General features: G+C 51.1%; 1 protein-coding gene and 1 non-coding gene across 2 annotated transcripts; both read left to right on the forward strand.

Annotated features, from left to right (window-relative positions):
- Window positions 1–12799: 12799 nt before the first annotated feature.
- On the forward strand, window positions 12800–168937 carry LGR6 (leucine rich repeat containing G protein-coupled receptor 6). The gene is made up of 18 exons (XM_021527716.4): window positions 12800–13128; window positions 69610–69681; window positions 81073–81144; window positions 92936–93007; window positions 115098–115313; window positions 125525–125596; window positions 140665–140733; window positions 142414–142485; window positions 143616–143687; window positions 144727–144795; window positions 145725–145796; window positions 149903–149968; window positions 153105–153176; window positions 154640–154711; window positions 155408–155533; window positions 159175–159335; window positions 164801–164881; window positions 166421–168937. Exons 1-18 carry the CDS (start codon window positions 12857–12859, stop codon window positions 167656–167658), a joined length of 2946 nt encoding a protein of 981 aa, XP_021383391.3. The 5' UTR covers window positions 12800–12856; the 3' UTR covers window positions 167659–168937.
- LOC116184510 (U6 spliceosomal RNA) lies at window positions 158850–158933 on the forward strand. The gene has a single exon (XR_004149271.1). It is a non-coding gene; the product is annotated as a U6 spliceosomal RNA (small nuclear RNA).
- Window positions 168938–203912: the final 34975 nt, after the last annotated feature.

Here is a 203912-nt window from a genome sequence, read left to right on the forward strand (position 1 = left end):
GACCCAGCACCAAGGAACAGGGCAAAGCCACCTGGTTCTGCTGGACCCAGCACCAAGGAACAGGGCAAAGCCACCTGGTTCTGCTGGCATCGTGGTAAGCAGCTGGCAGCCTCAGTGGTGCTGCTGCCCTGGGAACTGGTTTGTCCATGCAGGGACATGGCTGCTCTGCAAGCAGGGGTGGCCATGCACGAGCTGAAATCACAAGAAGCAGCTTGGTTCACTGAGCTGCAAGTGCAGGACAGAAGAGTTTAAAAAAGATGGTTTCTACATTCCTCATGTAGAAAAAACTGTATCTGGGACCCTGTTTATCCTCCCCTTCAGGCAGGGTGGGGTTGTAGTGCAGTCTCAAAGCACTGACCCTGTCCCAGTGTGGCCCACACTCCTGTCCCCTGTTCCATGTCCTGTGGCAGCTGCCGTGGGGTGGGGTGAGGAGACAATAACAGGGGTAGGGCAAGGGCCTCCCAAGACCTGTTCTGAGGAGCAGAGAGCCCCAGGTGGACGACTGGGTTGGCCACTCCTCCTAATGCTCCTGTGACTCCACTGGAAGCTTCTTCCAAAACAAGGATCTGTGCCCCAGGATGGGACAGCCAGGGCACCTCAGCATCAGCCATCCCAGCCCTGGCATGAGGCCTCTTTTGCAGCTGGGTGCCCTTTCCCCTCTCCCAAATCAGGTTCCTCTTTGACCTGCTGTCCCACGTGCCTGCTGCTCCCACCCTGCCCCACAGCAGTGCTGGGCAGCCCCGGCCAGGTGTCCTGCCTGGTGTCCCCTGTCCCACTGCCCAGCTGTGGCCACGGGCAGGGCACAGCTGGCAGGGAGCAGTGTCACCCTGCACCAGGACACCTTCTGTGCTGCAGGCAGAGCTGCCCAGTCCCCTCTGCCTCTGGGTATTCCCTGCGTGCTCCCAGCTCCAAGCTGCAGCATTCCTGGCCTGGGGGAAGCCCAGGCAGTGCAGAGCCTTGGCCCCATAGAGGGCTGGATTTCCTCCCACGCTGGACATGCTGGGTGTGCAGTGCTGCCTTCAGCACAGCCCAGACCATCCTGAGTTGCCCATGGGCACCCTCAATCCTCCTGACCTGCCTTGTTCTGGATGCAGTTGCTGCTTGGAAATGTTTCCATGTCGCTACATCTCTGTGCCAGGTCACCCACCCGTGTGATGTGTGCCACTCGCTGCCCAGCCTGCACAAGTGACCAGCCAGTGATTTGTTACACTGCTGCTCCTGGTGAGATGCCAGCGTGCCAGGGGCTCTCCAGGAGGACGAGTGAATACTCCCAACATGAAAAGGCCTTGTGAAGCTCAGTGGATGTTCTCATGTGCACAAAAGGATTTATGATGTTGCCTTGGGAGGAGCCCAGCTCTTGCTCACAGGGAGCCTGATGACTTTATGACTTTTATGTAAGCAGTAAGTCCTGAAGCACACTGGTGCTGCAGCATGGGGGTCACAACAGGGAAATGTTGTTTCCACAGCCAGGATCAGTGGCCTTGGGCTGTTGGTTGCACACGAGGTGCCTGTGCTCTGCAGCAGCTGCCCCTGTGTCTGGGCCACCACGGGAGGACACAGGGCACACTGACAGTAGCATCGAGTGAGCAAGCTGCAAAGTCAAACCTGGTGCAAAGACTGATGTGCCATTTGTCTGTCCAGACTCTGGAGCTGACAGGCTGGTGAAATTTGGACCTGGCCAGCAGCACAGGATCTCACCAGTGCTGGGGGTTTAACCCAAGAGCCCCCAAGAAGGAGCAGTCTCAAAAACCATGTGTCCTGCTCACACAGGCACATAGCCCCATCCTCCTGAGACCTCCACTGGGAACAACCCTGATGTCCAGCTTTCACCCTCCAGCTGCATCCAGCCTTTAAAACAATTCTTGGGCTACAGGACAGCAGCCTGGAGTGGACCTGGAGGTCCATCCAACAGTGAAAATGCTGGCACTTTCATCCTGGAGACTCAATCCCACCCCCTTGTAGTGCTCCTCTCACTGCTTCACCCTCAGCACAGCTGAGCATGTGCAGGCAGAGCCTCCTGTGCTGGAAGGAGAGAGGGAGTTGCTGGTGTGGCAAAGGGCTGGTGTCAAGCCCCAAACAGGGCACAGGTGGACCAGGCCTGGATCCAGCTCCAGCATCACCTCGCTGGTGCTGCTGGGCACAGCCTGTGGCTCTGCTGGCTTTGCACAGCCCAGGAATCCTGGGCCATGGTTAGTCCTGAGGCCATGGACCATCCTGAGCATGGTCACACATCTCCAAGGTGTGTGTAGAGATGAGGTTTGGCATCAGTCTGTACTCAACACTGACAAGCCTTTGCACCTGTATGTCCCTGAGGGGTTATGGTGTTAAAACTCCTGATCTTGGTCCTTCTCTCAGAGGATTTCGAGATCTGTGGAGTGCCCTATGTGCAAAGCAGGGCCAGTCACAGTGGCAATGAGGATGCCATGGGCTAGCAAGAGCCTTGTGAGGGGCACAGAAGAAGGCTGACTGGGGTTTTAGTCTCTTGTGCTGCTGGCTGCCTCCCCTGCATGGGCATTGTCCCTCTTGGCTCTGCATCCCCCCTCAGGAGCCCAGGTTCTCCAGGGACGAGTCCTCCCTTGCTCCCACGTGTCAGGGTGTTGCTGCAGCCCAGCCAGAACTGCCTCCTCCACAGTGGACAGCTGCCAGGGACGAGGAGAGGCAGAAACCCCCAGCCTCTCTCTGCTGCTCTGCCACAGTCAGAACTACCCTGTGGTGTTCAGGGTCATCGTGGCCTGGGCTTGGCTCAAAGCATGGTCTGTGAGGAGGGGCTCTGGCTCTGGCTCCACAGCTGATGGCAGAGGAGCAGGCCTCACAATTGCCTTCCTGGAGAACAGAACACCATCCACATGGGACAACCTGGCCACACCCCAGGCCATGCTCTGATGGCAGTGGCCAAGCAAGGGCTGGGACGAGCTCTGCTGGCACCTGGCCCACACCAGCTCGTCCTGGAGCTCAGCACAGCACATCCATCCTCCTCAATGGATGGGCAGGGCACCAGGAACCTTCCACAGGCCCTTGGGGAAGTGCCCCTGGATCTCCTGTGTGTCTGTGCACAGAGATGGCAGCCCCAGGACACGGCACAGGGCTGTCACCCACACCTGGTGGCACAGAGCTGTCACCCACACCTGGTGGCACAGAGCTGTCACCCTCACCTGGTGGCACAGGGCTGCCAGGGCACCGGCCCTGGGACATAAGGAGGGAAGCTAAAGCCATGGTGCTGTCCACAGAGCTTCCATGAGTGCAGGATGAGTGGTGCCTCGGCCCTCACTCCTGGCTAGCACAGCAGCCAAGGGGAGCCTGCAGCCATCTGCAGCCAGAGTTCAGCTCCTCCAGCAGCTGTGGTGGGAGCTCCTCTGTCGTAGCTGAGCCACAGACAGTGCAAAGCAGCACACTCCATCGTCAGAAAGCTTCCAGTTGTTTTTATTCTAGCATGCATGCTTTTTATACATTCTTACAAAACTCACAAGTTTACACTTATTGGTCACGAGAGTCAAGCAAAGTGCTCATTGGAATAGGCAGTTGCAGGTTTCTCTTATTTATCCTTCTTCCTTTCTTGGTTTCTATGTCAACGACCTTGGTAGAGAATTCTTTCAGGAGTAAACATGGATCCTCTTATCAAACTTCTCTCTGGCTCACAGAATTCACTGTAAAGCCTCTTCCACACTCCTCATGCCCAGGATGGGCACAGGACAGGGATTTGTCACACAGACTGGCCTACAGGTTCTGCCCGTGAGCTGACCCGTGACAGCCACCCAGCGTGTCTGTGCACAGCCCTCTGCTCCGTGCTTCGTGTCCTGCCTGACAGCAGGCCAAGCTGGTGGCAGTGATGAATTCATGAATTTCTGACCTCCCACCCAGTGCTGCAGAGGAGTCTGGAGCTGCAGATGCTTACAGAGGGTGTTGTGGGAGCTGCGGTTTGGATGAATAATTTTCCAGCCCTGCAGCTCAAGAGCCATGAAACCCAGAGGGGGAGAGAAAGACAACAGAGCACTAAAACAAAACAAGCCTCTGGCTTGAGCTGCCCAGTGAGTTCTGGGTCATGCCATGTGGTTCTTCATGTGTATCCTGCTCCAGATGAGCAGCATCCAACCATTGCCCTCCTCCATCAGCCCCGGTGCAGGGCTCAGAACACAGGACATGAGCAAGATCCTGCCTGTTTGGACCCCCCTTCCTGCTCCCTGCTCCCTTTCTGGGCTGCCACAGCAGGGGCAGACTGGGTTGCTCTTGCCAAGTGACAGAGACAGGGACAGCCACCCCTCAGAGCTGGGGTGCACAGCCATGGGAGCTGACGGAGGCTGCTGGAGCCCCACAGCTCCTTGGTGCCACAGCTTCTCCTGCTCTGAACCTCCACCCCAGGCTCTCCCCAGGGCACAGAGTCCAGCTGCTCCCCATCTTTGCACAACACAGTAATGGGCCCCTGCTCCCAGCACAGGGAGCCCATTTCACCCTGGCACGTCCCCAGTGGACTCCTGCATGGGATCAGGTGCTGGCACCAGTCGTGGCATGGAACATCCACTGCCCACCACCTCTTCCCCCTGAGCTGCACCAGACCAGGAGCAGCAGGACTGCAGGATCCCCTGCACCCTCCATCATCAGCTGCTAATGCTGGCCACCTCCTGGTGAGCAGAAGTGCTGGGGCCAGCACAGACTGAAGGTGGGTCTGAACTGGAAGGGGAATTCACAGAATCCCAGGGCTGGAAGGGACCTCTGCAGTCCAAACCCCTTGCCAAGGCAGGATCACCTGGAGCAGAGACACAGGAACACATCCAGGGGGGTTTGAGCATCTCCAAAGGGAGAATCCACCCAGGGACCTCCCTGGGAAACTGCTCCAGTGCTCTGCCACCCTAAATGTGCAGAAGTTCTTCCTCATGTTGAGGTGGAATTTCTTGTGTCATAGTTTATTCCTCCAGGGACAGGTGAGTAGTGCTGGAGCTGAGGGTCCCTCCTCAACATGTGCAAGGTTTGCTATGGCTCTGGCTCTCTGACCCAGCTGAGGGGCAGGTGCTCCGAAAGAAAGGTCTTCAAGCATGTAGGACACTGGACCAGGGTTCTGGTCCACCTAACAGGCCTCCTACCTGCCCCTGCACCTCTGTCCCTGTTCTCTGCAGGGCACAGAGCCACAGGTCTGCCCCTTTTTGCCAGCAGTGCCTCCCAGAGCAAGAGGTGAAAGTGCTGCTGTGTGCCCTGGGACAGTGCCCTTCCCCTGCCCCAGCTGGAGCCACGTGCTGGGCACTGGGGCCTTCTGCTGTTTGCAGGTGTTTGCTGGGACATTTTGGAAAGGCTCTGGGAGTCCTTGCTGGGCCCAGACTCGCTCAGAGCCTGGCAGAGCTGTGCCAGCCTTTGGATGGCCCTGATGGGAGTGAGGGCTCCAGGAATATTCCTCTGGCCTTGCTCTGACCTTGGGCGGCTCCACAGGGTATGGCTGGGCTCACAGACACATCCAAATTACCAAACTCCTGGATCCTGCTCCATCTCTGCTGGTTTGGATCACATACAAACATAAATTACACAAAAATTCCATCTTACACCTATTGTCTTATGTTACATCCACAAAAAATTGTAAATTTTAAGTTTCTTCGTAAGTATAAAAATCAGTAGTGTTATCAAATTCTTTATTAGATGATAGCTTAAAAGATATATAAAGTTCAATCAAATATTATACTTTTGTTTACTTAATTTACTTTTAATTATATAACTTTACCAGTAAGTCAACTAAAACCCAATATTTAAGTAACTTTAACCAATACATCAAACTTAGATGCCATTTGTTTGAGTGCTCCACCTGGAACCTAAAGGATCAGCTTCAAGAGGAGCCAGGGATGACAAGTCTGAGGAGTCAAGGGAGATGATGTCCCAGGAGTGAGTGTCCCCTCACAGAGATGTCAGATGAGGTGGATGAGTGAATCCACAGCACCCATGGGCCAGTCCTGGTGATGTTTATGTTTTCTCTGGTGTCCCTGTGCCCTGTGGTCCTGCCTAGGGCTCTCTGCATCCCCTCCTGCCCCTGCGAGCCCTTCTGCAGCCCCTGCTGCCCTCCCCAGGGTGTGGCACAGCTTTGGCTTGTGAGAAACAGCCCTCACTTTTAAAATGTTAAAGGTTTATTAAACCTTAACAAAAATAAAACACAAGGACTGAATAAGGAAAAATTACAGCACTGGGAGCCCCTGTGACTACCAGCCACGTGCTCATCTTCAGGATGGATGCTCCTCTTTTCTACCTCCAGCCCCTCCTGGAGTCCTGTCAGTTGTTGGAACTCAAAATGTCCCTCAGACATTTTTGGATGTTCCGGGTCCAGGTCAGAAGCATTTGAGACCCTGGCACAGCTGGAAACAGCTGTAATTTTGGGCTTGAACCATGGAATGATTTACCAACTTTGCAGGAAGAACAAGAAGTCACAAAAGTTTAGATATTATAGTAGAAGTAGTCACAAAGTAGAGGGAATAATTTTTGAGTGCTGTACAGGGGGTTTTGGTTTTGTACATGGGGGTCAGAGGGTTTAAGATGGATTTGGGATTTGGGCCTGCCCTGTCCTCCCTCTTTCTCCTTCCTCACCTCCATGTTCTTGGTGATGTTGGCACTCACAGATTGGTTTAGAGTAGAAAGGCACCATTTAATATAGGTAATAGGCATTGGGGAAAAACTGTGAACATGTAACATGTAATGTACCATATAAAAGATAGAAAAACACATTTAATATAGGTAATAGGCATTGGGGAAAAACTGTAACCATGTAACACGTAATGTACCATATAAAAGATAGAAAATCACCATTTAATATAGGTAATAGGCATTGGGGAACACTGTAACCATGTAACACGTAATGTACCATATAAAAGATAGAAAAGCACCATTTAATATAGGTAATAGGCACTGGGATAAACTGTAACCATGTCACACGTAATGTACCATATCAAAGACAGCAGCAGCCCTGGGCAGGAGAGAAGAAGCAGTCGGGGTCAGAGAGGATGTCAGGGTGTGCGTGTGCCTCTGCCTGAGCTGTGAGCAAACCACAGCAGCCCGAGGAGAAAATCTTTTAGATAACTTGCAATAAACTGCCTTGAGACCCAACAACAGAGACTGCTGAGCCTTTCTTGGGAAGCACGGGCTGGAGGAGAGATTTTTCCACCACATATTGCCACCCCTGACCTAGGGATTGCTCTGGCAGTCAGTGACTCCTTCCTTGCTGCCCGGGGTGCAGATCACTTTCTCACACTTCGGCTGGAGCTCAGGTGTTGCCACAGTAAGGATCCAACCCTCCCAAATTCCCCGAGTGCTGAGGCCATCCCATGATAACAGTGAGGGGAGGATACATTACAGTAACACAGCTCTGCATCTCCAAAACTTCCTTAACACACACAGAATGTTCACCCTCACTGTGAGAGCGGCAGCCTCATTGCTCATCCCTAACAGTCCCTGCTGAACCCTTGGCAGTGAAACACAGCCAGCACTGAAATGAACAGGGTTTATGCCTTTTTAATGTTCAGCTCTTTATTAAAAAGATCAGCTGGGCAGGGGGCTCGACACGGAGCTCACCCCCGCTGTTGGAGCTTTTTCCCGGTAGCCGAAGGGGGAGAAGGCTGCAGAGTCTGTCCCTGCAGTCTCCGTGGCACACTGGTGGCTGGAGGTGCAGAGGTGTCCAGTCTGTATCTGAAGTCCAGCAGCATCTATCCCTCTCCTGCCCTCCTGGTAACACCAGGAAGAGTTTGTGTTCCTTTGTTCCTGCTTCCCACAGCCCAGTGCAGTCCCCTGCAGGCTCTGGTGACAGGTCAGACACAGAGCAGGGATGTGGTTCTCTTTTCCCAACCAGCACACCCATCCAGCTCCCTCAACTGTGCCCATCTTTTCCATTTAGGGGTGTTATCACCCCAAAACCCCCTCCCCCCTCTATTTGCATCCCAGCCCTAGAATGGCAGTGTGGGTGGGGGTGTAGGTGATTCCTAGGAGCAATTAGCTAATTAACATTTCAATGTCAGCACTTAGCTCAAGCCCAAGTGTCCCAGCCAGGCTGTTTTGTTCATAACAAGCACCACCCAGGGCTGCACGATGGACTGGCTGTCCTTGGAGATCAGCAGCCAAACTGGGATCCGGCTGGGCTGATCCAGAACCCTATAAAACCCGGAAAGAAACAAAAAGAGGGCGAAAGCAGTTGCCCCATGGGAGCAGGGCAGGGGACACATTGGTGGGGTCATGCCAGGCCCCTGCTGAGCACTGAAGCGCCTCCAGCACTTTGACTCGGCGGGCACTGCCAGGTTCCAGCTCGGGAGGAGCTCAGGTGGCTGGCAGGGCTTTGGCATCCCCTGAGGAGCAGTGCCCTGCCTCAGTGCCCAGGGAGCCCGGCTGGGGGACAGAGCCCAGCCCCAGCCAGCTCTGCACCAGCCCCACGGAGCTCTCGTGCCTCTGCACAGGGACCCCAGCGCTGCCCTTTGGGCTCTGCCCCAGCCATTGCTGCAGCTCCGTCAGCCTCTGAACGCCTCCAGCTCCAGAAAACCTCGCTGCTGTCAAGGCAGGACAGGAATGAAGAGACTCTGATCAGAAAGCTGCTGAGAGTAAAACTCTGATTTATTCAAAACACACCGCTCTTTTATACAGAGCTTCCTGAGCACCAACTCCATTGGTTCTGAAGTGAAAACAACTCACAGCATTGGTGCAGAGTGCTTGATGCACAGTGATAGAACTTAACTATAAACAATGTGAACAACAAGAGAGATAAAGAATTATTTACATTCTTCTCCAGCTCTTTCCCAGGCTGCTGCCTGGCTAGAAACTCTCCGTTTCTCTCTTTGAATGTGAGTCCCACACCTGCCAGGCACAGCCCCCAGGCCATGCCTGTCTGGAATCTCATTTCTGGCCCCAGCGAGGACCTGCTCGGAGGTCCTGGCCCTCCTCAGGTGCCAGGCTGCAGTGCAGAGTCTGCCCCGTGCAGCGTGTGCTGGAGTGAGCAATGCAGCCCAGTGCCCCAGCCCAGCCCCTCTGTGCCCCTGCCAGCTGAGGCCACGGCTGTGCTTGCAGCTCACCAGAGCTGGACCTTGTCCTCCACTTATCTTCTGTTCTAAATTTCCCCAACATTTTTTAAAAATTCCTGCTTTTAAGCAAGCTGTAGGAAGACCTATTAGTGTGGAGACAGCAGGAGAAACGTTACTTGGGATGTTACCATTACCTCTCATCTGCCACTGAGAGGTGGCAAAAAAAAATGTATTTAAAAAAATACATTAAAAATTATCAAAAATATTTAAACATTTACCAAAAAATATTTTAAAATATTTTAAAAGAATGCATGGATTAATCCATTAAGAGATTCACAATAACTACCCAGGAATTCTGTGGTACTCTACAGTACTATTCAGCATTTAAAAATTTCTGTTATTTTCTTATAAGTTGACAACAAAAATGAGGGTGCACTAGAACTGTACTGAAGCATATGCTTTCAGTCTTTTCTAAAATCAAATTGCAGTTGAATTGTAAGGCCTCAGGCTTGTGATTGTTAAAGATGCATTGGTTCTCTGAAGGTGTTTTGGCAGCTCCTGGCTGTCTTTGATGAAAGTTTCCACACCTCTTATGCTGTCTATTTTATGTCACAAAATACATAAATACATTTTATGCAGAGAAATTTTCTCAGATGAGTAGAAAGAAGACTACATAAAAGCAAAATCACACAGAACCACACAGAATAATGAGGTTGGAAGAGAACTCTAAGATCATCAAGTCCAACCTATGCCCTGACACCTCAACTAGACCATAGCACCAAGTGCCAAGTCCAGTCTTTTTTTAAACACATCCAGAGATGGTGATTCCACCACCTCCCTAGGAAGACAATTCCAGTATTTTATTGTTCTTCCAGTGAATTTTTTTTTCCCTAATATCCAACCTAAACCTTCCCCTCGCAGACCTCTCGCTGCCGCTAGAGGACAACACACAAACACGGCTGAGCTGCAGGAAAACATCACGCCCCGAGTGCCCCGGCACGGCTCCCACTGCTGCCACTGAGCTGCAGCTTCAGCACGGCTGGAAATTGCACTTCCACCCCCGAGGGGCTTGTTCAGACATTTCAGGTTTGCCATGTGTAGTGGTTTTGGTTTGTTAATTTGAGATTTTATTAATTTTGAGATTAATAAATTTGGTTTCTTGGGGTTTTTGTTGTTGTTTTTTTTTTTTTTTTTTTTTTTTGTCTTTAACATGTTTCTTTCACAGAGACGTGTTTATTTTTTAGTGGTTCAGTAGATTGTGAGTTATAGAAAAAGTTTTTGTATTGCTTCATTACATTTTTCCTATGTTAAACTATGACACCACGGAAGCATCAAAGCCCTCTGGTCCAAGTAACTTGGTGTGCAGACCCTCAGTTTTGCCAGGAGCTGGCTGACACGCTGGAATAAGTGATGCTTTGGATGTTGGCAGCTGTTTAAAGATCTCAGAGAAATAAGACATGGGTATAAATCCCCCCAGCCAGCCTGGAATAAAAAGCAAACAATGAAGCCGAAGTGAGGCACATGGAGAAAAGCTCTCCAGCACCAGGACATGCAGAAATGCAAAAATCACAGTCAGTGCCCTCCTGAGGAAATGTCCCCGCTTCAGCTGAATGACAGCTTCAACAGGAGCCTCTCCAGTGGGATTTTCTGCAAGGATGTCTGCACAGGGTGGTCAGGCAGAGCCCTGGCTCCCGAGGACAGTGCTGAGCTAGAAATTGTCAGGAGGAGGGGGTGGGATGTGCTTGGGGTTGGCTGCTGAATCACAGATAAGAGCTGCTGCTGCTGCAGGAGTGACAGGCTGACACTTTCTCCAGACTGACTCCAAATTCCTGGCTGCTGTCAGAGCATGTCCAGCCTTTCCAGGCCCTGCCCACGTCCCGTGTCAGAGCTGCAGGGGAAGCGTGCTGGGAGCCCCAGGGACTCATCCCTCTGAGGAGGGCTCCCTGTCTCCCCACCAAGCTTTTGTGTTTTGCATTTGGAGCTGTCAAAAGACATTGCAAATGTTTAATTAATGACATCCCCAGCACTGTTCATGATGGAAGCGACTTCATTCCAATTAAACCAGTTCCTGCTCCCAACTAAAATCCTCTCTCTGCTCTGCACTGGGTGATGATCCTTCCAATGACTGCACAGTCACAGGGAGTCCTGGAGCTGCAGGATCTGAATGCACTTTGCAAGTGAAATAGTTTCAGATCCAGCATCACCCCAGCCAGGAGCCCTCAGCCAGAGTTGGTGCATCAGCCCTGAGCCCTGAACTCCACCTGGCACTTTTTTGGGGAGGAGATGCCCGCTCTGACTCACAGGTCTCAAGGCACCCCAGTCCCGGTGAGCTGGAGCTGTTTCAGTCTCCCACTATGCCAGTTCACCTTCCTGACCCCGGGTAACACTTCCACCTCTTTTATCCTGCAGTAATGGGGATATCAGCCAGGAAACTCATGCCAGAAGGAAAGGCCCATTCAGAGGAAGCAGGGCTGTGAAAGCACCTCTCAGCCTGTGCCTTGGCCACGGGGCACTTTGCCATAGCATGGTTACAGTGGGAGGGGTGACTTTTTGGGTGCACTTTGCAGCCACCCAGACCTGGGACTTTCTTTCTCTGCCCCATTCACCTCCTCCATTCATGGGTGAGAGGGAGGAACAAACAGGGTATAACAGGAACAAACCAGGATCCAGATGCACCTAAAGCCCCATGGACAGCTGTCTGTCTTCAGTGTGAGACCCATGTGCAGCTGCTGTCCCTGTTACGGATGAGATGCTTGGCTCTGTACAGAGACTTGGGGTGGTTCAAGCTGTGGGGCCAGGCTCACCCCTATCCCTCAAGCCCCTGCCATGGATGACAGCAGTCACTGACAGCATCACAGTGACACTGAGCAGCCATGGCTGGCATGAGAGAGGACACGGGGCTGTCCTTTGCAGCCCTCTCCTGTGCAGCTCCAGCCCCCTTTGCTAGGCAGCTGCTTCTGCTACCCCAGAGCTCAGTAGCTCCTTGACACAGAATCCTGCTCTGCTGCACATCCCACACGTTCCAGGACACTGTGAGCTCCTGGCCCAGGCAGTGTCCCCCGCCAAGCCAGGCCGTGACACAGGTTCAGATGACACGAGCCCCCACTCAGTGGACTACTCCTCTACTTCGGCCACTTTAGGCAGGGTTAGAAAGAGCTCTGGAAGCACCCAGCCCCTGCTCCTGGCATCAGTGCTGGGCAGCTCCTGCAAACGCAGCTCACACATGATCACATCTGGGCAAAACCCACAGCAGCACCGTGTCCCCCCTCAGAGCACTGTGACTCTGCTGCTGCATCCCCTGCATCTCCCCCCAGCCCCTGCCTGCTGCAAGGAGACAGCAACAGGGCTGCTGGAGAGTGAGGGCTGCAGCTCAGGACAGACAGACAGACAGACAGACAGCCTTGGGCATGGTCAGTCCCAGCAGAGAGCTGGTCCTCAGCTCCTCAGTCCCTTCTCCCCAGCTGCACCCTGACTTTCCAGTCACAGCTGAGTTTAGCAGCCAGCACAGACACAGAGTCCTTTATCTGGGGTTGTATTTCAGCGTCCCGAAGTCTGGAGCCCTTGAAGTGCTGCTTGGGTACTCCTGCCTCACTCCTTATACTCCTCTGCTCTGTTGGAGCCAGCTCTGCCTTCCCCTGCCCTGCTATCTCACAAAAACACGGTTACAAAACAAGCCTGCGTCCTGGAGCTATGAACAGGTCTTTATTTGTTGAGGTTTCTTTTGTTTTTTGTTGGGTTTTTTTTCCCCTTTCTTCCCTTTGAATGAAATTCCTGCCAGCTCTAAGAGAGAGAGAGAGAGAGAGAGGGAAAGAGTAGAAAGTTTAACTCCTCCCATTGGAGTGTCTCACGCCCCTGCCCAGCCCTTGAAACCCAATAACCAAGATCATTCAGCAATGCCTCCCCTCGCCTGGCCGCATCCTCAGCGCCCTGGGACCTGCCGGAGATCCCGAGCCCGCTGCGTGCCCCGCATGGACGCGCTCCTCTTCTGGGGCATTCTCCTGGCGTGCTCTGCCCGCTGCCAGGCGCTGCCTGCCGAGCCGGGGGCTGCGCCCTCCTGCCCGCCCCAGTGCCACTGCGAGCAGGATGGCATCGTGCTCTCGGTGGATTGCTCCGAGCTGGGGCTCTCGGAGGTCCCTGCCAACCTGAGCCCTCTCACCGCTTACCTGTAAGTACAGCCCTCGCTGCTTCTTTTGCAATGCTTTCCCCGGAGCCCTCCGACAGCTGCAGCTTTCCTCCGCCTTGGAAGTTGGTGCCACATATCCCCGAAATTAAATTTCCTGTGGAAATTAGAAACCAAGCAAAATAACAACAGAAAAGGCAGCTCTTTGGGCAGGACCTGCCAAGCTCCCCTCCTCCCGCGCCCCTCTGCGAGCGCTGTTTATACTGCGATGTTCTGCTCTGCTCCGCGATTGCAGCGGACCGGGGAACTGACTTGCTGCGTCGATTTTGATTGTCTGAGAACATAATGGAGTATTTTTACACAGCAATTAGCGCAAACTGCTCTGGGATCCTTCTGTCAAGCATTTCAATAGCTGCAATAACTCAGAGCTTTGCGGAGTTTGGGTTGTGCTGGCCACCAGCAGTGTCTAAGCTGCCTTTTTAAAATTAGCATTAAAGCCTTGGAAGAGGTCTAGGGGGTTGGTACCTGTTGTGATTATGTATGTATTAATTTTATGTAAGAACTCTTGATTATCTGAATGTTTCATACCCTTTCTGATGTTAATACCCCGAAAGGTTAATTGACAGAGGCTGCTGCGTTCATTATTAGCCCCACAGGTGGTCTCGGTGCCATCGTACTGGTGATGACTGAGGATCTTGAAAAACGACTGTGGAAAAATCTTAGGTTTTACACCGAGAGGGGAAACATCCCTCTCAGGGACACAAGTTATCCCTCCCAGGGACACAAGTTATCCCTGAGGAAGATGCTTGCTGGGTTTGTAGGCAGCCCGCAGCCGTTTGGCAGGCAGGCTGGGCAGGAGCGTGGCACTCCCGGCTCGGAATGCAGCCGGGGCAGTGCCAAGGGAAGCCGCAGCCGTCGGGGAGCACCGGCAGCCCCCGACGTGCCGGGGATGCTCGTGTCGTGCTCCCTGCTGAGAGCGGAGCTGCGAGCGGCGCACAGACCACGGCGCTGGTTTTCCGACGTCCCCGCACTGTGCGGAGACGCAGGTGCTCAGCTGCCAGAGCAGAGCACCCAAACCCGCCCAGGAAGGGCTTTTGCACAGCCAGGTGGAAGCTGCCACCGCTGGATAAGTTCTCTGCTGCTCCTGCTCGCCTGAGGAGCGCAGTCTTGTGCCAGCCACTGGATGGCCAGAGCGGTACTGGGTTAGCTGGGAGAGAAATTAGACAGGAAGGGACGATGCTCACTGGAGACCATGGAAGATGAGAGAAATGTGTCATGCAGGCTGTATATCCCCTGAGAGAGGGAACCACTTGTGACATGAGGTGTGACTGCACAGAACTGTCCCTGGGGCTGGTTTGGAACCGGCTGCCCACGAGTGAAAAGTCACAGGACCATGTGGGAGAATAGAGAACATTGCCTGTGGGGACAGGGGCAGCCCCGTCAGGCACCCCCTTCACCCTGAGGTATCACAGGAGGGGCACCCGTGGGTGCCTCTCCGCAGAGAAGACGCTGCGGGTCATTCCCGCAGAGCTGTCCCTTGGGCTGGGAGCTGCAGAGCTGCCCAGCGACATTTCGGTGTTCCGGAGCTCAGTGCCGCCTTCACCCTGGCCACGGTGCTTGGAGCAGGGACACGGAGCGCTGGGACGCGGATCCCTGCGCATGGAGCCCAGCGCGGGGATGCTCGGAGGTGCTGCCGGCCCGGGGCGGGCGCGGCCGGGAACTGATGCGGCTGCTGGCAGAGCCCTGCGTGTCACCGGGGCTGGATCCTCGGGACAGCCTGGAGCACCCAGCACTTCGGGCTGCTGCTGGTGCTGGTCCCTTGGCCGTGGCCCCACTCCCGTGTCTGTCCCGTGTCTGTCTCGGCCCCGCTCCCGTGTCTGTCCCGTGCCTGTCCCGGCTCCGTTCCTGTCCCGGCTCCGTTCCCGTGTCTGTCCCGGCCCCGCTCCCGTGTCTGTCCCGGCTCCGTTCCCGTGCCTGTCCCGGCTCCGTTCCCGTGTCTGTCCCGGCTCCGTTCCCGTGTCTGTCCCGGCTCCGTTCCCGGGTCTGTCCCGGCTCCGTTCCCGTGTCTGTCCCGGCTCCGTTCCCGTGTCTGTCCCGGCCCCGTTCCTGGCCCCGTTCCCGTGCCTGTCCCGGCCCCTTTCCCGTGTCTGTCCCGGCCCCTTTCCCGTGTCTGTCCCGGCTCCGTTCCCGTGTCTGTCCCGGCTCCGTTCCCGTGTCTGTCCCGGCCCCGTTCCTGGCCCCGTTCCCGTGCCTGTCCCGGCCCCTTTCCCGTGCCTGTCCCGGCCCCTTTCCCGTGTCTGTCCCGGCTCCGTTCCCGTGCCTGTCCCGGCCCCGTTCCCGTGCCTGTCCCGGCCCCTTTCCCGTGCCTATCCCAGCTCCGTTCCCGTGTCTGTCCCGGCTCCGTTCCCGTGCCTGTCCCGGCCCCTTTCCCGTGCCTGTCCCGGCCCCGTTCCCGGGTCTCTCCGGTGACAGCGGTGTCCCTGTGCCCGGGCCGGGTCCCCTCCCAGCCCCGGTGGCGCGGGGCTCGCCCCGGGACCCTCCGGGTGCGCCGTGCGGGGCGGGCCGGCGGTGCTGGAGGAAGCCTCGGTGTTGTTCCCTTCCTCTCTGGGGAAAACCAACCCGTCTGGTGCTCCTCCAGTGAACCCTGGCAGCGAGAGGAGCAAACAGCGATGGAGGCAGAGAGTCAGGACGAGCTGGGAATGACTGCAGGAGGGCTGGAGAGCTGGGTTTTCTCCTGCTCCTGCCGCTGCTGTCCGCAGGTTATGTGAGATCAGCTTCCCAGGTACAAATGTGCAGCCAGGGCTGGTTTGTCAAAGCAAATCAACGTAAATTTTGTAGAAAGTATGGATATTGGAGTGAGATCTATGTTCTTCATGGAAATACAGGCTTGAACTCGCCATCCAAATATGTAAAGAAATGCTGGATTGTTTTGGAGAGCTACAAGGGCTGAAGAGAGAGCCCTGGAATGGCAGCAGGAACATGGAGCTGGCAGGCAACTGCTCCCAAAACTTTCCAGCTTCTTTTCTCCGTGTCCTGTGTTCTCAGCAAGTCACTGGCAGTGTGAGAGCTGGGCTTCCTCCGGAGCAAAGGAAAGGATCCTGTAATCACCCTTGATTAGACACTGCCTCGCCACTAATGAGCTGTGGCCGTGCCCCATCCTGCCAGTGCCGCGCCTGCACCGTGCCTGTCGCTGTGCAGGAATCCCGTCCTTGCTCACTCCTGCCCCTCTCTGAACCTGACCCCGACCCCATCCAAAGCTTTCAGCGGAGGCCTCGCTGGTGAAATTGCAGCTGTGGTCAAGGAGAGATTTCCCCTTTAGCTGAGGTGCCGGTGCCAGTCCTGTGTCACATTCCACATCTCTGTCTCCATGTGTGTCACAGAGCTGGTCTGGGGCTGCAGCAGAGGGGGCTGGAGCTACTGGGAGCTCCTGGAAAGGACTGCAGCAAACTGGGGATGCAGGAGAGCAGAGCTGCACAGGGGAAGATTCCTGTGCAGCAGAGAGGTCACTGCACAAAGGGGCTCCAAGAATGGGAAAACGGGGAAAGCTTGTTGATGCTTGAAATGGCACCACTGCACACCCTGAATGTGACCTGGAGGAGCAGCCTCACCTCAGATTGCCCAGGGAATCACAGGGGCTGGTGCAGTTCTGTCCCCAGCTGTCCCCTGGCTGTCACCAAGAAGATGCCACAGCTGGGTGCAGGTGCTCAGGGCAGGCCCCTGTCCCAGGATGGCATCCTGACCCCCTCAGCCCCATGGATCTGGCTACCAGCTCCTGCAAGGGGGACAGGTGACAATGCTGGGGTGAGGAAACACTCTCAATTTGCTGAGGCTGCTCCTCTTTCACAAAAAACCAAAAGACGCCGTGTTTGCTGTGTCTGCCAGCTCCCTCCCAGGGATGTGCTGGCCTGTCCAGCTGTCACTTGCAGGAGAGAAACAGAGAGTTTGTCTCAGCAGAGGACACTTTGGGAAGGAAAGGCAACACCAGTGGCACCATGGCCACACGTGGACATCAGCTGGCCAGGGAGCACACAGCCCCTGCCCAGGTCTAGAGGGATGTGACATGTCCTGCACATCCCTTATCCCCAGCCACATACATGGGGAGGTACTGGAAGGATTGCCCAGACATCCTAGGCTGGAAGACACTTTTGGAGGTCTCTTATCCACATTCTAATGGGTCCATCTTGTGAGGCTGGTCAGGATCTTGTCCAGCAGGTAAACCTACTGGATAATCTTAGGAGTATCTCTGAGTCTCTCCCCTTTTTCCCATTTTTTACCATCCCATGTTTCCTAATACCAAATTGCAAATTCCTATGGCTCTTTTGTGCCCATTACCTCTCATCTTTCCCATGCACAGTTCCTAGGAGATGTTGTTTCCAGCTTCTCTACACTCTTCCAGTCAATAAAGAGGGCAGTAACAGTCCTTAGCTATTGCTCCTTTTTTTGTGGACTGATCAAACCTCCTGGAGTGGGACACGGGCAGAGTGGAGAGCAGGGCCCTGTGGGAGAGGAGCAGTGGAGACACTGCAGGGAAGAGCTGAGGGGCACAAACCTGGAGGGGCAACACAGCAGAAGCACCATGGTTCAAAGCTCAGCAGGAGGAGCCTCTCCCCTTCCCAGGGGTCTCAGAGGGGTCAGGCAGTTCTGCTGCTCTGTGCCCATCCTCAGCAGAGACCTGGGTAGGACACAGCTGGTGGGGCTGGCAGGCTGCTGCTGCCACAGCAGGAGCTGGGGGAGGGAAAAGCAGCAGGTCCTGGCTGCTCCCAGATACCACCAAGCACCTTGTGAGGCTTTCCAGACAGAAAGCTTCTCATTCCACACACTCTGTCCCTAGAGGAAAATGGGACCAGGAGCCTTCAGGGCTGTTCTCACCTTGCAGAGACATTTTGAGACACTGTCTGGAATTTAGCATCCCACTGGGGGTCTGGGGCCCTGCTTCACCCACTCTTCTCCTCTGAGCTGCCCTCTGGAATCAGGTGCTACACAGACCCCTGGCAGGGATGTGCAGGAGACAGGGATGCTTTGAAGCTGAGAAGACACTTCCCAGGTCACACAGTGCTGGGTCCAGCACAGGGCAGAGTGAGGGAAAGATGCCTTTTTCTTGGTGTTTGCATTTTCTAAAGACCCACAGAACAGCAGGCGGGTGAGGCAGCAGGTTTCAGGCTCATCACACAGCTGGTGCCTGGAGCGGTACAGCAGCAGTGCTGAAGGAGCTCCCCTCAGCCCAAATCCCTCCCCATGTGCAACATCTGCCCCTTACAGCCCCACTGTGGTAAGGACAGTCACCACAACCCCCTGGGGTGGGGAGCACCCAGGAGCTGCCACAGAAGCTGGGGCACCAGGATGTGTGGCTGTCCTCCAGAAGCCTGGGCAGGCAGGACAGCTCTGGGGAGGGCATTGGGGCTGAAGGGGTGATTAAGGCTTCCAAGGAGCTGGGGTGTCCTTCAGGGGTGACAGGGACCCCTGTGTGCCTTTGGGACAGTCACACATCCTAGGGAGAAAGGGGGAGCAGCCAAAAATGCAGAGAGCACAAAATCCCAAAGCAAAGTGTAAATTAAGTCCTTCCTGGGGCCAAGGCTGCCCTCCTGCCCAAGGGGATTTTGTACAGACCAGTGAGTCAACATCCTGTGCCCGATGCTTGCCCGGTGTCAGGGACCATCTACAGCACCTTCTTCATGCCATGGTCACCATCTACAGCACCTTCTTCATGCCATGGTCACCACAGGAGCCCCACTGCTGCACCAGGAGCCATCCGAACACACCACAGAGGTGCAGACTCACTCCCAGACCCTTCCAACTTCTCAGGCCATGATGCAGGCCAGGACGACCAAATGCTATTACAGCTGGCCAGCAGACTGGGGCTGCTCCCTGCTTGGCCCTCTGTCCTGCTGGCAGACTGATGAAGTGCCATTCCTGCCCTGTTTTGGTTTGAAAAGCCAGGTGTCTGCTAAGGAAGGCAGGAACTTCCCCTGAAATGGAGAATGCAAAACCCTTCCCTCCAAATTATTATAATTTGGAAATTAAGGGGCTCTCAGGCAAAGATATGGGAGTAAGAATAACAGTTATTTATTAGGGAAGAAAATTTTAAAAATGAAATAAAAATGCAAAGTAAACATACAAAATAGAAATACAAAACAACACTCACAGGGTCAGAACATGCCCTGTCCCCTGTGGGTCAGGGAGGTGGCTCAGCCCCATCCCAGGAGGGCTCAGCTCTCCTGCAGTGCCAGCTGTGCTTCTGCTGGAGCAGGATCCTGCACAAGGTGGGAGTTTTCCTCTGGAGCTGCAGGGCTGGGGGAGATGGGCCTGGGCTCCTCTGGGAATGCAGGGGGAAGGAAGCTGCTCCTCTGGGAATGCAGGGGAAGAAAGCTGCTCCTCTGGGAATGCAGGGGGAAAAGGCTGCTGTGCTGTTCCCAGGTCAGATTGGATCCAGGTAGGAATGTTTGGCTGCTCCCCTGGGCAGAGCATCTCCCCATGGATGATGGAATTTTCTCAGCCATGCAGGGACACTCACTGGCCATGGACAGAAGATAATTAATAATTAATGGCCCATGAACAGCAGAGATCTCGTGGAGGGAGGATTGGCTGTGGGAAAGATAAAGAAAAGTGCCCAAAGAACAGGAGATAACTGCCCCAGCTCTGACAGATGGGGATAGAAAGCACACGTCTTACAACCCAGGACACCTGTACAGTCCAAAGCCAACAGGCTCATCCTTGGGAATGCCTTGGAGAAAGGAAACCAAAGCAGGAGCAATGGAAAAATGTTTATGGGCTTGGGGTGGTGGGTGAGGGAGATAAAGCTGCTGAGGGGCACTTGAAGAGCTGGGCTCTGCACACTGCAGTGCATTCACAGATTTATATTCCCTATTTATCAGCTTTGAGGAACATTTTTTTTTCCACACCCAAAATATCAGGGCTAACAAGGGTTTCCCACTTTCAGGAATTTGAGTTCCTTCAAAGGGACTCTACAAAGTCCACCTGCTGGCTCCCTCCAGGCTCTCCACAGGGACACAGGTGTGCTCTGCATGCTTGCCAGCATCTCAAAGATTTTAGGGGCAGGCCACCTGGATTCAGCTCCAATTGCTCAGCACCTCAATTACAGCCTCAGGGTCTCCCGTGGGTGACAGTGGCTTTTTGCTGCTGTGCTGCTATGAGTGCCCCAAGGGGGAACATCTCCCAGCACTCCTGCACAATGAGACTTTGGGATACTCAAATGGGCTGGTCCAAACCAAGACCTGCCTGAGACTTCAGGGAGAGCTGCTGGCACTGAATCCAAGGCTCTGGCTCTGGAGCAGGGAGATGAGCACTAACCAGAAACAGGAATTCCTATCCTGTGCTCTCCAGCCTGCAAGGATGTTCTGGTTTGAAAGCAGAATCAGTGAGAGACTCCAAGTCAGAAATACAATTTATTGGGAAAAGGGGGAAAAAACCCAAAATACATGCAGTAATACAAAAGAAAAACCACAGACAGTGTCAGAATACAACCTGTCCAAATTGGACTGGCTGCAGTCCCTGCAGTGGCAGATGTGGTTCTGTCAGAGCAGTGATCCTGTAGAAGGGTTGAGTCTTCCTCTGAAGGTCCAGTGGAAAAGGCAGCCTTTCCTCTGTGAATCCTGTGGAAAAGCTGAGCCTGGTGTCCCAAAAACCCAGATTATATCCAGGTAGGAATGCTTGGCTCCTCCCTCTGGGCAGAGCCTCTCCCAATGGGATGCTGTAACTTTTATCAGTGCAGTGACATTCAATAGCCCATTAACAGCTGATGTCTCCCCAGAGGGAGGATTGGTTGTGGAAGAGATAAAGAAAACTGCCCAATTAACAGAAGATAACTGTCACACCTGTAACAGATGGCAAATAGAATACATACTGCCTTGCAATCTAGGACAAAGGAGGAGAAAATCAAATGGAGAAAATCTGGGAGTCAGCACAGCTTGTGAGAGAAACTGAACAGCAGCAAGGAAACAGCACAGCTCCTGGGCAAGTGTTTCCAAATGGCCTTTTGTGTCCTCGGGCAAGGTGGAGCTCCCAGCGCAGCAAGAGCTGAAATGCCCTGGTCCCTTGGCCCACAGCAGTGCTGAGTGTGCCTTCATCCCCACATTGAGGATGATGAGCACGATTCTGCAGGTGCTTCCTGGCTGTGGTCTGCACTCGAGGCTCAGGGCAGAGCAGTGGAACGACACCGAACTCCACAGTAAGCAGATAAAGCAGTGGTGAGGGAGCCCAGATCAGGGAGGGGGAGGGAGTGAGGGTGGGTGGGAGTGCTCACAGCAAAGCCAGAGTTGCAGGACTGTGGGAACCCCAGCCTTGTTTTGGGGCCACATGTGGTGGTGAAATTCCTCCTCCAACCCGTGCTTCCAAAGAAAAACTCCGCAGGCTTAGCTGTTCGGTCTCAAGGCAGTTTATTGCTAGTTATCTAACAGATTATGTTCTTGGACTGCGGCTATTTGATCAGTGGCCTGGGTAGAGGCACACACACACCCTGACATCCTCTCTATCTGCTGTCTTCTTCGTCTCTCTCTCCGCCCAGGGTTGCTGCTATCTTTTATAAGATATATTACGTATAACATGTTTACAATTATTCCCCAATACCTACTACCTACGTTGCCAAGTGTTTTTCTACTCTAAACCAATCTATGAGTGCCAACATCACCAAGAACATGGAGGTAAGGAAGAAGAAGGAAGAAGGATGGGTTCAGCCCACTTTCCTCCATCTTAGAACTTCTGACCCCCATGTACAAAGTGAAAACCCCCCTGTACATGTGTTAAAACCCCCCTGTACAATACTAAAAAAATTTTCCCTCTACTTCGTAACTACTTATACTATACTATCTAACCTTTTGTGATTGCTTGTTCCACCTCCAAAGTTGGTAATTCATTCCATGGCTCAAACTCAAAATCACAGTTGTTTTTCAGCTGTCTGCCAGGGTCTAGAATGCTTCTGACCAAGGCCTGGAACCTCTAAAAATGTCTGAGAGACATTTTGAGTTCCCACACAGGACCATTAATCATAGAGTCACAGAATAGTTTGGGTTGGAAGGGACCTCAAAGATCATCTCATTCCACCTTCCATCATCCCAAGCTGTGCCAAGCTCCATCCAACCTGACCCCAAACTTCCAGGGATGGGGCAGCCACAGCTTCTCTGGGCACCCTGTGCCAGGGCCTCACCATCCTCACAGGGAGGAATTTCTTATGAACATATAATCTAAATCTGCCCTCTGTCTGTGGGAAGCCATTGTCCCTTATCCCATCACTATCTACCCATGTAAAATCTGCTTTCCCTCTTTTCTTTGAGCCTCTTTAGGCACTAGAAGGGGTACTAAGGTTGCCTCAGAGCCTTTTCTTCTCCAGGCTGAGCTCTAGAGCTCTCAGCATGCCTTAATAGTGAAGTCAGTCCTAGAGCTGCCTGAAGAGCATGTTTGGTGGGATGGTTTTCCAAGCAATATCTCATTTAATTGAAAAGGAAAAGCTTAATGAAAATGGACAATGTTCATGGGACTGTAAACGGTAGAAATGTAGTAACAAGTTCAATCAGGAGAGATGATTTCAATGTTTTCACTTCATGGTGTCTTTCTAAAAAAAAGTTTCTATTTACATATTTTCACCTACTGCTGTTACATTTACCCATAGGCCATTTAATATTCACATTGCAGGACTTCAAGACTATCAAAGCAAAACATTTTGCTGTTTTTAAAACACAGTTCATTAATTTTTTTGTTGTTCTATACTAAATATTGACATGCTGGCTCTTTGTTCTAGTTCCAAGGGAAAGGAAGTTCAGAAGTCTCTGAATTTCCAATGAGTTTCATGACATTTCTTTCCATTTCCTCCTGCTGCTTCATCTCCCAGGTCCCTTTTCTGCCAGAGGCTCTGCTCCCTTTCTGCTCTAGATGCCATGAGGTAGAAGCACTTTGGGTCCAGCAATGTTCACTTGACTTGGCTGCTGTTTTCCCAGTGTGGGTACAGTTGGAATTAATGGGATGCTGTGCTCTCTGGAGGAAACTGGTCCATGAACAAGGGGTGCATCCCTCAAGTCCTTCCAGCCACAGCAGGCAGTGCTGCAGGCGACAGTGCAGGTGACAAAGGCTGTGCCTACAGTGCCATCACGCCTGAGCCTCCCCAGGATCTCAGTTCCAAAGGAAAGAGGCATCTCTCGCAGGGCAGGTGGGAAGTGGTGACAGGTATCTGGATGTGAGCAATGTCTGACGCTGGGTGCGGGTGCAGAATCTGAGCTGGAAGGGACCCCGAGAACGGGTGAATCCAACTCCTGCGCGAGGGGAGACGCAGGACGGGAGATGCAGGATCTGCCCCATCCCGAAGCCACCGGCTGGCGCCCTGCAGGAGCGGCAGCAGCCCAGCCTTTGCTGCAGCGCTGCGCTCTGGCAGGAGCGGAGCAGGTGCGGACGGAGCGCGGAGGGAGCGCAGCGCAGCGGGAGCGAGACAGAGCTGGGGCTGTGCCGGGCTGGACAGCCGTGAGCGACTGCCAGCACGCCCCTTCCCTCCTCCTTCCCTCCTCCTTCCCTCCGCAAACCGCTGCCAGGACAGCCGGCCGGGGCTGGAGGGGAGCGGCCGCTCCGCCCGGGCTTTGAGGGATGCCCAGCGCCGAACCCTCGCCAGCTGCGGGCAGCCCGGCCGGGGGATGGAGGGGCTGCTGCTCGCCGGACACATGCCCTGGGCTCCAGCTCGCCCAGCTCCATCCCGCTTTTCCCCTCCTCCGTCCCCGAAAGCCGCGGCTGTCTGCAAAGTCCCTGCGCCGCAAAGCCTCGCTCCCCCCGCTCCCTGCCCGCCCCCCGGGCTAAGCAATATGCCACAGCTCCCCTCTCTCCCGCCCCTTCTTGAAGAATAACCTCATAAATCTGCCCGGGGCAACGAAAACACTGAGCTCATGGCCCTTAGATCTGTGTGGGAGGAGCTCTCGCTGGCGATTAAAGGAGTTGAAGGTTTGCTTTGAAAAGCTCTTTGATTCTGGATGGGGCTCTGGTGCCAAAAGGCAGCGATGGGGCTGCGAATGCCTCTCCCCCCCTGCACCTGCCTGGGTCAGGGAGCAGCGGCAGGCTGGGGCAGGGAAGGGGGAGCGAGAGCTTCCAGCTCTGCAGGGGGAGCGGAGGGACCCCTGGGCCCCTGGGCAGCGCGGCAGCGCCCTGTGCCACGGCAGGGATCTGTGCCACAGCACGGATCTGTGCCACGGCAGGGATCTGTGTGTGCCACGGCACGGATCTGTGCCACGGCAGGGATCTGTGCCACGGCAGGGATCTGTGTGTGCCACGGCAGGGATCTGTGTGTGCCACGGCAGGGATCTGTGCCACGGCACGGATCTGTGCCACAGCACGGATCTGTGCCATGGCAGGGATCTGTGCCACGGCAGCGCCCTGTGCCACGGCAGGGATCTGTGCCACGGCCGGGATCTGTGTGTGCCACGGCACGGATCTGTGTGTGCCACGGCACGGATCTGTGCCACGGCTGGGATCTGTGCCACAGCACGGATCTGTGCCACGGCAGGGATCTGTGTGTGCCACGGCACGGATCCGTGCCACGGCAGGGATCTGTGTGTGCCACGGCACGGATCTGTGCCACGGCAGGGATCTGTGTGTGCCACGGCAGAGCTCTGTGCCACGGCAGGGATCTGTGTGTGCCACGGCAGGGATGTGTCCCACGGCACGGATCTGTGTGTGCCACGGCAGGGATCTGTGTGTGCCACGGCAGGGATGTGTCCCACGGCACGGATCTGTGTGTGCCACGGCAGGGATCTGTGCCACGGCAGGGATCTGTGTGTGCCACGGCAGGGATCTGTGCCACGGCAGGGATCTGTGCCACGGCACGGATCTGTGTGTGCCACGGCACGGATCTGTGTGTGCCACGGCACGGATCTGTGTGTGCCACGGCACGGATCTGTGCCACGGCTGGGATCTGTGTGTGCCACGGCACGGATCTGTGCCACGGCAGGGATTTGTGTGTGCCACGGCAGGGATCTGTCCCACGGCAGGGATCTGTGCCACGGCACGGATCTGTGTGTGCCACGGCAGAGCTCTGTGCCACGGCAGGGATTTGTGTGTCCCACGGCAGGACACTGCTGCCACAGCCTGGGACACCGGCACTCGGCCAGGTGCCAAAATGCCTCCGTGCTGGGGAGGAAGACGCTGCTCCCCACGTCCTTCCTCCCAGGGGCTCAGGCACGGGGTCCTGCCGGTGGGACAAGGACCAAGGGCACAGGAGCGGAGTCAGGACAGGGATCACCCAGCAGCTCTGTGGAAAGAGCTGGGAAGGGATAGGGCAGCAGTGTCAGGGCTGGGAGGGGTCTGGGGTCTTGGAGAATGACTCGAGTTTGGTAGGAGCAGAAGAGAGATCAGAAACACCTTTGTGAGGAGCAGCAGGACCAAGCACAAGCATCCCTTGGCAGCCCAGTGGAAACAGAGCCAGGCTTCAGCCCGTGTGGAGGCAGGAGCTGGGCCAGAATGGAGAGCAGGGGGAGGATTCAGGGGAGCTCAGGTGATGCCTCCAGTCCTGCAGGGATGCATCAAGGACCCAAAAATGGCTCATGTAAAACCATTCCCAGCTGCACTAGCCCAGGCTTTGCTGGCAGTGATGAAGGAGGGCAGCTCCAGTCTCCTCCCCTCCATGGATGGAGAGGTCTCTCAGGCTATCCACAGCTCTCTGTCTCCCTTTGCCTTGTTTGCAGCCTTCCTGTAGCTGTTTCAAGCCCTTTGAAGGATTTGCAAATGAAAAGTAGTCCCCATGGGAGTGAAGCAAGCAGAACACACCTGTAAGGGCAGGACATGCTCAAGGGACATGCTGTCTCTTCTTGTGAGCAGCCACAGGTCCCACTACAAAGAGAGCCCGGGAGACAGGATGGTTTCCAGTGCTGAACATCCCCGTGGGGCACCAATTAGGAACATTCCCATAGTTCAAAGGCAAGGTGAAGCCCAAGCACCACGTGTCCTCCCATCAGATGTGCCACGGTGGGAACGCCGGGGTGGAAGGGAGCAGAAATGTGGCCTCCTCTGCCCAGTATGTTGGGGAGACCAGGGCCATGAGGGCTCGGGGCTGCCCTACACACAGGCTGAAGGGCTTGGTAAGGTGCCACTGAGCCCTGAAGGCCACCAGCCCCTGGGACATTCCCCCTGCCTGTGCCACCTCCCAGTGCTGGCTGTGCCGTGGGTGCTGCTGGCAGTGTGGCATGTGGCAGCAGCAGGGATCTCAGGGACCTGCAGGATCAGAAGGCACAGGTCACCTTCCAAGGATGTCATCTGATGTGGGGATGGCTCTGGGTATAATTGTGTATTGAAATTTCTAGAGAATTCACAATTTTGGGCATTTCTCAGCCTCAGTAAAGCAAATATTCATCTTTGCATGAAACCTTCAGGAAAGAAATTTGCACTTTTAGATAGAAATTCATCTTCTGTCTTTCCCTGATGACAGAAGAAAAAATTCTAGTTGCAGGAAACAATCTCTGCAGTTTTGCTTTATCCCTGATTCTGCATCCCTGAAAGTGTCCCCACCAGCCCCTCAGGGCCTGGGGGCTGAGAAAGGAAAAGGCCATGTGAGCATTTCATTTTAGAATCCCAGAATCCCAGAAGGGTTTGGGTTGGAAAGAACCAGAAAGCTCATCCTGTTCCACCTGCCTGCCATGGCAGGGACACCTTCCCCTTGGAGGGGGCTCCAAACCCCATCCAACCTGGCCTTGGACATGTCCAGGGATCCAGGGACAGCCACAGCTGCTCTGGGCAGCCTGTGCCAGGGCCTGCCCACCCTCACAGGGAACAATTCCTTCCCAATATCCCAATATCTCTGGCAGTGCAAAATCATTCCCCCTTGTCCTGTCATTCCAGGCCCTTGTCCAGAGTCCCTCTCCATGTCCCTGGAAGGGGCTGTGAGGTCTCCCTGGAGCCTTCTCCAGGTGAGCAGCCTCAGCTCTCCCAGCCTGGCTCCAGAGCAGAGGGGCTCCAGCCTGGGACCAGCTCAGAGGCCTCCCCTGGGCTGGTGGCACCCCACAGGCAGCACTGAGCCCCTGGCTGAGGACACAGCCAGGACACAGCACAGGCTGTGCTCTCAGCTGGCTGCTCCCAAGGGAGGAGTAAGATGCAGATCCCTAGAGCTGCTCTCTGGCTCTCTCCTCCCTGGACACAGGGGCTGGCAGTGGTCAGACATCATCCAAAGGTGTTGTCCCAGGTGATGTCCAAGGGCACCTTCCAAAACTGAAGGTTGTGGGAATCCAGAGCTTCCCTCTGGCTGCCCTGGCAGGTCTGGGACCCTGGCAGGGGTCAGGAACCCCCTGGACAGAGCCCCCAGAGACACTGGCTGTGATCTCTGCTCATGGAAAAGAGTTTTCAATCTTACAGCATGAATTACAAGCTCTGAGGATTTGATATAAGTAACAATTAAGTGTGGCATGGGTGCAAAAGTGAAAATTTAGGTTTCTAGATTAAGGGTCCAAAGGGGACAAGCTGGACGAAATTGGGTGTGTCTTGTCCTTTTTCTCCTTCTTCATGCCCCCCATGTCTCACTGTGGTGTTGGCATTTTTCTGTTGGTTCAGGCTGGGGACACACTGTCCAACGTAGGTGACAGATATTGGCACGTTCTTGTAAATGCAGCCCAGGGAGTTTCTGGTATTTAATGTTTGTCACATCCCACTGAGGGCAGAGCCCCACACGCTGCCCTGCAGGACAGAGCTGGGCAGGGCAGCAGAACATGTGAGAGATAAACAGAATAAACAACCTGGAAACCAGCACAGACCAATTATGGCTTCTGCTTTGGCAGCAGGGCTGACAGACAGAGACTTTTACAATCTGGGAATCACCATTACCTCAGATTTTGACAGAAGATTGCCTCATACACCAAAGGACAGAGAGGCACCTTTAGGCTCAGTGTGTGGCACTGAACCAGAGGCACCAGAGCCAGGACAGGCCCTGATCAGGGTGCAGGGGAGGCTCGTGTGTGCCAGGGTGTTCCATGGATTGATGAGGTCCTGCTGCACAGAGTGCTTTCATGTGTGCCCTGGTGCTCCAAGTGGGGCTCTCCAGAGCGTGGAGCAGCCCTCCTGTACACGCTGTGTGGAACTTCTCTCCAGCTCAGGGCCGAGCAGCAGGTTCCTGCGCTGCAGGTTGTGTTTGCAGCTGCGTCCTGCGCAGGGAAGTGCCTGCCAGTTTAGGTATTGTTGTGCTTTCATGTGGTGTAAGACAGCAGAAGATTTATTAGTGACAAAAGCATGAATGCTGGAAGCTGTGATTTATTGAAGAAGGGGGAGAGGAAGTGTGTTGCAGCCCATGCTGGTTAGTGTGGTGTGTCTGAGGTGAGCTCGCACACGCTGTGAAAACCGCCCTGCTCCTCCATGCTCTGCTCTGGCTCACCTGGGAGCCCCTGGGTGCACCCAGTCCTCTTCCAGGGGAGACCTTACACTGACCTTCTCACAGATGCTCTGGGGAAAGGGTTTCTCCTGGGTGAAGGGACACAAGGAGTCAGACTGTTGGGGACAGAGTCCCACAAGCTTTGGCTCCCTTGTGTGATATAGGTGGGAGACACAAAGGACAGTGCAGCACGAGGAAGAGGTTTCTAGCTCTGTCCCAGCCTTATGGTTGACCTCAAAGCCCTTTTCTTTTCCTGTGCCTCAGTCTCCCCATCTTTAAAGCACTACTAATAAACCCTTCCCAATGTGCTTTGAGGTCAATTGATCAAACCAGTGCTACAGAAGAGCTGGAGACTCTCTGCACTTTCCAGCCGCATGTCTGGACCTCTCAAGCTAAAATACCTTTTAAAAGTTTATTAAAAAGTTCTTGAGCTTTCCATTTGTTCAGCCACAACACGAAGAAAAGCACCACTGAGCTCTCAGACTTAGTGCCTGCCTTTCATGTCCGCTGACCTCATCACTTCTCAGTGCTGGAGCAGCCACAAGTCAGAGCAGCTACTCCGAAACTCCTGAGAGCCACGGGCAGCAGCTGCTCCCGGGCTGCACTGCAGGACCCCACGGAGCAACTGAGCCCAGCTGGGAAATGTCAGCGTGGCCAGAGATGCTGTAAACCCCAATTCTGCTTTCTGCAGGAAGCTCCCTTACTTGCAGCACAATTCTGTCTGAATGGATGGGGTAAATAACAGCTACTTCAGCTCTTTGCTAAACCTAAAAAGGAGGGAAGAGGCTGGCTCAGGTTAAACAATTAGGGATGTTCTCTTCAGGTTTCCCAAGCAATTAAAGCTAAACCAAACCAAACCACAAGTTTTCTCTGACTATCCCCAAACCATTTTGTTTTGACCCAAAACAGAGTACTTTTCTTTTTTTGAGTCATCTGAAAATCTTTAAACCCTTTAAAAAAAAAAGGTCTTACAACAAAAAATTCCACCTTTTCCCCCAGCCTCACTGATTTTTTTGGTGGAACACAATTTTTCTGTGAACTTACTTTTGACCAAAATGCTGTGGGTTCTACCTTGGCTGGAAGTGGCAGTCATCCAGATGAGCTTGTACTGTCACTTGCTTTTCCTTTCAACAACATTTCTGCCTTTTCACCTCCCACTGCACAGACACAAAGGTCTCATGGGAGCATCACCCTCATCCCAGGGCTGTGCTGAGTTCCCAGGGAGACTAAAGAGGGTCTGGGAGAGGGAAAGAAAGAAACCATGAAGGCTCTTTTTAGCTTCAGAGAGCTCCTCTGGCTCTTCTGACTACCTCTGGCTACTGCCTTTGAAACACCTTTGAAACATCTCCAGCATGTTGGGCACCATGACTGGGCTGGAGGGGAAATCCACATTCTCTTTGAAGTCTGGATACTTGAACAGTCTTAGAATTATAGGGCTGTAATGTACAGGAATGTGTGGGGCTGTAATTGTGACTTAGATCCTTGGATGAAAGGTGCTATGTACATACAAAAGGTATTATCATTATTGCTGCTATTATTACTATTATTATTACTATTATTATTGCTATTATTATTATTATAGGCCTGCAATATGTGGATTGGAGATGAAAGTAGCACCAAAAGATCCTGAAATACAAGATGTGTCTTAAGGAAATTTCATCTTGGAATTGGGTTTTGTCTACACAGGAAAAGTGGAGCTGACTGGCTCCGCTGCACTTACAGTTCTGGGGTTTGATGGAAGAACTCCTGTATGGAGCCAGAATTCCCAAATCTGAGTTTCTCTGGCCTTTGGAAGGGTGTCTCCAGTGGGAGCAATTCCAGAGCAGTTTAAGCATAAAAAGTGAAACCAGACATTTCCACCATTCTTCATGAGACACCCTAATTGCCCTGTAGACATCACAAAATCAGTCCCTGGGGTTTGAGCCATTTGGTGTGAGGAGTTTGGGTGCTGGTGTCCTGGCAGGGCTCAGTGGCAATTCCTGATCTTCTTCTCTGCCTCTGTCAGGGTCGGGATTGAAAGTGCTTGAGAGGGTATTTTGTATTCAGGCTCAAATGTTTATTATTTCTAATCTATGTTACAGTCCCACAAGAGGTGAGTTCTACAGCATTCTGCTAACAAGCTACAAAATGGCTAACTATCTTTCTCTACAAGGTCTTTTAAGGCTAAATTATCCAGTTAAGAAATGACACCTAAATTATTTTTACTTTTAACCCAATAACTGATCATGCAAAGTTGGCAATGCAAATTTTCTAACCATTTACACAAAACCACCCAAACCCATAAAGACGAAGGTGAAGAAGGACCAGCCACCACCCTAAAACCTCCATCTTGCTTTATATATATTACTATATTCTCAACCCTTAAACTCTAAGTTTTGCACCCTGTGATGTTACACACTTCTATTCAAACTCCACTCCCACAATCCCAGTTCTGTCATTCCATTTTGGAAGCTTCTCCAGGGTCTCAGGTCAGTGCAGAGTTCTCTTGGGGGTCAGTGCCTGCCAACACAGAAAGTCTGAAATTCTCAGCAGCCAGGGCTCCAACAGCTCAGAGGCTGCAGTGGAACCTGGCACAAGCTCCCAGTGTTGCTGGGTGTGGAGAGAGCTCCAGTGCCCAGGTGCTCCTGCACTGCAGCAGAGCCAGGCCCACACCCAGCATCCTCCTGCCCTCCTGAGCCACCTTCAGCACCAGTCACCTCACAAAACAGGGCAGCCTGGATGCAGGGCATGGAGAGATCCGGGATCAGCTTCCATCCTCACATGGCCTGGATCTGCACAGGTCAACCTTACCCAGGTTGGATCTGCACAGGTCAACCTTACCCAGGCTGGACCTGCACACTTCATCCTTACCCAGGCTGGGTCTGCACACTTCATCCTTACCCAGGCTGGGTCTGCACACTTCATCCTTACCCAGGCTGGACCTGCACACTTCATCCTTACCCAGGCTGGACCTGCACACTTCATCCTTACCCAGGCAGGACCTGCACAGTTCATCCTTACCTGGGCTGGACCTGCACACTGCATCCTTACCCAGGCTGGGTCTGCACAGTTCATCCTTACCCAGGCAGGACCTGCACAGTTCATCCTTACCTGGGCTGGACCTGCACACTTCATCCTTACCCAGGCTGGGTCTGCACACCTTTGCCATCAGCCGCTCGTTGGTCCTGCCCTGTTCTCATTCACGGGGGGGCCATAAGTGAAGCCAGGCACTGGAGGGGGATTCCCCAGGACAATCCCGTGGGGATTTTCTCCTGTGTCCCAGGCTCAGCAGAGCATCAGGTTTCACTTTCTTCCTGAACCGCAGGGGCCGCAATACTTGACTCACGCTGGGGAGCGGGGGGATGAGTCAGGTCCATGCACAGCAGGTTTGCCATCGCTCAGCTCCCCCAAGAGCGGTCTGGCTCCTCGCAGGAGGGTTCAGTCGCACTGACCAGCGGAGCTTTCCCCGCAGACCGGGGCGCCGGTGCCTCCCCGCCCGCGGTGCTCCGGCAGCGGCGTGTGCTGCGGACGGGAGATGCTCGCCAGCCGCTTGACAGCAGAAGAAAGGCTGTTCCCGGGGACCACCCACCCGAGGATAAGCCAGAGCAAGAGCTCCGATGCCTTGTGGCTTCCTGGTGACACCGCCGAGTCTGCCAGCGCTGATGGAACTCGCTCCTGGGGGTAGCAGACATCGCGGAGCGGAGCCAGCTCCCCGCATCTCTGACACAGGCCTGGCCCTCCCGAGGAGCTGCCAGCGCTGCCAGGCCATGGCTGGGCTCGGCTGGAGAGCACCTCAGCCCAAATCCCTGCAGGCATCTCTTTGTCCTTGTAGGGCAGCGCCTGGTGAGGAGCGCGGCTGGGATCCACCTCCCACCCTGGGCTCCGAGCTCCGGCCGGCAGCCGAGCGCCAGAGCACGGAGCTGCTCTCCTCTGCGAAAATCCCGGCAGGGCTGCGGGGCTGGCCGGCCGCAGAGGTCCCGGCCGCTCTGGCCGAGGCGCTGGCAGCATCAGCAGCTCCCGGAGCGCTCGGAGATGCTGGATTGTCGCACTGGCTCCGCAGGGACGTCTGCCCGCATCAGTGACAGGAGCAGTGACAGGATCCTGTCTGCCGCGCCTCCCCAGCGCAGGATGCCTCCTTTGGCTTGGATCCTCAGTTTCTTCTGGATGAGTTTCACAGCTGCTGGTTTTTGAAATGTCCTCTTGAGAAGGCCAGAAGTCCAAAAGGCATTTTTCAAAAGCTTTCAGCCATAATGATTCTTTTTGGGAAGTCTTTGGTCTGAACACAGATAATTATCAGCCAAAAACTACTGAAAACCACCAGCAATTTTCAGTTCTGATAAAAATGCTATTCTCCATTTTACAGTGTCAACAACTGTTTTTTTGCTCCCTGTTCATTACAGTTTCCTGCAAGAGGAGTCAAATATCTCCAAGCAGCTATCCCCTGGGACCCCAGCAGTTTGTCCATCACTGTCACCCAGCATAATCTCGTCTCCCAGGACTGTTTCTATAGCAAAGAGGTGCAGAATGCTGCCCAGGGTCTGGGCTGAGTGTGGATGGCAATGATATTTGTGGAACTGCCTGGATTGTGCTCCACACTGAGGCTCAGCTCAGAGAGGAAGGGTGCACATCTCAGAATGGTGCTGGCTGACAAAGTCATGGCAGCACAGGGCAACAGATTAGTGGGGAAATCAAGTAATAAAGCCCATGAGTATCTGTGAGACTGTAGCAGCAGGAAATCTTGCCTGAGGAAGCAAATGGGGAGCAGAGTGCTCCTTCTATGTTCTGGGCTTTTCTTTGCAGGCAGCTCTGTTGTAGTTGAGACAGAGACAATACAAAGCAACACACTCCATTTTCAGAGGGCTTCCAACTGTTTTTATTCTAGCATGCATGCTTTTTATACATTCTTACAAAACTCCTAAGGTTACACTTTACTCATTGGTCATGAAGGGCAAACCAAGGGCTCATTGGAATGGGCAGTTGCAGGTTTCTCTTATTTATCCTTTCTTTCTTGCTTTCTCTCTCAGTGACCTTGCTAGAAAATTCTTTCAGGGGTAAACATGGATCCTCTTATCAAACTTCTCTCTGGCTCACAGAAGTTGCTGTAAAACCTCTTCCACACAGCCCAAGGTGAGGGACTGAGGTGATGGAGCTGCCCCAGGAGGAACACAAGCTGGGATGCTTGAGTGCCTCCTCAAGGGTTGCTGTGCTACAGTCCAGGAAACAGAAAGGATGGTGTGGACTGGGGCTTCTCAGAAGAGGTGATCTCCAAAGCTGACAGCACAGTTCTCACTCAGGCTGCAGTGCTGCCAAGATGAGCTGCAGCAAATCCAAGGCTGACTGCACTGGCCCTGAGAGCTCCCCTGCTCCTGAGCAGCAGCTCAGATCCCTCCTGCTACTGCTGATCCCTCTCGCCAGTGGCAGCAGGGAGAGAATCAGAAGGGCAACACTGAGAAGTCCCATGGGCCAAGACAAAGAGAGTTTAGGAGGTAGAGCAAAGCTGGGTGTGCAGGAAGAACAAACCAAGGGAATCGTGCACTGCTGCCCATGGCAGTCAGGTGTTCCCAGGGAAGCAAGGCTTTGTCACACCTCAGGGTTCCTCGGGAAGACAAATGTCACAACAACAAATGCTGCCCTTTCCCCCACAGCTTTCAGTGCTGAGCCTGATGCCATGGGAGTGGGACATCTTTTTGGGCAGCTCAGACCACAGCTGTCCAAGCTGTGTTCTGTGCCACTCCTCACATCCTGCTGTGCAAGCCCTCCTCAGCACAGCCAGGACACTGGTGTGTTATCAGCACAGTCACAGACCCAGACTGCAGCACCCCATGGGCTGCTGTGAGGAAAATTCTCTCCATCCCAGCCAGGACCAGTTCATATTTCCATCAACTTGCCCAGCTCCAGCTGCTTGCACTTCTCCCTGACAGGTTTTTGCAGGCTGGTGTGGAGATCAAGGCTCTCTTCCCAGATCCTGTTATCACCATGTTAATTCATGGCCATAACCGATCAGAATCATGCTTTGCTTAATCTGATTGTTGGCCTTGATCTTCCAGAGCATGGTGTAGATGCTGTTGTGGGCAGGATTCTGCTCGATCTTGGTAAATCAATCAAATCCTGATAAATCAATCCTATTTATTCACTTTACATCTCCTTCTTTCTGTAATGTTTTTCATCAGTTACGTGGCATCCTCCCTGACCATGCTTCTGACCATGCAGTTTGGGGGTAGAAAAGAAATATTGATGCCTGTAGCTCCAGTCCCACAGTCTTTCCCAGAGTCCCACACAACTTGTTACACAACAGCATGAGCCTTCTGGGGCAGGACCCATCATTTTTCTAAAGGTCCAAATAAAAATTAATATTTAATTATGACATTCTTCTGCTTGGCAGATGTGAGGGAGTTTTGGATCTGTGCACTTTGTGTCTGAGGTCTGACTGGGTGATATCAGGAGTTTTCCACAGTTGCTTGGCCTGCCCTTGCTATTCCTGATAGAGGTTGAATTTTCACCAGACCCACCAGGCTCATGATTGGACATAAAAGGGTTTTTTGTTTCCCTGAGACATTGAGGTATCTTGGCTGGGGGTGACCTATCCCACCTGCATGATCGCAGTTCTTAGCACAGGAGGGAGCCCTCAAGTTGTACTGGAGGAGTTGTGCTCCCTTTTTTTACCCATTATTTGTCTCACAATGCTTATTTTAAAGATCCATCTTGGCTAGCCCAGGTCTTGGGTATGTGACAGACCTCCAGGGTTGGGGCCAATGTTCCCTGTGTTCCCTGAAACAGAGCTCCAGGTGCTTTCTGGTGAGACTGAGACCTTCAGAAGGGCGAGCACGAGCAGAGATGGAGCTGCAGTCTGGTGAGGAGTGGCTGAGAGAGCTGGGAGGACTCTGAGGGATCTGGAGGAAAGGAGGCTCGGGGGGAACCTTCTGGCTCTGCACAACTCCCTGACAGGAGTGGACAGCCTGGTGAATTTGGGCTCTGCTCCCAGGGAACAGGGACAGGACAAGAGGAAACAACCTCAAGTTGTGCCAGGGTGGTTTAGGCTGAATATTAGGGAAAAAACACTCCCTCAAAGGGTTGTCAAGCCCTAGCACAAGATGTCCAGGGCAGTGCTGGAGTTACCATCCCTAAAATCATTCCAAAGAGGTGTGGATGTGGCCCCTGGGCACATGGTTTAGTGGTGGCCTTGGCAGTGCTGGGTTAATGGCTGGACTTGATCTCAGAGGCCTTTTCCAGCCTCAGTGATTCCATGAGTCTGTGATCAAGCAGACCTTAGAGGAGACCTGGTTTTGCCCTGGCACAGCACTGAGATTCCTGTGAGGCACTGGAGATGCCCAGGTCTCAAACAGACATGGACTGCACATGTCCAGGGCAGCTGGGGGATGGAGGATCAGACCGTGACAGTCACACCTGACAGGTCACTAAGAGAGCCACGAGCTGTCTGCCAGGAGCCCTTCCCCAGAGCTGTTGGAGAAGCCAGAAGCAAACCCTGCCTGCTGAGGGAGGAGGGAGCAGGGAAGCCACCTGCCCAGCATCCTCCTCATCCTCCTCAAGGGCAGATCCCAAGCTGTTGAGAAAGGAGCCTCTGTGGAGGCCAGGGCTGAGCCACAGAAGTCCTTTCCCTGTGGCCCGTGCAGCAGGAGATCATGGGGACAGCAGCGTGCTCTCCTTCCTCATCTCAGCCTGTTGTGGTGGTATCTGCAGTGGTGGAGGTGCTGTGAGCCTGGCATTTAACCTTCCCTTGGCCAGGTCTTCTGGGACTTCCCCACCCAACACTCAGCAGGTGTGAACAGAGCTGTTTGTCTGTGGGAATCCAGGGCTTCCCTCTGGCTGCCCTGGCAGGTCTGGGACCCTGGAGGGGTCAGGAACCCCCCTGGACAGAGCCCCCAGAGACACTGGCTGTGATCTCTGGCCATGGAAAAGAGTTTTCAATTTACAGGATGAATTACAAGCTCTGAGTGTTTGATATAAGTAATAATTAAGTGTGGCACGGGTGCAAAAGTAAAATTTTTGGATTCTAGATTAGGGGTTCAAAGGGGACAAGATGAAGGAAATAGGGTGTGCCTTGTCCTTTTTCTCCTTCTTCATGCCCTCCATGTCTCACTGTGGTGTTGGCATTTTTCTGTTGGTTCAGGCTGGGGACACACTGTCCAACGTAGGTGACAGATATTGGCACGTTCTTGTAAATGCAGCCCAGGGAGTTTCTGGTATTTAATGTTTGTCACATCCCACTGAGGGCAGAGCCCCACACGCTGCCCTGCAGGACAGAGCTGGGCAGGGCAGCAGAACATGTGAGAGATAAACAGAATAAACAACCTGGAAACCAGCACAGATCAATTATGGCTTCTGCTTTGGCAGCGGGGCTGACAGACAGAGACTTTTACAATCTCAGAATCATCAATAACTCAGATTCTGACATTTTCTCTGTGGATTTTGGAGTGGTGAGGCTGGAGAGTGTGTGACCTTCACCAGCCAGGAGCTTGCCATGGTCTTTGGTGGCTTCCTCTGTGCCAGGAAAGGTGTGTCACTGCTCACAATCCTTAAAGGGTGCACACCAGAGGTTCCCTGACAACACCTGTGGGCTGTTTCCCACAGATGGATCCTGTCAGCTCCAGATATTGTTATTTTGGAATATTGCTGGCTTTTGCTGTTGCTCACACTGGTGGAACTTGTCTGGACAGGACAGATGATCTTTTGGTGCATGAGAAGAGGGAATGCCAATGAATCACCCACAGGGCATCTGATTTCCAGATGTGGCCCACATGCTTCATTGCCTTTCTCCCAGGAGACCAGGCCACAGGCCCTGGGCTCATTGCACCATCACTTGAAGGGAGGGAGCAGAGCTGGCACTCAGGGCATTCCACCAGAGCAGCATCTGCTGCCCACCAGCAAAGGTCCCCACATTCTGCAGCTGCCATGGAGCTGGGACCAAAAGGGACTGGTGGGATGTCCTCTCTCATTCATGAGCAACATCTGGGGCAGCTCCCTACCTGGAGCTGTGGGAGGAATGAACAGCAGGAGCAGCCTGGTGCTGTGGTAAGGAGGGTCCTTGGCAGCTCTTGCCACCTGAGAGCCCCAGCAGGTCACCTCTTGCTGGCTGTGTGTGGTGACAGTGTCCCCAGGCACTGTGGAGATGGCCAGGGCTCTGGAGAGCAGCTGCCTGTGGCATTAGGCACACTGGGACATGCAAGGACTGCGTCAGAGCACGGATTAGGCAGGGACTGCCTCACCCCAGAGCTCTGCTTCCCAGCCCTGCTCTGCCCCCCTGCTGTCCCACACGGTTTGCCCTGCCTGCACCAGAAGGAGCTGGGTAAAACCAGTGCTGAGCCCTCAGGCATTGGTCCAGCACATGGCAGGCAGAGGTGGGGAGTTTGCACAAGTTCTGCTCATGATTTCCCAACCCAGGAGAGCACCAGGGAACATCGGGCCTGCCCACAGACCTTGGCCATTGCCAGGGTAACCCCCTGCAGTTCAAAACCTCCTCACTAGTGAACCTTCCCATCACAAGGCACAATGGAACAATTTATTATTAGTGGTGTGTGCAGGCCCTGCATTCCTCTGGCTCTGCTGCTCCTGCAAGAATGTGGGGACTGATCTAAAGAGATGAACCCATCTCATCTGTGTCGTCTTCCGTGATTTAAGAGTTTGGCTCTCCAAGTCTTTGGCAATTACCTGCTTCTTAATCCTCCACATCCACCAGCTTCCAGGTCATGAAGCCAAGTGGATTTACACTGAATCACATCTGTCAAAAAAAAAAAAAAAAAAAAAAGAATTAGAAACACTCTACTTGGTGTCCCTTCACTGTTGACCCCACAGCAACCAGCAGGGATGTCAAAACATGAGCTTCCAAACTTCCTCCCAGTGTGAGCACTGAAACCAAGTCCTGCTGTCAGAAGCTTCTGTTTCCCCCTAGAATTCTCATTACTTAATGCTGCCTGTGAATCTCCTCTGTTTACATGATTTGTCTTTTGCAGCTGTGAGGGAGCAGTTCCTGGGTGGGTGGGATGGAGGGGAGCACTGTCCCAGTGCCAGCACTGGCAGACAGGGATGGGCAGCCCTGGGTGGGCTGGGGGATGCACAGCCCCTGGGGCTGCAGCTGGGTTTCAGGGGGAAGGCAGAACAGCATCCTCTGGTCAGAGCAGGGAGCTGTGTCCCAGGAATAACTATCTTTTCTCTACGTGGAGGGCACCGTGCCTAGGAAAGAGCAAGGTGACTTATTAAGTGTTAAAATTCTCGTGCCATTTGCACTCTTCCCATCAGGGAATTACTGTCTGGCTTCTCCTCTGGTGAGGGAGGTGCAAGCACTCCAGCATGGACACTGGGGACCTGTTTGCCATGGAGACTGTGCTCCTTTGGCAGCCTGAGATTGTCAGGGTGGATCTACCTTAGCCCTGTGTTCCCACCTCACAGCCCCTCTCACCCAGAACTGTCCTGAAGACAAGAGACCGAGTCACTGCCCCGATTTCCTCAGTGAGTGGTGGTCCTGTCAGGGCCATTCCTCAGGAGGGATTTTGCCTGTGGGACAGGTTTGCTTATGTTGCATTCGTTGTGCCCCAGAGCCTGGGGGATGCTTGGGCAGTGGCCACCCTGATTTGTTCACTCTGTCAGTGTGCAGGAGCTCGTGGTCCTCCCAAGGCAGCCTGTGCCTGCCCTCAGAAAGGCATGGCTTTGCTACAGACTGCTTGTGTAGGCAGCTGGCCCTCCATTGTCCTCCCTTCCAAACATTTGAGATGTTTCTAGTCTGTTTTCCTGACAAGAACCTGGAAAGGCGGAAAAAGCCTTCAAGGAACCCATCTGACACTCACATGCTGTGCTGTGGGTCTCCACTGGAGCAACTGCTGAAACCAGAACAAAATAGAAACAGAGATGTTTTTCCAGACACAAATAAGGTCTATGGGACAGGAAAAGACTGGATTAGAGCTCAAAGCAGGAATCAGTAGGAAATGCATGGGCAGAGATTTGAGGAACTGTTGGCAGCTGAGTGTAGGAAGCTTTTGGGATTATTGGCCCATTATTTATCATGTAGGTCCAACATTGTTGGGAAAGGGTTTCCCTGGACATGGAGCCTCTGCAGAGACATCATCTACCACGGTGTGTCCTGGTTTTCCCAGTGTCTGATGGATGGCAAATTTTCATGAGATTTTCAGTGCCTTTCCAGGAGTTCTCCAATATGCATAACTCTCAAAGCAAAGAGATGCTGCCCTGTAAATTCCCTCACAATCAGTACTTTTTTGGATTTGACACTCTGGAAGGTCACCAACGTAGATGAGAAGGAGGGGAGTGCTTTTTCAAACATGTCTTCATGGGGATTCATGAAACAGAGGAAGAACTCAAAGCAGCAAAGATGTAATTTATTGGGTGGATCTGGGCAGAAATTGTGAAAGGTTCCCCACAAAAACAACAGTTACATTTTTAGATGAGAGTGGAGTTTGTAGGTGTTTTGTCTAGACTGTCTCTTCTTTTGATGAAGTTGGAGACTCCCAACAATGAAAATCTGGCTGGGCTTTAAAGGCTTCCTTTGATATTTTCAGAAGGGACTGCAAACCCTTCTGAAGACAGAAGGGTACAGAAGGCACAGTCTGGCCAAGGTAATCCGGCCTTTTGTAATTTAGTGTGGCAGAGATTGAAATAATTGATAGACCTCAACCTGTCAGTCAGACAATTGTACAGATAAATGAAAGGAGGAATGCTATGGGAAGTAGGATAAAATAAACCTGGTCAATCAAACAGTACAAGCCAAACCATCATCCCAGAGTTTAGTTGAGTTTCTATATTTACCCATTACCTTAAAGAATACATAGCAGTGAATAACACTTTTGTTCCCAATATGATAAGAAGTCCTTTCCAAATCATGGATTAAATCTGAGGCTTGCAGTGAGAAATCCCAGTAGGCAGCAAGTTTACAAGTTAAAAAAAGCTGAGCTGCTCCTTAATAGCAGGAGGGTAGGTACACAGTATAAGGTGTATTGTCTTAATTAAGCTGATTAATAAGGCAAATAAAAAGCCATTTCGATTCTGTGGAGGTAGGACATGTAAGCTTACATCAAAACATCAGCTAAAGAGAGCTGGTATGATTACAGATGCAGAGGCATCTCCAGTTCCTCAGCCTTGATCTATTTGCAGGGTTTGGCCTCTAAAACACAGCCTGGCTGTCCCCAGGCATGCTAGGCTGGTCAAAAAGAATATAGTGAGAAATTTCTAATCTCTGAACAACCTCCTGGGTCAGAAATGGCTTGCTCATACCTTGAACCAAGCATTCCACTGTGGGCTCACAGCTGTCTCCCAGCCAGGGCGAGCAGGCTGGTGTGTGCACAGTACAGAACCAGGAATCTCCTGGGCTGGAAGGGACCACAGGGATCATCCAGTCCAACCCCTGCCCTGCACAGACCCCAACAATCCCACCCTGGGCACCCCTGGCAGCGCTGTCCAAACTCTCCTGCAGCTCTGGCAGCCTCAGGGCTGTGCCCATTCCCTGGGAGCCTGGGCAGTGCCAGCACCTCTGGGGAAGAGCCTTTCCCTGAGATCCAACCCAAACCTGCCCTGACACAGCTCCAGCTGTTCCCTCAGGACCTGTCCTTGTCACAGGAAGCAGGGATGGGAGCAGCCCCTCATGAGGAGCTGCAGCCTGAGATGAGCTCTGGCTCCTCTCCTCCAGCAAACAAGCCCTCAGCCCTCAGCTGCTCCTCGTGTGACCCCTGCAGACCCTTCCCCATCCCAGCACCCCTCCTTTAGAGCTGTCTCACAGATTTAGCCTTTTTTCATATTGTGGTGCTTGAAACTGCCCCCATCACTTGAAGTGGGGCTGCCCCAGAGCAGAGCAGGACAATCTCCTCGCTGGCACTGCAGGGCCTGGTGCCCCCTGGACCCCGCTGGCCCTTCTGGCTGCAGGGCACTGCTGGCTCATTCGACTTGCCATGGACCAGGACCCCAAGGTCCCTTCCCACGGGGCTGCTCTCCAGCCTCTCACTCCCCAGTACACCCACACATCCAAAGTGCTCCATCCTAGGTGCAGAATCCAGAACTTGCCCTGGTTAAAACATCCCTGTTCAGCACAGAGAAGGAAACTTTAGGGGTGCCATAACTGGGGGCCTTCCAGTACCTTAAGGGAGTTGCAAGGAAGATGGAAAGAGACTGTTTGAGTGCCTGGAGTGACAGGACGAGGGGAAACTGCTTCAAACTGACAGAGATTAGGTTTAGATATTAGGAAGAAATCCTTCCCTGTGAGGTTATTGAGGCCCTGGCACAGGGTGCCCAGAGCAGCTGTGGCTGTCCCTGGATCCCTGGACATGTCCAAGGCCAGGTTGGATGGGGCTTGGAGCAACCTGAGATAGTGGAAGGTGTCCCTGCCCATGGCAGGGGGTGGAATGAGATGATCTTTAAGGTCCCTTCCAACCCAAACCATTGCATGATTCCATGATTGTTCTGCTCTCTCATCTGTCGAGCTCTCTGCAGGCCCTGTGTCCTCCCACTTTAGTGTCACCAACAAACATGATACCTTATTATACCTGCAGTGGCTGCACCTGAGTCCTTTATGAAGACACTGAAGGGTGCCTTGCATGGGTACCTGGTTTTGCTGAAGACTGAGCCATGAGTCAGCTAACTCATCTTTAGGGTGGCTAAAGAGTTTACACTGACAAACCCCAGGTGGTTTTAAATCTGACCTCCAAGACTGAAGACCAGAGCTGGTTTTAATCCAAGCCCACTTTCTGCATCTTTCCAAAAGGCAAGATGGTGAAAAGAGAGATGGTAATCAGGAGACAGAGTGGGTTAATAGTGGCTGAGCTTTGTGATCATGGTGCTTTATTCTCCTCAGTGTTCCCACCCCGGCTGGGCAGGAGTGGCTCTGCTGCAGCAGCTCATCAATTGCAGCTCATTCTCTTGGATTCAGCTGCTGTCATCACTAAGAATAGCTCATGTAGGGAGCAAGCTGTGGTTGAAAGGTCTTTACCTGACTACAACTGCTCCTCCAGCACAGTGAGAAAGAGCTGCTTTCACAATGACCTGATGGAATGGCTCTGTGGGTATTATGAATGGGACAATTATAAAAACCTGTTCAAAATTATCCCATATTTCCTCAGCAACCAGGGCGTGATTTACCTCCGCCTAAAATGCACATCTAAACCAAGCAGCATGAATCACACAGTGAAAGGACTGGTTTCTCCTCATGAGACTAGAAAGGAAATCCAAAGTCTAGCTTAGATGTAGGCATGTACATCGTAGGCTTCTAAACTGAGGTGGTGAGATCCAAACATCCCCCTCTTTAGTAAGTCCAGAAATGGGAAGATTATTTGGTGAAGTCTTTAATTAATTGGTGATAAAAGCTAATGAAGCTAAGAAAGCACCAAAACCTAGTAAGTGTCTTTGGCGTGGCCACGTCTGTGATTTCTCAGAGCTCATTTCCATTGCCTCTGGGGAGCTGGAGCAGCCCAGGAATTCAATGGAAGACCTTTCAGAATTTTACCTCTCTAATTTAGCATAAGAGTTTGTGACAACTCAAATATTCTGGGACTGATTTTACAAGTTGCTCAGGTTGGTTCATGTCATGTGAAAATAACAATGCTGTTGTCCAAGAACATTATTATAAAGGAATCTAGTAAATCTCCAAAAAACATCATTAAAAATTTTGCAATGTAACTGCAACATTACATAGGCCAAAGGGCATCACCAAATACTCAAGTCTGTTTCTGGTCCAAAAGATAATTTTTGTTTTATCTTCTGAGGATTCTCTTGCCAAACTTCAGATGTCTCAGAGTTGCAGTTTTGTAAAGACATACCCTACAATCTAATTTTCAAGATCAAGAGTAAAGCTTTCTTTTCTCAACACTCTTAGCTGATTTCCCAGACCTTGATGTACAATGGAAATAAGCCATCCTACTGCACACAAAGAGAAGGTGGCACAGCTGAGGGACACACAGCCCCTCTGGCTTTCAGAGCTGCTCTCCAGGTGCTTTCATGCTGGTCTGACAATGGATAAAGGAAGCCAAATCTGGCTCCCAGGGCAGTGTGGTCACTGCCCAGGGGTGGGAGGAGCAGCACTGTGTCTCCACAGCCAAATCTTGTGTTCCATAAGCAGGACTAGTCTGACTCAGCCAGGCTGGGGCAATGCCAGGGACCTTCCTCCCAAAATCCTGACTGGCATGACATCACTGCTGATGACAGGAGATGGAGACAAACATCAAACATCAATGTTATCCCCTTACTCCTAATGGCTTTGGGAATTTTATGATTGTGCAAAGAGAGTCAGTCCCTTGTACCCCTTCACATGATTGGGAAATGGGGCGAATGAGCCAGACAACTCTTAATAGCTAATTACTTTTTCTCTGTAATTGCAGCCACTAATAATATTTCTAACACAGGAGATGCAGACAATCCAACAGGCCAAAAGGTGGCAGGGGTGGGAAGAGCTGCTCAAACACAGGGCCATCACCATAAAATTAAATAATTTTCTTTGTTTTTCCCTGAGAACAGGCTTTGGGTGCTCCCCTCAAAGTCATTCTTAATGTGGACAAATCTGAAAACAAATGGGTAGGATGAATACCAAAAAATATCAGGCGGTGTTGACAAGGCTCCTAAAGGCATCCAAATTTGAGACTATTGACCTACTAACTATTGTGCTTAGCCCACTGCTTAAACCAGTTCTGCTGCCAGAAAAATGCAAAGGGACAAATGCAACACCAGCTTTCAAAAAGCCTTCAGGGGCAGCCCAAGGGACCACAGACCCTTAATCCCATCAGATGGAGTGAAGGTAGAAGTAAGGAACAGAAATATTAGACTAAATTATAAAGGGTAAATGTGGTGGAAGATAAAAAGAGGCGGTTTGAGAAAAGGAAACCATTCATTGAAGGTGCAAACAGGCATCTGGTCCAACAGAAATTGTTTGAATTTACAGTCTCTAAAATGAGCCCACATCAAACTCTCTTAAAGGGGATTCAGTTGGTGTGGGCTGATAATTGGTCAAGAGAAAGGAAATGAAAAAATAATCAGTGGGCATTTTGAGAGCAGAAGGCAGGAGGAACCAAGAACTGGGAGAGTATCACAGAAATCTGTGCCTCTGCCAGATGCCAGAGCTTCACCAGGAGAACAGATGAGGGAGAAATCAGTTTTGAGAAACCCAGGGACAAACTGGCACGTGTGTGCACACAGCAGCGGCTGCAGAGGTGTGGTGAGCAGCTGAGGAGCAGCTCCTGAGGCAGAGCAGGCAGGCTGAGAAACGTGCCAGCTTGGTCCCTAGGGTGATCAAAAAGGCAGGTGTTGAGGGCTGGGAGGAAGCCACAGCAGAGCCAGTCTATAAAGCCTGGGCCAGAGTCTATAAAACTGTGTGGTAGGTCTGCTGAAGTCAAAAGGAATGACCAGAAGTGATGCCTGCCCTCGCTCTGATCTGAAATTAAATACATATCTCACAGGCTCGGGGTCCGGAGCTCACAAAGGAGATGGCAAAAGAAAGAGAGAGAAGATGTGGTTCTATGTCATCCTCATGAATCAGTTCCTTGCTCTGGTCTCAAATCCCTGCTTCCCTTGCTGACTCCAGCAGGTCCTGCTTTACTGCTCCAGCCAGTTTCACATGCTTTTGACTCAGGAGCTTAGGAAAATGTTCATTTTGCCAGGCTTTTCCTTCCTTTGCTGCTCTGAGCAAGTTCCCACGCTGTGAAACACTTTTGTTGAAAAATTCAACTTCAGAAGTTTTCAAGCCTGTTCTGGGTGCAGGGTTGTCTCACTATGTGTGAACTGACAGTGAAATGATTATAAAAGTGAATATAACTGAAATACAGAACTAGTATAAATAAAATTATAAAAGTATGAGTTACAGATCCCATCATGATAATATTACAGACTAATTCTGGTAACTTATATGACCACTTCTCTGACTCTTCTGCCTTTCCAAGATATCATTAACTTCACAGGAACCATGTCCGGCTTCGTTCCTCCTGTTCCGCCCTGGGTCAGACAGACCCGGGCTCCTCTGAAGGATCTCTGTCTAGGTTGGTGTATTGGTTTTGCATGGCCTGGTTTTTAGTAGCAGGGGGCTACAGGGATGCCTTCTGTGAGAAGCTGCTGGAAGCTTCCACCATGTCTGGCAGAGCCAATCCCTGATTGCTCTGAAGATGGACATGCTGCTGGCCAAAGCTGGGCCAGTTACAAAGGCTGGTGACACCTCTGTGACAGCAGATTTAAGAATGAAGATAAACAAAGAGGTTGATAGAGCAGTTTTAATTTCAGCCAGAAAATTGGCAAGTGAGAACAACTCTGCAGACACCAAGGGCAGTGGAGAGGAAGGGCCAGGAGGTGCTCCAGGCACCAGAGCCAAGATTCCTCTGCAGGCCGTGGTGATGACCATGGTGAAGCAGCTGTGCCCCTGCAGCCCACGGGGATCCACAGGGGATGCAGAGATCCACCCACAGCCCATGGGATCCACAGGGGATAAAGAGATACCCCACAGCCCATGGGGATCCACAGGAATGCAGAGATCCATGGGGATCCCAGAGGATGCAGAGATTCCCAGAGGATGCAGAGATTCCCAGAGGATGCAGAAGTCCATCCCAGCCCTGCAGGAGCCCACAGGAGGCCAGGATCCCCTGGCACACCCGTGGAGAGGCAGGCCCTGCTCCCAGGCTGGCCAGCCTGTCCCTGGAGCACTGGCCCGTGGCAGAGTGCCCCAGGCTGCAGCAGCCAGAGGAGAACTGCTGGCCTGCCATGGTCTGATGCTGCAGCAGTTCACACGGAGCTGCTGCTCACCAGGTGGGCTCACAATGGAGAAGTTAATGGAAAACTGTCTCCCTTGGGAGGGACCCCAGGGTGCAGCAGGGGGGTGGCTTCTCTCCCTGGGCAGCAGGAGAAGCCACGGGGCCTTAACTGACCCAAACTCCCATTCCTGGTCTCCCTGCACTGCCAGGGTAGGAGGTAGAGCTGGGAAGGAAGAGGGGTGGGAAGAAAGTGTTTTTAAGGGCTTATTTACTTCTCATTATCCTGCTCTGATTTTGTTTGTAATAAACTAATTTCATATTTCTAATCAGAGGCTCTTTTGGCCATGACAGTTTTTGATGAGTGACCTCTCCCAGTGTGATCTCAACCCATGAACCCTTCATTGAATTTTCTCTCCCTGTCCAGCTGCAGAAGAGAGTGAGTGAGCGGCTTCGGTGGGTGCCTGGCATCCATCCAGGGTCAACCCATGACAGCTGGATTTTAAGTGCTCCATATATTTGGTGCTGGGGTGCCCAAAAATGAGTCATTTTGTCAACAGGAACTGCTGGTGCTACTTCTTTATGAAATCCAGATTGTACTGAGGTGCCTACAGGGAAGATGAACTCCAAAACAAGCAGCTCCTGGCGCTGTTTCTCCAGGCAGGAGCTGCTCAATGGGAGAGGGAAGTTTCTGGCTTAGGGTTTTTTTAAGTTGCAAAATACACTTTTGTCCTCAAATTGAATATTTCCTTCAGAACATAGTGGTGTTTGCCAGAATGTCTCAAGTTTCCATTGGGAAAGTGAATCATGAAGAATTGACTGGCATCCTCCAATGCCCAGTCAAAGCACCTGGCTGGGTCAAACAAAACCATGTTTGACTTCACAAAGACACTGAACTGTATAATGGGAGGCACTTGCTTGGACCTGTAGCTCAGATAATCCTGTTAACAGGTTTCCTAATTGCAGCCCCAGAGTGTCTGTGATGTGATAAAGACATTACTGCTGGAGAACTGTTCTCTAGGTAGAAAACGGAAAGTAAATATTGTATTTCAGGCTTTGCTGTTGTTCTGAAAAACACACTGGGAATATTTCATCCAGCCTTGATCAGATTAGCTGGCCTTTCACCAGGTCCTTTCTGATTCCTGGCTGGTGGTCTTTGTAAATGGAGATGGACAAACTGTAGGAAACAGGAAAAAAACCCAAGAACAATATCCCAGAACAATCTATTCCAATTGTTCTCACAAGCTGAAAAGAGGATTATTTGTTCTCAGTTGAAGACAGTGTTTTGTCTGATTTCAAGCAATTCAGTCTATTGAACTATGTCAGTTTGCATGAAGAATAATGTATTCCAAGGGTTTTTGTAAAACCAGAGCATTTTAGTATTTACAGAGTTTTGCAGCCTTTGCCTCCACAAATTAGAAAACCTGATGCTGACTTGCCAAGTCTTGAACTATCATCCTACAAGTGCATTTGGCAAAGAAAATATCAGTCAAAAACCTTTTCTCTGTCTCTGCAATGGGTCCATTGCTTTGTTCCATCTTTACTGGCTCCCAGCACAGCTCAGAGGGAAGCAGTGACTGCCCAGCAGAGCCAGTGGCCCAAATATTCTCTGGTGAACACTGGTGTGGGCATGTGGAGGTCCTGAACAGGAGCTGCAGTGACAGGACAAGGAGCAACGGGTTTGAGCTGACAACGGGGAAATGTAGGGTAAATTACTAAGTTTAAGTAATGGGGAAATTAGGTTAAATTACTAAGTTACTGAAGAAATTCTCCCCTGTGAGGGTGGGCAGGCCCTGGCACAGGTGCCCAGAGCTGCTGTGGCTGCCCCTGGATCCCTGGCAGTGCCCAAGGCCAGGCTGGATGGGGCTGGGAGCAGCCTGGGACAGTGGGAGGTGGGATGGGATGGGATTTCAGGCTGCTTGCAGCCCAAACCATTCTGTGATTCTCATTCTAGGACAGAGTTAGTCTGGATAACCTGACACAAATTTTCCTTGTCTTAAGCTACTGTCCAGATCTTTACACAGATCTCCTCAGCAGCAAGCCAAGGGTGACATTTTCATTTTGCTCCTCCTTTAATTTTTTTTGTCTGTACCTAAAGCTGAGTGTGCAACCCAATATCAACAGCAGCTGCCTCTGGTGAGCAGTGATGGATATCCAGGAGGCTTCTGGTCTGGGCAATGGCACATTTGCAAGGCCCTGCATGGGTGGGCATGGACAGAGCTGGAAGCTCAGCAACAAATGTGGGAAAAGCCACAGAAATTTTGTTTAGTGAGCATGGTAGAAAAGAAAATGAAGGTTTCGTGTGGGGGGATGCAGTCTATGAGCTGCCCAGCAGATGTTCTCCAACCATGGAGAGAAGGGCAGCCAGCTGAGCAGGTAGGGGACACGGGGACAGTTTTGAAGAGGGAAATAAGGAGGTCTGAGAGCCATTGGCTGGCAGCAGAGCAGGAACTGGGAGTAGGACAGTGTGGGCTAAGAGCAAAAGCAGTGGGGGTGTCTTGGTTTGAAAAGCCAGGTGTCTGCTGAGGAAGGCAGGAGCCTCCCTTGAAATGGAAAATGTAAACCCCCTCCCTCCAAAATGTTATAATTTGGAAATTAAGGGGCTCTCAGGCAAAGATATGGGAGTAGGAATAACAATTCTTTAATAAGAAAATTAAAAATACAAATGCAATAGTACAAAAAAGAAAACAAACCAGTGCCAGAGTCAGAACATGCCCTGAGCCCCTGTGGGTCAGGGAGGTGGCTCAGCACCATCCCAGGGGGGCTCAGCCCTCCTGCAGTGCCAGCTGTGCTTCTGCTGGAGCAGGATCCTGCACAAGGGGGGAGTTTTCCTCTGGAGCTCCAGGGCTGGGGGAGATGGGCCTGGGCTCCTCTGGGAATGCAGGGGGAAGAAAGCTGCTCCTCTGGGAATGCAGGGGGAAGGAAGCTGCTCCTCTGGGAATGCAGGGGAAGGAAGCTGCTCCTCTGGGAATGCAGGGGGAAGGAAGCTGCTCCTCTGGGAATGCAGGGGGAAGGAAGCTGCTCCTCTGGGAATGCAGGGGGAAGAAAGCTGCTCCTCTGGGAATGCAGTGGGAAGGAAGCTGCTCCTCTGGGAATGCAGGGGGAAGAAAGCTGCTCCTCTGGGAATGCAGGGGGCAAAGGCTGCTGTGCTGTTCCCAGGTCAGATTGGATCCAGGTAGGAATGCTTGGCTGCTCCCCTGGGCAGAGCATCTCCCCATGGATGATGGAATTTTTTCAGCCATGCAGGGACACTCACTGGCCATGGACAGAAGATAATTAATAATTAATGGCCCATGAACAGCAGAGATCTCGTGGAGGGAGGATTGGTTATGGGAGAGATAAAGAAAAGTGCCCAATGAACAGCAGAGAGCTGCCCCAGCTCTGACAGATGGTGACAGAATGCACAGCCCAGCCTGAGGGAGCGGGTGCTGGTGCTGGTGCAGTGCCAGCTGTGGGTACGTGGCACTGCCCTGGGAGCTGCTCTGTGTCTCTGCCCCACGGAGCCTCTCGGAGCACCCACAGGAGCGTCGCTCTCGCTCTGACACTGCTGGGCTTGGGGTTTGCCTCTCCCCTGCTCTCAGGAGGATTTACAGCCCGTGCTAGGAAGGCAGCAGCAGTATTAGTAGTGGAGCAGAGGCCTTTGAAAATACAAATGGAGTGGAAGGATGGTCTGGCATGGCTGGGTTTGCAGCCTGCAGGCAAATCCTTGGAGTCTTCCTCCCGCTGAGCTGGGATACCTGCAGCACCAGGGGCTGCTGCTTCCAGAGAAAAGGCAGTTTCTGCTGAAACTCCTGCACTGACTGCCCTGGCCAGAGGCCAGAGAACTTGTGGTCAGAATGGAGAGTCTTCCCAGGTGATGTAAATGTGCTGGAGGTAATTAGACAGCACACAGTGACATGCCCTCACTTATTGTTTTGATACTTGCAGGGGGTTGCAATCCAGTTTCCAGGTCTTGGCAAGAAGCAAAGCTGTTTTTCCTTGTTTTTCAGGGATCTCAAGGGCCCAAACAAAGAAAGGGGCTATTTGAGTGTCCCATGAAGAGACAGTGGCACAACTGGAATCAGGGGGGTCACCCACTTGCAAACATCCCTCCCCAGTGCCAGCTCTCTGCAGCACATCTGCCTGTGAAGCACATGTTGTCACATGTGTCACAGGAGTGACTTGGGTTGTCACACGTGTCACAGGAGGCGTGGGCACACCCTGCCAGGGCAGGACATGGTCACTCCACCTGCACCATCCCCAGGAGCTGCCTGGCTCCCAGCTGTGCTGCAGGCAAGGCACAGGTTGCTTCGAGGGCCCTTCATTTCAGAGGAAAAAGCAGAGTGCAGAGCCTGAGCACCCAGCACAGGCTGTTTGCACGTCTGTTGGTCCCAGGGAGCTGCCTGGCTCTGGGACACACTGCTCAAAGCATGGCTGAGGGAGGGCAGGTGCACAAAGAGCAGGCAAAGGGTGCTGCACATCACACGCTGGCCAAGTGGCCTCTTTTGTTTGCCCTGGGGATACCACAGGAGCAGCCCTGGGTGTTCACTTCCTATCTCCCACTCTCACCAGATGTTAGGGACAGTGATTGTCCCCTGGAAGCCAATATCCATGCCCCAGGTCACTTTTTGGAAGATGGGTTGGCAAGGAGCTGGGCAGGAGTTGGTTAGGGAGCAGAGAAGGCAGCACACACAAGACTGGTGGTGCTATCAAACCTTCACTCTTAGAGCTTGCAGCAAACATCATCTCCTGGAATCACTTGAAATGAGTGAATTTTCTTTGAAAAACATATTTTCCAGGCCTTTAAAGGTTCAAAACTCATAGAAGGCAAATAATAGAAACCAAGAATTCTTCATTGTTAACCCTTTCCACCAAGCATGCTGACAATACCAGAGTCATGAAGGCCTGGTTTTGTAGGGAAGAAAATTAAATTATAGGAGTTGGGTGCTTGATGTAATCTGTTTATTTACCAAGAACACACCCTGGGGCCTGTTCACTGTAGAACAAACACAGTGGCCTTGCTCCAAAATCCCACACCTGCCTCTCCATGCCCAAAAACCTTTGGCCATCTCCTGTCTTCTGTCACCAGGCAGTGTCTCCCAGGCCAAGCTCCACCACCTGCAGCCTGACTCCAGGATTTGATTCCTCCAGTCCTGCACCTCCACAGCTTTCAGCCTGAGGTTCCCCCACAGGGCTGGGCAGCAAGTATCACAATGGTGCTTTGTACAGCTCGGTGTTGAAAGGGGCTTGACTTTTGGAGACTGGATGTGTTTGGAAACTAAACTGCAGCCATTGCTGGAAGGGAACTGGAGGACACGGAGATGCTTGCCTTGAAAATCTGATGTCTCCTTAAGATAAATTAATATATGCATCGTTCTGCATATATTAATTTATCTATGTTCTGCACATATGGGGCATTTGAAGGCTGGAGATGGACAGCTCTGGTGTTAAAAGCAAGACTGGAATTGCTTGCAGTGACAGGAATGCACTGATGCAGGTGGATATGGCAAGGAGGTAGGAATGCACTATCTGATGGGGCACAGAAAACTGGAGCACTGCCTGGAGTCCAAATATTATTGAGATACTAAATTAGTAGATCTATTCCAGACTTTTTCAGAGGTTGAGCAGTCAGACCTTCACCGGAATACTCATTTCTGTAGTCCCAGGGTGATGCAGTGCTCATAATAATTTGTGTCTTGTGGTTTTCCTTTGCATTTCCAAGCAGAAGTCCACTTAAATATGGCATGGGGGCACCAGGACCCCTGGCAGCTGTGAGCAAAGGTTGTCACTCCCTGCAGCAGGCCCAGCTCCAGAGGCATCTTAAAGCCTTGTGTCCACTCCCAGCCCCAGGCTGTGAGCCCAGCCTGTCACCCTGAGCTCCCTCCCATCTGCCTTCCCTGTGCTGGGCACCCTTCCCGTGCTCCAGCTGCAGTTTGGGGGTACCTGTAGCAGCCAGTGCAGGGTAACAGTGTTCAAGATGGTCTTCACTCCCTTTCCCATGCTTTACTGCTTCTGTTTGAGATATGAATAAGGTGCTGACTTCGTTAAAGTGCTTTACAGCAGCGTTCACCCATGGCTGGGGCCTGCACCTCCCACCAGCCCCTGCAGTATTTTGTGCCTTTTCCTGGTGCCCCACCTCACGTCAGGACACCCGTCAGGTTCACATAATCACAGAATTCACAGAATTACTGGGCTGGAAGAGACCTTCAAGATCATCAAGTCCAACCCATGCCATAACACCTAAACCAAACCCTGGCACTCAGAGCCACATCCAGGCTGTGTTAAACACACCCAGAGATGGGGACTGCACCACCTCCCCGGGCAGCCATTCCAGAACTTTATCACCCTTTCCGTGAAAAACTTTTTCTTAATATCCAACCTGAATTTCCCTTGGCACGGCTTGAGGCTGTGTGCTCTGGTTCTGTCAGCTCCTGGAGAAAGAGCCCAGCCCAGCTGAGCACAGCCACCTTTCAGGAGCTGTGGAGAGTGACAAGGTCACCCCTGAGTCTCCTTTTCTCCAGGCTGAGCACCCCCAGCTCCCTCAGGGGTTCCTCACAGGGCTTGTGATGTGTCCCATGGTGGCACAGCTCAGTTTCCAGTGAGCAGAGCAAGCTGCAGCTCTCCCAGTTCCTGCTGACAGCGACAGCCCACGTCTCTGCCCATGACAGCAGAAGCTCAGTCACTGCTCAGGGGTCAGGGTGTTTGGAGTGCCTGGCTGCTGCCAGGAGCCCACCTCCAGCTCAGACATCTCACTACAAGCACTGAGAAGATGTAGAGACACTCCTGGTGCCGTGAGCAGTGCCAGGTGGGGCTCCCACCTCTTCTGCACAGCTCAGAAGGGACAGGAACCTGCTGGAGCAAGTCCCAAGGAGGTCACCAAGTGATCAGGGAGATGAAGCACAACTCCCGCAAGGAAAGACTGAGGCAATTGGGATTGTTCAACCTGGAAAAAAGAAGCTCCAGGGTGACCCAAGTGCAGCCTGAACAGAGCTGACAAGGAAGATGGAGAGAGACTGTGGAGTGACAGCACAAGAAAAAATGGATTCACTGGCACAGTGTAGGTTCAGTTTGAACATTAGGAAAAAACTCTTCCCTCTGAGGGTGGTGAGCCCCTGGCACAGGTTGCCCAGAGAACCTGTGGCTGCTCCATCCCTGGGCTGGTAGAAGGTGCCCATGGCAGGCAGGTGGAACAAGATGAGGTTTAAGGTCCCTTCCAACCCAAACCAGTCTGTGTTTCTGGGATTCTGCTGGGGACAGAGAGAGGCTGTGGCACACTCCCAGCCCCATTTCACAAAAACATCCTTGAAAAGCAGCTTGATCCAGCCCTGCCCACTGCCAGGAACAGTGTGGGGAATGCACCAAGGACCCTTCAGGACACTGACCTTTGGTTTGTGGCTGTGAGAAACAGCTCAAGGTGATGTGTGGGCACAGCTGGCTCACCAGTGGGCACCTGTGCAGCCTGCTGAGGAGACATCAGCCATCATCCATCACTCACCAGATGAGTCTGGGTTCAAACATCACTCTGGGGCTGTGACGGTGGTTTCAGATTCCCCCCACAATGTTCAGCAGTTGGGTGGGTCATGGTAGCTGTGTCAGCCCTAAGCACAGTGTAGAAGACCGTCTTTCTCTGTGCCTAAGTCTGTTGGGGCAATGAAATGCTTCTGATCCCAAAGCTGAATCCAAAACATGGGGAAGAAATAACACAATCACTGTTTTCCCCCAGAAACATTTTGCACAATTGAACTGTGTGAGATAAAAACAGCAAAACTGATTTGGAGGAGGGGGCTGGACCAGCTAGGGTGATGCTACTTGTCTCATTGGCATCCAGAGTTGCTTTCTCTCACCTAAAGAACCACAGGGACCTGAAGCAAGTCAAGCCATGGCTCTAATGATGGTTTATGCATGAGCAGGCTGCCAGCAACTGTTCCAACCATGATAAGGTGTCTGCCCATATGCCAGGGTGTGTGGCCACATCCTGAGTGGGAAGGCAGTCAAACCCCAAAGCATTCCCTGGGCTCCCCACACAAATGTCAGTCTCTGTGTCCGAGGTCAGCTCCTCTCAAACAGGGCATAGGAGTCACCTGGAGCTGGGCATGCATCCAGAGCCTCGCTGTGCCTCCACATTGCAGGATCCAACCCCTGGCTGCTGCCCCTTTCTCTGCTGCCTCTGGTGAACCCCCTCCCAGGCTAGGCTGTACAGAAAGAACCTGCCAGCATCACTGGGTATTATTCTGTGTCCCAGAGGAAACAGAAAAAGGTGGCACAATGCTGCACTGGGAGTGCAGAGGACAAGGGGTGCCCACTGCAGCCAGTGCCTGTCAAAGCACTGAGCAGAGGAGAGTGCAGCAGAGCTGGAAGACAAACGAGGAAAGCATCCTGTGCTGTCCTGTACCTGCCTCATAGTCCTGTGTCCTGCCTGCACCTCCTGCACACAGAGAGGCTCCCAGGGCACTACCCATGGGATGTGCCCTCTCAAACATGAACAAGGGATGTGCCCCTGACACCATCCAGCAGCTGTTCCTCTCCTGCACCCAGGCATCAAACACTTGCTACAGGTCTGGTGGTCAGCAGAACACCTGGTCTGGTGGTGTAGCAGGGGCAGGAAGAGGTGGTGGTCACACATCAGCCGGAGTCCACAGATCCAGCAAGCCTGATGACTGCTCCTCGCTTGGCTATCCTGTCTCTCATGGTCTGCACAACTCTGGACTCTGTTTTCTCATCAGAAGTTTGCTTTAAAGGAATTCTTTGCTTTCATCTGGGCTTCTATCTCCTACTCTCAGTAATCTGGTCTAGCAAGACTGGGATCTGGAGTCTGGCCATAACTGGGTTTGAGAGAGAGGACTGTAGATGGAAGGACTCAAACTGTGAAGCAGTCCAGCCCCATCAGTTCACAGCTGCAGCTCCTGGTTCTTCCAGGCTACAGAAAATGCCTCGGAACACAGACACTGCTGCAGCTGCTCCTCGTCTCTCCACAGCCACAGTGCAGGATACAGCAGGACACAGGGCATGAAACAGGGACTGGACAGATATTTAACTCCCCCAGAACCTTGGGCTCTCCTGGAAAGAACCTTGCCTTGAACTTTCCAAAGGAAAGGTGAGGGTGGCTCCAGCAAGCTGCAAGGCTGGAGTGCACCTCCATGAGCATCCATGACCATAATCAATGCAGGACCAGCAGGTCTGGTGGCAATAACAAAGAGACATTGCTCTGCAAAAGTCTGGATCTTGTTAGCACAAAATACTTTCTTCTTTCCATTTTCTTCTGCTGCAGATCAGTGCCTGGCAGCGCAGTGGGGCACCAGAGAGGGAACCAGAAGATGCCCACCACGATGATTTACCAGCCCTCAGGGGCTGTTTGCCACTTATCTGCCTGAAGACTGGGCAGCTTGGCCTCAGGGAAGGCAGCTTCAGGGTGCATGGACAGGGTTTGGACAGTGCTGTGGGCGGCAGAACCCCTTCTCTGAAAACCCTGAGGGATCCCCAGCACAGCCCTGACCAGCATCCAGCCTCAATGACACCTGCACCAACAGGCTGGAAGCAAAGCAGACACCCCAGCATCCCAGCAGCCTTTGGAGATCTCTTCCCCACCCAGCTCTCCCTGGCCCTTTCCCTGCTTTATTCTGCATTTTAATACATCGGATGTTACACAAACCCACGGATTGTTCTCCCTTTTGTGCTGGGGCAGACAGACAGGCTCCCCAGACAATAGACAGGCTTCACCGGTGACTGGGAAGGAGAGGTGGAAGATTTACTGCCATGAGGTAATTGGCTGGAGGAATCTGAACCTTCTTTGCTTCCGGAACTGCCTCCATTGTCCTGCCCTGTCAGCAAAGCAGAGCCAGGGAGGGTCCTGAGCACGGGGTGCTTGCAACAGGCAAGGTTTGCCTTTTGAGCACCAGCCCCATTCACAGATGGCAGCCAGAACCTGAATTCTTGGGCTGGGAAGGTCTTCTGCCCCTGGGTGCAGCTTACCTCACCTGCTTTGACACTTCTTTTGCCAGATTTCTCAACCATGACTGGTTGGTGACCCCCCTCTCCCTTATTCAGAGCATAAAAATGTCCCAACCCTATTTCATTTACCTCATCAGTAAGAATTAAACTTCTCCTTGATGCCTTTGATAGTGCATTAGGACATGACAGGCAGCATCACTTGCAAGATCACAGCAGTGTGTGGGTGCATGGTGAGAAAGTCAGTGCAAGAGGTGAGGTCTTGTGGGCTGTGTGAGGTGAGGAGGGATCTGTTTCCAGCTAGGAAAAAACACTTTTGCAACTTGAAACTGCCCGTGGTGCTTTTGAAATCCCTTCCCTTTGTGGTGTGGGTGCAGCAGGCACAGACCAGGAAATGCTCCAGCAGCAACACCAACACTTCATCATCCTTTCAGGAGCCAAACACCACCTTGTTGGCATGCAGAACTTCAGGCTGCCACTTTGCTCAGGCTCTTGGCTGCTCCACACGGGTGCTATGTCTTTACTGAATGGCTGCTTTAGCTCAGGGTGGGTTGCAGCTGCACAGCCTTACCCGGCTTGGTCACAGCCTCTCCTGAGTTGTCCAAGTTCTGGAGGCTGTGGCCCTGGACACAGGTCGCTGCCTGGGTGAGCTGTGAGAAGACTGACAGGAAGCTGCAGGATGATGTGCTGGGGCCCTTCAGCACAGCTCTGCACAGACATTGCCAGCAGGTTGCCAGCTGGAGACAGCCTGGCGGGCAATCGGGCAAAGGGTGGCAGGGTCAGGTGGGGATATGCTGGGGACAGCCCCAGCCTTAGGCTATGCACCCCAAAACGTCTGGTGCCTGGGTGCTGGGGCAAGGCAAATAGATGTAATCCATGTCCAGACTCATGCCATGGCCTCTGACAGCCCTCCCAGACACCAGTGGGAGATGCCCACTGATACTCCATCTCTGCAACTAACATCGATCTTGTGGTTTTTCACCCCAGCACCAGCAGGAAAGCCAGTGCTGCTCAGCTTTTGTAAAAGTCTAGATGCAGGACTTCAGTGGTACTTAAAGAGCTATTTTAAATTTTATTTCACTTCTGAATTGTGTCGAATTCTGGGTTTTTTTTCCTTTTCCTGCCTCCATCCCCATATGCAGGCTCAGCCACTGGAGTTCAGGCAGGGATTGTCTGTGAACCCCCCAGAGCCTGTTCTTCTTCCCTGAGTTAAGGTGGTATCTTAACTCAAGAGGTGATACCTCCCTTCTAACTCAGCAAATTCATCCTTCTACGCAAAATAAAGAGGAGGCAGAAACATTTGCAGGAGAAAGTTTTCTTTTGAGTTTTCATTTATTTTTCATTTACTCAGAGTCTCATGATGAAGGCAAATATTTCATGCTGGCCTGGCCACCAGTAGAGGCTTGTCCATCCCCACAGCTCTGGCAGCAAAGCCTTGTCTGATGGAGCCCAAAGGAGGGATCCAGGTTCCAGAGTGAAGTGGGCAAGCCAGCTGCCCCCAGGCTGTGAGCACAGGGCTGGGGAGGCAGCAGCCCCCTCCATGCCCCTCCTGTCTGGGCTGCTGAGTGGCCAGCACTGCCTTCAGGAGCATTACCCTTGGGCACAGCCTCTCATGAGCTGCCACTGCAGGGCTGGTGTGAAAACCATCCTGGACACCCTTCCTAGGATAGCCCCATGGACAAGTTGTCTGTGCTTCTGCCACAGTGCTGGGAAAATGTGGCCTCAACTGGCCTTTCAATCTCCTGCTCCCAATTGTCCTTTCAATCTCGGTGATCTCACCTGGCCTTTCAATCTCCCTGCTCCCAATTGTCCTTTCAGTCTTGGAGCTCTCACCTGGCTTTTCAGTCTCAGTCCTTGTGCCAGCATGGCAGCACAGGGGCTGGAGGGCAGAGGAGAGGGTTGGAGGGCAGGGGAGGACCTCAGCTCTTCCTGCCCCCCCAGTTTCTGCCAGTCCACTCAGATATTTGGGGCAAGATGTTGAGGAGGCTCTGAGTTCTGATCAATGTGTCATGCCTCTGACAGCACCCAGCAGTACCCAGCTCCCAGGAAACAGAAGAGGGCAGTTTTGTGCACTTCTTTCCCAGCTGACCTAGTTAATAGTTGGCCATGCTACAAGCTGGAATGGTTTGAAATAGTTTTTGGGACAGGTTGAATACAATTGAAAATTGAACTTCTGTTCCATAAAAGCACCTGCCAAGCCCAACTCTAAATATAAATCATCTGCAGTGCCAGACCATCCCAAGGCAGTCCTGCTCAGAGTGAATTACTGCCTTCCGTTTCTGCTTGAGTGCATTCAATGTATTCAGCTCTGGCATGACATGGTTGTTCCTGCTCTGCCCTGGTTTGGCACGGAGAACTCCACCTCCAAGACAAGCGAGCTGAAAGGCCAGCCCTGGACATTGCCTTGCTGCTCAGCAGGTGTTAGGTTGTGACAGGTTTTCTCCTCTCAAGGCAGCCATTCTGCAGATGTGCTGGTGCTGCTCTTTGCAATTTTCAGGGCCTTACTTGAGTGTCTTTGAAAATCCCAGCCTGCACAGGTAGTCCTTTGTCTAGACAGCTGCTTTGCACAGTCACAACTAAAGTAGTAGCACAAACCAGACTGAAAAAGCAAAGTGCAAACCTCAGGGGAGGTTCTCCTGCCCCATCATTGCAATGGGCAGCTCCTCTCAGGGCAAAGCAAGGGGATTAGAAGCATAGGATTGTAGAATCACAGGCTGATTTGGTTAGGGAGAGACCTTACAGCACATCTGATTCCAGCTCCCCTGCTGAGGGAGGGGACAGGGTTGGGGCTAGGGCTCCAGCAGATCAGGCTGCTCAGAGCTGCACCCAGCCTGATCCACCCTCTATCCTTGTGCTACACCTCCCTGCTGGTGGAGAGCATAACCTGAGCTCAGGGCATCTCAATCCATGATGAAATGCACAGGCACAGGCTTCTTATTCCCCCACAAGCCTTCCCCTCCTGTCCTGTTTCTCTCAGCCATTCTGCTCAGGGGAGGACCCTGCTGACCTGGCTGCTGGGGTTCAGAGCATATGGAAGACAAGAGACACAGCTGGGACTGAAAGACAAGAGACACAGCTGGGATTGAAAGACAAGAGACACAGCTGGGACTGAAAGACAAGAGACACAGCTGGGAGGTGTCTCTGCCAGCTCTGGGCTGGACACAACCATTGCTCTTTGCTTGCTCAAAGTTTTGGCCAAGTCTTTTGGGACTGGATGCAGTTCTCCCTAGGGGCTCTGAGTGCTGTTGGGTAGCCTGTGGTGTCACAGACGTCCCTGTGGGCACAGTGCAGAGCCCCAGCTCCTGTGCCTGAGCACAGCTCAGAAGCAAGACCAGGCTTCCCTCAGTGCCTTTCCTGCAGTGCCTGGCACCTGCAGGGCCCCAGGATGGTAACTTGCTTGTGGGCAGCAAGAGGATCCCCCTGCAGTGCCCAGGGGGACCAGGCTTTTCTCTGAGGAAGCTTCCTAGAGCAAAAAATGCTCATCATCAAATGCAAAAATTTCCAGGCAACAGAGATGTGGTAGAATTTTTTGAATGAAAACATATTGGAGATGTTTGAATCTGAAGTGAAGGATTTTGTTTCAATTGGGGTTTCATTTTACTTTTGATTTTTCTAAATTCAGCCTCGGGTTAGTTTATGCAGGTGCTGCCTGTCATTAAATATTGCATTGTCATGGCTTGGCTCTTAGTGAATGAAATGTTTTGATGTGAGCATAAACCATTTCAATCAGCCATTCAGACATTTCCAACTACAAAATTTATCAGATTTGGTCCCCTGTAAGATGTTTCCAAATTTTGCCTGCTTCCAAGTAGTGACAGGCACAAACTGCACTGAGATCCAGCAGTGTATCTACTCCAACCCTCCAGTTGTCCTTTACTGTTTACAGAAACAGGACAGAGGTGGCTGCTGTCAGTCAGATGTGCAAGGAGCTCTTGCACAAATTAATTAATGGTGGGCACCACAGAAAGAGTGCACAAGGGCTTTCAGCTCCCAGTAGAGGTGGAACTCCCTAATTCAAGTACTGCCTTCCCTTAGACTTCCAGCTGATACTTTTCCAGAATACGTGGGGGCAAATCTGCTTTGTGCAGAGCTTGTGCAGCCAAAGGAAGGGTGTGAATGACAGTGAGCCCCAGTGTGCAGCTGGAGCATGTCTGTGGCAGGAGCGTGCAGCCCACACCTTCCTCCCCTCAGCCTGCTCCTGACAGGAGATGCAGAGCTCTCAGCACATTCTCTGGCCTGGCCAGGGGTAGCAAGGTGGTCTGAAACCAGTCGCAGCCTAGTACACACCAAGGAAGCACTTGGGTCACACGAGGTATCCAGCACAGCCAGCCTGGCACTCTCAGGTGTTTGCTCGTGGAAATTCCCCAAGAGCCTCTGGGAGCCACAAGAAGACAACTTTCAATAACCTCTGCTTGTGTGTTGCCCTCAACCTGCCTGGACCCACTGGCTGATTCTGGGAATCAGTGATTTAGGCACCCTTGAGCCAGATGTAGCACTGAACAATCACCCTGAGTAGTCACAGAGGGATTTATTCTATGTTAATTTGTCATGTATCTTTGTCTTATGTCTGTATAGAGAGACTCTATAAAGCTCTTTACCAGCAATTTGTACATAAAAAGTACATCCTCCTCCTGCATCAAACCAACATCAGGCCCTCTGTCACACCCTCCTCACTCACCTCCTGCAAGCAGAGGAGCCCTGCTATCCGCATGTGTACCTGGACCCAGATCCTCACACCCTGTTCCACCCCCTGTTCCTGTCTGCTTCATCAGTGTCTGCTTTTTTAGCACTCTTCAACAAGCCTTGCTCTCCAGGTGGATCAGTTCTCTCCCAGGAACATTTCCATAAAAACTAACTGCTGTTCCCACCATGTGGGCTCCAGGAGTGGTGGGACCACCATGCAGGTGGCACCAGGTGGGCTGTAAATCCCTGGATTCTGAGCGCTGGGGTAAACTGCCCAGAGAGGTCTGGGAGCTGTGGGCAGGCTCTGGGGCAGGCAGGGCAGCCTGTGGTGGATAAGCTGCTTCCTGAGGCACTGTGATACCAGAACAGCTCCAGCCTGCTGGCAGGAGCCTGTGCCAGGCTGTTTCTGGCTGCCCAGAACAGCCCTGTGGCTTAAAACCATCCCTGGCTGACCTTGACCTGCTGTCCTGCTTCCAGAACTGGCTTGATTTTTGCAGCATGTGGGAGGGGACACATTTCCAATGTTCATTTGGTTTCAAGGACACTTGGATGGGGAATGCCATGGATGCACCAGTTGTGTTGGTTTGATGTTTGCTGCTTGTTATCTTGTTCAAAAGGCTTTGGCTGGGCAGCAAAGAGGAAGATGCTCCTGAGTTCACCTTTAGCTGTTCTGGGTTAAGAGAATAATTCCTCCCACAGGAGGAATTTTGTCCCCAAAAAGTCTGGCAAGTGAGGACCTGCAGTGCAGCAGAGACCTGGAGGAGGACAGGGAACAACCCCACGCCCTGGACACAAGGGGATGTGAAGCTCTTTTCATGGATCTAGAGGAGACTTTAGTTGCCAAAAGTCAGGATGTTGCTGGGCTGTGGCTGCTCCAAAGGACATGATGGGAAGAAAGGATATACACTTTCAATCCCATTTTTCTTGCTTTAATAAGGTGTCCCTTGCTCTTGTTCAGGCCCCAATATTTCTTTTCAGTTTAGAGGTTCTTTTAGATTTGATGTGCTCATGCTAATGAAAATGTTCAGGTTGACCCAGCTCTTCCACTTGCCAACTTTGAACCCCATTAAGTTAGGCTAACATGTAAAAAGAGTTTTAAAGAGGTTGAGAAGTCCTGCTTTGACATTTTCTGGACAGAAAGCATTTTTCTTTTCAAATTACTTCTGGTTTAGAATGTCCTTTCTGGGATGATTTTCTTAATGTCAACACTAGTGGGAGGAAAAAACAACATGCTTTTTATTATTTTGATCAACCCAAACCAATTCCTTGTGGGCATCTCTTTCATGGCAATCACCAAAAACATGAACTCGCAGAATGGTAACACAAAAGAAAAATTGTGCTTCTTGCCCAACATCCAACTCAGAGCAGACTGCTGCACTGGCTGCTCTGCCTGGAAGGTGGAAGGGGCTCTGTCAGCCTCGCCCCCAGTTTGGTGTGGGAGATTCCCCCTCTCCAGCTCTGTGTGATGGGCACAGAAGCCACCACGGCACTGGCACAGACCAGAGGATGTCAGTGCCTGTCGTGCTCCTCAGAGCTGCATCCAGCCAGACAAGCCATCTGCTCCTGCCTCCCCACAGCACAAGGACTTTCCCCTGGGATTGTCGTGTTCCTTGGGTGCCAGGACAGCTACAGACAGGAGAGAGCCCAGGAGAAAAATCTCCATGGGTTCAAGGAGCGTTTGGACAACTCTCAGGCACATGGGGAGATCCTTGGGGCTATCCTGTGCAGGGCCAGGAGTTGCCTCCATCCTTGTGGGCCCCTTCCAGCTCAGGATATTTTATGATTCTGTGATTCTGTGACACACCGTGCAAAATTCACAACTTTGCCTATTTGGAAGGAGTGCCTTATGTTCTGATCCAAGTCTCATTCCTGCCCCTGGCACAGGGCTGCTGTTCTCATCCCTCTCTCCTCCATCTGGCTGCAGCGTGTCCTGCCAAGTGCCCGGAGCTTCCACCTGCCCTGGGCTTGCACCCCACACCCTCCTGTCTCCTCTGCCCTTCCCCTGGCAGCCCCTGTGGTGGGGTGGGATCTGCTGACAGCCCTGACCTGGCAGAGGGTTTCTAGAGGTGATTTCTTCTGGTTCTCACACCAGCCATTCCCAGGGCATCACTGCCCTGCTCAGCCCCTTCCTGCTCCCACGCTGGAGGGCACCTGGCACAGGGCAAAGCCAGGCCAGGTACAGGATGAGATGCAGGAGGAGCAGCCAGAGTGGCAGAGCTTTACTTGCCAAGGATCACCGTGCTCTGCACAGACCCAGCTGCTGGTGCAGGAATGGGCTTCATCTCACCCTGGCAAACTGGCCTTGCCTGAGACTTTATTATTGAAATATTGTGGAGGTCTGGGATAGGGCCTACACATGGGGGATGATCTAAGATGACTGATCTATTTTCAAACGTGGAGAGGTGGGAGTAGAAACACGTTCTGCTCTTGCCCATTGCAGTGATATGGGATTGAAGCAGTGCTGGTGCCTCCAGATATGGTGTGATGTAAATGAGCTCTCAGTACTTTGATCTCTTTATCTTCCCTTTCTCCTTCTCTTTATAGAGACTACCTTTAGATTTCAACCTGCAGGCTTTTAGGAAGAATTTCAGCTGGTTCTATGGCTCCAGGTTCCATTCTATCCTCAGCCCCAGCTTTGCCCCAGGCAATTCAGGCATTTTGTGGTGACCTTGGAGATTTCAAGATAAAGAGGAAAAGAGATAGTGAGAACCTTTATGAATCACTCTAGTATAATCTGAAGTATTTCTGAAACCATCATTTATTGCCTTTGGGCTTCTTTTCTGGTGGTGTAACTGTGCATTTTTACTGGATGCTAATGAGAGTGGCCAGGAGAGAGGCACAGACAGTGCTCAGCAGCCAGGGATTTCAGGGTGTTTCATTCCTTACAAGAGCAGGCCTAGTGCTGGGCCTTTCCAGGACAGGGATGGGAATTTTGGTCTGGTTTGTTCAGCTCCACTAGAAATGCTGGACTGGGAGGCCTTAATACTGTAATTGTGCAACTAATTAATCAAAAAGATACCAGGTCATTAGCTTCTCCTCACAATCACAAAAATTTCTGCTCACCTGCCTGAGTGTAAGGAAGGAGTTTTTTATGGTGCAGGAAGCCACATGTTCAGCACCAAAAGCAAGAGGAGCTGGGTTGAGCCTGGGCTGGGAAGAGAACACATTAATATCCTGAACAACTTGAAAAATATGAACATATTCATATAGCAGAGCAATTTAGGGGCTAAGAAGACAGTCACCATCCAGGATTCTTAGCAGCTTCCTGTAGGCTCAAACCAGGATCTCAGTCAGATTTGTCTTTGGGGTGACTTTGCCTCCTTACAAACAGAGAGCAAGAGGTCCATTTCCCAAAATACTGAAAGCCTTGTCCAGTGACCTGGGCCATGTCTGTCATCATTTCCAGCTGTAGCTACACTCACTGGATTTCACAGAGGCACCAGGGAAACCAGAAGCCCATGGAGTGCCCCACTGTGGGCTCTGGGAAGGTCCAGGAACAGCAACCTGAGCTTGCAGAAACCTTGCAGAACAAATTCCTGAAGGCAGCTGCAAGAGCAGGAAGACACAGGCTTCTTGCTCTGCTGAGTGACACAGGGACCCATGGAGAGCACCTCAGGGGACTGGAGCTCAGGACCAGACTTTCTGCCCCTTTGGAGTAGACAGAGGAATGTCTTCCCCCAGCCCCAGGGAGGAGTTGCTCTTTCTGTAGGAGAATCTCTGCCAGCTGTGCAATTTTCTACGGACAGAGGCACATCTGGCTCTGAGGTCTCTCTGCTTGGCCTCAGACAAACCCACCCCTGCAGTTTCCCCTTCAAACCCTCCTGGCTGAGCAGACCTGGTCTTGTTGTGCTGCTGAGAAGGGCTTCAACCTGTGTTGCTTTAGGTCTGTTGGTTTTGCTTGCACTAGCTCCCCTTGCAGCCCATCTCTGAGGAAACACTTCACCTTGTGCCTGGGAAGGCAGACCCAGGAGCTGTGGGGCTCACGGGCAGGGCTCACCTTCCCCCAGCTTTGTGGGCAGCTTTAGATGCCTTGGGTTTGTGCAAGGCATCAATCCTGCCGTCCCTAGAGGAACATCCTGGGGATGTTGCTCAGGCCTATCTCAGGGAAGGCTTGCAGGGTGTTCTGTGCAGTGCCCTTAGAGCAGCATAAAATCCTGCCCTTTTGGCCCAGAGCATGCAGGTCCAGCAAGTCCTGCAGGTGCCTTCTGTGCCCCCTCCCACGGTGACATCCACGGCTCTGTGGCTCAGAGCACACCACCACCGCCTGCCCCAGCAGTGATGCCAAGGATAAACCCCTTTGATCTTTAAAGCTCATAGCACCCCTGAGCTAAAGCTCTGTGCTCCCCATCTCACAGCAGGGCTGGAGAGCGTGGCAGGCAGTCCCAGCAGGAAACCCAGCACCGTGTGTGTGTCACTTCATTTTTTGGTAAGGAAGATCAGCTAATCAGTGAATAATCAAAGGTTGTTCATGAAAGGAGGTGACATCAAAGCAAATAATTTAAGGAACCCCTCGAGGGCCAGAGGAGTTGTAAGGTCTGAGGCTGAATCACATGAGCTCAGTTTCCATGAACTGTGTCTCAGTTTTCCTGCAGGTACAAGTTAGAAATGCTTACGATAAATGTTTAGAATTAGTTGGGGAAGGGGGGAAAGTTAAATCACACTAATTATAGCCATGATGGCTTTGGTGCAGTGCCATTTGAAAGCACAGGTATATTCTACACCTAATGCAAGAGGCATTAAAAGACATTGCTTCTTGGGTAAGCGGGGTGATACGAGAGCAGAGTTTCAGTTTTGGGAGGAGTAGAGTAGTTCACTCTACTGGCAGCATTCCAGACAACAGCCATGGAGGATGGTTTGGCAGCAAAAGAATTCCTGCTTCTATTTGATATTTGGTAGAGAGGACAGACAGGCCAGTCACTGGGGAATGAGGAGCAGGGGAGCTCTGGGACAGGAGTGGGTGGCTCGTCCCAGAGCACCACTGCTGCATCATGAACTCAGAAGAAATAATCTGGACAGTTCCTCTGCAGGTCCTACACTGCAAGCCTGGGTGAAGCTGCAGCACCCCATTTCTTTTCCTACCTTTCTGATTTCTTTGAGAGTTAAGGGACTTTGGGGATTTGAATAATTTGTGCATTTCTGCACTGCCTGCTCTGGTACAGACCTCACCTTTGGAAATGGTTTCTCCAGTGCAAATGACAAGAGCCATGCACAGACATGAGTGACCCAGCACTTGTTTGGCTTCCCTGGATGCTCAATCACTCAGAAGAGAGCCCTAGCTTGGAAAGCCAAGGTCACTGACACAGCTGAGAAAGGTCAGAGGAGCCCCTAACTCATTTATCCATGGATCCCTATTTATTCTGCTAGATGCTGCAGAAAAAAATAATCCAACAAGGTTCAAATACTGTGGGTTCCTTTTAAATTAACTGAATGTGGCTGATTGAAGTAACCACCCCCAAACACTTGAAGAGATAAACAGCTTCTCTGATTGCTCTGACAGGAAGCATTTCCACCCTTGCATGTGTTGGGGATGTACATAACATAAGAAACCTTACTAAGAGGAAAATCACAAGCTTGGGAAAACACAGCAACAAGTCAACAACATCTTTAAATGAGTAATAAGTCAAATATTTACTCCCACAACACTTCAGGCAAGAATCCTGTGCCTCAGCTTTCACACAAGCATGGACAGCCTGTGGAGAAACACCTCGTACTTTTGTGGCTAGAAAAATCACTGGGTCCAGGGCTGTGCTTGGGAAGTTTATTTCCAGCCCTTGGAGGAATTTGTTCTTCCTTCACACCATTTGTCCTTGCACATTCCATGCTGTCCTCACACCACACCAAGTCGGGTGTGATGTCCCCTGCCCTGAGGGGCTGGTGGGGGGTCCCTGCAGGATGTCACCCTGGGGAGTTAATGGCAAAACTGAGTCCCTGGAAGTTTTTCCTTGCTGGTAAACCATTGCCAGGATTTGCCCTTTCGGGATGCCCTTTTCAGGGCTGTCAGTGTAGCTGTATTACACTTGAGTCCTGCAGGACTGCAAACCACCAAACAGCCAAAGCATCAGTGACTTTAAAATAAAATTACTCAAAATATTTTCTGTGTAACAACCTTGAAAATACAGGTCGGGCTCTTCTTCACTGCCCAAAGAAATGGTGGGAGAGAGCCCCTTGTCCCAGAGCTGCCCGTGGCCAGGAACTCCAGGGCTGCAGGGTGGGAGGGAAGGGGGATTTTAAAGGAAAGGCACCTGCTGTGGAGCTCTGAGGCTGCCAAGTGATGGGGCAATGACATCTCTCCTCTGCCTTTTGGAAGATTTTTTTTTTTCAGAAACCAGTGTATTTTGTTCATTTTAGGTATGGATCAGGGCAGGGGGAAAGAAGTGTCCATGGCCAGGTTGGACAGGGCTTGGAGAAACCAGGGAGAGCAGAAGGTGTCCCAGCCATGGCAGGGGGTGGAACAGATGAGCTTGGAGGTCCTTTCCTGCCCAAACCATCTGGGATTCTAAAAGATATTTGACCTCCCATATCCTCAGCCCCCTACAGCCCTGCTGCTGTCTGGGACTGATGATGAGTCCAGAGTGATGAGCGTGGACATCCCTGCAGCCACCACCCACCCAGGTGTCCAGCTGTCCCCATCACACCTGGGGAGCACCTGGGCACACAGCAGGCTGTTCCATGAGGCTTGGAAAGTGGCAAGCAAGGAGTGTTCTCTACACTGCCAGCAGAAGGCAACTTAAGGAATATACCTCACAGTTTCAAGGAGATCTTGGATGTTTCAGATTTGTGTTTTCATTCACAGTCTTTCATTCTACATTATTTTTCGTTATTTTCACATTGTTCCACAACATGTCAAAACATCAGACAGATTCATTACAACACAAACAGGAGACACTTTGATGTAGGAAAAAAAAAAGATGTTTTAATGGGTGCTAAGTAGCAACTGCCCTTGGGGGTTTAAAAATAAAAATAGAAGCAGCACAAAACAATATTTTAACCCTTGTATCACAGGATCACCAAAATATAGAATGCAGCATTGCACACAGAACAGTGCAGGCAATAATTTTATTTTGCACTCATTCCAAAAACAGAATTTTGAATTCTCAAAGTTTTTTGGCAAGTTTTCTACTACTTTGGAGAAGAGGAAGTTATAAAGGAAAAAGTAAACTTCTCCAGGAGTATTTTTCAAAAGGGCTCACAAAAGTGCATGATTTTGTCGCAGGACACCTCTCCAGAGAATACGCAAAGACAATTTCCAACCTTCCTGATGTATCACCCGCCTCCACCAATGCCAAACAGAGCTGGTTAAAACATGGTGGTTTGGGTTTTTTGTGGAAAGTGGTCAAAATATATAAGCCTATGCCCCCCAGGCATTCTGCTCTTTACCAGCAAAACTCCAGCATTTTTAAACTGAGGAATACAAAGACATCTCTGTAAATTTTTCAGTGAACTCCTTTTTCAGCGAAGCAATTTCCTAGCCAGAGCCAAAGCCAGCTGAGACGCTCCAGATAATTCACTATGTGACCTGTGAGATCTCAGGTGCTCTGAGCAGGTGGAACAGCTCAGAGAGGTCTCTCCTGTAATGCTGGGTTCTCCTGGGGGGCTTTTCTCCTTTGTGCTTCTGTCCTTGTCCTTGGCACGAGCCTCCTCCCAGTGCCAAGACATTCCCAGTGCCACTGGGAGGACAGGGAACGTCCTTCCTCAGGCTCGCAAGTCTGTGAGGTTTACAGAAGGACAGAGTAAATAAATTGCCTTTATTTTGTTGTTGTTTCTCCTCATTTTGCCATCACACCCATCAGGCTGTGCTATTCAGTGCAAGGAGGAGCTGAGCTGTGCCCTGTGTGTGCAGTGACAAAGAGCAGCCCCTTCTGCCTCCCACGAGGCTCTCCAGCAGCCCAGATGCCACTGCCCACATTGCTTTGCTCACTAGGGGGTATGCCCCATCTATTCCCATTGGGTTTAACCACACCAGATTTTAATTCAGCCTCATCTTACCTCCTAGCTTTACAGGTCAGTGCCCCCTTGCTCACCTGGACACAGCCTGGTCTAGGCTGGGGTAAACAGCATGGGTTTCTTCACATGCAGCTGCTGATGAGGGCAGGGTTGCAGCTATCAGACTCCAAGAACACCCTTGAAACATCTTTGTTTTCTCCAAATAGCAGCTTGTGTATTGAATCAGCCAGGACAGACTCAGCTGCTCTCATACCCTGAGGTGGGGAGAGCTCTGCACAGGTAGCTCACGGTGACTGTAACGTGCAGGGGGCTTCAGAACCACCCAGGACCCTCTGGCTACCAGCACAGCCTCCTCCAGAGGCTCTACTGGAGCCCAGGCAGAGGAGGTGAGCCTTTAGCTGGAGATGGCAGAGGGAGACAAGTACAATCAGCCAGGTTCCTCCCACCTCCTGACAACAGTTTGTCACCCACAGGGCTAACCTCTGCCCCTCCTGGTGTGGTTCTCTCGTTTGTACAGTGTAGAGAAAGCCAGTCCAGTGGGATGGACCCCTTCTCTCATGGGCTGCTGTCTCCTCAAAAGCAGATGTCTGTCCACACACTGGAAAATCTCCCCGTGGGTCTGGCATGGCCATGGTGACAGAGAGATGCTCTTGGGCCCAAGGACATGCTGTCCTATTCCAGTGTCACGGGGCTTCCTGTTCACTCTCCAAAACTTGTGCCTATGCTGTTGGGAAATGTCCTAACTTGCTTCATAACTTGGAGAAGCTCAGGCAGACCACCCTGAAGGAGGCAGCTCTCTCTGGCTGCTCCTCTCCATCCCTCTGCAGGCAGAGCCCGGGCTGCGATCAGATGTCAATGCTGAAATGCTGTTTGCAGAGGCTTCTCACCCTCCCACTTAGCAGAGAGGGGCCACAGAGCCTGGCACTGAGGTCCATTCTATGCAAACCACTGCGTGACTGATCAGAAACCTCTGTCTTTTCTTCCTGCCAGAGACCTGAGCATGAACAACATCAGCCAGCTGCAGCCCAGCGCGCTCCGGCACCTGCGCTTCCTGGAGGAGCTGTGAGTACGGGGTGGTGACGGGCAGGGGGTGCTGGGGGTGCTGGGGGGACACTGCAGAGGCTCCTCCAGCACTGCCACAGCTCCCAGTGCTGTTCCTGCAGCTGCAGCCTGAGCTGGGAGCACACTGCGTGCTGGGACAGGGTTTATTTGCTGCTCCAGCTTAGGGGTTTCGCTGAGGTCGTCACCTTCAGGCTGAGGTGGTGCATGTGCCAAAAGCCAAAATAAAAGAGGACCTAGTCTCTCAGTCAAAAATCAACCCTGCACCCTAGAGCAGAGCCAGCAGAGAGCTTCACTCGCCCTTCAGCAGACAGGGTCCCCCTCACAGCCTCCGGCAGCCCAGAGACACATTAACCCCTGGCACTTCACCGTCTGGGTGAAACCCACCCTGCACAACTGAAGTCCAAAAAGGTCTCCCCAGAGGCTGAGGTGTCCCCCCATGCACCAGTGTGCACTGAGGTCTGAACAGACACCGCAGCAGTCTCAGTCCTGGGGATCAGCATGTGGCTGTGTGTCAGTAAAGGAGTGGCCCCACTTCTGAAAGTGTGGAAATGAACCAGCAGCACAAGAAACCACTGGAATCCTTTGTGAGCCCCAAAAATGGGAGCCCAGGGGGCAGAATGTTGAGGTTGACCATTTCTGCATGAGTAAATTGCACCTGTATGGTTTTACTCCTCTTGACCATGAGAAATACCTCCAGGTGTTATTCTCATGCTGTTGGTACTTTCAACACAACAGCTTCTGTTGGAAAACACAATTTCTTCAAAACACTGTTATTGCATTCATGAAATACTAATATTAATGCTTCATTTGATGTGTGTTGTAAACTTACTGTGTATATAACAGTTACTGCAACTTAATCAGCCTAAATGAAACACTTTCACTTCTCTGAATCAGACCTTGCTGCCACCACAAGGCACAACACTGGCATTTCATAAATTGTATTTTCCAAAATGTCAGAACTACAGATATGACCCTAATGCCTGTGAGGGTGGTGAGATCCTGGCCCAGGTTGCCCAGAGAAGCTGTGGCTGACCCTGGATCTCTGGAAATGTCCAGGGCCAGGTTGGACAGGGCTTGGAGCAGCCTGGGCTGGTGGAAGGTGTCCCTGCCCATGGCAGGGGGTGGAATGAGATGATCTTTAAGATGCCTCCAAATCCAAATCATTGCAGGATTCTGCGATTTTATATTACAGGTTTTTGCTTCAAATGGTCTTCCAGTTTGTAATATAAACAGTTTGCAGTTTATAATATAGAGATGGAGTGAAGGTGTTCAGCGTCCTGTTCATTAAGGAGCTGTATCTTACTAAAATTACTTGGCAAATGAATCCAAACTGTCTTGAATTTGAAATCTGTCTGTATTTCAAATTCATTGGAGTTACAAGGACCCCAGACACCCAAGGCATTTCCAGGCTGACAAGGAGGCATTTTTGATCCTGTTTTGGTTTTGGAGCCAGAGCTGCCCACAGAAGGGGGGCTCTTCAGCACTTTGCACCCGTCTTGCAGCCTTTCTCCTTTCATTTTATCAACATCCATGTCAAAGTGTGGGCACCCAGCACCTTCACTGGGGGTGCTGAGGCTCTTCACACACACAGACCACACTCTGCTGGGTACAATTAGCAGTTGTCTTGCTACAATCAACCGTGTCCTGATTACGTCATGTACAAACAGAGCAGCCTCAACCAGCAACAAATAAATATTCATAGGTTCCAAAAGAGCCGGCTTCCCACAGCCAAAAATAATTATGAATGAAATAGGCAAAGGTGAAAAATTTAAAGAGGAAAATCTGAAAAACTAATTGGAAGTTCCCCTTTGGAAAGGACTAACATCACAGTTAGGAGAAGAAATGCAAACTGCAGCATCATATACCTGTGCATAGTGAAGTGCCTGCTTGAATTTGATAGTAGTAAGATAGTAATCCTATTTATGGAAATCAAGTAATTTATATGAAATCAAGCAAGGAAGGATTTTGTACATTATGGTGAATTAAAAGTGATTCTTTCAACAACAACGGCTAGAAAGGAACAGTTTGTACAGCATTCATAGGGCTGTCATTGACCAATAGTGCAACTTGCCTGGAATTTCCCCTGCTCTTTTCATTTATATCTTCACCAAATTTTCATCCCAAAACATTACATCAGGACCATGACATTCAGGCTGGGATCACCCTCTGTGCCAGGACACGCATAAGAATCAAGCAAACAAATCCTGCTTGTTTAGACATCCTCAAGGGAAGTTTGTTCAGGTTTCACAGCTCAGATCTCTGCTGATTTCATCTGCCTGGGCCACATTCCCAGTGGCTGCCAGGGTGACATGCACACCAGACCAAGCCCTTTGTCTTCATCCCCATGGCAGAGCTGCCTGTGCTGGGACATACCAAGTGAGTGAAGAGCAGAAACCCCTGCTGAGCAGTGAGGGACAGCCCAGCTACCCCAAACCCAGCTACCCCAAACCCAGCTACCCCAAACCCAGCTATCCCAAAGCCAGCTACCCCAAACCCAGCTATCCCAAACCCAGCTATCCCAAACCCAGCTATCCCAAACCCAGCTACCCCAAACCCAGCTATCCCAAACCCAGCTATCCCAAACCCAGCTACCCCAAACCCAGCTATCCCAAACCCAGCTATCCAAACCCAGCTATCCCAAACCCAGCTATCCCAAACCCAGCTATCCAAACCCAGCTATCCCAGACCCAGCTACCCCAAACCCAGCTACCCCAAACCCAGCTATCCCAAACCCAGCTATCCCAAACCCAGCTATCCCAAACCCAGCTACCCCAAACCCAGCTATCCCAGACCCAGCTATCCCAAACCCAGCTATCCCAAACCCAGCTATCCCAAACCCAGCTACCCTAAACCCAGCTATCCCAAACCCAGCTACCCCAAACCCAGCTATCCCAAAGCCAGCTACCCCAAACCCAGCTATCCCAAACCCAGCTATCCCAAACCCAGCTATCCCAAACCCAGCTACCCCAAACCCAGCTATCCCAGACCCAGCTATCCCAAACCCAGCTATCCCAAACCCAGCTATCCCAAACCCAGCTATCCCAAACCCAGCTATCCCAGACCCAGCTATCCAAACCCAGCTATCCAAACCCAGCTAGCCCAGTGGCAGTGTCTCCTGGGCAGGAGGGAGACCTGCCTGCCTACCCACCTCCTGTATCCCTCCAGCAGGGAAGTACTGACAATGAAGAGGGCTCTGCTGCAGCTCATCTTGGCTGCAAGTGCCTGTCTTCACTTAGATTTAAAGCCTTCAGCAGGTTTCTCATCCCCAGGGATTTGGGGTGGCATTATGGCCGCAGTCTGCCTTCTGCACAGAGTCACAAAATCACAGAATAGTCTGAGTTGGAAGGGACCCACAAAGATTGAGTCCAACTCCCAGCCCTATTCAGCACCATGCCCAAGAGTCACACCTTGGTCCCAGGCATGCTGTCCAAATGCTTTTTGAACTCTGTCAGGCCTGGGGCTGTGACCAGTTCCCTCCCCTGACACAATTATCAGGCCAGTCCCCTGGGTCCTGTCACAGAGAGATCAGAGCCTGCCACTCGTCCTCCTCTTTGGGAGCTGAACAGAACAATGTCCCCAGCTGCTCCTCTCACGCTTCTCCTCAAGGCCCTTCACCACCTTCACTGCTCTCCTTTGGGTGCTCTCTAATAGTTCAATATCTGCAGTCTCAGGTTCCCTATTACCTGCTGGATAAGCCAGGTGAATAACAGGCTGGAGCAATCAAAGACAATATTTACAATATTCAGTTCAAGGTGAACCAAAACTGATGTTCCGGGGCTTTGGTCAACCCCAAAAATTTCTTTTAACCTGAGACAGAAAAAATTGTTTCACCTTCATGTTACTTCTTAGCATTTAGTCTTTTACTTTGGGTAAAGCCCTAAAAGATACTGGTATTTGAAATTATATTTGATTTATTGCCTTAAAGATACTTTAGGTGCTCAAACCTTATGAAAAATATCAAAGGTTCCTCATCAAAAACATTGCCAATTTCAACCCAGATTTTCAAATCTCCTTTTCAATTATCTGATGTTCAGAAACATCCCAGGAACTCTTGACACTCCTTGTCCTTGACCTATAACCCTTATTTTCTTCAACAGTCAGAGGAAGCTCAGGTTCCTCTGGCTCCTTCTCACAGTTCTCCTCTCCTGCTCTCGCCCATGATTCTCTGATTCTCTGATTCTTTCTTCTCTCTCATTTGATTTAGCCCCAGTAGCCCAGGGTCCCGTGGAGGAAAGCTGGTGTTTCACACCTTTCACCACTTCTCCTCCTCCTGTTCCTCTATTTTAACATCACCCCAGGCTCCTCATGAAAGTGAAATTTCACAGAAGTCAGAGATCAGCTGGACTCAAGGCTGAGCTTGTCCATGGAGCTGGGATTCAGCCAAGGAAAAGGAATAATGGGAAAGGGGAAGACAGCTGCAGAAATGGGTGGATGAAGCACATGTGTCCCATGCACAACAAAGACAAACATGCCAGGTTTCACTGCTGTGGAGCCCTGCAAATCCACGTTGCTGGGCCCACCTGAGCCCTGAGCACATCAGTCCTCTGCACACACCCACACTGGGTGGACTGTGAGGAAAAAACCAGAGCAGGGTGGCACGTGAGGGTCCTGAGGACAGACAGCAGAGCCATCAGCCAAGCCACCCGTGACACCCAGCCAGGCTGTTCCCACAGGGCATTTCTGCACGGGCTCCTCTCTGCTCTGGACACCAAACGTGTCCCCATGGGATCAGAGGGGATGCTGTGGTTAGGGCACAGCTGAGGGTGCAGGGACTGCTCCAGCTCCTCCCTGTGTGGTGTGGGTAATGTTATTTTCACTGCAGGTGCTTCATTGTCCAGCAATGAGAGCAGGCCCTCGGGTGGGTCCTGTGGGTCATTTGTTTTTACTGAGAGCTGCTGGGGAAGGAGTTGTGAGTGCAATTAGTTCTCATGCTCAGGGGATGCCCAGAGACCAGACTCTCCAGAGACAGGAGAGGCTGCACGAGCAGCCATGGTCCAGCCCAGGCACTGACGAGACCTTCCCTCAAAGAAAACCTGCACAGCTAGAGGTGTTCAGAGCTGGGCCTCACACAGGCAGGGAGCAGCCCAGAGTTTAGTATGTCTCCTCTTTGTTTCTTTCCTTTTTTCCCCTTCTTTTCTTTCTCTCTTTTTGGCAGCAGGAAGATTGTTTAAAGTTGCTAATAAATTCCAGTTAATGAAGCCTGAAAAGCCAGAGCTGGGAGCCAAGAGAAACAAGAGCAATCAGTAGAGAAGGAATAGAAAGAGATCTTGAAAGCCGGCCTGGGAATAATAACATGTTGAAATGTGTTCGCCGGCAAGGGCTTTGTTACCATGCTTTGAATCCAAGCACGAGCGCTCGGTGCCAAGAAGAGAAACTGCAGCCAAAGGCAGGTGTTCATTGCCATTCACCTCTTGCTTCGGGGCACAGCGGCAAGATCAGACCCCTTCCCAGCCACTGGCTCTTTCACCTGCCTCTGCTGGGGCCCCGAGGGCAGAGGGACTCACCCTCACGGGGAGTGCAGGCTCAGCACCACGCGCTCAGGACCCGCTGTCGCCTTCTCTGCCAGCCTGGGGACCAAGAAACAGCACAAAAGCAAAATGAAATAAAATGCAGGCGTGCGTGCTGGGAATGTGAATGCAGCAGCCCTCTTCTCCTGCCTTGCACCTGTGAGGGAACCCCCTTCTCACTCCCCTTCCCATGTGGGTCCAATGGAGCCATCACAGCTTATTGGGCACCAGAGCTGTTCTTGCCTGTGGTTAAAGCACCCACACCCCCTCATCAGCTTCCAGGCATGTGGAACATCCACTCTGGGGGGGCTGTGCAGCACAGGCTCTTACTCCAAGGTAACGTCTCTCTTGGAGGAGGCAGCTCTGTAGTGATGCTGGCAGTGGGCATGTCTCCTTCGGGAGTGACAGATCCCCATGGCACGGCGCTGGCATTTCTGGGCAACACTCATGTGTGCTGGCACTGTGAGAAGCTGGTTCTGGAGCAGTGCAGTAACCTGTCTGAAGCAGGGGACTCCTGAGACAGAAGCTTTGGTGGGTTTCCATGACACATCAGTCTGGACAAGTCTCTTATGGAGACACAAATGCTCGTAGGGCCATGACCTTGTTTGGCTATGCTGAGATTTGGAGGCACAATCACTGCTCCCTTGGTAGTCACCTTGCCTAGCACAGCCCTCCATTTCCAGGTGACTGTAGCTAAAGAGCTGCAGCTCTGGATTCTTGGCCTCTGTGGTTCCCCCAGGATTCTGCACGGGTCCTGTACACAGAAGGCACCAGGTACAACTTATTGGCAAAAAGAAGACCAGCTCTGATCAATCCAGGGCTTTCTGTCTCCCTGGTTGGCACCAGTCCTTGGCAGAGGATGATTTGCTCATCAATTCAGTGGGTGAGCAAAAGCACTGAGAGAGTTAAAGGATAATTCCTCTGATGAAGCCTTCCAAAGCTCATTCCTCTGCATGGTGTGAGGGCTGAGCTTAGCACTGGCTAAGGTGCAGGTGAGGACAGGAGAGAAGGGCTTCTAAGGGATTGTCTAATATGAACATTGACCAATGAGGCCAAGATATTGCAGCTGCCTGAATCAAATTCAAATGTTTTGAAAATTTAGATATTTTTATTCTATTTGTACTCCATTTAGACCAAGGAGAGTGTTCAGCAACTGAAAAATCCTTGCTAGTTGGGATAGCTGGCTCCAGTTTTCCTGCAAACTGCTTTCCATATGACTTACTATATTTTGGGGTACCCCAAGTGGGGCATCAAAAGTAGAAGAGAGTCAAAAGTGAAAACTGCTCGGAAGGTTTGGAGGGAACAAACAGAAAACCTTTGCAGTTGATCATATAAAGAGATGGAGTGAAAGTGTTCAGTGTCCTGTTTATTAAGGAGCTGTATCTTACTAATATTACTTGGCAAATGAATCCAAACTGGCTTGCATATGAGCATTCATGTGGGTTGAAAACTGGCTTGAGGACCATAAACAAAAGAACAAATGCGATCAATCAATCAAGTTGGAACAGGTATTTGAGGGGGGTACAGCGAGCAGGGCTGGAAACAGGCACAGTCTTCTCCTCAGGGATGGAGTGAGACAGCAAAGACCACATTAGAGGCATCTTCAGGAGATACCAGACGAGGACCAGCTGCAGATTCCTGTGTGAGAAGGAAGAGTCCAGGCCTGGCCCTTTGCTCAAATGCACCATGTTTTCACTTGTTGATTTAATTGGCTTCATTCCTGTTTTGCACCAGCACAAGAACAAACTCAGGCATGACACGGGGCCTGTGGTCCCCTGTGTGCCCAGGGGAAGGCCCAGGCTTGGTGTGATGACACTGTTTAGGCAAGAGCATGGAGTGTCTGGGCACACTGCCTCGAGAGGGTGAGTGCTTGAGAAACCAACCCCAGCAGGAGATCAAAGGGGCGGCCGACGTGCTCAATAAAAGTTTGGCAAGGGGAGAATTTCACTGGGATATGGACACACATGTTTGTCCTGTCCTGCCAATGGGCAATGTTCCTGCCTCCTAATGTGAGTGATAAGAGCATCACCAAGCTGCCTGAGCACCTGACATGAGCGATCTTGCCCAGCACAGCCTTCGGGCATGCCATGGAAGTTGTAGCATGACCAAGAAGCCCAGGATACAGGAGGGTTGAGCCTGTGGTAACTGAACAGCAGCAACCATACAGTGGTAAACCATGAGTTTGTTCCAACTTGGAGTGTATTGGGAATGCAGATCAAAGCCTGGAGGAATGTTCCCAGAAATCACGGGAGTGGTGGAAGGGGAGGCGGCGGGGGGGCAGAATCTAAAATCCACCACGAGCTTTCTGAAGCAAGCCAGCCATATCCAGCTGTCACCCTCCCCTTCTACCTGCCCTTCTCTCCTTCTTCTATCAGCCACTTTAAATCCAGAGCTTTCTCTTTCTCCCAACCCTATGTCACAGTGTAAACTTCAGGAGAGCAGGACATAGCACTGAACCAAGACTGTCCTAAAAAGAGCCCTGAGCAGGCCTAGAGCTGAGTTCATGTGCTGTGGACCAGAATTTCAGTCCTGCAAGAATAGCTCCTGTTCCCTGTGCTTTCGGGAAAGGCAGTGCCTTTCTGTCCTTCTTGGTGGGGTTATTTGCCCCAATCTTCCTCCACAGAAGGAGTAAATTAGAGCAGTCTCAGGGGATGTCACACTGGCAGCATCACTTCAAATGTTATTGTTCCATTTTAAATGGAAAGGAAGGAGCCGTTTCACTGCATTTCCTGTGGGATCTGAATTCTGCAGATATATTCAATGGATGCCTGTCTGCCAAGCAGGGAATTTTCTGGAGAGTTTGAGGGAGAGGGACAGAGGGAACCCAGCACTTGGAAGACTGCCAAGTGACCATGGACGGAGGAAGGGTCACACACAGGAAGACTTTTATATCTTGGGTCTCTTTCATGAACTGGCATAGGCGTTAATGGTGTGAAAACAAAGGATGGTCAGGAAGATGCTCCAAGAACTGGAGTCCCTCTGCTCTGGAGTCAGGCTGGGAGAGCTGGGGGTGTTCATGTGGAGAAGAGAAGGCTCCAGGGAGACCTCAGAGCCCCTTCCAGGGACTAAGGGGCTCCAAGTACCAAGGGGTAGGAGTTTGGACAAGAGTCTGTAGGGACAGAACAAGGGGGAATGGATTCCCACTGGCAGAGGGCAGGGTTGGGTGGGATATTGGAAGGAATTGTTCACTGTGAGGATGCTGAGGCCCTGGCACAGGGTGCCCAGAGAAGCTGTGACTGCCCCATCCCTGGGAGTGTCCAAGGCCAGGCTGGATGGGGCTGGGAGCCACCTGGTCTGGTGAAAGGTGTCCCTGCCCATGGCAGGGGGTGGAACAGAATGAGCTTTGAGGTCCCTTCCAACTCTAACTATTTTGTGGTTCTATGACATGTTTCCAGTGGTCACCCTTGACAGGACACCCCAAGAGGCTCACCCATTCCTGATCTGCTCTCGGACAGGTGGCACAGCTGTGCTCCTCTGCTGGAACACCTGGCTACCACCCCCAGCATCATGCAGCTCCCTGTCCTGGGAGGTCTAGCAAACCTCCAAAGCCCACACCTCCAGATCCTGTGTGCATGCCCCAGCCATGCAGCCCTCTAGGAAAGTGAAAACTCAGCCTGTGTGCACAAACACAGACATGTCCCACCTCCCAGTCCCTGCACAGAAGTGGGCAGGGACCCCAATGGCACTGTCAATTGCTTTGGGAGGAGAGTTCAGAGAAGTGGTTGTGGTTGGTGCTTCCCTTTGCCTGCTCCTGGCTTGGCATGGACCCCTAACCCTGGGGAGAGAATCTGGGCTGCCTTGGTGGCAGGGAGGAGGTAAAGGTGTGGAGAGAAGAGCCAGAGCCCAGAGGCGAGCCAGGGACAAGGCACAGTCTGCAGGTGTAACAAGGCCAAGGACAGAAACATTTGCAGCAACAGTGAGGCATGGAGCCTGATCTGGGGGATGCTTTGGGCTTCCAAATTCACCTGAGGCAGGACCCACTGAAACCAGGGCATCTACCACAGAGTAATCTCCCCCCTTATGTCCTGTGTTACACACAGTGCTGAAATGCCACAAGCTGGCTCTGCATGTGTCCCACCAGCATCTGGGGCTCCCCACCACCCTTCTGAGGCCAGCAGCCCCAGTCTAGGCTCCATTTAAGCTTCACATTCCTCTCCTGCTAATCCTGGAGGTCCCAGATCCATTTAGGGACCTGGCAAACACTCAAACACACCCAGGAAAGTGAACAGAGAGGCACGGAGCTGCCAGAAAAGGCACATTTAGCCCGGAGTAGGTGAGAGCTGCCAGCAGCCCGGAGCTGCGGGGAGGTGAGGACAGACAGAGCCAAGTAGGAGGATGCAGGGAGCAGGCTGAGGATGCCGTGCAGGAACACCTCCCCTCCAGGCAAGCACTCCAGCCTCCCGGACAACACTCCCTCCCATGTGGAAATCAGCAATCAAAAGGAGCAATTACCCCAAATCACAGCCCCTAAGTGACAAATAGCCCAGCCTGCCAGGCAGATCATGTGCTGCAGGAGGCAGGTTACAACCTGCTCACACACATTAAAGAGACGACCCTGTGCTGTTTATGCTGTCAGAGGCCTAATTATGGGAGCGATTTTCTCCAGATTCCCGAGGGGAGAGACGGGGAGGGAGAGCTCCGGCACCCACACACGCTGGCTCTGCCACAGGTGAGCGTGGCTGCCCAAAACACCTCGGTCCCCTCGGTGACCTCCGCAGAGCCCTGGTCCCCTGCACTCTGCTTCCACCAGGACTGCGCTGCTCAGCCTCCACACCTGTCTCCTTACCCAACAGCATGCCTAAAAAGAAACAAGCTTTGTCAAAGTTTAATGAATACCTTCTCCAGCATCTGTGCCCAACCTCTTGGGCCTGGTTTGGACTTTCTGTGAGAGTGAAGATGAGCCTGGTCAGAAATTATGTTCACTTTCTCTGTTTTGGAGATGCAATATTCCACTCCAAGGCAAGTAGACAAGTTTCTTGCCCAGTTTTAGTAGCAATTTAGGGTCTTAATCAGGATGTTGAACCTGTCTTTATGATTTCTGGCTGATGGGTGCTGGGACTTCATCCATGTTTGTCCTCATGGGTGAAACAGGAGGAGAAAGAGAAAAGCCACCTCTTCTCTAGGTCAAGCCTAGATTCAGGAGTCCTGGACTTCAGTCTTGGCTCAACCCCATTCCCCCACCACAGTCCTAATGATAATAGTGATGCGGTTTCTAATGTGAGTGAAAAGTGCAAATGCTTTTTAATTCCCCAGCCTGCTCTGGGCCTTTTTGAGTTCTAAGATCAGGTGATGCTGTACATCATGGAAAATCCCATGGATTTCCTTGAATAAATTCTTTGAGTAAGTTCTGAATGTTCTTCCCTGCTCTTTGCAGTATGTCCCAGATATGTCCCATTTTCCATTGTGATGCTGCCCTTTGCTTCACCTTCCTCTCCCATCCCTTTTTTCTTCATTCATCAGCCAGGATTTAGGGACAGTCCTCCCTGTCCCATGAGCAGAAACAGCTCTCCCCTGCTCCACTCTCTCTGCCAAAGCCTGGCATAGAGCAGGGTCTGTAGGCTGGTCACTACCTGTGCTGTGATTTCTGTGCTGGGGACCTCTGTGTCTATCCAGGAAATGCCTTTAAGCCATGAGCTGTCTCTGGATGCTGAAAATGCTGGGTTCAGCTCTGGCAGGAGCTGTGATTTTCTTTCTGTGTTCCCTGGGCTGGGCGAGGGGATGATTGCAGAGGCTGCCCGAGCCCAGGATTGTGGCTCAGCCTGCAGGTGCTGCAGCCTCCTCTGCAGGGGACAGGGGCAGGATGGAGGAGCTGTTAAGCCTCTGCAGACAGGGGACTGTCATCACAGGGATGTAGACACATGACTGGCTCTTCTTTTCACTGCAGACGCCTCTCTGGAAACCAGATCTCCAAGATCCCAGGGGAAGCTTTCTCTGGCCTCTACAGCCTGAAGATTCTGTAAGTAGCTTGCACCTCTCAGCAATCCCAGTCCCTGGCACTGGCCATGAGCAGGGACTTGCAGCCATCCCGAGGGGATGGAAAGCTTTAAGGTGTGGGGTGAGATGTTAAACCCACCCTGGCAAACACGCCCTGTGGTGACGGGGGACTGTGTCCCACCCCACAGACTGAGCAGGTGCCCCCAGGGCACGGTGTGACAATGTGCCCTGGGAGAATCTGCAGAGGTTCACATTTTGCATAAAACTCACCAAACCCCCCTCAAGTGGTGTTCCCCAGCTGTGGCAGACCCCAAACCGGCCCCTCAGCTCCGCTGCTGTGTCGGGGCTGGGTTGGAGCAACCCGAAGGCCCAGGTACTGCATTTGGGAGTGCTGGGGAAAGGGCCTGTGCTCTGTCCAGCTCAGCTGCCCTCACTACAAACCCCCTCATGGCCCAGGAGGCCTCTGCAAGGCTCTGGAGTGACCTGAGAAAGGTGGGATCCTTGGACAGGTGGGATCCTTGGAAAGGTGGGATCCTTGGACAGGTGGGATCCTTGGAAAGGTGGGATCCTTGGACAGGTGGGATCCTTGGACAGGGTGACCTCAGGGATCCCAGCCTGCCCCCAGGGCTGATGGAGGCAGCTGGACCCAGGAGCACTGCAGCCATCAGGGATCTGCTGACCCTGCTCAATAAAGGGCATCGCAGGCCGGCCAGTGGGGAAGGTCTGAGAGACAAAGCTCCTCCGGAAACTTCGGAAGCCACACTCAGCTGAGCTGTCTCTGCTGTGGCACCTTCACTGACACCTCACATGGGCCACAGTGCTCATGGAGTCACTCTGCCTCTTGTGTCCCTGAGACAGTCCTCAGGGTCTGTGCAGGATGTTGAGGTGGGAGTCCCTTTCTCCCTAAGGAACCATTTTAAAAATCTTCTGCAATAAACATTTCATCCCCAAGGGGATGTTTTGAACTCAGCCACAATCTGAAATTGTTGTAGCTGGTCCAGTTTATGCAGAGAGAGCAGGTACAAACCTGCTCCCAGGATTAGAGAGTATAAGGCTGTTTACTACGTCTTCTGAAGATGTAAAGTAGGAATCCTGCCCTAAATCTCAGGGCTTAGAGATTTATCCATCCCCTGCATTAGGCAACAAATCAAAGGAACTGAAGAAAAACCGCAGCTCTCCCACCCAATTTCAACAAGAGGAGCCTTCTACTCTGGGGACGGGAGCTTTTCAAGGTGCTTTTGATCAATTCTGTTTGTGTCAGGCCCGGGTAAGGATGAATGCAGCGTACCTGGAGCAATGCCTCCCTTCCAGGCCTGCAGCTCAGTGGGGAGGGAGGGTGAGCTCTGTCTCCCAAGCCCAGGACAGGGCTCTCTGCCACGGCCACGGGCAGCAGCAGCAGGGACACACTCACAGTGACCAGGGGCGTGAAGGATCGGGGCATTTCCATCTGGAAATGGCTGCGTTGGGAACTTGCTGCAGGCTGTCTTGTGAGAGCCCAGGTCGGTGTCCTCATGCTGCAGGATGAGCTGCCTTGCTCCCAGCCAGCCTGTGCCAGTGACACAGGGTGGCATCTGGGCATGTCCCTCTGGCTGCAGCCCTGCCTGGAGCTAAACCATGTGCCTGCTTAGGGGCTGGGTTCAAAGGTGGAGCTGGCAGCGCTAGGTTAATGATGGGACTCAATGATCTTGTCCAGTCTTAATGACCCTGTTGTTCTCTGGCACGTACCTGGCCCCAAACCTTTCCCAGGGGGTGTGCAGAGCACTAGCCCAGCCACAGGGGGAGGAGGGTGGATGCTCACAGTGACTGGTCCACCCATGAGCCTCTTATTTAACACAGTTCCTGCTTCCTAAAAGCAGAGGCACTGCCAGACCCCATGTCACTGGGAGCATTTAACTTTCCAAAGACTCTGACAGTTCTCCTGGCCTGTCTGCGGTGGAATGTTGTGCTGCCATGTGCTCTCACTACAGGAGATGCTCTGATTGCTTTCTGCAGTGTTTCTGTGGGCTCCACTGGGCTCCACTGGAGTGAGGTTTTTGGGGGAATGCAGTGGCAGATCCCTGCACCACCCAGGAAAAGCAGTCATTGACCCCCACCTGTTCCTCTGTCACTGTAAGAGTAAGGGCAGCAGTGAGGGACACGATGGAGATAGACTGGTCCCTGGGAATTGCTGGAACAGGTCTAGAAATGTTGCCAGGACATATCTTAGGAACACTGAGCTTAATCACATTGGAAGGCTGGGGTGGGACTCACTCATTTCTCTACTAAGAAAAGACTGAGGAAAACCACAAGATACCGAAGAAAGCAGGTGAAGGCCACCCCGTATTTCCTTCAAGCTCTGAGTAAGATCCCTCAGATCACTTCAGCAGTGACCTGGTTGGGGCTGGTGGCTCTGCAAGAGCTCAGCAGGATCTGCCCCATCTCTCCAGGAATCAGAGGGAACAAGTGTATTCCCTAGTCTGGTTTTGGCCAGGTTTGGAGAGCAGAGCCTGGAAAGTGACCATGGGGATGGATCACCCTGCTCCTTGTGCCCTAAGAGTGACCAAAAACCATCAGCCTCTTCCCCAGCCACAGCTCAGTTCCCTCTTCCCTTTGCTGCACTTCTCTGTACCCTATCCAAGCTTGCTGAGGGTCAGAATACACTGCTGAGCTGGCTCCAAGATCTCCCTGTACCCTGGAACTCTGACACTGCAAATATAAATTTCAACCTAAAAGACTGGGAGGAATTTGGGGCTGCTGGGAACGTGCAGTGATTTATAGGATGCTGTTGTTATGGACATTGTGGGTACTACAGAGATAAGGGTAAATTGATGTAAACTGGTGCTTTATGCAGTCCACAGAAGTGTGCCAGGGATCTGGGGAGCACCAGGGAACTGGGGAACACCAGAGTGGCCCCAGTTATGTCCATGTCCTGTGGGCTGCAGTTATGTCCAAGTCCTGTCCATCTCCTGTGCACTGGGAGAGGACAGCATGTCATGGGACGTGAGGTGCTCACTGCACTGCTCCCCAGCCAGACCAATTCCCTTAGGGTCAGTGTAACCATTCCTGCAGTCATGTGCTTTCCTTTGCACCTTAATCTCCATCAAAACCACATAGATAGTGAACTTTAATCTCCACAAAAACTACACAGATATTCCCCTCTCCAGAGGGTATCCGGAGATGGGAATCTGAAGACCCTGAGACAGGAAACATCAGAGAGATGCTGGGATGTCAGGAAGTAAAAGACAGGAGCATGGACGAAAGTCCTGTCTCCTCACTTTACGAAGAGGCAAAGCATTGAGATTATAATTAACCATTCTGGCTCTGCTGAAAATCAAGGCAGAGGAGGACTCAGAGAGGGCAAATAACCCTTCAGGCTTTACACTGAACTGCCCTGGGGGTGTTGGCCAGCAAAGGGCTGCTGGGCTGGGACCCACCTGCACTGAGACACAGCTGTGATGCTTCTGCTCCTCTTGATGATGGACAAGCTTTGGCCAGGCCACACCGTCCCACCTGGGACCTGCCCTGCAGGACACGAGGCAGCAGCAGAGCAGCCAGATGACAACAGGCAGAAGGATGAGGAAATGCCAAATCCTCGCCTGTGGGGAGCCTAGAATAGGAATTGCAGAGATGCTAGAAGAGTGGGAGTGATGTGGCTCCCCCACCCATGTCCTCCTCCTGCAGCTCCTGTGCACAGCTGGTCCCTGGGCAGCACAGGGGGTCCTGGTGCTCACAAGGGTCACTCCAAGCCTCTGGCACTCTGACAGTCACAGCTGCCTGCCCCCTCAGCTCCTCTGTTGTGCCCCGCTCACAGCACCCTGCCCCTCTCATCTCCTCCCTGCCTGGGGATCTCCTCCCCTCCTGCTGGCCGTGCTCACGGGGCAGGGAGCACCGAGCACCAGGAGCTGCCTCGCTGCTGCACCCAGAGCCCGTTCCCATGGGGGACACGCTGCGGGGCTGCTGGCATCCCTCTGGGATGGGTGTCACCCCCACAGGACGTGTGGCTGGTGGGAATGAGCCCTGCAGGTCCATAATCATGGGCTGTGCTTCTCCTTCCGTGCTGTGCAAGGGCCATGGAAGCCCCGGTGATGGATCCCGTGGCTGTTCCCTGCAGCCCACTGGGATGGAAAACCTCACCCAGGTGGGCACCTGTCCCACAGGGACCAGCACAACCTCTGGGGCTCCTGCTCCTGCACTGGGATTTGTTCTGCAGCCAAGGTGTGCTGGGGAGATAAATCCCTGGCTCCTGCAGCCCAGTGAGAAGGTCTGGGGGTCTGGTGATGAACAATGAGTCAGCCGAGGTCACTTCACCTGGAGGAGAGGGGAATGAGGATGGACACAAACCTTCAAGAACAGGCTGCTGCAATAAGTAAGGAAATGCAGTCTCCATGCACGGAGACAAGGAGCAGCAGGTTCTGGAGTAGCTGGCGACAGGGATACTGAGGATGTGTTTATGGATATGGGTGCTGTGTCACAGGCTGGCTGATGTTTGACAAGTGACAGGCTGGGCTGTGGTTGGGAATGGCTGCCCCAGCCATGACCAGCTGAAACCTGGGGTATTCAGGAGCTGACCCACAGCAGGGTCACAGATCTTACCTCTGGTGACAGGGGGGTCCCCTGAGGAGGCAGGCTGATATCTGGGGATGGAAACAATTTTCTAGTTTAATTTTGGTGTGCTAGAGCCCTAGGGCTAATTGCAATCATGCACAAGTAAACTCTCGCATGCTTCTTGGGCTGTCAAGGGGCCTGGTGCTTTCCCAGTCTTTCCAGAGAATCAGTTTATGTTTTAAAAAGGATGGGAAACACCCTGGGAATTCCTCCACCAACCCGCCTGTGCAGATGGTCTCTCCCTGCCCTCGGAGTGAATCCCAGAGGTACTGGAACCTGGACCAGATTCTTGGCTCTGCCTCTTCTGGCTGCTTCACTGCACAAAAACCACCTGGAAAGTGGCCATGAAGATAGGCCTGTGCAGAAACCATGCAGGGGTACACCCAGGGAAGCAGGTGTGTGAAGCCTTGGAAGAGAGCAGGGGAAGAGCCAAGCTGCCCCACTACAACAAAACATCGTGCCACAGATCTGCTGGGATATGCTGAAATCTTCATGCAAGGAGCCTGGAGCCAGCCAAGGGCAAGGGGAGATGTGGCCTCCTCAGCCCCCTCAGACAAGGGCAGACTGACAGGGTGGATGCTCAGCAGCAGTAGCTGGTGCTCAGAGGTTTTCTCCACTGGCAGGTCCATCCCTGTGCAGAGACTTTGGGAATGCACCTCTCCTGGGGGCTGTTCTGCAGCACAGTGCACCCACATCCTCTCCACAGAGCTGATGCTCCTCAGTGCAAGCTTCATGGCCAGGATCATTGCAAGCCACTCCACAGGCTGTTTTGACCCCTCTGCAAGCTCCTTCCCTTGCAAAATTAACTCCTTGGTCCATGGTCTCCCAGCCTTGGAGCTTTCCAGGGTGGCAGAATGTGCTGCTTAGTGGCAGTATCTGGAAAACTGGAAACTTTTCCATCCTTCCAGACCTCTTCAAGAGCTGCCTGGATGATTCTCACTTACGAGTGTCCTGACTGGAGCCCCATCAGCCAGGAAAGTCCCATCCCAGCTGGCGATGGGGCTGACTTGTGCTGCCACAGCTTCCCAGACATCCCACCCTTGCACAAGATTCCCTCACCAAATGCTGCCCTGCACAGCCAGGAGTGCCCTCCGTCTGACTCCTGGCTGAACATGCTGCAGCAGCAGCATGCTTTCTAGCCAAGAAGGAATCCCACACCAAACTCCACAGGGAAAGACTCCAAGTACAACCACAACCTCACCCCAAAACGTGGAGGGCAAAATGCCTGGGTGCATCCTCTTGGCTGCAGACCCTGCGCACGCAGCAGGCCCACCCACCCTGCCACTCCATTCCTCAGCAAGCCCCAATCAGCCTGTGTGAGTGTGCAGATCCTGTGCTGCCCAGCCAGCCTGCACGGCCTGGGGTGTGAGCACTGCACTGCCCTGCACGGCCCTGCACAGCCTGGGGTGTGAGCACTGCACTGCCCAGCACTGCCCAGCACTGCCCAGCACTGCCCTGCACTGCCCTGCACTGCCCTGCACAGCCTGGGGTGTGAGCACTGCACTGCCCAGCTCTGCTCTGCACTGCCCAGCACAGCCCAGCACAGCCCAGATCTGCCCTGCACTGCCCTGCACTGCCCAGCACAGCCCAGCACAGCCCAGCACTGCCCTGCACTGCCCAGCACAGCCCAGCACTGCCCAGCACAGCCCAGCACAGCCCAGCACTGCCCAGCACAGCCCAGCACAGCCCTGCACTGCCCAGCACAGCCCCTGCAATGCCCAGCAGAGCCTGGGGTGTGGACTGAGCCCTGCCTGAACCCCCTCCCAGCACACACTGCCCCAGCCCTGCCCATGCTTCATCTCCACCAGCAGGTAGGCTGGACAGAGCCTGACAGGAGTGGCCTTGCTCAGCACATGCCACATCCCCTGGCTGCGCCCTGCCCAGTGGCCACCTCACCATCCCCTCTTCTTTTCCTCCTGAGCAGTGACCACAGAGCCTCCTGTGGCCCAGGACAGGTGCTGACTCGCCTGGCATGTGAACACACATCAAAACAATCACCAAAACAGTAACATTGCCCCGGGATGGCAGGTTTGGAGGTGGCTTGGGACACTTCAGAAATCCCTAGACAGACCCTATCTCTTGACCAGCCCTGAGCTTGTGCAGCACAGAAATGGCTTTGAGACAAAGGGAATGGTGTGCCACATCCAAGAGGCGCTCCCATGGGGAGGGAAAAGGAACGTGCAGAGGTTGGAATGTCTTTAATCCCCATGCATGGGCTCCAGGCACAGTTGCCTCCAGCAATAACAGCCCTTTGACTGTGCTGGCTGAGTCACTTCAGCCTCCCAGGATGGGGACATTTTATCATGCACAGGCCTGTACCTCTGAGGGCTGTGTGTCTGCTGAGGCTCTCTTGTGCAAGGATCCTGGTGTGATGGGACCCGATCCCAACATTTTTCTGGTCGTTCAGGTGTGGTCCCTGCCAATGAACAATCCTCCTACTTCTGAAAATTAAACCCAGCCTCTGAGGAGCTGTGATTTATTCTGGTTCCAGCCAGCCTGCTGTGGGTAGCAGGTGGAGTGTCTGTGTCTGACATGGTCTGCAAGCCCCAGTACCACCTGAAGAGTGCCAAGTAAGGTGACAGTGCTCCATCCACATCTGGGCTTGAGTCATTGCTGGTCTGAGCAGTCTTTGCTTGTCATGTTCATCAGTGTCCTCAGCTTGACCAGAAGTTGGCTCATCAACCAGCAAGGTCATAGAATGACAAAATGGTTTGGGAAACAAGCTTAAAGACCATCCCATTCCTCCCCCTGACATGGGTAGGGACACCTTCCACTAGCCCAGGGTGCTCCAAGCCCAAACCTGGCCTTGGACACTTCCAGGGATGGGGCAGCCACAGCTTCTCTTGGCACCCTGTGCCAGGGCCTGCCCACCTTGAATAAATTCTAAGAAAATTAGACTCAGCAACTGAGAAATCACATCAGCTAAACCAGGATTGTTCCATGGGCACAAGAATTCAAGCTCTGACCAAGGCTGTCTCCAAGCTGCTGTGAAGTAGCACCTTGCTCTAGGAAAACCAGTGAAATCCAGGGATTTTGTAGGAAGGCAGGAACTGATGGAGAGGCAGAAATAGAGAGATGCTGACAAAGGCTGAGGCCAGTGTGATCTGGGATCTCAGGGTCGCTGTGATTTTGTGGACTGAGGTCCATCCTCACAGACTGTCTGTGCCTCAGCCAGTCCCCCTGCAGCAGGCTGGGCTCCAGCAGATCCCAGCTCACCATCCCTGCTCTCACCCTGGAAAGCAGCTTCCTGCCCTGGGGGAGCAGGAGCATGGGGAGGGGACAGTGTCTGCCCCAGGCCTTCAGGAACATGAGTCAGGTTTGCAGAGCTGCTCCCTCTTTTCAGTGCTGATGACATAAATCGTGCAGTGACCTCTTGAAGCAGAATATATTGGCCATCCTTGGAGCCCAGGCCTCCTGCTGCAGGTGCTCTCCTCAGTGAGCTGCAGCATTGTCTTCCCTCTTCTTACGCAAGAGCAGCACCCCAAAGGGCAAAACGCCACGACTGAGACAGAGAGGGAGCTGGTAGCCCTGTCCAGCTTTTCAGATGCTCTGCTGTGCTCTGAACCCTTTTGCCACCCTCATGTTATAGCACTGCCCAGGCACCCTGGTGTGGAGCAGCCCCAGGAACCAGGTGCCACAGAGAGGAGGTGTGATCCTGCAGGTGTGTAGGATCATCCACCAGCTTTTGACACAATGATTTGAGCTCTTCCCAAAATCATGTTCTATGTTGCTCATGAAAAAAATGTAATATGCAAGGGTGGTTTAAAGTGATGTGTAAGGATTGAGTGCAGTGAGGCAGCCTGATGGGAGCTGTCCTTAATACCAGACTGTAAGAGAAGCCATTCTGGGACATCCAGGGATAAACACAGCATGTCTTCTCCTGCTAAAACCTGAGCTCCCTGTAAGAAAAGCTGGAGCTTTCCTGAGCTTGAGGCTTAATGAAGAATTTCTTGTTTAATACCAGGGTGGCCCTGTCCCTAGAATATTATCAAACTCTGTTTGGAATTAGTTTTGGTTTCTCTGTGTCATGCTCTGATGATGAGTTATTGGATTCATTATGTGCAATGTGAAGAAGCACTGGTTCTTGTCCCAGTCCCAGCATCTGAAAACTTCTCTAGCTGCCCTGCTGCTGTGAAAAACAGCATTGTCCACCACTCCAGTGGTTTATGAGGTCTCCGAAGCATCTTCCTTAAATATTGTTTGTCTACACCAAAATGGCTTCATTTTGGAATCAGTCCATGCTGATGGTGGTCTGGAAAGTCTCTCAGTCTGTTTTACTGGTTGAAGAAGGGACTTGTAATAAATGGCAGGCAGCAGGATTCAGCAGAAGTGTGACAATGGGCTTTGCTTTAGTGCTGACTTCAGAGGCTTCCAAGGACCAACACTAAACACCAGGCTCAGATTTCAGAGAGCCACTGAGATTCAATGTTTGTCTCACCAAAACCCTGAAAGCACTTTCTGAAGCCCCGCTCTGCATATCTCTGTGTTCAGCTCTGCATCTCCTTGATTTTTCACAGACATGAATTACTATTCCACTTCACTGGGCTGCAGGAGCCAGGGATTTATCTCCCCAGCACACTTTGGCTGCAGAACAAATCCCAGTGCAGGAGCAGGAGCCCCAGAGGTTGTGCTGGTCCCTGTGGGACAGGTGCCCACCTGGGTGAGGTTTTCCATCCCAGTGGGCTGCAGGGAACAGCCACGGGATCCATCACCGGGGCTTCCACGGCCCTTGCACAGCACGGAAGGAGAAGCACAGCCCATGATTATGGACCTGCAGGGCTCATTCCCACCAGCCACACGTCCTGTGGGGGTGACACCCATCCCAGAGGGGTGCCAGCAGCCCCGCAGCGTGTCCCCCATGGGAACGGGCTCTGGGTGCAGCAGCGAGGCAGCTCCTGGTGCTCGGTGCTCCCTGCCCCGTGAGCACGGCCAGCAGGAGGGGAGGAGATCCCCAGGCAGGGAGGAGATGAGAGGGGCAGGGTGCTGTGAGCGGGGCACAACAGAGGAGCTGAGGGGGCAGGCAGCTGTGACTGTCAGAGTGCCAGAGGCTTGGAGTGACCCTTGTGAGCACCAGGACCCCCTGTGCTGCCCAGGGACCAGCTGTGCACAGGAGCTGCAGGAGGAGGACATGGGTGGGGGAGCCACATCACTCCCACTCTTCTAGCATCTCTGCAATTCCTATTCTAGGCTCCCCACAGGCGAGGATTTGGCATTTCCTCATCCTTCTGCCTGTTGTCATCTGGCTGCTCTGCTGCTGCTTCGTGTCCTGCAGGGCAGGTCCCAGGTGGGACGGTGTGGCCTGGCCAAAGCTTGTCCATCATCAAGAGGAGCAGAAGCATCACAGCTGGTGTCATGCAGCTCCTCACACCCCCTGCAGTCACCCCCAGTGTCTCTGCTCTCTCCCAAGAGCACTTCTGCCCTGCCCTGGCTCTCCTGTGATCCCCCTAGCCCAGGCAGAGCTGTAAGCCAATGCCCGGCTGTATCTGTGCAGCCTTTTATCCCTGTTCATCTGTGCAGCCATTCTCTCAGTTGCCCTATGGAATCCTGCATTTTCCAACTGCTCTTCCACACCAACGTCTCTCCACACCCCTCTTCATATGTGCAAGTTGTTGGCAGAAATGCCGTTTGTGATGCTGTCGATCCTTAATCATGTTCTTCATTTGGAAGGGAATCATTTATTTAGTGTGGCCTCGCTGCTGCCCTTTTGTACCAAACACTTCTCCTCTGCACTGAATGTCAAAATGTAACATTTTACTAAAGGAAGGCTTAAGTCATGATAGCTGTTGTCCATTCTTTCTTCTCCACTCTTATGGTCTTTTACCCTGTATAGAAAAAAAATTTGGCACAACTCATTTTTCACTAGCTACCACTGACAGTTCCTCGTTTCCTTGCCCTTCTTCTGTGTTCATACAAATTATTTACTGATAAGTGCCCATTTTCTTCCAGAAGTCAAAGAGGTTTATGCCCTATAGCTTTCCATTTTTAAAGGCTGTCTCTTTCCAACTTCCCTTCCATGTCAGACCTCTGAATCCTCAGCAGTAAGGCTGCAGTCACTGCAGTGGGGAGGTTCTTGCCTCCATCCGTGTTCTTTGGGCTGCCCCTCACCACTGAGACCATGCCCTGCTCCTTTGACACTGGCAGGAAATTATGATAGGACCCTAAGCACTACTTCCTTTTTCATGCCATCTCCAATCACTCTAAGAAGGTTTTGTAAAGAGCAACCTCAGATATGTAAGCCTTCCTTTTTTAGGCACTTCCCCTGGCCCGGCTACCTTGCTGGGATGTGTCTGTTATTCAGGGGAGCCTGTGCCAGTGATGTCCCAGTTCTGGAAGGAACAAATAGGTTCAGGACAGAGGCATGTCCAGAGTCAAAAACAGCCTTTGCAAAGATGCTGAGATGATGACAGCAGTAAACTCAGATGTGTGCTGCTCCAGTAGTCAGGGAGAGAGGATTGTGTCTGACCAGGTCTGAAACAGCCCTTGGAGTGTGTTTCTCACTCTGCCTCCATCCCTAGAGCTATTTAGACACCCACCCCTGGGTGCACTGTCACCTTTGTCTCCTCCTTTCCCATCACCTGTGGAGGTGTCTCCATGGTCACAGCCCTTCTCTATGCCCTACACCCACTTCCATCTCTGAGGGCTCCTCCTGGGTCCTGCCTGTTCAGGCCAACAGCACCAGGCACCTGCTCTCTCTGGAGTCTCTGGTTTGGTTCTTCCCACAGCAGTTCCAGTTCCTGCTGCCAGCTGTGCCAAGGCTGCAGAGTCCCTGAGCAAACAGCTGTGAGCAGCTCCTCACACTCTGTTCCTGCAGCTGCCCACAGTGGGGTAGGAAAGCTGCCCAGGGCTGGTATCCATCCCCGCTGAGAGGAACCACTGATACACATGAGCAAAGGAGGCCTGACTCCAGGAAAAATGTGGGACAGCCTGGCTCAGAGCAGTGGTGTCAGCCTGGGGTAACCTGCACATCTGCAGGGCAGAGACCCCTTTGTGGTAACATCTCCCATTGCAGCACCAGACTCACCCCTTGGCCCTTCTGCTGCACCTCCTGGGCCAGACTGGGCTGCAGCTCACCTGCCAGCCACCTTAAGCTTGCTTAAGAGCCCTGGCTGGCCAATGTGGTGCTTTCCAGCAAGAGCCCAGAACAACTTCAGAAACAAGCAACATCCTCCATTTCGCGTCAGGCTGTTGTTGTTGGGTTTTTAACAAAGTTTTCTTTTTTCTAATTATAGGATGTTGCAGAACAATCAGCTGAGCCGCATCCCTGCAGAGGCACTGAGAGATCTTCCAAATCTCCAATCTCTGTAAGTCATTAAAAATCAATGCTGCTAGCTGCAGAGTCCCTTGGGGAGACCAGGCTTCCCAGCATTTGAGTCATTAGTTCCTTTGTCAAGGATGTTCTGTTCCTTCTTCCTTTTCTTTTCCAATTTATTCAAAGATTACTGTCACTTACAGTGGAAGGGAGGGGAGGGCCGTTTTCAAGGAAGAAACACTGGCTTGGTAGAGGATGTTGAAATTACAGCTCCCCATGTGTGCATTGTGATGAAAAGGCCACCAGAGCCAATGCATATTTCAAGGAACATTGGAAAATATCCACCCAAAGAATCTCTGTCCTCTGCACTGTGGACCACAGCGGGGAAAGGACCTGCCAGCGAGCACAGAGGACACTCTGGGCTGTCAAAGTGCAAGTTGGGCTGTTTTACCCAAATGGAGGATAACTGTGACAGGGTAGAACTGCTTTAAAGACTTTAACAATTCAGCCCTGGGAAGAAGCTGAGGCTGTGATTGTGCTTTTCCTGTAAAGGAGCTATACCCACACCAGGTCTGTGCTCCCATGTTCCCTAAAAATCACACAACTTTGGAATTCTGCTGTTTTGCTGAATATGGGCACAGTTGAGACCAGACCCTGGGAGAGCCAGTGAATTTAGGGAAGGTGTGTTTGGTGCAGGGAGCACAGCTGAAGCTTGTAAGAGCATTCTGAGTTGGGCTGAACCACTGCAAATCTGACCTTAATCCTTAACTTCAGTCCTAGTCTTACACAGCCCTTTTATCACAGAAATGTTAGCTGGGAGCAGCTTCTGGGAGTCTCCTGCTTGGAGCAGGGCTACCCCAAATACTCAGGGGGGCAGTTCTGGCTTTGTCTATCCAAGCACAGAGATTCCCCTCTCGCTGATAGCCTGGGGCTGTTCTTCCTGGAGAAGAAACTTTTTCTCAAGTCCAACCTAAAACTCCTGGAAGGTAATTTGTGGCCATTACTCTTTGTTTGATCACCTGGAACTGCCCTGAAGGGCTTGGCTCCATCATCTTTGGTTGCAGGTCCCTGGCAGTTCTCCTCTCAGCCCCTTCTCTGCTAAGTGAAACCAACCCTGCTCCTTCCACCTCTACTCATGGGGCAAATGCCCTGGAACCCTGACTCAGCCCTCCACTGAACCTGTCTCCTTCCTCTCATCCTCCTTACACTGGGCACCCCAAAACTGGGCACAGTTCTTCATGTGTGGCCCTCCCAGTACCCAGTAGGAGTTTATGTAAATATTAATTTAAATATTAATTTGCAATGGGGGTGTTGGCTGTGCAGGATATGAATGTTCTTTCTGCCAGAAGAGATTTGAAACATTTGTTGTTGAAACATCATTGGCACATGGTTGTGGTTATCATTAAATTGTGTTGACATCATCACCAGTGCCAGAGTCAAGACCCCCACTCCAGGGATTTTGGGATCAAGTTGTTTTCCAGGTGACTTCTCTTTCAAGGAAGCATGGCATGGAAGGTGTGCTGGTTCTTGACTTCTTTTCTGCTTCTGTCAGGGTCGGGATTGAAAGTGCTCGAGATGATTTTTCATGTTCAGACTCAGATGTTTATTTTTTTTCGTATCTATGTTACAGTCCCACAAACACTGAGTTCTGCAGTATTTCACTAACAAGCTACAAAAATGGCCCCATATCTATCAGTACAAGGTCTTTAAAACTATCAGTTAAGAAATGACACCTAAATTATTTTCACTTTCAACCCAGTAACCAGTCCCTCATGTCCTACAACATGGACTTTTCTGTCCAATTACACAACACCACCCAAAACCATGGAGAAGAAGGTGAACAAGGACCAGCCTCTGCCCTAAAACCTCCATCTTGTTTTATATACATTACTGCATTCCAAAACCTTAATCTCTAAATTTTGCACCCCATGACGTTACACACTTCTATTCAAACTCCACACCCACAATCCCAGTTCTATCATTCCATTTTGGAAGCTTCTCCAGGGCCTCAGGTCAAATGCAGTGTTCTCCTGAGGGTCTGTGCCTTTCAACACACAAAGTCTAAAATTCTCAGTAACCAGGGCTCCAAGAGAAGGTCCCTGCCCCAGGAACAGCCCTTTCCCCCTCAGCCTGTCTCTCCTATGGCTTGCAAGTGTGGGACAGGCAGTGCCAGCAGAGCCAGCCTTGGCTTCTGAAGGTTCTGCTGCCCACACAGCCACCACTGCAGCTCTGGCCACCAGTCCTGGGGCATTTGCCACTCATGCGTGGCAACCTGCGCTAGTGCTGGGAGGTCCATCTGCTCCATCTCCTCAGCCCACAGGCCCTGCCAAAACACTACAGGGCACGTGAGAAATGCAAAACACCCCAAGGAGATACTTGCAGAACTTTGGGGGTTGTTTAAGGGGCAGGGTGGGAGGATCCCTTGTGTGAATTAGCACAGAGGTACGTGCTCCTACTGCACTTTGAGGCCACCTCATCCAGGGTGGTTTTCCCAGGTGTCTCCAAAGTTGGGTCAGGAGCTAGGGTAAGCCGGGATCCAGTGATTTTCCTGCAGAAACTGAAGAGTAAGAGCAAATTTTTGGAAGAAATAAGCTGCTTTCGACAACCTGAGGGAGACTAGGCTTGGAATAAAATCAGAGGGCTGAGTATCTGGGCAGCTCTGGCTCAGACATGCCTGATGCCTGTCACAGCAGGACTGCTTTCAAGAGCTGCAGCCACAGCGACCAGAGGCTGCAGCTGTGTCCTCCTGGCCCCCAGAACATGCTGCCCAAGCTGGTTGCTTCCCACTCAGCTCCAAGGTGACTAAGCAGGGACCTCCTGCCTTTCCCAAGCAGCCTTATTCCTGTGCACCAACCTGCCTGGGCTGCTACTGCCCTCTCAGAGCTTCCCTCAGCCCCTCACCCCTGCAGTGCACAAGCACCCATGTATTGGAAATGCAGGTGAACCTGGTGGGCAGAAATGCTGATGTCTGACTCCAGTTCAGAAGGCTCAATGATTTATTATAACTATGCTATAATACATTCATATACTATTTAAAGGAGATACTAAAACTACAAACCTACTTTTTCTAACTACCATTCTAACTCCCTCACAACTCGTGACCCTCTCTGAGAGTCCAGCCCCAGGAGGGTTGGATTAGCCATCAGCTCAATCCTCACCAGAATCCAACCAAGCACTCACCCCAGGTAAACAATTCTCCAAACACATTCCACATGGGAAAAACAAGGAGCAGAAATAGAAATTGTTTTCTCTTTCTTCTCTCTGTGCTCCTCTATGAAAAAATCCTGAGAGAGAGAAGAATGTGCCTGCCACATCCATGTCTGGTCCCTGTGGAGTCCTTTGCTCCTCCTCTTCTCATCATCCATTTTTAAGCTACCTGACCTCATTTCCCTCTAACAGAGCCACATCTTCTGTGCCTTCCCCAGCTCTTCCTGAGGCTCAGGGTCCTTTCCCAGCCCCTCATTATTTTTGAATCCTGTCCCTGACCCAGCCTGTGACTGTGATGTCCCAGTCCGTCCTCTGTCTTAAAAAAAAAAAAAAAAAAAAAAAAAAAAAAAACCAAAAAAAAAAAAAAAAACCACCTGTTAGGCCTGACAAAACCTGAGTTCAGGATGGGAAAGGCACCACCAGCTTCTGGCCTGCAGAACTTCTCCATCCAATGCTCCCAACTGCCCCAGCCAGGCCCACAGCATATTCACCAGCCACCAGGCACAGTGGGAGCAAGGAAAACTCCTGCTGGGAAATAAATTTTACATGGGATGGAGTCTAAAGTGCCCCTCCATCCAAGTGAGCCTCAATACACATTCTCATGGTCACAGAGTGCACAGGGCTTCTTTAGAGTCAGAACACAGAATCATTACTGTTGGAAAAGACCTCCAAGATCATCGAGTCCAAGCTGTGCCCAATCCCCACCTTGTCACCAGCCCAGAGCACTGAGTGCCACATCCAGACATTCCTTGGACACCTCCAGGGATGGGGACTCCACCACCTATCTGGGAAGTCCCTTCCAGTGCTATAAAAGCCTCTCAGTAAAGAAACTCTTCTTGATGTCCAACGTGACCTTCCTCTGGCACAGCCTGAGGCCATTTCCTCTTGTCCTGTCAGATTTACATAGATGACTGATTAACACCCTTTTTGGGAGGCCCATTTGAGAACTGGCAGAGCATATAAAAACAGAGATGTGTATTGTGAACAGCACAATCCCCTGTAGCAGATCTGTTGGGACCTTAAAGGTTATCTCATTCCAGCCTCCTGCCATGGGCACTTTCCATGAGGCCACATTGCTCCAGGCCCTTTGCCAGCCTGGCCTTGAGCACTTCCAGGGACAGGGCAGCCACAGCTGCTCTGGGCAACCTGTGCCAGGAAGATGGAGAGCTCCAGGAGAAGATCTGTAACAAAAAGCAAGCAGCAAAACACGAGTAACTTGTGTAGTTCTCACATCAGTGAACCCACCTCACCCATCCCGTTGTGTCTGTGCTTACAAGAGTTCAGGGCAAAGCCATAGGAGCTCAGTGACATCTCCAGCTGTCACTTCTGCATGCGTGCCCCTGAGGCTGGCCCAACTCTTCAACCAGCTGCGGGGCAATCTCTTCTGGAAGCAAAAGTTTCAGAAGTGTTCCATGCAATGGAGAACTCTTCCCTGTCTGGGTGATGAAAGGAAGGGCCAAAAGTGCTTCTCAGAAGGATCCTGAGCACAGATCACCCCCAGGCTGCAGTGAAACCTGCCCTCAGCACGGAGAGGACAGGAGGGAGCTGTTCTCCAGGATGGGTATTCCACAGGATGGTTGTTCTCCAGGGGAACAGGCACAAGCCAGCTCTGCCTCGCATTAAGACCACACCAAACTCTTCTTCTACTTTGAGCCTGACTTCTTTAAAGTGTTGAGGGCATGTGCAGACAAAGATGATGATTTGCACTTTCATATAATCACAGAATCATCAAGGTTGGAGGATACCCTCAAGATCACGTAATCCAGCCATCAGCCCAGTGCCACCACATTGGCCCCTACACCACATCCCTGAGTGCCACATCCAGACATCTTGAACATCTCCAGAGACAACGACTCCACCACCTTCCTGGGCAATTTATCCCAATGTTTGGCCACTTTTTTGATGAAAAAATAATTTCTAATATCTAATCTGAATCTCCCCTGGAGGAGCTTAGGGCCATTTCCTCTTGTCCTACTACCTAAGACATGGAAAAGAGCCTGACCCCCACGTCACTGTAACCTCCTTTCAGGCAGTTGTAGAGAGTAGTTCCCTCCTCTTCCCACAGAAGTTGCACAGCAGAGACCCATGGGCTGGGTGAAGTCCCCAGAACCAGGTCTGGTGACACAGCCCAGCGTGCCTGCAAGGCACAGCCCTGCTCAGGGTGGATGGGAACACTTCTGAGCACACACAGTGTGTTACAAGGTGGCTCCACTGCTGTGCCTCACGCTGGGGCAAGCATGACCTGGAGAGCATCCTGGGTCTCACGCTGTGCTGCTCCCCTGTGGGAGCAGCCAGTGCTTGCAGAGCCCTGCAGTTCTCCTTCTAGCTCACGTTCAGAGATGCTCTCCACCCATCAGGAGTGGCACAGCATGGACAGCACTGTGTCAGAAGGGGAATACAGGGCTGAGATCATCTGCTTGGTTTCTACTGCCGTGGCTTCTCCAAATGTGGCTACTCACCTCAGACCAGGAGATTCCATGCAGGTCTGCATTAGAGTGATTTTTTCCCCCTCTTTTTCAAATATCTGAGTCATTTTCCACGAGTTTATGAGACTCCTGTGTATCTATTGCCAAAAAAATTGCCAGCCTGGAACACCTATAGGTCACCCACAGCACGAATTACCCATCAGGCCATCTGAGCCCCAGTGTATTTGTGCTGCTCAGAGACTCCTTTTTTCCTTCAGAAGGGGAAGTGGCTTTATGGCACATCATGACAGTTCATGAGTTACCAGGCTTGTATGGCACTTGGTGAAATATTAACTCTCTGTTTGCATGTTGGCTACACATCCTAAGCAAGCAGGACAGCTGGGAAGGGGGTGAAAATGGGAGCCAACAGGAGTGGGATGGAACCAGTACCAGACAGAAAGGGATTGTGTGTAGGTTATTTTCTTGTCCTTTCAGGTGTTTACATTTGGTGTCTATGTTTGTCGGATTCAGGCAGGATTTGAAGGGAAAATGTGTATCCCTTAGGGACAAACTGACCCAGCAGAGGAAAGGCAGATTTCTCAATGACCAAGTGTTTTCTTAGGATTACAACAGAAGCAGCAAAACTAAGTGGAGACTGAGAACAATTGTTTTCAGCTAAGTTCTACCAGAAAAACCTGCCAATCAGTTCAAGAGATGAGGTGACCAAACAAATGGACAGAAAGAGATGTTCTGGCCACTGTGGGACAGAGAGAGGCTGGCATGCACTGCCTGCACAGCACTAAGTTAGATTTGAAATGTAGCAAAAAACTGTCAATGAACTCCAGTTGTCTCCAAATGTGGCAGCTGATTTGGTTTCTGGGCATTTAGAGAGGATGAGACAGGACACATCACCCAAGCTTTGGTGGTGCTTGGAATTGAACTGCAGGGTCCCTTTGTGGCACTGCTGCAGTCCAAGCCTGGCTCCCAGGCAGGAGGAGTATCCAGACCTGTGCTGAGTCCCTCTGCTCGCTGGGCAGTGCAGGCAGCTCCTGCAGGCTCTGCAGGGTGCATGCAGTGAGACAAGGAGCCAGCTGGCTCTGCAGGGAGTCTGGGGGTCCCTGGCAGCAGGAGATCAGCTTAGGTACATGCTCAAGGAGAGGGAGGCCAGGCAGGAAGAAACTTCAATAAATGCTGTCACTCAGGGGACAGAAGGAAAGCCATTCCTCACTTTTATCAGGTGCTGATGCATGTTAAAGTAGGAGTGCCCTGTCCAGAATGATCAGAGCCGGGGGCACAGTCGGAGCATGAGCCCTCAACCCCAGGAGATGCCTGGGGCCCTCTTGCATTGCACATACACCCCCCGTGCCTTTCACCTCTGGCTTTGTGGCAGCCAGAACACAGGGCTCCAGCATGCCTTCTGTACCAAGAGCAGGAGCTCTCTGTACCTGGGTCCGCTCACATCTGTCTAAAAAAACAGATATAAAAGGAGAAACACAGACACCACAAAGACCACACTTACACTGCTCTGCTTCTGTGGAGCTACCCCTCTTCTTGCCTTCTGATGAGGACCTGTCTGAAGGTAAGGACCTTTCTTAAAACTGCCAACCCATGGACTTCAGTCGTGCAGAATTTTTCATGGCAGGTGTGGTGTCCCCCACAAAAGACATGTTGTGGAACCAGCGCTGGCAGAACACTAATTTTAACTACTCTAGATGAGGCACACTGGCTCCCTGGGAGCCCCAAGTTACTGAAGATCCTTCTCTGGACAGAGAGCAAGCCAGAAAAAAAATGGTTCAGACAAGTTTCAGTGAGATGGGAGAGTCAGAGTGTTCCACTTTGGATTCCTTCTCTTGGATATTCCCACTGCCCTGTGTGATCCCCCCATATCCTTCCTAACCAAGGAAGATGCAGCTCCGAGTTCTGGCAGATAACATTTCAAACCCAGTAAGAGGGCTTCCTCCTGCAAACTCTCACACAGGTGCTGTGAATACCAGCCAGCCAGGACGAGGTTTCCACTCACCCAACATAACTCCGTGCCAAAAGGGCATTTGTAGCTCTAGGATGCCCATTGTCCACCATGCCATGTGCTGACCCAAAGCTTGGCTGCTCCAGGTTGGACCACTGGGAATCACCAACCATTGGTCATCAGGGACCTCCTGTGCTCTGCACCAGCCTCCTGAAAGGGTTTGGCTTTCCCCAGCCAGAGGTGTCCATGGGCCATTCTGCCCATGGATGTCAGCCAGCCTGAGGGGGCAAGTGTCAAACCCACCCAGATAGCCCCATCCACATCAGACACCCCTGTGCTTACAAAACACCCTCAACCACATCCTCCAAAGCTGCAGCCACGCCCAGACCAGAACCAGACCTGCCCTGCTCCCTGTCAGCTACAGGATGTGGAGACATCACTGTCTGCAGCCCCCGCTGTCAGGAAAGAGACCTTGGCAGCTTTCTCTAGATGAATACAAAAAGGAATTTGGATTTCAAAAGAAAAGTCCAAGCTCTGGAGACCGAGCCTCCTAACAAGTATGAGTGAGCTGCTTCCCAGCAGGCTTGATTTATCTGGGAAGCATGCTGGGAAGGCCGTGGGGAGGATTAGAAAGAACACGCACACCTGATGGCAATGCTCTGAGCCCTGCAAGGGGTGCCAAGGCCTTACATAATGCTCAGATCCAGTTGTGATCCCCTGGCAGAGTGTCTGGCTGCCGGTGGTTTGTAGGTGCAGTAACAACATACCATGTGCATTCTGGAAGAGTCGTGTGTCAGTCTAATTAACGACTTTGTGGTTTGTGAGCACTTACCTAAAGCAGATGGGCACTGTGTCTGTTCCTCTGCCAGGCAGAAAGAGTCCAAGGTATTTCAAAGTGAGCAGGTGCTATAAATTATAATTACCAAGCTTGTCGAGGTAGAGAAAGCAGAAAGAAAAGAAACCTGGTGGATTAAGAGATCAAGATAAACTCCTGGTTTTTCTTTTTCAAATGCCTATGGAAAGCTTTTTTGGGAGTTTCTTGCAGATCAGCATTTTGGGAAGGTGTTTAGCATGTGTCTGGCTCTTCAGGGTGACTGTTGTCTATATCAGCCTCGTGGGGGTAGGGAGGATTTACTGCCAGGCAGAAGAGTTAAAGCCTCAAGATCCTGCACCATGAGACTGAGCTCCCCTTACCCCCTTTCCACACTCCACTTTGGGTTTTCTCTCATGCCCCTGGCAAGATGCTCCATTCTGCTGGCAAACCCTTGGGTGCAAGCTTGGTTCATTCCCTAGCTCTGGATTTCAAAAGAAATCCACAAGGATTGACTCTTGCTGTTGGGTTTGATGGCATCCAGGAAAACAACCTGTGACTGTGTCTCTGTCTTCTTCTGTCTCTTGGCAGCTCCTCCTGTGTTCAGAAAAGTGCTTCCCTCCCTGCCAGCCTGTGCCAGTCCCCTCCAGCTAGCCACACTCTGCTGCCTTGTGGCTAATGCGCCCAGTGCAGAGGTCACCACTGTTACCAGCATGCAACAGCCCCATTCCCTGTGATCCTGGCCTTGCTCTCATTTTATTTCCCCTTTCTCCATCACACTCTTTCATCCCTCTGGAATATTTGCAGAATTTTCCTGCCACTGTGCCACAAATCTGCTGTTCCCAGCTGAAATGAGCCCTGGGCTCCCTGAGGAGCACTCTGGTCCCATCAGCACCTTCCCCACCAAGGGCAGGATCTTGTTTTTGACCCTTGTGTGACAGCAGTGCTGTCCTCTGCTCATCCAGCCTTCACAAGGTGAGGGGATGCAATCTGGAGGAGAAACTGTGCCATAGATGTTGTTCTTAAAAATACTAAAATCATTTTCCTGTTTGCTAAAGCTGTAGTTTCCCATTATATTTTGATTTCACTCCATCTGTATTTGACCCATCATCAATAAATGATAAATCAACCTGACATGTAACTCCCTGTACACAAGTTAATTGTACCTCCAACTAAAACAATCCACTTCCTCCATCCCATTGGTTTGCCACCACTTGGACTCCTGTGGAAATGCAATAAAGGCTGCTTCCTGCCCTGTCCCTTAAGGCAGGCTGATTATTTTCATACATATGGCCAGAGATTAAAATGCAAAAAATGACTTATAGCGATTTGAGAACATGTGGACTTTGATGTATACAAAGGAGGAAGGCTCTTCCCAACAGATCAGATTCTTACAAGCATATAAATTCTTATGACAGAAGGAAGAAAAAAATCCCTTTGGAATCAACATGGCCTGAAGAGCTCAGTCTGTTCATTCCTCATTTCACTTCTTTGATCTGTTTGAGATTTGACAGTTTGCTGTTCACAGCAATATTCTTCTCTATAAATCACACGTGATGCTGTGAGGTTTTGGGAAGGTGTTGTTGCCATTGGTTGTTTAGAGAATAAAAACTATAGACAAACTGATAGCTATAAAGTCAATACAGCATAGCAGTGACTTCCAGCCTGTTGGCATAGGAGCTGTCTTGTGGCAAGACCACCTCAGCTCTGATTTACTGGCTGCAGAGTCTTTCTGGAGCACAACAGGAGGTCAGGGAAGGGCAGTGAGGTAGCTCTGATGGAGTGCATGAAGATGGACTGAAGCAAAATGTCTGCAAATGTTTCCCTGGTGATTGCTGCTGCTGAGCACACAGGACCTTGGATTTCCCCTCTTATGGATACGTCTGCAGCAGAAAGCATTCCTGCAGCAGGAAAAGGAGCCCAGGACATGTATCACAGTGCCAGCAGCATGCTGTCCTTCCACTTGTGAGGACACAGGCTGCTCAAAACCTTCCTGTCCCATCTCTGAAATCCCCTTTTCCCTGAGGCCCCTCTTCTCAGCAGCCAGCTCTGGACAGCAGCACAACTGAGTCAGTGGAGCTCTGTCCCCACTCCTGTTTTCACAAGCCTGATCTCTATTTTGGCACTTCAGGTTTAATAATATTTCTATCAAGGAGATGACCTGGGAGGGTCCAAGAGCAGACATTTACCACGTTCACGTGAGCACTGCAGGCAGATGTGCCGCACATCTGGATGTACTGAAGTTAATTTTCAGGCACCATGTAGCATGGTGTGGTGAGTCTTTGCTGAAGTTTGGTTGCTGCTAGTGTTCCTCGAAGCTGTATGGAAGCAGGAGCCTCTCTGGCTGCACTGCCGTGATGGTGCCTCCCAGACATAGTTTGCACAGCCTGGGAGTCACCTGAAAATGGCACAGTGGCCCCTGTGGCTTGTGCAGTTGAGCCAGTGCACAGACGAGAGAGATGATAAATTTTGTTTCAGGTGGGCTTTGTCCCTGGAAGGGACAAAGGGTCTTCTCCTGAGGCCACTTCTTATCATTTGGTTCATCAATGATAAAGCAAATTCAGAGGAATTACTGCTTTTTGGCACAGACTTTGAACAGGTAACATTTTTCTGGTTCTGTGTACCTTGGGCTGTCCTCCAACCTGCCGTGCCCTAGCTCTTCCCTCCACCCAGTCTGAGCTGCCACTGGAGATCCACGTTTGTCACCAGGACTGGCAACGATAGCTTAGCAAAATCAGACCAGGTCTGAGGAGAAAAAGGTGCATTAGAATACAAATGCAGTTCAATATTCTGATTTTGGACTCGTTCCCCTGTTTATATGGGCCTAATCCAAATCCTAGGTCTGGGTTCAAGAGTATCCCTGACTGGGAAACAAAGTGCATGGCTGGACCTGATTTTCTATTCTAGCAGCTTTCTTTGCCATTCAGCTCATCTTCCCATGCTGTTTAGAGTGTGCTCCCCAGTACCTCTGAAAACCATTTTTACTGCAATGATAAGCGGCAATGTATTTGCAAAAGCCAAATTGGTAAATCCACTTGGCAGAACACACATCACTCTCTTTTGTTGGGCAAAATCTGTATCTTGGTCACTGCTAGGACCCAAGAAGCAGCTCACAGGTGACAGCAGGGGGATCAGCCACGGTGGTGTTTGGCACAGCTGCAAGAAAGCCTGGGCCAGGTTGTAGCTGGGATGTTGAGTGCCTGGGACCAGGGGACTGGTGTCTTTGTGCCTCTGCTGTGACTGGGGTGCTGGATCCTTCCCTCATGGTCCCATGGAGGATCCTAAAATACTGCCAGGAAGGAGATCAAATTCTTCTGAGTCACCACCATGGCCTCACTACACAACCTTCCTTCACTTTGGATAAGTTTCTGCTGTGCCCACGTCTCCCTCAGGCAAACCAGGTGGATTTGTCTCCCCTGACCGTGGCTGTCTAGGTATTACCTCACCGCAGGAGCAGTGGAAAATGATCAGCAACTGCAGAGGGTGAATCATCTCTGTTATCTCAGAGCCCTCTCTGGGGGATGAATCACTCTCTGGAAGAACCTGGTTTTCTCTTCTGGCTATAGAAAGACCCTCTAACTGGTTTCAAGTTCTTTGTGAACAAGGCTGGATGAAATGTGGTTTTCCTCTACACCTGGAAGGCAAAAGAAAAATGTCCCTGTCCCCACCCATCACTTTTATCCAGCAAAATCAGCCCCTCAAGCTGACACACCCCATCAGAGCAGGGGTACCAAAGCAGAGCTGAGCATCTCTGCTCCCCACAGCCCCTGCACATGACCCAGCACACATTTGTGTAGCCCTCAGGGAAATCTATCAGAGGAGATCATCTTGCCCAAAAATACAAACGCAAGGAGCAGTTTACCCTCTAATCAAGGAGAAATTTATCTACACTCCAGAGCTGGAGGTGTTTGAATTTGCAACTGCTGTTCTCAGAGCAAGTCAGAAAGGAGGCATGGCTGGTGGTACATCACAGACGTGGATTTTTTTCCTGTCAGTAGGAGGAACTCAGCTGGTCAGATTAGAGTCTTTTCTGCTTAGCAGTAAAAAACCATGAAATGCAATGTGGTTCTCCCAGTACAATGGTCTCAATGGCATTTTAAAGAGGAAGATTTAATGACCACACAGAAGCTGTTGAATGTATTATCCTCAAGGAGCAGTTGACTTTAGTAGTGCCACAACACATCCTTGCTGCATTTGTTTTTCATTCATTGCTTGCTGTTTTTCAGCAATGAGTTGCTGTGAAGTTTATGTAAAGGCAATGTCCATGTATCTCATGCTTGTAAGTGTCAATGCTGTGAAGGATCCCAGTATTCTTCTCCCAAGAAGATAAATGTTGTGTGCTTTACCAGGCTAACAGCTAAAAGTTTAGCAAACTTCAGTCAAGAACTGGGGAATAATACAGAAAAAAAAAAGCTGTCTGCACGAATCTCCTCCAAGCATGGTGTATGTAGTTACAAGACAGAGAAACTGCTCCAGCTGCATCAGCTGCCCCATCTGTGCTCATGATGTGTAAAAAGCAGCAGCTTCTTTCTTTTGAAATCCTTTCCTGGACTGTGCAGAGAGTAGGTCATTCAGGTCCCGATGACCTTGACTTGGGCCAGCATGTCCATGATGTCAGCTTCTCTCTTGAGATTTCACTTTCTAATTTCCCCATTCACTGAGCTGGTGGTTGGCAGCACTTGGAAGGGGGTGATGGTGAGGGACTCCCTTGCCACGCCTCAGCACCTCCAGAATTCCCACTTGTGCTGCCAATGAAGGGGTCCCAGCACAGGGGGTGTTTGGAGCTGTGCTTGTCCAGCAGCTTGGTGTGGCTACACCTGCCTGGCTGTGCCCACCAGGTACTGTAGTCACCTCCAAACTCCTCTGTGGTGACTGTGGCAATGCAGCAGGGCCACTGGTGGTCACTATCTCCCCAGATTGTTTCCCCCTTTCTCTGCTCACACTGCAGTGACTGCAGAATCCACCTTTCAATAAGCAGAGGTCCCTCAGAAGAGACTCTGACAAACACTGAGACTTGACTCCAGCTTCATCCCTTCTCAAACACACTGTCACTTCCCATCTCAGGCTCTTAGAGCTTTCAGGAAGAGGCAGGTACTGCCTTGGCTGCCCTCAGTGTGTGCCCTGGGCACATTGTGAGCATTTAAGAAATAATAATCACAGCTCACATCCAGACTCCTGCCTCATAAAGTCATAAACTAAGTTCCAATGTGTTTCCATTAACCTTTGTCATGTCATAACCCATGTAATGTCATGAACTTGAACTCACTCACCCTCGTGAGCACCCAGGCCATGCTGTGTGTCCCTGGTGATGGCTCAATAGAAATGAGAGTCCCACACAATGGACATGTCAGTGCCAATGAAGATGGGTCCCAGGTGTTCAAGCATTGTAAGCTCACATGTGTGTAAGGAGTTGTGGAAGGACCAGAGAGGAGCTTCAGGCAAACTGGAGATAGGGAGATGAGCAAGGAATGGACATTTTTAAACTGGCTTTATCTATCATAGAATCATGGAATCCTGGAATGGTTTGTGTATAAAGAAACCTTAAGGCTCAACTCGTTCAAATCCCTGCCTTGGGCAGAGACACTTCCACTAGCCCAGCCTGCTCTGAGCCCTGTCCAGCATGGCCTTGGACACTTCCAGGGATCCAGGGACAGCCACAGCTTCCCTGGGCAACCTAAGCCAGGGCCTCAGCACCCTCACAGCCAAAAATTCTTTCCCAATATCCTATCTAACCCTGCCCTTGGCAGTGAGAAGCCACTCCCCTTGTCCCGTCATGCCATGCCTTGTCCCAAGTTCCTCTCCAGCTCTCCTGGAGTCCCTTCAGGCCCTGCCAGGGGCTCTGAGCTCTCCCTGGAGCCTTCTCCAGGGGAACACCCCCAGCTCTCCCAGCCTGGCTCCAGAGCAGAGGGGCTCCAGCCCTTGGATCATCTCCATGGGCTCCTCTGGACCCCACGAACAGGAACACCGTGTGTTTCTTTGCTGAGGGCCGCAGAGCTGGACCCAGCACTCCAGCGTGCTGAGATCTGATCAGAGCCCCTCTCCCCAGAGCACAGCATGTCCTGCTCCTTCTGTCCCAAGGGCTGCGCTCCCTTCTCTTTTCCAGGGTTCCCAGCAAATGTGCAGCCCTTGCTGCTTGGTGAGCTTTGAGCCACTCTGCTCAGCCTCCAGCTGCTCCCTGTACCTTCTCCATCTCCCTGTGCCTGGCACCACGGCCAAGGGGGCAATGCCAGGGCCCAGGGAGAGGCTGGTCCGGGAGCTGGCACAGCTGCCCAGCTTTCAGCAGTTTCTATAGCTGCACAGAGATTTTGGCAATCCTTCTTGCACCGTTCTGACCTGAGGGGTTTTGGAGGTGTTTGCAACTGGGGATAACAAAGCCCTCTTGTCTACACCAAAGACACTTTGTGTGGAGTCTAGGTATTGCTCTGATTTCATTTCCTGAGCATCCCTCGTGGAGAGCTTCCCACAGAAACATGCCCCATTGAGTCAGGAGGGAAGACTCATTGCAGTCCAAACAGAGCCCTGCAAACTTTCTCACCGGGTCCTGTTCCACTGCCAACTGCAAACATGTTTGTGTCTTGAACCTTCATTCACTGCCTGGGATGGTTTTCACAAGTTTCCAGCTGGAAATAGAGCCAGGCACCACTTGTGAGTCTTGCTTGAGGGCTGTGAGCCTTTTGTAGCACGGCAGAGATCCCAGGTGTAGGAGCTGGCCTACAAGGCAGTAATGTGTCATTCACAAAATCATAGAATGCTTTGGGTTGAAAGTGACCTTTAAAGGTCATCTAGTCCAATCCCCTGCAATGAGCAGGGACAGCTTCGACTGCACCAGGCTGCTCAGAGCCCCATCCAGCCCTGAGCGTTTCCAGGGAAGGGACACTTCTCTGATCAGTCTGTGTTAGTGTTTCACCATCTTACCATAAAAAATGTCTTCTTTATATCTAGTCTGAATCTCCCCTCTTTTAGTTTAAAACCATCACCCCTTGTCCTATTCCTACAGACCCTACTAAAACGCCTGTCCCCATTTTGCTTATAGGCCCCCTTTACGTGCAAGAAGGAGCTCTGAGATTTCCACAGAGCCTTCTTTTCTCCAGGTGGAGCAACCCCAGCTCTCTCCTCCTGTTTCCAGAACAGGAGGGCTCCAGCCCTCAGCATGGCCTCCTCTGGGACCACTCCCACAGCTCCATTTCCCCACTGAATCTACAATTCATTATGGCAGCAAAGACATAACAGGCAGGCAGAAATTTAACCCAGTTTTCCCCTTTCCAGGTGAGTACTGCAGTTCCTGGCTGCCTTTGTCCCATCCCAGCTGGTTGGTGGAACCCCGTTCCTCCCCTGGGTTCCCCGGGCAGGCTGAGGGACCCAGAGCCTCCTGCCTGTGCCTGTCAGCCCCAGAAGTGCTGGGCAAGGCACGAAGAGCAGCAGGCGTGGGGCTGGCTCGCAGGGCAGCGTGGCACTGGGGACAGGGTGGCCTCAGCAGGGTGAGCCCAGGGCCAGTGTCCCTCGCCGTGCCCTCGGCTCCTTGCACAGCAGCTCCCAGAGCTCACCAGCCAGGCACTGACTCAGGCTGGGAGCTTTGCCTGAGAAAGAAGCTGAGGTGTTGGCCCCAGTCATTAATAAGTTATCGGAGAAGTTGAGCTGCAATGACATCATCTCCTTCTTATGTTACTACAAGGAACTTAGATCCTGTTATGGGAGAGGAGGTAACTCAATCGAGCCTTTCAAGATAAACTCAGACAGGAAGAGAGACACGATTGCCTGAAGGCACCAATTAGACATTTCTGGTGAGCTCAGCTCTGTTCAGCTGACACACGTGTGCACTGGGGCCAGGGAGACAGGAGCTCCTCTCCGGTGTCCCAGGGCTGGGGTGTGAGGCGTGGGCAGCCAGCACTTCCCCTCCGTGCTGCTGGCTCAGCCCTCACACCTTCACTGACCACAGCTCTCCCTCCACGATGTCCTTGCTTTGTGTCCTGTGTCCTGCTGTGGACAGGGACCCACAGAGGAGCTCCCTAGTCTGGGAGCCCAGCCCTGCACCACTCAGTGCTGCACATGACCTTCAGTGGCAAGTCTCCTCCAGCTTTATCAAGGGAGATAATAGCCCAATGTGTGGTAAAACATACTGGGAGGATGGGCTGCAGTTTGGGGTCCCAGTGCCCTGCGGTGACTGGGCTATGGGGAACATCCCAGTCTGTGCTGCAGGCTAGTTCCTGCACATGAGTGGCCTAAGACATGCAGACAGACAGCTCTTACTAGCTCTGATGTGTGTGGGGAAAGAAAAAACAGCAGCAAAATTTGGAATATGTCCTGACAGCATGGTATTGAGCATTTCTGTTGGTTTCCAAGCTGCAGCTCCCCCTGCAAATGCTTCACAGCCAGAAGGAAATGGTAAGATACAGGTAAATTTGTTTCTGCCAGTCATAGGCTGAGGTATTTTCATCACATCTGTTAGGGAGCAGAGAGACTGCTTCTGGATATCCCCTGGTTATTCTGGGTTTTGTGCCAGTTATGTTACCAACAGCTCAGAAAAACATTTGTACGTTCTCTGAAACACTCTGGAAGCATCTCTTGGGAAAGACAGCTCTTAGAAACTGCTGGGTCTGTGGCACAGAAAATGCAAGATCTTGGATCAGCTCAGGATTAACACAAACCTCACAACTCACTCACAGCACTGAGGACTGCACAGACCCCACCCCAACCAGACTTCCCCAGTGGCTGCACTGGTGGCATTGGCTTGTCTTCTGCTCTTTGGAAAGGAGGAATCTCCCACTCTTGACATTTTCTCCTTAGAAAAGGACTTCCCTATTTGCCTGGTTCCTTCTAGAAGTGTTCCTGATCCCACCATCCTCTCTGGACTGCTCCTGACAAGAAGGCAGTTGATTTCTCCACAAGCATTTATCAAACACAGACAACATTCAAAGCAGTGAAGGGGCTCTTCCAAGGCGTGTCAGGCCCTTAGCCTGGAACTCAATATGAAGCTGACCTGAAAATGTCCTGCCCAAGGAAATGCTTCCTTTTCCCATCCTACACAATTCCTCTGCCTCCCCAGAGCTGTCACTCCACAGCAGCAGCAAAGCAAGCAACTGGCAAGCTGAGGCACACTCACATCTGGTGCTGACCTGGTCCTCTCACCCTGGCTCTGCACAGATGTGAACATCTGCTCAGGGAGAAAGATGCCTCAGACCAGTGGACTGTGGATGTCCTTCCAGGCAGCTCCCTCTCTCACTACCCCTGTGGTCCCCAAACCTGAGGTGACTGCAGGCACTTTTAGGACTTGAGTCAGTGTCATGTTGAAGTCATAGCCCTGTAACTCTCAGCAGCAGCTGCAGCTCTAAACCCAGAAACTGAGACTTTCAGCAGCTGCTGTTTTTCATAAGCTGTTGTTCTTGAATGTGCCACTCAAAATCACCTCCTGCATGCAACAGACAGGCCAACACTCTGCAGAGCTGTGCTTGAGCCCCTGAAGTAATTTGGAAGTCTTGGCCATGCTGACATCTGGAGTCACTGTGTGTGATCCTCTCTCCAGACCCATAGCACTGCTTGACAGCAGGCGTGGGACAAGTCCCTCTCCTGAGCCATCCAGCAGCTCTGCCAGAGGCGTCTTCCTCTGCAAGCAAGCAAAGGGTTAAAGCTTGCAAGGAAAACCAACTGAGTGATTTGGTGAAACAAAGATTAAAACATCTCCGTGGAAGGTGAGGAGCCAGCCCTGGCCTGTGCTGTCTCATTTACCCACTAATCAGCCCAATTACCTCAGGTATAAATCATAACACAAAACACTTACGGAGCCAGAGTTGCACACTGAAGAAAGGAGAGAACTGTTGGGTTGGTTTTTGTTTAGTATAATTGATATAATTACTAACAACTCTGTGCCAAGAACTTCAGCTTTTCTGCTTCCAGAAGAGAGTAGAGAGCTGTCTGAAAGCCATAGCAATTAGCAATCCCCACATGCACAGCTTTTATTAGAAAGAATGCACATCTACTCCAGAAAGAGCCAGCAGCTCCCTGAGGAGCAATTAACCATCACTTGGTGCCAGGAATGCAGCTCTCACTGAGCCCATGTCCCCTCATCAGCGCTGCAAAGGCACATCAGGAGTCCTGCCCATCATGCTGCACGTGAAATGCCTTCACCTGGGCACTTCCTTGTTCCTAATTTTAACTTACCTGGCTGCAGAGAGGTGCATCTTGCTGTGCTGAGGTCCAAGCAGGCTGCTGATTCTGACACTTCTCAGGTGCAGCTCATTCTGCCAGCAGAAAATCTCCCTTTTGCTCCCCTGAGGAGTCTGTGTGAGCTCTGATCTCCACACTCCGGAGCAGACTGACAGTAACCCATGGCTGGAGCTTCCCAACACCCCGGCGTGTCTCATGGACACATCACACCTCACCAGGAGGCCACTGCCAGCCCCTGCAGAGCTGAGGAGCAGCAGAGCTGGGGCTCTCTGAGTGCTGCAGAGGTGACCTCTCTCTGGCAGCGAGGTGTGGGGGTGCAGAGCTGTGGACACACGAGGCTGCAGCAGTCCAGAAGCCATCCAGGAGTGTTAACAAACTCCTTGGATGGATCCAAGTACCTCAAAAACCTCCACCTGTGCTGCACTTCTCACACCCATGGACATCCCTAGGGGAAAAAGAGCCCTTCCTGAGGGTTGCTAAACAGCCACAGAGCAAATCCAGCAGCATTCAGGGTTTCCCCAAGTCCTGGGGCACCGTCACGCTGAAACCAAACTCCTTTGTGGGTCAGACTGAGGAGTTCATGAGCAAAGTGGGATGGAAAGTTGGACAGCCATGGGCTCCACCTCGCTCCCTGTCCCTGCTCCTGCCCCTGTCCCTTTCCCTGTCCCTGTTCCTGTCCCAGCTCAGCCTGGCTTACCAGCCCCTGGCTCTGGTTCAGCATCTCCGTTTCTGAAAGCTTAGTTTGGGTTTGAGAAATTATAACCATTCACATGGGTATTTTCATTGTCTGTTCTTTAAGTAATTAAACTTGAAACTGAGCATTCACTTTAAAAAAATTTTCAGTAAACTTATAGGGATTTGGATGAAAGAATATCTATGGGAAAAGTAAGCAATGCTGCTTCTTTTTTTTTTTTTTAACAGCTTACGATGCCAAAACCTAACAGAATTATTATGCTGAGGAAGGAATGGAAAAAATAAGCAAAGATTAATATTTTGTGGAGAAGCTTTAATTTTGCTCAAAAAGTTCTTGTTTGTCCCAAAACATTTTGATGAAATTTTCAAATAGATTCCTTAGCCTTACACTGAGCTCCTGCAGGGTTTGCTTTTCTGATCTTTATTCTTTGGAACTGTTCTCTCAAGAAGATGAATGATGTTATTCTCTGATTTGTTTATAGTCGGGGGGGCAATAAGTAAATTGGAGCAGAACTTGCAGTGCCTACTCTCTCAACAGGAAAAATCAAAATCCATTGTCTTGTGTTGGCCCTCTGAGCAAAGACACAAAACCTGTGGGAATGGAGCTTTGGGTGTGATGTGCTTTTGTGATCCTCTCAACAGAACAGAATCACAGAATCAGTCACAGAATCACAGGATGCTTTGGGTTGGAAGGGACCTCAAAGCCCATCCAGTTCCACCTCCCACCATGGGCAGGGACACTTTGCACTATCCCAGGTGGCTCCAAGCCCCATCCAGCCTGGCCTTGGGCACTTCTAGGGATAGGGCAGGCACAGCTGCTCTGGGCACCTGTGCCAGGGCCTCCCCACCCTCTGAGGTTAAAACATTAATGTGGAAAAAATGGGAGTAATGGAATAGGGGTTTAACCCACCCTGGGTTATTATCCCAGCCTCAGGTGATGCTGTAGCAGAGCTTGTACTCTGCATTTAAAGCACATTTTCCTGAAGCTCTCAGGAAAGTTTGACTGCACTTCTTAACCGGGTACAATTCTCCAGATTTGTCCATCCAGGTCACGCCAGCCAGGGCAGGAAATGCTTCTTTCTGTGATGTAGGGAAGGTCTGTTTCCCAGGATTATCTGAGAATTTCACCCAGGAAATTCTGCCCACACTCCCTTGCAGAAAGCAAGGCTTGCACCCAGCCTCTGCCCTGCTCCCACTCGTGATGGGGCCTTTGGTCTCCTCCTCCTGCAGTTCATTGCAGTGTTCTGTGAATTAAAAAATGTTGGTACTATTTGAAGAAGGATCATATCTGAGGAGTTACAGTGACTACGGGGGTGCTCTAGTGCTCAACTTTCATCAAAAATATTACTTTATATAGTCAAGAATACTAATTTCTTTACCACATTCCTTTCTAGAGGATCATTGATTTGAAGGCTGGGCCATGACATCTCTGTTAACTTCCTTCTCTCATGCTTTGATAAGAGACAAAATGTTTCCTCTTTGCAATTTGAATTCAGAGATCTCTGCCTTAGATAGCTTGGAAAAATAAAATAAGCTCTGTTGCCTGTGGATGGAAATTAAAATTTTGTATAATTGGTTCCTGGTATTTCGTCCAAATTTGAAATATTTTCCGCTTATAATTTGGTTTCAAAATCTGCAGATAACACATTGTATCCTGCTCACCATCACTGCAATAAAAGGTCTTTAGAGAGATTATTCCCAAACCTAAGTTTTAAAGTTTTCTTCATAATAGCCTTAATTTATTTTTTTTTGGCTTGTCATGTTATTTTGAAACAAAAGCAAGTGTTCAAAATTAAAGTTTCTCACCAAATTAAACCTCAAGTTCAACCACCTTAAGCTTTCCACAGTGATTAAAAATAAGCAATTGGCAAATGGAGGGAAGGACAGGCCCGAAGGTGTGATAGCAGAGCACAGGCTCAGTTCCTGCCCGTGACACAGGGGCACAGTACCCCTGGTGGTTGGGATCACTCACAGAACACTGAGCAGGGCTGTGACACATTTCCCATTTCCAGCGAGATCCCTTCCCTCTGGAATGGGGCCGTGGCTCCTGGTCTGGCTGTCCTGCACAGCCGTGGGTGTGAGCTGAGCTGGCATTGCTCAGGCAGATCCACAGCAAGCCCAGCCCTGGGAGATGCAGCTCTGATGCTCCGAGTTCAGGGGGTGGCTGTGAGCCACGGCTGGCCCAGGGGCCACCCAGAGGGACTCAGCCCCACCACGGTGCTCCAGAGGCTGCCATCAGCTGGCAGCACCAAATGGCCATCAAGGAGGAATGGTCCTTGTGATGCCTTGTGAAGGCTGCCCTAGAACAGAGGCTGGACAGAGCTAAAGAATAAAGCAGGGATTTATTAGGAGGCCTCCATGGATCCACCTTGGGCAGCACAAGAGCCCAGCCAGGGCTGCACCCAAGGTGAACCAAAATGGTCACAAAATGCACAACTGGTCACGGGGTCTCTCACTTTGATAAGTTCTGCTCCATTTGCACCTTGCAGTTCATTGTCCCATTCCAGCTTTAGCCCATGAAGTCTTGTTTTTCTCTCTTCAGCCCACATTGTTTGTGCTCTTGGGCCTGAGATTTGAATTGGCTGTCCTTGGTCCCCAGCTGGAGAAGGAGCTGTTTTGTCTCCCTGCTCTGTGCAGAGGGCTCACCACCCCAGACCCACACACTAAAGCAGCACAGAATGTGAAAAATAGAAAAGCCAAAACCTGAGGCATTGCGTGGCGGTGGCAGACATCTCCCAGCAGAGCTGAGAGCGTCACCAACACCTTTTCATGTTAATCACTATTTACAGCTCAATCCAATCTCCCTGGCCATCAATCCATCCCGCCTCTGCATCGCTCCCTTTGCACAACACCCGGGAAGGGCTTTCACTGATCCCCACCCTGTTTCTCTCCCACCCAGACGCCTGGATGCAAACCTCATCTCCGTGGTGCCCGACAGGAGCTTTGAGGGGCTGCTCTCGCTGCGTCACCTGTGGCTGGACGATAACGCCCTGACGGAGATCCCTGTGCGTGCCCTGAACCACCTGCCAGCGCTCCAGGCCATGACCCTGGCCCTCAACCAGATCTGGCACATCCCTGATTTCGCCTTCCAGAACCTCAGCAGCCTCGTGGTGCTGTAAGCCTCCTCCACTTCTTATTCCCTCGCTGGGACAAGGTTCTTCCCAGGGCCCCTCCTCCTGTGGGAATCCCTGCTGCTCACTCCCCCTGGGGCGAGGGACAGAGGTTTTCTTCCCCCTTATTTGATATGAAATGCTAAATTTACCTCTCTTGATTTTTTTCATATTTTCCCCCCTTTTAAGTGAAGAGCTAGAAAGCTCCCTGATATAATTCAAGAAATGCTTTATATTAAAAAAAAAACTCAGCAACTAGAAACAAAAACTAGATTGTTTTCCTTGAAGACTCAAGCAACAAAAACCTTTTCATTTCTTTTCCTCCCTCCAATCCCTGTGTTAAAACTACAGAAATTTCTAGCAACATGAAAAAAAATAATTAAATTGCAACAACCTGCAGTCAGGTCAAAAAAGCAATATTTTAATTTCAAGGAAAACATACCAACTCACTCCCTCTCCTCCCCACTCCCCGCTTTTATTACCAAATACGATTTTAAACCAAAGGTCTAACGCCAACACCTTGGCCAAGCCCGTGCCTGCTTATTTGCATGAGTGTGGTACATCTGCAGGTCAGCTGTTGCTGCCCAATTCGCCTCGTAGGCATCTCCCAGGCAGCGTTGGGAGAGCAGTGCTGCTGCTCCAGGATGGAAACGCTCCCTCCATGGGCTCCCACGGCCTGGGGTTCCTGGGCTCCATCCCACCCCGGTGCCGTGGGTGTCCCGGACAGCGCTGGGCTGATAAGCACAACCTGTCCAGGTCCCCCAGGCAAGCTCCCAGCCACAGGCAATCTTAGCAAGCAGCTCAGCTCTTGAGATCAGCTCTTTGGTGAATTCAGCTCTTCAGAGATTTCAGCTCTTTGGTGAATTCAGCCCTTCAGGGATTTCAGCTGTTTGTTTGCCACGGGCAGACACAGGGAGAGAGAGGAGAAGGCTGCATGTGGTTCCACAGCTGTGTCTTCATTGGCAGCTCCTGCGAAGGGTTTCAGTGTCAGCTCTTCTGCTGCGCTGGGCAGAAATGGGGTTTATGTAGGGTACAGGGGTTTTGGAAATGATCCAATAGCCAGGGTCGAGGCGAATATGCCCTACAGTCCTACAGAGAGATAACAAAGGTCTGAATGCAGACAAGGGGCTTCTTTGGTCCAGTCATCATGACTTGGCATTTCTTATCTTAGGCGAGTGACCGCCAGGGAGGCCTTGCAGAACCTCTGGCTGCTACAGTGGGCAGTGAGACACCAAAGCTCCTGCAGAAAGGGAACTGATCCCTCTGGCAGCTGCTCAGGAGGGGCATCCTTTCTATCAACTGAGCCTTGCAGATTATCTTCCCTTTAAAAGGAACTTCACATGTGCAAATTAGATGCTTATTACTTCTTTGGTGTTGATCAGCAAGTTTGGGTGTGATTGACAAATGGTTTAGAGCTCCTCTATCCACATGAAATGCCATCTCTAGTTTGGTAATTTGTACTGATAGCAGGGTGTTAAGTAACCTCAGCATGTAGTGCCTTAGTGAAAGTTTAGCAATTATTTCCCTTTCAGAATTTAAAGTGTTTACTGAGACCATCCAGCATAGAAAGTGCTTGGACAAAGCACAGTTCAGAGTTTTATTAAGCACATCAAATTCATCTGTTTAGACAAAGCATAAAGGCTTATTTAGGAGAAAAGCAAAAAGCAACTTGAGAAAAATCAAAAAAGTAGTTTTCACCCACAATAGTGCTCATTCTCTAAGGCAACCCCTGGCCACCATAATGCAACCACTTCAGTCAGCTTTAATAGCTCACTCAGCGGGTGAGCTGACATCTGGGGCTTCATTTCAGCCTCCAAAGCATGCTGCTTTCATTCCGGCTCATCCCATACTGTGGGCAAGAAGCAACTCCTTAATTAACCAGGCAAGCTTGAGAAATAAAAGTCATTGACCATTAGGTCACAAGGGAGAGAATAATGTCCCACCACATACAATTGGAAGGGAACACATGTGTGATCCTGCCAGGCTCTGTGGGACACGATGCTACATTTTTGTGGGATCACAAGTGTTTGGCAGAACTGGCCCCATAAATCTCTCCCATGCTTCCATGCAAGCCCTTGTCAACACATCACCAGTGGAAAGTCACCCAGTGTCTCTCCTGTGTCCCAACCAGGGATAAGTCCCTGCTCCAGACTCACCCACCGAGCTGACAAGCAAAAGTTCCCAAAACACAGCCAAGCTGGAGACAAGACATTCCCCACCAGGGTGCAGATGGTGTGTGTGCCTTCCTCTGCCAGTGTCTGGATTTGCAGGTAGATGGAGGATCTGGCTGCTGCTCTAAACATGGGAAACTCCCAGCTACAGGGTGTTAAAATGAGCCCCTGGGGGAAGAAAGCCGAGGGCAGATGGGGCTGAGCACAGGGGAATCCCTCCTATACAGCATGGTCATACTCAGGGACACGGCTGGTCATGGCTGGTCATGGCTGGTCATGGCTGGTCATGGCTGACCACGGCTGACCACGGCTGACCATGGCTGGTCATGGCTGGTCATGGCTGGTCATGGCTGACCACGGCTGACCACGGCTGACCATGGCTGGTCATGGCTGGTCATGGCTGGTCATGGTTGACCACGGCTGACCACGGCTGACCATGGCCGGTCATGGCTGGTCACGGCTGGTCACGGCTGGTCACGGCTGGTCATGGCTGGTCATGTCTGGTCATGGCTGACCACAACTGACCACAGCTGACCATGGCTGGTCATGGCTGACCATGGCTGGTCATGGCTGGTCACGGCTGGTCACGGCTGGTCATGGCTGACCACAACTGACCACAGCTGACCATGGCTGGTCATGGCTGGTCATGGCTGACCGTGGCTGGTCATGGCTGACCGTGGCTGACCATGGCTGACCACGGCTGACCATGGCTGGTCATGGCTGGTCATGGCTGGTCATGGCTGACCACAACTGACCACGGCTGACCATGGCCGGTCACAGCTGGTCATGGCTGGTCATGGCTGACCGTGGCTGACCATGGCTGGTCACGGCTGGTCATGGTTGATCATGGCTGACCACAACTGACCACGGCTGACCATGGCCGGTCATGGCTGACCATGGCTGGTCATGGCTGAACATGGTTGGTCATGGCTGACCATGGTTGGTCATGGCTGGTCATGGCTGACCGTGGCTGGCCACAGCTGAGGGCAGGAGCCTCCCAGGTGCAGCTGCACCGTTCCTGCTCCACACCCCTTGTGCCCTGGGCAGAACTATTTCACCATCCTGCACCGCCACAAGCATTGACATCAGAGCCTCAATCTGGAATACTTTAAAGGTTCAGTGTCTGCTAATAAATGAAACCTTTGTTGAGGAATTCCCTGATCTTATTCCCATTTATTGCTGCTGCAGGCTTCAAGCTAGGGCTGCAGACTGTTCAGTGAGCAGAGTCCCATGTAGATCACTCATCATGAAATCCACGACTCTCCATAACTGGCACCATCCTTTCCCAGCTTTAATAACTGTAATAAGGGCTCCGTGTGCTGGGGTGTTGGCACTGTGCTTTGATGGCAAAAGAGAGGTGGATATTTGATCAGGATAGGTTGTCACTGTTGAGACAGGACAGGAACAAAAGAACTCAGCCTTCTGAACTGGAAGGCTAGATGAACAGAACTCAACTCAACTGATTTATTTTGAATACATTGCTCTTTTTATAGGGAACATTGTGCAGACTAATTGCATTGGTCTTAAAGTCTTAAAGTAAAAACATCTCAACCATTGGTGTGCAGTGAATGATGCACGGTGGCAGAACATACCTATAAACAATATGGATAACAAGAGAGATAGAGAATTATTTACATTCCTTTCCAACTCTTTCCCAGGCCCAGCCTGGTTATAAACCTCTCTTTTTCTCTCTGACTGAACTGAGAATATTCATAAATAGTTAATGGGAATAGGTGGTTACCTTCCAGTCTGATCTATTCAGGACCAAATGTATCTTAGTACCTGCACACAGAAATAATCCTGAATACTTTACAGCTGATGATTTGTATGAAGTAAAGGTTGTTTTACAAAAATCATCATCTTTCTTGAGCATAAGAGATTTTTCATTCAGCAGTCAGCATCTGAAACCCCCATGCTGCTGTGCTGACAGTCCAATGAAGTGCCTGGCAGCAGTTTTCAGTAGTGTCCCTCATTTCCTCTGTCAGCTGAATTCAGCAAGAAGTCTCAAGCCAGGAATCACAGCACCTTCTTCAGTCCCACTCTTCAGAGGGGTCCTCAAGTAAAATCTTTTGATGCCAGGAAATCCCCCATGCTGCAGACGTGTCCTTGCTGCCACATCTCTGCAGTGGGCTGCAGTTCCCTTCTTCCCTGATGGCACCCTAGGAGCTCTCAGCAGAGATGCTGGGATGTGTGTGGGACACAGAGCCTGAGTGAACGTTCCAAAACAGGTCAAGCAGTAGAGACATTTGCCCTGTAGTGAGGGATCTGGATAGAGAAAATCTTCAAGTAGTTTTACTTTCATCACATAGCAGAGAACCCCTTAAGTTAAAGCAAATTAGGTCAAAACCCAGATCCGTCCTTGTTTGGGTCCACAAGGAGCCTTAGCTCCTGGAAACCTCCAGGAATCATTTTGGGCCTGTAATGGGAGCAAAAGAGAAGCTCCACTCCTCTAACCTGGCCCTCGCCTTTGCCTACCTGATCAAAAAAATGGACTCTGGGAAAAGTTGTTCTTGTGCCATTACCAGTTAGTTTTGCTTAACGCCCTCTAATTCTTGTGCTCTGTGTCCATCTCCTCTGTGCCACTGCTGTATTTATGTCTACTGCACCCTTCCCTCAGCTCAGCTCCTCCAGTCCCCATCCAGTTACCTGGTTTGAAACATGGAATCCCAGGATGGTTTGGATGGGAAGGGACCTCAAAGCTCACCCAGTTGCACCCCTGCCGTGGGCAGGGAAACCTTCCACTGGCCCAGGGTGCTCCAAACCCCATCTGGTGGCCTGGAACACTTCCAGGGATTCAGGGACAGCCACAGCTTCTCTGGGCACCCTGTGCCAGGGCCTGCCCACCCTCACAGGGAAGAATCTCTTCCCAACATCTGATCTAAGTCTACCCTCTCTTAGTTAAATAAAAAAAATCTACCCTCTTTCTCCCTTGTCCTGTTACTACATATCTGTGTAAAGTCAGAAGTTAGTTCTCATATTACACTTATTTTTTCCTTCACACCTTCAGATGGAGAGACCAGCTCTGTACACTGCATCAAAGACAAAAATTAATTCTGGTTTATATCATGGTACAATGCTGTTCTGTGCCCTTTCCCTCTTCTAGCTATCCCTGTCACTTCATTTGCTTTTTTCATAGCTACTAAGTACCAATACCTCTTTCCTGGAGATATATAAAATCCTGATAGTGTGTATGCTCATAGAAGACTGGTTCTCCCCTCTGCTGTACTTGTCAGTCACACAACCTGAATATCAGCTGATAATTTATTGTCAAGGTCACTCAGCAGCTGAAAGCATGAAAACAGTAAATAAAGGCTCTCTAGTAGAATTCCTCTTTCTTACAGTTTTTGTCATTAAAGGACATGATGCAGACCTCTCTCTAACAGAATGATTTAGTGACTAGAAGAGAAAACTTCTTTGCAAGATTTATGGGTTCCCATTCCCATTTTTCCTTGTTCTGGCAGAACAGTGGCTGAGACTTTCAGAAGGGACCACTGCTTTTCAGTGTCTTCCTTACCTAGGAGCAAACATAACACATCCCAACTCTCCAGGGAAGCTGATCACCAGTCATTTCAGTGACATCTGTGGGACTTGGGGCTTCCTAGCACCACAAAGCCCAGTGAATCCCTGCCCTCACCTGTGCAAGGGAGTTACCAGTGTCTCTCTGAGAAGTTGTAGGCAACCTCGGTCTTGGCAGGGAGTGCAATTCATATGCATGTGCAATTCATTATCACTGAGAACAATATTGCCTGGAACATCTGGGTCCCATTCATGAGCCTTTTTATTGGCAAAAGTGCCTTTTCTCTCGGAGGACCAAGCTTGCTGCCTTGGCAAAAGTGGATTTCCTTCTCCAGCACTTGAGGAAGAAGCAAATCGTGCTCCAATGCACCCTGAAAATGTCATTTCAGATGGAGCTTTATTCTTCACCAGACAAGCCTCATGCTGGTCCTCCAGTAATGGAAACAATCCATGGAATTTGCGCCATTTATGATTTAGATCTGTCTACTTATCCATGGCCAAGTTGAGGAAAAGAACAATTTTGCCACAATAAAGATGGAAGCTCATCATGGCAGTGGCTCGTCAGGGGAGAATTCATATGATGTCAGATTTGAGCTTGGTTCAAATCATCTAATGCAAATAATTGATGGGAAATGTTTGCATTTGTCCTTTTTGAGAAGAAAAAAATGAAGTCATTAAAAATGAAAGCAATGGCAAATCCACCACTTCTCTTTGTAGTCTGTTCCAGTGGTTAATCATCTTTAGTGTTAAAAAAAAAACCCGCTCATATTTCCCATTTGAATTTTCTTTGGCTTTGACTTCAGACATTTGTTCTTATTATTCTTTTCTCTGCTAAATCACAGAACCATTTTAGTACCCAGTTTCTAACCAGGAAGAATCCTATACATTACACTGCACTCATCCCCTTGATCTTCTTTAATAAGCTAAACAGATTGAGTTCTCTAAGTCTTCATCCTATTTTTTTTCCAGCCCTTGGATCATTTTTGTTGCTCTTCTTTACACCCATTTCAGTTCATAAACATCCAGTTACCAGTGTGGGTATCAGCACCACATTTATCCTGCCAGATCTGCTTTCACCAGTGTTCAATGCAGATATTGATACAATTTCCCTTTCCTTGCCCATATAGACAAGCACCTTCATTAAAGCATTATTTAGGCACCAACTCAGCTTGCTTCTCTTCTGTGTAAGACAAATGTGCAGTGCCCTTGGAGGTGGCATTGCCAGAGTTGAAGCTACTGCCTGTGTTGGACTGTCTTAGACTGTTCTCAAGACCATTTAATTCACTGAAAAACTAAATGGAAAAGGAAGTCCGGTAAAACCTGAACAAATTTGACTAAGGGTGCTGCAGGAATGATGGAGGAAAATCACATTTATTCCCAATTTATGGTAAGATCTTGTTGGCAAGGAGAGAAACTCTTCCTTCTCAAATCTGTTGCATGTTTCTTATTGTGGGTCAGAATTGATCTTGTAGGTTTTTTTTTTTTTTTTCTGCTTTGTTTCTAAATTCTCACCACCTGAGGCATCAGGCAGGGTGCAGCCTCTCTCCCCAGCCTGCACGGGGATTCTCACTGCTGCTGGTCTCGGCAAGGCACAGCAAGGGCTCACTGGCAGCAGAGGAGCTGGCTTGTCCCCGGCAGGTGGGAGCTCTTGTGCTGCTGCAGGAGGTCCCAGGAGGTCCCACCCTGCCAGGGTCCAGTGTACAGTTGCTGTTCCTGTTTCTGATGGAACTGCATGGCTGAGAACAGCCTGCAGGCCTGCCCACAGAACAGCAGTGACTGTCCTCATCCCAGGCAAAGCCTTTCGTGGGTGACTGCCCAAACCCACCCTCACCCCCTGGCACTGACCTGCCAAGGAACAGACCCAGCTCCTAAAGCCCATTGCCCTTACCAAGGTGACTGGTGGGTTTCAGCAAAAGCTTAAAGACTTCCCATGTTTTTGCATCATAGGGGTTGTTTATAGCCCAGAATCAAGTACCTTGAGCTGCTATCAAACCAGCTGAGCTGTAATTTACAGGGCAGAATATAACGTCGTGTGGGCTGAGCTCAAATCGACAAGCACTGGAGATGTTGCAATTCCACTTGTTAAAATTTGTTTACCAGGGGAGAAAAAAAAAAGGCAGGATGGAAGACAGGAACATCTTTTCAAGTGTTTACCTTTCCAGCTCTCTTGTTTCTATTATTGCCATGTGGTTGGGTAACTCTAGAGTTCAACTTGGACAGCAAATTTTTTTATAACTCCCTTTTTTGGTCGCTCATAATTTTCTCACCAACAAAGAACTTCCTTCGGATGATTTTCATTACTCTGCCTCCAAACAAAGCAGTCTAGAGCCAAATATATACACAGCAGGTGATTGCTTTTCTCTGCTGTCTCCTTGTCTGACTGCAGTGACAGCAGCCAGCTGGTCAGCATGTCTGAGCTCGGACAAGGTGTCCAGTCACACTGTCCTGACAAATCTACGGGGAGCTCACACCTTCCCTGGCACTCAGCATTCCCTTGTCCCCTCACCGTCCCCTCACAGCAGACAGGGGTTTGGGCATGGGGTTCTTGTGGTACCTCTTCATGCGATCCCACAGCAACTCCAGACCCCAACCCTCGCTTTGCCAACTGCAGTATCCAGTGGCAAAGGAACTCAAAGTGGTTTGCAGCACCAACTGAAGAGAAGGCAGCATGACTAGAAGCTGCTAACATTTGATGGAGGATGTTATCTGGGCACAAACTTCTTTTCATGTGACAAAGAGATGTTTCTCCCATAAGATTCGCATTTTTATCTCAGGCTTCTTTTCTCCCCTAAAAGTCACAATCTAAGTTTTCTTGCAGGCAACATCCTTTTCTTTTTTCCCATTTGCTCCAAGGAGCAAACGTATTTTATCAGATATCTTTCCCTTCCCTTCCCCTTCCTCTGAAATGTTTCTATGCTCTCATCCCAACCATCTCAGGCTGGTTTCTGCTTTGCGGGCCCCTACCAAACTGCCCTAGAGCCTGGCTGTTCCTCCACTCCCAGCTTCCTTCTGCTTTACCCTACAATATTTGGCAGTGGGAGCTGCCTGTGCTCAGCCAAACAGCTCACGCTCAAATCCAGGTGGAGTGAGAGATTTTTCAAGCTGAGACACATTTAGATCAAGCAGCAAATAATGAAAAAAACCATTTATCCACCTGCCAGGATGGAGCCTCCCCCAGGCTCTTGGAAGGCGGCAGCAGCATTGGACAAAGGCTGGTGCATCCCTTGCTAGTGCTATCATGGGCATGGGACAAAAGGATCCCGAGGGGAGTGGTATGGCAGCAATTCACCACATGGAGTTGGTGTTAAAAGAGGATCTGAACTGATGGGGAAACCTACCCTGAGAGACCTGCCCCTCTTGGTGGGCAGTTAGCACACAGAGCCTGGCAGTGCAAGCACGGGCATCAGCAAGGGGGTTAAGGGCAGGCTGCTAGAAGTGCAGACTGGGCAGCAGTGGGGTGTCTTCTGGTTTTCAGCAGACTTTTCTCAGACTGCTCACAAGAACTCTGTCCATGGACTCGGAGGTGCCATTGAGTGGGATTTCAGAAGGAGCTGCACAATTAGCCACAAGTTCATAGCTGTAAAGGAAGTGACATGGAAGAAGCACTGAGATGTGCACACATACACAAGAGTCTCTGATAATCCAAGACAGGGAATTCAGGGATTAAGGCCTTGGGTTTGACAAAAGACTGAGACAGGAGAGTGAGAAATCCATGGAAAAACAGAACCCAGAACTCCAGAACTCATCACCTACAGAGCTTCCAAGCCAAAATTACCCCAGGTGGCTTTGCAGGGGCCCCCAGCATATGGCTTCCCAGTGCCAATGTTAAGGCTGGGAGCTCCCAAGCCTGTAAGCACTAGATGTTCGTGGCATGTAGCAGCAGGATGAAGGGGAACAGGAAAAAAACTGTTCCTATGGTGCAGAGAATGTGCATCAGCCTGTGGCATGGCCCCAGCACTTCAGCTAGGCACTCTGAAGCACTGAACTGAAGATAACTCTCACTACAATCAAACTGGAGCTGGTCCAGGAACTGTTTTTTTTTTTTTCCTTTCAATGTAAAGATAATAAACTGTGACTAACAGGATGATTTTGCACTCAAAGTCTTCTTGCTGGTACTAAGCCTCCATGAAGTCCAAATATAATTGTGTCCTTAGATAGCCCCCAGTGCCCATGAACAGCTGGTGAAGCCACACTGTGGGCTGAGCCCAGAGTAAGGTGAGCTCCAGGGTGTTTCTTGAAGCTTCTTGCTTTAGCATGTTCATCCACAGCCACCTGACAGCTGTGAAGGTGGAGATCTCAGGGAAAATCCTGCATTAGCCTGGAATTCCTGAGAGGAATGGGAGCTCTTTAGCTTTCTGCAAGCACTACTGCACCCAACGTGTCTCACGGGGTAAGAGAGGGAACCCCATAAGTGCCCTTGGCACCCCAGCCCAGACTGTGCTCAGCTTACAGGACACTCTGGACCACGGCTCAGCCCACAGGGAAAGGTCAGCCTGCAGCCCCACTGACCATCTGTGTTTTGTCCACAGGCACCTGCACAACAACCGGATCCAAAGCCTGGGAGCCAACGGCTTTGATGGGCTGCACAGCCTGGAAACCCTGTGAGTGCCCTGTTTCATTCTCTGTCCTAAAGACATGGGGTGTGTTCATGGCCCAGCACAGCAAGCATTGTCAGATTAACCCCTTTTCTGACTTGGAGATGGGGTAACTGAGAGGCATTTTAAAAACTTTTCTTTTATTGGCAGCCTCTTGAGAAGGGTGAGACAATGCAGGAGTTATAATTCATGCCATCACAATCAGAAGCCAACGATTTTCTAATTACAACTCATTATAAGCATTTATTGGCCTATCAGCTTCAGCCACACCATACTGTAAATGCCTTAAAGCCAATCATCAAAAATTACCTCTTGTGGGTCCTACTACAATATATCTTTCATAGTTCTAGTTCTTCAAAGTATCTAGTCTTATTTACAAAACCATTCTTTGAAATTTATTTCCAGTTCCATTTCTCTCTCAGCAATGTCTGTCCTATTCCATGGCATTTCTAAGTCAGCATTTCTTATCTCAAAGTTTACATACAGATACACACTATATGAGCCTTCTGTCAAGCTTTAAGAATTCTCTACAAATCCATTTCCACATGCAGGAAAGGGGGTCAGCCCCACACTTGTCCCTGAGGGCAGCAGCAGGGCTGTCTCCAGGCATGAGTGGTGCCCAGGGCATGGTGCCTGCTGGGGAGGGAGAGCCTGGGCTTTCCCCTGTGCCTGTGCTGCTGCTGCAGGGGATCTGTGCATGTGAGCAGTGTGGCTGGCGAGGGGTTCCGAGGCCCTGGACACCATCCCAGGCCAGGGGCAATCCCAAGAGCTTGGATGCATTCCCTACTCAGGGAGTGTGTCTCCTTCCTCAGCACACGGGCGTGGTCCTAAAACCTCCCCAACTCCTGACCCCAAAGCGAGAGGCTGGCTCAAGTTTGGGGCCTGGAAAGTCCTCAGGGGTCGGTGGGGTATCTCTGAGGTGATCTCGTGTCTGCTGGAATCACCCATAGCCAGCTGATTTCATTGTGCACAATGTGCTTGGCACGGCTGGGAAACAGCCGGTGAGAAGACTGCAGCGAGGATGGGAATCGGGAGTGAACTCACCTCAAGGACACACCTTCAGGAAGGTAGATTGAGATTGGATAGCAGGAAGAAATTCTTGGCTGTTAGGGTGATGAAGGCCTGGCACAAGGTGCCCAGAGCAGCTGTGGCTGCCCCATCCCTGGCAGTGTCCAAGGCCAGGTTGGAGCTCGGAGCAACCTGGGATAGTGGAAGGTGCCCCTGCCCATGGTGGGAGGTGGAACAAGTTGGACTTTGAGGTCCCTTCCAAGCCAAACCATCTGTGATGAGCAGCTGGAGCTCACCCTGAACTCGGGGACAGTCTCATCCCACAGCCTGGACACACATGCCCTGTGCTGTGACAGCTGCATGAGTGGCCTGGGCCTCGTGCTGTGTATCAGCCCAGGAGGAAACATAAACAAACAAACAAATAAATTGAGGCACTGAAAGACTGGAAAGGGTGCTTGATGCCTCCAATTGTGCAGAAACATGTCCCTCCATGCAGGCTCAGGGTCAGAGGCAGGCCCTCGCCTCCTGCCAGGAGAACCAGGGGGTCCAGGCCATGGCAGAAGGAGATGCTGCTTCCCAGCATTCAAGTGCCACTCAAGGAGACAGGGCCCCTCTGTGCCCAGCATGGTGCCAACAGCAGCCATCAGGCAAGAGTGGCAGCAGCAGGCAAACCCTTGGTCCCCAGACACACTCCTCAGGGCAGGACCATGACACACATTGTCTCTTCCTTGCAGACTGGCAGATCCTGGGACCACCCAGAAGGGCTCAGCTGGGGAGAGGCTGAGCTGTGCCAGGGCTGGGAGGCTGATGGATAGTCTCCTCTGGTGACCCACGGGTCCCAGCTTGGCTTTCTCCCCAGTCATTTCTGGTGGTCACAGGAAAATATGTGAGGGCAGAGCTGTGGCACCCAGGCTGCACAAAGGCAGGGAGCAGCAGGAGGAAGCAGAGAACTTACTGATTGAAGAAAACCTTCTTTGGACTACGCTGTAGCAGACATGCAGGAACATCCCAGCCTGCATCTTGGCAACCCTTCTCTGTAGGCAGGGTGGTTAGAGATGCTGCTGCCCATCCCAAGCAGAATGGAGCTGCAGAGGCAAAGATGGCCTTTTTTTTGCTGTGGGAAAGACTAAAGGGAGATAATTCTGTTTCCACAGCCAGTTGTGCAGAATGTTCATTTTCCCTCTTTTCCACTCTGCTCCCACTCTCACACTTTCTTTACCTTTTGCTGCCCATCCGAGGTGCCACCCAGCACCTGGGGAGCTCCATGTCCCCTGCTCCCAGTGCCTGCAGGGCCAGGGCTGTGCAGCTGTGTGGGGACTCTGGAGCACTGCAGCTCTGCAAGCCCTGCCTCTGCTGATGCTGATCAGGCAGCCCTGGAGGATCCAGCCTCCAAGGGTGGTCCTGTTGGAGCAGGGCACTGCCTGTGTCCAGGCCCTGCAGGATGGACGGGTGTGAGGGTCCCACAGCCCCACCCTGCACAGCTGCCTGCAGCAAGGAAGGTGCTGGGGCAGACAGCTCCAGACTCTCCACACTCTCCTCCACATCTGATTGCTCTGAAGAAGTGTCCTCCAGAGCAATGAGAGACCTTCTGCTCCTCTTGACCTGAGCATCCACTTCTCTCCTTCGGGCCAGCAAGCATTGCAGCTCAGTGATCCTTGGGGTACAGATGTTCCTCAAGTGGAGCCACCCCCCATGTTAATCCTTAGCACCCACCTGTCTGCTGGCCAAATCTGGCAAGTTCTGGGGCAAAAAACTGCCAAGCTTTTGGTTGACTGTCCCAGCCAAGCTGCTAGACCTGCATCTACCTTCCACCTCTCAGCTCCTGTGCATGTGGAGACGATTACAGGCTCCACATTTATCCTCTAACTCAAATTATGATTACATTCTGTTGACAGCACTTAGCACATTTTCTTGGCTTGTGGAGGCCAAACCATGTTCTCAGTTACCCCGTGGGTGTTACCTCCTGGAAGGCAACAGGATGGTAAGGGTTGGTGAAGACAGAAATTTCTCCAGGGTTCCTAAAATGAGTATTTGTGGCCAGATGTTGATTATAAACCAGGCACAATAGTTGAAGAACTGTAAAATTTGAGTGGAAAACATTGTTCAGGTTTTTCAGAAAAGCCTGGGAAGTTTTAGGTGCAAAAACCTCTGTCTCCCTAAGGGAGATATTTCTTCTCATATTCAGCTAGACATGAAACCGTCTCTTTTTATTAAATGCCAAAACCCTAAGAAAAGCAGCAGGCACTGCCCTGTGCAGTTCACAGCAATGTGTGAGCTGTGTAAGTACAACCACACTGCTCACCTGCTCCAAGTCTCAGCATTTCTGCAAAAACAGATCCCAGTGGAGCATCTTTGCTCTTGGAGAAGGCTTGGCACTGATATTTCAGGAGAGCAGCAAATCTAGAAAGAGGTGAAGTCAGATGAATTACTTCACATTTCCCTTGCACTGACCTGCAGCTCCTGTGGACAAGTCAGCTCTGCCGAGTGCACAGCAAGAGCAGCTCTGTGTTCTCCACTGATGGGGGAACAGGCAGATGTGCAGCACCCACCAGGTCTCAATGAGTCAAACACCAGCATGAAACTGGAGAAAGCAGCTCCAAGAAAATTTTCTCTGTCAGGGCAAGACCTGGCTGCTCCCCAGCCTCCCCCCCAGCCTTCTCTTCCTGGGAAGGAAAGTTGGCAGGTAGGCTGGAAGCAACTCAGAGCAGCCTGGGCCAGGTTCCAAAGGGGTTTCGAAACAGCCCTTTAAACCAGTGAAATTCCCTCTGCAACTCCCATCAGCCTGAGAGATGACACAGAACAACCCCACAGGGCTGTGGGAAGAAGCCCCAAGCTGAGCCATGAAACCAGGGAGTAGATGGCCAGAGTGGGAGAAGCCTGGCATCTTTTAGCCCTTTCCCAAAGACATGGAGTGAATAAGAGTGTAAATATCCTGATTCTTCCTGTAGCCCCTTTGGGTTAACGGCCTCAATCCTCCACACAAGGTGTAAGGTGAGGGGATGCCCACGGGAAATGCAGGGAGGAGCCAGCACTGCCCTGCTGGGCACGGAGACCATAAATACCAAGGGAAGGACATCCATCACCCATTGGCCTGTGGCCAAGGTGAATGGCAAGTGGCCTGGCACAGCAAGGTGAGGGTCTCCTGAGAGGGTGAGGAGTGGGGAGGTGAAATGAAAAAGAGTCAAGAGAAGCACCATCTCTTGCAAGAAGTAGGTGCAAGGCATGCCAAGAGACTGCAGACACAATGCTCTTTGCATGCTTCCCTGTTCCAGATTTGCCCTGTCAGTCCTGCCCTGTGGTGTATCGTCCTTTGAGATGATTAACACCTGCAGTAAAACATCTGGGACCCTCACCTGTTTCTGCCATTTGGATGGAAAGATCTTGAATTCTCCATTTTCTGATTATCTTAGACCTAATTTCTCAGTCTTTAACAAAGCAGCAAGAAGGGGAAGGGGTTTAGACATCTTCTAGTGGGAGGTGTCCCTGCCCATGGCAGGGGCTTGAAATGAGATGATCTTTAAGGCCCCTTCCACCCCAAACCATCCCATGATTCTGTCATGAGATTGGCTGTGTATCAGAAGCCTGGTGAGTAGAAGTGTCATGGGAAAGCTGATGGAAGGAGCAGTTCAGCTGCAGCCAGGAGCATCCCTGCAGTGACAGAGACTGATTCTTGGGAACACCAGAGCTTGTGCTCAGGGCTGGGGCAGGGTGCTGGGGAGAGCGTGGCCGTGGTTTCAGAGGAGCAGCAAGGGAGAACTGCCAGCCAAAGGCCTGCCTGGTGCTAACACAGGGAACAGCTTCCCCATGCTCTGTGAGGAAAGGACTTCTCATGAGGGGATGGATCCCTGTGACATCAATTTCCACAGGGAGGCTGCTCTCATGCCCAGGTTTCCTCCTCACCACTTCACCTGGAAAGCTGAGCAGTGTCCTGAGGTCCCTGAGCTTTGCTTCCAGTCTGAGCACAGTCCAAAGCCTGAGGAACAGTTGCCCCATACCAAACAGTGCTCAACTTCAGCCTCGTTAGGTAGGTAGTCGTAACACTGAATTTCTCCCTCTGTGTCCCTGAAATATGAATATTTCATGGATCACAGCTGAAGGGGAATGAGTGAAGCCCCCCTGCACGATGAAGCTCCAGGTCACTGTCTGTGCAGAGGGATGGAAGGGGAAGCTGACCTGAACCTGTGCAGCCACAGGTGCTTGGGTGTGTGTGCATGCCTCAGAGACAGCCATGGCAGCTGAACCTCAGAGCTGGCCCCAAATCCCACCAGCACACACAGACCATCATTTAGCATTGCCTTCCCTGCTATTAGGCAGCCCTCAGCCCTCGGTGTCCCCATGGCAGAGCAGAGCAGAAAGCAAGTGCAGAGTGCAGCTGGAAGGGGACAGAGGCTCCTCATGGATCTTCCCAAATCCTCCCCCAATGCAGTTGTGGAAGTGACTCATTAAAAATGCCCCTGGGATGTGATCTCTGCTTTGGAGAAAAGGGGAAAGCATTTTTTTCTCCCATATTTTGTCCAAGCAGGGAGAGGGGTGGTGGCGCTGGGGGCTGACTGTCACACACACCCCCAGCAGGAATCCTGAGGTGAGTCCCTGGTGCAAGGCAGGTGGGCAGCAGCAGTGGCTCTGGCAGGGCTGTGCTCCCAGGTGTGGCTCAGCTGGCTGGCAGTGCCAAGCAGCACCCTGGCAAGGGATGTGCAGGGTCCCCCACCACAAAAGCCACCTCACATTCCCCAACACCTGCTCCGAGCTCTGTCTGGAGCCGCTGAGGCAAAGGGGAAAGTGCAAAAGTAAGAGATGTGATCCTGCCAGTGGGCCCTGCCATGGACACGGCCGAGTGCCAGGGAGCCAGGACGAGGGCAGGGGCCAGGGCTCCCCTGCCTTGGCACACCCACAGGCAGACCCTGGTGCTGGCAGAGAGCAGAAGCCTGTCCTGGCAGTGTCCTGCCTTCCCAGCAGGGCCAAGGTGACTCCGGGGGCACAGGCAGGGCTGGAAATGGATGGCTGCTCCCCAGGACCAGCTCAGCACGCTGGAGGCCAACGGGCTGCAGCCAAAACAGGAACAATCTGCCCCAGAAGTGCTGCTCCCCTGGGAAATCTCCAGCCTGCCTCTGACACGGACGTGCCCAGGGAGGCCACGCAGCCCTCGCCCATCCCCTCCACCTGAGATGACCCCGCTGTTTCCTATCTGCTGGATTCTCCCTCCCCATCCGCATCCCTGCCAGCTCCTCCACCCATCACAGCAAGGAGATAAATCACTTGGAAACAGCAAATCTCCATTCATTTAAAAACCTTTTAATTTATTTTTTAAAAATTGCACTAATAAATTAGAAATGTCTCCCAGAACGGCTAAATCCAAAACCCTCTGGCTCCAGGCATTTTATCTGCCTAACCTTGCCTCACAGGAAATGCCCTTACCACAGAACCCGACCCATTATCTGGGTAATTAGTTGAGTCTGTAAAAGCAGAGCAGAGCTGAAACCTACCTACTCCTCTGGAGAGTTGGATTTTCTATGGAAGAGGAAAAAAAAAAAAAAAGAAAGTAAGAAAATTAATATAAAATGCACCTTGGGCAATGACGGCAGGAAGAAAGAAATGGGAAATATCCCCAGTAGAGCTCATACAGGGTTTGTTTAACACTTTAAGGGCCAGGCAGGCTTTGCTGTTCTCCCAGAAAACTGTCTGCCAAATGTTACCTTGCTCCTCAAGTGAATCTCTCTCCATGAGCATGTCTAATTTAAAGCCTTTTGTGCAGACTCTTGATGTTAATGCCAAATCTGAAGAATTCCCAAAGCAGCTGATGGATTTGACCCCTCAAGGACACCCTGTTTGCTGCACTGAGCTGTCCTGGTACTTTCTCAGCATCCTAATGCTCCCATGTCAGCATGGGTCCCCAGGCAGCTCATCAGAGCTTGGCTGTGTGATCCCAAGCTGCTCTGCCAGAGGATGGAAGGGACTTCAGGAGAGGCTCAGTGTCTTGGTTTGAAAAGCCAGGTGTCTGCTAAGGAAGGCAGGATCCTCCCTTGAAATGGAAAATGTAAACCCCCTCCCTCCAAATTATTATAATTTTGAAATCAAGGGGCTCTCAGGCAAAGATATGGGAGTAGGAATAACAGTTCTTTACTAGGGGAAAAAAATAGAAATGTAGTAATACAAAACAACACTGACAGGGTCAGAATAGGAGTTGACCCCCTGTGGGTCAGGGAGGTGGCTCAGCCCCATCCCAGGGGGGCTCAGCCCTCCTGCAGTGCCAGCTGTGCTTCTGCTGGAGCAGGATCCTGCACAAGGGGGGAGTTTTCCTTGGAGCTCCAGGGCTGGGGGAGATGGGCCTGGGCTCCTCTGGGAATGCAGGGGGGAGAAAGCTGCTCCTCTGGGAATGCAGTGGGGAAGGAAGCTGCTCCTCTGGGAATGCAGGGGGAAGGAAGCTGCTCCTCTGGGAATGCAGGGGGCAAAGGCTGCTGTGCTGTTCCCAGGTCAGATTGGATCCAGGTAGGAATGTTTGGCTCCTCCCCTGGGCAGAGCATCTCCCCATGGATGATGGAATTTTCTCAGCCATGCAGGGACACTCACTGGCCATGGACAGAAGATAATTAATAATTAATGGCCCATGAACAGCAGAGATCTCCTGGAGGGAGGTTTGGTTGTGTGAGAGATAAAGAAAAGTGCCCAATGAACATCAGAGAACTGCCCCAGCTCTGGCAGATGGGAATACAATGCACACCCCCAGGCTCATCCTGTAACCTAAGGCACTGAGGCACCCAGATTGAGGGTACACTGAAAGGAAGGGGACATGTGGCTTTTTGGAAAGAGGCCCACAGTTTTGGGCCTCCTGGTTGCACAGGTCCCTGTGCCCAGCCCAAGAACAGAGCTATAAAGTTCACTGACTGCTCTGATCACTGTGTAATGGAAAGTGACTTTTCCAAACAGTGAGAGTCACCTGTGAAACTGGCCACTCACCACACCTGGCACTGACTAGGTGTCTCCTTGGGCCCCCTCCCAGTTTGCTGCAGCTTCTCCCCCTCGGGCAGCAGCCTGTGACTACCAGGAACGTGCTCTCCCTGGTGCAGCTCAGCTCTGAACCAGTTAGTACCTTGTAACCAGAAGCAGAACACAAGCCCAGTCAGACATGATATTTTGCAGGTCTATAAAGAAAAAAAGAAAGAAAATGAAGGCAGTTCAGGTGAAAAGGTAGTTCTGGAGGTGCTGCACTTTTCCCTGGCTCCACTATAAGGCTCATCTCCATCGCAGGACTCTCCCTGTTCTCCCTTTGCCCACCAAACTCTCACACCCCCTCTTGCACATGGCCAGCTCTCCAGCCTGGCTCCCCCTGCCACTGTTCTTGCAGCCTTGGAGCTGCTGATTTGCAATGAGCAACAGCACTGGGGCTCTCCAAGCTCCAACCTCTGAGTCTGCAGACGTGCTGTGACCCATCACAGGTGCTCAGCTCCTCTGCTTCTTTGGGCTTCCTGTTGCCCAAAGCTTTTCCCTGTTGCCAGAGCCTTTCCTGGAGCAGCTGTCTGTGCCTCTTCCTCCCGAGGCATGTGATGTGAAGTGATGTCTGTGCAGAGGGAGGAGCAGAGGCAGCTGGGGGCACGTTTTCACCCTGCATGTGCTGGTGGTGCACGGGAGCTCTGCTTCCATCCCACGCTCCCTCCTGCCAGCAGCAGAGCTCCAGGGGCTGATCCCCAGCCATTTGTGCACCTTGGGGAGCAGATGGAGATCCCCAGCTTCTTTCCTGCAGTTGGGGAATGGCCTGCTGCAGACCAGGCTTCCCTGAGCTTTGCCTTCCTCTCCAGCCTGGCAGGGAGCTGCCTCCTCCCTGCCTGCCTCCTGGGCCATCAGCTCCCTGGGGTTTCTGTGTGTCCCAGCACCGAGGTCCTTTTGTGTCCGAGTGTGCATGGCAGAGTGTAAAACACATCAAACGTTTATCCATCACCTCTGTCAGTCAGAGAGCAGACAGGAGTCCTGGGTGCAACAGCCACACGCTGGACGCTGCTGGGATGTTCAGTGGAGATCAGAGCTGCACTGGGGGGGACTGGTGGCTGCAAGGGTGCAAGGCACAACCCACAGACAGTCCCCCTGCTTCAGCAAAGAACCCTCAGTGCCACAGAAGTCCTGTAAAGTGGTGCAGCACCCTATCAGTGAGAGGCTGAGATGTTTCCAGGCCAGGCTGTCAGAACGAATCCTCGTTCAGAGACTGCTCTTGCTCCTGGCAGGAATCATGTACCCTAAGTACCTGACAACCTTCCCACAGTGGGCAGCCCATCTCTGCTCCTTTGGGACACACATGCACTCCTCAAGTTCCATCGTGGTCTGGCTTCTCCTTATGACTTGCAAAAACAAGGGGTTTTCTAGGACATGATTAATGTCCCAGTGAAAACGCTGACCCTAGCAGATGAATCCCATGGTGGGTCTTGCCTCTCTGCGGTGCATGTGAACATCCCCCTCTTCCTTTAGGGGATGGGCACATTGCCTGGAGCCAGACAAGTGCTCTGGGGCCTTCCACATCCCCCTTCCCTCCTCTCACTCCTTTTAGGCACTGGCAGCATCTCATCCCCCAGGCTGAGCTGGGCAAGGGCAGGCACACACTGCTGCCAGTGCCAGGAGAGTGGGCTTTGTGCTGATGCTACACAACAGGAACTGTTGCAAGCATTCAAAAAACCACTTCAAGTGCTTAAGGACATGTTTTAGTGTGGGGTTAATGGTTGGACTCAATGGTCTTGGCTTTTCCAACCTTAATGAATCTGTGATCCCATAAAACACAGCACCTGATTGTGCAGTTATTTTTCATATTTGAACTGATCTGGCAGCTCAGCCACAAGCCATGACTGGATGTATGGAGTCTGGGTAAAGCTGTCTGCTCAGTACTGGGCAAGAGGTCAAACTACATGGTCACCATGGCCCCCTTGGGCTTCCAGACTACCAATTAAATCATTTCCACCGCTTGATTTGCCCACAGTAACCAGCACAACTAGCCGAGGCAGTAATTACATTTACTGGCAGCTTGATGAGGTGCCAGCACAGGACAGGTGGAAATGCAGGTCCTCAGAGGAGGCTGCACAAAGTCCCCTCCAGGCACCATGGTAACATCTCCAACTCCACTGGGACTGAAATAGTCAGCAAATGTCCCATCTACAACTTCTAATCTCACTTCATCTTCAGGTTTATTAGCTGCAAATTTGTGGTGTTTTGTGGCTTATGGAAGAATTTATAGTACTATATAATTTTTTTTTGGCTTCCTGTGTGGAACCACTAATAGTCCCTAACAGGCAGAAAATTGACCTGAGACTCTTTCCCCTCCTTCTCTCCTTTTGGCATGACTGAAGATATTAATAGTTCCAGGCTGCTTGCTGTCAGCTCCAAATCACCCTGGCAGTTAAAGCCCAAAATAACTGGGCCTTTGATGTCAACTTACTTTTATTTCTAAATAAACAACAGTGTTGGTTAAGATCTTCCAAATACGAAGCTATAGACTCCCTCTAGCAATAAAAACAATGGAAAACCAGCCAGTTCACTGTGTCTTGGGCAGACTGGGTGACCTTTCAGAGGCTTTCATCTCAAGTAGAAGAACAGACAAGGCTCCTCTTGCCATCCCACTGCCATGCTAGAGCTGGTAACTTTGAACCTAGCTGAGGAAAGGGATTATTCATAGCCATTGCTCTTGAACATTCAGTTCTGAACCTCTTGCCTGACTGATTCTGCTTTCAAAGGCATTTCTTAATGGGGAAAACTCCCTTATGTCATGCTTATTATTTTTATTTTTGCTGTTGTGAGGATTCCCTATTGCATGGCATAGCCACTGCTATGGTTGTTGCCATCCATCCACCAAGCACTGCTGCCATTGATCTGCTTTGTGCCAAAAAGGACAGCACTCCACAGCCAGGAAACCCCACATGCTGCACACAAAGCCGTGGGTCAGCCCCAGAGCTGGGGCAGCGCTGCCAGGTCCAGCTCTCTTGGCCAAGAGGCTTCTTGGGCCACCCCAGCCCGTGCCACAGCAGTGTAGAGGGGACAGTGAAGTGGCTTTTTGCAGCTTTCCCTGCTTCATCCCAAATCTGGAAGCAGTTGGGAAGTGGCAGAGTGTGGCACTAGGGAAGCAAAGCATTGCCCAGGTACCCCGGATAAGGCAGGGAGAGGAAGGGAACCTTTCAAGGTGTTTGCTCCAGCACCTCCATTTCCTTCATCTACCAGCTCCTGGAAAGGGTTTGTATTGATGGGCAGTTCACTGACATGCTCAGGAGAGGAAATTTTGTTGCCACTGGAATCAAAAAGCAAAATCATCCCTAAACCACTGAGCCATGAGTCCTTCCAATCTGCCTTGACCCTGTGCTGGGGAGAATGATCTGGAGATCCACCAGCAGGCACAGAGGAGATTCCTGGGCTAGATGGAGCCTGACAGCACCTGTGAAAGACCTGAGGACTGGATTTCACTAAATGAACAGAAACTTCCCCACTGACAGGAACAGCCTGGTGGAGGCTGAATGCTGTTTCTGGGTCATTGCTTGGACCACAGCCCAACTCCAGTTCTGTGAAAGAAGAAGAAGGGACATGGAAATTTTTTTCGCATCATGGTTTGGGTGCGGGTTTTGGGAAGAGTGGCCCCACTGCAGGGAAGAGATGGCACCTGAGGACCATCCTGAGTGCTGGTTTCTTCCAGCCCCCTCCGGGCAGCTGAACCCCATGAACTGGGCACAGCTTGGCCGGGAGCTGCCCTGGGGACAAGGCAGGGTGGTGAGAGCAGCACAAGATCCAGAGCAGCCAGGGACCTGCTCCCCACAGCAGCTGGGCTCTTTCTAGGAGGGAGGCTCACCTCCCCAAACCCAGGAAGCACAGGCAGGAGCGAGCACAGGCACATTGTCTCCTCTGAACAGAGCACAGAACGGGGCTGCTGGCAGCCAGGATGCAGCAGCATGACTACACCTGGTTGCATTTCCACTTTCCAACAAGCCCAGTGTCTGCCAGCATTCCAAGATGGGCTTTTACCCAGCAGGAGCTGCTGAGCACAATGAATGCTCTTTGTATGTGTCAAGTGCAGAGGGGAGGGAGGCCCCAGGATGCTGCCAGGGCTGGGAACGGTGTGTGTTCGCTCAGGAAGAGCTGGTCCTGTACATACTTGCTCACATGCAGAGGTACAAACAGAACCTTCATCTGCTGATGAAAGACCAGCCTGCCTGGAAGAGGTGCAGGCTGGAAAGGAAATACATTTTTAAAGACAGGAGCAAATATTACAGCACGATGAATTATTCCTTGTAAATAATACTGGATCTAAGATCCCTTGTTCTGCAGTGAATCACAGGTGAGCCAAGGCTCCTCTCTGCTGGGCAATATTTTCCATCTGTTGGCAGCTCACAGAAACAGCCCTGTGCCATCACAGGAAGCCTCCACAGTGGCAGTGACACTGCAGTGATGGGCTGAATGTCACTTGGGGCTGGGGCTCATAGAGCCTTTTCTCCAGGGACCATCCCTTGGCATCACACAGGCTCATCCCAGCCCCAGTTCGTGGTGCAGGGGAGGGAAGGGACACAGGCAGACACCCAGCCTAGAATGCCTCCCTATGGAATCTCCCTCTAATTTCAGGGAGTCACTGCAGGGTGAAATTTTTAAAGGTATTATGCACCTTATGTGCATAATTTGGGACTGTCAGTCAACTTAGGCTGCTAATGCCTCTGATTTCAACCAGTGCAGGGATCTGGATGTTAATCTGATTTGACTGAGGCTTTGAGAATGCCCAGTGAGGTCCTGCCTGCACTTCTCATTGCTTGTTCACTTGGGAAATCCAGTTCTGCATCTTCCTGAGCAGCAGAGAACGGATGTGTCATTAACAGTCCTGCCCCTGGTAACCAAGCCTGTGCAGTGAGAGCCCTCAGCCAGGCCCTGGTGGAACCTGGCAGGTGCCATCTACAGACACTGGCCAAGAGCACCCAAACAGCTGATAGGGAGCTACGAGCAAAGAGTGAGGCTATGAGCAGACATGTGTTGGGCTATCTACCCCTGAACAGATCAACCTGGGCTCAAGCAGGGAAGTCTGAGGAAAACCACTGGTCTGCTTGGAGCCAGATGAGAACAGAGTGTGTCAGAGCAAGTTCAGGGAGTGGCAGAGCTCTCCTGCCTAACAGATGTGAGGAGGGGACACCAGTCCTGTTCCACTCCTGGGCCCTGGGACAGGCAGAGCAGCCTCAGGTGTGCTGGGACCCTGCCAGCACACTGCAGGGTGGGCAGAGCTCAGGGTCTCACTGCCAGCCCTGTGCTCCTTCCCTGCGGATCGCCAGCACTGCCAGCTATCAGACAGCATGAACTCCTTCCTGCAGGAGCAGAATTCATCTGCTCAAATCTCTGCAGAGTACCAGCATCCAGATCACAGTGTAACTGGAGGAGGGAAAATTGCCCTCAGTGTCAGGGGACAAACCCTGCCAAACCAGGACCTGCCACAGAACCTGGGCTTCTCAGGGAATCCAGCAGCAAGGTCTGGTGTGGACCTTGTCAGAGCTAAACGTGACAAAATCCACCCACAACAACCTCATTCCATATTCTTCTCTTGGGTTTGTGCCCTATCTTGTAATTCTGTGATAAGCATTCCCTAAGACATAAATCATATAAACTGGAAGTCCTGGAAGGACCTATTTGGAGAGACTCTCTGGGTTGATTTCCCATGTAAACACCTTCAGGGCAAAGCTAAGCTGGTGCCATGGAGTCATTCCCAAGCAGGGGCACTGGTAGTGAGAGAAGATGTAAGAGACAAGGGGGCCAAGAGAGATCATAACATAATGACCATGCCTGGGCCCAGAGGATGAGAATTACAGGGTAATTGGGCAGCAGCCCATTGCTGTGTAAATGCTCAGTTATTTCTGTTCCATAAACCACAATCCAGGTTACATGGTAATTACTTTGAGGTTCATTAAGTGTAATTATACAGTAATCTCCAGGAGCCAGTAATCGTGTTCCAAAGTATCTACCACTTAAAACTTGGTGAGTGTCGTGCAGGTAGGAAGCAGTGGCCTGGCTTTCAGCGAATGGCAAAGTGGGATGGCCAGGATGGGTCAAATGTTACTGTGACAGCTGAAATTGCCTTCCAAGGAGAAAGCTGGGCATGCACGAGAAGTGCTGCACACCCAAAGCCCAGCCAGTCTCCATGGGCACCCTCCAGCCAGCTGCAGGATTGGTGCCTTTGAAGGGCTGCCCCTCCCAGGTTGCCAGCAGTGCCCCAAAAGTCAAATAAATCCTTTTCCAGAGGTTAAGCCCATCCCTGGAGAACAAACATAGCTCTTGAGATTTCATTCAGACTCAGATGTCTCTCTTAGTTGCCAAGTCGGGGTGGGTAAATTCTAAACTTGTGATTACAGCCAATGCAGTATATTTTATTTTACTACACAGACAATTAGACAATGCTCAACAATGTCAGTACTTCTTGCACATCACTTCCAGCTTTGGCTCATAGATTCCAATGTGGGGTTGGCTCCAACCATCAGAACAAGACCTAAGTCCTCCCACAGACTCCTCTTCTCACTGTTCCCAGTGGCACCATGTCCCAGTGGCAGGGAGACCCAGTGTCCTCGAGAGGGGGAATGAGGAATGTCCCCACTGAGGGAATGGTCCCTGATCCCCTCTGCACCACAGAGCACAGGGGCCCAGAGAAGCCCTTCTAGGGCCCACAGAACTGACACTGTTTGTGTTTCTTGCCCTTCAAAGAACCCCATTTTGACCTGGAAAGGCAAGAAAAATTATTCAGAGCCAAAGGCCCGGGGCTGAACTCCTGGGAGAAGCGGCCAGGGCCCTCAGGAGATGGGGAGCAGCAGCACTGCCCAGTGATGGGCACAGGGCACTTGGCAGGGAGGACCCCTGTGGCAGCAGCCATGGCTTGCACTGGCTCTCACCTGACAGTGGTCCCAGCAGGGAGTGTTCCTGCTGCAATATTCCTGCTGCAGGAATGGGTGAGACTGTTTCCAGGCAGTGGCTGGATCAGCATGGTAGGAAAAACCTGTCTCCCATGTTAACGACCAAGTTTCCCTGGCTTCAAAGGTCGAGTTCCTACAGAAATGTTAATGAATGTATTTCCCTTCTCTGTCTTTCAGGGATCTGAACTACAACGAGCTGCTGGAATTCCCCGGGGCTATCAGGACACTGGGCCGACTGCAGGAGCTGTGAGATTTTCCATTTATTCCTTTTCAAACCCACTCCCTGTGGAAGAGTGACCAATAAAGCATCGCGTGTGCTCTGACTTGAGGGGAGCACTGTCCAAGCCTTTCTTTTCCTTCCCAGCTCTATCCACTCCTTCAAAGCAGTTTATTCCCTTGATTTCCATCAGCCCTGACCACCTCCCCATCAGCCTCCACACCTCAGAGGGGAGTGGGAATCTCTGCCAGCCTTGGAGCAGGTTCCTCCTACTGCTCCTCACTCTCCTGTGGCATCTCAGGGGTTCAAATTCTATCTGTTCTCTGGCTGCTTCTGATGTCCATCCCTCAGCTTGGGACCACAACCTGGACTTAACGATGTTATTGTGAGGCCACAGTTTCTGCAGGCACTGTGCCACCTCCTCTAATGCAAAGAAACTATTCTATCTTCCTTAGGACAAATTTATAATAGGGAATTACCAAAGTTTATGGCCATTTTAGTGAATAGCTTTCCTTCCTCTAATTGGTCAGCCTGGGAGATGCTAAAAATAAGAAACCATCCCACTTATCACCCACAAAGGTAGAAGCCCCAGGGTGGGGTGAGTTGATGTGGATCCACAGTTCCTGTGTCACACTGGTGCCAGGCTGGGGTGGGACAAAAGCAGCTGATCTCGTGTTTCTGGGAGCCTTGGAGTAAAAATCTGATACCACTTTTTTCTTTCCTGGAAGAATTCTCATGAGATTTCTCTGTTCAGCCCAGTTACCATCATTATTCTCACCTTCAAAATGAGAATAAGATCCTTAATCCCCTTCAAGATGGCTTTTGACATGCCTTCAGTAAAGAAGAGGCAAATTCCAAGCAGTCATCAACTAAACACCTGCTCAGACTCCTCTGGGATAAACAACTTGGGCATCACCCACAGCTTGGTCATAGTCCTGGACACAGGACCCTGAGACTGACTTTGCTGTACAGGAGGTCAGACTGTGGCCACAGAGCTCTGTTATGCTGTCACAGAATTCACAGAATCACTGGGTTGGAAGAGACCTTAAAGATCATGGAGTCTGTCTCAACAGACTCAAATGTCTCCCAGCCCCAACACCACAGCTCAAACCTGGCACCCAGTGCCACATCCAGTCTTGTTTTAAACACACCCAGGGATGGTGACTCCAGCACCTCCCTGGGCAGCCATTCCAGAGCTTTGTCACTCTTTCAGTGAAAAACTTTTTCCTAATATCCAACCTATACTTCCCTTGATGCAGTTTAAGGCTGTATCCTCTGGTTCTGTCAGCTGGTTCTCAAACTTAACCAAAAATACACAGCTAGAGCTACAAATCCTTTAAAGTCATGTGGGCCAATAATTCCTGGCACACTCTGGTTGGCAGCTGTGGAGTGGTAATGGAAACTATCCACAAAAATTGTAGTTCCTGGTGGATAGAAAATCTTGTGTTTGGCATGTTTCTGTTTCCTGACCTGTAAAGTGTTAAACCTGAAGTCCTTGTACCCTCAGTGGGGTTGGTGGAGTCACATATGGAGCAGCAGATTTTGTCCTGCCAAACCACAGACCTTGTTCACCTGCTGGGATGATGCTGCACCTGGGAAGGAGACTATATCTCCTCTTTGACAAATATTTTGAAGGCTCTCTGGCTTTAGAAGTGTTGAGAAATGAAGGTTAACTTAATTAATATCAAGATATCTGTTTCTCCCAACAGTGGTTTTCACAACAACAACATCAAAGCTATTCCAGAGAACGCATTTGTTGGGAATCCCCTCCTCCAAACAATGTAAGAAAATTAAGTAATGTTTCCTACGTCTTTATATTGCCCAGATAGGGGCATTTCCTGGTATCTTTAGTTGGGATTTCTGACAGTGGTCAAATGACAACAATCTGATATTTGCTATCCATGTGCCAAAGGAGGCTGAAATGGCTTCTTCTCAGCTCCTTCTCAGAACTGCTGTGGGTTCTCCTTTCCCTGATGTTTGCTGCAGCAGAGGCTGATAGCAAGGAAGGAACAAAACACAGGTGGTCTGCATGGAAACCACCTAAGCCCTGGCTGACATCTGCTGATGTTTATTCCTCGTGCTCAGAACAGCTACAGCAGCAGCTCCACATGTCAGAGAGCTGGGATTCCAGACCCCTGTGTGTGCCCACACCTGGGGACACAAAGCCCTGCAGATAAACACACCCAGCTGTCAGGTCATTTCTGCTCTGACCCAGGCACAGTTGGTGATTTTTGGATAGTTCTCTGAACCACACAGATATTGAAAATCATGTGACAAAAGCTCTGCTTGTCCAAATTGGACTTAAATTATAGAAATACCAATATCTGGAAAGGCATGGTGACACTGGGTGAAACCATTCACTGCTCCAGCCAGAACAGCTGCTCCCTTGGGCAGCATCCACAGGGTGATGATGGGGGCCCATACACCCACAATGTTCATCTCTCCATTGCATCTGCCCATCTAAAGTCTTCCACAGTTAGTGGGGGGGAAGTGCTTCTTGTAGGAGGTGAACTCAGCTCCTCCCATGTCTCAGTGGGTCTGAGAAGAGCTCACTTCACTGACTGTGACAAGTGGGAAAGGTGCTGGTGCTGTGTGTGAGACCACAGGAGGTGTCCTCCAGTGCAAGGTGTTTCTCAGCAGGGCTGAAGAAGGGTTTTACACCTGCCTAGCCCATCTAGTTCAGCAGGACCCCAAAGGGCCCATTCAGAGCAGCAGGAGATCTCAGTTGTACCAATGTCCAGCCAAAACAGGCCAGTGGGAGAGCCTGTGGTTATCTGGGAACAGGAATTCCTCAGAGCACAGCAGCACCTCCTGCATGGCGGGCTGCTGGTAGCTCTGAGCCTCTTGACCTGTTTCAGCCTCTTCTCTTTGCGTGCAGCAGACTCTGACCTGTTCCTCTTTCCCATTGCAGCCATTTTTATGACAATCCCATCCAGTTTGTTGGACAGTCTGCTTTCCAGTACTTGCCAAAGCTCCACACTCTGTAAGTTCACCAAGCACATCCCCAGAGAGGTAACATCCAAGCTCCAAGCCCCATGTACTGGGCACCTTTGTGGCCTCCTCCCTCCCTTTTTTCAAGAGTCCCTGTGCTACTAGAGGACCATGAAGCCACTCTGTTGTCCAACCCCAAAGGCTACTCCAAGGAGTAGACTGCAGATGTTTTCTTCCGAACAAGGATAATTTTGAAAAGGGCATTTTAGAGACAGCCACTAATTCCTCCTCCCCACACAGCTGACAGACACTGAAGCTTTCCAGGGTCTCCACAGCTGTGCCAGGAGCAGCAAAGTGCCACATACAAGTGCCACAGCTTTTTCTGCTGTTGCACAATTGCCCAAACAGAAGAACACTGAAGGCATCTGCTTTTCTCCATAAGATGGAAAAGTGGAGGAACACGTCCCAGCACCATGGCACAAATCATATTTCTGGGCAGACAGCAGTGGCAGTGTTTCCTTCATGTGTTTGGCCCTGGGCCTGCTCCAGGGCCACCAGCACAGGCTGAGCACCACCTGAACCACAGCAGCTGCCCCATATTGGCATTTCAGCCAACCTGTTGTTGCACAGCACTAAAAATACTGAGGCAGTGGCAACCTCATAAATCTCTATTTATAAGCCTCACCCAGGCACATAAATCATTCAAATAGCCCTGCATTCTTTAAATCCAAATGCATAGACCCAGGGAGGTTTGGGTGGGATGCCCTGCTTACATTCCCCATGGTAATTGTTTGGGGTTTTTTTATTTAATTTGGATAGAGATTGTGCCAAGAATGTCAGTGGCTGGGAGAAGCTTTGAGTTTGCCAAGTCTCCTTGCATGGAAGTGCCCGGCTCCATCTCGCTGTATCCGCACGTTGTCTGCTCCAGCCACACGGACAGGGACACACAGGGACACTCTGGAGCTGGGCCTTGATCACACCTGGCTGTGAGGAAGCAGATTTGCCACTGTGCTTGTGGGTCTGGAACTTTGGGCAGCTGTACTTGCCCCCAGGTGCTCTGCCCACCTCACTTCACCCTCGTTTCTCTGCAGGTCACTTAATGGAGCCACCGATATCAGGGAATTCCCAGACCTTAAAGGCACCACCAGCCTCCAAGTTTTGTGAGTGGCACCTCTCTCCCTTTTACCCTGCTAGCTGTGCTCTTCCTCCTCCAAGGTGGTCCAGGCTGTTTCAGTGAGGACAACTTTCCCAGTGCTGTGCAGTATTCAGCTCTGCCTCTCCCTGGTCGCTCACCCTTCTGCTTCGTTTCACCCCTGTGGCTCCTGAATGCAGCTTTCCTCCCTGTGAGTGGCTCTCTTGGTACTCTTGAGTGTGCTCCAGTCCTTTGTTTGTTTGTTTGTTTGTTTGTTTGTTCCTTCCTTCCCTCCTGCACCTGTGAAGGAGTGAACCTCTGAGTGCAGTGCTTCTGCTGCAGCCCAGTGTCTCTGCCCATACTGGAACCAGCGCTGTGGTGCAGTTCAGGAAACATCTGCCACCCAGGCTGGGGTCCTGCAGCTGCTCTGGTCCCCTCCCCACACCCCCAGGGCCTTGGAGGACACGCTGCCCCTGGCCCCACACGGTTCTCCTCTCTCAGACACGTGTCCCCACGCTGAGCCCAAACTGGGAGCACCCCTGGGCAGGGTGTGGCCTGGCCCTGCTGTGTCCCAGGGACACAGGGACACACCATCCATCCCTCATACAAAGTTCTGAGGCAGTCCTGGCTCCAGGCCTGGCCAGCCTGGCCAGTGGGAACAGGGATGGCAGAGCATGCCACAGAGGCCACTGCCACCTGCCCCAGCAAGGCAAGGACAGCTGTGAACTCAGCACTCAGCAGTGGCCCAGAACTCTTCACAGGCACATTCACCTTAGCCAGGTCCAGCAGCAGTACTTGTTTCCAAAACTGCCAGTATTTTATCTTCTCCATGTTTTTTAATTCCCTTACTGATACTGTCTCTCCTGCCATTATTTGGAACTGGCATCTGGGTTTCTGGGTCACAGAGTCTGAGTGCTGACTGTCACACCATTTCTTCTCTCTCCTCCACCCCTCTAGGACCTTGACCCGGGCAGGAATCCATTTCCTCCCCAGAAGGATGTGCCAGCAGCTGCCCAGCCTCCGAGTCCTGTGAGTAACCTGTGTCTCTGCCCTGCCTGGTCCTTACAAAATGCCCTCAGGAACTGGTCTTTCCTTTTGTCTAGCTCAGGGAAAAGACCAGCTGTGGAAGGCCATCCTGTGCTTCTTGTTCCCATCATCTCTTCCATGCAGAAATTGCCACCTTCTTAATCGCTACTTTGAGCTCTTGCTTGTTCTTCACCTTGCTGCTTCATCCCAGCTGCTGCTCTGGTCCCTGGGCTGCAGGCAGGCACATCCTCCTTGCTCTGCACCAGCAGGAGCTGTCCCCTCCCCGTGCAAGGCAAGTAGAGAGAGTACAAAAGGAGATGGGTAAGAATGGCCACAGCACTTCACAGCTCCCAGCTGAGCAGAAGCTCCAAGCCCAAAAACAAGGGGGAAATCACCCTCACCCTCTGCCCCAGCCTTGGCTTATTGCAGTTGGAGCTGCAGCAAGTGCCATCATCTGGAGGAAGGATCCCGTTCATAACCCAGCAGAGATCAGGTCTGACCTGATGGAGACCTGTGAGGCCACAAGGCCACATTTCCTCACATGGGGCAGCAAAGCCAGATCAGGGTTTTGCTCAGTCTCTGTTTCTTTGCCTCTGCCTGCTTAGCCAGGCACTGAATGATGCTGGGGGGTCACACTTTCTCCATGGTACATGATGAAACCAACATCTCAGAAAGGTTCTGCATCATCTCAGCATCACACCCCTGATTCCTGAGATCCCCAACTATGTTTGCAGTCAAAGACATCCTCAGGAAATGAGTCATGAGCCAGATTTATACAAGTTTGCAGCCTTAGGGCAACAACAGGCTTGCCTCTCATCAGTCTTTATACAAGCAAGCTGAAAAAGAAAACAAGTTTGTTCCAGGAAAGCAACAGGAGTGAATTCTTGATCACAGAAATTGGAAACAAGAGTAAAACATAAAAATAAAAGAAGACAATTTGTAACTTAGGAGATTACAGGCTTTGGTTCCAGATGTCCCTGTAGGGAAGATCTCTCATCTTTAGACATCTGGACCAATTCAATGGATGACTTGCTATGACAGTGCAGCCTTTGGACTGGCCCAGGCTGTTGCATCCCAGACCTCTGTTTATGTTTGCAGTTATCAGACTGGAAGCCCCCACAGCAGAGCCTGTTCTCTGTGCCTACCCCCCACCACCGTGTGGGAGAGTTTTATTGGGACACGCCACCTTGTTGCCTGCCCCTTGCTCCTCTTCCATAGTGAACACTCCTGACATTAATTGCATTGCTTTCAGGGCTTGAAGGGAGAGCACAAGGGCCAATGTGTGTGCATGGTTACATCTCTCTTGCCTTTGAAATGCCTTGGCCCCTCATCCCCACAGACCCAGAGGCTGTTCTCTCCTGTCTCTGGGCAGCCATAGGAGCCATGGCTGTCACACATCTGACTGTAGATGACACAGGTTAACCTGCATTTCCAGGGGTGGATTCTCTGCAAGGATCCTGAACAGGGACTGTAGAGCCTTTGCAGGGGCAGAGGGTCACAGCCCCACACAGGCAGGGCAGCCTTTGGCATCAGCCTGGCATCCATCATCCTGCTGCTTCCATGCAGAGCTCCTGCCCAGGGCACAGATTTCATGGAACCATGGTACATCCTGAGGTGGAAGGGACTCACAAGGATCGTTGAGTCCAGCTCCTGGCTCTGCACAGAACACCCCAACAATCCCACCCTGGGCCTGAGAGAGTAGTCCAAGTGCTCCTTGGGCTCTGGAAGATTTGTCTTTCTTCTCAAGCAGAAATAGGTGACAGTCCCCTGAGCAGAGCTGAAGTCCCTTGGTGCCATCAGCACCTTCATCCTGGTATGTTCCCAACAGAGCATGAGTGACCAAGGCTGCTCTGTTTGTACATTTTGGGCTGCATCTGGTTACCCTCACTCTGGAGGAACCAGAAATAACTCCTGGGGCTGGTTCTCCCCCATCACTGTTAGCTAAGCTCCAGCCCTGTCAAGGCCAGTGTATTGACACAGGGACCAGGGAAAAGTGACTGATGCTAAGGTTTTTCCTCCATCCTGGGTGACAGCCTCCAGAGCCAAGTACAAACCTTTTGCTTGCTTTTCCCTCCCTCCTCCTCTCCACCATGGAAAACTGGTGGTGAGTGGGTTGGCAAAAAAAATAAATAATTGAAATATTTTAGGAGCAATCTATTGGCAGAAAAATGGAAACCAAGTTTGGAAAGTCGGCAGAGAAACCACATACAAAACTTTACCCTGGGGTAAATTTCCCTTGAACAACCACAAATCCAGTCTCTGCTGGTGGAGGAAAGAGCTGGTTTAAACATTGCTCCTTACCCAGCCTGTTTCAGCTTCAATAAATCCTCATTAAGCTGTGCCAGAGTGGGTTTTCCTCTGACTATCAAGCCACTCTGCCCTAGATGCTGACATGACACTGAGCCATGAACCAGTGGCAAGAGGAGTTTGCTGCAAACTGCTTTCGAGTGACAGCACTTGAAAGAACAAGGACCAGAGGTTGTCAAAGTCTGTATTGTCCTGAACCAAATCCCCGTCAATGGCACAAGCCCTTCCCTGACCTTGGGGGGAAGCCAGGGAAGGCTGAATGGGGAGCAGGCAATGGGCAGTGGGGTTGCTGTGCCAGAGGGAGGAGAGAAGCCAGCTGGTCAAACCCTCCCCAGGCTCTGCAGGCACATCTGCAGCTTGTGCTGAAATACCTCTGAGCTGTGCCCACCGAAAGCAGGGCTGTGCCCGGCAGAAGTGGCATGGGAGGGTTTCACAGCTGCCCTGAGGCTGGGCAGGACAAGCCCAGCCCAGCTGTAGAGCAGCTCCATCAGCCCTCAGGATGTGCTGCAGGGAGCTGGGCTGGGGGTGGGCGAGTGGGGAAATCATGGAGTGACCCTGGCCTTGCACAGAGTGGGGAAATCACAGAGTGACCCTGGCCTTGCACAGAGAGTGGGGAAATCATGGAGTGACCCTGGCCTTGCACAGAGTGGGGAAATCACAGAGTGACCCTGGCCTTGCACAGAGTGGGGAAATCACAGAGTGACCCTGGCCTTGCACAGAGTGGGGAAATCACGGGGTGACCCTGGCCTTGCACAGAGAGAGGGAAATCATGGAGTGACCCTGGCCTTGCACAGAGTGGGGAAATCATGGAGTGACCCTGGCCTTGCACAGAGAGAGGGAAATCATGGAGTGACCCTGGCCTTGCACAGAGTGGGGAAATCACGGGGTGACCCTGGCCTTGCACAGAGTGGGGAAATCACAGAGTGACCCTGGCCTTGCACAGAGTGGGGAAATCATGGAGTGACCCTGGCCTTGCACAGAGAGAGGGAAATCATGGAGTGACCCTGGCCTTGCACAGAGAGTGGGGAAATCACGGGGTGACCCTGGCCTTGCACAGAGAGAGGGAAATCATGGAGTGACCCTGGCCTTGCACAGAGAGGGGACATCATGGAGTGACCCTGGCCTTGCACAGAGAGTGGGGAAATCACGGAGTGACCCTGGCCTTGCACAGAGAGTGGGGAAATCATGGAGTGACCCTGGCCTTGCACAGAGTGGGGAAATCACAGAGTGACCCTGGCCTTGCACAGAGTGGGGAAATCACAGAGTGACCCTGGCCTTGCACAGAGAGTGGGGAAATCATGGAGTGACCCTGGCCTTGCACAGAGAGTGGGGAAATCATGGAGTGACCCTGGCCTTGCACAGAGTGGGGACATCATGGAGTGACCCTGGCCTTGCACAGAGAGTGGGGAAATCACGGAGTGACCCTGGCCTTGCACAGAGTGGGGACATCATGGAGTGACCCTGGCCTTGCACAGAGAGTGGGGAAATCACGGGGTGACCCTGGCCTTGCACAGAGAGGGGAAATCACGGGGTGACCCTGGCCTTGCACAGAGAGGGGAAATCATGGAGTGACCCTGGCCTTGCACAGAGAGGGGAAATCACAGGGTGACCCTGGCCTTGCACAGACACCCAGAGCCAGCAGCTGCTGCAGGAGGGAGATCCCACTCACTGGGATTGCCAAAAGTGGAGCTGTGCAGGATGAAGTGAGGTCACCTCACTCTCCAGCAGTACCTGCCTTCCAAGGGAGGGTTCAGGGGCACTGCCTTTTGATGTCCCAACATTCCTGTGTCCTTTTCCTGCAGAGAGCTGTCACACAACCAGATCGAAGAGCTTCCCAGTTTCCACCGGTGCCAGCAGCTGGAGGAGCTGTGAGTATGGAGATGTCCTTGTTTGTGCTGTGCCCTGGGGAAAAGGGCTGCTTTGAGGAGAGGGTGGTTCCCACACACAGAACTCCCTAAGCACTGGGAAAGTTGGGCATTGAATCACTGTTTGGAGTGCAAATGGGCCAGAGCTCCACTCTCTGCCCCTGTGCACATACAGAATAAAAATACATCCCCTGTGCACAAGAGCTTAATTCAGTCAGGTGCTGCCGGAGGTCCCAGATGTGACAGCACTGAATTCACTTCTCTAACTCCAGTCCCACTATGAGCTAATCAAGAATGGGGTTTATGTCCACCATAAATGCCTTCTGCTTCAAGGAGGGGCCTCATGCCATGGGCACAAAGCAGCTCTTACCCACCCTGCCAGGGCCAGCCCCTCCTGAGAGAAGGGGGATTCTTTTCTCAGCTGTAGTTCTTGAACTGGGTCCTCTCCAGGCCCCCGGAGGCACTCCTGTTGCTCTGAGACAAAATTATTCACATTCAGCTCAAAATGTCTGGAAATCTGGCTCTACACTAAAAATAGAACTCAAGTTCTTGGCCTCTTTGAGAAAAACGTTTTAAGAAAACAATTAAGATAGACTCCATTATTTTTTACAGAATTCTGCTTCCTGGAAGAACAGATGTATGGGAGCAGCATGCCCATTAAAAAACCCCACAGGAGAGGTTGTCCCTGCTCTCTGTAGCACCTCAGCCTGGATAGTCAGACCAGCTCATCCAGCCTCAGCAAACTGGACATTAGAACACTGTGAAACTACATGGAAATGAGAATACACAGCCCCTGCTGCTTTTTATGGCAGCTGGGAGAGTACCCCCAGGAAAACATTTGAAAAAAATATAAAGTACACCAAAAAAGGACAAATGTTCAGAATTTCGAAGCTGTAGTTTCACACATTCTGCCTAAGTTGCCTCTTACAAAATTTGATAATATGCCAAATTCAGACTTAACATTAATATAGAATCACATTAAATCCCAGTTCCTGGCTAGTGAAGTCAAATAGATTATACCTATAAAAATATTAATATTGAATTAATATTAAATATTATTTTTTTTTATTAAGAGACCAAAATTAGTATTTGGTCCCTTAACCACAAAGGTTTTGTCCTGTAAGCCCCACCTCCACTAAGGATCAGTATTCCTGATGGTCTGAAACAAGTCTGGTGGTGCCTGTTGGTACCTGGCCCACAAACAGCTCAGCTGTGCCCTTGCTCTGCTGTAACTGCTGGTGTGCAGACCTTTACCTGCACCACACAGGTGACCCCTCACAGCTAAACACCCCTAAATTATTTTTCTCAACCTTGTTCCAATACTCCTGTGAGAACCCCGGGCTTGGTCTGGGGTCTCGTGTGGTGGAAAAGTCTCTCCTCCAACCCGTGCTTTACAGAAAGGCTCAGCAGTCTCTGTTGTTCGGTCTCAAGGCAGTTTATTGCAAGTTTTCTAAAAGATTTTCTTCTGGGGCTGCTGTGGTTTTCTCACAGCTCAGGCAGAGGCACACACACACCCTGACATCCTCTCTGACCCCGACTGCTTCTTCTCTCCCCGCCCAGGGCTGCTGCTATCTTTTATATGATATATTACGTATTACATGTTTATAGTTTTCCCCCAATACCTACTACCTATATTATACAAGGTGCTTTTCTACTCTAAACCAATCTGTGAGTGCCAACATCACCAAAAACATGGAGGCAAGGAAGAAGAAGGAGGAAGAACAGGATCAGCCCACTTTCCTCCATCTTAGAACTTCTGACCCCCATGTACAAAATAAACCTCCCCCCTGTACATGTGCTAAAAGCCCCCTGTACAATACTAAAAAAAATTCCCCTCTACTTTGTAACAACTTTTACTATCCTATCTAACCCTTTGTGACTGCTTGTTCCACCTCCAAAGTTGGTAACTCGTTCCATGGCTCAAACTCAAAATCACAGCTGTTTTTCAGCTGCCTGACAGGGTCTAAAATGCTTCTGACCAAGGCCTGGAACCTCTAAAAATGTCTGAGGGACATTTTGAGTTTCAACATACTCCTTCTGCCCAAACTCCACCTCTTCCAATCAGTGAGACCCCCAAGTCTGTGCCCAGATCTTCCAGTGGCTGCCAGGTGAAATCTTGGCTGGAGGCAGGGGCAATGCCAGCCTGGGGCACCACGGGGGCAGCTCAAGTGCCACCTTTGGAACAGGAGCAGGTGGCCAAATACCAACTGAGACACTACAGCCAGCACATGAGGGCCCGTGTGTGAGATGAGTCAAGATCACTTCTGACTCTAAAGACAGTTTAGCAACCGGGGGAAAACCAGGGAGCTGCTGTAGGTGGAGCAGCAGGCAGTGGCTGTCTCCCCTTGCAGAAGGTCATAGATGGGGGGACACTTCTTCTGCAGCTCTGGGAATTCAGGATGGGCATTCTGCAGGAATCTTAGTAAGCATTCACCACAGTTTCACACCAGGGAAAACAGAACTGAGGAACTGAACCTTTCCCACAAGGTGCATGGCTGGAGCATCCAGGATGTCTCTTGGGGACGTGGGGAGTGAGTAAATCAGTCACAGAGGCTGTGTGAGCTCTCACACTGCTTTTTGCCCTTCCCCAGGGGATAAAGGAGCTGGAAAGGAGATGTGGAGGGCTGAGGCACTTCATGTGCAGATGTGGACAGTGGGTTTTACATGACATCAAGATATTTCTTCATGGAACACCGAGATCCCTTCAGCCCTCAAACCTCCATCCTCACCAAGCAAAGGGCAGCACCACATGGTCCTTCCTGAAGGGTCACACAGAGCTGGTTGCTGATCACTGGCTCCAAGCTCTCAGCTTTTCCTCTGGAAAAAGCAGTTTGGAGGCATAGGGCAGAGCAGAGTGGGAAACCAGTGTGGATTTGGGATTAACAGGGCATCTTTGGCCACTGCACATCAACAGTTCTTTACTGGGTCATGATGGCATGAAAAGCAGAGGCTGTCTGAGCCCTGGAGCTGCCTGTAGGAGAGAATGGCTTTGACACTTTTGCTGCTCATCCTGTTTAACTCTTGGAATTAAGAGTAGGTCTCCCAGGCACAGCAACTTCCACTGTGACAGTGCTGCACTGGGACAAAGATCTCCATAAGTGCCCCCATCTCTCTTCTCAAACCAGCTTCTGTTTTCCAGGGGTCTCCAGCACAACAAGATCCAGGAGATCAGAGCAGACACCTTTGTGCAGCTGATGGCCCTGCGCTCCATGCAAGTATTGGCTGCCAGGGACCAGGGGGGGCATGCTGGGGAGGGGTCTGGGAGCCCAGATGGGCTGGGGGAAGCTCCCAGCCTGCCTCTGTCACTGCTGGGAGGCTTTTCTGTGAGTCCCTCTTCCATTCCACCTTAAGAAAGAGGTGGGCACAAACCATGCTTTTGGTTCCCCTGTGCCTGCAGACCCCCCTCTTTACCTGCCCCTCGTGCCCACACCCCAGACACTCTCACCACACTCTGCCAAGGCAGAGCCCACATCACAGAGAGGCCTCCTGAATGCAGGAGGAGCTCAGGGCATGGGTGTACCTGAGCTCCAGCACCCCTGTCCCACCCAGGCTGGTCCTGGGCCATGCACTCCTGGAGCACCCCTGCAGAGCATCTGTTTGGTTTGGAAGTTCCTCCCTGTGGCAAGCCTGCATTCACAACACCTCCCCACCATCAAAAGCTCGTGCTCCGTGTCACAAGTGCACCCAAGCACTTCCCACACACACAGAGTCACCTGCCGAGTGCCTGGCACCTTGGAGAGCTGGCAAGGCCCTGAAGGGCATCACTGGCTCTGCAGCATCTGGGAGGAGCCCTGGCAGTCTTTGTTTGCTGTTCTGTTAGGAAGTGAACTAAATCACACCAAATCTGTTGCCATGGTGCAGCAATGTGATGCCATTTAATAGTTCCTGGGATCCCATGAGTGTCACAGACACCATGGTTACACCTGGGGTGTGACAGGTGACACTGCAGACACCCAGGGAAGCGTGAGCATGCTGCCCCAGCCCAGGCACACACACAGGTGAGAAAGTCTGGCAGCTTTGGGTATGTTCTGGTCCCTGTGGAAAGGATTCATCCCACTCAGTGTCCCACATCTGAGGAGCTATCTGCCCTTAGAGCTGGAGAGATGAAAGCTGTCCTGTGGTCAGCCCTAGGACAAGAAATGTCTCCCAGTTTGCTGGTTTCCTCTGCACTGCTTACAGAGGAACTGGAGCTCTCTCACTTGGGTGGAGGCAGGGTTTATTGAGAGGACTCAGTGAATCCAAAGCACCTGTGCATGGCAGGAGATATTCTAAAATCACCTTCCCCAGACCCCTGGCCCTATCTGCCCATGCTGCACCCAGCACTGTGACTGCACTGGGGATGATCTGGCACTAAGGCATGACCTATTTGGCATGTTGGCAAAAAATTCCCAAATTTACAGAAATTAAGCCAGAAAAGAACATTTTTCATTGATCCTTTCCTATGGGTCTCAGCAGAGGAGCTTCTGCAAGGCAAACTCTTGTGCCCTCTGTTGGAAACCACCCATATACAGACCCAGACTTGTCTGTGGGGAGCTGCAATGGGACAGAAATTGCTGCTGACCAAGGGGCTACAGATCCCACATGTGCTCCCACCAGGGCCCTTGGCTGGGCCAGTGTCAGCAGCTTCACTGCCCTGCTCTGCTCTCTCCTTACTGCTGTGTCCTTGCCTTGCAGAGACCTGAGCTGGAATTGCATCCAGTTTATTCATCCAGAAGCCTTTGTGACCCTGCACTCCCTCACCAAGCTGTAAGTTGCAGGGATATTTCTTTCACAGTGGACGAGGGATAGGAGGTATCTGAGGACCTCAGACTGACCTCCTGGGCTACCGGAACACCTGGGATTTAGATGTTGGATGATTGATGTGCTGAGGTGCATGTCTCAGCACTGATGTGGACACAACAAATCCCCAGGTTTCCTATTAATACTATTAATAAAGGGATGATGAAGTGCAGGAGGGGCCATCTTCAAGATGCTCTCATCCTGAACACTAAACCTCCATTTCCTGATGCTTCCATAGCCACCTTAGATGCCTTTAAGGAAGATCAGCATGATGGGCTGTTTCTGCAAGAGTAACTGCATGCCATCTGTGCTGGTTCTGGAGGGCTCCCAGTTCCCAGCCCCCTCTCCAAGCCTCTTGGGTATTTTATGGGCTGGGATCTGCATCACCCCTGACCTACAGTGCAGGAAGGGATGTGTGGGACACCTACATGCACAGCGAGGGAGATACCACCCAGAGCTTTCAGCATGGCCACTACCCCCAGCCCCTCACTTCCCCAGGGTCTGCAGTGTTTATCTCCAGAGGCTCCTGGCCCCAGTGCAGCACCCAGCCCCATTTCAGCATCACATCAAGGGAGCAACTGAGGCAGTGCCCTCTGCTTGGCTGAGAGACCACTGGCAGCAGAGCCCTGACCATGGTCTCCCTCTCTGCTTTCCCCTCACCAGGGACTTGACTGACAACCAGCTGGTCACGCTGCCCCTGGATGGTTTGGCTGGACTGACTCATCTGAAGCTCCAAGGCAACCCAGCTCTCTCTGAGCCCTTCACCAAAGAGAGCTTCCCCAAAATGAGGTACTTGGAGTGTTGCTTCTGTCACTTCTGGTATTCAGCACAGGCTGGATTTGCTTACAGCACTCAGCCTCCTGCCCTCCTTGCCCATCTCGTGCTTTCTCCACGCTTCCAGGCCCATGGGTTGAGAGAGATTCATCTGCTGCTAACACATCTCATCTTTAATAGGTTCCATGGGAGAGCAGTGATGCGCTCCCAGGCCACCACCCCCACCCCAAACACACACACACAAGTGGAAAGCGTGGAGCAGGCCCAGCTCAGGGCTCCTCTCAATGGAAAACATTCCCAGAAGCAGTCCTACCTAATGACATCCAGGTTTTCTTCCATAAACTGTGCTTGTGTGGCCATGTCTTGTCTGTTATGGATTAATGAGGAGCCTGAAGCAGTCAAACTGATGAGGAAGAGGCTGCAAAAGGCTCAGAGCAGAGTAGCAGAGTGCTGTGCTGCTGGCTCAGACTTCCCTGACCCTCCCTGGCTCCTTGGTCTCAGTGTGGCACCTGCCTTCGGGTTTAGACACCCATGGTCCAGAGAACACAAATTCCTCCCAGATGAAGTAATCTCTTCCTTGGGTGTCCCAGGGAGTTGTCTTCAAGCCAAGAACGCATGAGCTGATGCTCCCATTCATCCAGGATGGGTTCCCAAAGCTGGAGCTTTTCCAGTTTACACAAAGGGCTGGGGTACAGATCACTGCACCAACACAGGGCTTAAAGCTCAGGCCTGAGGACAAGTGTGGAGCTCTCCCTTCAGCTGCCTCAGCAGTGGTGCCTGCAGGGCTCTCTCTTTCTGACTTTTTTTAACACATAGCTGGGACCAGCATGACAGGTTTCCAAATGGCAGGGGATTCCAGAAGCTTTTGAAGGGTTTTCTACACCCAAGGTCATAGAACAATAGAATGGTGTGGGTTGGACAGAAACATTAAAGCCCATCCCATTCCACCCCATGCCATGAGCAAGGACACCTTCTATTATCCCAGGTTGCTCCAAGCTCTGTCCAGCCTGGCCTTGGGCACTTCCAGGGATAGGACAGCCACAGCTTCTCTGGGCACCCTGTGCCAGGGGCTCCCCACCCTCACAGCAAAGAATTTTTTTCCCAGTATCCCATCTAACCCTGCCCTTTCCAGTAGGAAATGAGGATTCCTTGTCCTGTCCCTCCAGATCCTTGTCCAAAGTTTCTCTCCAGATTTCTTCACAGAGACACGGAATCAGAGAATCATTAATGTTGGAAAAGATCTCTGAGATCATTGAGTCCAACCTGTGATGAATCCCCACCTTGTCAGCAGTCCAGAGCACTCAGTGACACCTCCGGTTGTTCCTTGAACACCTCCAGGGATGGGGACTCCACCACCTCCCTGGGCAGCCCCTTCCAATGTCTAACAAGCCCTTCCTTGAAGGAACTCCTCCTGATTCCAGCATGAGTCACCCTTGGCATAGGGGAGACTCATTTGAGGCCATTTCTCTCTCCCTGCTGCTTAGTGCCCTGGAGAAGAGACCAAACCCCTCCTTGTTACAATCCTCAGATGTAGGCAGTGATAAGGTCCCTGCTGATGTGGGAGAGCTTCCTTTTCACCAGGCTGAGCCCCCTCAGCCACTCTCTATATGATTTACTCTCCAGACTCTTCCCCAGCTCCATTTCCCTTTCCTGGACTGACTCCAGCCCCACAATGTCTTCCTTGAAGTGAGGCGTCCAGAACTAGACACAGGACTCAAGCTGCACCCTCACAAGTGCCAAGCTCCTTTAGGCACTGGAAGGGGCTCTGAGGTCTCCCTGGAGCCTTCTCTTCTCCAGGTGAACCCCCCCAGCTCTCTGGCTCCAGTGCAGAGGGGCTCCAGCCCTCCGAGCAGCTCCGAGGTCTCCTCTGGACCTGCTCCAAAGGGCAGTCCCTTGTGCAGGGTGGGTCAAGTTCAGCACTTCCAGGGTGATTCTCCTCTAAATCAATTCCAATGGCATCTCTTGGGCTGGTTTGCATTTGTACCAGAGAAACTGAGCCTGCAGCAATGCTCCAGTGAACCATGCCAGGCAATGGATCCATTAACATTCCCTAAATTTTGGGTACTGCCATTAAGCAGCCTTATCCTTGGGGCATATGTCTGGAGGAGTCATCTGGGAGCAGTTCTTAGCCTTGCTGGGAGGATCTGCACCTCCCTACCACCTTTCAATAATAGGATCTAATTTGGAGCTTATAACAGGAAACGAGCTTGTATACAGAGTTTCCAGACCCTCCCGGGGCTCAGCCAGAAATGTTTGGGAACATAAAACAAAAGCATATTTTTAGACTATGGAGTTTTACCATATTTACTGATCTTGTCAGAGGTTCTTAATTGTCTGGAAAACCTGGGGTTCCTTTGCCTTCATCAGCAGTCTCCCTGACTTCCAGCAAAGCCAAAAATGCAGCTGCTGACAGACAGCCTGGTATTGCATCCAGATGATGCTCAGCTGCTGTTGAATTTACCTTGCAATACATGCTATAATTAGCAACTAACAATTCAACTTTCAAGTAGAAACCAGACATATTTAAATAATTTGCTTCACTTGGGACACCTGAGAATTCCCTGCCTGAGCTGGAACTCCTGGAACTGGAGTTTCAAGCACAAGCAAGGGGAGCTTTGCTCTAGGGAAACTTCTGCCTTTGAAAGAAGGAAAGGCTGCCTGGGAAAACTTGGCCTTGGGGTAAAAACTGAAGACTGTGCATTGCATATTAGAGAGAGGGGCTAGTTTATTCTGAGGAGAACAGCAGAAGGGTTTTTAGGAGTGTGGTGGTTTAGGAATGGTATTCTCCAATTTATTATTCCTGCTAAAACCATGCACCACTGCTCCTCCCCAACTAGAGGCACAAAAGGCCAAGATCATGGGTTGAGATAAGAACAATTTACTGAAAACAGCAATGAGATAAGATACAAACAGTAACAGCAAAAATATTAATAACAAAAAGTATAAGAAAAGAAAGTTATTTACATGGAAAGCCCCCAAAAACAAACAAATACCAGATGGCTCCTCCGTCACATTTTCTCCTTTTGCCCTAGCCCCCAGCAATGAGTAAGATGGTCCAGAATAACCTCTGGTCCTGGCCATGCTCCCTCACACCTACTGCAAAAATTAACCCTGTTCTGGCTGGAACCAGAACTATCTGGGAACTTCAGAGCAGTTTCCAAACGTGGTGTTTGACAACATTCTATTGACTGGCAGTGTCTTAAGCACCAAAAGTGATGCAGAGACACCATGGGCTGCCCTGGCTCCACACCCTGTCCTACATGGAGTCCTTCACCAAAGCAAAGTCCCTCTCCACTGCAACCATCACCACAGAGAGCAGCTTTTGTCATGAGTGCAGCACAGGTACCAAAACTGGAACGATACAGAGAAGATCAGCATGGCTCCTGCACAGAAATTCATAGTGTTCCATATTTTTTTGACTCAGCTGGTTAGAGTACAGTGCCAATAGCACCAACATTGTGGATGTGATCCCTGCAGGGCCCGTTCACTTCAGAGCTGGACATGATGATCCTTGTGGCTCCCTTCCAACCCAGAATATTTTGTGACTGTATAGATGAGTTTCATCTTTGAACAACTGAAGGAACTAAGCAAAAAGTGCAAAGCAATGGAGAGTCATGGAGGGGACACACCTTAAAGTTCTGCTTTCCTCTGTGCAGAGTCCTGGAGGTGCCCTACGCCTACCAGTGCTGTGCCTACGGGAGCTGCAGCAGCTTCTTCAGGGTGTCCAGCCAGTGGGAGGCAGAAGACATGGCCCCTGAGGAGGAGGATCCCCACAAGAGGACCTTGGAATTGTTCCCAGGTCACGCTGATAACCACTGTGAGTAAACAGCCTGCACGGAGATCGGCCCCGGGCAGGGCTGCGAGCTGGGGTGCAATCCTGCATCTGCAGGAGTGGTGCCACTGTCAGAGGTGGCACCTGCCTCAGGGAGGGCAGGCTGAGCCTTCTTCAACACAGGTGGTCCATTGCTTTGAACAGGCTTCATTTGGTGACCCTGTGTGGGAGAAAGAGTAGATCTGGCACATCCAAACCTTCACAATGGAACCAAAGGACCTGGCAGCCCTGCACAACTTGGGCATGATTGTCAATTTGGCCTTGCTGGCTATGGAGGGAGACTGCTCAAGGCACTGGAAGGGGGCTGAGGCTACCTGGGTTTGGTCATTAGATTTCTGGGCAATGTGGAGCCTTTGGCAGGACATCAGTCTTTGTTCTTATATTCTCTAGAGGAAGGACCCTGGGATTAATCTGAGTAAGAAAATGAACTCAAAGACCTGGAATATCCCTCTGACTGGAGGTAGAGAGAGCTCTCTGTGTGTTACTTTTGTGAACACCCTGGGTGTTACAGAGAGGTCAGGGTTAGGTGTGACAACAGAACATGTGTGGGGAACACAGCACCGGAACTGGCCATGGCAGGGAAGGAGAAGCTCCATGGTCAAGCAGCACTTTCTGTCCAAGGGTCAATTTATTCTGTGCTCCAAAGTGCAGCTCTGCACAGACTGCATGAGGCCAGTTCCAGGAGGCCAGCAGAGAGTGCAAGGCACCACTGCACTCCCAGCCCCACAGCATAGCAGCAGCTCCAGCACAAGGCTGGTGTGATTCCTCTGCAAGGGAATCTCAGAATAACATAAAAAAACCAAAAAAACATGAACCCCTTTCCTTCCTCTGTAACTGCCAGAGACTGCAAACAACATTTCAGAACACAGCCTGGATGTTGCTTCTATTTATATATTTGTGTAAATACAGTGCACTTCCGAGGCCTGAGACATCCTGTAGGCAAATCCACATGGTAGATGGAGAGAGGGCTGTGCCCCTGGACTCACCTGGTCACAGCAGCACTGAGCATCCAGCCCCAGCCAGGGGCCCTGCTGTGCTCCCTGAGCAGGCAGGACTGGATCTGGAGGCAGATTCAGACCCAGAGCTGCTGGACACTGTGTTATGGGCAGGATGACCAAGACACTTTGTGAAACAGCCAGCAAGTGACCCACAAATCCTGCTCCTGCTCCTGCACTGATCCCTCTGAAGAATAACCTTTAGATATGCGAAGAGTCCAGCCAGAGGGTAGCAAATGTGATTCCTACTGGCATCATGTGGCTGCAGGAAGCATGGTAGACTTGGTGGTAACACTGCCAGACAGTAGAGAGGAGTCATGTTACAGTCATTGCTGCAGGATTTTATTCTGAGCCGGGTCACTTTTTCCATCATTAATGCAGCCCATACTGTAGCAGTCGTGGTGCAGATAGTTGTGGAGTTTGCCCAGCAAATTATGGCATTTGTGGAAGATCTAGTTTGTGATAAGGGGCCTCAGACCTGCTTTTGCTTGGTACCAAAGTCTTTGATGTCCCAAAGGATGCTCTCACCTGGCCCTGTCAGCAGACCAAAACCTAGCCAAGGGTCCCAGGCCTCCAGGCCAGTCCCAGTACCATGAGGGGAATGCTGACTGATTCTAAGACCAGATGAGGCTATTTGCAGCTCATAAATGTTCCTATTTTCAAATGTTAAAACATTGGATCTGTTTTGAAATTTCAAAGCACAGAGGTGCAAATGTGAAATGCACAGGAACATCACTCCTTATGACGTACAGCTTTTGCAGATGAGTCTCCAGACCTCCAGCAACAGGGTCTGTGCCTGATGATATGGGGTTTGGTGATATTGCTGTCTTATTTCATTAATCGTGGCTTTATTTCTTTCCCTGTGCTTCCTTTCTGATGGCCACTGCTGGTATTTAGCTGGGTTATATGAACCTTGTAACACTTTCTCATTAAAGAGTAAAAAAGCTCCCAAACATTCCTTTCATGCAAGAGGGAAAGTGGTCTGCTGAAGAGAAAATACCTCAGGGCTGTGTTGCAGCAGGTCCAGCCAGGCTTGTCAAGGCACTTGGATGCTGTGGGAGAGCTTGTGAGAGGGACAGGGAACAATTCCAGACAGCTTTGTCCTCCCAGCCTTGTGCATTGCTTGCAGTCCTTCCCAAACGAGTCCCCAGAACCTCAGGCTGGGTAATGAAAAGCAGCTTGTCCCAGGCAGCCGTGGAGGGACAAGAAATGGCTCCCAGTGGCCAGCCCTGCCCTGCAGCCTCTCCTGCTCCCACACCCAGCACCCAGCCCCGAGGGACCACCAGAGCACAGAGACACTGGTGCCACAGAGCCCAGGGCTAGATGAGCTCTTCCCCACTCCCCAGGGCCCTGGGTGCCTGGGAACCCCCCACCCCACCTGAGGATGTCCATTCTCATCTGAGTAACAGCCACCTGAGGCCCAAACTAGTCTGGTCAGTGCACATCTCATCATTCTGTCACCCTGTCAAAAATGGATATTTAAGGTCTCACTTCCAGCACTTTCAATGTTTGGGATATTATGGAATTCTAGAATGGTTTGGGGTTGGGAAGAACCTTGAAGCTCTTCTCATTGCCCCCCCCTGCCATGGCAGGGACACCTTCCACCATCCCAGGTGGCTCCAAGCCCCATCCAGCCTGGCCTTGAGCACTTCCAGGGATGGGGCAGCCACAGCTTCTCTCCAGCTCTCTTGGAACTCCTTTAGACCCTGGAAGGGTCTCTAAATCCTGGGGCCTTCTTTTCTCCAGGCTGGGTAATCCCAACTGCCTCAGCCTCTTGGATTACAACTGGCAGTGTTTAGCACACACCCCCTGCCCCAAGACTGTCCCCTGTGGCTGAGCAGGAACCCGAAGATGGCTCAGGGACCTGTCACCAGGACAGCCCCCAGCAGTCCCCAGCACTCCCAACAGTGCTGCAGAGGAGGGCAGAAGTGCCCTGGAGCACTTCCCTCACCACCCAAGCAGCTCCCTTTGGGACCTCTGCTTTGAGGACAGAAAGGGATGAATTCACTTACGAGTATGTGTTTGCAATGATGGAACAAAGCTGTGGGAAGTGAGAAGGGAGCACATGTGCATGGATATCCTGGGCAGTGGGACACTGCTTCCCCAGCCCAGCGCCTCCAGCAGCTTGTGAAGTTGCTAATGAACTTCTGCAACCACCTGGCAAACCCTGCAGGGTCCTTAGAAATACACTTTGCTTCTGTCATTGAAGAAAGCTACTCCAGACCCCAAAGAGGATCTGCCCAGGCCTCTTGCAGCCACCCTCACACCGAGGAGGGGCAGGTCCCTGCAAACCCAGGGACTGCCCTGGCTGAGGCAGTCAGGACTGAGCAGGGAATGAGCAGACAGCACTAAGGGGGAAAAGCATTCAGCCCAGTGTTTTTTGTTCTATCCCTTCCCCTGCAATTCTGCTCCTCTTCCTCTCACTTGACTTTTGGTACAGGCAGCTCCTTTCTCATGGAAAGGTCACTACTGCCAAAGTGGGTTTTTCCCATAAAACCTCAGAAAGTGGAGGCACCTTGGCAAAATTCAAATAAATAACAGCTTCTTCAAAATCAGTGCAGCCTGCCTTGCCAGGACACAACAGCCATTTTCCTTTCTCCACAGTTCCCAGGCTGGAGAGGGACTGGGAGAGCAGAGAGAGGTACATTTTTCACTTTGAATCCCACTGTGCTGACTAAGGATTGCTTTGTAATTCCCAGCAGGCTCAGTAGTCCAGGCAAAACAAAAGATCGTCCTTCACTTTAGGAAAATGTTTAACCTGGGCTTAAAACCAGGCTTTGAGGAGAAAATGGATGGCACAGGTTATACTTTCCCAAGGGTTGGGTCTCATCAGAGCACAGAAAGAGAAAGGCTCTGTCTGTTTTATTTGGGTATCGTGACTGCACATCACAGCCTCCGCACTGTGGCTGGAAAAGACACTGGAGATTTTTAAGACTATAAAACACAAGGATGAAATATTTTTCCATCCCACTGTGAGGGTTTCCTTGCCAGGCTCCAAAGCAGCAGCAATATTTCAATTCTTACATAGACAGATTTTTAAAATTACCTTTTTTTGCAAAGTTCCCGAAGCTGAGAAAGCCATGAAGCTTGTCAGGAGGCACTAAAGATAGCAAGTTATTTGTCGTCATCCTTTAATCAAATAATCCCAGTCACATTTTCAAACACAGGCAGGGAGCACAGCTCATGAGAGGCACCACGTCTAAACAGATTAGACACATAAATCTCACTCAGGTCAGCCTTATCTTCAGCACTGTGGAAATCTGCCTTCCTGGCCAGTGTCTGAGCTGCCAGGTGCACACCTGGGCTCCAGCATGAGTCCATTCAGCCAAGAGAGTTCATCCCACAGCCACATATCCAGCTCTCTGGCTACCAGGCTGTAGCAAGAACAAAACCACATCCTTTCCCTTTCCTCCCACTGGCAGAAAACCCTTGCAAGATCTCCCCTGGGAGCTGAAGGCTGTGCTGGTGCCACAGGTGGGTACGGGGCAGCAGCACAGCAGCTGTCCTCACCGTGTCCCAGTGCTGTCAGCCAGCAGGACTTTGGGAACAGGAACAAGGAACAAAGCAGAAAAACACTTTGTGGATTAGGCTGAGAGGATGCCACTCACCCTGAGACAGCCTACACTGAAAACACAGCTGAGGGCTCAGCCCCATTCCATTCCAGCAGCTTCTTCTTCAGCCAGGGGCTCTCTGCCTGAGCCTCAGCAAGCCCCAGCCTGGCTCAGGGAGCAGCTGCCAGCATGACAGAGGTGCTGGTGCAGGGCTGGGCTCCGCAGCCTGGCTGCACAAACCCCGTGGCTGCAGAATCTGCAGCCACAGGCAACCAGTCTGCAAACCCCTCAGCAAATCCTGGGAACATCCACGATTAAAAACAGGGCACCACAGTCCCAAGATTTCACAGGGCATAAAATAACGCAGTAAACGTTGTGTTCCCTTGTCTCTTTGCTGTGGAACTCTTTGGTGGTGGTTGCTGCTGACAAAAAATTTGTGCTGCAAGAAGAGGCTGATGGTTCCCCCTGAACAAAGCCCCAAAATCCCTGTTGATGAACAAACACTGGACAAGGCCTGCCCAGAAAGCTCCCATGGAGAAGCTGCATTTGAAGGCTTTGTGTTCTGTAACCACACAGGCTGGAGTATTTTGTTACTTTTAATAAAGAGTGCTGGGAGGAGGGAACTGCAGTCACACAGCTCTGGGATCTGGGGCTCTCACACTTCAAATGTTGGGAGTAACCTAAAAACAGAGGGGTTGGCTGCACTGCAACCCACCAACATTTACAAGATCTTCTCCCTCTACAGCAGTGACTGCAGGGGACAAAGTGTACACCAGCAGCTACTTTGAACTGGCTGGGAAGGTCTGTGTGGAGGACAGGCAGCAGGAAAAGCTCCTGGCCTAGTTAGCTTTGATGGTTCTGCTTGTCCTTATCTGAGCACCACTTCTTGTTCTTTCCTCCCCAGATGACCTAGATGCAGATGATCTTCAGCTGGACCTTGAGGAATCAAAGCTGTACCCCACTGTTCAGTGCACACCAAGCCCCGGTGAGCAGCCACGGAAACCCTTTGAGCAGACTTGGGACCCTTTGAACTTCTCTCGATCCCCAGGATCCCCCACGACCTTTCAGATCAGAAGTTTGATGGGTTGGGCTTAGGCCAAATGGGGGAGAGGTGAGAAATCTTCTCCCCACTGGATGTAGCTGCCCTCCTGGGAGGGTTGGCCCAGGTCAGGATAAGGCTGACAGGAGCCCCAGGTACCACCAGCTCCTCCAACCTGCTGCACTCAGACCTGGCTCTCCCGTTTCCCTGCATCACTTACACTTGGCTTTGCCTCAGTCAGCCTGGCATATTGTATGGCAGGGCCTTGTCCTTGGTGTCCTGACCATACCTTTGGCACTGCAGACTGCAGGGATGCTTTGCTCTGTTTCCTGAGGAAGGGAGAGCAGGGAGGCACTGGACTGCACATGCTGGTTGGGGCTCGAGGAAGTTGCCTTCTGATTCTGTCCCTGTTCATAGCTCAGTGGGCTCCTACACAAGCACACCTGGAAGCTGGAAAGGTCTGGTTCCAGCCAGCCTCTTGTGGGACACTGGCAAGGACAGACTTTTTACCAGTTGTTCCACTGAGTTTGTTGAAAAAGTAATAAGATTTCAGCTGAGGGCATGTCCTGCTGCCTGGCACTCTGAGCTTCACCTTCTTTGAGATTAAAACAATTTTTCCATTTCCTCTAATTTTGTTTGCTCTCTACCACCTAACACTTCTACCACCCTGGTTTTGTTTTTGCTGCACCACTCACTGAAACACTTCAATCCTTCCCAGAAGCAATTTTATGCCATTGCCCACTCTCTCTTTCCCCACTTTTTTCTTTGGCGAACAGCTTCCAGACCAGTCCTCTTTTTACCCCTCCATGACCTTCCCTTACTCACTCCCCCATCCATCTACTTCTATTCTTTCTTTCTCCTGACATCCTTCCATGTTCTTCCTGCCCAGACCCCTCTGTCCCTTCCCTGCCACACCAGCTCCCTCCCTCTCTCCCTCATGCCGAGACACTTCACCTCGTGGTGCTCATCCCCACTCATGCAGAAACAGACACCTCTTAGCCAAGGTCTCGAGTGTACAGAGACAGGCTGGCAATGCCAGAGCAGGATGCAGCATCCTGGCAGATCTCCACACCACCAACTCCCAGGGGGAACGTGAGAAGGAGCAGGTAAAGGCAGAGGGGCCCAAATGCCAGGCTGACTCCAGGAGTGCTGGTCAGTCTGGAGTCACGACCTTTTTACATTTTAGGAGCACTGATCAGTTTGTTGTTTCTTATATTTCATTTTGACCTCTCCCTGCACCTTTTTCCCACCCTAGGTAAGATCTGAGAGGATGCCAGAGGCACTCCAGTGTGGGGTCAGGAGCACAGGGAAGAGCCAAGAGGCAGCTGCAGAAAAGGGTGGACAATGTCATATTTTCTTTGCCAGCCCAAGGCACTCATGTGTCTGATGGGGCCAGGAGAGGGCTGAGACTTGGCCACCACTCAGAGCAGCACCACTGGAGAGAAGCAGTGCCTGCTGGGTGTAACTTTGGGGTTTGTCTTCCAGGTCCCTTCAAGCCCTGTGATCACCTGTTTGAGAGCTGGATCATCCGCCTGGGAGTCTGGGTCATCGTTCTGGTCTCGGTGCTCTGCAACGGGCTGGTCATCCTGGCTGTCTTTGCTTCCCCCAGCTACCTCTCCCCAGTGAAGTTCCTCGTGGGCTCCATTGCTGGGGCCAACATGCTGACGGGCATCTCCTGCAGCATGCTGGCCCTGGTGGACACCCTCACCTACGGCCACTTTGCCCGCTACGGCGCCAGATGGGAGACGGGTGCGGGCTGCAGGGTGACAGGGTTCCTGTCCGTGCTGGCCTCCCAGGCTGCCATCTTCCTGCTGACCCTGGCTGCCGTGCAGTGCAGCCTCTCAGCCTCCTGCGTGAGGGGATATGGGAAGTCCCCGTCCCTAGGCAAGGTCAAGGCTGCTGCCTGTTGCTGCCTGTTGTTGTCCTCCGTGGCTGCCGTTCTGCCTCTCTTCTCCGTTGGGGAATATGGAGCATCCCCTCTCTGCCTCCCATACCCCATCCCGGAGGGGAAACCCACCACCCTGGGCTTCACCGTGGCCTTGGTGATGACAAACATGCTCTGCTTCCTGACCATCACCGGCACCTACATCCGACTCTACTGCAACCTGCTGAAAGGGGAGTTCAGCGCTGTCTGGGACTGCGCCATGGTCAAGCATGTGGCCTGGCTGATCTTCACCAACTGCCTCCTCTACTGCCCAGTGGCCTTCCTCACCTTCTCCTCTACCCTCAATCTCTTCTTTATCACCCCAGAGGTCATCAAATCCATCTTCCTTGTGGTCCTGCCCCTGCCCGCCTGCCTCAACCCCTTGCTCTACCTGCTCTTCAACCCCCACTTCAGAGATGACTTCCGCCTGCTGAGGCAGAAAGGGCAGGACAAGAGCAGCTTCCCCCAGTCCTGCAGGGCTGATGACATGGATAAAAGCTCCTATGACTCCACCCAGGCTCTGGTGAACTTCTCCGACATCGACCACACGTGTGAGACACCTGATTCCCTGGGAGTGCGCCCCATCCTTGACAGCTACAGCTTCCCCTCCATGGCGCTCATCCCCTGTCAGCAAAGGGTGGGCACCAGGGGCAAGGAGAGGAGCTGCTCTGAGCATTGTCCCTGCCTCAATGACAGTGAGGTGCTGATAACTTCAGAGAGCAGGGATCTGTCTGGCAGCAGCCTCAGGATAACCTTCTTCCCCTCCCCACCCACGCCGCCCTACACATCTCACTTATAAACCTCCTCGGAGCAGCCGTGGGAGCGGCCCCACAGCACACACCGAGGGCCAACACCAGTGCCAGGGGGCCAGCAAGGTGACACAAACGGCTCCCTGAAAAGCACCAGTATGACCTGTCTACCCTCATCCCCATCATACCTGCCTGGGCAACAGGCACCACTCTGCCAGCTGCCCCTGGCCTAGAAGGGCTCTGACTGAGCTCCAGACACTCAGAGCTGGCCATGGGAGGAGGCAATCCCTGTGTGAGTCTCACTTCTGCTAGGAACTGCCTGGGAGTGAGCCCCACTGGCTCAGGAAGTTGGTCAGGGAAACCTCCTCCTGGCCACCCTGCAGCATCACCAGCCAGGAGGAGCCTGCAGCGAAGCCAAGCTTGTCTTCTCAAGGCAGAGACCTCTTGGCCAACGCCATGTCTCTGTGGCAACCCCTGGAAATGGCCAACTGCAATGTGGCCACCCACAGGAACCCCAGGCCTTGTCCTCTAGGGCTCTCTGCAGGTCCCACACACCCCTGGAAATAGTCTGGTGCCTGTCTCACGCCACCAAAAGAAGCATATCCATGTGTACACCTACTTTGGGAATTTCCATTCATTCACTGGAAGCTTCATGGGTTGGACACCACCCTCACTACCAGCCAAGACCAGGAGCTGGGGATGCTCAGTTTTTCAGTCTGACCCACAGTGTCTCAGAATGGGTCTCTGAAACCCACAGCAGCCAAATCCAAACAGTTTCCAGAAAAAAAACGTGTGTTCTGCCTGAGGTCTTCCAGCAGCACTGAGCCAAGGCACCCAAGGGCACACCAGGCCCCCTCCACCCCCCCTTCAAACAGCACAGCACACCTGGACACTCCTGTCTGTAGGCACCTGGCTCCTGGCCAGACTTGGTGAAAATGGGATCTGGCTGCTGCCTCACTGCCCCCAAACCTCACTCCTGGAAGAGGCTCTTGGTTCTGGGAACATGTCCCATGTACAGAATAGCCATTCTGGGGACTGCATGTGTCTTCTGTTTTAAGGGCAGGCAGCTGGTGTAGAAGGAGGAAACAGAAATCAGCATTGTGGGATGGTGGCATCAGGAGGACACAGGCCACTGGGAACAGCCTCAAATGCACTCCCTGCAGCTCAGGGATCTCCCAAATCCATTGACTCCATCACAAACCTACCCAGTGCAGCAGGGAACCCTGCACTCAGGGCTCAGGCCCTGGGCAAAGCTTTGGTTCTGCTGACGTTACTGCAGCTGTTTGTCACTCATTTTCATGAGATAATAAATGAGCCCTGTTGCTGACCAGTGGCTGGTTTCTGTCCTCTTTCACGTGAGGAGAACTTTGGTGGTTCTCTCGGCAGCTGCTGTGCCTTGGGTGCTGTCTGCATTGCCCAAGTGAGAGGTGGGAAATTGTGTTGTGTCCACGTGAGTTGACACCACCCTTCCCACCCCTTTATTCCCAAATCACCCTTTATGCAGCAGAATTGTGGCACCAGGTGCCTCTCCAGGGCCCGTGGACCAGACTCCTGTGAGCTGTACCCTGTGATCTCCTGCTCAGGGGTTTGAGTTCATGACTAGGACAGAGTCTGTGGCATCAAAGTGTAATACATCATATAACAGAGTCTCCCCTGCAAAGCCAGACTCACCAGACACAACCTGGTTCTGCTTCTCCCCTCTGCACTTGAGGCCTGTGGTCTTATGTCAAGATGAAAAACTTGAGAGATAGCAAGAAATCAGAGGAACAAGATCCAAGGATTAGAGAAGAGGGTGGGACTCCCAAATTTAGTGACAAAATCCAAATCTCTGCTACAGTCTTCAGGTAGGAACTGTGAAAAATATGGCCTGTTGTGAGACTTGAGTCCTGATCCAGACTTCTGATATCCTACACATGCTCAAAATATGTTTTCATGTTTGGCTCATTAAAAACACAGAGCCATTTTCTTCCATGTCCTTCCATGTCCAGGGCTGCTCACATGCACAGGACTGGGAAAGGCTCATCCTAGGCTGATTTCCAGAAACAAAATGCTCCTTTGGAAGTGGGATCAGCCTCCTGGAGATAGTCCAGAGGAGGACTACAAAGTTGATCATAGAGATGAAGCATGGGGAAAGGTTGAGAGACTTGTGATTGTTCGGCCTGGAGAAAAGAAGCTCTGGGGTGACCTATTTGGGATCTTCCAGGACCTGAAAGAAGCCTGCAAGAGGATGAAGAGAGAATGTTTACAGGGGCCTGGAGTCACAGGACAAAGGGGAATGGCTTCAAACTGACATGGAGTAGGTTTGATTAGATACTGGGGAAGAAATTCTTGGCTGTGAGGGTGGCAAGCCCCTGGCCCAGGTTGACCAGAGAAGCTGTGGCTGCCCCATCCCTGGAAGGGTCCAAGGCCAGGCTCTACAGGCCTTGGAGCAACCTGGGGCAGTGGAAAGTGTCTCTGCCCATGGCAGGCATGGGCTGGATGAGCTTTAAGGTCACTTCCCATCCAGGACAATTCTATGATCCCCAGCATAAACTCAAATTTCCCAGCACATATCCTTACTCCATAAGGAAATCTCAAATTGGAAGACACCCTAAAATAAACCCCACTGTCACTGACACAATGAGCATCATTACAAGTCACAAACTGCAACACTCTCTTGCCTGAAATCCCCTGCCCTGCACTGCTGCTGGGAGTATCTTCAAGCGGTCACTGAGGTACCCAAATGCACACAGGGCAGAAGCCGTCCCCAGCAGAGGGACGTGTGAGTTCTCCAAGGGCACTTGGGCCATCAGGGGACAGCCCTTCATCACGATGGCAGCAGGAGCTGAGCAGCACTGTGGACAAGAGCAGCATGATGCTGCATGGCCAGTGGAGCAGAAATGGAGTCCCCAGCAGGTACCCGGGGCTCCCAAACTGTCAGATCTTGTGCACAGCTCCTGTTTATGTCAGGCTGCCATGACTGGAGGGGCTGTTGGGTCGAGGCGACAGCTTCATTTTGGGACTACACAAGTTACAGCCCTCATCCAAAGGGTCTCTATACAGTTTCAGCCCAGTAAGTGTCTCAGGTGGTGGCCACTGTGGGGTACAGCAATGGCAAAGAGTTACAGACACCCCTGAAGGCAGAGGAACAGGGAGTCAGCCCAAGGCTGGCAGTCTGGCACAGTCAGCTTTCCAGCACGCGTGCTCACCACCTCGGGAGCTGGCTGAAGAGGAGGGAGAGCATCTGAGAGAGCCCAACCCAAGAAGACCCTGAGATAATGACAGGGTTGATACAGGTGAAAGCACTGCCCTTCCCATGAGCAATTTCCCCAGGAAGCTGTGGAAAAGTCCACTGTGGGTCTGCATAAAAGCTCTCTGGTTGTGTGGGGTCCTTGATCCATGGGGGACTTCCCACACCCTCTTCTCCCAGATGAAGTGATGGCCAGCAGCCCTGCAGGCCCTGTGTGTGCCAGAGCCCAGAGCAGGCCAGCCAAACTGACACCCACAGCACCTCACTCCATCTCTCAGGGCCTCCACTGCAGGCACTGTCCATGGATGTGCTGCCCATTACTTCAGCTCACCCAGAATCCCCACTGCACCCTGTCTCCTGCCTCAGTCTTCTGCCTCTCTAATGTCTCCAGGCACGTGCCTGGAGGGCATCCCCAGTGAGCCAAGGACAGGCTGAGGGCATCTCTGGGGAAGGAGGGACAGAGAGCACCAGATCACCCCAAAGGGCCCTCGGCCCCAAAAGCAGGCATGCTGTAAAGCACAGGAGCTTTTCCTCACTGTGCAGTGGGAACCTTTTCCCATCAAGAGTCCCTTGGCTCCGTGCAGGGAAGCTCAGTTGCCTCTGAAAGCCAGTGCCCATCTCCTGGCAACTCAAGAGTTGTCAGCCTCAGAGAGAACAAAGCTGCTTGGAGCACTGCACAATGCACCAGCCAGGATCCTCTTACCCAGCTCCCACGGGGCACAGAGCCCTGCCACACACTGTGGCTGCACAGGCAATCAGGGGAATTTAACTGAGCACAAGCTGGTCGTGGAGCAGGGATCTGCTCCCTCTGCTCTCCAGGCCACAGCAGCCCCTCAGAGCCCATGGCAGCAAACACAGCCTGAAGGCCTCTCTGAGCTGTGCTCCTTGCAGGGTTGATAAGAGGAAAGGAGGGAGCATAAACACAGAGCACATCCTGCACTGACCAAAGAGGTGTTCAAGAAACAGTGAAAGGTTATGGATCTGCAGATGTGCAGGAAACAGAAAACAGCACCTTTCTATTTCTGCTGCAGGCCATAAATCCAGAGTATGAGCTCACTGGAAAATGCTCATTGAAGTGCCTTTCACTACATCTCTAAGAGTGTGCACACTTTCTAACAAGCACTAAGTTCAATTACTATTTAAAAAAAATAAAAAGTAATCCTACAGCATTCCATCCTTCCTAGCAGCTGTTGTGGTCCTTACTGGTGCCACCTCTGCCCACCTTTGGGCAGCTCAGCCCTCAGCCAGGTGGTACCCGGGGTGACCCTGGGCCTCCACAGGCAGCACATCCTGCCTGGATTAGCCAGTCCCACAAGCAAGAGTCAACTTAGGTTGTGTCACCCACTTCTGGCCACCAACAAAAGTGTGAAATGACTTCAGCAAGCTCAGAACACAGGGAAGTTCTTGCTCCCCATCCTCCACCAGCAAGAGCTCATGAGGCTGCTCTTCTGCCTCCTCTCTGCTCTGGTCAGGTGAGAGCCCACCTGCAGCTGCCTCCACTTCTTGGGCCACCAACACAAAGTAGATGTGGATCTGTGGGAACAAGTTCAGAGGAGGCCACTACACTGATCACAGGGCTGGAGCCCCTCTGCTCTGGAGCCAGGCCAGGAGAGCTGGGGGTTCACCAGGACAAGAGAAGGCTCCAGGGAGACCTCAGAGCCCCTTCCAGAGCCTAAAGGGGCTCCAGGAGAGCTGGAGTGGGACTTGGGACAAGGATCTGGAGTAGTAGGACAATTGGGAATGGCTTCCCACTGCCAGAGAGCAGGGCTAGGTGGGATATTGGGAAGGAATTTTTCCCTGTGAACGTGGGGAGGCCCTGGCCCAGGTTTGCCCAGAGCAGTTGTGGCTGCCCCATCCTTGGAAGGGTCCAAGGCCAGGTTGTACAGGGCTTTGGAGCAGGCTGGGCTAGTGAAAGGTGTCTCTGCCCATGGCAGGGGGTGGAACGAGTTGCGCTTTAAGGTTCCTTCTGACCCAAGTTATTCAGATTCTATGATTTTAAATAGAGCTAGGCTGGGAGTCCCGATGTGATAAGGCCAGAGTTCTGAGCTGATGGGGACACCCTGCAACAGCCCTAGGGGTCACCAAGGTGCTGGGACAAGCTGAAAGGGAGGAGGTTGAGGCCATTGTGGGCTGCATTTTGGCTGAGGAGCAGTATTGGAAGCGGAGGCCTGGGGGTGGCAGGGTGACAGGCACAACTGCTCTGGAAGCCATTGTCAGGGCTGGGCACCTTTGAGGTTTCCCCTGCACGTCAGCAAGGCACTGCCAGGACACCCTGAAGGGCAGACATGGCATGTTGGAAGAGGATTTTGGCCCTGAGGGACCCGGAAGCATTGTGTAGCAGGACAATGTGGAGGCAGTGTGTAGGCACGCTCAGATGTCCGCTCTCTCCTCGTCTGGCCCTCCTGGCTGGAGATGTGCAGCTCCTCTGAAACAAAGCCAGCAAAGCAAGCACCCTATGGTATTGTTTTTCAATCTCATTGTTTTTTCCACCAACATTGTGATTTCTGTAAGACTGGGCCATGATTGGGAACGCCTGGGATGGCAGCACAGCCACGGGCACGCAAGGGATGAGGAACAAACTGTGCGTGGGGTGGCAGTGTCTGGTACTGGCCTCCTTGGAGGCCAAAGGAAAACAGACATTTTGGAGAATGCAAGCCCATCTTCAAGACTGGGGTGGACCACACATTGGGTCTGGCAGGTGACTTCAGCAGTTGAAAGTCATACCTGAGCTACCAAGGGGTTAACACCTTGATCCTGCTCTCCAGTGACACAAAACCACATTCACTTTCTCAGGCAATCTCTTCCATTACTGTCCCGGACCTGACTGGCAGCTTCCAGACTCTTGTTCACACAACACTTGCTGGTTTGAACTCCCAGAAGCAAAATGGAGGCACTTCATCTCAGCATTTTGTCTGTGAACATTTTTTTAGCTATAATTCCTGCTGGGATCTTTTCCATGCCATCCAGGCCCAACTTTTCTCCATATGGACACTGTGCTCCGAGCCCTGAATCCCCACACACCTCTTCCTTCCATCACAGACCCAGGAAAGGGCTGTTGGTTGGTAGTCCAGAGCAGGAGCATCACAAGGACCAAAGATATTGGTTTTTGTTCTCCAAGTGAATGACACTGTGATCTTCAATCTGCACTGCCCATGGTGGAGGCTTCCCTTGTATCTGCTCCACTCCATGGTCTTTGTCAGAGTTTCAAGGTGAAACAGTCAAAGATGGGCAGACTGGCACAGGAAAAGGTGAGATGTGATGGATGTTCTCACAGAGGGCTCAGCTACAAAAGACCTAAAGAGAGCTGCAAGCCAGGGAAGATCATGGAGCAAGAACCTTGTGGTATCCTGTGCTGGGTAAAGGCCACATGGCCTTCATGCAGCCAAGAGCTGGCTCTCCTCAGAAATTTTGGGTACAACCCCAGGGCTAAAGCCACACATCCATCTGAAATCCGCCTTGCTTCAGCTGGATGTTTCCCATAGGCAGAGGAAGTCTGGTTTCCCAGAGCCAGAGGCACCACTTTGAAAGGTGATAGCCAGGAACTTGGTGCAGAGGAAGCAAGATTGGAAGGGGCTGAAGAGTTAACAGTCTGCTCTGATCCCTCTGGTCAGTATACTCTCCTGTTCTGGGAAGGATTCTGTTGGGAAGGAGAAATATTCTTGGAAATATTCTACTCAGAGATTTCTTAAACCTTGGATGAAAGCAAAATGTGTGAAAATTCTCTTCATCTATGATCCCAGGTATACAACAAACTCCAGACCTTGTATCTTCTCTTTGGATGTATTGAGGATGACATTGTACATACAACTGTCAAGTGCACACTTGGAAAAATCACAGGAAAAGCTGAGTTCCCAGTGTGAAAAGCCAACCTGGAAAACAGTAAAAAGCTCCAGTTTCCTGAATGCCTCAAAACTGGAGTAACTTCCCTGCAAGTGTGAGGAAGAAGAACCCTACTCAAATACTGGTCAGTCACAAACTAAGCCAAACACCTTAACCTCTTCTGTGACTACTCCCTGCCCTCAAGACATACAGGGCTGAAAGAATTAAGGTTTGTCTGGGGCAGGATAATGGGTAATGGTCACAATGGTCACAATTCCACTCCTAAAGGGCTCCCAGGGCACAGGTGTCAGCAACACAGGGTGCTTAGGGATGCAGAGAGATGTTTTCTGAAGCACTTTGGCATCTACTTATGAATGGAAACAAATGCCCAGGATCATCTGACTGTTTGTAAAGCCTCAGTGTGCAGTGAGGGATGGGGGGAGCTGGGGAATGCTGCAGCTGCCTCTTCTCTTTCCCAGATATTCCCCGAGATATGCCCTTTCTGCAGCTCCACAAGGAATTGAGCAGCAGTGCTCTCTCAGGAGTGAGGATCCTTTGGCCCCCAGGACCATAGGTGTGTGTAAAAGCACAGACAGCAACCCAGAAAAAGTGAGGACACTGCCCTTTGGATATTGGCTGCAGGTGGGTGCAGCAGGAGCTGCACATTCAGGACATGGGTCACATCCATCTCCCCCATGCCACAGTGACAGAGTTCTTGGGATGCTCTTGTATTGCCAGCCTTTTGGTGGGAGTCAGGTGCCAGGGCATCTCCCAGAGCTCCCACCTCACGTGGTCTGAGAATGCAGAGGGCCCTGCATTACCCACCTGTGGCAGGTACAGCTCAGAAGCAGCAGGTGATATCCCTTTCCCTTCAGAAGTGAGGAGCAGCAGCTCAGGTACTTCCTTGAGTAGCCTGAATAGAAGAGCAGAGCACCAAACTCTTGACTGGCAAGAGCCAAGTCTGTCTGCTGTACTGAAGCTTGGGGAACATTTCTATTCTCCCTCCTCTCAACTTCCAGTACTTCTCGATGAGTACTTCCAAGTCATCATCTCCCAGATAATCTTCTTCTGCCTGCTCAAAGGCTACCTGTCATTTTGTCTTTTAAATTTTAATAATATCACTATTAACTATCAGAATTTTAATGTCAGTGATTCTAGTAGGAAGAAACTATTGGGCACAGTCTACTTTTAAAAATAAAGTATGTATGTAATTATTATCCCTTATTCTTAAGAATAATCCACACAATTCCAAATCCGCATCAAAAATAATCATAAAATCATAGAATTGGAATCACTGAAGCTGGGAAATTATCTAGCCCAACCTGCCCACTGAAGCAGGGTCAGCTGTTGCAGCTTGCCCACAACTGTTTCCAGCCAGATTTTCAATAACTCCATTGATGGGGAGATTCAATAATCCTCTGAACAATCTCTCCCTGAGTTTGACCACCCTCACAGTAAAAAAGTGGGGGGTTTATGTTCAGATGGAATTTTCTGTGCTTCACGTTGTGCCCATCACCTCTTGTCCTGTCACTCACTGGGCAGCACTGAGAAGAGTCTGAGTCATCTTCTTCAATCTCCCCATCAGGTATTCTAACACACTGACAAGATCCTCCTCAGCTTTCTGGCCACCAGGTAAAACATCCCAGCTCTCTGAGTTCCTTTTCACATCAGAGATGCCTTATGGCCCTTCATTGGACTCTCCCCAGGAAGTTCAAGCCTTTCTTGTACTGGGGAGTAAATGGCCCTGTGGGCGTATCTGATTTCGGGCACGTGCACGCAGACACACAGACACACACACATGCAGTGACTTCAGTATGTGCACATTATTCCCTTATTTCTATGTAAAAACACCACCTCAGCTCACCCCAAAGTTCTGTGACTCCCATCCTAAACTGCCTTGTGCATCATCCTGAGAAAGGAAGAAAATTGCTCTCTGCTGCAGGGTGTGGAGCTGGTCTTATTCCCAGCTCAGGGCAGAGCAGTAACCAAGGCTTCCCAGCATGGAATGAAGGGGATTAGGGATTTCTCAAGAGTATCCACCACTGTCTGTTAGACAGAGAACACAGAACTGGATCAACATAGCAGTCTCATCTCTCTTGTCTTTTCAGAGCTGTGGCTCTCACCTCCCCAGAACAATCCAAAATGCTGGACTTCTTCTGGCATCTGCAGGATGCCAAGCTCCAGCAACAAGCCCAGCTCCACTTGCCATGACTGATATCACAGCACTGCAAAGTTCCACAATCCAGTTATGGCACTCTGATTAATAATTATGCATTAATATATAAACGAATAATACTGGTGAAACATCAGTATTAGGGAATCGAAAGAAGCAGGAGTAGAACAACTTACTGTCAATGCCAGCCTCCTGCCCTGACTCACCTCTCAGCATTTTGCCCATAACCTTCATCCCCTTTTTCCCCCATGATACCTAAAATAGCCACAGATGTCCTTGCCTTAAGCATTCAAAGTCAGACCAACCATCTATGAAGGAGCAGGTGACAAGGGAGGAACATGCAAAGCTTCAATTCACAGCTGTAAGATGCCAGTTCTGCCGTGAGAACACTAGAAGGAATCAAGTGTATGGCAAGAAAGATCCTTCAAGGCTCTTCTGGGACTTAACAGTAACTAGTGAGATCATTTGCTCAACATGTTGAAATAATCTGCTTTGAATTTAAAGCTTTGCTGTTGAAGGCACAATGTGATGATGGTTGGGTGAAAGCTGGGACCCACCAGTGTTCTTCATGGATATGGTGCAGTGAATGCCACCTACACTGAATCACATTGTATCATTAATTATAATGTTTGAACTTGTCTTAAGTTAGAAATGGGATGTTGTCCTGGGTTGTAAGATAAGCTTGTATTCCATTTGCCATCTGTCGAAGGCGAACCGGTTGGACAGGTTTTTTGTTATCTCTCTCAGAGACAATGGTTTGTGTATACACCTTTGACTGATTCAATGAAAGGCTGAAAAAATGTAACGCCGTGAGGGGTCCCACCCAGAGGGGGGAAGCAGCTCTCTCGCTCTCTCTTCGCGGGATTCCGAGAGAAGCAGCTCTCCCTCTTCTTCGCGGGATTCCGAGAGAAGCAGCTCTCCCTCTTCTTTGCGGGACTCCGAGAGAAGCAGCTCTCCCTCTTCTTTGCGGGACTCCGAGAGAAGCAGCTCTCCCTCTTCTTTGCGGGACTCCGAGAGAAGCAGCTCTCTCTCTCTTCGCGGGATTCCCGGGGAAAGCAGCTCCCTCTCGCTCTCTCTTCGGCGGCACCCGCAGCGAAGCAGCCGGCGCGCAGAGGCGACGGCAGCGGAGCTCAGAGGCAACCCCGGCGCAGAGGAAGACCGGCCCCCACTGCCACCAGATCTTCAGAGGAAAATTATACCCTTCTAAAGATCACCACTTCAGCTGCAACTCATCAACTATTGCAAGGGAAAGCAATTGTCCCAGCAAAACCTGATACTGGCATTCCTCAGGTTCTAGACTTTTTCTTTCACTAGTTTTGTTTGTACCGATTGCATTTTCCTTTTTAAATTGTTGTCTAGTTTTCTCCTAGTAAAGAATTGTTACTCCCACTCCCATATCTTTGCCTGAGAGCCTTTTAATTTAAAGATCCTCGTAATTCAGAGGGAGGGGGGTTTGCCGTTCTCCATTGCACAGGAGGCTTTGCCCTCTTTCACAGACTCCTGTCTTGTCTAACGAAGACAGAATTTGGCGCATCAACGTGAGGCCCGAGGGCATTGAGAGGGAAAAAGGATTAACAGTTCTTAAGTAATTTGGTTTTGTTGTGTGTAAAAACATCTTCAGCATCACCATGTGGTCTAGTTTACCTTGGTTTGGGTGGCATGTGATCGTAGCTATACTTTTCCCATTTGCAGACCCTTATCTAAAAATGGGTCCTATGACTAAGGCTACGGTGTCTGTTATCAAGTTTGGCTTCTGGGTTAATTGGGTGAGGAATTCATGGATCTTTAATTTCCTCTGGAAGGCAGGTACATGGATTCATAGCTATCACACGTTAACTGTATGTTTTTGGGGTTACTTTAATAACGGTACCTACTGCGAGGAAATAGCACCTGGGCAAACTTTCTCTCAACCTTTTAACCATCTTTTTGGGTCTGTTCCACCAGTTCTCAAAGGGTTAAGATCCTTTATAAGTGCTAATGATACCATACAATGGGTGGTGTTGCTGATAGTCCTGTTATATTTAGCATTCAGAGATAAGGGAAGATTAACCTGGATAACTACCCTCACACCTACACCACAGACTCGAGATGCTGCTGCTCCAGAGCCTGACCCTGCCCCACAGCCCACCTCAGAAATGAACCGCCCAGATTGGGTGAGGGTTCTGGTTAAGGAGATACGAGAGATGCTGAAGGAGTGCATTTCCCCAGCTGGTGAGAAACCGGCCCTTTGCCTTGAGGAGGGACAGTCTAATAGTACAGCTGTGGAACCCACTAATGTTACAACTGTCCAGGTTCCAGCTGAACCACAAGGGCAGTCACGGTCAGCAGCAGTGGCCCCGGTAGAAACAAGGAAGTCTAAGGTGAAAGCAGAGCACCCTGCAGATAGGGACAGGAATGGAGGAACCTCACAACCCACAGGGGAGCCAGAGATTGCTATCATCACCGAGTCCCTGACGTACGAAAGTCTTCGCAATCTGCATAAAGACATTGTGCGACGAGGGCGTGAGGCTTATGCTACCTGGCTACTCCGGGTTTGGGATCTTATGGGTACAGGCGTGCAGCTGGACGGTGGTGAGGCAAGGAACTTGGGACCCTTGACCCAGGACTCGGGTATAAATCAGGTTTTTGTAAGGGAACCAGGGTCCCTTTCTCTCTGGGAGCGGCTCTTAATGAGTGTCAGGGAGAGGTTTATCCACAGAGAGAGAATGCAAGAGCACCATCATAGAATGCGCTGGAAGACCCTCGAGGAAGGGATCCAACAGCTGAGAGAAGTGGCAGTATTGGAGGTACTCTTTGGGAGGGATGGACGACACAATAATGACCCTGACAAGGTCAGGTGTACGGGACAAATGCTGTGGAGTCTGGCAAATCTTGGGCCATCTCAATACGCCACCTTCATTGCAACGATCAATGCTGACACCCACCGGGAGACAATAGGTTCTGTTGCCAACAAACTTAGGAATTATGAGAGTATGATTAATGGCCCAATGCAGGCTCATATCTCAGCTGTGATTAAGGAGTTTAAAGAGGAGATGAGGGAGGAGATAAGGAAGGTTAATACAGCACCCGTGAGAGTCACAGGCCCCAGAATCAGCACCCAACAATCCCCAGCTAGAGAGAGAGGGTACACCCCAAGGGCTAATCTGTGGTTCTTCCTGCGTGACCATGGGGAAGACATGGGGAGGTGGGATGGGAAACCCACCTCTGTCCTGGCAGCACGGGTCCGTCAACTCAAGGAGGGAAACTCTAACCGGGGGAGTTCCACCAAAGTGAAGGTAGCCTCAACCTCCCGTGACCAAGCTTGTGGGTACGATCTGTCAGACCCCCTTGAAGGGACCTCTAGTATGTATGCCCAGGGAAGGAATGATAACCAGTGTTAGAGGGGCCCTGTCTCTAGCCAGGGAGAGGCACGGGAAAACCGGATCTTCTGGACAGTGTGGATCCGATGGCCTGGCACATCAGAGCCACAAAAATATGATGCTTTAGTTGATACTGGTGCACAGTGTACTCTGATACCATCGGGACATGTGGGGGCAGAGCCTGTTTCCATTGCTGGTGTGACAGGGGGATCACAACAATTGACTCTGGTGGAAGCTGAGGTGAGCCTGACTGGGAAGGAGTGGAAGAAACACCCTATAGTGACTGGCCCAGATGCTCCGTGTATCCTAGGTATAGACTTCCTCCGGAACGGATATTACAAAGACCCAAAGGGACTCAGGTGGGCTTTTGGAATAGCCGCTGTAGAGGCAGAAGACATTAAGCAATTGAACACCTTGCCTGGACTGTCAGAAAACCCCTCTGCAGTAGGACTCCTAAGGGTGGAAGAACAACGCGTGCCAATTGCGACCTCGACAGTGCACCGCCGGCAGTATCGGACGGATCGAGATGCCGTGATCCCCATCCACAAAATGATTCGGGAGCTGGAGAGCCAAGGGGTGGTCAGCAAAACCCACTCACCCTTCAACAGCCCCATCTGGCCTGTGCGCAAATCTGACAAAGAATGGAGATTGACTGTGGACTATCGTGGCTTAAATGAAGTGACTCCACCGCTGAGCGCTGCTGTGCCGGACATGCTGGAACTCCAGTACGAGCTGGAGTCCAAGGCAGCAAAGTGGTATGCCACCATTGATATTGCTAATGCGTTTTTCTCCATTCCTCTGGCAGCAGAATGCAGGCCTCAGTTTGCTTTCACCTGGAGGGGCGTGCAGTACACCTGGAACCGACTGCCCCAGGGGTGGAAACACAGCCCCACCATCTGCCATGGACTGATCCAGGCTACACTAGAAAAGGGTGAGGCTCCAGAACACCTGCAATACATTGATGACATCATTGTGTGGGGGAGCACAGCGGCAGAAGTGTTTGAGAAAGGTGAGAGGATCATCCAGATACTACTAGAAGCTGGCTTTGCCGTCAAGAAGAGCAAAGTCAAGGGACCTGCCCGAGAGATCCAGTTCCTGGGAGTGAAATGGCAAGATGGACGGCGCCAGATTCCCACTGAGGTCATCAACAAGATCACAGCTATGTCCCCACCAACCAGCAAAAAGGAAACACAAGCTTTCCTGGGTGCCATAGGTTTCTGGAGAATGCACATTCCTGAGTATAGCCAGATTGTGAGCCCTCTTTATCTGGTTACCCGAAAGAAGAATGATTTCCACTGGGGCCCTGAGCAGCAACAAGCCTTCACCCAGATCAAGCAGGAGATCGCTCATGCTGTAGCCCTTGGCCCAGTCAGAACGGGACCAGAGGTCAAGAATGTGCTCTACTCTGCAGCCGGGAACCATGGGTTGTCTTGGAGCCTTTGGCAGAAAGTGCCTGGGGAGACTCGAGGCCGACCACTGGGATTCTGGAGCCGAAGTTACAGAGGGTCTGAAGCCAACTACACTCCCACAGAGAAGGAAATCTTGGCTGCCTTTGAAGGAGTTCAAGCAGCCTCGGAAGTAATTGGCACAGAAACACAACTCCTCCTGGCACCCCGACTACCGGTGCTGGGGTGGATGTTTAAAGGAAAGGTTCCTACTACCCACCATGCCACTGACGCCACATGGAGCAAATGGATTGCCCTCATCACTCAACGCGCCCGTATTGGAAACCTGAATCGCCCTGGGATTTTGGAGATAATTACGAACTGGCCAGAAGGTGAAAACTTTGGTCTCACTGATGATGAGGAGCAGGTACAAGTGGCAAGGGCTGAAGAAGCTCCACCATACAACCAACTACCAGCAGAGGAGACCTGCTACGCTCTTTTCACTGACGGTTCCTGTCGCATCGTAGGGATGAACCGGAAGTGGAAAGCAGCCGTATGGAGCCCCACACGCCAAGTTGCACAAGCTACCGAAGGAGAAGGTGGATCGAGCCAACTCGCTGAACTCAAGGCCGTTCAGCTGGCTCTGGACATTGCTGAAAGGGAAAAGTGGCCAAAGCTCTACCTTTATACTGATTCATGGATGGTAGCCAATGCTCTGTGGGGCTGGCTGGGAAGGTGGAGAAAGGCCAACTGGCAACGTAGAGGAAAGCCAATCTGGGCTGCTGATATATGGAAAGACATTGCCTCTCGGGTGGAAAAGCTGACGGTGAAAGTCCGTCATGTAGATGCCCATGTCCCCAAAAGTCGGGCTAATGAGGAGCACCGGAACAACGAGCAGGTAGATCAGGCAGCAAAAATAGAGGTGTCAAAGATAGACTTAGATTGGCACCATAAGGGGGAGTTGTTCCTGGCTCGATGGGCTCATGATGCCTCAGGTCATCAGGGCAGAGATGCCACCTACAAGTGGGCACGAGACCGAGGGGTGGATCTAACCATGGACAGTGTTTCCCAGGTTATCCATGACTGTGAGACGTGTGCTGCCATCAAACAGGCCAAGAGGGTGAAGCCCCTATGGTATGGTGGGCGGTGGTCCAAGTACAAGTATGGGGAGGCCTGGCAGATTGACTACATCACACTGCCCCAGACACGCCAAGGCAAGCGCTACGTGCTGACCATGGTAGAAGCCACCACTGGATGGCTGGAGACTTTCCCTGTACCTCATGCCACTGCCCGGAACACCATCTTAGGCTTGGAAAAACAAGTCCTGTGGAGACACGGCACCCCTGAGAGAATTGAGTCTGACAACGGCACCCATTTCAAGAACAGCCTTATCAACACCTGGGCCAGAGAACATGGTATCGAATGGATATATCATATTCCCTATCATGCTCCAGCTGCCGGCAAAGTTGAACGGTGCAACGGACTCCTTAAGACTACCCTGAAGGCACTCGGTGGGGGAACATTTAGAAACTGGGAAATTAACCTGGCAAAAGCAACCTGGATGGTCAACACCCGGGGGTCTGTCAATCGAGCTGGCCCTGCTCAGTCAGAACCCTTACACGCAGTAGATGGAGATAAGGTCCCTGTAGTACATATGAAAGGTATTTTAGGGAAAACTGTTTGGATTAATCCCACCTCAGGCAAAGACCAACCCATTCGTGGGATTGTCTTTGCTCAAGGACCTGGTTACACTTGGTGGGTAATGCAGGAAGATGGGGAGACCCGCTGTGTACCACAGGGAAACTTAGTCTTAAGAGAGAACTGGGTGTAAGATTTCATGGTGTGCAGATGGAAATAGAATAAGGGGTGGATAATGTCCTGGGTTGTAAGATAAGCTTGTATTCCATTTGCCATCTGTCGAAGGCGAACCGGTTGGACAGGTTTTTTGTTATCTCTCTCAGAGACAATGGTTTGTGTATACACCTTTGACTGATTCAATGAAAGGCTGAAAAAATGTAACGCCGTGAGGGGTCCCACCCAGAGGGGGGAAGCAGCTCTCTCGCTCTCTCTTCGCGGGATTCCGAGAGAAGCAGCTCTCCCTCTTCTTTGCGGGACTCCGAGAGAAGCAGCTCTCCCTCTTCTTTGCGGGACTCCGAGAGAAGCAGCTCTCCCTCTTCTTTGCGGGACTCCGAGAGAAGCAGCTCTCCCTCTTCTTTGCGGGACTCCGAGAGAAGCAGCTCTCTCTCTCTTCGCGGGATTCCCGGGGAAAGCAGCTCCCTCTCGCTCTCTCTTCGGCGGCACCCGCAGCGAAGCAGCCGGCGCGCAGAGGCGACGGCAGCGGAGCTCAGAGGCAACCCCGGCGCAGAGGAAGACCGGCCCCCACTGCCACCAGATCTTCAGAGGAAAATTATACCCTTCTAAAGATCACCACTTCAGCTGCAACTCATCAACTATTGCAAGGGAAAGCAATTGTCCCAGCAAAACCTGATACTGGCATTCCTCAGGTTCTAGACTTTTTCTTTCACTAGTTTTGTTTGTACCGATTGCATTTTCCTTTTTAAATTGTTGTCTAGTTTTCTCCTAGTAAAGAATTGTTACTCCCACTCCCATATCTTTGCCTGAGAGCCTTTTAATTTAAAGATCCTCGTAATTCAGAGGGAGGGGGGTTTGCCGTTCTCCATTGCACAGGAGGCTTTGCCCTCTTTCACAGACTCCTGTCTTGTCTAACGAAGACAGATGTGCATTGTATTCCCATTTGTCAGAGCTGAGGCAGTTCTCTGCTGTTCATTGGGCACTTCTCTTTATCTCTCCCATAACCAATCCGCCCTCCACGAGATCTCTGCTGTTCATGGCCATTAATTATTAATTATCTTCTGTCCATGGCCAGTGAGTGTCCCTGCACAGCTGAGAAAATTCCATCATCCATGGGGAGATGCTCTGCCCAGGGGAGGAGCCAAGCATTCCTACCTGGATCCAATCTGACCTGGGAACAGCACAGCAGCCTTTGCCCCCTGCATTCCCAGAGGAGCAGCTTTCTTCCCCCTGCATTCCCAGAGGAGCAGCTTTCTTCCCCCTGCATTCCCAGAGGAGCAGCTTTCTTCCCCTGCATTCCCAGAGGAGCCCAGGCCCATCTCCCCCAGCCCTGGAGCTCCAGAGGAAAACTCCCCCCTTGTGCAGGATCCTGCTCCAGCAGAAGCACAGCTGGCACTGCAGGAGGGCTGAGCCCCCCTGGGATGGGGCTGAGCCACTCCCTGACCCACAGGGGCTCAGGGCATGTTCTGACTCTGGCACTGGTTTGTTTTCTTTTTTGTACTATTATATTTGTATTATTAGTTTTCCTAATAAAGAACTGTTATTCCTATTTCCATATCTTTATCTAAGAACCTCTTAATTTCAAAATTATAATAATTTGGAGGGAGGGGGTTTACATTTTCCATTTCAAGGGAGGCTCCTGCCTTCCTTAACAGACACCTGGCTCTTCAAACCAAGACAGAACTCCAGAGAAGCAGGCATGCTATAGCCAGGCCTTTCAGTGCCCAAAACATGCAGAGTAATGGGACATCTTTTCACTATTAAGAAATCAAACCTGATCTTTCATTACTCAGTGTGGTTTCCATCACCCAAAAATAGCAGAGTGAAATGCCGGGCTGCTGAAGTACTCCAGCAGTGCTAAGGAACTGTTCCTTCATTTATGACATCATCAGCACAGGGACTTGTGACCATCAGAACAAACAGAATCCAATTTTTATTTATTCCTTTTCTAAGCATTCTGAAATACCAAATAAAGAGCAGGACCAAGGGACATGGGAGATGCTGTCATCATAAGGAACACAAGGTTTGAAGGTAGTGCCTGACACACAGCAACAACAACCAAAACCAGAGGAGACTGGCCAACCACTCACATCACAGAAATATTATAAGATCTACTTCTTTACACCAATTAAGTGATACTTGTGAAGTGCAAATCAAGTTGACAGAAAAGCCATCTACAAACTAATCTCACATTTCCTCCTGCTCCTGGTAACAGCATTTTCTTTGCTTGGGGAGTTTTGATTCTTTGGGATATTGTCTCACTTCCTTATCCAGCAACCTGGGATAACTTTAGAGACAAAGAAATCTTCCAGCCTGTAGAGCACGGCCCATGGTGCCGATCCTGCCGTTGTCCAGCACACTCCCAGCCCAGCCTCGTGTCCAGGACTCCCCACCACATTGCAGAGGCACAGGGGAGAAGCAGAGGGAGATGCACAGTTGTTCTCATCCAAGCATAGTACTTGACCCCAAACACTGAGGAATAATAATAACAAAAACAATAATTTTAACACTTATAACTGAAGTATACATTTTAGAAGTTGTAGGAGACAGCAGAGGGCCATGAACTTGGTGAGTAGAGGCAAAAACTTGCTCCTCTCAAAAAACATCATTCTATATCTATGTTTACACCAGAGTGTGTGGGAAGAGCTGATCCTGAATTGCTGCCAGTCCAGCTATAAAATCCAGCAGCCATTGCACACCACCTAGGAAAAGTTTTATGTTAATTCTAGACAACAACAACAGCCACTTTCATCATGGATACTTCTCTGAACCAGGCAAAGAGAGGAGGAAGGAACCAGATGAGTTGTTTGGGTGGCAATGAAAACTTTTTCCAAAATCAACTGTTCAGGAAACTACAGCCTTCAGCAACACAGCTAAAGCAAATCTAATGCTGAAGCAGATGATATATTGAGTCCAAGGTTGCCACTGAGGTTCAAGGGGTGCCCAGAAGAAGTTTTGGCTCCTACACAGCTGGGTTCTTCCTCCCCTTTGCTGTACTGCCTCATGAAACCAGTCAACAAACAAAAAACAATTGCACCAAAAATTCTGCAGTTGTTTTACTCCAAGCCCTCAGGGGACAAAAAAGCCTTTTATGCTTTTAATCTTCTGGTTTTCTCTTGCAATTTTGCCAATTGAGTTAATCAATTAAAATAACTGGATTATTTTCCTTGCCTAACCCTGCTAACCCACCTCTCCTCTTCCTTCTCCCACTCTCACATTTAGACCTTTATTTTCCCCCTTACTTCTCCCCTTTTATTTAAACTCATGGTTTGGAAAATTCCACAGCTGGAATTTTACATTTTCTTTTGTCACCACATTGGAGACATTTGAGGAAGACAGTGAGGGCAATGTCTCAATGAGCACAGTTACATGGGAAAAGACACATTAAGGCAAAGCATGTTCCAGCTCCTGAGCCTGGCTTACCTTCCCCTGCCTTGCCATGACTGCCTGGTTGTTAAAACCCTCCATTCATCCCCATCTCTCTGTGTTTACTACATCACTTCTTCCTCTGGCATCTCAGTCTTGTTTCTGACAATCCATTCCTGCTACGTACATCCCTCATCACCCTACACAGAAAAAAATCACTTATAAGAGGAACAAAATTGCCCTGCACATCTGAAGGTGTCCGGTGTGAATTGAGTGAGCAAAGCTTCAAAGAGTCCCAATTCTCTCTTTTGACAAGTGCTGGGCCCTTCACTTCAGGAAAGACCTTGAGGTGCTGGATCACCATGGGAGGTTCAAATTGGACATTATGGGAATAAATCAGGTGCGACTCCATATTCTTCATGATGGAAAAAGCCCATTCTTTATTCACATAACTGTTTTTTATACAGTATTGCAGACCTTGTGTGTGACTCCAATTGGTCAGTAGTTTTCTTGCCAATTACTTCATTGGTTAGTAAAAGGTATTTAACTCATCCATCAAATCTCTCTACTCTTAAATGGTTTACATATTTTCTTCACTGATTCTCATGGGATAGATTTAATATTTATGCAGGTTTTTTTTCACCCAGGAATAGATTGTTATGTTAATAAACTGTTCACACCAGGATTGTTTTCACATGGGAACTTGCAAAGTACTAGCTTAACTTAGAAGAAATGACAGGCAAGCGATTGATCTAACAGAGCAGGCCTGATTTTATGAGGCCTTTCTTTTATATTTTTTCTACCTTACTGCAACAGGACATCAGGAGGGATTTCTTTCCTTAAAGATTTGTTAAACACTGGAAGGGGCTACCCAGGGAGGGTCAGAGTCCTCATCCCTGCAGGTGTTCAAAGAACATGTGGGAGTGGCACTGAGTGCTCTAGTGCCTTGTTTGGAAAAGCCAGTCTGCTAAGGAGGCCAGCAGCATCCCCTGAAATGGAAAATGTAAACCCCCTCCCTCCGAATTGTTATAATTTTGAAATTAAGGGGCTCTCAGGTAAAAATATGAGAGCAGGAATAATAGTTATTAGGGAAGACAATTTAAAAATAAATAAAATAAACAATGCAGTAATACAAAACAACAGTGCCAGAGTCAGAGCAGCCCTGTCCCCTGTGGGTCAGGGAGGTGGCTCAGCCCCATCCCAGGGGGGCTCAGCCCTCCTGCAGTGCCAGCTGTGCTTCTGCTGGAGCAGGATCCTGCACAAGGGGGGAGTTTTCCTCTGGAGCTCCAGGACTGGGGGAGATGGGCCTGGGCTCCTCTGGGAATGCAGGGGGAAGAAAGCTGCTCCTCTGGGAATGCAGGGGGAAGGAAGCTGCTCCTCTGGGGATGCAGGGGAAGGAAGCTGCTCCTCTGGGAATGCAGGGGGAAGGAAGCTGCTCCTCTGGGAATGCAGGGGGAATAAAGCTGCTCCTCTGGGAATGCAGGGGGAAGAAAGCTGCTCCTCTGGGAATGCAGGGGGCAAAGGCTGCTGTGCTGTTCTCAGGTCAGATTGGATCCAGGTAGGAATGCTTGGCTGCTCCCCTGGGCAGAGCATCTCCCCATGGATGATGGAATTTTTTCAGCCATGCAGGGACACTCACTGGCCCATTAACAGAAGAGTTCTCATAGAGGGAGGATTGGTTGTGGGAGAGATAAAGAAAAGTGCCCAATGAACAGAAGATAACTGCCCCACCTCTGACAGATGGGGATAGCAAACACACTTATCTTGCAATCCAGGAAATCTGGACTTGGTGACAAGGTGGGGATTCGGCACAGGTTGGACTTGATGACCTTGAGATCCTTTCCAACATTAATGATTCTGTGATTCTATGAATAAGGAAGAACCCAGAACCCCAGAGGCCTGCAGGGAACAAGGGGTTTGAGCTGACTGTGAGGCTGCTCCAGAGCCTTTCCAAGACACAGAGCATTACTGGAGCAGGCTGAGGAGATGTGGGGCCCTGTGTGCCCTGCAGGGAGCACAGGTGGGGATGGGGATGCACTCACAAGGCCAATGGGAAAAGAATGGCAATTCCCAAGAGAGCACCTGCCCATCACACAGAGGCTGGGCCTGGTCAGGGAACTGCCCTGAACATCCAGGAGCCACTGGCTGTCACTGTCCCACCACCCAAGCTGGGACCGAGACCCCTCTGCAGCTGCACTCCCACACTCACCAAGTCACTCCAGACTTTCTCACCAGCTCCATCCTGGGTTTCCCATCAGAGGACTCCATGAGAGTCTCAAATGTCCAGATCCTTAAAAGAATTTAATCCTCGTGCAATAGCTAAATAACAAACTAACAGCTTGAGCTGGGGCATCTGAGGAGGCACCCCAAACAAAGATAACCCTGGGCTTTTATCCCATCACAGTCTAAGGACAGGAAAGGCTGGGGGTCCTTGGCTCCTGCCATGTCTCTGAGTGTCCAAGTCCTTGGCCTGGCCACAGGACCCTGGGCCCTTTGGTGTGCAAAGGGTCAGCAGTTCACAGCTTCTTGCCTTGCGCCCTGGCCCCCAGAGCTCAACCTGCAGCTCCACTGCAGCTCCAGTGCCACAGGCACTGAGTGGATTGTCTGCCAGGCCAATCCTGTCAGTGGTGGCTGCTCCGGAGGCTGAACTGTAGCCTGATCCTTTGGATTCTACTCACATCCCACAGAAGCCCTCACCTGTCCTCCAGATCTCCATGGAATGAGTGCACCAAGGTTAGGATTTTTGGAAAGCCCCTTCTCTTGCAGGTTTATCTGAAAATTCCAGTCCTCAAACAACAGCAGAACACAAAGTTGGGAAGCCACAGCCAGACACCACACATGCTACACCACCACCTTCTTCATCCTCCCACGTGAGCAAGAAACAGCAGAAAGACTTTGCATCAGAGAAGTTGTACTGCACAGGCCATTCCATATCTCCTCATCTCCCTTATCCACAGGCAGCTACAGATATCTTTAGCAGTCAGTATAAGGGAAGAGGGCAGAGAGAAAATCATAAAATCATGGAATGGTTTGGGTTGGAAGAGACCTTAAAGATCACCTGCATAGAAGTCTAGAGAGGCACATCATAAGAAGAAGTGTTGGAGAAGGAAAGCCCTTGAGGTCTGTGGAACAGATTATGAGGAACAGATGCTAAATCCCCTGTCCCAAGTGACCCACAGAGCCTTACCCCACTCTACACAGCAGCTCTGGCAGGAGGTATTCCCTTCTCTAACTTAACTGAAGCTTCTGCCTTACCTCCCTCAAGTGCCTGCTCCTGGCTTCTGACATTTCACATGCTCAGGGATCTCTTTGCCAGCTCTTAGCAGCAGCTTCCTCCACCTGAATACCTGCTCTGTCATGGCCTCATCAGTGATCAGGACAGACACATTCTCAAAGCCCTTTTTCCTCCTTCCTAGCAATGTTTAATGACTGCTGTTAACAAAGCCTTGGAGAGCTTATAGTGAAGTGAATTTATCAACCAAGTGAAAAAGAGGAAGAAATCAGCATATAAAGTGCTTCATCCTCAACTGAGGGTCTGTGTTCCAAACACTGTGCCCAAGGATCCAATCCTCACCTCTAAATGCCTTCCACATGCTCAAAATAATGGCAGAAATTGCAGCTGCCTCACCATGTGCACACCATGGGGTGAGAGGCAGTTCACCTTCCAGAAACAGGTCCTTCCAACTGAAAGTGCTTTTTTTTTATATGACATTTTTGCTCCAGAAAAGGTTTCTGAAAAGGGGAAAAAAAAAAACAAAAAACAAAAAAACAAAAAAACACCAGAACTTACCAGAAGTTAGAGCTCAGTCAGACACAAGGAACAAAGAGTGTCAAAGAGTGTTAGCTAAAGGCTGCTGAGCTGGATGAGATTAATTTTACCAGCCTTATTGAGTCCAGGCCATTCCAGTGCAGGATGAAGAGTTTCCAGATTTGAAAGGGGAAAGAAGAAAAGAAATTGGATCTTGGCTAACTCAGGGGACCCAGGTAGCTCAGGCTGGGCACACCCACTGCTCCCAGCAAGCTGGGGGCAATGACTCTGTCCCCTCCAATGTGGTTCTGCCTCTCCCCAGCCAGAAAACACTCAAACTGCCCTGGGGCCCCCGGCTGTTCAGTCCTGTCCCCAGACTGTCATCCCAGCAGAAATGCACAGTGGGTGTGCCTGCAGAACCTGCTGCATGGCCCTTCCCAGATTACACTGCCATCTCATATGGACCACGGGGAATTGCAGGGCCACGGTGATACCCATGAGTGCAGAGAAGCTGCCAGGAGATAACAGCCTCCTGCAGCTTTTCTCACTCCCTTGGATCAGACAGGAGAGGCTCAGACCTGCAGACCAACCTCACAAGCAAGACAGCCATCAAAGACAGGCATGCTCAACCTTCTGGCAAAGCCTGTGGGGGCTCTAGGTGCACACCTCCATGGGATGGATCTTGAGAAATTAAAATAAAGAGTGGAAAAAAACCCCTTCATTTTCCAACAATCCGTAGTATTGGGGAACTTCATTTTCTGGTGAGTTCATTTTTCCTATTCAATGTGATCTCCTATTTACCAGAATTTCAGGGACAGGAGGTATTACTTATAGAAGAATTATAACTTCTATTGCCTATAGCCCCATAAAACTTTAAAACACATGATGGCAGCAATCTTTCCTGCATAAAAGGCCTCCTATCCATTTCCCACCCCAACAACCCCATCACTCAGTGCACAGTAACAGGTCTATCACAATGCTACAGGCAAAAGAAAAGCCCTTATGGCTTTCTTAATGAAACCTGTACAAGGTGGGCATTACTATTTTAGTCTAGAGGAAGCAGGTGTCCAGAATCCAATAGCAACTGAGAAATCTTTACAGAAGAATTTTGCAGATATCAAGATTCTCAAAGCATCAGCTTTTTCAATGATGTACAGGCAGAGAAACATTTGCCTTTTTAGTTTTATTTCACTTCCATCCAGACCTTTTTGTTAATGAACAAATAAAAAGTGAACTGACCTAGCTCCATATTCCCTGGACCTTATTATCTGACACTAAAACACAGACTGGTTTAGAAAATACAATGTAAAGCATTCAGGGTTGCAAAACACAGCTAAAGGAAATTTCACCTGGCTCTGGTGAACTACAGAAGGATTTTGGAGCACTATCCCTATGTAAAGAAAGCAAAACGTTAGTAAAAACAGCAGTACCAGACAGAACATCTCTTAGTGGCAATTTATTATTTTGAAATAATTTAGACTATCCCAGATGTCCCAGATGCTCTAACTGCAGCCAGCCTGTCCAAAGGATCTTGGAGAGCTTCTACACAGGGCAAAGTAAAATATTAAAAAACATAATATAATATAATATAATATAATATAATATAATATAATATATAATAATCTTATCATATCATACAATATACAAAACCTATATACAAAATAAATACTGGAACATTTATGTCCTCAAGAGGATGCATAGATTAAACTCAAATACAGCTCTTTATGCAGAGAGATAAAAGAAATCTAAAACAATTTTGGTCAGAATAGCCCTCTGGAAGGCTCCAGTCTAATCCCTTCCCCATAGCCAGGATAATCCCAAGGCCAGAACAGGCTGCTCAGCACCTTCTGGTAAATTCTGAGCTCATCACGGATGAAGATTCTCCCAGCTTCCCAGGACCTGTCCCAGAACTACACCACTCAAATGGGAAAACTTCTGCAGCAGAACTTCCCTTGCTTAAATTCCCTCTTGCCTTTCCAATGTGCCCCTCTGACATGGCCACTCATTAGGCAATAGCAGACAGCAAGATGTCCCCTTTGTCCTCCCTCCCCCAGCTGAAACCAGCTCTGTCAGCCTCTCATTTTTCCTGTGCTTCAATCCCAGCCACCTGTGTTGACCCTACAATATGTGCCCCTCCACGGGGAAGCCCAAAATGGACATAGCACATCAGGTGTGACCTCCTAGGTACCACACAGGGACAAAGACACACTTCCCTCCACATGCCAGCTGCACCAACACAGCCCAGTATAGGGCTGACCTCACTGCAGCAACATCACACAGGAAACTGTGTCAGGAACCCTGCCAGGGCCAGGAGAAGCAGCACCTTCTGACCCTCCATCCACACAGGCAGCTGGAAAAGTCCACCTTTAGTAAAGCCACACAGACTGTTCTCAGTTCCCTGCCTGTCCTTTCAGTGCCCTCACATTCTTGGACGTGGTTTTAAGGAGGATCTATTTACTACAAAACTTTCCCAGGACTGAGGTGAGGAAGTTCTGAACCTTCTTTTTGTGCTTTTTGCAGAAGGGTATGACACTGGCCTTCTTCATGGCAATCATCAGAACCCTTCCACAGCTGCCAAGAGTTTTCAAAGGTGCTGTGGGATAACCCTGCAATGACTTCAGCTGGCTCCCTCAAGACCCTCGGTACAGACTGTATGGTCTTACAGGGTTGTCTACATCCAGTTTCCTTACATAACCTGCAATTCTCTCTTCCTCTAATTTACCTCTCTCTCCTGAGCTCTGTCTGGGTACCAGGGAGGCCATGCTAGGGAAGCTTGGAACCCTTATCATGCCCATTCTGCAGGAGGAGATTTCCTAACTCCACCCCCACACACTCAAATGATGCCTTTGTGTTCCTCCTGGGCTGCTCATCCTGGCTTTCACTTTCTGTGCACTTAATGTGGGATTTTTTTAGTTTAGTTTAGCCATGAGCTCCCTGTTCAATCACTCTGGCCTCCTACCATGGTGGCTTGGCTGCCTGCAGACCAGTCTGAGCCTTTACGCTGTTTGGGGAGGTCATCCTTGAAGACTGAGCAGCTTTTCTGAGAGGCCCTCTGACAGTAAAATAACCCCTAAGTACACCAAAGTCTGATTTCCTGGTGTTAGAATTGTTATTCTGCCGCTTGCCCTCCTAATTTCTCTAAAATCCACAAGCTGTGAGTCTAGCAGCCAAAACTGCCATCAACCATCACATCCTCAACCAGCTCTTCCTTACTCCTGTCACAGCCCATCACCTCCCCTAGCTGAGCTGCCCAGCACATCCATCAGAAATTCAATCACCATTACACCTGATGGTGAGGCTCTTTCAGCTTTTTTGTCTGCATCTTCCAACCTATGAAATCTGTAGCAACACGCTACAAACAGTTCCCCCAGGCAGACTCTGCGTTCAGGCCTGGAGCACAAAACCACTAAAGGCCAACAAAGGATGGTGTTGGGATGGGTTCCTGCTGGAAAATCCAAATGCTGGTTTATTGAACACTAGAATACAGCTCTGAAGATAGTACAGGGACAAGAACCGGGATGGGTTGAGGATCCAGGATTATATATGGGGTAAGAGGGGGCAGTCCAGAGGGTTGGGGCCAAATGGGAGTAGGGCAAAGAGGTGCAAAGGAGGAGAAAGGGACAGGGAATTGGGGACTGGGGACATTGGGGATTGGCAGGGAGGAGAAATGTGGTAAAACAGGACCAATGGGGATTCAGGGAAGGGAGAACATTCTAGAGGATATACGTAACTAGAAATGGAGGCTGAACAGGTCAGAGCCAATGAGCCAATAGGACAATGGAACTTGGAGGGAATTAACATATGAACACAAAGGTCTGTGGGAAAGAGGTTTTTCTCACCCCAACTTTGGGATGTATTACTTATTGCAACCTTTCTGAGATCAAGGGATGATTTTAGTAACTGAGACTTTGGTCTTCACAAACATTTTTGTCTGAAGCTTACAAAATTATGTTTTCAGCATCAATTGCATTTGGGTCCAGAACAATGAAGAGTTGCAGGAGGAGGAGAGCAAAAAAAGCTCCTCTGAACTACAGGATCTGATTTTCCTTCATTTTTAAATAATTACATAATTACTTTCTGTGTGTTCTCCCATCTGGGCAGGATGCACCAGACCCACCCTAGGACTGTGGGGAAAGCTGGGGACATTCCTGTGCATTACCCCCACTCTGGACCTCTTGTTTTAGCCTTTTAAGTACAGTGTCATCCTTCTCTCTTTACTACTTGTCCCATATGATCACTTGGACTCCTAAGTCTGGCCCTCCAACCCTCCCTTACCAGCAAGGGGCATGGAAGGGGAGGAGTACAGGTCACACACGTCACGGTATTGTAGGAAAGGGACACAGACTGAGGGGTGTTTGTGAAACAGAAGGTCTCGATTTGGATGAAAACCCATTCCAGAAAGGTGAAGGCAAGAGGCAGAGACATGTTGGGTCCCACAGTCACTTCCTCACAAGCCATCAGGGATACGGTCTCCTCTGGGTGCCCAATCACAAGAGGTGAGTAGATGTCCCTAAGGTACAACACATGGCAATTGGGAGCAAAGTCAGGTAAAACAGGTTATGAATCAGAAAACAAAGGTTCAGTGTGTGGCAGAAGGTGAAAAGAGACTGGTCCCAGTGGCAGCAGCTCCAGTGCCTGCTATGGCAGCCAGCAGGTGGGCTCTGCAGGGAGTGGCACAGGCCCACACCAAGCCCTAGGGACATGAACACCAACAATTCCCAGATCCCACAGCTGCCAGTACTGCTTGGTGCTGCTGGTAGATCACCCCTCCCTTGTGCTGTGCAGTCCTTCCAGTGCTGATGTCTGGGAATTCAGCCTCAGGAAACAGATAAAGAACACAGGAGCCCTACAGCACACCTGCCCTACAGCAGGAAGGACATGCTTCCACAGCCATCCCACCATATTCAATAAGGATCTTAGGTGCTCTCACATCAAAATAAGGACACTGCCTTGGACACTACACTCCAGATGGACAAAGTGCTGAACAACCTGGACACAACACGACAATACTTGTGTTTCAGCCCAGAAACCCCTCCGTGTCCTGGGCTGCACCAAAAGAGGTGTGGGCAGCAAATGAGGGGATTCTGCTCCTCAGCTCCACTCAGGTGAGACCCCAGCGGCAGTGCTGCTTCCAGCTCTGAGGGCCTCAGTACAGGAAGGACATGGAGCTCGTGCAGAGAGCCCAGAGGAGGCCATGGAGATGCTCCAAGAACTGGAGCTCCTCTGCTCTGAAGGCAGGCTGGGAGAGCTGTTCAGCCTGGAGAGGAGGAGGCTTTTCTTAGAGTCCCTTCCCGTTCCTAAAGGAGATCTAAGAGAGCTGAAGAGGGACTGTGGACAAAGATCTGGGCAACGGGGAATGGCTTCCCACTGCCAGAGGGCAGGGTTAGATGGGATATTGGGAAGGAATTCTTGGCTGTGAGGGTGGGGAAGCCCTGGCACAGGCTGCCCAGAGAAGCTGTCGCTGCCCCTGGATCCCTGGAAGGCAGGGGGGCATCCCATGGCGGGGCTGGAACAAGATGAGCTTTAAGGTCTATCCCAACTCAAAGCATTCTGTGGTTCTGTAACACTCAAATATTGCCCTGGTAAGGTTAGAGGGACCCTTACCTCCTGTTTGGGGATTTCAGAAGAAATCCCAGGGTTCTTGCCAGCCACTGTCGCACACACCCGCACACAGGCAGAGTTTCTGGAGCTCTCCACCGCTGGCGCCGGCAGGAGCCGCTCCCGGGCGGGCTCGGAGCTCCCCTGCCCTCGTGCGGTGTGCGGGCACTGCTGCAGCTCCGACACACGGACACACCGATACAGACAGACAGACACACAGAGACACCGCCACAGACACACAGACAGACACACAGAGACACACAGAGACACACAGACAGACAGACACACACACAGACACCGCCACAGACACACAGACAGACAGAGACACCGCCACAGACAGACACACAGACAGACACACAGAGACACACACACACACACCCCGACACAGACACACACACACACACACACAGAGAGACACCGCCACAGACACACAGACAGACACACAGACACACACACAGAGACACACAGAGACACACAGACACACACACAGAAACGGACACAGACAGACAGACACACAGAGACACCGCCACAGACAGACACACAGACACACAGAGACACACACACACACACACACACCCACAGACACACAGAGACACCGCCACAGACAGACACACAGAGACACACACACACACACCCCGACACAGACACACACACACACACACACACACAGACACCGCCACAGACACACAGACACACACACAGAGACACACAGACACACACACAGAAACGGACACAGACACACAGACACACAGAGACACCGCCACAGACAGACACATAGACAGACACACAGAGACACACAGACAGACAGACACACACACACACCCCGACACAGACACACACACACACACACAGAGACACTGTCACAGACACACAGACAGACACACAGAGACACACAGACAGACACACACACAGACACCGCCACAGACACACAGACAGACACACAGACAGAGACACACACAGAGACACACAGACAGACACAGACACACACACAGACACCAACACAAACACACAGACAGACAGACACACAGACAGAGACACACACAGAGACACACAGAGACACACAGACAGACACAGACACACACACAGACACCGACACAGACACACACACATACACAGACACTGACACACAGACAGACACACAGACACACAGACAGACACACAGAGACACACACAGACACACTGACACAGACACACTGCCACAGACAGACAGAAACACTCACACACAGAGACACACAGAGACACACCTCCAGAGACACACACACACACACACACACACAGAGAGACACACACACACAGACACACAGACACAGAAACACACCGCCACAGACACACACACACACACACACACCAACACAGAGAGACACACACACAGACACTGATAAATACACACACACACACGCTGACACACACATGGATACACACATACAGAGAGACAGACACAGTCACAGATAAACACAGATACACACAGACATACAGACACACACAGACACACAGAGTCACAGATAAACACCCAGACACACAGACACGCACACACAGACACGCACACACACACACACAGCCCTGCGGGTCCCCACGGGTCCCCACACCCAGGACAAGGGGCTGTGCCCTTGGCACTCGGGCTCAGGGACCATGCCTGGCAGATCCCATCCATATGACACATGCACCCCTCAGCAAACACGTGCCATCTGAAGTTGGGCTCATCACAGGCAGTTTTCAAAGTGCTTCTCAGACCACCCTTGTGAGACTTCTCTTACAGTATTCCTGAATACGTGCTCCAGTTACAGAACCTTGATATCCCAAAGTCATTTTAAATTTACTAAAAGCTCTCACCTAAAGGACAGAACAATTTGAAAAATTTTCCAAAGTCCCAGCCCAGGAACCAACCATTTTGTGACTTCTCTGAAAGCTGGAAAAAATTCTGAACTACAGACACAGCACACCAGAAACCACAGCCAGAGGCAGTTATGAAAATACATAGATCTAAGGTCCCAGCAAAGAAATTTATCAAAAGTCTCAGAGATCCCATTGAAGGGACATTTAGAAAATGCCCTCAGGGCATCACTGATGAAACAATTGTGAAAATCATCAATGCAATTGTAAAGCTGCCCTAGAGTCAAAACCATATGGATTTACTAGGAACATCTTGGTGATTCTAAAATTGCCCCAATAACATCACATAGAAGTCATTTTGGAAGTGATCTGTAATGTCAAAGCATAGCAATAAACACCTCATTAAAGGGACCATAAAAAAAAAACAACTAAAAAATCCCACAAAGCATCCAGTATTAAAAATCTTTTGTGTGATATTTGGAAGTATTCTCGTGGGGGCCTTTTGAAGGGATTTGTACAATGATCCCTCCATTTTTTATGGTTAGGTTTACAATGGTTCCTCTGTGGGAATTTGGGCTTACTTTTGATAGCTCCTTGGCAGTGTTTTTTGTCTCCTCTATGTGTTTTCACAATAGTTCCATGATGGAGGTGGGGTATTTTTACAAGAGGCATTTCTTAGATTTTTTGGAGACAGTTTACATAATGGTTATGTAACAGTGTCTTTGGGAAGGATCAGAGATGTGGTTTAAAGGTCTGAGTGATGTATTTCTGACTGTTTTCCCTGTTAAGTCACATTCACTGGACCCACTACATGCTGTGAAGAGCAAAGATGAGATAACCACAGTCACTGTGACCTCATGGAAAGGTAGAACAGCCATACTGTGGACAGCTGAAGATGACACTACCCTGCAGTTCGTGGGAGGAGCAAACTGAAACAAATATTCCCATTAATGACTGCAACAATTCCCAACAGATCACCTGAGATCACCAGCGCAGCCTGGTTCCCGCTTCCACCACTCCCCTGACAGTGAGCATGAGTTTCTCACGCAGGGATGCAGCTGACTTGCTCCACAGTGCAGCCAAATTAAAAACCACTGTGTAAGAAGGGAGGGATCAAAGAGTCTGGCTTCTTCCATGATCACAGCCAAAACAGTCTTGCCCATCCCAAACTGGTAAACCACTGCTGGAGAAGAATCTAGAGCTCCCTGCTGCTGCTCAGACTTGAAGGAGAGCCTGGGTGCACACTGGCCTGTTTTTCCAGGAATATCCATTTCTCTGATACAGGAAATCATCTCTTCCTTTTCAGCTGAAGAACATCCATTGAGTAGCTGGACTGGAAGAGAACAGAAACATTTCTTAACCCAGGGCTTGCAACAGGAGCTGAATTGCAGTAACTGAATTTTTCTCCTGGAGCAGCACAGGAATTGAGAACAGACTCAGGCTCCTCAGATGAACAGCTCCATGCAGGAGCTGAAACCAGAAGTTACTTGGCAGTAGCCTTTGAGTGCCTCTGGTCGGTGGAGGATTATCTTCCAGAGGATGAATGTTCTCAAGAATATATTCCCAAATCTGGTGGTAGCTTTTGTTAGTTTTGACATAAGAGACTTAAAGTCAACCCAATTCCAACATTTCTTCCTCTGCCTTCCCGGAACCATTCTTCTCCCACAGCACCACAATTCTGCATGCCCTGAAAGAACTGAGAATGGGACAAAACTCTCGGAGGATAAAAACTCTCGTGGGATAAAACTCTCAGAGAAAAAGGAAACTTCTAATAACAGAAACTTCAACAGAAAACATTTTCTCTCTGAATGAACAATAAAAGACATCAGTCTTGTGTCTAGAAGTACATGAGCCTCCAAAAAACTTTTTATAACTAAAGTATTTCAAATATTTTTTTTTTTAATCAATGAGAATTGTTTGTAATGGTCCTGCCTGTACTCACGCCAAAGCTCTCCTTGCTATCTCATGGGCACATCTGATCTGTGTCTCCAGAGTTCTTGCACACTTCCACTCCTTGAACACCACAGTGCAGTGCGAGTCACATGGGCTCCGTGAGGTCCTGAAGGTGGCTTGGATGCAACCTCAGCTCTTCCAAAATCCATCTATCTGTTCCCTGAAATCCTTGTTCCTCCCTGTGGCAGACTCACACTCGTCCAAGCCATACCAAACCATACCACCTTCCCAAGTGCACAGCTGTGGGAGAACAACCCTCCCCAGGTTACTCTGCTGGGCAATGACAGCTCCAAGCACTGTTATCCCTGTGAGCTGCAGACAAGGGAGCAAGGGAGGAGTGAGAGGGATTCCAACCATGATCCACACAAACAGCAAATGCAAAACACCTGAAACTGGGCATCTGGGCTCTGCACTGCTGTTCCCAAGTAAAAGAGTCTGACTTGTCTTTCTAAGAGAAAGAGTGAGTACATCTGAGAGAAGGAGGGCTGGGGCACAGCCAGAGCAGCTGTGCTTCCTGGGGATCACATCTAAGTATTCTTAACCTACAGGACCTGCAGGCACAAACTCACATTTGCAGAAAACCAGGTTTGCTTGGCAGTGTGACAGCAGGTTCCCCAGCCTGGCTTGTGGAGGAGACACTGAGCCAGGACACACTGCAGCCTTGGAGAGCCAAGACTGTTCCCACAAATGCTGGGAACTGTGTCCCTGATGTCCCAGCACAGGGCTGGCAGAACACCTGAGTCACCAGGGAGTGCCATGTTTGGGTCAGAGCACTCTGCAGGAAGTCCTGGGGCACAAGAGCTGGCCTGACCAGCTCTGCTGCAGGTGAGATTCAGTACCATCCACCCCAAAAGTCATGGAACACAGACTTCAAAAGCCATTCCTCCACATCCCAACTGCCTCTTCAAATAGGCACAGCACAGGTGGCTCCTCCACTCACTAGGCTGGCCCTGTTCCAGTGGCAGGAGGTGTCTAAGTCCAAGCCAGTCTGAGGGAAAAACCCCAAAGGAAGCTACAGATGAAGTTCTCCCAAGTTTCTCCCTTGCACCACACCAGCTGGGACCTTTCTATGCAATCCCAGAGGACACTCCAAGGACCAGACAGGTCCTATCAATCAAGCCAAGGAACTTGGCTGTGGACATTAACCCAGACCCAAAGTGCAACTTAAATCAGAGGCCTAGAGAGCTGGTCCCACCCCACTCAGAGCAGAGCCAACACCAACATCCCATCAGGCTGCTCAGGGCCTTGTCCAGGTACATGGAAATGCCTTTGGAGCATGGTGTGTTTGTATAGAGTGTTCTAGACAGCATCACCACTGTGGGGTTGAAATGCATTCCCACAAATGGGATTACATGTTCCTTTTCAAAGCCCCTGCTCTACTTACTTGCTTATTCTGAAAGAATATTGCTGCAGTGAATTTATTTGTACATTATTTCTGAGCCCTACGATGCACCTTGCTCTTGCTTGCACAAATATGATAATTTCTCTATTTAGTTCTTTTTTCCTATATTAAAAATATGTATTTAAAAGGATAAATAATATATGCAGAACATTAATATAGAGAGCAATGCAATATATGTCACCATTCAAATAAGATTTTGTACCTAATTAACAAACATACAGTAAATTATGGTGTGCTTTTCATCCTTTGAGATATAAAGTTTAATTTCAATACGCAATTTTTACAGTGGCTGCCTTAATTTTCCTCAGTTTTATTTTCTTGAAAAAAATAATCAAGTTATAGATAGAACACCTGATCTGGAAAGGACCCACAAGAATCATGGAGTCCAACACCTGGCCCTGCACAGACACCCAACAATCCCACGCTGGGCACCCCTGGCAGCGCTGTCCAAACCCTCCTGCAGCTCTGGCAGCCTCGGTGCCCATTCCCTGGGCAGCCTGGGCAGTGCCAGCACCTCTGGGGGCAGGACCTTTCCCTGATCTCCATCTAACCCTCCCTGGCCCAGCTCCAGCTGTTCCCTGGGGTCCTGTCCCTGTCACAGGGAGCAGAGATCGGAGCTGCCCCTCCTGAGGAGCTGCAGCCCCAGTGGGGTCTGACCTCAGGCTCCAGGGTGAACAGACCAAGTGCCCTCAGCCGCTCCTCGTGTGGCCCCTCCAGACCCCTCCCTATTTCTGTGTCCCTCTTTTGGACACTCCAATAACTTCAGATCCTTCTTATATTGTGGTGCCCAAAACTGTCCCCCAGACTTGAGGTGAGGCTGCACCCCTACAAATGGTGGGGGAGCCACTGATTGTTCCCATTTGATACTATCTGGGATTTCATCTGTAGCCTTGGACAATCAGCACCAGGTGGACACAGAGGCTGACAGCTGGGAAATGAGGTGCACAGAGAGCACTAAGCAGGCAAGTGCTGCCTCTTTCCTCTGTTCTTCCAGGCTGTATCTCCCATGCATGAGTCTGCTCTCACACTCTGGTCACACATCCCTCCTGGCTTAGAGCTCCCAGAGGAGCAGATGATGATGCAGTCTCACACACATACTGGTACCTGCCTCCAGCACAATTTCTGCTTGAGTTGTATCTAGAGAATGAAGTGCTGCTGACTCAAAAATCCCCCCTGGTAGAGCATCTGCCAGCTCTGAAGGTAGTGGTAAACTGCCCTCCTTGCCAAACACTGGATTCTCATCTCCACCTGCTGGGTCTTGCCAATCATTTGCTTCTTTAGCATGTCTGAGGTCAAACAAATCCTCCAAACTCTCACTCCATGTACAGCCTTCAAACAGAGTGACCCTGGTTCTTGGAGGAGGAAGCTTTTGAATTAATGATCAGCCTGCAGTCCAGGATAATATCTCAACCTTGATGTACAGGTTTCTTAAGTCATACTCTGTTCTACATTTAGCTGGGAATTTATCTCAGGTTGTTGACAATGACTCTGCACCTGACTGTATGGATTCAGGTTTTAAAATTCATCCCCAAGCAGGCTTGGAAGCAAGCTCGAGGGCAGGAGGGGAGCGGAGGCGGCTCAGGGCTGTCAGCTGGAGGCGATCTGCTGGAGATGTTGAGTTGCATGTGTGGGAAGAGCTCAAAAATAGTATGAATTTTAAAATCCTGGATTCTAAAGCAGGCTCCTGGTGCCTGGCTCACAGCTTGGCTCCCGCAGCCCTGGCAGAGCCAGTTCCAGGGGTTCACCCGGCAGGAGCAGCACCAGGGGAAGGAGCAGCTCACACCATGCCCAGAGCTCTGTGAGGGCTCTGCCTCCAGAGCCCTGCGGCAGCGAACCGAGAACCATGGAATCACAGGATCATTAAGGTCGAAAAAGCCCTCTAAGATCACATAGTCCAACCACTCCCCAGAATTGCCATATTCACCGTAAAACCATGTCCCCAGGGGCCACATCCACACATATTTTAAACACTTTCAGGCGTGGTGATTCCACCATTCCATGCCGACTGTCCTGGGCAGCCTGTGCCAGGGCCTGATCAGCCCTTCAGGGAAGAACTTTTCCCCAGTATCCAACCTGAACCTCCTCTGGCCCAGCCTGAGGCCGTTCCCTCTCCTCCTGTCTCTGTTCCCTGTTGCACAGCCCAACCCCCCGGCTGTCCCCTCCTGTCAGGAGCTGTGCAGAGCCACAGGGTCCCCCTGAGCCTCCTTTTCTCCAGGCTGAGCCCCTTCCCAGCTCCCTCAGGGATTCTCCAGCCCCTTCCCAGCTCCCTCAGGGATTCTCCGGCCCCGTCCCAGCTCCCTCAGGGATTCTCCAGCCCTGTCCAGGCTCCCTCAGGGATTCTCCAGCCCGGCCCCAGCTCCCTCAGGGATTCTCCAGCCCTGTCCCAGCTTCCTCAGGGATTCTCCAGCCCTGTCCAGGCTCCCTCAGGGATTCTCTAACCCGGCCCCAGCTCCCTCAGGGATTCTCCAGCCCGGTCCCAGCTCCCTCAGGGATTCTCCAGCCCCTTCCCAGCTCCCTCAGGAACTCTCCAGCCCTGTCCCAGCTCCCTCAGGGATTCTCCAGCCCCTTCCCAGCTCCCTCAGGGATTCTCCAGTCCTGTCCCAGCTCCCTCAGGAACTCTCCAGCCCTGT

Source organism: Lonchura striata, chromosome 26 (assembly GCF_050655825.1).
Source record: "Lonchura striata isolate lonStrDom1 chromosome 26, ASM5065582v1, whole genome shotgun sequence".
NCBI lineage: Eukaryota > Metazoa > Chordata > Aves > Passeriformes > Estrildidae > Lonchura > Lonchura striata.

Excerpts from the sequence above, each read along its gene's own strand:
- LGR6 (XM_021527716.4), top strand. The coding sequence starts at position 12,857 with ATGCCTCCCCTCGCCTGGCCGCATCCTCAGCGCCCTGGGACCTGCCGG. Across the intron at positions 142,486-143,615 it reads AATCCCCTCCTCCAAACAAT|CCATTTTTATGACAATCCCA; the intron begins GTAAGAAAATTA and ends TTCCCATTGCAG. Across the intron at positions 154,712-155,407 it reads CTGCACTCCCTCACCAAGCT|GGACTTGACTGACAACCAGC; the intron begins GTAAGTTGCAGG and ends TCCCCTCACCAG.